Source organism: Pseudonaja textilis, chromosome 6, assembly GCF_049901715.1.
Source record: "Pseudonaja textilis isolate UNSWEBS1 chromosome 6, rPseTex1.2, whole genome shotgun sequence".
NCBI lineage: Eukaryota > Metazoa > Chordata > Lepidosauria > Squamata > Elapidae > Pseudonaja > Pseudonaja textilis.
The window spans coordinates 10,198,857-10,487,214 of record NC_141995.1 but is presented as its reverse complement, the minus strand read 5'-3'; the positions used below and the strand labels follow the sequence as shown (position 1 = coordinate 10,487,214).

Genomic DNA, 288,358 nt, shown 5'->3' with positions numbered 1-288,358 from the left:
GTAACCTTGATAGATTCCAAGAGAAGCGAATATCTGGTTGAACGGTGGGGTACTTGGTGCTCTCTGAACTTGACGGTTTGCTTGCAATGGTTATGATACCCAGCTAGGTAATATCATCAGTGCTTGATGATGCTGTTTACTGATGATGTTGCATAGTTGGGTAATGAAATATCTGCAAGCAAACCACCAAGCTCATGAGCACTAAGGACTCTAAACCAGGGGTGTCAAACTTGATTTTGTTGAGGGCCGCATCAGGGTTGTGTTTGATCTCGCGGGGCTGGGGTGGGTGTGGCCAGCTTGACGTCACTCATCGAGGCTTCGTTTTTGACCGCAACAGCCTCCTGCAAACCTCTGCCAGTGAAAACAGAGTGCGCGGCCTCCCCGAGTCTCCATTTTGGCTGGCAGTGGGCTGCAGGAAGCTATCACGGCCCCAAAATGGAGCCTGGGTAGGCCTTGTGTGGCCTCCCTGAGCTCTGTTTTCGCTGACAGAGGCACTGCGGGCCAGTCCTTTGCTGTTTCCAGGGCAGCCCTGTGGGCCAGATCTAACCACCCCATGGGCAGGATTTGGCCCTCCCGGGCCTTGAGTTTGTCACTCCTGCTCTGAATCTTTGATAGAGGCAAACAAACAGAACTTCCAATTTAACTGCAGCTTTCACACGATTATAAAATCTATGAGTTGCAAAGGACCTTAGGGGATCTAGTCTAATCTCTTCAGGGCAGGAATCAACTAAGCCCTCACAGTTCCAGGTAGTCTGTTTGAAAATGCCCAGCAGTGCAGAACATTTTATAAGTGCCTTTTAAATTTAATTCCAAGTGACAACTGTGGTAAATAGCTTCAGAACAAGCCAGACTATTAAAGCAGCTTCCTTGTCTCAATGATATGTGTTTTACTTGAGATATTGCTAGATTACTGTAAAGTACTTGGCATGGTTTTGCCCTTGAAGATATGTTCACAAATTAGAACCAATAAGGAATATTGTGACAGGAAAATCCAGAGCTAGTATTCAAACTGTATTACAACTCTAAAACCTGTACTGGTAACATGAGCTTTGTTTTCTTTTCAGGTTTGAAGTCTTAGTTTTGGAATTTTAGGTGGCCAAAGAATAGAGTGTTTTTATGAATGTTTTAAAACCTACCATTCCTCAATCAACGTATAAGATGGTCCAAGGAGCTGAGTATCCTTCACTCCTTCCCGAAGGACAATCCATTTCTTAAATGATATGAAATCCACAAGATCAAGGTTTTTCCTGATCTCGAATTTTCCTAATAACTTAATAATTGGCTTCTTTTTTTATTTCCCTGGAGTGAAATCATGATGCCAGGTGACAGACAGGCCTTTCCCATTCTTCTAGGTTAATCTTCTCTAGAAGATGACTTCCAAAAACTGTCCGTTCTGCTCTTCACAACCAAACCACTTTGCACAATTAAAAAGGCTTCAGATTTATTTACACGTGGACGGTGGGGGAGGATGGGAAGGAAATAGCTAGCATTAACCCGTATTTTTTGGACTATAAGATGCTCCGAAGTATAAGGCGCACCTAGCTTTTGAGACAGAAAACTACAAAAAAAAACCCCATCTGTCTCCCAGCACTTTGGCTCCTTACAGCAAACAGCTGGTCAGCTTCGTCCCAGCCTGATTTAGCATGAGCGGCTGATTGGCGGTTGGATCAGCCTCCCAACCATCAGCTGTTTCAGGCTACAGGGATCGCCATCGTCTATTGCCGCCTCTGTGTGCCTCATTTTCTACCTCCGCATCCCATTTTTGGCCTCCACGCGCTCCATTTTTGGCCCTTTTCAGGTAACGGGGATCGGAACAGGTGGAAACGAAAACAGAATAAATGGATGGATGGAATTAATGGATGGATGGATGGATGGATGGTTTTCCGCCAGCTGTTGATATTCAGAGTGGCTATTGCAACAAACTCAAAGGTTTTACTTAACCTGCCCTTTTGCTTAACGAAGAGATGCAGGACCCAACAGGAAGGAAGGCAAAATTTATGTCATATAATTTTCTGCTGATTTCAGAGTCTGGTGATTCACTTGAACATAACCTTGGAGGAGGGCCATAAAGGATGCCTCTGTAGATGCCCGGGGGATTTTTATTTTAATTTAGAATTGCATTACGACTTTAGAGTATTTTCTCATAACTATAAATTGGCCGAACTGCTTTGGATGATAATTTTGCAAGATTTGAAACACAATATTTATCGAGGCAGGATATTGCCTGAACTTAATTAGTATTTTATTCCTACTTCTCCACTGTTTTTCTACAGCAACATTGACCTTATCACATTTTTTTAAAAAAAAGAATGCCCACTGTGTTAAATACAGGCAGTCCTCAACTTATGACCACAACTGAGCCCAAAATTTCTGTTGCTAAACAACACAGTTGTTAAGTGAGATTTACCCTGTTTTACCAACTTTCTCGCCAAAGTTGTAAAATGAATCTTGTTAAGTTAGTAATACGGTTGTTAAGTGAATCCCCGTTGACTTTGCTTGTTGGAAGGTCGCAAAAGGGGATCCTGTGACCCCGGGAAGAGTGCAAGCGTCATAAATATGAGCAGTGGTGGGATTTAAATAATTTAACAACCAGTTCTCTGCCCTAATGACCGGCTGGGTAGGCCTGGTTGGGTGATCATGTGACTTGGTGAGCGTGGCCAACTCGACATCATTCATGTCGAGGGGCGCCTCACCTCACCCAGCCTCTCCTCGCTACGCCCAGCATGGCCCCCGCCTCACCCCTCCCTTCCCATCCCAGCCACTCCTTGTCATGCCCGGCCTTACCTCGTCTGGCCTCTCCTCGATGTATGACCACAGTTGAACCCAAAATTTATGTTGCTAAGTGAGAAATGTATTAAGTGAATTTTGTCGCATTTCACGACTTTTCTTGCTGCATTTGTTCAGTGAATCACTGCATTTATTAAGTTAGTAACATGGTTGTTAAGTGAATCTGGCTTCCCTCATTGACTTTGCTTGTTGGAAGGTTGCAAAACGGGATCACGTGACCCCGGGAACCACCGTCATAAATATGAGCCGGTTGTCAAGCGCCTGAATTTTGATCATGTGACCATGCAATGGTCGTCAGTGTGAAAAATGATCACAAATCACCTTTTTTCCCAGTGCTGTTGTAACTTTGAACAAATGAAAGATTGTAAGTTGAGGACTATCCATATTACGGACATGTAATTTAGTGAGAAATAACTGACTGCATTTTGGAAATTATTTCTTTTTCATTAAACTGCATGAGAAGTAGAATTTTTTTAAAAAATATAGATATACAGTATTTTCTGCCGGGATTCAAAATCAGTTTCTTCCTTAATAGAAAATCAATAAAATTTATTTTTTTAAAAAAAAATCAGTTTCTTTAAGCCCTCGTTTTCATGGAGCAACATATTACAGATTTCTTCCATGGCATGGGGTTTCCTTTTACAGGTAGTCCTCAACTTACAACAGTTCATTTAGTGACCGTTCAAAGTTACGTCGCTGGAAAAAAATGAGTTATGACCATTTTTCACACTTACGACCATTGCAGCATGCTCACGTGATCAAAATTCGGACGGTAGGCAACTGACTCATATTTATGACAGCTGCAATGTCCCCAGGATCACCTGATCCCCTTTTGCGACCTTCTGACAAGCGAAGTCAAGGGGGAAGCAACAGATTCACTTAACAACCGATGTTACCAACTTAACAACCGCAGGGATTCACTTAAAGGTGGCAAGAAAGGTCGTAAAATGAGGCAAAACTCACCTAGGAAAATAAATTTGGGGCTCAGTTCTGGTGGTACGTTGAGGGCTACCTGTGTTATTTTAAACTGGTTCCCCAGCTGTATCTTTCTACCTAGATAGATGCATTTTGGCTTTTAATTATCCAAATGGAAATCTACAATTCAGCGGAGTTCGTTTTGTGCAGAGCAACCTTTGAGAACAGCGTGGAAAGTGCAGCTGGTTCAGAACGCATCTGCTAAATTGCTGGGCAGAGCCATGAGCATTTTGTCCCAATCCTTCACTTGTACATTTCAGCCAGTGAATCAGCCACTTCCCCTTTCATGCTCTGCCAAGGCTCCAAGTCAGCTGCGTGGGCCTCTCCTCTGCTTCTTGATCGTCCAATATTTGTATTCGTTTAAGATCCTGCAGGACAGGACATCTGCAAGATGGAGAGTGTCAAGGCAACTTGATGCGGCCAACTCACCGCAGCCAACTTGCCGTGGCCAACTCACCGTGGCCAACTAGCAGAGGGATAACAGATAATAAGAGTTGGAAGGGACCTTGTAGGTCATCTAGTCCAACCGCATGCCCAAGCAGGAGACCCTACACCATTTCTGACAGATGAGAGTCCAATCTCTTCTTGAAAGTCTCAAGTGATGGTGCTTCCACAACTTCCAAGGGCAACTTCTGTTCCATTGTTTGATTGTTTTCACTGTCATAAAATTTCTCCTTGTTTCCAGGTTGAATCTCTCCTTGTTCAGTTTCCATCCATTATTCCTTGTCTGGCCTTTGGGTGCTTTAGAAAATAGCTTGACCCCTTCCTCTCTATGGCAGCCCCTCAAATATTGGAAGACTGCTATCCTGTCTCCCCTGGTCTTTCTCCTCCCTAGACTAGCCATGCCAAGTTCCTGTAACCGTTCTTCATATGCCTTAGTCTCCAGTCCCCTAATCATCCTGGTTGCCCTTCTCTGCAATTTTTCTAGAGTCTCAACATCTCTTTTATAATGTGGTGACCAAAACTGGACGCAGTACTCAAGATGTGGCCTTACTAAGGCTTTATAGAGTGGTATTAGTACTTATCTTGACTGTATCCCTCTGTTAATGCAACTTAGGATTGCATTATCTCTTTTGGCTGCTGCTGCACACTACTGGCTCATATTTAGCTGGTTGTCCACTAAGACTCCAAGATCTCTCTCACAGTTATTGCTATTAAGCCTGGTTTCACCCTTGCTGTAGCCAACTCGCCATGGGAAAACTTCAAATAATTTTAAAAATATTTTCATTTTCACCATTTGCATTTCATTCTCTCCTTCCTTTTGTGCCCTTTCTTTCACGATTCTATTCCCCCATTTCTTCGATATTTGCTGTAAATCTGGTCTTGCAGTGAGTTGCTCCACTGTGAGTTGGTTGTGCCAAGTTGGCAATGAGGAGTTGGCCAGGCCGAGTTGTTCTAGACCTGCATCAAGGCCCTTTTTTAGAGACTTGGCTGATGCAAGGTAGCTGTGATTGGCCTCCATGAAACACATCATAATGATTCATGGCAGCGGGAGAAGACGGAAGTATTTTCTCTGAGCTACTGCGTGTCCCTGTTGAAGCAATCAGAAGGAGCCAAGCCAAGGGTTATTACCGCCCTCTCAGCAACGGGGATCGTATTGTATTGTTTCACGGAGCAATGATGGCTTTGTCAGAGCGTAGGATCTAATCAGGGGTGGGCTTGCAGGGGCTCAGGCCAGAGGTGGTATTCAGCAGGTTCTGACCAGTTCTGGAGAACCGGTAGTGGAAATTTTGAGTAGTTTGGAGAGCCAGCAAATACCACCTCTGACTGGAGATTTTACAGTATCCTTCCCCTGCCATGCCCACCAAGCCATGCCCACAAAACCAGTAGTAAAAAATATTGAATCCCACCACTGGCTCAGGCGATCCCCTAGCTAAGACGATCCCCTCAGCGAGACCCCAAATCCCATTCCTGGCTGTCCCCCCCGCCGCCCCCCCGCCGCACAAGATGGGAGGAGAGAGACAAGAGAGAGAAAAGGGGAGAAAAAGAAAGAGAAATGAGAAAATGATGGAGGGAGAGAATGAGAGACACGAAAAAGAGAAACAAATGAGAGAGAGAAGGGGAAGAGGGAGAGAAATGAGAGAGCTGGAGGGAGAGAATGAGAGAGAGGGAAATAAATGAGAGAGAAGGGGGAAAGAAAGAAAGAAAGAAAGAAAGAAAGAAAGAAAGAAAGAAAGAAAGGAAGGAAGGAAGGAAGGAAGGAAGGAAGGAAGGAAGGAAGGAAGGAAGGAAGAGGGGAAGAGGTGGTGGAAAAAGAAAAACAGACATGAGAGAGAGAGAGAGAGAGAGAGAGAGAGAGAGAGAGACCCATTTTCCACAGAAAACACCAGGAGCAACAAAACCCAGGGTAGGTGTGGCTGGGGGAGTCATGTGACTGGGTGGGAGTGGTGGTGTTGGCCATGCCCACCTAGCCACGCCCACCCAGGCAGTCATTAGGGCAGAGAGCCCCTTGCTAAAAAATTTGAAGCTCACCCCTGGATCTAATCCCTGGAAAATTTATGAGTGTGTTGAATTGTGAGAGTTGTTTCCTAGAGTGGCCACAAGCTAACAGTGATGGCCTGAAGGTTTAGGAAAGGCAGAAAGAACCTTGGAGTTATGTATAACTAATCCTTCACATACAATTGTGATAGAGTTAGCCTAGCCCATTATGGCTGTATGTTGTGATGGTCAACATGACCAACTTGATTTTATGACCTTTTTTGTGGCAGTTGTTAAGTAAAGGTAAAACAACCCCCCCAGGTTATTAAGTGAACCCACTGTTCATTATGACAGTTTTGCCAAAAATCAGAAGCCTATTGTCAGCCTATTGTCCCCAATAATCGGGGTCCTTGTTTTACCAACCTTGGGAGGATGGAAGGCTGAGTCAACCTTGAGCCAGTCAGGATCGAACTGTTGGCAGTGGGCAGAATTAGCCTGCAATACTACACTTTAACCGCTGCGCCACCACAGTTCTTTGTAACGGCTGTGTTACCAAGTCCCTCAAATGCTGTCACATGACTGTGCAGAGGGGACGACCATCAGATCTTCAGATTCGGGTTGTTAACTCCCTTTTCCAGGAAACTTTGACTAATCAGGGTACTCCTCAACTTATAACTGGTTGCTTAGTGACTGTTCAAAGTTGTGGAAACAGTCGAAGTTTCCACAACTGTGAACAGTCTCTAAGCAACCGGATATAAGTTGAGGAGCCTCTGAAAAAAACATATGAAGGAATGAGAACGCTAAATAAAGAAATTGGTTTCTGAAAACTTAAGTACTGTTTTTCTTTTTTCTTTTCTCTTTCCATGAGTTTGGTGGGCAGGTGCCACCAATTGCAAGAGGAAGCAAAATTCATTGATTTTGCAAGACAGTGAAATTGACTTTAGTAACCCAAGTTTTATTTAGCTGCTTGTGACTAAGGGCAGAGCTATTATTTATCTGACAAATGATACTGATCTGGTAACCATTGAATCATAAAAGTATTTGTCCAGATAAAGATCCTGGGAATGAAGAAAATAAATTATTTTTAGATATGTTTCTTCTTCCTATGCCTTTAATTTCTTGTATTTTCAAATGCTTATTCTTTTTTTTGTGTGTGTGGGCTGGGTGTATACACTGCTTAGCCTAAAAAGAAATAGCATGATTGATATGTATGCCTGGGTATAATTAAGGAACAGGCAGATGAACTCCCTTACTGATCTGTTACTCTATTTCCTGTCGTAATTGGATGTAATTGGAATAATGGATGTATATGCAGCCTTGAATGATGACCTTTCCTTTCCCCTTTACTCCTGCCTTGTGTGACCTACAATGTTAACCTCTGTAGCTCAGATGTGATTGAGGCCAGGAAATGAACATCAATTACTTACAAACATCCATATGTTACCTCTCTTAATTACTTTGGAATGAAATAAACAAGCTTCTACTCACATACTATCCTCAGAACCTTCCTGGAACAAACAAACAAACAACAAAGAAAATGAAACATTAGAAAGTTCACAATTGTTCATTCTGGCATCCTCTCAGGATTGCAGGACGTCCTGGGGCAGTGGCCTCCAACAGTGGTGGGATTCGAAACATGTTTATTACTGGTTCTGGGAGCGTGGCTTGGTGGCCGTGGCAGGGGAAGGCTATTGTAAAATCTTGATTCCCACCCTACTCCAGGAAAAGGATACTGCAAAATCCCCATTCCCCCACCTCACTAACCTGCTTTCCAGCTCCGTTCTCCTGTGCAGGGCAACCAAAGAAGACCCAGCTAATCAGCTGGGAGTCGGGAGGCAGAGGGCGGGGCCAGTCAGAGGTGGGATTTGCCGGTTCTCTGAACTACTCAAAATTTCCGCTACTGGTTCTCCAGAACTGGTTAGAAACTGCTGAATACCACCTCTGGTTGGGGACCCCTGTCCTAGGGTACTAATCTCTGTCTCAACATTGCAACATTAGCATTTGGAAAAATGCTGTCATCCTTCCAACTGTATTAAACACCCAAGTGAACCTGAAATTCCATAAACCCTCCCCAGTTTGGTGACTATTTTATTTAACTACAGGTTGCCTTTACTTCATGACTGGTCACTTAGCAACCATTCAAAGTTATGATAAAAGGAAAAGGTTTCCCCTGTCCGGTTGTGTCAGACTCACAACTTCACAGTGCTCATCTCTGATACACAGCCGAGGGAGCCTGCGTTATCTGAGTGACACTTCCGACATCTGTGGTCAGCACGGAAGTATGCAAGGCTGTTACTTTCCTGCTAAAGTAGTACCTATTTATCTACTTGCATTTGCATGCTTTCAAACTGCTAGCTGGGCAGGAGCTGGGGCACAAAATGGGAGCTCACCCTTTCATGCGACGCTTGGGTCTCGAGCCCCCCGGTTGTCAGTTTACCAGCTGACAAGCTCAGTGTCTTTAACCACTGAACTGCCCGCTTATCAAAGGGTAGACCTCCACCTTACCATAATGGTAGACCTCCACCAAAAGGTACTAACCACCTGATTTCGAAGTTCTGATGGGTGAACACAACACACGTGGTCACATGATCATTCTAGCCCAAGACCCCTGGGCTAGACGGAGAAGACCATACAACTTCTCCACCAAAGCAATGGAAAACTACTTCTCTACGGCTAACATGAAGGAGTGAAACTTGACTTGATGGAAATATTACTGTCCTCTTAGCTTAGGACAGGGATATCCAACTCATATCGTCACAGCAGCGTCACATGATATATCGGGACTTTTTCCCCTTTGCTAAACCAGGCGTGGGTACGGCCAGCACATTATGCATCTGGCCCATGGCAGTGGTGGGATTCAATTTTTTTTACTACCGTTTCTGTGGGTGTGGCTTGGCTTGGTGGGCGTGGCAGGGGAAGGATACTACAAAATCGTCATTCCCTCCCCACCCTACTAACCTGCTTTCTAGCTCCATTCTCCTGTACAGGGCAACAAAAGGAGACCCAGTCAATCAGCTGGGACTCAATGGGAGGCAAAGAATAGGTGGAGGCGGGGCCAGTCAGAGGTGGGATTTGCTGGTTCTCCAAACTACTCAAACTTTCTGATACCGGTTCTCCAGAACTGGTCAGAACCTGCTGAATACCACCTCTGGCCCACGGGCCGCCAGTTTGATAGCCCTGGCTTAGGATACAGGTGAGCACCTAATGCTGGCTCAAGAATTCTGGGCGTCGAAGTCCAGAGGTCAAAATGGAGCCATAGATGCCCATCCCTGGGTTAGGAGAAAGGGATATTTAAAGCAACAAGGCTTTCCAAGAAAGAAAAGTGAGTGGAATTGCTCAATAACAATCGAGGCTGTTCCTGCAGACATGCCCTGGTCTTCTATAGCCAACAATTTAAAAGAATTTCTAAAAGCACCTTAGATCATTTTATATGAAAATGTATTATCATTAAAGCCTTTTTTTTTCAGAGCTCCAAATATGAATAAAACCCCAATCCATCGGGGATTCTATTAATCAAGCCTGAGGTACATATTTAAATATGCAACAAACAATTGACAATTATTTTTATTTATCTCGATATATAAAAGCGAAATATCACTCACACATCATCACAAAATCTCCAGAACCATAATGCCTACAAATTTGAAATTTGGCACGTATGTTCCTCTTGACTTCTAGGTGCTCACTAAGAAAGGATTTTTTGAAATGACCATCAGAGTGTTAGTATTTTGTGTATTATTATTAACATGCTCTGATGCTAAGGAGTTCTACTCCCTCTCCCCACCTGAAAAGAAATCTGTTCCAAATACAAAACACAAGCAGAGGAGTTTCAGTTTCACAGCAGCAAGCAGCATTAGTACAGAACTGTTGAGCTAAGCCACGCCCAGGCTCCTTGCTGTCTCTTTCTTGCTCACACAGCAAATACTGTTTCAGTTTCCATGTTTCAGTTTCTAAACAGCCCTCAACTCTTTCACATACTGACAGGATGCTAGCCAGATGAATACCGATGGATGTTGGTAGGCAGAGGCAGAATTTCCCCCCCTTATTTTCGTCCCCCCAAACTAAGCCCAATCACATAGTTTCATAGCGAAGCACAGGTATAGAGCTAGTTAGCAATAAAGATTTCACTCTTCTGCCTGCATAAAACAGTGGGGGAGGAGAAATTTTGGGAAATCACAGACTCTTCATTCAATTTGGTGAAGTTTGGAACCATAGCACAATGCATTCGACAATTCCTGAGCAAACTTTTCACCACTGGACAATTCCAAGATCGATTTGAAATACCTGTTTTAGCCCATGTAAATGCAAGATGCAGTTCTGCTCCCACTGTAAGAGCCGCGTTTTTCTTCTCTGCATCGCTGCAATAAGACAGCCATATGTGGCAAGCTGTCTTGTCAAGGTCAAAGGATTTATAAAGGGAATAGCTTCGCTTCCCCGTGCAGAAAACATCTGCCTGGGAGCCCTTCGGTAGCTGACATTCACCAAACGAGCTTTCATATTGCAAATTAGGGGCTCTAATAGCAAATTATAATCACACACAATCTCCCACCCCCACCTCCAGCCCTTTCAATTTTGGACAGAAAGCAAACAGGATGGAATTCCAAAATTATCCCTGGGCCTGAATGTAACTCTGAAAAATTTAATTGCTATATAGTGTTTTTGCTATATAAAACACATGCTTTCAATTTTCAAAGGTGATCACGGAATCAGCGTTTGTTTAATGTCACAGTGTGCAAAGAATATCAGAACATCAGAATTAGAAGGAACCTTAGAGGTCTACTAGTCCAACCCCCTGCTCAGGCAGGAAATCCTCTCCCATTTCAGAGAAATGTTGTTCGACCTCTGCTTAAAAACTTCCAGTGTTGGAGCATTTACAACTTCTGGAGGCAGGTTGTTCCACTGGTTAATTGTTCTGTCAGGAAATTTCTCCTTAGTTCTAAGTTGCTTCTCTTCTTGATTAGTTTCTATCCGTTGCTTCTTGTCCTGCCTTTGGGTACCTTGGAGAATAGCTTGACTCCCTCTTCTTTGGGGCAGCCCTGGAGATATTTGAACACTGCTATAATGTCACCCCTAGTCTTTCTTTTCATCAAACTAGACATATCCAGTTCTGGTTTAGCAAAGCGGGGGAAAGTCCTGATACGTCATATGACGCTGCCATGCAGGGGTGGGATTCAATTTTTTTAACAACCGGTTCTGTGGGCGTGGCTAAGTTGGTGGACGTGGCTTGCTGATCATGTGACTGGGTGGGGGTGGCAAACTCGATATCACTCACGTCAAGGGGTGCTTCTCCTCGCCTGGCCTCTCATGACAGTGGGGATGTTGCAACAGTCGTAAGTGTGAAAAATGGTCATGTCACTTTTTTCAGTGCCATTGTAACTTTGAATGGTCACCAGTTTTAGACCAAAACTCAAAAAGGGTATATAAACTCACGTTTGAATGTCAATCTTTCTAGCTAACCAAGAAGCCTTGCTGAATGTCACTCATCTTGGTTCCTTGTCATTAAAAGCTTCTTTCTGGCAGCTCTGCTTCATTATTCAATTATTTCTTCAAAGTGCTAACTCCAACAGGGGAGTATTTCCTCCCAACAGCAGTGTAAAAAGCTTAAAACAATCCTTCCCCTTTAAGAAGGTACCAGCAAAGAAAAAAAAAACTCCTCTGGAGACAGTAAGTCTTGGCACACTACCAAGAATGCAAGAAGGGTGAAAAAAACAAAAGGAGGTTTCTTCCAACAACCAATTCTCCAAACTGCTTAGAAAGTTAACAACCGGTTCTGGTGAATAGGTAAGAACCTGTAGAATCCCAGCCCTTGCTGCCATGATGACACGAGTCTGGCATCCCTGTCCTAAGCTAAGAGGACAGTAATATTTCCATCAAGTCAAGTTTCATTTCTTCATGTTAGCCGCAGAGAAGTAGTCTTCTGTTGCTTCAGTGGAGAAGTTTTATGGTCTTCTCAGTCTAGCCCAGGGGTCTCCAACAGTGGTGGGATTCAAACATTTTTTTCTACTGGTTCTGTGGCATGGCTTGGTAGGCGTGGCAGGGGAAGGATACTGTAAAATCTCCAGTCATAGGTGGCATTTGCCAGTTCTCCAAACTACTCAAAATTTCTGCTACCAGTTCTCCAGAGCTCGTCAGAACCTGTTGAATACCATCTCTGGTCTCCAAAATTGGCAACTAAGATTGTGAACTTCAACTCCTGGAATTCCACAGCATGGCTGGCTGAGGAATCCTGGGAGTTGAAGTCTACTCAAATGTTGTTTTAATTATTGCTTATTACATGTATATACTTCCTTTCTGCTTATATAAGCACTCAGAGTATTTCACAACAATAAATCAAGAGACAAATAGAAAACCTGGCGGTAAGATCACCACAATTAAAATAAAAATTAAAGTCAACTCCATTAACATCGCTTTAACAAATTAATCTCCTCTTAATTGAGTTTCTGAGATGGTGCTCAAAAGGTTTGCAATAAACATGCAAATAAATAAATGTAATATAATTAAAAATAAACATAATTATTTATTTAAAAATAAAATAATAAAAATGCTCAAGTTGTCCTTGGGTTCGTTTCCTATTTTTTCCCTTCCCCAATTAAAAAATTATATTATGTATGATTTTTGAAGAATGTTTTTCCCCTTCTTCTAAATTTTTCTCTTGATTGAAGATAGGATCCATTTTTAAAACCTATATTCATCAGCATCCTATTATATGCATCATTTTACCAAAAAGAGATTTCTCAAATCTTTAGAGATTCCAAATATGTCGGATTTCAGTTCTCATTATTTGTTATGGATCACAGGAGTTGACATTTAATGCATCTGGAGGGCATCAGGTTGGTGAAGAACCTTGCATTAAAAGTTTGAAAGAAGAATCCAGTTTGATCAAAGAACCTAATGACATACTGATAACCGCCAACAGATAGGAAGACATAACACTTTGAATCTGTCAGAGTCTTTAAACCTTCATTTAGTAGCACAGACAATATAGCGTGTATTTCACATAGATAATATTTTATTATATATAAATCTATTCCAGTGATAAAACGTCCGTGGATCTGTGGTGAAAAAAAATTAGAGAGCGAGAAAAGATCTCTTCATACAGGTAGTCCTCGACTTACAACAGTTCATTCAGTGACCATTTGAAGTTACAACAACACCAGTGGTTCGACCTGGTTCAGCCGAACTGGTTGCAAAAAGCCTCCCACGATCAGCTGAGAGGAGGGAAAAAAGCCTGACATCAGCTGAGAGGAGAAAGAAGGGAAAAGCATTAGCCTCTCAGCTGATTGGCGCTACAGGCCTCAGGTGGTGTGTGGAAAGCTGTGTGTGTGTGTGCATTAGGTATGTGTGCGTTAGGTGCATGCACGCATGTGAACAATCACTGAATCAGTAGTGGAACAGGTTGAACAGCACTGGAAAAAAGTGACTTGTGACTGTTTTTCACACATACGGTCATTGCACCATCCCCATGGTCATGGGATCAAAATTCAGACGCCTGGCAACTGACTCCTATTAGTGATGGTTGCCATGTCCTGGGGTGGTCATGTGATCCCCTTTTGCAACCTTCTGGCAGGCAAAGCCAACGGGGAAGCCAGATTCACATAACAACCATGTTACTAGCTTAACGACGGTGGCAGGAAAGCGTATAAAATGGAGCAAACTTCACTTCACTTACATCTCGCTTAACACCAGAAATTTGGGGCTCAACGGAGATTGTAAGTCAAAGATTGCTTGTAATGAGAAACAAACCTGATGAAAATTCAAAGCCACAAGATAAATCTACCCTGTCATTTTGTGAGAGTTAATGGCATGGTGGTAATATCATTTTTGATTATGTATTATAATCAGAGAGGAAAAACTGATAAGTAGGCAAAACTCAGGGTGGGAGAGACAGAGGACAAGGAATGAATACAAATAGTTTTGCTACTTTCCTCCTCTACGTCTCTCTGCTATAAATTCACTTCTTTCAAACTGGAGCTTATATTTATAAAATCACTAGCTCAATACCCGTGCTTGGCTACGAAACTATGTGATCGGGTTTAGTTTTGGGGGAGGAAAATAAGGAGGGGGGGAAATTCTGCCTCTGCCTACCAGCATCCATCGGTATTTATCTGGCTAGTGTCCTGTCAGCGTGTGAGACAGTTGCTGCTGCTATTATTATGATTATTAAATATGATAGTTCACAGGATCCCATGCTAGCTTCCCATGTAATTGATCGGAAAGTTAAATCATGCTTAACATAAAAGACAAGTAGTCCCTGACTTACAACAGTTCATGCCGTGTCCGTTCAAAGTTGTAACGGCACTGAAAAAAATGACTCACGACCATGTTTCACACTTACGACCTTTGTGGCATTCCCTGATCATGTGATCAAAATTCAGGGGCTCGGCAATGGACTCCTATTCATGATGTTCGCAGTGTCCAGAGGTCATGTGATCCCTTTTGTGACCTTTTTTAAAAATAAATTTTATTAATCAAACAAAAAAGAAAGACATTTAAAAACAATGAACGTGGTGCATACATCCTGACACACCTTCTTATCTTACATCATTAAGTAATAGATACAAAAGATAATACAAATGTACATATATACATAAACTTTAGTCATCTTTGATATACTTATTCCTTCCTTTTTTCAACCAGTGATAAAACTTCTTCCAAATTTTATAATAATCAGATTCGGTCTTATTTTTGAATTCTTGAACTAATTTATCCATTTCAGCACACACCCAAATTTTCCGAATTATTTCCATCTCGTCTGGCATTTCATTACCTTTCCATCTTTGGGCAAAAGCTAACCTCGCAGCAGTGGTGACATGGATTATTAAATATATTACATCTTTGTTATCCTTTTTGCGACTTTCTGACGAGCAACATTATTAATGGGAAGCCAGATTCACTTAACAACTGCAGCAAGAAAGGTGTAACGCGGAGCGAAATTCCCTTAAAAATAGTATTTTACTTTTCTCTCTCCTGCGCGACACCCTGGAAACGGGTTTTAAAAAATATCAAATGAGTGGAAAAAAACAAGGTCCATCCATGTGCAGGAAAAACCCAATGACTGTGCCTCCCAAGAAAGGGAGCCTGAGTTGACTGAACTGGCTCACCCTGGCCTGGCTAATAAACTTTGCATTTATGTGCGTTTATTCAAGGCTCAGACTGTTCTCAGGGTAGATCAAGTGGCCAGACTTCCAGCAAAGGAAAAACAAACTTGTTTTCTGAGAGAAGACAAAGTGTGATGTGACAACTCCCAGAGAACCAGCATGGAAAATCAAGTTCTTTGGGAAATTTGAATCTTCTTCAGATTTGAAGCGGGGAGAAATTAGGCTGACAGGACAATAAATAGATGAAAAGTAATTCTGCATGGTGTCAATGGCTGAGGATAATACCTTATATCCAGTGGTGGGATTCAATTTTTTTTTACTACCGGTTCTAAGGGTGTGCCTTGGTGGGCATGGCAGGGGAAGGTTACTGCAAAATCTCCATTCCTTCCCCACCCCACTAACCTGCTTTCCAGCTCCATTCTCCTCTGCAGGCAACCAAAGAAGATCTAGCCAATCAGCTGGGACTCAGGAGGCAGAGAAAAGATGGGGGTGGGGCCAGTCAGAGGTGGGATTTGCCGGTTCTCCAAACTACTCAAAATTTCCCCTACTGGTTCTCCAGAACTGGTCAGAACCTGCTGAATGCCACCTCTGCTTATATCTCCCTTGGGTTTAGCGACTTTGTTTTCATTTGTCTGGCCAGTTCTGACTGGTGATTTCATTTAATATTCCTTTTCATATTCCTCCCTACACTGCAGGGGTGTCCACAGAGTGGGTCCATTTATTACATGGGTGTAGATGCCCATTTTGACTTTTTTGGCCATTCTTTGTGGCATGGCTCCATTGTTCTTAAGTGTGGAAGTGTTCGAAATAGCTACCACAATAGTAAAATCTAGATTTATATAGATTGTTAAATTCTTCCAGGAAAATTAATGGAGAAAACGTATTCTTTCCGGCTTGGAATCTCAATTCCTTTGCAGTGGCAAAGCTGCATTATTCATTCCCATTCTTCTCATGTTAATTTTCTGAAAATTAACACGCATTTACAAAAAAAAAAAAAAAACCCAGCGAGTCATCCAGAACAAGATTAATATGTGCAATTATTTTTGTGCGAAGGAAAACCTGTATAGCACAAAATCACATCTCCAACATTTTGAGCACCACATCTTTTCCAATTAGCGAAATCCCTCATTTTCCCCCCTGGGAAGACATAGATATGTGCTGTGAATTCAAGTAATATCTTTATTAAGTGAATATAATTGTAAAACTAATGAAATGTGATGTATAAATGTTAAAATCATCTTCCATTAATGTTTAATGCACTGAGAGTTCCAATTCCTCATTTCATGGCTCCCTATATTACTGGACATCCAGTTTTAGTATATCTAACCATCTTTTGTAAGTAATAACTCTGGAATTATTATTTTATTTAAAAAAAACATTGTAAATTACCTAATAAGGGGATTGAGCTTTAAGGATGCAGATCCATATGTAAATCTCATATTAAGATTTTGCCACTCTGAACAATGCAAGAAACCTGAATAATGTTGAATATTCAGCTGGTTATGTTGCAATTCTTCAAAAACCAGAAATTCTGTTTACTAAACTAGGGGAAACCTTGGTATTCTAACCAGAGAGGTGCCTGCCTTGCTACTTTCAAGTCTAAATTCCCCCACAATGCTAAGCTTATTAATATGAAGAGAACCCCTGTGACTTTATGCATTAATTACAGCTAATACTTCCATTTCATTTGAAATCTGAAGTCTTTTGAAACGGAAACCAATGTTTGCCCTCCTGGTTCTCCAACCTCTGAAGCCTGCTATTTTTCTACCTTGCATTCCAGTATTTTACTGAATGGGTACATTGCAACCATAAATGCTGATTTTGAAAATAGGAGATATATACTATATATATATATAGAAGGAATGATGGACTGAAGCCTTGTAATTATGCTATTTCCCCCTCTCTGAATGAAAGATGCTGCCTATTTGAATTTTAACGCTAGCACAAAGTAATCTGAATTAGTCCCCGCAGATTCAAGATGTACCTATTAATAAATACGTGGAAATGACATTTGTATAAACTAATGAAGGAGACACAAGGGATTTTACTGGCCAATATTCCTGTTCTCAGTCAGAAGTGCATTAGCCTATTTAATTAGAAAACAAGTGATTTTTGCCTGCTTTGTGTGTTCTTTGTTAAGTTATTCAAACCAATGTCTTAAACAAACTTAAAATCTAATATACAGTATTTATGATGTATGGATTTTCATGGTCTATAGCTCGCAAGAAGCCTCTAAAGCAGATCTCGGTATTTTATGACCCATGGGTCACGTCCACCTCACAGGGTCTCCCAGTCTAGACTGGCTCATGACAATGGGCAGTGGCAGAGGGATGGACTGTCATCAGTGGTGGGAGGTGGAGTGCCATTGTTAGGGGTGGGGCATTATCATCAGGGGTGGGGCATCATTGTTGGGGTCCAGGGCAATGGTGGGATTCAAACTTTTTTTACTACTGGTTCTGTGGGCGTGGCTTGGTGAGCGTGGCAGGGGAAGGATACTGCAAAATCCCCCTTCCCTCCCCACCCCACTAACCTGCTTTTCAGCTCTGTTCTCCTGTGCAGGGCAAGAAAAGAAGACCCAGCCGATCAGCCGGGACTCAATGGGAGGCAGAGAATAGATGGGGGCAGGGTCAGAGGTGGTATTTGCTGGTTCTCCAAACTATTCAAAATTTCCACTACTGGTTCTCCAGAACTGGTCAGAACCTGCTGATCACCACCTCTGGTCCAGGACACAAGCAATTGTGGCCGCCTTCCACCACAGTCCCAATTTCTCATGTGACTCCCCCATGGGAAAATTAATGGCCCAGAGTGTTGTTGGTCTCTTGCATCCTGAGGCTCCACGGAGGCTTGTTATGCTAAAAACGGCCCCATTTTTGCTTTTGGGGTAGGGGGGTGCAGGAGGAGTGCTGCCTGTCACACACTCCTGGCCATGCCCCCCCAGCCAGTGATTAGGGCAGAGAACGGGCTGCTCAGTTAGTTGATTAGTTTGCCTCTCCCTGAAGCCTTAGAAGACCCAAAATGGCCAGGTGGGGGAGGACAGCATTTTTGGCTTTGCAAGCCTCCCTGCGCTTACCTAGGAGCCAGAACCTTTGGGAGGGGTGGGGCAGGGTGGGTGGGGGCAGCTGGTCTTCGGAACTACCAGTTCACCAAACTGGATGTACAATTAACATCCGGTTCGCCTGTACTGGCCCGAACCTGTAGAATCCCACCCCTGCCTACAAGTACAGTGATATTAAAGAATCTTGAAATGTTTTGATTGATATTCCTTTGGCCCAAGCAGAAAGCCGCCTCAGCTTAAGCTTTGACTACCAGAATTGAAGCTAGCAAACCAATAAAAACATTTAAAATATAATAATTGGGTTCATGTCTGCAGCATTCCTATGGGGAGATGGACTCCATAATCCACTGATTTTCCCATGACATTCCCATGCAGTTTCCCCAGTCAGCAATTCAAATGCATTAAAAGCTGGGGTTATAGGAACTGGGCTTGGCTAGTGAAGAGAGAAGGACCAGGGGAGACATGAGAGCAGTCTTCCAATATTTGAGGGGCTGCCACAGAGAGGAAGGGGTCAAGGTATTTTCCAAGGCACCTGAAGGTCAGACAAGGAACAATGGATGGAAACGGATTAAGAAGAGATTCAACCTAGAAATAAGGAGAAACTTTCTGACAGTGAGAACAATCAACCAATGGAACAGAAGTTGCCTTCGGAAGTTGTGGGAGCTTCATAATTGGAAGCTTTCAAGAAGAGACTGGACTGCCATTTGTTGGAAATGGTGTAGAGTCCCCTGCTTGGGCCAGGTGGGGTTGGACTAGATGACCTACAAGATCCCTTCCAACTCTGTTAATCTGTTAACTATCTGTTAACACTGAAGCTACCGTGCTGACCAAAAAGAGATTAACCAAATTTGATTTTCTGCCTCCTTCTTCCTGAGGGCACTTGAGGCTAGCAAAGAAAGCCAACAGGGTTTAATAAGATCAACCCAACAATGGCCAATCAGATGAGAAATTATAGGAAGTTTGATCTAGTGATTAAATTAAATCACTAGGCTAGCAATCAGGATATTGCGAGTTCTAATCCTGCCTTAGCCGTGAAATACAGCTGGGTGACTTTGGGCCAGTCACTCTCTTTCAGCCCAATCCACCTCACAGGGTTGTTGTTGTGGGGAGAACAGGAGGAAAAATGGCGTACTAGATATGTTTGCTGCTTTCTGTTGTTTATTAAAGGTGGGATATAAAAATACATTTACAGGTAGTCCTCAAATTACGACCAGAATTGTTAGAAGGCCGCACAAGGGGATCAAATACCCCCCCAGACATTGCAACTATCATAAATGTGAGTCAGTTGCCAAGTATCTGAATTTTGATCCCATGACCATGGGGATTCTGAAATGGTCGTTAAGTGTGAAAAATGGTTATAAGCCACTTTTTTTTCAGTGGCATTATAACCTTGAATGCTCACTAAGTGAACTGTTGTAAGTTGAGGACTACTTGTATAAAGGCGGGATATAAAAATAAATAAATATAGTAGTCATGGAAGATGCTAGGAAGCAAAATGTTCATTTAAACAGGGTGAAGAAGGACGGGCCTTCAGATAATACTGCTGAATCTTTCCGGCAACTTAAAGCTTTGTGGAGGCTGACAAAACAGATAACTCATGGCTAACTCTCCTTGCCTTATCTGATTTTGACATCTTTGACTTGTGCAAATCTGGAAAATTGGAGCTTTATCTCCTGAGTCAAAGGGTGATGTCAGGGTTACATCTTGTATTTAGGAATAAGGTGTAGGTGATCTTATGAAATCAGATCCAGCTTTATTAGGAATTCTGGGTGATGCGAAGCAAGCTCTCCGAGTTAGAAATCACAATATCTCACTTGGCCTGTGATACGGTGAAGGGATGAGTTGGACCAAGGGTCTTCAAACATGGCAAGTTTAAGACTTGTGGACTTCAACTCCCAGAATTCCTGAGCTAACATGACTGGAGGAGGAACTCTGGGAGTTGAAGTCCACAAGTCTTAAAGCTGTCAATTTTGAAGACCCCTGAGTTGGGCTACTGCAGTGTTTTTCAACCTGAGTAACTTTAAGTTGTGTGGACTCCAACTCCCAGAATTCCCTAGTCAGCCATAGCTGTGAGGCCCTATATCTATTTCACCATTTGGAACAGGGGTGGGATATGACAGGGTTAACTATTGGTTCGGTGATTTACGAGGTTCGGTGATTTATGATGTGCTTCCCTGCATGCTGCAAGGGCACGACTGTAAATCGTCATCAGCACGCTGCGTGCAGAGAAGCAGCCTTTGAAACAGCCCCCCTTTCCTGCTTTTTTAACTGCAGTTGTGCCTCATTTAGCAGCTGAAGTTGAAAAATCAGGAACTAAAGGTCAGGTAAGAGCCCAGGTGGGCAAAAACATCAGCAGACATAGAATCAGTTCTATGTCTGCTGCTATTTAAAGCTACCGGTTTTACAGAAGTGGACAGACCCGGTAGAAATCCACCCCGATTTGGAACCAATACCCCAACATTTTTCCATTTTAGCAACTTTAAGATGTGTGGACTTCAACTGCCAGCATTCCCTAGCCAGCCATAGCTGTGAGGCCCTGTATCTATTTTACCATTTGGAACCAATAGCCCAGCATTTCTCAATTTTAGCAACTTTAAGATGCGTGGACTTCAACTCCCAGAATTCCTCACACCTGTGAGGACTTGTATCTACTCCACCATTTGGAACCAGTAGCCCCCAGCATTTTTCAAATTTTAGGAACTTTAAGATATATGGACATCAACTCGCAGAATTCCCATGCGAGCTGGCTACCTAAACAGAAAAAGGAAAGGAAAAGAAAAAATAAGACTGCTTCTTTCTTCTCCTTACTTCACTGAATCTCCAGTGAAACTGAGTATGTTTCAAAGTCATGTTGATGTTTTTCCCCACCAGATTGGCCAGTGAAAACCTCAGTACATTTCTCTGCTCTATTTGCCAAGCCATCAGCTTTTGTTTTATGGAATCTGAAGCTAGTAAAATAAATGTCAATCAGTTGTAGCGTTTAAAACAAGCTTTTCCCACTATAAAATCACCAAGGAAGTAGCATTGGGAAAGTACAAATAAATGTTCTTCTGACATTCAGAAACGTAAAGCAATTTGGTGGGTTTAAAAACACAAACAAACAAACAAATACGAAACCTTCCATGCAAATAATTATGAAATTGTTTTGACTTCCTAAATCATCCCACAGAAAGGACCAAGGCAAAGGGGCTCCCAATGGAATAGTTTGCGATTGGAAGTTGTGGGAGCTTCATCACTGGAGGCTTTCAAGAAGAGATTGGACTGTCATTTGTCAGAAATGGTGTAGGGTCTCCTGCTTGGGTGGGGTGGGGGTGGGCTGGACTAGATGACCCACAAGGTCCCTCCCAACTCTGTTAATCTAAGAGGGTCAACATCACCATCAAATCAATCAAAGATGCACTCCTTTAAAGTGTGAGGGGGTCCCTGGTACTCTCTAAGCCTGGTTGTTTTCTTGCAGACGTTTCATTACCAAGCTAAGTAACATCATCAGTGTTCTGACCACAGCACCAGTGCTCTTTTAAAGTGTGTTGCACACACTATACAGATGTAAGGCGGCACTGGCCTTTGATCACCCAGTTGGGTCTATCGTTTATCAAATGGGAAATCATTTATCAAGGAGAGATCCAGCACAGAATTAAGGAGAAATTTCCTATCAGTGAGAACAAATTAACCAGTGGAACCACTTGCCTCCAGAAGTTGTGGATGCTCCATCACTGGAAGTTTTTAAGAAGAAATTGGAGAACCATTTGTCTGAAATGGGATAGGGTCTTCTGCCTGGGCAGGAGGTTCGACTACAAGACCTCCAAGGTCCTTTCCAATTCTGTTGTACTGCAATTCTGTAATTCTGAGTCTGTTGACTGCAGATAACGAAGCATATCTTTGTTAACATTTTCCATAGTTGGAAGTATTTGTAGTGTGTGTATGGGAGAGAAGCGGTGCATTTCCAGCCTTTTATTTATTTAAATGCGAGTTGCTTAGACACACCCACAATTTAGCTTTGCATCTTCACTGATAGAGGAAGGGGAAGTGAATAAGAAGTGTTTCCATAGCTCTCCAACCCAAAGAAGCATTTAGCCTGTTCTGGTTTACCGAGGAATTACAATAATTGGATGAAACATGAGTTTAGATAGTTATATATGCCACTTGGAATTCTGGAGATAGAAATCTGGAATACAATCATGTAAGGAACCCAAATTGTTTCTTTATATACATTTCTGACATCTTGCCTTCCACAGGCTAAATCTTATTTTGAAAATCCGGCTATGAACCTGAGATGAAGAATGACATTCTGAACATATGCACCATACATTGCATAGTCTGAACATGTGAACCGAATTCCATTCTGATTATCTTCAAATTATGCTGAGATATGCCAAAATATCAGATAAATACTTTCAGTTCGAAGAGATGCATTCTCAAACCCCAATCCCAGGAGACCTGTAAACAAAAGCAGACCAAGTTTTGGGTACCCTCACACACAGAAAAAGAGGGTATATAATCTAAAAGAAGACAGGCTAACGCATCAGCTGAAGAATATAAAATATTCTCCGGTAGTAATTTGCATTAGAAAAATGCCTTGTTTGCATTTGTATTGCAAAGCATTTGGAGAAAAACCTAGATTCTGCTATATATATATATATATATATATATATATATATATATATATATATATATATGTATATGTATATGTATATGTATATGTATATGTATATGTATATGTATATGTATATTGTATATGTATATTGTATATATATATATGTATGTATGTATATATATATATATATCATATATATATATTCTTATTCTATATATATATATATATGAAAAAATACTTAAGACTCCAGGCCTGATAATGTCACTGAGGAATAAGCCTCACTGAAAGTATAGCAAGGTTGATTTATGAGTGAAATGCATGACATGGCAATGAGCTGATGTATTTTTCAGTTCTTCTGACTGAAATCTGAGAGACCACATCTGATCCTTATTTTTCACAGCCTCCAGGATGCCACCTTTTCTGTCAGGGGTGGAGAATTAGGGCCCCTTTAGAACTTGTGGACTTCAACTCCCAGAATTCTTAAGTCGGCCATGTTGAAGGGAGTTGGAGGGGGCCACAGTTCCCTACCGCTGTTTGATGTAGAGGTGCAGTGGCCCCCAAAACATTGTAGTTTTTTCTCGAGGGTTTGGGTTTGGGCTTTACTCATTCCTCCCTTACAGATCGTCCTCGTTGAGTGACCACAATTGGGACCAACAACTCAGTTGTTAAGTGAAGCAGTTGCTGAGTGAAACTGTGCTTACAATTATATGGTTATTATATAAGCAGTCCTCAATAGTTTGTTTAGTGACCGTTCCACATTATAACGGTACAGAAAAAAAAACACCTAAAATCCTTTTTCACACTTACTATCACTGAGGCATCCCCCTGGTTATGTGATCAAAATTCAGACGCTTGGCCTCTGACTCATATTTATGACGGTTGCAGTGTCCTGGGGAATCACATGATCCCCTTTTGGGATCTTCTGAGAAGCAAAGTCAATGGGGAAGGCAGATTCACTTAACAACTGTGTTTCTAACTTAGCACCTGGAGTGATTCACTTAACAACTGTGGCAAGTTCGTAAAATGAGGCAAAATTCCTTAGCAACAGAACTTTGGGGAACAATTGTCTTAAGTCAAAGACTACCTGTAAATGCAACAATTAGTTATGATTATTTTTTCATCACTCTATTTTTTTTCTTCTCTCTATTACATGCCCAAAATATGTACTTTTCCCTCGTAGCCTCAGGACAGCATTCAACTTTCAATTGCCCCAGAACTCATCTGTCTTTTTAATCCACAGTAATTTTAGTAACTTTCTCCAAATCTGTAATTCAAACGTCCTCTTTCAATCTTTCTCAATTTTCAGCCTTCTCTGCTACTCATTATCTCTTAAAAACCACCATTTTAGCTAATTTTATATCCCTTCAGAAAACAAGCCAATTCAGAAAACGAAAACAGAAAACTGGAAAGAATTACCAAAAAATCAGACTGCATCTTCCTAAACAACTTCTGTTGAGTTTATTAATGTTTAATTGAACTATCTTACAGTATTTAGTAGTCATTTATGAGCCTGTTTTAGTTGAGAACATAGGCATAGCTTTTCTGGAGTAAATGGCTAACCAAGTCAATTCTGTTTTACATTCTTTCCAGGAAATCCAACACATTCCATCCAGATGTTTTATAATAATAATTTCTAGGCTTCCCAGAAAGAGGCTCAAAGAGAATGTCATGTTCAAAGCTACACATGTCAAAAACAGAGAGGTTGCATGCAAGCCAGAAGTTAAAGCAGCTGTAGCTAATAATTGCTTTGTCTGCTTTTCTGTCGGAAGATCTAGGAGAAGAAGTGATTCCAGCGGGGGTGGAATCAAAAGAGGAATTAGCCTAGAGTCGTTATGTAGCCACAAATGAGCTAAGTCCAGCCCTTCTTGAATTCAGGTGACCCTTATCTACACAAAAATAGTGCTCACAATTGAGTACAGATACTCCACCTATGATCACAATGAAGCCCAACATTTCTGTTGCTAAGCGAGATAGTTAAATGACCTTTGCCCCATCTTACGACTTTTTTTGCCACCCTTGTTAACTGAATCACTGCAGCTGTCAAGTTAGTAACTTAGCCAAGGTTGGGAAACACTAGATTAAGTTGTTAAGTAAATCTGGCTTCCCCAATGACTATAATTGTCAGAAGGTTGCAAAAGATGATCACATGACCCTGGAAACACTGCAACCGCCTTAAATATGAGTCAGTTGCCAAGCATCTGGATTTTGATCACATGACCATGGGGATGCTGCAACAGTGTTAAGTGTGAAAAAAAGGTCATAAGTCACTTTTTTCAGTGCCGTTGTAACTTTGAACAAACAAATAGTTGTGAGTTGAGTACAACCTGTAGATTCCTGTGCATAGGTGTGAGTAATGATAAATCACATGGAACTTCATGTACGAAGTTAGGCTTCTGTGCTTGACATAATGAAAGATAAACATGTAAAAAGAACATAAGCACAGAAAAAGGAAATCCAATTTTTCATCTATAGTGGAGATGCTGCGAAGAAGATATGGGCAGCCTGTCACTTTTGTTCTGTAACTCCTGAAATTGATAGCAGTTGGACTAAAGTACATGATTGGTTGAATCTCTAACATATTACAGTTGCTGCTGTGTTGTATTGCTATAAGAATGCCCAGACCTAACTGAGACTTCTATGTTTGTAGGAGATAGGTCCAAATATTATTTCCTCATTTGCAATTTTGTCTAGTATTTCTCTTTGGTCCCCAGCATTGAAAAGTGGGGGAAATCAGTTTCCTGCCAGTGGATTAAATATTCCATACACGGAATATAATCTTTTCTCTTTTACTCTGCCCTGCAGAGAGAAGACATGGATAAAGTTAAAGATACCCTTGAGTTAAGCTGAAGTCCTACTGAATACACAGATACATCTGTGTCATTTCCTTGGTGGGGATATAGAAATGGTTGGGCTAGTGCCTTTTTTCCAAGATTTGTTTTTTTCCAATCTTTATTACAGTCCTGTAGGTTCCTGATATCTCTTTTCAAAGTAGTAACAGGGCCCAAGTCTGCGCCATAATTAGAATTCTGCAAATAAGACAGCCAGGGAAACAAGAAAACGGATTTCTTCCATTTCTTGTTTAAGGCGCTGGGGTAGAAAGCAGGAGACTGTAAGTTCTAGTCCTTCCCTTAAGCGTGACAGCCAGCTGGGTGAATTTCAGCCAATCACCAGGAAACTGTGAGTTCTACTCCCGCCTCAGTCGTGCAAGCCGACTGGGTGAATTTGAGCCAAGCACCAGGAGACTGTGAATTCTAGTTCCTCCTTAAGCTTGAAAGCCAGTTGGGTGAATTTGAGCCAATCACCAAGAGACTGTGAGTTCTACTCCCATCTTAGGCATGAAAGCCAACTGGGTGAATTTGAGCCAATTGCTAGGAGACTGTGAATTCTAGTCTCACCTTAGGCATGAAAGCCAGCTGGCTGACCTTGAGTCAATCACTCTCTCTCAGCCCAACTCACCTCACAGGGCTGCTGTTAAGAGGAAAATAGGAAGATGAAGATGTGTAGAATATGTTCAGCGCCTTGAGTTATTTGTAAAAATAATAAAGGTAGTGAGATACAAATACATAAATCAAAATAAATATAAAAATATATTTCTACACCAAGGGCTAAATTAAAAATGGGCCCCACATGCATACAGTATATTAGCATGGGGGAAAAAAAAAGCAAAAATACAGCTATCTTCTATGCATATTTTCTTTCTAAAGGAAATATTTCTCATAATTTCTTTCTAAAAAAAAAAAAAAAAACTCCTGAGGAAACACTGCTGTGATTTACTGTGTTCCAGCCAAGTATTTTATCTTCTTGTGTCTTCCGCTGACATTGTTGTAAATTAAGCTTGGTGTTAATGTGATATTGTTTTAAGATGAGAACTAGGAACCGGGTATGCCTAGTTTAATGAACAGAAGGACTAGGGGTGACATTATAGCTGTCTTCAAGTACTTGAGGGGCTGCCACAGAGAAGAGGAGATGGATCTCCAGATCACCTGAAGGCAGGATAAGAAGTAACCAGTAAAAGCTCATTAAAGGGAGATCCAACCTAGAATTAAGGAGAAATTTCCTGATAGTGAGAACAATTAATTACCCTGTATCCCCAAAAATACAACCTACCCTGAAAGTAAGTCCTAGCTTGATTTTACATGTGCGTCCAAGCCCTACTCCCAAAATAAGCCCTAATTAAGATCCCTCCCACTGCAGAGTGCACAGGTAAAAATTAAGCTAGGGTGGGGATTGGGGGGTGGTGGAGCTGCCCTACTACTTACCTTTGGACAGTTGTAGCCAGGCCTCGCACACCCGACACCTGCCTTACCAGCCAATTTCTTCTGCAGCCCGGTGAGGCTGGCAAGGCTTTCCTGAAGGCCTCTGTAGCTGATAACAATGATCCGGATCAACCTAGAGCTCCGTTGTCGGCTGTAGAGGCTTTCAGGAAAGCTTGCCATCCACAGAAGAAGAAGTTCCTGAAGGCCTCTGACAGCGAAAAGGAGATTGGGGGCGATGTGCACAAGTGAGGTACATCCCCCGAAAATAAGACCTGGTGCCTTTTTTTGGTGGCAAAAAATATACAAGACAGGGTCTTATTTGGGGGGAAACACGCGTAGTGAAACAACTTACTTACAGAAGTCATGGGTGCGTCATCATTGGAGGTTTTCAAGAAGAGACTGGACAGCCATTTGTCCAGAATGGTATAGCGTCTCCTGCTTGAGTAGGGGGTTAGACTAGAAGACCTCCAAAGTCCCTTCCAACCCTATTATTCTATGTTCTATGAATCTCAGATGTTGGGTTAAAAAAAGAAGAGAATAAACCTTGTTCTCTTCTGATTTAAATCACTAAAGGGAGCAAAATTAGACACATGTCCCTCCATTAAAGAGGGCATCATAGCAACTACCAAAATCGTTTTAAGGGGGAAGTTACCCCATTCAAACTTTCTCAACAGATGGACGGAAAAGCTCGAGGCCATTGGAAACATAACTAGAGCATTCTGGCTCCTTTCTGAGGCGCTCCAGCATTATTATTCAGGCTCTTAAACCCTATGCCAGGCTGTTAATGGCTTAATGCTTATTCAAGTGTCAGGGAGCGCTAGCAGATGTCAGAATAAATGGGGAGCTGTCAGCGAGGAAATTATTTACCATTCACAAAGTGATGGCTGCAGTCTGTCAGATAGCATTGGAGCTCCCTTGTCATCAGGCTGAAAAGGGGGAAACGGGGAGAAAGGATTGTCAGGGTTTTAAAAGGGGGGGTGGGGACTGCGGGGTGGGTTGAGTTGATGAAAGGAAAACTGGGGCTCCAACAAGGTTCGCCATAAATCGGGAGATAAAAAAGGACCACAGATCTTTTCTAAGGGTCATGCTGGCTTTTTTTAAAATCCTTTTTTTTGTTAAGTGCAATTACATAGAGAGTTAACACCATTTGGGGCTGTCTGCAAATTGCAATAAAGGATAGCACGGTCTCAGATTTCACTGTTAAATCCTGCTCAGTTTTATTTCTGTTCTCTAATAGAGGAATCTTATGGTTGTGGGTAATTATTTTTCTTCTAGATCAAGGTGAGCAATGCTCAGCCCCCCACAAACAGATAAATTCCCTTTTAAAAATAGTTATTTATTTGTTTAAATCTCGCTTTCATTATTTGTTTTTTTCTCATTCACAACCACAATTTGGGCATAACTTTCAGAGAAATTTTGGCTGGGGTCAACTTGGGGAAGGGGTGGGGGGTTTGATAGGAAGATCAGGCAAACTCAGATTGAAGTTTCCTAAATAAGGGAAACTTGGCACATGTCTCATTTTTTTTAACTTCTTGCTCCTGCTGTGACAGATCACACAATCCACACTTTACACCCCCCCAGACATGGTTGATACAAGCTGAGCAGTTCATGGTGGGAAGCCAGCCCTTGTAGACTATTGTAGAAGTAGGCCATTGGAGTTTAATCTTAATCGTTAATCTTAGCGGGTTCTGCAAACCATGGCAATTCTGCTTGGTTAATTCTAGTCTAGTGAAAAGGACTAAGGTGATATAATAGCAATGTTGCAGTATTTGACAGACTTCCACAGAGGTCAAACTATTCTCCAAAGCACCTTAAGGCAGGACAAGAAGCAGTGGATGGAAAATAATCAAGGAGAGAAGCAACCTAGAACTAAGGAGACATTTCCTGATAGTGAGTACAATTTAATCAGTGGAACGGCTTGCCACCAGAAGTTGGGGATGTTCCACCACTGGAGGCTTTTAAGAAGAGACTGGATAGAAATGGTATAGGGCTTTCTGCTGGAGTAAGGGGTTGGACTAGTTGATCACCAAGGTCCCTTCCAACTGTATTATGCTGGTAAAATGAGGACCCAGATTGTTGGGTGCAATATGCAAATAATGCTCCTACATTGTAAATCATGCAGAGAATATCATAAAACACTAAGCCTTAATGCCATTGGTAAATGCTATATTCACTCCCACTCCCCCTTCTGAGGCCAATAATTAGTCATAGCAGAAAGTATTAAGTCACTGATTCCTAAATAATGTTTAAGCTATTCTCAGTACACATTAAAGTGGAAGTGGAAGTTGAAAGGGGAGAAATAGACAAGTCTTCAAGGAACTTCGATTCTTCCTCTTTTGGACAGGGAAATTTTTACAACCTGGAGCTGAGATTTACTTCTCCAGTTAGAAGTGAGCGGGGGTGAAAGAGAAATTAGGATCCACGCCTCTTTTTCAGATGTCCTTCACACAAACATTTAGAATTACAAGAGAACCAAACGATAAGGAAAGGAAACTGGGGAGTTTTGAAAAGAAGGAACTTCTCACATGACAATGCCACATGATTTGAATCTCCTTTTCAGGGGATTCCTGTAAATAAACCCACGTTTACTATTTTTAATACTGATTTTTTCCATCGCAACTGGAATGTAGAAATGTATGTGTGTATGTATGTATGTATGTATGTATGTATGGTATTCAGCTTTGTTCGGGTATTTTCCCACGTCATTATAGTTGTGCTTTTAAAGTTGTAGCAACGTTTCCGCAGAATCTCATCTGCCATCATCAGGCTTCTGTATTGTGTTCGTCTGTATGTGTGTGTGTGGACTAGGTGTGTTCGGGTCTTTTCCTGTGTAAGATTAAGAGTATCTTGGCAACGTTTTGGTGAGGTCCCACTTGCCATCCTCAGGCTGGTGCTTTAGGCTTCGTGCCAGTGCAAGCAGTGGCACGAAGCCGAAAGCACCAGCCTGAGGATGGCGAGTGGGACCTCGCCGAAACATCGCCAAGATACTCTTACATGGGAAAAGATCTGAACACACCTAGACCTACATACCTGTACCCATGAAAATCTACACACACACACACACACACACACATATATATATAAAATAATACAATATTTACATAAATATTTACAATATTTATGTACAAGCCACACCCACCCAATCACATGACCACCAAGTCATCCCCCAGTCAGCAAGCCACACCCACCCAGTCACATGATCACCAAGCCGCACCCACAAATTAGGCCATGCCCACAGAACCGGTTGTTAGGAAATTTGAATCCCACCCCTGTTTGTGACCATTTTTCACACTGACGACTGTTATTTGCATCCCCATGGTCACGTGATCAAAATTCAGACATTTGGCAACTGACTCATAGTTATGATGACTGCAGTGTCCTGGAGTCACATGACCCTGTAATTCTCACAAACAAAATCAACAGGGAAGCCAGTTTTGCTTACTAACTGTGTTACTGACTTCACAGTTGCAATGATTCTCTGAACAAACGTGTCAAGGAGAGTCGTCAAATGGGGCAAAATCCCACTTGACAACAGGAATTTTGGGCTCAATTGTGGCCATAAGTCTAGGACCACCTCTTACCGGTCCTCTTAGGTGTTTACTCTGTTGTTTACTCTCTTAGTGGTTTACTCTGAAAGAAAGCAATGAGCCCCATCATCCTAGTCCACATGGGTTTGGAGTGATGGACATTGTTGCCAGTGGTGGGATTCAAAAGTTTTTACTACCGGTTCCATGGGTGTGGCTTGGTGGGCGTGGTGTGGCTTAGTGGGCGTGGCAGGGGAAGGATACTGCAAAATCTCCATTGCTTCCTCACCCCACTAACCTGCTTTCCAGCTCCGTTCTCTTGTGCAGGGCAACAAAAGAAGACGCAGCCGATCAACTGGGACTCAATGGGAGGCAGAGAATAGATAGGGGCGGGGCCAGTCAGAGGTGGTATTTGCCAGTTCCCTGAACTACTCAAAATTTCTACTACTGATTCTCCAGACCTGGTCAGAACCTGCTGAATACCACCTCTGATCCCAGTCCACATGGACTCAGAGTGACAGACATTGTCCCACAAGATATTTTGATGACTTTTTGGGGAATCCCTACACTCCAGAGCACAATTGCCAATCTTGGCAACTTTCAGATGTGTGGTTTTCAGTTCCTAGAATTCCCCAGCTAGCAATAGCTTGAAAACTGCCAAAAAGCAGCGAAAGCAGGAATGGTTAAATTGATTATTTTATTCAAAGAGGAAGATATATTTTCATGTGGATATCACTTGTGGATTTTGTGCTTGCGATGGGAAAAAAAAGTAACTTTGACTTTGGCTTTGTTGTTATAGAAATAGCTAGTTATATATTAATGTGTTAAAGCAAAAAGTTGAGGATGGTGAGTCTTTATCTTGTGCTGTGCTGAAAAGAGTTGGAAGCCAATTCCCCCTTTTCTTTCCTCCTTTCTTTCCTTCCTTCTTTCTTTCTTTCTTTCTTTCTTTCTTTCTTTCTTTCTTTCTTTCTTTCTTTCTTTCTTTTCTTTTCTTTCTTTCTTTTTCTTTCTTTCCTCCCCTTGTATCTCACACCCCCTTTCCCCTGCTCCTTTTCCCTCCCTTAATTTCCATTTTATTTTCTGTTCTTTGTATTTTATATAATAAAAGAAATAAAAAATTGAATGATTAAAAAAAGAAGAAATTGCCAAGGTTGAAAAATAACTGCTCCAAAATCCAGAAAGGCTTTCCAACAGTCTTGGAAATGGAAGCCTTTGAAGACACAGCACAGCTGAATTTCCAAATGGTCGTTCTTCAGAAGGTTATGTAGGCAAGATGAAACTTGTTCTCTACTATGACTTCTCCATTCTCAGCCTCCGAGGTCTATGCCTACATTGCTTTAATCCTCTTTAATTACTTTCCCAGGACAGCACCCTGGAAGTGACCGAGTTATCTCCTAGGCTTCAGGGATATGACGTTGTAGCCGTTGTATACATCAGCCTCACTTCCACGGCACTTGGCCTTACTTGCACATTTCTGAGTGCACAGCCAAGACAAAAGAATGCCACCAAATAACCCCGCCAAACCAAAGCCCTGGGATGCATGAGTAAGCACTCCAGACGACGTTCTGAATTACCTGTCAGAGATGTCTGTCTACTACAAAGCCGAAAACTTGAATGGCACTGATAGGATTGGAGAATATATGGAGAAATGTGTCACAGGATGCTTCCTGTGTAGACCCTGGCTAGGACAAAAAAATAAAATAAAATCCCTTCATTGCTCAATAGCTGGGAAGAGATAGGGAAGCAGGAGACGGATATCACTACTCACAGTCTGATAAGCAGAATTAGGGGGGGGGATGGGAGAATCCACAGGTTTAAAACAAATCCTTTGAACCAAGTGGATGACTTCAAGGACTCCAAGGACACGTCCATTCCTAGCAACACGAGCAGAGTGCTTGGAAATACGTGAGCTCGTCTACAGCAGGAAGTCCTTGACTTATGACCACAACTGAAACCAAGATTGCGGTGGCCGAGTGAGACAGCGAAGTGAGTTTCTTTTGCTCTGTTTTATGACCTTTCTTGCCACAGTTGTTAAGTGAATCGCTGCAGTTGGTAAACCTGGTCGTTAAGAGAATCTGGCTTCCCCATTGTGCAGTGCAGTTCACATAAAATGGACAGTTTTCACACCAACGTTGTGCCATCATTTGGTCTTTCGCATCCCTGCCTTCCCACCTCAAGGACAGTTCAAAATTTGAGAGGCCAAATGGACCGAGGCTTCGTTTAAAGTAATCCATTAAAACAGAATCCGAAAGAGTCATTTTATTAGAGTTTATTACTCTTTATTAGCGTTTCTCCCAGGCAACCTATTCACTGGGCCATTGATTTCCAAAAGGCCAAAAATGCAACAGAGAGAAAAACAGGAATCTTGTCACTGCAAGAAGAAAACTGTGTGGAGGCAGATTGCAAACGAAGTTCTTCTTTGTGTGTTGAATGAGTCATGGCAAATTTATTTATTTACTTTTCACATTTCTGTATTGCCTATCTCCCTCAGAGAAGGAGCCAAATATTTGCTAGTTCCTGTACACACACACAGAAAGAGAGAAGATTATTTCCAAACTCATCCTTTAGGTCTGAGCATCTCTGCCAGAGCTCCTTTTGAGTTTCTTCATTTCAGAGCCAACTTTACTGCGCTCAGAACTTCACCCATTACTCTTGCTAAATCTGGAAGAAGGGCCAGGAAAGGCCGTGATTACATTATTTGTTTGCTTCTTTGTTTATTCCCTGCCTTTATTATTTTTTATAAATAACTCAAGGCACTGAATATAACTAATATTCCTTCCACCTATTTTTCCCTAATAATAAACCTGTGAGATGGGTTCGGCTGAGAGAGAGTCACTGGCCCAAAGTCATCAAGGTGGCTTTCATGCCTAAAGCGAGACTAGAACTCACCGTCTCCTGGCGATTGATCCAAACTTATCCAGTCAGCTTTCATGCCCAAGGCAGGACTAGAACTTAGAGTTATCTGGTGACTAGTTCAATTCATCAGGCTTTCATGCCCAAGGTGAAACTAGAACTCACCATCTCCTGGCAATTGGCCCAAACTTATCCAGCCAGCTTTCATGCCTAAAGTGGGACTAGAACTCACCATCTCCTGGTGATTGACCCAAACTTATCCAGTCAGCTTTCATGCCCAAGGCAGGACTAGAACTTAGAGTTATCTGGTGACTAGTTCAACTCATCCGGCTTTCATGCCCAAGGTGAAACTAGAACTCACCATCTCCTGGCAATTGGCCCAAACTTATCCAGCCAGCTTTCATGCCTAAAGTGGGACTAGAACTCACCGCCTAACTGGTGATTGACCCAAACTTACCCAGTCAGCTTTCCCGCCCAAGGCAGGACCAGAACTCAGAGTTACCTGGTGACTACCTCAACGTCATCTAGCTTTCATGCTTAAGGCGGGACTAGAATTCACGGTCTCCTGGTACTTTAACTCACTAGTCTAAACTGTCTCCCTGTTTGGAAACTCAAGAAAGCCAGCAGATGCCAGAACAAAAGCAGTTGCTTCCTTTGAGCATCTGATCCAAGGCTAAGCATTCCCCATAACACATTTGTTCCTCTTTTGTTTGAATAAACTAAATACATTCTACAAAGGAACCGTAAGGAAACTGAAACCTTCAGCAGCTTCCTCGAACATGTCAGTCTTTGGAATGCACAGATGGGTTTTTATTCTGTCTTTTATTTTTCCAGAGCTATTTAAATCAGGGGTCTCCAACCTCGACAACTTTAAGACTTGTGGATTTCAACTCCCAGGGTTGCCAAGGTTGGAAACCCTTAATTTAAACCAGGGGTGTCCAACCTTGGCAACTTTAAGACTTGTGGACTTCAACTCCCAGAATTCCTCAGCCAGCTGGCTGAGGAATTCTGGGAGTTGAAGTCCACAAGTCTTAAAGTGGCCAAGGTTGGACATCCCCGATTTAAACAGTCTCGGTGGATATTCCAGGTGCCATTTATAATAAGAGGATCCTATTCTGGTGGGTTGGAATATGGGGAATAAAGACAGTAGCTTATTATTTTCAATATTGCTTCAGCCATTCCTATATTTTATGTCGGGGATATTTCCTTAATCCATCTTTTGTTTAACTGTCATTTGTTGCAAAAGGCACAATTGGTTCGGTTTACACTCCTTGACTTAGGACCACAATTGGAAATAGCATTTTTATGGCTGAGCGATCTGGTTGTTAAGTGAGTCTTGCCCAATTTCATGACTTTTTGTCACGGTTAAACAAATCTCCGCAGTTGTTAAGTGAGTCATGCAGTCATTAAGTATGTCTGGCTTCCCCCTGTCTAGAAGCCAGCTGGGAGGATCACAGAGGGCAGTCACAAGACGTATAATAATCAATTACAGGTAGTCTTTGACTATAATTGAGAGCAGAATCTCTGTGGCTGAGTTATGTGGTTGAGTGAGTTGCACCCAATGATCTTGCCATGGCTGTTAAGTGAATCATGCAGTCATTCAGGGGTGGGATTCTATCTGGTCAAACCGGTTCTATAGAACCGGTTGTTATGATTCTGCGCAGTTTGGAGAAGCGGCAAATTGTTCCACTGGCTGGCCCCACCCCGTTCTACCCAGTCACTTCTTACCTGGCATGTGCGCCATCCAACTTGCCTGCCTTGCGCCTTCACCTAATTTTTGGTAAGTTTCTATTTTTCCTTTTTTAACCCCGACCATCAGCTATTCTGACTGTCAGCTGTGCCGGGAGATTCAGATTAGCTAGAAAGCAGAAAATTGTTTGATTTTTTTTGCTTTCTAGCTAATCTAAAAGCAGAGCTGAACCATCTTTAGGACTGAGGCTTCTATTTTTCAGTGCAGACTCAGTTAGAAGATTGCAGAAAGATAGATCTCTGAGTGAATCTATGATTCTGTGAGCAACTCAATCCACCTGCTTGCTTTGTCTGATTTTGGGTAAAAGTTGCTCTTTTTTTAAAATAAAAAATTAAATGTTTACATAAATATTTACAATATTTACATACAAGCCATGCCCAGCCAGTCACGTGACCACCAAGCCATGCCCAGTCAGCAAGCCACTCCCACCCAGTCACATGACCACCAAAGCACACCCACAATTAGGCCACACCCACAGAACCAGTTGTTAAGAAATTTGAATCCCACTCCTGCAGTCATTAAACTAATCCAGCTTCCCTATTGGCTTTTGTCTGTGGGGAGCCAGCAAGAAAGGTTGCAAATGGCAATTATGTGACCCAGGATACTGCAACCATTGTAGATGAATGAATTCAACTCAATTCAATTCAAACTTCATTGAATTTATTCACTGGATTCATTCAATGAGCCAAAAGTGTGTGGTGGCAGCTGAAAAAGCCAATGCAATTCTAAATTGCATTAACAGGGGGATAAGGTCAAGGTGTTGCAGCAAATCTTCATTCCAAAATCAGGACACAAGACCATGAAAGGTGGGAGAAAAACAGGTTTTAGGTACTAATACCACTCTATAAAGCCTTAGTAAGATCACACCTAGAGTACTACATCCAGTTTTGGTCACCACACTATAAAAAATATGTAGAGACTCTAGAAAGAGTACAGAGAAGAGCAACCAGGATGATGAGGGGACTGGAGACTAAAAGATATGAAGAACGGTTACAGGAACTGGGCATGGATAGTCTAGTGAAGACAAGGACCAGGGGAGACAGGATAGCAGTCTTCCAATATTTGAGGGGCTGCCACAGAGAGGAAAGGGTCAAACTAGTTTCCAAAACACCCGAAGGCCAGACAAGGAATAATAGATGGAAACTGAACAAGGGGGGATTCAACCTAGAAATAAGGAAGAATTTCCTGACAGGAAGAATAATCAACCAATGGAACAGCTTGCCTCCAGAAGTTGTAAGAGTTTCATCACTAGAGGCTTTCAAGAGAGACTGGACTGCCATTTGTCAGAAATGGTGTAGGGTCTCCTGCTTGGGCAGGGGGTTGGACTAGATGACCCTACATGATCCCTTCCAACTCTGTTTATCTATTAATCTTTAAATGAATAGTCATAAGTGGAGGGCCTCTTGCATGTATTAATTATGGGTGAGCAAGTATTGCAAATAGAGTGTTAAACCAGAAACCGAACAAACTGTAAATGTTAAGATTTAAAGCAATGTGGACACACAGCATTTTCAACAGAGAATGCCCATAAAATATGACGTCTGTATTCTCCCAACACACTAAATCTTGTTTTTTAACCAATGATAGACAACTATCATTGTCTGGCTTCACAAGAAGTATAAGCGATGCTTCCCATATTATAATGGCTAAATTAGGACAGCATGTTCATCTAATGGCCCAATTGTCTGTGGTTTATTGAATGAATCCAATTTAGTCAATCCTATTTTGACTGGAAATTGTTGTGATGTAATCACAACCTGCAGTACAGTTACCTCTAACAAGTGTAACACTCGGAAGCCATTATGGGTTATTGTTTCAGCTGGTGATGCAACCACAGCTAACAATCTATTTATACATCAATCACCTACTATATGATTCAGCACCAACAGTCCCACTGAGAATATAATTTTTCTCTCCTCCCCGGTTGCAATTCTTAAGAAAGTTCTCTCTGTCTTAGCCTGTTGACAGTTCTGAGTAAATCCACATCATAGGAGCTACATCATGCCAGAGCCGTAGGCATTTCCCACCAGAAGGAACGATTCAATGACCTTTTTGCTTAAATAGCTGATAATGAATTCCCACTCAAAACAGAATTGCTCAACTTCTGGGCACAACCGTCAGGCTGATCAACACACAGAAGAGGTTTCAAGTACCAGCATATTTCTTGGTTTTATAACTAGGCATCTTGCTCACATGGTATCAACACGTTGACTCAAGAAGGAACACAGGAGGGCAACCCAACGTCACACGAAGTGTTAATACCATTCTATTACGCCTTGGTTAAGACCGCACTTGGAATACGGCATACAGTTTTGGTCTCTATGATGTAAACAAAAAATGTCAAGACTATAAGAAAGAGTGCAGAGAAGAGCAGCAGTGAAGATTAGGGGACTGGAGGCTACAACATAAGAAGAACTGGACATGTCAAGTTCAATGAAACGAAGGACATTGTAACTGTTCCAATATTTGAGGGGTTGCCACAAAAAAGAGAGGGTCAACCTATTCTCCAAAGCACCTGACAAAGAAGCAATGGGTGGAAACTATCCAAGGAGAGAAGCAACCTAGAATTAAGAAGAAACTTCCTGACAGCGAGAACAATTAGCCAGTGGAACAACTTTATGCAGGGAAGTTTGGTCAACCAAGTCAAGATGGCAGCCATAAGCATGTGATTGAAGCTCTGCCCCTTTTCATTTGCATGACAATGCTCATTAAACAGGTGTGGGGCTTTGATGAACTTTACACCACACGTGGTCACATGATCGGTCTACACCAAGACCCCCTGGACTAGACTGAGAAGACCATACAACTTCTCCCCTGAAGCAATGGGAGACTTCTTCCCTGTGGCTGACATGAAGGAGTGAAATTTGAATTGATGGAAACATTGTCCTATTAGCTTAGGACTGTCCAACTCATGTTATCATGGCAGCATCACATGACATATCAGGACGTTTCCCCCCTTTGGTAAACCAGAATTGGGTATGCCTAGTTTAAGGAAAAGAAGGACTAGGGGTGACATGATAGCAGTCTTCCAATATCTCAGGGGCTGCCACAAAGGAGTCAAGCTGTTCTCCAAAGCACCAGAGGGCAGGACAAGAAGCAAAGGGTGGAAACTCATCAAGGAGACAAACAACATAGAACTATGGAGAAATTTCCGGACAGTGAGAACAATTAATCAGTGGAACAACTTGTTTATTTTATTCATTCATTCATTCATGCATTCATTCATTCATTCATGCATGCATTCATTCATTCGGTTTTGTCAATTGCTTACAAAATAATAGGTATAAGTAAAAACATAGTTATGAATACATGGATACATATAAGAAAAATAAAATATATATATAAAAGAAACAATAGGACAGGGACGGTAGGCACGTTTGGGTGCACTTATGCACGCCCCCTACAGGCCTCTTAGGAAAGGGGTGAAGTCATTAGTCTAAGGTTAAAGCTTTTTGGGGGTGGGGGGTGGGGGTGGGGGTGGGAAGAAACCACAGAGTCAGACTTCCCGCAGAAGTTGCAAATGCTCCAACACTGGAAGCTTTGAAGAACCACCATATTTGGTTCAGAGGTCTCCAAACTTGGCAACTTTGAAGACTTGTGGACTTCAACTCCCAGAATTCTCCAGCCAGCTACTGAGCTGGAGAATTCTGGGAGTTGAAGTCCACAAGTCTTCAAAGTTGCCAAGTTTGGGGGGGGGGGGGGCTCCCCTGATTTGGATAGAGGGCCTCCTGCCCAAGCAAGTGGGGTTGGACTAGAAGACCTCCAAGCCAAGGTCCCTTCTAACTCTCTCGTTCTGTTTAGCCAACATTTTGGCGACCCCAAAGTGCAGGAGGGGACCATGAGAAGAGACGCGGACCGGGCCCCGTCTTAAGAAAAAAAAAAAAAAAAAGACACTGACCACTTTTATTCGACCTTCCTTAACTTCATGGGAAAAGCCAAGCTCCGGACAAGCAACTCCCATCACACACCCCTCCCTCCTCCGCTTTAAACTTCTCTCCTGCTGCGGCCCCGCCCCGACCCCAAAGTGGACAATCCCAGGGCTGGGATTGGTTGGTTTGGGGGCGGGGGTGGGGGGGCGAAAGAGAGAATCCTGGAGGGGCGGAGTCAAGGCGAGGGGGCGTCGACGCTACTATAGTGCCGGCCAGACGCGGTCGAGGGGTTCATTGGAGCGGAGGTCGGGCAGGGAGGAGGTGGTGCTTCCGCTGCTGCCGCTACTGCTCGGCTGGAAGGGGACGGAAGGTCCGGGCGAGCTCAGCCAACAGCGTCCAGCCGTCCCGCAGCTCCGGAGGGCTGCTGCTAGCTCCTCGGCGCTCTCCCGGAGACCAGGTGCGCGGCGGCAGCTTGGACTTGAGCGAACGACCGCCCGGGCTGCGCTTGTAAGGCTCGGCGTCGCCTTTTCCTGATTCGAGGTCGCTAGGCGAAGCAGCCGTGCGCTCTCTCCGGCGATCCGAGATTCCTGCGGCTTCCAAGCGGGAGTGAAGGGGGAGGCTTCAGGGCGCGGATCTCTTGCTCTCACCTGTCCCGAGCTTGGAAGTTTTGACGAGGCAAAGCCATCGCCGTCTGCGGTTGAAGGGTTGGGCGAACCTACCCTGCTGCTGCTGTAAACAGCCGGTGCCGGACTAAAGCCCCAAAGATCACCGCGGGACCTTGGAGGCGTTGCTGTTGGAAGGTAGCCAAGCCCCCCCTCCCCGTTTGCCTTCCTCCTTTACGAGTCTGAGGGGCTGCTTCTCACGGAGCGGCTTTCCGAGAGGGGAAAGGTGGCTAGGAGAGGGGGAGAGAGAGAGAGAGATGGGGACAGGAGGTGGTGCGTACAGAGCTCGCTATTCTGAATTTAGACCTCGAATAACAAAGAGTTGGAAGGGGCCTTGGAGGTCATCTAGTCCGACCCCCCTGCTCGAGCAGGAGAGCCTAATCCAAATATTAAGGATCGAACTCGCAGCCTCCTGATTGGTGAAGGCGAGAGCTCCACCGAAATGAACTCCCCAGAGTCCAATTCCATTCATTCGCAACCTTTATTGCCCGAGTACAACATGCCGGCAATGAGATTGGCAGAGTACGGGGTTCAGCACAGTAGTAGGGCGGATGGTGTTGCCTCGTTGGGTAATGAAACGTCTGCAAAACAAACTCAAGATCCGAGAGTGCCAGGGGATGGTGGTTTCCCCCCACCACATGCCAGGAAGATTTGGAGTATTTTATGACACGGGAATCCTTTTTACAAATGGCTAGTGGATAGCTACAGAGGTTAAGATGAGTGGATTTATGTGAAAATGAGGACTAGGAGGGGGAAAAGAAACTGATTAGTAAAAATTTTGATGGTTCTATAATTGATGCTTATATGGAAGATAGTATACTTTATTTTTAATAATGGTATATGTATGTTGATATGATTATGATGTTTACATTTCAACACTGGATACCTAGAAAATGTACTGTTCAATGTAGAAATGAAATGTGTGATATAAAAGCAATATTTTTTTAAAAAAAGCAGGCTAGGAAGGCGCACATCAATGAATGAATTCTTCATAGCCCCAGCTTGCAGTTTAAAACTGCGATACTTGGTGACTACGAATGGGGGTTGCACAATAAGGGTCCGGTGGATTCCCCCCTCCCGGGCTATGCATAAACTCAAGGCTCTTCAAACTTGACCGCTTTAAGACTTGTGGACTTCAACTCCCAGAATTCTTTCTCCAGTCAGGTTAGCTCAGGAATTCTGGGAGTTGAAGTCCACAAGTCTTAAAGCGGTCAAGTTTGGAGACCCCTGGCTTAATGCATTGTGTAACCTTGGCTATTTGTGCTTGGGACAGTCTCCTTCGGTGTGTGTTACAACCCAAAAGATGAGTTCATTCAATAGTTGGACTACGTGTTTATGTGAATTTGTGCTGTGCTTCCCTGCCTGATTTGATCTAGGTCAAGCGCAATAAAATTATCCACCCCCACACACCTCCAAGAAAGTTCCCTGCATGTTTTAGCTGCTTATGTTGTGTTGGTGTTGAAAGCAAAAAACAAACCTCATCTGTGTGTCGCTAAATCAACTGTACACTTTGAAACTGTCTTTAAGTCAGCTGACCCACAGCTCTGTTTTTTTCAGACTTCTTGGCCATAATTCCTAGATAAGTACATTAATGGTGTTGGCTGCTGTAATAATCTCAATTCAGGGAAAGGATATCAAAAGCAAATAGGTTTTGAGCAGAAAGGAACAATGTGAGGATGTGGTTAAGGACACCCAGATTCAAGTTTTTATTGGAAACTAGGATAGATCTACTGGTTGTATGAACACAATTGACTGATTCTAGTTACCGAATTGAACTATTTTATGAGCTCGCACAATATGCTGAATCCCCTATGCTTTGGGTCTTCCTACCATAATTCAAGAGCCTAAAATCCGATTTCATTGAACCCCAATAAAACTCAGAAATTTGGGACACACACAGTTGCTGAGTTTTTAGCCTGATTGGGTATGTTTTGAGTAAAAAACTAGTAAATAACTTCCGACTGGTTACCTTTCCAAATGATAAATTCTGAGATATTGGCCTTATCCAGCCAAGTGTTGCCTAAGTATCTTGAAATTCAGCTCCCAGAATTTCAAGCCATTTTGAAGAGGTGCCAAGCTGGCCAGGTTAACGATAGATCATTCTGGAGGGAAAAAAAAAACACTTGTGGGCCAGAGTCAATATAAACTGGAAAGTGCTTAATAATAAAATTTGATCTGGTCTTACATAGGAGCAGCTTGGTTATTCCCATCTGGGTGATTGATTTCTAGTAATATAATCATGGAGATTAGAATTGTCTGACTACTAGGATCTTCCAGAAATGTCATTAGATAACGTTTAAAGCTAAACTTAATGTCCTTATTTACGCCTTGCCCTTTAGATAATATAATTATTTCGGGAACTTTAGGCTGCAGGAAAGCCAGGTTCCCACAGTGCTAAGTTGCTTCCCCTCAAAATCTGATCCTGTAACACTTTTAGGATAATATTAATAGCTTCTCATTAGATGGCTTCCTTTTCATTTGAGCTGGTGATTCTCTGCTTGTCTGCTGCCCAGGAGAAGAGATGAGGGAAATGGCGGGAAATCAAAACAAGATCCAATTATCAAGATCAGAAACGAAACCGCAGAGACAGCAATTTTAATGTTGTCTTGGCTGGCTGGTGTATTTCCTTCCACTCCGGGTGTGTCTTTGGCCTTCTCGGAGAATGGATTAATAGCCTTGTTTTGGCTTTCTTTGCCAACTTTGATGCTTGGGTCCCACGGTGTGTCTGTGTATTGCAAAGTCCTCTAAATTTAGCACGCAGAGGGATGCACAACTAAGGAAGCTAAGGCAGAGAGAATGTTGGAAATTCACAGGGAGGGAGGTTGGGCCGATGCCCTGTTTTGATCATAGCATGGTGAGACAAGTAACAACTCGGCTACATGGTGACGCATTCCTGCTCTTCCATTGAAAATGAGTGCATATTTATATCCCACCTACGGGTTGTAGTTCCTGGAAATAAGGAGATTGCTAGGAAAAAAAAGGAACAGGGAGTTTAATTTCAGAGGGAAAATGCAGTTCTCTGTGACTACTCAGAAGTAAGTCTTGTTGCATTCAATGGGGCTTGCTCCTTGTGATAGCAAGGAAGTTTACTCTTGGGTCTGCTTTGTCTTAGATCATTGTTGATTAAGCCGTAATTGACTGAGTTCTCCCCAAGACTGTATGGGTTGGAAACATGCAGAAGAGGCCTTCATCTTGCAGTGGATAGACAATGGCTAGAATGATGATGATGAAGATGATAATGATTGGGTTCTTACAATATGGAAACCATATTGCTCAGATGCTGTTGTCCATAAGTCATGTTTATATTCCTCAAAAGAATTCTTGAGGTCAGCAAGCCCAACCTATTGTGATTCAGTTAATAAATTATGGTTTAGGGTTATGATTTAACTGAACGTGTGGATCTAGTCATAAAAAATGACCCGGTACACCAAGAGCAGATATTCAGTCTCATGACTTCCTGCTGCAGTCAGTAGGGCAACTAAAATACGGACTGGAAAAAATTAAGACCTCTTTAAGTGGATGCCTGTCCTTTCGGCTACTACAAAGCCTTCCAGCCAAAATGAATCTCAGGCATGAAAATCTTGCAGAGTGATATCAGGTATCTTGATATCTCGAATCTGCAGGATATCAAGTTGGTAAAAGATTGTGTTATGGCTCGCTTGAGGATCAGCGATTGACAGTATCTGCAGTATAATACCTACCGGAGATTGATTAGGTGGGTGGGTGTGAAAATAGGAGGAAGGTGTGTTCAGTATGTTGGCTGCCTTGAATTATTTGTAAAGATAATGAAAGGTGAGATATGAAATAAATAAATAAACAAATACATAGCAGCCTTGTGTTTCAAGCAGGGGTGTGGCATTATTGGGGTTTGTTGCTGGTACAGAATGACTCAATGAGTCCTGCACACCAGCAGTTTCAAGCTTGGCAGCCCCGGGTGGTGTGTTCGTGTGTGTGTGTGTGTGTGTGTGTGTGTGTCAGGCTTGCCTATCTCTCCTGCTGCCCGGTTTCAAAGAAACAGTCTGCGGCCCAGAAGTTGGGCGCCCCCTGCTGTACACACTTGTTTTATCTATTTATCTGGAGCATTTTAACGCTATCTTTAACCCTCATATGTGAATGAGGTTCTTTGATCTCAGCGAGGCTTGCTTTGATTTAACAGTGCAGAGATTTTCATTGCGTTTATTATTCTAAGGCAGGGGTCCCCAAACTTGGCAACTTTAACACTTGTGGACTTCAACTCCCAGAATTCTCCAGCCAGCATAGTTGAAATAGTTGTTGAAATCCACAAGTTTTAAAGTTGCCAAGTTTGGAGGCCACTGTTCTAAGGGAAAGTGAGGTGCAGGCTTAACCTTTCCAAGACATGCTTGTGTTACTGACTACCAGCTTGGTTAGTTTAAATAAAAAGGGGTACAGCTAGCCCTCGGCTTACAACTATTCATCTAACAAGGGTTAAATGAAAAAGTGATCTATGACCAGTCCTCACACTTATGACCATGGCAGCATCCCTACATTCACACGCTGGTTGCTGGGCAACCAGCATGTATTTATGATGCTTGCAGCGTCCCAGAGTCACATGACAGTCTCTTTCCCGGGTGGCTTCCAAGAAACAAGGTCAAGGATGTCCTTCATGGCTGTGCAATTCCCTTAACAAGGTCGTAAAATTAGGCACAAACGTACTTAACTGACCGCATTGCTTAGAGAACCCTGCTGGCAACCTGCCATACTGCCTTCTCACCCCAGTGGTTAGAAGGTGGTATGGCAGGCTGACTTTGCCCACTGCCAGCAGTTCGATTCTGACAGGCTCAAGGTTGACTCAGCCTTCCATCCTTCCGAGGTCGGTGAAATGAGGACCCTGATTGTTGAGGGAATATCCAGACTCTGTAAACCGCTTAGAGAGGGCTGTAAAGTATTGTGAAGCGGCATATAAGTCTTAAGTGCTATTGCTAATGCAAGTTCTGATCCCAATTGTGGTTATAAGGCAAAAGGCTACTTGGGCCGTGGTGGCACAGGTAAAGCTGCGGTGGCGCAGTGGTTAGGGTGCAGTACTGCAGGCTACTTCTGCTGACTTCTGGCTGCTTGCAATTTGGCAGTTCGATCCTCACTGGCTCAAGGTTGGCTTCAAGCCTTCCATCCTTCCGAGCTGGGTAAAATGAGGACGCAAACTGTTGGGGGCAAGAGGCTGACTTGGTAAAACTGCTTAGAGTGGGTTCTGATAGTCTAGGTGCTATTACAGTTGTTACCTGTAGACTGATTCAGAAAGGTCGTGGAGATCAATGGCTATTGTCCTTGAGGTCAGTGTGACTGATGCTGAAGTTCATCTGCTGGTAAACTGGTGGGCTGCCTTGTGCATTTGTCCACTTGAGAATAGACTTGTGGGCTTAAATGAGCCAGGGGTTCATTCTGCAAGCACATGGGTTATTATATATATGTATGTGTGTGTGAGTGTGTGTGTGTGTGTGTGTGTATTTTCTGAGGTTCTTGCGGGTATTAGTATGTGGATCTTTGGTTATTCGGGTTTTCTCCCACGTAAGATTGGAAGTATCTAGGCAACGTTTTGATGAAGTCTCATTCATCATCTTCAGGCTTGTGTCTTCGGCTCTGTGCTTCTCAGAGGTGCTCTCTCTCCCTTTGAGAAGCACAGAGCTGAAGACACAAGCCTGAAAATAATGAATGAGACTTCATCGAAACGTTGCCTAGATACTTCCAATCTTACGCGGGAGAAAACCCGAATAACCAAAGATCCATACACACACACACACACATATATCAACGGCACGATAGACAAAATCAGCAAAATTCTCCACAAACACAATATCAGGACAGCCTTTGGCACTGACCAAAAAATAGCCAACATCCAAAGAAACCCCAAAGACAAGATCCAGCTAGAAAACCAAGGAGTTTATAAAATACCATGCAACAATTGCCCAGCCACATACATTGGACAAACCAACTGGAGAATAAATGCACGCATCGCAGAACACAAAAACGCAGTCAGAAGAGAAGAAAATACTTCCTCCCTCTTCCAGCATCTTAAAGCCACAGGACATGAAATTAATTTTGAAGGAACCAAATTAATATCCAACACTGAACACTCCAGCAAGAGAATAATCAGGGAAGCCATTGAAATAGAGAAACACCCCCATAACACGAATAGACAGGACGATACCTCCCGCCTACCAGACATCTGGAAGCTAGCCCTCACCAACAAACGAGTCCCAGCCACGAAAACCAACACCAGACCCGAAACAACATGGGACACCACCGCCAATCCCCCTCATCAGTCCCAGGCCCAAGCCCATCCTATAAATGAAGGACAACCACCATCCAGAAAACAGACCATGGCTGCTTTGCCAGCTGTCTCACCCCCCGACCCCAAAACCAAACAAGCTGACACACGCCAAGAACACAGACCCAGACCCCAAACTCAAAGCCAGACTAAAACCCAGAATGCTACATCACAGCCACCCGCTCAGGATATCACATCAGAAAACCCAGGAAATTATACCACAAGAACTCAAAAAGTTGCAACACAGCAGATGACCCAGGATATCACAGCACAAGACCAAGGATACCACAGCAATAAATCTCACAAGGTCATCACACAACCCATTACCCAAGCTGTTAAAACACGAGAGGCTAATGGAAAAAGGATCACTACGAAACAAACAACCCAGGAGATTACAACACACAATCCAGGATATCTCCACAACAAAACTCACAAGGCTATCACACAGCCCATTATACCAACATCAACTCCATCAACCAATCAAGAGGCAGCAGCGCAGCCAACCAGCCCAGCACACCAGCCCCCACCACCAGTATTTATAGTGAGACGGCAGCTCCGATCACACACTGCTTGCACTGGCACGAAGCCGAAAGCACCAGCCTGAGGATGGCAAGTGGGACCTCGCTGAAACGTTGCCAAGATACTCTTAATCTTACACGGGAAAAGACCCAAACACACCTAGACCTACATATGTTTGTTTTCGTAGATTTTCACGGGTACAGGTATGTAGGTCTAGGTGTGTTCGGGTCTTTTCCCGTATAAGATCTTGGCAACATTTCGGCGAGGTCCCACTCATCATCCTCAGGCTGGTGCTTTCAGCTTCGTGCCAGTGCACCCCACAAGAAGCTGTAATAGCATGCGCTCCAGGGAGCTGCTTTTCCAGTTTCCAGTGCTCCCACGCACATGGCGACCAGCTGGCCGTCGTGCGCATGCGTGCCAGGGGAGCTGCTCTTCTGGTTTCCGGTGCTCCTGTGCACACAAAGTCCAGTTGGCCAGCAAGTGCATGCGCTCTGGGGAGCTGCTCATCCGGTTTCTGGCGCTCCCACGCATATAAAGACCAGCTGGCCGCCATATGCATGCATGCCAGGGGAACTGCTCTTCTGGTTTCCGGTGCTCCTGTGCACGCAAAGACCCATCTGGCCGGTGCGCATGCACATGCCGGAATCCAGAAGAGCAATGGGCATTGGTTGTCCTACCCGGAGAGATGGCTCTGTGTGCCACTTCCGGCACATGTGAGATAGGTTTGCCATCACGGCCCTAGAATAATCGTATTGTTCCTGACACTGTCAAACTACTGCAGAACAGATAAAAAACAGTTTGTTTTTGTTCCAGCAGTACTACTACAACCATCTTTGTCAGGCTGCCAAAGAGAGATGGCATTCTTATCCCAAGGCACGGTAAAGTGTGCAAAAATCCACATTTTCGTTGGTTGAAAAAAAAAAACCAAGAGAAATCAGAAGCGGCAAAGGGTTTCAAAAGAGCTCCAAACTCCACAGTCGAACTGATCATAGTTTGATAGATTTAGGTCAGGTTGTTTATCTCAGGCACAGATTGAGTGGCAACGTGGAATGTCCGGTTGTGACATGGAGGGGCAGAGAGAAAGGCTTGGAAGAGGAAATTTTTCACTGAGATTTTTCACCTGCTTTTCTCTCCTTTTTCTCCTGCCTTGCAGTCTTGCGCCTTTTTGGTCATTCGATAAGACCAAGACATCCTTGCTGGGTCTCATTCTGTTGTACTGATCTGGATTGGATTTGTTGCTCGAGAAGGAAGCTGACAGCTGATAGAGAGATTTATTAGTAGGACGGAAGGATCTGTTCCTGGCAGATAATGAAATAATGAAAATGTCTGCATTGCGCTTTGGGTTAGAAGGCAAGACTGGAGCCGGGGAGACTTGTTTAACTTGTGAGTTTAAATTCCGAAATAGTCGAGAGAGCAAGATCTTTTTTGCAAGAGTGATTCAGGTCGGTGCGTGGCGTGAGGCATTTTTGTTTTCCAGAGAGCCCTTGAAACGTGTGGGTGTGCATGTTGGAAACGGGGCTGAATAAGCAGGTTAAAAGTTAAGGCTCCTCTTACTCATCTTTAAAAAAAAATATAATTCAATTTCTCCACCAATAGCACGGGCATCTCTTTCTTAAACAGAGAGCCCAATCGCTTGTTTTCTTTTTCTGTGTTTCTTTGGTGCCCATGCAACACGTTCCTTTAAATCCGTCGGTTTTATAAGGCCGATTGCTTGCAAGACTGAAGCTTTGAGCGGAGAGTTCGGCACCTAGAGTTGCAACATGAGAATTGCTGGCAGATAAAAACTGAAATAATCCAGCTGCTGGAGAATGTGCAGTTCATTCTTTTTCCTTCGATCCATCCTCTTCCTTTTGGCCAAGCTCCACTGTGGGGATGAGCGTTGGTGTAATCAGAAGAGATTTCACTGAACGTGGAACTCTAGAATAGGAGAAGGAAGGAGGACACAGATTTGACTTAACCCTTGACTTATGCTCAGGATGGGATGCTGGGGGTTTGCTAAGATTCTGCGCAATTTGGAGAACCCCCAAATCCCACTCCTGGCTGGTCCCGCCCTGCCCACCCCTCCCAGGAGTCCCCACGCGTCCCATTTTGGATGCAGGTAAGTGCAGGGCACGCATGGAGGCTCGGGGGGAGGGCAAAAACCGGGGCTCCCGGAAGTTGGGGAAGGCCGGAAATGGGCCTGTTTCTTGCTTCTAGGGAGCCTCCAGAGCCCAGGGAGGCCGTTTTCGCCCTCCTGGAATCTCAAGGAAAGCCTCTGGAGCCTGGGGAAGGTGAAAAACGCTTCCCCCCCCGCAACTGCGGTGCAGGAGGCTGACTAGGCCACGCCCACCATGGCCACGCCCACTCCGCAACCGGGCAGAGAACCCGTTGCTTAAATTTTTGAAGCCCACCCCTGCTTAACGACCACAATGGAGCCCAAAATTTCTGTTGCTAAGTGAGACCGTTGTTAAGTGCCTCATTTTACAACCTTTCCTGCCACAGTGGTTAAGTGAATCCCTGCAGTTGTTCAGTTAGCAACACGGTTGTGAAGTGAATCTGGGCTTCCATATTGACGTTGCTTGTCAGAAGGTCACAAAAGTGGAACACATCATCCCGGAACACTACAGCTGTCATAAATATGAGTCACTCGCCAAGCGCCTGAATTTTGATGTTGCAACCGTTGTAAGTGTGAAAAACAGTCCTAAGTCACTTTTTTCAGTGTGGTTGTAATTTGGATCGATTGCTAATCGAACTGTTGTAAGTCAAAGGACTACATGCATGAGGAAGACGGGAGTATTAAGTATGTCCGTGGCCTTGAGTTATTTATCAAAATAATAAAAGTGGTATGTAAATTAGATAAATAAACTCGGTATGTTTTCTTTCTTTCATCCCTAAACTCCTTGAATCTTCATGCTATCTTAGCGCAGCTGGAAATTCATTTTACATTGCTTTTCACTAACCTACAGAAATATCATGAGGATACAGATTCACCAAACCCATAAGAGTTATGGCTGTGGGTACCCAGGGCATGTGTATTTTTGAGAGTTTTTGATTATTTACATCGGGGCTCTCCAAACTCAGCAACTTTTTAAGACTTGTGGACTTCAACTCCCAGAATTCCTCACTAGCTGGGGAATTCTGGGAGTGAGTCCACAAATCTTAAAAGTTGCCAAGTTTGGAGAGCCCCGGATTGACACGATGCAACGTTTTGCATTTTCATCCTTGTTTTCCTATTTTATTTTTTTGTAAAAAAAAAAAAAGCAAAACGGAAGTTTTATCTTAGCAAAGGAGCAGACACAGCCCAGAATTGAAATTGCCACTTTTCTTTTTTGCAAAGGAATACCGAAAGCCGGATACCTTTTGCTTCCTGCTCCAGTGGCTCTTCCTTTAGGACTCTCCCACCCCTCTGTTTTGGTGCTTTTCTCGGGGTGCTTCCCACTTCCATAAGAACCACATGCCTAGTATTGCCAAGGTCCTGCCAGAAGACAAGAGGAATCACAGTATTGTGCAAGTCAGCTAGGATTTGTTTCAATTCTGCTATTCAGAGGTGATAGGATTAGAGTCGAATTGATCCATTTTAATGGAAGATTCAACAATAAGCTCTGAAGGGAATATGTCAGAATGCTTTCAAGGGTTTCATTTCTTGTTTGTTTGGCAGAATGGGGCGAAAATGATAGGGAAGGCAAACACCTTAGAGGCTGCCACTAATCCTGCAAAATTTCAACTGGATGGTTGCAAAAGTTTCACTACAATACATCTTTAAAATATTTCCTTGAGTCTGTTTTTTTAAGGCAGAATTAATGGGGATGAGAAAAGGAGAGCTCAGCAGCCTAGATGTTGTCCAAGCAAGAAATCTATAGGAGGGGTCCTCAATCCCCAGTCTGTGGAGCAGCAGCAGTGAGCCATGGCAGGCCAGAAACTGGTCCACGCAAACAAGCAAAGCCCACCCGTGGCATGCAGGCAGCACATGAAACCACGTCCCCTCTGGTCCACGGAAAAAACTCTCTCCACAGAACCAGTCAATTCCAGAAAATTAGATTAGATTAACAGAGTTGGAAGGGACCTTGTAGGTCATCTAGTCCAACCCCCTGCCCAAGCAAAGACCCTCTGCCATCTCTGACAGAAGGCAGTCCAGTCTCTTCTTGAAAGCCTCCAGGGATGAAGCTCCCACAACTTCTGAAGGCAACGTCTGTTCCATGGGTTGATTGTTCTCACTGTCAGAAAGTTTCTCCTTATTTCCAGGTTGAATCTCTCCTTGATCAGTTTCCATCCATTATTCCTTGCCTGGCCGTCAGGTACTTTGGAAAATAGCTTGACCCCTTCCTCCTCTCTGTGGTAGCCCCTCCCTGGTGCCCAAAGGTTTGAGGGCTGCTGATCTATAGAATAATTCTCCAGCTTAAAAAAGATATATTAACATTTAAAAAACATTTTAAAGAAGTAGGCTCTTAAAAATTTACCACTCCCCTTCTTAATGAGAATTTTTAAAATCTGGCCATGTACGACCATTTAATTAGTGACGGGAGCAGTGACGTTCTTCACACCTAATGCCAAGCTAAGAATGAACTGGGTTTGTTTGTTTTTTTAAATTTGAGCACGAATTGCTCATCTTCTGGCTAGAGGGAGGGATTTCAGGTGAAACAGGCCTCTGAGGCAGACCTTTTAAAAACAAACCAGAGTTTTAAGTAGCTCTCAGCCAGTCCTGGAGTATTGAAGATTTGTCTTTAAATGAATCCAAACTCCAGCTCCTCTTTAGGACAATGATGGTTTATTCAGTATAGCATCAAAACAGCAAATACTCAAATAATCAGGCAAGAATGGCTCAAAGCCAGTCAAGGTTAGAGTTGGGTTTGAGTTTGTTCCTTTTCCTTTTATCACCATTATCATGAGACATACCCCACCACACCCAGGCCTGTACACAGTTCTAATTCTGGCCAAGCCTAACCCATTATCCCTAAATGCTATTAACCCTATAACATGTCTACATCCCTACCCTGTTCCGACCCTCACTAACTGATCCCCACCTGGTGCCACCTTCACCATGTTTTAACCTAAGTCCTAATTACCACCTATATGTGCCCCAACCCCCTTTGACAATATGCACCACATCAATAGTCAGTTCCAGCAGCCCCGCAATTGTTGCAGAATCCATCCTGCAGCCCTGCAGTTGTTGCAGAATCCATCCTCAGCTCTGCTGAGTTATTCCAAAGCCATCTGCCAGCACACAAGCAGAAATACAGATCCGGCAGCAGCGGAGATAAGGTGACATGGCCAGCTGACTTGCTGCAAGGCATATTCGGCATATTAGCCCGACAGTAGCTTTGATTAGCAGTAGTTGCAAATAGTAAGAGATAGAATTCTGCAAAAAACAGAATGTGTAGCTTCTCGTGTGTGTTCATTCCTTACAGAGCATTTAATGTGTGTTCACCAAAAAAAGGACAATAAAACATTATCTTATCATTCAGCGGATCATCATCATCTTCATTTAACGACCCCATACTTCCTTGCCAGGTGGAGTCTGAGCAACTGAATAGAGCTAGTAGAGTGTTTTAATGGCCGGATGCCTTTCCTGTCACCAATGCGGAGTTTCATTCAGCAGATATATTCTCAGTGTTACCCAGAGAGAGAAATATCTGCCTCTACCAGATATTGGAAGCGCTCTCATTAATTTTGCAGGATTTACTTCTGCTTAGATCAGGGTCTTCAAACTTGACAGCTTTAAGACTTGTGGACTTCAACTCCCAGAATTCTTCCTCCAGTCATGTTAACTCAGGAATTCTGGGAGTTGAAGTCCACAAGTGTTAAAACCAATCAAGTTTGAAGACCCTTGGCTTAGATGCACAAGCTGAATATAGTTGATTTGTTTGGCTTAGCATCTTGTATAAATGCAGACAACTTGTCAACAGACGAGTTAAACTGTGCGGTCCTTGGTGCTCTCTGAGCTTGGTGGTTTTCTTGCAGACATTTAATTACCAAACTAGGCGACATCATCAGTTCAACCCTGAGCTGCCAATAATATCTACTATGGAGACTAGTTAAAACAAGCTGCTGTTTAGGGTAACTTGAGTTCTCAACCCCTTAGAAATCTTTCCACTTTGGGTTCAAAGAAGGAACCAAATAAAGTCAACATCAGGGATCTGAATGGAGATAATAGGCAGAAAATGCAGATGTGAAGCTCGTGCCTTTGCTTCAAGATGGGCTATTGTTTGAAACTGGCTTCCTTGCCAGCTGCTTGGTCATAAATAATGAGTTGGTAAGACACCGGCCTCAGATGGCTACGCATCCCATGAGTTAGGGCATGTCTTGCTTGTCTTTGGATATTCGCAGATCTATTGTGTAGGCCTTTCCAATTAATTCAGTCCACAAATCACCTGAGCTTTTCCTTTGTAACAAAATAAATAGCTGGCTGAATTTTTCCAGGGTCTTTGGAGGATGATTAGTGCTGTATGTAAGTCCTTCCAGCAGAGGGGTCAGCAATTATGGCAACTTTTATGACCTGTGGACTTCAACTCCCAAAATTCCTGAGCCCAGGAATTCTGGGAGTTGAAGTCCACACATCGTAAAGGTCACCAAGGTTGGGAAACATTGGTCTATTTCAAATGAAGCACGGTGCAGTCCTCTCAGTAACCAACCATGGTGAATAAACAAGATACACCATCATCACTGAAGAAGCCCTGACACACTCTACAGGAAGTCCTCGACTTATGTTCGTTTAGTGACCACTCAAAGTTACAACGGCACTGAAAAAAGTGGTACCTATGACCATTTTTCACACTTAGGACCATTGCAGCATCCCCATGATGCATATTTATGACGGTGGCAATATCCCGGGGTCATGGGATCCCCTTTTGTGACCTTCCGACTAGCGGATTCAATGGGAAACCAGGTTCACTTAACAACCATGTTAACTAATTCAACAGCAGCAGGGATTCACTTAACAAATGTGTTCAGAAAAGTCGCAAAATGGGGCAAGAGACTCACTTAACGACACAAATGTTGGGCTCAGTTGTGGGCGTAAGTTGAGGACTACCTGTATTAACTGGTTTGTGTTGTGGTTCATCGGCAGACGGTGCAGATGGCAGCAGAGTGGGACAGAGGGGAAGAAAGGGGACCAGTCAGGGAGTCTGGAGAGGACTCGGGACGAGGGTCCTGCGTCCGATGCAGGGATGGGGCCAGGACCATTTGGGAGTGGGGTGCAGTCTTCAGAGCCTTTGGAGTCTGGCAGCAGCGAGGCAGAGGAGCCAGGGGAGCCTGTTCCCAGTGCGCATGTGCACAGAGCTGCTAGAAGGCGAGAGCAGCTGAGACAAAAGGGGTGACTCGGGAGTAAGGCTGGGAGGTGATTGCCCCTCCCATAACAGATAAAGGACAGGCCAAGATGGCGAATCCTTTGCAGGAAGCAAAGTAGTTTGATCGGTTCCGGTTCATCCTTGAAGTTCTTTGTACTTCGGTTGGTTTTTATTGTACTTTGGTTGGTTTCTTTTCTAGTTCATTTGATACTTCTGTTTTTGGCAGCACTTCACAGAAGTGAAAGGTCGGTGCTTATCTTGGAGGACTGTTTGAGATTTATTCCAGCTGAGATTGAAAACAATTCCCAGAATTGCAATAAAATAGGTTTTGTTTTTAAAACAAGTTTGTGGATAATTACGGTTTACGAAGCCTGGGTCAGAACAGTTTTGGGATGTTATACGTAAGTGGCAGCGTAAATATTTGGCTTGGATAATACGTGAATTCACCCGTGGATTGGTTCATACATCCTATATGGGCCACCATCTCTTAATGCCTTCACTTAACCATTGTTTGGAAGATGTGGGTTCTGGTAGGCAGGGACAAGTCAGCTAAGAGGGGCAGGAGCAGGTTTGTATGCCTTGCCATGGGGATAGATGGGTGGGAAGCTCTTAGCGACAACCCTTAACCATTTTAAGGAGGGCTTTTAGCACCTTCAGATCTCTACCTGGTTGACTCGTGGAGGCTTTTCCTTCGATTTTATACATGGCATTATTTTTACTCTTGGCTGGGTTTATCTGGGACTGTTTTTATTGTGGTTTGTTTTGCCTTTTAATCTCCAGCGCACCAGATAGAGGAGACACATCCTTGGACAGTTGAAAAGTGCCACCATGCCTAAGAATTGATCTATTTCTAAATCGAGGGGTCCTTGGTGTTCTCTGAGCTGGGTTGTTTTCTTGCAGACGTTTCATGATACAACTAAGTAACATCATCAGAGACAATAAAAAAGCTAAATAAAAGCTAAGAAGGAAATAAAAAGACCTGAACACAACTTCTCCAACGGCCTACAACCAGATAAGCAGGGATTAATACCAGACAAACAATCAAGCAACAACAACAAAAAATCCTAATCAAAGAGAAAACCAACCCGCCCACCAACACAGGCAGTGAAAGCTACTGTTTGGGGAGGAAACTCCACACTCCCTTGCGCCTGATGATGTTACCTGGCTGTGTAAAGAAATGTCTGCAGGCAAAGAACCAAGCTCAGAAAGCACCAAGGACCATGCAATTCATCCCTGACCTGCAAATATTCTCCTCTATTAATTTCTACATTACCTCTTCCTCCTCCCTTTCTTTCTCTCCCTCGGTCTTTTTTTAAATTTTCTTTAAAGTATCTTTTCCTTCCAAAGCATTCTCAGACTGGTTCCTTCCTGTTTCTTTCTAGGATCTTTCTTAAGGGTCCTAGTTTTGCTGCATTAACCCCCATGGCTTTCCTTCATCTGTTATGGCACGTGGAAGGCTTTCCTTCAGAGGCCCCTCCTGACCTATTTTGCGCAGGGAAGAATCCAATCCCCTGGTTGAACAGCTGCTCCCAGGGATCAGTGTGACTTTTTCAAGATCTTTTGCCTGCTGCCTTCCCTTATTTTCATGCAAATCTCCTCTGGCATTTTGAAAAGAGGGATTAGCAGAAGGGAAGGGGTGTGTGTGTGCGTGCGCGTGTCCACAGGGTGGGAAGGCCCCCCTCTGCGTGTCCTCTATTCCCCATAGGGCCAAGTTTTGCTTTCTCTTATTGTTTACTGGCTTCATCCTTGGGGAGGAGAATGGGGGCTTTTGAAAGCTTCCTTTGTTCTGAGCTGCTGCCAGAAGCAAGCCAGCCTTTTGAATTCTTTGTGCATGGCTGTGTTTTTTCCTTTTTGGGGGTGGGTGGGTGTGGGTGGGGGGTATTTAAAATGTCCCTAGGAATCTGGCTAATAACTTAATAGCTTCTCTACTCCTACTGCAAATGCTTTGTGTGTGCCACTGAGTGGACAGATGGAGGCCAAAAAAAAAACAAAACCCCAGCAGATTTCTCTGTAGGCTGCCCCATTATCTCTGGCTTTTCAAAAAAAAAAAAAAATATCAGGTGTTTTCCCAGCCTGTCTTTCCTTGGTTTTCATTGATGCTCGGAGAAGTTTATTTTCACCTTTCACCTCGCGGCTGGTCCCCTGTAAGAAGACAGATATGGCATAATGGCTGGGAGGGAAGACGGGGAGCGCATTCAGGCACTTTATGGGCGCACGGTTTGCCAAGGCTGTGCTGCCAGCAGCTGGCCTGCCCAAATGAGGCTTGCCATTTGGAGATTGTGTCTGCTTAATTGGGGGAGTGGCAAGTGTGCCTGGGATAAGGGGGTTACACCTGCAACCCAGGTGTACGTGTAGCTAGAAAACCTTGGGGAGTGTCGGAAGTTTAAACCTACCCCTTTCCTAGGAAAATGAAATATTTTGGGATATACTAAAAAAGCAGAATATTTCCGCTAAAAAGAAAAGTAGAAAGAGAGGCAAAAACTCACCTTTGCTAACGGGTCATTACTCTGGCCTAGGCCAGTCTATTTTACATAACAAAGATCTCCAGGTAAAGCTAAAATAAGAATTGCCCAAAGCCCTTTTATTACATCATCACCCAGCAAGGCTCAACCAAGCCTGGGACTCAGGACAACCTACAGAGTTGCCCCTGCATGGTGCCATGGGAGTCTGACAACCAATCAGAATACAAGCTCAAATTCAAATCCCAACAGGGGATATGAAACAATTGCACTCTCAGCATATCCGTCCTTCTTTCTTCACCCAAGGCATGTGATCTTGTCCACCATTAAACCATCTTTCCAAGCAGTCACCATGTTTCCAGTGTCTTTCTTCCCCACTTGGAACTGAACCCGGAAGGCTATTTCTTCCAGCAGAAGATCAGGGACAGGTGGTCCTCGACTTATACCTATTCTGTTCTGTTTCAAACACATCAAACCCTCTGTATTTTAAATCAGTTTATTAGGAGCAGCAGCATCGCTAGCAAAAAGTTTCTCTTTCAATGCAGTCTGTCCAACAGGGAGATAAATAGTTGTCTGCCACATCTATTCATCTCTGCCCCCTGCCTTTTATCCCCAGAGCTAGAATGGGGCTTCGCTAGCAGTGGCGGCTCTTCCGTCTCAAGGACTGGCCCACGGATTTCCACTGCTCTCCTTTCCTCTGCCTTCTGCACATCTGTGCATCAGGCAGTGGACCCAGCTTCCTCATCAGTCAGTTCCAAACTTTGGAAACTCCTGATCCTTAGTGAAGTGTTAGTACCGCTTTATAAATCCTTAGTAAGACCGTGCTTGGAATACTGCCTCCAGTTTTGGCCACCGCATTACAAAAAAAGATGTTGAAACTTTGGGAAAAGTGCAAAGAAGAGCAACTAAGAATATTAAAGGCCTAGAGATGAAAACATTCATTTTGTCTTTATATCAGGGGTCCCCAACCACCAGTCCCTGGACCGGTACCGGTCCATGGATCATTTTTTACCAGGCTGCAAAGCTTGGGTGCCGCCATCTTGTTTCGACAGCACTTCCGGGTTTTCGGTTGCTTCCGGTTTTTCAGTTGGAAAGCGGCATTTGGGTGCTCACACCTCAGTTTCGTTGAAGGGGGTGGGCGGCTTCGAACGAAGAACCATCCCGATGGTGGTGGAGTCTCACGTTACTCAGGTACCGGTCTGTGGAAGAATAAATAATCCTGAAACCGGTCCCTGGTTCAAAAAAGGTTGGGGGCCACTGCTTTATATAACTAAAACGTATAAAGAACGGTTGCAAGAACTGGATATGACCAGTCTAGAGAGGAGAAGGATTAGGGGTGACATGATAGCAATATTCCAGTATTTGAAAGGGCTGCCACAAAGAAGAGGGGGTCAACTTACTTTCCAAAGCACCAGAAGGCAAGACAAGAAACAATGGATGGAAACTCATCAAGGAGAGAAACAACTTGGAAACTTCCTAACAGGGAGGACAATCAACCAGTGGAACAACTTTGTCTTCAGAAGTTATGGCTGCTTCATCACTGGAGGATTTTAAGAAGAGACTAGATAGCTACTTATCTGAAATTATATAGGGTTTCCTGCTTGGGCAGAGGGTTGGACTAGAAGACTTCTAAGGTATCTTCCAGTTCTATTCTTATTGAATTCAATTCTTTACATCAGGGGTGTCCAACCTTGGCAAATTTAAGACTTGTGGATTTCAACTCCCAGAATTCATGGCTAGCTGGAAAATTCTGAGAGTTGAAGTCCATAAGTCTTAAAGTTGCCAGGGTTGGACGCTCCTGCTTTACATAGGGACCTGTCTGATTTATTGTTTAGATCTTAGATTAAATGCCTGTTATATGGCATTTTAACCAACTGACCTCTAGAGGTAAGTGAGCACTCTCTGAGTGAAATGTTTGAAGAAGCTTCTGTGGATTGCTGATTCATTCTTTCTGCTGCGTGGCTGTGACATGGCCCTGTAAGATGAGTAGAAGGTCATGAGTTGTGCACACTCTTCGAGAGCGTGCAAAATTGCATGTAGATTTGCGGAGAAAATCAGTGTACGGTGGTAGCCTAGGGAAAATGGGGGCACCAGATTGGGGGAAATCTGGATTAAATAGGATTTGCAACCAGCCTGGGGTTGCCCTCTTTTCCCCCCAAAGTATTTGTGCCCCTGATTTTTTGCCAGTTGTGTATGCCTGTAGGACACAGGTATCAAACTCGTGGCGTCACATTGCCGTCACGTGACATAACTTGACGTTTTTCTCCTTTGCAGAGCTGGGGGGGGGCATGGCCTACGCAGGCCGTATCTGGCATGAGGGCCGCCAGGTTGACACAGCTGCTGTAGGAGAAGGAGTGGCAGAGCTGTGGAAGGAGTCAAAAGAGGAATAAGCCTTGAATCTCTACGTAGCCACAAACAGATGAATTCCAACCCCTCTTGAATTCCATTGGCCCTTATATAGCACCAAAATAGTGCTAATCTTTAGTTGAGTAGATTCCTATGCATACACCTGAGCAATAAATGTCCTTTGGTGTCTTAAACTACGACCATAACGACTTGCAATCAAAATTCTGATTCCAAATGTTGTCATAAGCAGAGGAACACGTGTTGCAAAAGCACTCTGTGCAGTAGTTGTGACCATGTTTTCCCTAGGAGTTAGCCTTGATTTGAGAGAGTCTACAATTATCAACCAAGTTCTAACCGCGTCATGTCATTGGTTGTTTTGAATTGCGGTATTTTGTTAGGAACAGTAATATCATTTTTATTTTGGCCAGAGATGGGAGGAAATTTCAAGAATTTATGGAAAGAGAAACAATGTTTGTTCTGAGATCCTAATGCAGTACAAGAGCTCGATTGTGCTGCACTTGAGCAAAAATGTGCCGAGCGCTCATATTTTATTTACTGCTTACAACAGAGGATTAGCACTGCTGTGCTCCTTGTTAATATTGCACATCTTCAGAATATTTCCTTCGCTAAGCACAGCTTGTAGCTTTAGTTACATGAGCTGGTGCTTCTAGAAAAACCTGATTTTCTAAACATTGGCATCGGGATATGTTCTCACAATGGGATACCTGCAACATGACACTATATAAATACAGTTTGCACAACTTCTCTGGTATAGCTGTGATTTGACTCGATTTGTAGTAGAATTTAATGTACTGCAACGATATGCAAACTGTGTTGGTTTTGAAATGCTCCACTGACCTAAAATGGACACCTAACATCAAAAACGTCATCAAAAAAGCACAACAAAGAGTGTTCTTTCTGCGCCAACTCAGAAAGCTCAAACTGCCCCAAGAGCTGCTGATCCAGTTCTACAGAGGAATTATTGAATCTGTCATCTGCACCTCTATAACTGTCTGGTTTGGTTCTGCAACCCAACAAGACAGGCACAGACTTCAGAGAGTAATTAGGACTGCAGAAAAAAACAATTGCTACCAACCTGCCTTCCATCGAGGACCTGCATACTGCACGAGACAAAAAGAGGGCTGTGAAAATATTTACAGACCCCTCACATCCTGAACATAAACTGTTTCAACTCCTTCCCTCAAAACGATGCTATAGAGCCCTGCACACCAGAACAACTAGACACAAGGACAGTTTTTCCCCAAACACACTCACTCTGCTAAACAAATAATTCCCTCAATCCTGTTCAACTATTTACAAAGTCTGCATTACTATTACTATTAATCTTCTCATCACTCCTCATCACCCATCCCCTCCCACTTGTGACTGCATGACTGTAACTTTGTCGCTTGTATCCTTATGATTTATATTGACTGTTTCCTAGTATGATTTGATTGCTTATTGTACCCTATGACTATTAAGTGTTTACCTTATGATTCTTAACACACATATCTTTTCTTTTATGTACACTGAGAGAGCATTTGCACCAAGACAAATTCTTTGTGTGTCCAATCACACTTGGCCAATAAAGAATTCTATTCTATTCTATTCTATCCTATCCTATTCTATTCTATCCTATCCTATTCTATTCTATTCTATTGAGAGCAAAACAGCTGTTTGGAAGGAAAACAATTTGTTTTGGCCACTTGGAAGGTATTTTGAAGAGGGCAAACTTGGAGTGTTTTGCACAATTTCTTTTGAATTATGAGTTGAACTTTGCAAAGCCACGTAGTTGAAAGAAGCCACCTGAGGTTTTTTTTCCCAGAGTGTAACATAATCCCTCAACAAGCTTACCTCTGACCTAAAAATTTAGGTACAACTCAGGTATCGTAACTTATGCAATATGATTTAAGCAAGGACCGATGGCTCTATTCTTTCCTTTGAGAGCTGATAAAAATAGATAAGTCAGTGTAACATTAGTTCATCCAGTTTTCCATTCCTGGAGAAACCTGATATAATAATATAAATTATCATAATGAAAAATTAGTTATACAGATCATGATCTCAAAGAACTATTTGCTTGACGTTTTTGTTGGATCTTGTCATTTTGTATGACCAGCTGATGGCATGTAATCAAGCTGAATAACAACCACAGCCGCAATCCTACAGATCTAGACCAGAATTCATAATACAGCTCGACTTATGACAGCAGTTGAGCCCAATATTTCTGTTGCAAACCATGACAGTTAAGTGAGTTTTGCCCCATTTTACGAGTTGTTAAGTGAATCATGCGATCATCACAAAAGTCTGGCTTCTCCCAATGGTTTTGCTTGTCAGAAGTCAGCTGGGAAATTCACAAATAGTGATCCCGTTAGAATTTTAGAATTAGAATATGTTATTTGGACACACGAGGAATTTGTCTGCAGGGCGGGGCAATTGCCATAAATACATGCCCCCAAGTTTTGATCCTGTGACCATGGGGATCTTTCAACAGTCATAAACATAAAAATTGATCGTAAGTCACTTTTTTCAGTGGTATTGTAACTTGGGTCTCTAAACGAATGATTGTAAGTTGAGGACTTCCTGTATAGTTCTTGGACCTTATTAATTTGGGACTCACATGTTGGCCAAGTCTCCTGGCTTCTCAGCCATAAAAGGATTGGGCTAAAAACTGTGACAACAGCCTTAACAACACTCCAGAGGGTTGATGTCATTGCCCAGAAGATCATGGGTTGCCCTCTTCCCCTCTTTGGAAGAGCTTTATAGCTCCTTCTGCCTTAAGAAAGTTCAAAACATCCTGAAAGATCCATCTCATCCTGGGCACCCTTTTTTTTTTAAACTGTTACCATCTGGCAGGCGGTACAGAATACTAAAAACAAGGACAAATAGGCTGAAAAACAGCTTCTATCCCAGGGCAGTAGCTCTTTTGTATAGTGCAGTGTATAGTGCAGTGTACTGCTGTATAGTGCAGTGTTGGTGTGGTGTCGGGGGTTTCTGGTTCAATGTGTGAAGGGTGAAGGATGTGTGTTTGTGTTTATTTTCATGGTCATAGTCATGATGTGCACTGAAGATGGTGTTTGATTTCGTTGTACGAGGTGCAGTGACAATAAACTAAAACTAAACTAAACTTAAACCATCTGACTGACTCTAATGTTTTCTTGTGGTTGTTTTTCCTCAGGAAAGTATGCCCCAGACACCTCCCTTCGCAGCCATGTTTGACAGCAGTGGCTACAGCCGATACCTGTTCCAGTCCAAAGAGGACAGCTGTGAAGGGCTGTATTACCATGACAACAATTTGCTGTCAGGATCTTTGGAAGCTCTCATCCAGCACTTGGTGCCCACTCTTGATTACTACCCAGATGTAAGTCTGCTCCAATTGCAAATTAAATCCTCTCACCCTGCTGGGTCAAAAGTGGAAGGCATGGCAAGGTGCCATAATGCATTTGCATTAGAGAGAACAGTTAAGGGAGTAGGCCTTGCCAGCTCCAGCTTCAGAGTGTATTTCTTTTTCTTTTTTTAAATTCCCACAATGTATTTTATTAGTTTATCAAAATATAAAATATGGAAGTAAAAAGGGAAAAAAAGGGAGGAAAAGGGGAAAAGAGAGAAGTGCAGGATAAGGTATCCCAAAGTGCTTTTTAAAAAGACAACCACCCCTTTTTCTTTGTTTTTTCCTTGAAGACATTTTGCTTCTCATCCAAGAAGCTTCTTCAGTTCTGATAGAACTGTCAGAAGTTCTGTCAGAACTGAAGAAGCTTCTCGGATGAGAAGTGAAATCTCTTCAATGACAAAAAAACAAAGAAAGGCCAGTTACCTTTTGAAAAAGCACCATGATCTGAATGACTGAGAATCTCCACAGACGTGTATGGTGGGTTGGAAAAGAAAAGGAAAAAAACATTGACTTCCAACTCCTTTGGTGCAGTAGAATAAGGTAGTAACATAAAACCTCAACTTTTTACTCTTATATGATAATACGTACTGGCCACTTCTATAATAACAAACCTATCTAAATCAGCAAAACCCAAAATCAAAAGTTTGGGGTTTTTTTTCTTGGTTTAGCTGCTTTGAGCATCTCTGAAAATGAGCCAGACTATCATGATGTGGTAACTTCATCTCCCTCACACCCCGATTTACTTACGCATTGAGAGTTTTCCAGCCAGGCAGCAACCTATCCCTGGCTCTTAAGAAAATATCACAAAGAGTTGTTGTCGTGCCTGGATTGCCTCTCTCTTTTTCTCTGCGTCACTTGGACGAGGGCTATTTTTGCCAGGGCTGCCATGCGCACCGCGGACATCGACGTTTGGCATTGAAGATCAAACCAGATGCAGATGGTCTCTTTGAACTTTGTCTTGGACAGATCAGAAGCAGCTGGGCGTCTTTGCAAAGAAGTATTTTCCCCTTGTGCCCCCTTCAAGGAGGAAATGATCTTAGGGAAGATGAAAAGGTCAAGCAGGTTGCATTTCTTTATCCTACGATCATTTTTTCCTGATCCGGATTGGAATGCAGAATCGATGCCTCTCATTCTCCTGACTCTTAGAACAGGAGTTCCCAACCTCAGGTCTGCGGACTGGCACCCATCCACCGCGTGCCAGAAACCGGGCCACGCAAACAAGCAAAGCCCCGTCTGTGGAGTGCAGGCAGCCTGCAAAATCATGCCTCCTCCAGTCCACGGAAAACCTTTCTCCCTGGAACCGGTCCCTGGTGCCCAAAAGGTTGGGGGGTGGGCACTGTCTTAGGAGTGTCCAACTCGATTTCATTGAGGGCCGCATCAGGGTTGTATTTGATGTGGGGGGGCGGGGTTTGTGTGTCCAGGATGGGCGTGGCCAGCTCAACATCACTCGTGTCAGGGGCGCCTATGGCCAGCGAAAATTGGCTCCCGATCTCCGTTTTTGGCTGGGACAGCCTCCTGCAGCCCTCTGCCAGTGAAAATGGAACTTGTGAGGGCTGACCCCTTGAGCTCCATTTTTGCTGGCAGAAGCACCATGGGCCAGTCCCTCGCTGTTTCCAAGATTGCCCCCCGCCCCCCGAACCAGATCTAAGTACCCTGTGGGTCGGATCTGGCCTCCAGACCTTGAGTTTGAATCCCGCCCCCTCCAGTCTTCGAGAAGAGAGGGGCATGATTTCCACTTGAGGTGAAGCAAAGGGTTGTTCCTCCTTCCACCTCACTTAAGTCGCTTTCAAGTTGAGCTCAGTCCCTAGCGATATACAGACGCACATTCATGCCATTTTCTTGGCAAAATACACAAATGGTTACTTTTTTCTTTTTCTTTTTTTACTTCCCTGTCTAAAATGCAGCTGTGATTATGAGGTCTCTCTGTAATAAGCAGTGTTGGCCCCACTTCACTTTTTACATTCAGCCAAAGTCAGCCATATAAATCATCGAACTGGCCAGATAAAGACAAATGCAGCTTTAGAATTAGTATCATATTTTTTCCAATGCAAAAACTACCTCATCAGGCTAGTTTTAAGTTTCAGAAGAAGAACTGAGACTGGATGCATCTTCTCATTTTGTGCGATGGCTTCAAAGTACTACAAAATCTATTTTGCTAATTTCTAACAAGGTCTGATCAGTGCCAGCTGATTCCATTTGAGTACTTTCCTTTCACCCAGTTCATACCGAAACCATCTCTTGTTATGTGAGTTGCTTCATGGTTAGAAGAAACAATTGTTGTGTCTTCTCAGAAATCTTCATTCCATATGCTTCAAAAACTGAAATCTTCCAGAACAAATTCTTCTGCCTTTTTGGTCTGCTTTGGGTGGAATTCAAGCACTCCATCCGTCATGTCTTCCTTACACACGCAGGAATTATTGCAAAGTAATTCTGGGGACAATAGAATAACCACCCTCTTCCACACAACACAGATGCTTTCTTGTCCTAAAATTGGGTGATGCTAGGAAATTCATTGCAAACAGGTTCTAAAATAGTTTTTTTTTTAAATCCATAGCTTGAATTCTTCAAAAGGAGCAGTTTTCCAAGTTTTCGCTAGTCTAAATCGTGGATTAATCCTAATGACAACAATTATATTTGAGCTGACTATATGCAGCTTATGCTTCTTTTTCAATTTAGCACAAGCCTCTTCCTCTTCCCACAAATCATGAGGCATACCAAAAGGGCTTGAAAGAGGTAGAGAATTTTTTTTCTTTGTGCTAGACTCTAATAAACATAAGCTGCAGTGTGTCTTCTCTTAGCTTTCAGCAGGAAACATGTACTGTGGGGTTTGTCATATAGTGGTTGACTTACCAATGGACCCCAGAATCAGACATGATTCAAAACTATGCAAGTATGTGGAATTTAACAATCTCTTGTGATTTGGCCCCATTTCTTTTAATTATTCCTCTGGAGGTTGCAGGTGCCATACTTCAGTGAAGTAGAGGGCTCAACAGATGGGAATACATATTGCTGACTCATGCTTTGTATTAGCCAGCTGCAGTACTTACAAATAGATACTCATCTCTAATTTGTCTTTGATCTAAACAGCAGGTCCTCAGGAACGTGATGAATGATGGGGTTGTTTCCGCCTTAGGTTTCCTTCAGGTGAAAATGATGTGCTCAATTTCACTGGTGTTTAATTACTCAAATAAGTTGCACAATATTTTTCAAAAAACGCTCCTGTTACCATACCAAGTTGATTCATGCTCACACATGGAAGTGTAGAATGTAGTGAATAACACCCTTCTGGATAACTCATGAGGGGTTGGTCAAAACTCTGGAAGCCTGGTGGAATTTTCCATCCTGTGATTGACTGGTCGATGTCCTTAAAGCAACAGAAATTCCATGTTGGAAAATTGCAAGCGGAGTTGCACTGCGTCCACTCCATGATAAAATGAAGCCCAAATTTATTGAATGCAGATTTTGTCAGCCACGCTGGCTCGGGAATGCTGGGAGTCGAAGTCCACAGGTTGTAAAGAGGCCATCGTTGCCCTTCTCTGCAATAGAGGCATGACTTTAGTTAGAAATCAGTGTCAAAACTGTCCACCCAACTCTATATAAGGAATGTCATACAGCTGAGTCACTGCCCCACCTGGCCTTATTCAACCAGGATGTGATGTATTCTAAGCAGGTTCAGCAGAGAGTAGCATTTGGTGCAATTAAATTTTAACACCTCTGCAGCACAGTAGCTGAACCAATAAGCAGTGAACTTTATTTCTCTCTCTTTCATTTACAGAGAACATACATCTTTACTTTTTTGCTGAGCTCTCGGCTTTTTGTACACCCTTATGAATTAATGGCAAAAGTCTGCCATCTCTGCACCGAGCAGCAGAGGCGAGCGGATGCTGCAGCTGATCAAGTAAGTGGCTCCCTGATTCGGTGGATTTGAGGCCCGTGGAATAGAGTAGAGAGTGGAGAGTGGAGTAGAATAGAAAATAGAGTAGAATTGCAAAGAGAGTAGGAAAGAGTAGAGTAGAATAGAAAGTAGAGTAGAATAGAATGTAGAGTAGAACATAGAATAGAATAGAATAGAATAGAATAGAATAGAATAGAATAGAATAGAATAGAATAGAATAGAATAAAATGAGAGTAGAATAGAATAGAATAGAATGAGAGTAGAAAAGAGATTAGAGTAGAAAGTAGAGTAGAGAATAGAATAGAAAATAGAATAGAATGTAGAGTAGAACATAGAATAGAAAGTAGAATAGAATGTAGAGAATAGAATAGAATAAAAAGAGGAGCAGAAAAGAGAATAGAATAGAATAGAATAGAATAGAATAGAATAGAATAGAATAGAATAGAGCTGGAAGGGTACAGAGGAGAAAGACAGGATAGAAACTCAACTTCCTCCAAAGGAGAGAACCTTAACTCCAAATATATTCAGGCTAAGTGTTTGTGATGCTGACTAGTTGAATTTATAAGTCACCCCCCTTTTTTTCCCCTCAAGAGGTTCACTCTTGTGAATCCAGTCTTCTTTTTTTATTGTTATTATTTTCAGAACAGCCTTGCAGTATGGATTCACTGAGATCCAGTGACAATCGTGCCTGTCAGAATTTGCAGTACAGATGTGCAAAACCAAACATTCTAGGGCTGGGGTGGGCGTGGCCTGCGCATGACGCATCTGACCTGCGGGCTGCCAGTTTGACGCCCCTTTTCTAGAGAGACGTAGAGGTAGTCCTCGACTTACAGCAGTTTGTTTAGTGAATGTTCCAAGTTACAGTGGCACTGTAAAAAAATGACTTATGACCAGTGGTGGTATTCGACCGGTTCGACCCGGTTCTGCCAAGTCGGTAGCGGCGATGAGCAGCAGAGACTGAACCGGTTCTCTCCGCCACTCTGCTGTTGGGCCCACCCGCCCGCCTGGCCTCCCATACTCACCTTTATCCTCTGAATTTGAAGCGCAGCTGCTTTGCACAGTAGAGTGCTGCGCGGCAGCTGCTGAAGCGACCGGGATCCTGCAGGCTTGCAGGAGGCAAGTTAGAACGCCCCTGCGCCTGCTCAAAGTGCGCATTTGGTACATGGCACATGCAAAGTGTGTGCACGCATTCAAAGCGCGCCCACCAAGCCATGCCCACTGAACCGGTGGTAAAAGTATTTGAATCCCATCACTGCTTGTGACCGTTTTCCAAACTTACAATTCCTGTAGCATCCCCGTGGTCATGTGATCAAAATTCAGACACTTGGCAACTGACTCGTATTTATGACCGTTGCAGTGTCCTCTGAGTCCCCTTTTGCGACCTTCAGCAGAATCAATGGGGAAGCCAGATTCACTGAACAACCAACTTCCTAACTTAACAATTGCAGCGATTCACTTAACAATTGTGGCAGGAAAGGTCGTAGAATGGAATAAAGTTCATTTTAACAAATGTTTTGCTTAGCAATAGAAATGTTGGGCTTCGTTGTGGTCATAAGTCAGAGACTTATCTGTATTCCAGGAATGAGCAATGCATTCTGAGTGAAAAATGGAATATTCCAAGGAAAAATGGAATAGGGGAATTTGATCCTGATTAAATTGAAGCTGGCTGTTCTCTGGTGTAGTGCAGCTTACAGGCAGTCCTCAATTTCTGACCACAATTTGGGACAAATACTTCTATTACTAAGCAAGGCAGCCCATGAGTCATATCTGATTTTACAACCTTTTTTTTACCATGGTTGTTAAGTGAATCACACAGTTGTTAAATGAATCTGGCTCCCCTTCTTGGCTTTGCATTGATTTCATGACGGTTGTAAATGTTTGGACCAGTTGTAAGTCACTTTTTTTAAGTGCCATTATAGCTTTGAACGGCCGCTAAACAAACGGTTGCAATTCGAGGACTCCCAGTAGTTAACCTCCAGTATTCGTGTGTTTGGTCCACTTTAAGAAGGACACAGACAAAACTCAGAAAGACTGTGTGAAAGACAAAAAGCAGAAATTTAGATTCATGGAATTAGGGATCAAGGGAAAAAATGACACATTGGATAGAGGATATTTGGAGAGGCCCAAATAATGTCACAAAGGAGAAGGCCAAGATAGGGTTTCCTGCCTTGCAGGGGGTTGGACTATTAGACCTCCAAGGTCCCTTCCAGCTATGTTATTTTGTTATCTCTGTTATTTACTTCTATATATTCCCAAAATGCAGGACACAGAATAAATAGTTTTATTTATTTTAAAAGGAAAACTCATTCCAATGTAATGTTCAGGGAGAAAAAATCTTCATGGTAAAAATAATTCAGTAGGGAAAGCAGGTATGTTTGGACGTTTCTTTCTCTTGAAATGTATTTATTTACTATATTTATAAAATGTATTGGCCGCTCATCTTACCTCAGGGTAACATTTACCTCAGGTAAACTCAGGTAAGTTACCTCAGGTAAATGTTACCGTGAGGTAAGATGAGCGACCAATACATTTTATAAATATAGTAAATAAATAAATAGTTATAGGTAAATATACATTTATCTATAAATAAACATTTATCTCAGGGTAAATGTTCATGCAGAGGTTGGGAAATCGTTTGCTTGGGAGGTGTAGTTTAAATTTGTATTTTATTTTATTTTTTTACTAAATAGAAGGGTGGAATCTGCCTTTCTCTTTGATTTGCCAGCCTCCTTTAACATCGTCCTACCACATAGCTTGGCATGCGATAATGACAACCTATAATTCCGCCCAACTTAAAAGAGATTCCCCCCAGTCATCTTGGCTAATTAATATGCCTGTCTCTTTCACTTAACCTTCCTCTCCAGAGCCGGTTAAGGAAGATTGCCCCCAAAATCCTGCAGCTCTTGGCGGAGTGGACGGAAATGTTACCGTATGATTTTCGAGATGAGCGCATGATGAGAAATCTAAAAGAGCTGGCCCATCGAATAGCCAGTACAGATGAGGTGAGCCTCGGGGTGCAAAACGGTTGCCAACAGAAGAAAACGCAAGTGGAACGGTTATATATGTGGAATATAGGATAACGTGGAATATAGGATAACGTGGAATATAGCATAACTTGAAATGTACTTGTCAGCATTCCAAGTAATGCACCCATAGATATGAGAACTCTGAGGGCAGGCAAAGTTTTATGGGATACATCATATTGGCACAACTGGTGAATGCCGACTCTATAAAAGTTCCCGCAGCTTTCACCTAATTAAAAGAAAAAGTTTTCCCCCTCCCTCCCCTAAGTCACCATTGTCCAATCCAGTTGCTGGCTGTTGCCTGGTTACCATCCTCCTCCTCTGGCCAGCCACCTGTGAGAATGTCCTTGGTTCCCCCAGGAAAACTTGGATTGTTTTGGCTACCAACTAGCAGTGGGATCCTACCTGTTCCACTATCAGTTCAGTGATCACGCGTGCATGTGTGTGCACCTAATGTGCATGCGCAGCTTTCTCCATGCCAGCTGAGCCCTGCAGCGCCAATCAGCTGAGAGGATAATGAAGAGAAAATCACAGGGGTTTCTCTTCTTTCTCCTCTCAGCTGATTGAGGCTTTTTTTTTTCTCTTCTCAGCTGATCGTCAGAGGCTTTTTTCACAACCGGTTCAGCCGAATTGGTCCAAACTGGTAGCATGCCACCACTACTACTAACCCCCATCTAACTATTATCCTCCCTCCCTCTGTTGTGTGGCAACGCTGAAGCTTCCAAAGTGGCCTCAGCCAGGCTCACTTCAGGGTTGACAGTAGTGGTGATATGTGTGGAAAGGAATATGTAGGTAGATTATAACTAAAATTATGGTAATTGAGTGGTTAGTCCCTATTTTTCTAGTTTTCATTGCACGCCACTATTTCGAGCTTGCTCAATCATTGTGTAAATTCTTTTATTGTTTTGAATTTGATGCTTTTTGATGTTGTTTCAATTGTTGGAAACCACTGTGAGTCATTGTCTGCTTGTGATGTTATACAAAGAAAGACAGATGAATAGATAACTATTGTTGAGGAATGCCGAACCATCCTGAGAAGTACTGGAGGCAAGAGCAGCTGGAATATTTCATAATCCCAGGGAAAATGCCCAAACACTACTCAAACGTTAGGAAAACACACAAGTATTTTTTTTAAGGATGACAGTTAAAGGCAACTTTTTGCGGTGCTAATATCTTCCAGATATATTGAGCTTCAATGCTCAGACTTTATTTTATCTTGCCTTTAATTAAGTTTTTAAAAATAAATAAACCAAGGTGGTGAACATAGATAATACTTCTTTTCCCTTTTATTTTCCTCAAAACAACAACCCTGTGATTTGGGTTGGGTTGAAGGAAAGTGACTGGCCCAGTGTCACTTTATTGGCTTTCATGCCTAAGACGAGACTAGAACTCAGTCCTCTAGTAATTAGTCCAAAGTCACCCAACTAGCTTTCATGCCTAAGGCGGGACTAGAACTCCCAGTCTCCTGATTGGCCAACTGATCATATCAGCTTTCCCACCCGACATCTTAAAAGATGTCGTCATAGGACATCTCATAAGTTCATCAACCTTTACACAGTCTCATGGGACTGTAACAATGACAACAGAAGAGAAGTCAGTTGTGTAGTTGGCCAGTCAAACACCATACAAAGGAAGAACGAGGGGTCTATTTTCTCTCTCTCCAGCCCCATATGTTTGATGGACAGAAAGGCCTGCTGCTCAAAGAATTTAAGGAGGATAGACGAAGAAAAATTGTCATATTAGATCTCTACCATCCATAAGTAACCTGGAGACATATTTATTCTCAGAGAACGTATTGTGGAACTGTGTAGTGGCAGTTGTTTTAATAAATGTTTGACTTTAAGGTAGCATTTCTCAACCTTTGCAACTTTTAAGATGTGTGGACTTCGACTCCCAGAATTCCCCAGCCAGCATACATTGGAATCCTGGGAATTGAAGTTCACACATCGTAAAATTGCCCAAGATTGGGGAACGCTACATTAAAGTTTACACTTGGTTGGCTTTGACCTTATGAATTGTCTTTCAGTTAAAGTTATGAAGCTGTTAGAAGAATTTTTATTGTTTATTTAAACTTTCAAGCCACCTTGAAAAAGGGCTGTTTTGTCCATGGGCAATCCATATGCAATTTTAAAATAAGGGCTTCTGTGTTTGCATGCTGAAAAAGAGATTTGCAAAAAGAAATGGAAAAGTCAATATTATAATAGAATTCAGAGTGCCATAAATTATTTGTGATGCCGGCTTGCAGTTTCCTTGGAAAAGTAAATTATGCCCTTGTATTTATTGCACTGCATTGCAGACCAGGGCAAAGGAATGTTGTTCTTTCAAGAATATAACTCCCATCAAGTCCTCCTTCATAGGTTTATCCTTTCAATTTTTTTAAAATCCAGGAACTAAATACAGATAGTCCTCATCTTACAACAGTTCATTTAATCAAGATCAAGCGAGGTACTAATACCACTCTATAAAGCCTTAGTAAGACCATACCTAGAGTACTGCATCCAGTTTTGGTCACCACACTATGAAAAAAGATGTTGAGACTCTAGAAAGTGTCCAGAGAAGAGCAACCAGGATGATTAGGGGACTGGAGACTAAAACATATGAAGAATGGTTACAGGAACTGGGCATGGCTAGTCTAGTGAAGAGAAGGACCAAGGGAGACAGGATAGCAGTCTTCCAATGTTTGAGAGGCTGCCACAGAGAGGAAGGGGTCAAGCTATTTTCTAAGACACCTGTAGGCTAAGACAAGGAATAATAGATGGAAACTGAACAAGGAGAGATTTAACCTAGAAATAAGGAGAAACTTTCTGACAGTGAGAACAATCAACCAATGGAACAGAAGTTGCCCTCGGAAGTTATGGGAGCGCCATCACTGGAGGCTTTCAAGAAGAGATTGGACTCCCATCTGTCAGAAATGGTGTAGGATCTCCTGCTTGGGCAGGGGGTTGGACTAGATGACCTACAAGGTCCCTTCCAACTCTGATTATTTGTTATCTGTTAATACACATTTACTGACTGTTCAAAGTTGCAACGGTAGTCAAAAAAGTGACTTATGACCGTTTTCCACAAGGCCATTGCAGATTATGTGATCAAAATTCAGAGGCTAAGTAATTGACTCATATTTATGATGGTTGCAGTGTCCTGGGGTCATCAATGGGGAAGCCAGATTGACTCAACAATTGTATTATTACTAACTTAACAACTGCAGTCATTCACTGAGCAAATCTGGCAAGAAAAGTCATAAAATGAATCAAAACTCACTTAAGAAATGTTTCACTTAGCAGCAGAAATTTGGGGCGTAAGTTGAGGGCTACCTGTATTCCACTTCAATGCAATTTGACTAGAGTTATCCTATCCCAGAAGCATCCCTCAGTCCATCTGGCTGCATTTTTTTAGCAGTCTGCAGATGTCCGAGATTTCTCCCTGCCTGGCTGTTGTTGAGGGAACTGGACAATGTTCTCAGACTAAGAACTTACCTCTCACCTATGTTGATATATAGCCCTCTGATTTTCTAGCTAAGATAACATCTGTGGTAACTCCTGCATTGCAGAGCTACCCCCCAAGAATACAGTAGTTTTGACAAGGAGACCTCAGCATTCCTTCCTAGCTGTCTCGCCTACAGACCGAAGAGGGAAGCAGGAACAGTCTCTGCCATTGTTCTCTTGGGAGGCCACCTGTCAAAACAAGTCAAAAGATCTAAAAGAAATGGAAAGGAAAAATGAAGCAGAAAATCAAAGTTACCACCTCTGACTTACTGATACAACTGTCTTCATCAGTGGTGGGATTCAAATAATCTAACATCCTTCCTTCCTTCCTTCCTTTCTTCCTTCCTTCCTTCCTTTCTTTCTTTCTTTCTTTCTTTCTTTCTTTCTTTCTTTCTTTCTTTCTTTCTTTCTTTCTTTCTTTCTTTCTTTCTTTCTTTCCTTCCTTCCTTCCTTCCTTCCTTCCTTCCTTCCTTCCTTCCTTCCTTCCTTCCTTCCTTCCTTCCCCTTCCCTTCTCTTCCCTTCCCTTCCTTTATTTGATTTATCAGACGCTTACAATATAATAGAAATAAGAATAAACATAAGTATAAATACATGAAATAGGTGTGAATAATTGGGGACAACAGGACAGGGACAGTAGGCACGATTGTGCGCTTAGGTACGTCTCTTAATGATCGGCTGGGTAGGCGTGGCCATGGTGGGCGTGGCCAGAGGGTGTAACAGGCAGCACTCGGCCTCCTGTACCCCCCCGGGTGAAAAAATGGGCCGGAGGGAGGGGGCACTGCACACACCCCCATGCCCTGTGTTGGGCCTAGTAGGCCTCCCTGCAGCCTCCTGGGAGCAAAAATGGGCCACGGGGAGGGGGGGGCTGCACCGCACCCCCGTGCCCTGTTTTGGGCCTAGAAGGTCTCCCTGCAGCCTCCTGGGAGCCAAAACAGGGCGCATGGGGACTTTGGGTGGGGTGAGGAGGGGAGGGACAGAGCCAGCCAGCAATTTAACAACTGGTTTGGCTGAAATTATGCGAACCAGTTGAATCCCACCACCGGTCTTCATTATCCAATATAGCTGGAGTCCCCAGCCTGTGAGCCACACTGCCAAGCCATGGCCTATTCACAACAGCATGGTGTGCTGGCCCGGTGTGCAGCCCCATTCACTCAAGCGGCACCCCAAAGGCTTTCCTTTTGCATGAGTGGAGCTATGTGGCGCCAGCCTGCCGCTTGGGTGGCTTTCCACCCCCTCCCCCCAAATAAGTATGGATCAGTTGCCAAGCCTGATCAATTTTGATCATGTGATCGTGGAGATGCTGCACAGATCGTAAGTGTGAAAAACGGTCATAAGTCACTTTTTTCAACGCCGTTGTAACTTTGAACTGCTATAAGTTGAAGACTACCTGTATTTGGATGTATTTTTTTTAGTTGAGGAAGCCAAAAAGCAAAACCTGTTGTTCTTACTATTCCGGGTACATTTTTATTGTCCTTGCCGTAACTTCCTAACAGGAAGGACAATTAACTAGTGGAAGAGCTTGCCTCCACAAATCACTGGATTTTCTAAAAAGAATAATCCAGACAGTCACTTATCTGAAATAGTATAGGTTCTCCTGCTTCAGCAGAGGGCTGGACTAGAAGACCTCCAAGGTCCTTCCCAGCTTAGTCTATTCTATTCTATTCTATTCTATTCTATTCTATTCTATTCTATTCTATTCTATTCTATTCCATGTTTTCTATTCTATTCTATTCTATTCTATTCCATTCCATTCCATTCCATTCCATTCCATTCCATTCCATCGCATTCTATTCCATTCCAATTAAAAACAGCTATATTGCCAGCCTCTAATATCCTTTTCAATCGGATTTGTCCCTCTAGGGCTTGAGAGATAGAATGTGACCAGGGAAGAAGAAGAAGGGGGAGTGAAAGAAATAAAAGTAAATAAATGTTCTTCACCCATAGAGCCTGCTTTTTTCAGAAATTCAGATACGATGTACATTCATTCCTTGCCTTTAGGCACCGTGCATGTACGCCTAGCATGAAAGACACCTGTTTTATGGTCTCCCAATTCATCAAGGACCTTACAAGGTCCTTTACTCGCCTTCTATTGTCTTTTCACAGCTTGATTCTAACCTTTAATCAGAAGTTTAAATTTCTTTTATTTATTTTTTAAAATGGGAGTTTTGATTTAAGGATAATAATCTAAAAATACTTGACATACATATCCGTTCTCTCTCACACAGCGTGGATGTAAATGAGAAGTTACCCTCCAGATTGGAAGTCTTTTTTTATGGTTTTAACAAGAAAGTTACATCATAGCCTCAAAAATGCTGGCAAGTCAGTTTGTGTTGGAAACTCAGCTTGCGCAAACGATGTGGTCACATAGCCACAAGCAAAGTCTGTCAAAGGAAGAGGATAAGCTAGAAAAAGAGAGAAAATTAAAGTTGTGGTTTTTTGCTGGAAGGGCCTCCGGAGGACAACTTAATGGGAATCATTTCATTTTTTCCCCTGTCACTTTAGTTTCTACCCCCACCTTCTCTTCTCTTCTCTTCTCTTCTCTTCTCTTCTCTTCTCTTCTCTTCTCTCCTCTCCTCTCCTTTCTTTTTCTTTTCTTTTCTTTTTTCCTTTTCTTTGCTTTCTTCTCTCCTCTCCTCTCCTCTTTCCTTCCTTTCTTCCCTTTCACCTTCCTTTTTCCTTTATAAAGGATAGGCTTACAAAATCATGTTTTTCATAGGACAAAGACACAGCGCAGGTGAGTCAGAAGTAAATTTAATCCTGGATCCCCATTTTAGCTCCCTTTGTACCTGCCTAATTCTTTGCTTCCATTTTTTTTAAAAAAAAATCATTTTCATTAGAAAGATCTACATGCGTGAACTTGTGTTCTGCATAGGAAAAACTGAGCAAGCTTCAAAGCATAACACAGGTAGTCCTTGACTTACAGCCCTTCGTTTCGTGACTGTTTGAAGTGAGTCCCAGAATATCCCAACTTTTCTATGTGATGAAGCTTGGTTTTTATACCTGCTGCTCCTTTCTCTCTCTCTCTCTCTCTCTCTCTCTCCCTTCCTACCTCCCTCCTTCCCTCCCTCCTTCCTGGTCAGCTTTATGGAATTTAATCGGTTTAGATGGAGGAATTCAGTGGGGTACAAGAAGCTCACTTTTTTAAAAAAAAATAGAGAGAGACTTGACAGGTTCAACTCATTACAGGAATATCATTTCTTCATTTCGCAGTTCGGCATATTGATGTGCTTAGCCAGTACTGTTCTGGTGAGAATTTTCTCTTGCAGTTATGTAATCAAACCACCCTGCCCACAAAGATCTACAGCTGGGATTCTTACCAAGGGGACTAAGAAATCTTAAGGCACTGGTTGTGTCTGTCTGCAGAACAGGAGGAAATGGGGCACCCCTGCCCAGGGGTGGGCTTCAAAATGTTAGCAAAGAGCTCTCTGCCCGGTGGCTGGCTGGGCGTGGCCATGGTGGGTGTGGCCTAGTCGGCCTCCTGCACCATGGCGGGAGGGGGGGGGGGTTGCTCTCCCTGCACACCAGAGGCGTTCCTTGAGCCTCCTGGAGGGCCAAAACGGCCTCCTTGGTCTCCGGAAGCTCCCTGGAAGGCTCTCTCTTCCCAAACTTCTGGGAGGCCCCTTTTTCACCCTCCCCAATGCAGGCCCTGCACTTACCTGCATCCAGAAAGGGCCACTTGGGGACTCCTGGGAGGGGAGGGGCAGATTGGGCGGGGCCAGCCAGGAGTGGGATTTGGGGGTTTCCCGAACTGCACAGAATCTTAGCTTGGGGCTCTTCCGAACCCCTGCAAACCCCCAGCAGCCCCACCCCTGCAGCCCTGCCCATCAATTTGAAAGTGCTGCTTTTATCTCCGTTATGACATCCCAGCCTTCGTTGTTCACCCCTTTCTGTGTGAATAAAATCATGGTTATGGCGCTGCCCTAAGAAAATAAGAAAACATCATATTATTAAAAAAAAGAGTTTGATTAAAAGTTACTTGCAGGCTAAGTCAAAGGATACATAGCTCACCATTTTGGGGGGGTTCGTTTTTCTGTCTTTCCTCAGCTAATTCCAAGGAGAGGAAGAAGAAGAACGTCTCAGGGCATTAAAAAAAAAATTGTAAAAGAGCAAACCCCAAAGTTAAAACCAAATTCTGGGTGTAGATTTAGCTAGAAATCGTGGCTGCTCGTGTTTAGAAGTCTTCATGGATTGTGGCTTCCAATTCTCTTTGGTGGCAAAGCAACAGAGGAGCCAATCTGGTTTAGTAGTTAAGGCAGGAGGCTAGAAAGCAGGAGACCATGAGTTCAAGTGCCGCCTTAGCCATGAAAGCCACCAGGGTGACATTGGGACAGTCATTCTCTCTCAGCCCAACTCTCTTCATAGGATTGGTGGTGTGCACAAAAATGTAAGAGGAAGTGTGTTGGACATGTTCGACACCTTGAATTATTTGTAATACTAGCTCGATACCCGTGCTTTGCTATGAAACTATGTGAGTGGGCTTAGTTTTTTGGGGGGGAAATAAGGAAAAAAAATATTCTGGCTCAACCTACCAGCACCCATTGGTATCCATCTGACTAGCGTCCTGTCAGTGTGTGAGAGAGTTGAGGGCTGTTTGGAAACTGAAACAGCATTTGCTGTGTGAGCAAGAAGGAGACAGCAAGGAGCCTGGGCGTGGCTTAGCTCAACTGTTGTGTACTAAAGCTGCTTGGTGCTCTATAACTGAAACTCCTCTGCTTGTGTTTTGCATTTGGAACAGATTTCTTTTCAGGTGGGGACGGGGGAAAGAACTTAGCATCAGAGCGTGTTAATAATAATATAGGAAATATTAATGCTCTGATGGTTGTTTTGAAAAATCCTTTCTTTGTGAGCACTTAGAAGCCAAGAGGAACATAGGTGCCAAATTTCAAATGTGTAGGCTTTACGGTTCTGGAGATTTTGTGATGATACTTCAGTGGAATTTCGCTTTTATATATATAGATAATATGTAACATTATAATAAATTTAAAAAATAAAGGCAGGATACAAATAAACCATGACTTCATGAGCGGAAGAGATCTTCTGGCATACTGTTATGTGTAAGTTCTGCCAACAGAAAGCATTTCAGGTGTTTAAAAAACGATGGTCCCTTTTCATTATTTCTCTTTCCAGACCTATCGGAAAAACGTGCAGCAAATCATCCAGAGCCTCATCCGTAAGCTGGCCTCTCTCAACCAATATGAGGAAGTTCTTGCAAAAATCAACGCTACTTCAACCGATAGGCTGACGGTATTAAAGACCAAACCTCAGGCCATCCAACGAGATATCATCACCATCTGCAGCGATCCTTATATGTTGGCCCAGCAGCTGACTCACATAGAGCTTGTAAGTTTATTCCCCCACTTTATTTTATTCTTGTTTGATCATTTTTCTCAGTGGTCTTCTTCAAAGGGAGGCGGGGTGGCTCGGTAGTTAAGACGCTTGGCTTGTTGTTTGGAAAGCCAGCAGCCCGGGTTCGAGACCCGAGCGCGATAAGACGGGGTGAGCTCTCATCCTTGCCCCAGCTCCTGCCGAATGCAGTTCGAAAGCGTGCAGATACAAGTAGATAAATAGGTACCACTTTGGTGGGAAGATAACAGCACTCCGTGAGATCATGCTGGTCACATATCCAAATATTTTTGGATAGCACTGGCTCAATGGCCTTGAAACAGAGATAAGTACCACCCCCTACAGTCAGCAACAACTAGCGGAGTAAAATCCATAGAGACTCCTTTACTTTTCCTTCTACAAGAATGAACGTTGACCATGAGTGGAATTTTTCTTTCTTTCAGGAGAGACTTAGTTACATCGGTCCACAAGAATTTGTCCAAGCGTTTGTACAGAAGGACACCCTGGACAATGAGAAGGTGAATAGCAGGAACAATTTTATAAACTATGGTAAAACTTGCTGGCTGGGATTGGATGAACCTGGGCACTTTGTCTTTGCTTGATTTTTCATCTGTGCCCAACCCGTCTCCTCGTGATTTGCACTTTTCTTCAACGCTTTCAAAGTCCTTCACGTGTTTACATACGTGTATGTTACTGCACACAGTTTTGCAAAAGTTTCTCCCCAAATAATGGACTTTGGGACATGTTAAGTATGGGATTTCAGTGAAAAATGGTGTCGGTTTGCATGTTATAAATTCAGAAAGTGCATACTGATATTCAGAAAGTTGAGACAGATATTCGCCACTGTTGCAAATAAATCCAGAAAATGCATATGGGTAAATTTGTATTAAAATATTTGCCCAGTAAAAGGTGTCTCTGATCTCCAATGTTAACACGCATAACTGAGTCCCCAGTTTACCAGGGCTTCCGCCACGACGTTGGCACACCCTCCTCCTTACAGCCAACGCCACACCACCCCCCCTTGGTGTTGAGCAGGGGGGTCAGGACAAATTAAAATTTACAAACAGTTTCCCACCTGGACAGAGGGAACCCAACAGAACAGCCAGCAGGGCGGGTTCTGGGAGGAAGCCCCCATCAGGAGGCTGAGAACCCTGCAGTACGGAAAAAAAAAAAAAAACACAGGGTCAATTGAACGGATGTTCGACGACACGCTTTGTTGGAAAATGCAAGCGGAGCCCCTTTCGGCATGTTGCCAATTACCTAGGACAAGTGAGACACGATGGTTCGCCCCAAATGCCCCCCGTGCAGGGTCCTCGATTCACGTTCGGGACCACCAAGCCCAGCACTGGAAAAGGACTTGGACTTTTCACATGAGGACATTGCGCCCAGGTCACGCTGCAACATTCAGATGCTTGGCAATTGACTCACATTTATGACGGTTACAATGTCCCAGGGTCGCACTCCGACAACGCCAGATCATTTAACGCTGGTACTTTAAGCTGCAGGATTCCTTCCGTCAAAAGGGCAAACCAGTTCACCCCCTTCACATGAATTTTGGGCATTGTGGTGGTCTGGACTACCTGCAACTAATCACGATCAGCCCTATTGCATTTCTGAGCCCAAATTGGCTTGGCCAGATGCTACCACTTCTTTAAATTTGTGGTGTGAGAAGTTAACGCCTGGTTCTTGTTTCCTTCTCAGAGCTCCTACGGGGATCGGAAGAAGTCTCGGAATCTGGAAGCTTACGTGGAGTGGTTCAATAGGCTGAGTTATTTGGTTGCCACAGAAATATGTATGGTAAGCAAAACGATTCCTTGGTCTTCCTTCTGTATGCGGTGCCCTTCCTTCCTTCCGCTCCCATCACACCACAAAGACCAGCTTGGAGCTATATTTTTGCACAAGATTGTATGGTACAGAAGTAAAACTCTGCACCAAACCCCCTTGAGGTTGCAGCTTTTGTTTGAAAGGAGTTCACACCGGTAATTATTCCTTGCTATACCTCCTGTTGATTTGTTCCTCCGATGTCCTTGCTTACGCCACGCAAGGAATACGTCATGCAGTGGTGGGATTCAGTTTTTTTTTTACTGCCAGTTCTGTGGCCGTGGCTTGGTGGGCGTGATGTGGCTTGGTGGGCGTGGCAGGGGAAGGATACTGCAAAATCCCCATTCCCTCCGCATTCCTGGGTGAAAGGGTACTGCAAAATCTCCATTCCCTCCCCACCCCACTAACCTGCTTTCCAGCTCCGTTCTCCTGTGCAGGGCAACAAAAGAAGAGCCAGCCAATCAGCTGGGACTCGGGAGGCAGAGAGTAGATGGGGTTGGCAGGGCCAGTCAGAGGTGGGATTTGCCAGTTCTCCGAACTACTCAAAATTTCCACTACCGGTTCTCCAGAACTAGTCAGAACCTGCTGAATACCACTTCTGAATACGTGTGAGTGGGTGTATTTTTAGAAAGCTGACAGCCCGGGTTCGAGAGCCGAGTGCTGTGCGACCGGGTGAGCTCCCATTCTTGCTCAAGCTCCTGCCTATCTAGGAGTTTGAAAGCATGCAAATACGAGTAGACAAATAGGTACCACTTAGATGGGAAGGTAACAGTGTTCCGTGTCTCTTTGGCACGTTGGCCACATGACCACGGAAATTGTCTTCAGACAACACTAGCTCCCTCGGCTAAGAAACAGAGATGGGAATCGCGCCCTAGAGTCAGATACGACTAGACAGGGAAACGTTTACTTTGGACTCCAGCCTGAAATGTCACTTGTTTCTTTAAAAGTTAAAATCAGTGCTATCTAAAAAGCTCAGAGATCCTTCTTCCCATTTGGGCAACTTCTCAGCTAAATCCCAGTGTTGTGTTTTGCTCTCTCTCACAGCCTATAAAGAAAAAACACAGAGCAAGGATGATAGAATACTTCATTGACGTCGCCCGAGAGTGTTTCAACATTGGCAACTTTAACTCTTTAATGGCTATTATTTGTGAGTATAAATAAGAACGTTTTCTATCCGTTTCCTTTTATGTTTTGCTTTGGAAAAAGCGCTTAGGTGTTTCTCCTTCGTCTAATTCTGCCCCAAAGCTTCTGGATCATGTTGGATAACTTGGCAGCCTCCACATTTGTTAGGGTCCCTAGGATTTCTAGGAATTTTAAGTTTATAACCGATGTTTCTCAACCGTGACAATTTGAAGATGTGTAGACTTCAACTCCCTTATGTTGGCTGGGGAATTCTGGGAGTTGAAGTCCACGCATCTTAGCCTGACAAGGTTGAGAAAAACGTCCTTAAGCTTATGAAAAATAATGGAGTAGAGAAAGCAACTCTTGATGTGCCTCTTTGTCCCTTCTTTCTCATCTTCCCCATAGTGGCATTTCAGGATCAAAACATGTCCCCACCCAGCCTAGTTTTACTTCACTGATGAATCTTTGCAAAGATAGTAAGCCCAGCCAGGATCCCTCACATAAACTGATACTTCACCTGCATTAAAAATGGCTGCCATGTTTTAAGCCTTTGACTTCAAGATGAGTTTACTTAAATCTCTCTCTATAAAAGTGAAATACCACTCAGGCATCATCACGAAATCTCCAGAACCGTAAAGCCTACAAAATTTGAAATTTGCCACATATTGTTGTTCTTGGCTTCTAGGTGCTCGCTAAGAAAAGGATTTTTCAAAATGACCATCAGAGCATTAGTATTTCCTGTATTGTTATTAACACGCTCTGATGCTAAGGAGTTCTACTCCCCCTCCCCACCTGAAAAGAAATCTGTTCCAACTGCAGTTGAGCTAAGCCACGCCCAGGCTCCTTGCTGTCTCCTTGCTCACACAGCAAATAATGTTTCAGTTTCCAAACAGCCCTCAACTCTGTCACACACTGACAGGACGCTAGCCAGATGAATACCGATGGATGCTGGTAGGCAGAGATAGAATTGTTTTTCCTTATTTTCCTCCCCCAAAACTTGCCTGATCACATAGTTTTGTAGCGATGCACGGGTACCCTGCTAGTCTCGCATAAATTTGAGGTTACTTAACACTTGTGAAACATTTTTCAAAGCTTATTTTATTATATGTCCTCTGGCAGGAAAGCAAAGGAAATCTACCACAAATTTCTCTTGAAACAGATTTCTATCAAAGGAGTTGGCAGCTAGAAATCCGTGCCCAAAATGCTTATGAATAATGAGTCTAGAAAGAAATATAACTTTCTAAAATGCTATCTATAGAAATGTTAACCATGCTTGCATTTTTGAATGGCTTGTTTTGGGATAATGGGTTGTAATTGGATGAAAAAAGAAAACTGGAAAAAGTGGATATCTTAGTGGATGGTTATTTTTTCCTCATTTTGAGGAAAAATGGCCTCAAAATACGACTATGTATTTTATCTCTTTTCTTCTCTTTTCCTCTACACTTTGAAATAAAAGCTGGAATGAATATGACTCCTGTCTCCAGATTAAAGAAAACCTGGTCAAAAGTCAAGACTGCCAAGTTTGACATTCTGGAGGTAAGTCCTGACCTTTTAATCTGAATCTTTGTTATTCAGTTATGTTTGGAGATTCTCAGTCATCCAGTTCATGGTTGTCCCAAAAGGTTGCTTTTTCAAAAGGCAACTAGACTGTTTTTCCTTGAAGACGTTTCGCTTCATGATTTTAGGTTGGAAATCCTTAGATTTGTCTAGGCTGATGAAAAAAGAAGGACTAGGGGAGACACGATAGCAGTCTAGCAATATCTCAGAGGCTGCCAAAAAGAAGAGGGGGTCAAGCTATTCTGCAAAGCACCAGAAGGCAGGACAAGAAGAAAAAGGATGGAAACGAATCAAGGAGAGAAGCAACCTAGAACTAAGGAGGAATTTCTTGACTGTTAAAACAATTAATCAGTGGAACAACTTGCCTCCAGAAGTTGTGAATGCTCCAACACTGAAAGTTTTAAAAAAGATGTTGGATAACCATTTCTCTGAAGTGATGTAGGGTTTCCTGCCTAAGCAGAGGGTTGGACTAGAAGACCTCCAAGGTCCCTTCCAACTCTGTTATTCTGTTCTAGTCACAATACTCCAGGAAGTTACCATAGTGGATTTTGATTTTTGAAAATGGATATTTAACAATTCATCTGTTGCTACTTTCAAATAATTTTGATCATCAGCCCTTTTGGCTAGAAATGAAATTTTACAATTATTTGCTTCATCTGTTGTTGTTTTTTTCCCAGATTTGGTTAGCTTTTTAATCCATAACCTATTTTGACTCTGAAAACTGTTCAGTGTGTGCTTTACATTGGAAATGGTCTCCCCAGGATAAAAGCTGGAGTTCTAAAGCAATATTTTGATGGAATATTAAACCTTCTGACACAAAACTCTAATTCTCTACATTTCCACTTCTCCTTTTTCTAGCATCAAATGGACCCTTCCAGCAATTTCTACAATTATCGCACAGCTCTCCGTGGGGCTACCCAGAGGTCTCTGACAGCTCACAGCAGCAGAGAGAAGGTAATGGTCTAAGAAAGAGATAAATACAGGTAGTCTTTGACTTAAAACCATTTGCTTTGTGACTGTTTGAATTTACAACGGCACTGAAAAATAGCAATAGCACTTAGACTTGTATGCCGCTTCACAGTGCTATACAGCCCTCTCTAAGCAGTTTACAGAGTCAGCCTCTTGCCCCCCATAATCTGGGTCCTCATTTTACCCACCTCAGAAGGATGGAAGGCTGAGTCAACCTTGAGCCGGTGAGGATCAAACTCTTGGCAGTGGGCAAAGTTAACTTGCAATACTATATTCTAACCACTGCACAGCATGGATGGATGGATGGATGGATGGATGGATGGATGGATGGATGGAAGGAAGGAAGGAAGGAAGGAAGGAAGGAAGGAAGGAAGGAAGGAAGGAAAAAAGCAGTGCAATAGAACAGGAAGGAAGGAAGGAAAAACAGTAATGCAATAGAACAGGAAGGAAGGAAGGAAGGAAGGAAGGAAGGAAGGAAGGAAGGAAGGAAGGAAGGAAGGAAAAAACAGCAGTGCAATAGAAGAGGAAGGAAGGAAGGGAAGGAAGGAAAGGAAGGAAGGAAGGAAATAAAACGGCAATGCAATAGAACAGGAAGGAAGGAAGGAAGGAAGGAAGGAAGGAAGGAAAAACAGCAATAGCAATAAATTTAGACATGTACCATTTTACGGTGCTTTCCAGCCCTCTCTAAGCAGTTTACAAAGTCAGCCTCTTGCCCCCAACAATCTGGGTCCTCATTTTACTCACCTTGGAAGGATGGAAGGCTGAGTCAACCTTGAGCTGCTCAGGATCAAACTGCCGAACCGCTGGCAGTCGGCAGAAATAGCCTGCAGTACTGCGCTCTAACCACTGCGCCACTGTGGCACAAAAGTCATTGATGACCAGTTTTCGCACTTAAGACCATTGCAGCATTCCCATGATCATGTCATCAACATTTGGGCGCTTGGCAACTGGCATGTATTTATGATGGTTGCAGTATGCCAGGATGTGATCACGATTTGTAACTTTCCCATCCGGCTTCTGACAAGCAAAGTCAATGGAGGGGGGAGCCAGATTCACTTAATGACCACATAATTCACTTAACCACTGCAGTGATTTGCTTAATAACTGTGACAAAAGAGGTTGTAAAATGGGGCAAAACTCACTTAACTGCCTCGCTTAGCAATGGAATTTGGGGCTCAGTTGTTTGTCGTTAAGTTGCGGACTGCCTGAATTTATTTAATCTATTCCTTTAATTTGGTCTCCCACTTATTGTATGACTTTGGGTGACCCACAATGATTATCATTAACAATAAAAATGTCAGTAAGAACACACGAAAAACCTCAAAATAACATCATTCCACGGGTGACACATATATCCATATCTGCAATCATCTCAAAAACATCCTGGTTTGGTGCATGGGAACAATGTATGGAAAGCCAGCAGGTTGTGGGGGGGTCATTCAAATCTTGGGCAGAGAGGTATATTCCTTCACATTTGAGCAAGTGATCAGCTTTTAAACGCCGACATAGCCAGAGGCATCTTGTGATGACCCAGGGTGAGGATACAAAATAAACACAGTCACAAAAAAAAAAAGATGAACCCTTTTTTTATTCCTTCACTTTGCTTCCAAGCTCCAAATATCCTTGACTGGAGACAAAAAACTCCCACACAAGCAGTTACGAGAAAGAGGAAATGCCATTTAAACTAAAAAAATGCCTATAAATTATAAAGAGTAAAAAACAACACAAACCAGGCAAGATAAGGGCTGGAGGACGTCCACAGATATCAGTACACACACTGGGAAGGACGCCAAACTCAGAGAGGAACCATAAACTAGAGATATTTCCACACTGTTTCCAGCACTCACTCGTACGCAGATCTGTCCTCTTATCCAGTTGTCACAGTTGCAGCCCATGAAGAGAATCAAGGCCCACTCCTCCCGAGTAGACCACGTCTCTCCCTTATCCTCTCCTCCCTGCATCCCCTAGGATGGGCCTGGGTCCGCCTCTGACTGCCCAGCCGGCTTCTGCCCTTCCCCAGCCTCCTTCACAAATTCCAGAGCCACACTTCCACTCCCTGTTGGCTGTTCCTCCTCTCCCTTGGGCATAACACACCTAGAGGACACTACATTGCAAGTGGTTGATCGGTAAAAGTGGCGTGCGTGTGTCTGTGCTTGTATGTGTGTGTTGTAAAAGAGTTATGAATAATGCAATACACTGAATGCTTGCCTTACTGCAGAAGTGCGGAACTATGGCCCTTTTATGACTTGTGGACTTCAATGCCCAGAATTTCTGAGCCAGCTCAGGAATTCTGGGAGTTGAAGTCCACAAGTCATAAAACAAGTCACAAAATGGCTGGCTTGGGAATTCTGGGAGTTGGAAGTCCACAAATCATAAAATGGCTTGCTGAGGAATTCTGGGAGTTGAAGTCCAAAAGCCATAAAAGGGCCATGGCCCCTCCCAACCCTGGCTTACCGGAGATGCTGGAACTTAAATTCTGCAGAATAAGTGTTTGACCAGAGGGGATAGACAAGCAAAGGATCTTCGGCTTAGTTTCAGCTATGGCCTCTCTTGTTGTATAGCTTTTTGGAGCTACCTCTGCCCCAAACGTGGTGCAGTTTATTCTTTATTTGTCCCAAATGAGACAAAGACGTTTTTCCCCCTTTTGTTCCAGTCACAGGTCTGTTGCTAATCTGGATTCTTCTGGATTCTCTCTTCTTTTAGATTGTGATCCCATTTTTCAGCCTGCTTATCAAGGATATTTACTTCCTCAATGAAGGCTGTGCCAACCGCTTGCCCAACGGCCATGTCAATTTTGAAGTAAGTAGAGCGTCCTCAGGGTTTCCGAATTTCTCTTAAACTCTTAACCTCGTCGAATTGAACGCAGGAGCAGAAAACCTCGTCAAGATTTTGGAGTGCAGAGGCAGGAACTTTGTACAGGTTACCTCACGGCTCTGACATGTTTCCTTCCCTTCCAACCATGGTTGGTTTTTTGAAGAGCCCTATCTATGTTCTCTGAATGGACTTGGTGGCTCAGTGGCTGAGACACTGAGGTTGTCGATCAGAAAGGTCGGCAGTTTGGCAGTCCGAATCCCTAGCGCCACATAACGGAGTGAGCTCCCATCACTTGTCCCAGCTTCTGCCAACCTAAATCACGTAAAAAATGCAAGTAGAAAAATAGGGTCCACTTTGGTGGAAAGGGAACAGCCTTCCGTGCACCTTCAGTGTTTAGTCATGCCGGCCACATGACCACGGAGACGTCTTCGGACAGCGCTGGCTCTTCTTCGGCTTTGTAAGGGAGATGAGCACCGCCCCCTAGAGCCAGAAACAATTAGCACATATGTGAGAGGGGAACCTTTACCTTTACCTATATTCTCTGAGCATGTCTTGTTTTCACTGACAAAGGGCTGGTTTTTTCTTTCCCAACCCACAGAATTAAAGAATAGTCCATCCTTATAGGCCTGAAGGAGCAGGACTTGAGCAGAATTACAAAAGGCAAGGGTTATAAGGGGTCCCTGGTGCTCTTTGACCTTGGTTTATTTCTTCCAGATGTTTCTTTACTCAAACAAGATAACATGTAAGGGGAGTGGGGTTTGCTCTCAGTTTATAATCTAGTGAATAGCCCTGTCAGTATTGGTGGGAATGGTCTTGGAGGTTCTTTCCTTGGGCTGTAAGATGTTATCTATCTACCGCTAGCCAAACAAACTAACAATAAACAGCCAAATCAAAGAACCTCTAAGACAGTGTTGGCAAACCTTTTTGGCACTGAGAGCCGAAACAGGAGCATGGGTGAGTGCTGGAAACCAGAAGAGCAGCTCCCTGGCGTACATGGGCGTGCTCGGAAACTGAACTTCCGGCTTCTGGCATGTGTCCTGGCCACCTAGTCTTCCTGTTTCTGGCACGCATGCATGTGCGAAGCTGGCTGGGGTGTATATGCATGCACTGGAAACCGGAAGCTCAACTTCCCGGTGCGTGCATGCACGCTGAGGAGCAGCTCTTCCGGTTTCCGGCGCTCCCACGTGCATGAAGACCAGCTGCCTGGTACGCATGCGTGCCAGAACCCAGAAGAGCAATGGGCGACGGCTGGCGTGTCTGGAGAGATGGCTCTGCGTGCCACTTCTGGCACGTGTGCCCTGGGTTTGTCGTCATGGCTCTAAGACAACACTGGACGGAGTAATTCACCGGAATATAAATTGAGCGCAAACCCCACACCCTTCTAGCCCTGATGATGTGACTAGGGTAGGTATTGAAATGTCTGCAAGAAAACAACTGCGCTTCAGAGAGCATCAAGGACCCCGCATTTCAACCCTGAGCTGCTAATCCTCTCTTTTATTGCAACAGTTTAATGAACTATCCTTCTGGAACAGACCGATCAACCCTATTGCCTTGTTTTAATGGATCCCTTGTACCTGCTTAGCTTATGTGCTTTTCCTGTTCTGCTCATTCCTTGCAGAAGTTTTGGGAACTGGCTAAACAAGTGAGTGAGTTTATGACCTGGAAGCAAGTGGAGTGCCCTTTCGAGAGGGACCGGAAAATCCTTCAATACCTGCTCACCATTCCAGTTTTCAGTGAGGACGGTAAGAGAAGAGCACCTGCAATTGTTCGTCGTGTTGTTCCAAAGGTGCTTTCTTTCTTTCAAGAGGCAACTGGACTGTCTGGTTTTTCTTTTGAAGACCTTTCGCTTCTCATCCAAGAAGCTTCTTCACCTCTGACTGGATGGTAGGGAATGGAAGGATTTATACTCCTTGCAGACAGCTGGCCGTTTGCATTCAAAGAGGCCATCTATTATGTCAACATGGATCAGCCCTCTCCCAACGAAGGAGGGAGGGATAAGACGCCGTCTATCTCCAGTCTACAACATAGTCCTTTCAACAAGGCTCCACACCCATTGGCACCACTCCTGTGACCCTGATGACACAGATAAATCCCCAGGTCGCCTCAATGACTCGCTGAAAGGATGCAAATGACCAGCTGTCTGCAAGGAGTATAAATCCTTCCATTCCACACCCTCCAGTCAGAGTTGAAAAAGCTTCTTGGATGAGAAGCGAAACATCTTCAAAGAAAAACCAGGAAGTCCAGTTGCCTCTTGATTGTCTTTGGGACAATTATGACCTGGAGGACTGAGAATCTCCACAGACATGTTCAGCATGTTGTATATTTGACAGCTATTCTGATACACAGGGTGATATGTAATCGCCTACTTTTATTTTCCTTCCAACTTCCAATGTCGCAGCCTGTGGCATCGATGGAAGCAACGGATGGAAATTAATCAAGGAGAGAAGCAACCTAGAACTAATGAGACATTTCCTGACAGAACCATAAATCAGTGGAACCACTTGCCTCCAGAAGTTGTGAATGCTCAGGACACTTCCGGCTTGTGGCGCTTCGGTGCAGGCAGGAATCCGCGACTGTGCGCGGTCCCTGCCTGTGTTCAGAAGTTGTGAATGCTCCAATACTGGAAGTTTTTAAGAAGAGATTGGAAAGCCGTTTTTCTGAAATAGTATAGGGTTTCCCGCTTGACTAGAAGGCTTCCAATTCTGTCGTTGTGTTATTTCTGTTATTAGATTAGTCTTGCCTGTCTGAACTGATTGGGCAGAGAGTGCTTGTGGTTTATGACCACACAGTACCAGATCCCTGCATTACAAAAACACAAAACTTCCCAGGTTAAAGTTCCCCTTCGTCATCTTGCCGATCTTAGCATTGCTTCCAAAATTAGGTGCATCTCCCAGTCTTTTGGAACAGTTTTTTTCAGGGAATTGAAGGGAAAAGGAGGAAGCAGCTAACATGTCTTCTGGATAAGAATAATAAGGATGTTCATAGGAACCTTGAATCTCATTTATGAACTATTACTTGTGCTCCAGTTCACGCAAGCTTTTAACGCCGTTAGAAATGAGAAAATTTTTTCCTCCTGAGGACCACGCATTTGGAAAGAGACGGTGTTGCTATCCCACAGGGAACATAATTCAAGACATTTAGAAGGTGTCTGTAAGGCTCATATTTTCTTTCTTCTGGTTGTAGCACTTTATTTGGCCTCGTATGAAAGTGAAGGTCCAGAGAATCACATTGAAAAGGACAGGTGGAAGACACTCAGGTGAGTGCTCGAACCTTTCCGGTATCCATCAACAGACTGAATGTTTCTTCTTGCACTTGAACCAATGTTTTTGTTTTCTGTTGGGATAATAATAGCGATAGCACTTAGACTTATATCCTGCTTCATAGTGCTTTACAGCCCTCTCTAAGGGGTTTATAAATGTCAGTATATTGTCTCCCAACAATGTGGGTCCTCGTTTTACCAATCTGAGAAGGACGGATGGCTGAGTCAACCTTGAGCCAGTCAGGTTCAAACTGCTGGCATCCGGCAGAGTTAGCCTGCAATACTGCATTCTGACCACTGCGCCACCACAGCTCTTTATAGGAGCCATGGCTCTTTATAGGATAAGAGTGCTATATATATCATTTTGTTTTTAGACAAGTGTTCCTCGACTTACAACCATTCATTTAGTGACTGTTTGAAGTCACAAGAGCATTGAAAAAAAGGGAGTTACCGTCATTTTTCACACTCATGACCATTGCAGCATCCCCATGGTCACATGATCCAAATCCAGACATTGGGCAACTGGTATGTATTGACGACAGTGGCCGTGTCCTGAGGTCATGGGATCCACTTTTGCGACCTTCAGACAAGCCAAGTCAATGGGGAATCCAGATAAACAACTGTGTTACTAATTGACCAACTGCAGCGACTCATTTGAACAAATGTGGCACGAAAGTTCATTAAATGGGCCAAAGCTCATTTAACAAATGTCTCACTTAGCAACACAAATGTTGGACTCCACTGTGGTCGTTAAGTCGAGGACTACCTGTACATCTTTCTCTTAAAGCACACAGACTGGCCCTGATGGCAAGTTCAGATGGACACAGGACTTCCAAGCAATTGGACAATGTCTTCTTGATGTCCTAATGCCGTGAAAGCAAACCTATGGCATGTGTGCCACAAGTGGCACGCAGAGCCATTTGTGCAGGCACGCGAGCCCCAGGCAAACTTACCTCACTGCTCATGTGCATGCCTCCCAGCTGATTTTCAGGCCTTTTTTGGCCTGCCAGAGGCTTGAGGGAAACCTCTGCAGGCTTTACAGACCAAAAATAGGCCCGTTTTGTCTCTTCCTGTATTTCCGGAAATACCAGAAGTGACAAAACGGGCCCATTTTTCGGCCTGCAAAGGCTGCAGAGGCTTCTGGCAGGCCGAAAAAGGCCTCAAGCGGGTCCGAAAATCAGCTGGGAGGCGCGGGGCAGGTAAGGGGGTGGCAGGGGGAAAATCGCACACGCATGCTCAGGGGTGGGGTGGGGGGCATGCATTGCCTTCTGACACACAAGGGCATGCGCAATTTTTGACACAGGAGCCCAAAAAGGTTAGCCACCGCTGTCCTAATGGAAGGTCTTCCTTCTCTGTTTGACTTCTCTTATAGGTCCACGCTTCTGGGAAGAGGCTAATGCATGAGTTGGGTGCTTTCTGCAGTTGCTGCTATGATCTTGACCTGGGTTCTTAGGATGAAGGCCATGGCTGAGGTCGCTTATTTATTTACCCATCCCTCGTCTCCTCCTCTTGAAGACCAAGAGGCGCGTTTTTAAGTTATGAGAGCTGAATAGTTGGTGAAGAGCAAGTCGGGACATGATGTTGAGAGGAAAGCCCAGCTGACACGAGTCAGGAAAGGCAAGCTTTCCTCTACCCACCGATTGTCCGACGAAAGGGCCAGTTGGGTGGCATGCGGTTGATCAAAGAGGACCCAGTGAAGATCCGAGTCTACTGTGAATCCTTTTGAAGCACCTGGATGGGATTTCCCCCCCTCTTCCTCATCCCATCCCACCTGCAAACTCTACTCATCAGACTTTCTGGTACTTTCACATTTATCGGATTCCAAGTAGAACTTCCCTTCCATCGATCCAAGGCCAACTGGACTCCTTCAGATGCCACCAGGATCTGAGGAAGATTTTCGCTGACGATTCTTGTCGAAAAGAAATCTAAGAACTCTTGCGTTTTTTTCCCTTGAAGGGATAAACGGCTCACGACGTAGCGTTTGTTGTTGCGGGTTCCTTAAGATGTTCAGCTATTTATTATGAAAAGGGGCACGAGTGCTCTGGGTTTTTTTTGTTTGTTTGTTCGTTCGTTTGTTAGTTTGCGAGTTAGCTGCTGGTCGGCTAACTCAGACTAGATACTAATTGGAAGTTTAAAATATTAAGTTCAGCAATAGCGCTAGGAGAAACGGAGGCTTAGAAAGCTAGGTAGCAAAATGTAGCTAAACTATGTAGAAATGTCACCCTTCCTCTTAAATGTATTATTGTGCTGGGTTTTGTTTTGTTTTTTTTCATCTGGGCACATCTGCGCTACAAAGCCATCTGAATTGGGCATGAAGCCAGTTTCATTTCTGTGACGTTCTCCAAAGAGAAATTTGATATGGAAATCCGGGTTCAATTTTGAAAGAGAGACCCGTTGGAATAAAGCGGGACTCCGGGTTTGAGGTCCTTCATCGATGGGACCTCTAAACTGGCTTATAGGATGTTTGTTTCCAAAACTGATTCGTTGGAGAGCCAGAATAATCAGAGAGGTTTGGAGCTGGCTTACATTTCGTAATGTGGGCTTTCCTGTACTTTTCTGCATCCTTTTCTTCACGCTCTGTATTATTGAATTAATTGATTTTGTTTTCTCCTTGAGAGGGTGAGCGGGGGAAAAAAAACCCCGCTGGGGATTGTAGGTAGATATCAATTATGATTTTTCAGGTGTGTTTTTTTTTTAATGTGAGGAAATAATATCCGATCTAGCAATGCTAATTTAAACTCTGAAATCCTACAGACCCATTGAAAGTTTCTCCTAGCTGAGTCTCTAGCTATAAACTCCATGTTTGTTTGGGTTTTTTGTTTCAAGAACCTCTGAAATTTGCTTTGACTACGAAACAAGTCCTGTTATGTCCGTGGTAGCTCTGAATGCTTAGTCCCTGTATTGCCTTCCCCGAGAAATTCTGAAAAATTGAAAGTCCGTTAACAAGACATATCCAGAAAAGGGATTTGTATGAGATATGCTATTCCTCAAAAATAATAATAAATAAAAATACATCGTTGAATTGTTCTTCATTGCTTGCACCTTGTGGTTTTGTCAGTGAATTTGCACATAAGATCCAGTAACACATGCAGGTATTTCTGAAATAGATTAAAAAAAAGGAAGCACAGATAGTTAGTCCTCCATTTATAACAGTTCATTTAGTGACTGTTTGAAGTTACAACAGCACTGAGAAAGGTGATTTATGGCCGTTTTTCACACGACCATTGCAGTATCCCCATGGTCACAGAATCAAAATTCAGGCGGTTGGCAAGTGATTCATGTGTCAACTCATAACATATTTCTATGGTCTTTTTAGAGTTGCCAACAGAAAGGGAGGGGGAGGCAGTGTAGCAGCTTGCAAAACCAAAAGTGCATTCCATAAATGTTTTCCAAGATAGTAACTAGGTGACTGAAGTTTCTGCCTGATTGATTGATGACGCTTGGCTATGGATGTGTCCCACTGGAGAATATGAATTACGATACACCCAGGGTGGGTGGGGGAAAACCAGGATCAAGGATGGCAATGAATTATGTGTCTCAGAGTCAGCTACACCCAGGCAGTGCTGGACATGTTAACCCCCAATAAATCCTTTTGAAGTTTTGGAGGTTTGGCTCGAGACTCATGATTTAAATGCGGGGGTTAACTGCCGGAATCCTGACATCATATTTATGATGGTCGCAGTGTTCCCTGGGTCACGTCATCCCCTTTTGTGACCTTCTGACAAGCAAAGTCAACGGGGAAATCAGGTTCATTTAAACAACCGTGTGACTAACTTAACAACTGCAGCGATTCACTTAACAACTGTGGCAAGGAAGGTCGTAAAATGAGGCAAAGCTCACTTAACAAATGTTTCACTGGGCAACATAAATTGCGGTTGTAAGTCGAGGACTACCTGTGATCCTCAAGGCACAAGCAATCCAGATTTTATTCCTAAATTGCATGCTGACTTAACATTCCGACTTAACCAAAACCAAAAGTGCATTCCATGAATGTTTTCTAAGATAGTAAGTAGGTGAGCGAAGTTTCTGTCTTGCAAAATTCTAACTGGAGAGCATGATTGATGGCTCTTGGCTATGGATGTGTCTCATTGGAGAATATGAATTATGATACACCCAGGGGGTGGGGAAAAACCAGGGTCAAGGGTGACAATGAATAATGTATCTCAGAGTCTATATATATTTTTTCAATTCTCTAATCTCTGTTCTCTTAATCCCGGTGCACAACTCTTTCAGAACTCATTCAGTTTTTCCAGCATTGCTTGATAAAGTAGATGTGAATTTAAAAGGCTGCGTGTTTTAATTAACTCGGCTATTAAAACTCTCCATTAACTGAATAGCATTCATCTGTGTTGTTCGTCAGGCAACATTAATTACTTTTTAACATTACTGGTTTTAGAAATCATCTGAAAGCAAGGAATTTTTGTCGTTTTGCAGGTGACACCTGCTGCTCTGTGTTAATGCATTTACCTTGCTAAATCCGATCTTTTTTTAAATGAGTTGATAATATGAGATGCAAATGTGAGGACCGTGGTTGACTGCTTCTTGCAAATGAGGTTACCCTATTAGCTTGCATAATGCATCCCTTATAAACTCTCCCTGTGACAGGAATTCTGATGGATTATGCGCCCAGATGTGTTGTTTTTTTAAAATTATAATAGTAATTTTATTAAAAATTACATTTACAATGATGGAAACGAATACCCAAAACAGAAAAGGATAAAAAGCAAAAGAAGTGCACCAAAATAAAAATAAAAAAAAGGAATGTAGTAAAGTAAAAGAAAAATATATGTAGAAATGGCTTCCTGCTTCATCACAAGTTTAAAGATTTTAGTAACTTATCACCTCCTAAAATATCACAAATTATCCCTTCTCCTGACAATTCTCCTAGGAACCAAGGACAGCTGGCCAGAGGAAGGAGGAGTGAAGTTACCAGGCAACCAGACAGCACCGTGATTGGACCATGTGACTGATTGTATGGGGAAGGGGAAAAACTTTAAATTAGGTGAAAACTGCGGGAACCTGCAGAGTCGGATTTTCACCAGAACTGTGCCAACATGATAGACCCAATAAAAGTATTATTTGAGGAATTCACTTGCCTCGGTGTTTTGCTCGCTATGGGTATATTAATTGGAACTCTGACATCTACTGCATCATACTGCAAATGATGTTGATCTTGTATCTTGTGTCATTTTCACAATGACCTCATGTTCCATGGGACATAAACTGTCTCTTCTGCAGATGTTCCTGTAGCGTGTTCGATTCTACCTTCTGTTCAAATTACCGTGATCAACAAGCCCTTTAGAATCCGCAGTCTCTGCTGGGTTTGGATATGAGCAGAATGCAGATTCTAAAGGGCTGGTGATAATGACACTTCAGGGATCAATGACACTTTTTATGAATGGCAAGATATGCAGAATCACACTCTTTAGTTCTCAATCCATCAGCCGTCGCTCCTGTGCAAACTACCACGGATCCTTTTCTTGTCTTTAAATGAATTGGGGCTCTGTGAGTTTAGTTCATGGATTTTTTTTCCCTATGGATCTAGACACTTGTCATAACCTTTAACTGGGCAAAACGACACCTCAAGAGGGCCGCAAATTCTAAACCAAGGTCCAAAATAGGCTAACTTACAGAATGAGTCCAAAATCCAGGATCCATGACTCCTGAGGGAATTAAATTTGGGGAAAATGTGGCTCCTTCAGTGCTACTGGCTGCTGTTGCACTGCTACTGTGGTCACGTCAGAGGTGGTATTCAGCCAGTACTGACCAGTTCTGGAGAACCAGTAGCAGAAATGTTGAGTAGAGAACCGGCAAATACCACCCCTGACTGGCCCCGCCAACCCCATCTATTCTCTGCCTCCCATTGAGTCCCAGCTGATTGGCTGGGTCTTCTTTGGTTGCCTTGAACAGGAGAATGGAGCTGGAAAGCAGGTTAGTGGGGTGGGGAGGGAATGGGGATTTTGCAGTAACCTTCCCCTGCCAGGCCCACCAAGCCACGTCCACAGAACTGGTAGTAAAAAAAAATTGAATCCCACCACTGGGTCACGTGGTCTTAAGGAAAGGAAAGGAAAGGAAAGGAAAGGAAAGGAAAGGAAAGGAAAGGAAAGGAAAGGATCACACCAGCACGGAGATGCTACAAAAGTTGCAAGTATGAAAAATGGCCATAAGTCACTTTCTCAGTGCCATTGTAACTTCGAATGGTCATTAAGTGAACGGTTGTAATTCCTACCTGTATGCAGAGTTTGAGCAGAGTCAAGAACTTATGATTTGGAGGTATCAATAGACCAGAGGTGGTATTCAGCAGATTCTGACCAGTTCTGGAGAACCGGTGGCGGAAATTTTGAGTAGTTCAGAGAACCAGCAAATATCTCTGACTGGAGATTTTACGGTATCCTTCCCCTGCCAAGCCCACCAAGCCACGCCCACAGAACCGGTAGTAAAAAAAACATTGAATCCCACCGCTGCAATAGACCCCCCCTTACCTCCTCTTCTTGGGCATCTTGATTTCAGGACCTCAAAAAAGTCTTTTAAAGAGCAATATATTAAATGAGAAGGTGACCTGCTATGCAAATTAAGACGCAGCCTCTGGCATTATCTTCATTCTGAGAACGCTATGCTGTCTGTTTTTTTTGTTTTTAAAAAAAACACAGTTTAAGATTTGACAATTTTGAGCGAGGAAAATTTTGGATAACGGAGAATTAAAATGCTCCTCTCTTCTGAATTCAGTTTCCATCTCCCAGGAGAAATTTCATTTTTAATGTACAGCACTGACTGCAGTTGAAATCCTGATCTAAATCAAGTTAGGAAATATTTAGCATTGTTGATCAATGTTGCCCTCTTGTGGGCAACGGTCTGTATGGATTTTTATTTTTTTATTAAAGCTTATTATATTTATTATAACAACAATTAAACTTTATTACAAGGTGAAGTTCAAATAGGAACAAAAGCTGAGAAAGGTAAAAAGAAAGAAGTGTAGAAAGGAAGAAAAAAGTAAAAAAAGGAGCCACTTCTAATTTTTTTTCAGTGCAATAGAATATAAAAAAGCCACAACTTCAATCTTTAGCTTTACATGTTTGTGTTTCAAGCCATTTCTACAGCAACAAAGCCATTCTAGTAATCAAAACCTAAAATCAAATTTTCATTTTTTTACAGTTTCAAGTATACAAAGTCCAGAAGTAGTTTCCAAGTGGAAATAAAATAGATAAATAAAAAAAATTCTTCTCTTTGAGGGGTGAAGGTGATACAGTTATAGATAACAGATACAGATAATCAGAATTGGAAAGGACCTTATAGGTCATCTAGTCCAACCCCCCAACCCAAGTGGGAGACCCTACACCATTTCTGACAGATGGCAGTCCAATCTCTTCTTGAAGGTCTCAAGTGATGGCGCTCCCACAACTTCCGAGGGCAAGCTGGTCCATTGGTTGATTGTTCTCCCTGTCAGAAAGTTTCTCCTTATTTCCAGGATGAATCTCTCTGTTGTAGAGCGATGGTAAGGAAGAGGCAGGAGCCAGAGCGTACAACTAACAAGGCTTTATTGCAGAGAATAAGGGGTTGTCGCGTCTGCTTGCTAACTGGCAGACCAGCGGGCGACAACGGGGCTGGCTCTGCTCGACAGCCGGCTTTTATAGCCGACTGTCAAACGGAGCCAGCCAATGGGAGCGGCTGGTGCTCCCGCTCAAACAGCGGACCTGGTTGGGAACTCCAACCAGTTCCACAGACATAACGCTCCTTGCCCCCAGCTGGGAACATGCGTAGTCCTGTAGGTAAGTAGGCTGTCTGCGCTGGCGACCAGAACGTCGCAGCTCGGGTAAACTGTTGGCTGGTGTCAAGTCCAGGCCCTCGGGACATGCCTCGACGGTCGTTGGGGCATGGGCTTGACCTGGCGTAGTGTTCTGAGCATTCGGCGATTCCCCTGTTCGGGCTGACCTGGGCGAGTCGCTAGGTCTGGTTGGCAAACTGGCTCGCTCAGCTGTTGGTTCGGTGATTCCAGCCGGAAACTCGGGTCCTCCAGCAAACTCTCCTGATCGATGGGGAAGACCGGGTCCCGCAGGGAGCTTCCATCTGGCACCGGCAGGGAGACTCTGGTGCTGGCAGGTTGGGTTGGGTCGGTATCGGCCGCACTTCTCCGTCGCCTTCTGAGTTGGTCTACGTGTCTCCGCCACAAGCGTCCATCTTCCAGGAGGACCCTGTAGGATCTTGGACCTGTGACCGACATGACTTGACCTGGTACCCACAAAGGATCCCCGCATAGTTCCTGGCGTACACCAGGTCATGCAAGGCAAAGTCTCTGACCAGACTGTCAGACCCTAAAGGGGTGTCTGGGCAGTAGTGGGGTGTAACCTGTCCAGGGTGGTCCTAAGGCGTCTCCCCATCAAGAGTTCGGCAGGGGATTTGTTAGTAGCGGTGCAAGGCATCGTATGTTGGCTGAGAAGGTAACGAGACAGTTTAGAGTGCCAGTTTTCCTGGCCAAACCTGGCGAGTGCCTCCTTGGCTGACCTGACTGCTCTCTCAGCCATCCCGTTGCTAGCGGGGTGAAAGGGAGCTGTCAGGATATGTCTGATGCCCAAGTTAGCAACGTACATACTGAACTCACATGACGTGAACTGTGGGCCATTGTCAGACACCAGCGTGTCAGGGAGTCCATGGGTGGCAAATAAACGGGTCAGGGCTTTAACTATTGCTTGGGTGGTGGTCGTGGGGAGCAGGGCCAAGTCTATCCACTTGGAGTAGGAGTCCACGACCACCAAGAAGGTCCTGCCATGCACCGGTCCAGCCAGGTCGATATGCAGGCGAGACCAAGGGGCACTAGCACTTTCCCACCTGGTGGGCGTGGCAGCTGGTGGGGCGGCCCTGGTTTCTTGGCAAGGTTGGCATGAGCTTACCCAGCTGGCGATTTGGACATCCATGCCGGGCCACCAAACGTAGCTGCGGGCCAACGCCTTCATCCTGACGATGCCCGGGTGGCCCTCGTGAAGCACCTTCAGGATGGGTATACAAAGGGTGGCTGGAATGACTACTCTGGTACCCCACAATAGACATCCCTGTAGCTTCGACAGTTCCTGCTGACGGGTTTTAAAAGGAGTAAAGTCAACTGTACATTGAGTTTCCGCCACCCCTTCCCACCCAGTCCAGAACCTGGGCAATTATCTTGTCTTTTTTGAGTGCGCAGCAATGTCCTCGGCTGTCACTGGCAGTTTAAGTTCGTTGACCTCAAAATGGCGTGAATCAGTGCTGGGTCTTCGACTGGGACTGGTAGGGGCAGCGACTAAGGGCATCGGGCGTGACTCAAGTTCTTGCCAGGTCGATGCACCAACTTGAATGAGTAAGCGGCCAGAAACAAAGTCCATCTGGTCATTCTGGGTGAAAGTACCTGTGGGGTTTGCTTATCTCCAGATAAGAGTCCCAGGAGAGGTTTATGGTCAGTTACAAGTTCAAAATGGTGCCCAAACAAAAATTCATGGAACTTTTTAACTGCAGCAACCGCAGCCAGGGCCTCTTTATCTATTTGACTGTAGTTCCTTTCGCCGTAGAGAAGGTCCTAGAGAAGAAGGCAATTGGTGCCTCGGAGCCGTTGGGAAGTCTGTGGCTTAGGACAGCTCCAATCCCAAAAGGGGATGCGTCAGCAGCTAGGACCAGGGGAAGACGTTGATCAAACTGAATTAAGACTGCCTCCGATGTGAGTAAGGATTTGACTGACTTGAAAGCATGGGCTTCTTTGGGTCCCCAATGCCAGGGTGAGTCTTTATCTAACAGTCTATGTAAGGGTTCAGCGACAGATGCTTTGTGCGGGAGAAATGAGGCGTAAAAGTTTAGTAGCCCCAGGAAGGCTTGGAGCTCCGTCTTGTTAGTTGGTGTGGGTGCCTCATGGATGGCCTTTACCTTGGACTCAATTGGGTGGATGCCGGAGGCGTCTATCCTATAACCCAGAAAGTCCACTTGCCTAGTGGCGATGGCGCACTTCTCCCTTTTAAGTTTGAGGCCATGCTGCCTAAACTTCTCTAGAACCGCCCTGACCTCTGTATGAGTTGAGGCTCGATCAATAGCTGAGACTAGGATGTCATCAAATACGGAACAACCCTGGGAGACCCTGGAGAATCCTTTCCATGAGTGATTGGAATATACCCGGGCCACACTTACACCGAATTGGAGGCGTTTACACTTGAATGCCCCTCTATGTGTGACTATGGTTTGTAATTCCGCTGTCTGATCATCAACAGGGAACTGTTGGTATGCCTGGGACATATCTAACTTGGCTAAAATGGTGCCGGGTTCAAGGTGTGTAACAGGTGCTGAATAACAGGGACAGGGTATGCGCTGACCTGTAGGTAACGGTTGAGTGTGGTTTTATAGTCTGCGCAGATTCTTAAACTGCCATCCTTCTTGAGTGGGGTGACTATGGGGGTCTCCCATTTGGCAAAATCAGTAGGTTCTAACACCCCTTGCTTAAGTAGCTTATCTAATTCTGCGTCCAATTTGGGACGGATGGCGAAAGGCACCTGCGTGGCTTTAGGCGAAGAGGGATTGCCTGGGGGTCTACAGAGAGAACCAGATGGGGGTGCCAGAATAGCAACCCAGCTCGCTGCTAAACACATCAGAATAATCTGAAAATAATGCATCTACGCTCAGAAGTTGAGACAGCATGGACCCCAGTTACACTAAGGCCGAGGGAGGGAAACCAATCTAGCCCTAACAGGCTGGGGAGGGCACCATTAACAACCACTAAAGGCAAATGGCCTTTAAAGGCTTGGAATTGAACAAGAAACTTGCCTTTCCCGAGGACAGGGATGTTCTTGCCCTGGTAGTCCCGCAGTGTCAGGTGGCATCTTTGAAGCTGCTTCTTTGACAGTCTGGGCTGGATCTTCTTCAGGGTTTCCCAGGAGATGATTGAGAGCGCAGATCCCATGTCTACCTCCATCCTGCAGGGTTTACCTTCTAGGAAAACAGAAATTTTGATTTTATCAGGGGTTTGGGAAGTATGGTTAGCGTGGTAGCAGGTATAGCAGTCCTCCACTTGCCTTTGGGAATTAGAAGGTGGTGGAGGTCTTTGAGGCAAAGTGCGCCCTGCTTGGCAGACTCTAGCGAGGTGACCCTTCTTTTGGCAATTCCAGCAGATGGCGTTTCTAAACCTGCAGGATGCCCTAGAGTGGGAGCCTCCGCAGGTTAGGCAAATGGGAGGTTGATTGGGGGCGAACTTGTTTCTTTGTCCCGCTCCTACCTGTGAAGGCTTCTGATGCTTAAGGCGGTTAATGTCTGATGAGTCTGTGGGGTCTTCTTCACTGAGCACTACTTCTGAATGGATGGTGGAACTGCTGGGCTTTAATGGAGTGCCTTGAATTTCAGCTGCTGATTGGGCAGAGAGCTCAGCAGCTAGGGCTTCCTCCATGGCTAGGGATAGATTCAAGTCCTTTTTGCCAGCAAACGCCTTTGAGTCTCAGGTCTCTAACCCCACAGACGATCTGGTCCAACAACATGTCTTCTAAGTAGTCTTTGAAACCGCACTGCAAGGCAGCTGTCCTCAGGGCTGCCATATACTCATGGATTGACTCCCCTCTGCCTGTTTTCTAATTCTGAAGGCATACCTTCTGGCTATCTGGGATGGTTTTGGTAGTAGTGGTTGGAGAGGATTTCTTGTAGTTCATCCCATGGGACGCTTCTGATAGCGCGTGGGGTGACTAATGCTGTAGCGGTGTCAAAAACTGCAGGCCCACAATAGCTGAGGAAATAGGACTTCTTCCTATGTTCAGCAGCGTCAACTAACCCGATGGCATCGAGGAAATGGCTGAAACGATTTTTGTAGGAGTCCCACGTTTCCTCGTTTGGCTTGAATGGTGGGAATGCTGGATTAGCATTCATTGTGAAAATGCAGGGTTCGCCTTCTTCAGTCGTCTTTTGAACTCGCCTTAAAAGAGCGCAGGCTGTGACTGTCTCTCTAGGCTACGGAGCTCTTTTTTGAATTTCGCGCTCTTTGTGAGCGTCGGCGGCTGCGGCTACAGCGCCCGTGGTTCGCTTCAGTGAGTACAGCTCAAAGCAATGGAGGTTTTGAATTTCGCGCTCTTTGTGAGCGTTGGCGGCTGCGGCTTCAGCGCCGTGGCTTCGCTCTCAGTGACTACAGCTCTTTGAAGCAGACGGGTCTGGCTAGCCTTCGACCGAATCCCATCCTCATCGCCAGTGTTGTAGAGCGATGGTAAGGAAGAGGCAGAAGCCAGAGCGCACAACGAACAAGGCTTTATTGCAGAGAATAAAGGGTTGTCGCGCCTGCTTGCTAACTAGGAGACTAGCAGACAACAGGGCTGGTTCTGCTCGACAGCCGGCTTTTATAGCCGACTGTCAAACGGAGCCAGCCAATGGGAGCGGCTGGTGCTCCCGCTCAAACAGCGGACCTGGTTGGGAACTCCAACCAGTTCCACAGACATAACACTCTCCTTGTTCACTTTCCATCCATTGTTCCTTGTCTGGCCTTCGGGTCCCTTGGAGAATAGCTTGGCCCCTTCCTCTCTGTGGCAACCCCTCAAATATTGGAAGACTGCTATCATGTCTCTCCTGGTCCTTCTCTTCACTAGACTAGCCAAGCCCACTTCCTGTAAATGTTCTTCGTATGTTTTAGTCTCCAGTCCCCTAATCATCCTGGTTGCTCTTCTCTGCACTTTTTCTAGAGTCTTGACATCTTTTTTATAATGCGGCAAACAAAACTGAATGCAGTACTCTAGGTGTGGTCTTACTAAGGCTTTATGGAGTGGTATTGGTACTTTACTTGATCTCAATTGTATTCCTCTGTTAATGCAACTTACGGTAGACAGAGATGATGATAGTGAAGGGGATACAGTTGGCAGAGATGATAAAATTCACTGTTCTAATTAAAGAGAAGAATCGTAAAGAAGAAACATTTGTGGCTCAGGGGTGACATGAGGGGTCCTTGGTGTTCTCTGAGCTTGCTTGGGTTTTTTTGCAAACATTTACAACTAGGTAACATCTTCAGTGCTAGAGAATTCCTTACTAATACTGACGATGTTACCTAGTTTGGGTAATGAAACATCTGCAAGAAAACTGAGCTACAAATACTCTCCTTTATGATTCTTCACTTCAATTAGAACAGTGAATTTTACCATTTCCGCCAACTGTATCACCTTGACTATTCATTCCATTGTGCAAATTACTGGGCCTTTCCAACTTTGCCCCTTTCATCATATTCAGTAGCATAGAAAGTTAGCACCTACCCCTCTCCTAGAAGAATGAAATATTTTGAAAAATATTTAAAAGGCAATTTCCCTGGATGAGAAATTGAGAAAAATGCTCTTGGAAAGCAGGCTCCACCTTCCTTTATAGCCCTCAGCAGATGTCAGCACTTAAGAGATAAAGAGACAGATAGCTCTATTCATAGGCAAAGCAAATATTGCAGGCAGAAATCCATTCAAAATACAATATTTTGAAATTCCCTGCAGCAAAGTCCGAACAGAGGCAGAGTGATAGGATTAGCTTCACTCAAGACCCAAATCTGGGCAAAGTCATTATTAAGCCATAATAGGCATTGCCGAACACCCTTTCAGAACACAAGCCTTTTCATTACATCATCCCAGCAGTTCAAACAACCAAACCTGGGAGCTCAGACAACCTATAGAGCCAGCTATGACCCCTACACAACCTCTACAATAGCCAATAGAATACATGTTCCTGCGCAGGAACAGGAAGTTCAAGAGCAAAGCCCAAAGAAGGTATAAAAACCACCCACTCTTAACTCCATGTGGTCAGCTGCCCAGAAGCCACAAACCCATGTGGTTCTGCTTCATCATTTAACCATCTTTCCAATCAGCCTCCATTTTTCCAGTGTCTTTATCCTGGCTTGGAACTGAACCAGATGGCTATTTCTTCCCACAGTTGCATATTTTAGTAGCAATATATATTTTCATCTGGCTAGTCTTAGATCAGCCTCATCCGGATCTGCAGGCTCTTGATGGCATTGGCCCAGTCAGTTTGACCAATGGAATTCTGGGAATTGTATTTCAACAGTACTCAAACAATCTGGTGGAGGGAGTTATGTTTTAAGCGCCACTGTCTCTTTTCATATTTTTCCACTATCATTAACCTTGTATTATTGCTGCTTTTATTTCCTGCTGTTTGGATCATATGGCAGTATTGCTCTATTGTAAATATATTATTAATGTCATTATTAATTGAATGCATATCGTGCTCTTAATAAAGTAAAACTGCAACCATTTACAGATTTGAAAAAATATATAACACAAAATAAAATATTCAACACTAGAAGGAAAACAGCTTATATAGCAGCCTGCAGGAACTATACCCAGGGAAACCCTGGACAGAAATTAAATTGAATTTTCAGAGCATAGTAAAATAGAAAACCTGAGGTTATCTGGTGCATTGATCTAGGGTTGGGAAAATCAGACAACCACTAGAGCTGTGATGGTGAACCTGTGGCACGCATAGCATGCAGAGCCATTTGTGCCAGCACACGAGTTGCAGGCAAACTTACCTCACTGCACATGTGCATACCTCACAGCTGATTTCTGGCTGGTTTGAGTCCTTTTTTGGCTTCCCAAAGGCTTGAGGAAGTCTTCTGCGGGTTTTGCAGGCTGTAAATTAGCCTCGCTTTGTCACTTCCGGTATTTTCAGAAAAACAGGAAGTGATGAAACGGGGCTAGTTTCCTTGATTCTGTTGATGTCTCACGTTCTCACGCGCACACAGCCCTTCAAACAAAAGAGAAACAATTCTTTCTTTCTCCTCCTCACTACCAATCTAGGTCACCCTGAATAGTGGCACTTGGTGGCCTCACCGAAGCTGGGCCTGAAGTTGAAGTCTGGCGCTCAACTTGAGCCCTAGTGCCAGTGCTGACACTCAAGAAGGCCACCATGCACCAGTTCCAAGGGTGGGCCAACTGGTTATTAATTTCAAGGCCAGTTCAGCGAACTGGCAAATCCCACCCCGGCTGACCCCACCCACCCTGCCCCTCCCAGGAGTCCCCACATGGCCTGTTTTGGATCACAGGTAAACGCAAGGCCCACGGTGAGGCTCCGGGAGCTGAAAAACAGACCTCCCGGAAGTGTCAGAAGGTCAGAAATGGGCCCATTTTTGGCCTCCAGAGAGCTCTGGACCCCAGGAGGCCATTTCACACCTCCCATAGGCTCTAGGAAAGCCACTAGAACCCAGGCAGGGTGAAAAACAGGCCTCTAGGAACCAGAAGACTCCAGAGAGGCTCCAGAGTCCAGGGAGGGCGACAACAGCTCACCTGCGGCCTGTTTTCACTCCCAGGATGGTGCAGGAAGCCGACTAGGCCACGCCCACCATGACCACACCCATCCAGCAACCGGGCAGAGAACCGGTTGTTAAATGATTTGAAGCCCACCCCCGACCAGTTCTTGGTGTGATTGACCCATGGCCCAGCGTGCCTCGGGATCTGCTGCACACAGCCGATCTTCAGATGGTCTTCTTTGTCTGCCCATAGGCCCCTGAGGCTGCTCCAGATTGCATGAGACCTCCATCCTTGAAGTGGCTTTGGAGAACGTTCTTCCGCAGGCCTCGAAAACCATGTGAAAGCATGGTCCATTCTCACATGAGCTTTGGGAGATGCCCCTTTTTGGCATGCCACCCCAAATGTCATGGCGTGTCAACTTTCATGCACATCTGACAATAGCACCAGCACTTAGATTTATATACTACTCCGTCATAGTGCTTTACAGCATTCTCCGAGCTGTTACAAATGTCAGCATATTTCCCCTAACAATCTGGGTCCCCATTTTACTGATCTCGGAAGGATAGAAGGCCGAGTCAACTTTGAGCTGGGCAGGATCAAACTCAGGGCTGTGGGCAGAGTTAGCCTGCAATACTGCATTCTAACCACTGCGTTACCCAGGACTCATATCATAGGTTCACCACCATTACTTTAAACCCTTTAGGCCCCCACTTTCCACTCTCACTCTCAGCCCCGCCTGTCTTCGGAGCCTGCACCTGCAGGAATTCTTTCAGTGATGGAGCGTGATCAACATTCCAGTGATAAAATTGATTATTCCCAGGCCACCCATCCTGAGCCTTTCTAAAAAGCTGTGTAATTTATGGACTGTGATACCACCTGTATGGTGCAGCTGTCAGGCCCACTTTTCTGATGCAGAAAATGTGATATTCCCGAAAGAGAGACGGGGCGCATGATTTAAGCGAAAGTCATGCTCGGTGGAGGCTTGGCTTTTACCTAATTGGAAACATCAAGTCTTTTTTTTTTTTTTTCCTGCTAAAGCATTGAAACCGATGACCCTCTCCCAGATTTTGGTAGAAATCTCTCTCTTTGTCTCTCTTTCTCTAGTCTCTGTGTCTTTCTCTGCCTGCCTCTCTCTCTCTCTCTCTCTGTCTTTCTTTCTTTCTGTCTGTCCCTATCTTTCTCAGTCTGTCTCTCTCTTTCTCTCTTGTGTGTGTGTGTGTGTATGTGTGTGTGTGTGTGCGTCTCTCTCTTTCTCCCTCTTCCTCTCTCTGTCTCTGTCTCTCTTTCTCTCTCTGTCTCTCTCTTTCTCCCTCTTTCTCTCTCTCTCTCCCTCTTTCTCTATCTCTGTTTGTCTGTCTCTCTTTCTCTCTGTGTCTCTCTGTGTCTCTCTCTGTCTCCCTCTTTCTCTCTCTTTCTCTCTCTCTGACTGTCTGTCTGTCTGTCTCTCTCTGTCTCTCTCTGTCTTTCTCTGTCTGTCTGTCTGTGTGTGTCTCTCTGTCTCCCTCTTTCTCTCTCTTTCTCTTTCTCTCTCTCTCTCTGTGTCTCTCTGTCTCTGGCTGTCTGTCCATCTGGCTGTCTGGCTCTGTGTGTGTGTGTGTGTGTGTGTGTGTGTGTGTGTGTCTGTCTGTCTGTCTGTCTCTCTCTCTCTCTCTCTCTCTCTCTCTTTTTCTCTCTGTCTCTGTCTGGCTGTCTCTCTCTCTCTCTCTTTCTCTGCAGATTCCATAAAAATAGAAGCAGGCCGTGGGCTCCCCAGGATGCCAATTTCTTGAAACAAATCCAAAGAACTGTCTCCTAAAATCATTTTTTTAATGAGATGCTGAGGAAGAAAGCTGATTCTGTGTAGAGGATGAACTCTGCCAAGCTTCTGCGGGCACAAATGTGTAGTTTTGACCCCCGTCATCAATTGTGGGGGCAGATCACAGGGTGGGCTATGGAAAAAAAAAACTCGCCTCCTTCACCTTTATCTGAGTTTAATGCATTAGGAGCACTGAAAAATGTAGTTCTCTTTCTATATGGGATCAAGCAATTGATCACTGAGAATTTCAACTGGAGCATTTTTCAGAAATCTGGACTGCAATAGCACATAACCTCCTTTTTCCCCCTGTCCCTTCTTATCCAGTAAGTGGACTTCAAAATGAACGATTCAATCATATAATATTTTTGAGAGAAAGAGTTTTCATAAATGTCTTTCTTTTTTCTCCATTTTTCCCCATTCTTCTTCTTGCTTTTAAAATAAATAAATAAATACTATCCCCATTTAGTCACTGCAGTTCTCAGGTAGAGAACTGAAATATCAGGGCCTTTGTACATGGTCTTTATCAAAGCATCCTGAAATTGAATGTATTGGCTCTAAGTCTTCTGATTCTCTTTTTGGTTGGTTTGTTTGTTTGTTTGTTTGCAAGCTGGAAGAAGAGGAAATAATTTGCAATAGACTGATACAATATGCTAAAGCATCCCGCTGCCAGCTTGCTAAAAATTCAGCAACATCTGTACCCTAAATTTAGCTTATATCAAATTGCTTCGCTTCTTATTATTGTTTACAGCTTATTAGTGCGACTGCAAAACTGTAAAACTGCATAATACAAATGTGTTCTCAGGCCCTTGTCTTTCCCTCCCAATATTTTGAATATTCAGATAATCCCAGGAATATATTATCAGTTATTGGCAGTTATTTAAATGGGGAAGATTCCTAGCATTTGTTCAAAAACTAAGAGGGAAAAAAAATCTGGCATACTCAGTGTTCCCTCACTTTTCTTTTAAATGTCTTTTCTAATCTGGTTTACACTGGCATTTATAAGGGGTGTAGTTCCAGCATGTTAGAATTTGAATGGAATGGAATGGAATAGAATAGAATAACAGAGTTGGAAGGGACCTTTGAGGTCTTCTAGTCCAGCCCCATGCTCAGGCAGGAAACCCTATACCATTTCAGACAAATGTTTATCCAATCTCTTCTTAAAAACTTCCAGTGTTGGAGTTCCGGTTTGGATTATATCCTTTTCATCCAAGAATGCATGCACACTATAAAGACCACACCTAGAATACTGCATTCAGTTTTGGTCACCACACTATAAAAAGGATGTTGAGACTCTAGAAAGAGTGCAGAGAAGAGCAATCAAGATGATTAGGGGACTGGAGGCTGAAACATACGATGAACCATTACAGGAACTGGGCATGGCTAGTCTAGTGAAGAGAAGGACCAGGGGAGACATTATAGCAGTCTTCCAATATTTCAGGAGCTGCCACAGAGAGGAGTGGGTCAAGCTATTTTCTAAAGCACCTGTAGGCCAGACAAGGGATAATGGATGGAAACTGATCAAGGAGAGATTCAACCTAGAAATAAGGAGAAAAATTCTGACCGTGAGAACAATCAACCGATGGAACAGAAGTTGCTTTTGGAAAGTTGTGGGAGCTTCATCACTGGAGACTTTCAAGAAAAGATTGGACTGCCATTTGTCAGAAATGGTGTAGGGTCTCCTGCTTGGGTGGGGGTGGGGGGTTCGACTAGATGACTTACAAAGTCCCTTCCAACTCTGTTAATCTGTAATCTGTATCTGTAATCTGTATTTGTAATCTGTATCATTTTGTGGGAATGTAAGGATGCCAGGCTGATTCCTCTCTTGACTCCATCTCCAGGCTCCAACTCTTTCCTACAAAATTCTCCTAAAAACACAATCTGATGCAAACATCTTGCCTAAATCTGTAAAATTAGAAAAACCATTTGCTGATCACGAATATCATGTATATGACAAGGAGAGAAAAGGTATCTAATGGAACCTCATTATTATTATATCATTCCTGCACCTTACATCCGTAATTAGGGTACAAATTTCAGTCACTAAGGGATGCAGTCACTATAAACATTACATTATTATTATAGTCCAAAATATATTTTTTCTTTTAAAATTATTTGATTCTTTAGAACTCTGCAAATCAGTGCAAGAATTTTTTTTGTCCTACTCCCCCAGCCTTTCCACTATAACCCAGCCTTGCCATAAATTTAACAGTGCTTCCCTTGAGACCCTTCAAACCCAAATCAACCCCCCCCCTTTGTATAACAATATATGGGCTCTATGCATGTGTGGACTGTATAATATCCCCTAAATAAAAGCAGCCAGGGCAGGTACATTACACAACTCAATTTACAGGACAGCCTGTTTCAAATGAAGCCAAGATATCTCACCCAGCTGTGAGACATCTGCAAACGATTTCCCCAGCACTGAAGTTCATGCAGATTAAGTGTTACCTGTATATTCTATGTCCTTCACAGCCCATCAACATGAGGCAAGGAGAAATGAAGACTGAATGGGCCATTTAAATATCTCAACCAGGGGTGGGCTGCTGGGGATTCGGGAGAGCCCCCAGCTAAGATTCAGCACAATTCAGAGAACCCCCAAATCCCACTCCTGGCTGGCCCCGCCCACCCCTCCCTTCCCCCCGCCCCCAGGAGTCCCCATATGGCCAGTTTTGGATGCAGGTATGTACAGGGCATGAGCTGGCTCAGGGAGGGCGAAAACCAGGCCTCCAGGAAGTTTGGGAAGGCCAGAAATAGGCCCGCTTCCACCTTCCAGAGAGCCTCCAGAGCCCAAGAAGGCCGTTTTCGCCCTCCCGAAGTCTCGAGGAAAGCCTCTGGAGCCTGGGGAGGGCAAAAACACCCCCCCCATCGTGGTGCAGGAGGCCAATTAGGCCACGCCTACCATGGCCCTGCCTACCCAGCAACTGGGCAGAGAACCCTTTGCTACAATTTTTGAAGTCCACCCCAATCTAAAGGCAGATATTTAACTAAGCCCGTCCTTTCTGCAGCAAAATATGATTATTCTCTCTTGTGGTAACATCAGGAAATGAATAGAACATAGAATCATAGCACTGAAAGGGACCCCAGTGGTCTTCTAGTCCAGCCTCCTGCTCAAGGCAGGAATTACATATCACCCCACCGTCAAATGGATGTCCTGTCTATTCTTGGAAACCTCCAATTACGGAGCACCCAGGATTCCAAGAGGCAAGTTATTCCACTGATTAATTGCTCTGTTAGAAAATGTCTCATTTTTTTCCTAGGTTGTATCTCTCTTTGACAAGCTTCCACCCACTATTTCTGCAATAACGTATATTGGCTCGGAAGTTTGAATATTTATGTATGTTAAAGAAAAATGTATAAATATAAATATTTCCAAAAAAGAAAGAAGTTTAAAATCAAGCACAGCCAGCAAATATTCTTGAAAGTAGATGATTATCATGATGGTATTTTGAAACCAGGATTTCAATGTACTTTGAAGAAGACTGTCCTAATCAGGTAAAAATTACCTAAATGGTTTTTTTTCCCCCTGAGGAGTCTAAAATGTTTACCTAATGAAAAATCATTATTTTCTCAACCACCAGATGTCAGCTTTCGGCATGGGAAAACAAAGAATGCTAGTTGTTATGTAATAATTACTAGTGATATTCTTCAGACAAAATGACACAACCTTGATCTGCCAAAGAATCTGGAAGAATATTCTTGAATTACAATCTCAAACCCAATTAGGTGCTATACTCTTATGTCCTAATTGATATCAAGCATCTCTTCTATAAATATGAAACAATATGAATTTTTGGAAATTATTGAATAATAAAGATATGGTATTAATTGTATTGTGCAAGTCTATATGCATGTGGAAAAGAGAGAGAGAGAGAGAGAGAGAGAGAGAGAGAGAGAGAGAAATGATAGAATAAATTTGGAGCAAAATGAGCTTGGGACTTTAAACTTGAAAATGGTAGGTGTATTCTGAATGCTACCTGTCACTTAAACTATGCAAAAAACAAAACAAGATTTGTCGGGGAAGGAGAGAATAAATATTAAACTGGCTTCAGAAGTAGCCTTTTCTCTCTTTTTTTCTGGCTGGGGAATTGTGGGAGTTGAAGTCCACGTGTCTTAAAATTGCCAAGTGAGGAGACCCGGTGCTTTAAAGTTGTTTATGTTATTTTCCACGGAATCACTTCATCTGTCTGAGAAGTCTTAAAACTGAAAAATGAGAGCACAAGGACTTTTGGGGGTTTCCATTTTGCTAATAGAGGAGCACTTCAAATATCAAAAGAAGGTATTTTATTCCAAGCCCTGAAACTTGATATGGCAATTTTGAGTTCAGAAGGTTTTGAGAACAGTAACCGATCCAGTATTTGGAGGAATTTCATGCCGGGGTTTCATATCCCTTTCATAGGCGCCCAGGTGCCCATAAACTAAAATTGGTCCAGGATACATCTGTCAGGAAACACAAAAAACTAATAGTATGCCACTGAGAATGTATTGATTCCATTTTCCCCCTCACCACTGATGAGTTTCTTCTTGGCTTTGGTTCCAAAGGTGTCTCCAGCGGAATTCTAAATCACCTTCATTTGTCACACCTCTACAAGGGCTTAAAATGAATGCTTAATTTCCCACCTGCAGTATTGTCAGGCTTCCCTTGGCCGAGCCAGCAGGAGGACCTGGAATGCACGCCATGATTCAGCTATAAGGATCGCTGATAAGGAAGTTTGTTGAAAGAAATCACAAAGCTGTTCAGAAAGAATTCTAGCGACTGCCAAGTATGAAATCCAAGCTCCATTTACAATGAAATAACAGAGTTGGAAGGGATGTTGGATGTCTTCTAGTCTAAGCTCCTCGTCAAGCAAGACAACGTGGTGGATTTCAAAAAATTTTTACTAGCTGGTTCTGTGGGCATGGCTTGGTGGGTGAGGCTTGGTGGGCGTGGCACGGGAAGGATACTGTAAAATCTCCATTCCCTCCCCATTCCTGGGGGAAGGTTAATGCAAAATCCCCATTCCCTCCCCACCCCGCTAACCTGCTTTCCAGCTCCATTCTCCTGTGCAGGGCAACCAAAGAAGACCCAGCCAATCAGCTGGGACTCAGGAGGCAGAGAACGGATAGGGGTGGAGCCAGTCAGAGGTGGTATTTTCCGGTTCTCCAAACTACTCAAATTTTCCGCTACTGGTTCTCCAGAACTGGTCAGAACCTGCTGAATGCCACCTCTGATCTTATACCGTTTCAGAGAAATGGTTGTTCAGTCTCTTCTTAAAAACCTCCAGTGCTGGCGCACCCATAACTTGTGAAGGCAAGTCATTACACTGATCAATTGTTCTTACTATTGGGAAATTTCTCCTTAGTTCTAGGTTGCTTCTCTCCTTGATTAATTTCCTACTCTGGTTTGTCAAGTCATATCTGAGTTCTGGTGTCCTCCCAAGTGTGTATGTTTCGTTATCTTTTGATGTCTTCAATCCCTCATCCTGCCCTGTCTCCTTAATTGCTGCAGTGTGGTTTGTGTTGGTTTTTCTTTATAATTTACATGTACTTGTTTGGAGGGAATTTCTTCCCTTTGAAAACTGTTTTTGGGAGAGCTTTTTTCCTCAAGTCGATGATAACTGGACATTGGGGGCCAAGTTGGAGGTATTAAAGGGACTTTACCTATTTTTGTGACTTCGTTGCTTTTGTGCCAAGCCCCAGGTCATCACACTAATCAAGCCCTCTTCCTAGATGTAGAAGTCAAGCCTTGCAAACATCCAGAAAAGCTAGAGAGAAGAGGCTCCCTAAAGAGAGAATCTTAGAGATGCTTCCCTTAGGGAGAGCATAGACATAAACCTTGGAGACAAAAACGTACGAAGAACAGTTGCAGGATTTGGGATTGGCTAGTCTAGAGAAAAGGACCAACGGTGACATGATAGCAGCGTTCCAATATTTGAGGGGCTGCCACAAAGAGGAGGGGGTCAATTTATTTTCCAAAGCACCAGAGGGCAGGACGAAAAATTAATCAAGGAAAGAAGCAAATTGGAATTAAGAAGGAACTTCCTAACAGTGGAATAGCTTGCCTTCAGAAGTTGTGGGTACTTCATCACTGGAGGCTTTTAAGAAGAGACTGGACAATCATTTATCTGGGGGTTGGACTAGAAGACCTTGAAAGTCCCTTCCAGCTCTATTCTGACTGATTAATCAACTAGTGGTAGAAGCTAGTTTGAAGACAAAATCAGCTCCGGCACTAGGTTTCTGATCTGGGACCTGTTTCCAGAGCGATGATGGAATTACCCAGTCTGGTGATGGATTGTGCAGACAGCAAAAAACAGCAACAGCCACCTCATTTTGCATGTTGTTTGGATCTGGACTCTATTTAGCACCAAAGCTAAGGTCTGCTACAAGTCCCAAAGCTCAACCAAAAAAGTCTCTTCCTTTTTGAAACAAGTTGTCAAGTGAATAATTTATTGGTATCCTTTGGCACTCATTTCTATTAGACTTGCCAAGCGTACATTAAAACTCACATTATTCTACCCATTGCGAGTGAAATCATTCATCTTAAGTCTCATGTGCATTACTTTGGAGCAAGTGACCTTTGAATGCTTTCTAAAAATTCTTTCAGGATTCAGAGCTGAAGGATTCATGAAGCTGGGAAAAAAAATGCTGGTTTGCTCAAGTCATGAACTAATTCAGTTTGCTCACCCTTAGAATATGCTGGCTTAATACGTGGCAATGAATTCTGTTGCACCTCTCTGTGCCTGTTTACTTAATTTACTATTGTAAATAGGATTTCAGCATGCTAATTGTTTTATCCTCACTACACATTAGTCTGTGTGCAGCTCAACATGCAGCTAAACCAGAGGTAGTATTCAGCAGGTTCTCACCAGTTCTGGAGAACCGGTAGTGGAGATTTTGAGTAGGTCGGAGAACCGGCATATACCACCTCTGACTGGAGATTTTACAGTATCTTTCCCCTGCCACACTCACCAAGCCACACCCACAGAACTGGTAGTAAAAAAAAAAATTGAATCTCGGGAGGGCGGAGCTGGCATCACGACGATACAGCATGCGATCTTGGAGGTCTGAGATCGCTGCTGATATCTTTGCTTCTGGACGGTCCAAGTGGATCTAAACTGTCCCGAAGAGATAGTGAATGTATCGGACCTCTGAAAAGTATAAGCATGCATATGTACTCAGTATTTGGTTTGGGCCCCTTTTGCAGCAATGACTGCCTCAGTGCAGCGTGGCATGGAAGTTATCAGCCTGTGGCACTGCTGAGGTGTTATGGAAGACCAGGATACTTCAATAGCGGCCTTCAGCTCTTCTGCATTGTTCGGTCTCATGTCTCTCATCTTTCTCTTGGCAATGCCCCATAGATTCTCTATGGGGTTCAGGTCAGGTGAGTTTGCTGGCCAATCAAGCACAGTAATCCCACGGTCATTGAACCAGGTTTTGGTGCTATTGGCAGTGTAGGCGGGTGCCAAGTCCTGCTGGAAAATGAAGTCAGCATCCCCATAAAGCTCATCTGCAGAAGGAAGCATGAAGTGCTCCAAAATCTCCTGGTAGACATCTGTGTTGACCCTGGACTTAATGAAACACAGTGGACCAACACCAGCAGATGACATGGCTCCCCAAATCAACACAGACTATGGAAACTTCACATTGGACTTCAAGCATCTTGCAGTGTGTGCCTCTCCATTCTTCCTCCACACTCTGGGTCCTTGGTTTCCAAATGAGATGCAAAAGTTGCTCTCATCAGAAAAGAGGACTTTGGACCACTGAGCAACAGGTCAGCAGTCTTTCCCATGATTGTGCTTCCTACTGAACCAGACTGAGAGACCATTTAAAGGCTCAGGAACCCTTTGCAGGTGTTATGGCTTAATTCACTGATTAGAGTGGGACACTTTGAGCCTAGAATATTGAACCTTTTCACAATATTCTAATTTTCTGAGATTGTGGATTTGGGGTTTTCATGAGCTGTAAGCCATAATCATCTCAATTATGATAAATCACGGCTTGAACTATCTTGCTTTGCATGTAATGAGTCTATCTCATATATTAGTTTCACCTTTTAAGTTGCATTACTGAAATAAATGAACTTTTGCACGATATTCTAATTTTTCGAGTTTCACTTGTACTTGGTATTTGTCTCTCAGATCACTAGATGGGGCTAGAGAGCAACAACAGTATATAAAGATCGTATGTTGGGGCATATTTATTCCTCCCTCCACTAGATGGAGATAGAAAGCAACAACTGTATATCAAAGTTATATGCTGGGGCATGACACTAATGATAATAAAAATTCTATTAATAGACCAAACTAGCCTATGGAAAGGCTAGACCAAGGAAAGACCAAGGAAAGATAGAAAAGTATTTGGCAAGGCAAACTATTATATAGACAGTGCATTAAAAAAAAAAAAAACCTAGCAGGAGAACAGGCAACGAGACCTTGCAGTGGTTAAGAGAAGGAAAGTTGAAGAAAGACACAGAGGGGCCAGTACTGGATGCAGGAGACCAAGCCTTAGGATCAAATGCATAGAAAGCAGAGCTGTGAAGACAGCGGAATAACCGAATAACAGTTGGAAGGGTCCCTAGAGGTCTTCTAATTCAACCCTCTGCTCCAGCAGAAGTCTCTATACCATGGGTGTCAAACTTGTGGTGTCACATTGCCGTCACGTGATGTTTTTTCCCTTGGTGAAGCTGGGGTGGGCATGACATATCTGGCTTGTGGGCTGCCAGTTTGACACTCCTGCTCCATGGTGGATTCAGCTGATTTGGGTGAACCAGTTGTTAATTACACACACACACACACACACACACACGCATACACACACACCTGCAATCAGATAACAGATAAGAGATAATCAGAGTTGGAATGGACCTTGTAGGTCGTCTAGTCCAACGCCCCACTCAAGCGGGAGACCCTACACCATTTCTAACAGATGGGAGTCCAATCTCTTCTTGAAGGTCTCAAGTGATGGTACTCCCACAACTTCCGAAGTCAAGCTGGTCCATTGGTTGATTGTTCTCACTGTCAGAAAGTTTCTCCTTATTTCCAGGTTGAATCTCTCCTTGTTCAGTTTCCATCCATTGTTCCTTGACTGGCCTTCGGGTGCTTTGGAGAATAGCTTGACCCCCTCCTCCTCTCTGTGGCAGACCCTCAAATATTGGAAGACTGCTATCATGTCTCCCCTGGTCCTTTTCTTCCCTAGACTAGCCAAGCCCAGTTCCTGCAACCGTTCATTGTATGTTTTAGTCTCCAGTCCCCTAATCATCCTGGTTGCTCTTCTCTGTACTTTTTCTAGAGTCTAAAGTGGATCTTGGGCGCTGCACTGCAATGGAGAAACGGGCAACAGAGTGGCTGGCGGGAGGGAAGGCAAAGGCCTCTTTGCCTCTTTCTTCTCCCTGCTCCTCCTCCTCCTTCCCTCATGCCAGCCACTCCATTGCCTGTTTCTCCATTGCAGTGCAGCCCAGGATCCACTTTGATAGAGGGGGTGGTGGTGGTAATTTAACAACTGGTTCCCCCAGGGTCAGGTTGGCCATCGCGGAAGGCTCGTCCCCCATGTGCGGTGGAACTGGAAGGATGGGGAGGGGCCAGGCCTCCCACGACAGCGAACCTGGGCGAACCAATTGTTAAATTATTTGAATCCTACCACTGCCCTGCTGTATACCATTTCAGACAAGTGGTTGTCCAGTCTCTTCATAAAAACCTCAGTGATGGAACACCCACAATTCCTGGAGGCAAGTTGTTCCGCTGGCTAATTGTTCTCACTGTCAGAAAATTTCTCCTTAATTCCACGTTGCTTCTCTCCTTGATTAGTTTCCACCCATTGCTTCTTGTCCTGCCTTCTGGTGCTTTGGAGAATAGGTTGATCCACTGTACATTATTTCCATACCTATGGACACTCAGGCACATTCTGGAAATTTTCCTCCAATCTACTTTCATTTTTATTGCCAGCCCGGCTTTGAAAAACTGGGAAAACTGATAATTATATTTTGCTTTGTCTAGCAGTTTGAAAACATGATATTTGATGTATTCATATCCAAATGCAAAACAATTCCCCTCTTTGCTACGGTGCCAGAAGGAATCTGCTGGCGAAATGCCGAGAGATATAACAGTAAACAGTTCTTTGATGTTCTTGTTGAAAAAAGTAGGAAAGGAATGAACGAGGGACTACTATTTTCTGTAACACCCAGATTGGCTTTTTCATTTTGGTGTCTAAGAATACTTAAAAAAAATCAGACCGGCCCCAGGAAGCCATAAAGTCCCGGTAAAATCCATCAATAAACACAGTACAGGTAGTTCTCAATTTACAACCACAATTGAGCCCAAAATTTGCTAAGTGAGAAATTTGTTGAGTTTGGTCTCATTTCGCAACTTTTCTTGCCACATTTGTTAAGCGAATCACGGCAGTTGCTAAATTAGTAACACGGTTGTCCAATGAATCTGGCTTTCCTGTTGACTTTACTTGTTAGAAGATCCCAAAAGGGGATCACGTGACCTCAGGACACTGCAACCGTCATAAATGTGAGTCAGTTGTCAAGCATCCAAACGTAAATGTAAATCAAGTGATGCTGCAACAGTCATGATTGTGAAAAAAAGATCTTTATAGAAATAGCTTGTTCGTATTATTATGAAAAGGCAAAAAAGTTGTGAGTTGATGTTAATGCCTTATTTTGCTACAACAGTGAGAGTCAAAAATCAATGTTTCTTTTTCTTTATTTCCCCTTATCCTTCCTCATTTCTCTTCCCCCTTTCCCCCACACCCCAACTGCTTTTCTATTTACTTTTGTATTTTATATTTTACAATATTTTATAACTCAATAAAAATGTTAAACTAGAGGAAAATATGAAACGGGTGTCATGGTAATTTTACCCAACATAATTGTAGAAGCTTTTCAATGATTTGTAATAAATGGCTTTAAACTCACATAGGCCTTGGACTGGGGAGTGGGTTTTGCTTGCAAACAGAGATTACAAAGAAGATCATCAGCCTCTTTTACCTTGGAAAAAATATGGAAAATAAAAATAAGAACAAATTCTTGTGGGATGACACTTCGGGTTTTCTCACTGTTTTTATAATCCCCATTAGTCTACCGTTATCTTCTATCACCAAGTCATCCAACGTTTATATTTAGCTTCGCTAACCCCAAAAGTCAATATTTACATTTGGTAAAAGTTTATTGTCTTGTTGTGTAGCTTATCCATAATTTCCGTCATCCTAGGCTCTTCTTGAAAGGTGACAATAAACTTTTACCATATGCAAATATTGACTTTGGCTTGACCTTCCTCTTCCTCTCTTGATTTATTTTCTGCTCATCTTATAAGCGCTCTCAAGGCTAATGGCAACTCGTGATAAAACAAGGCCGTTAAAAGAATCAAAGGTGACTCCAGCCAGAGCGCAGAACAACACAAAGAAGCAGCGCAAGGTTGGAAGGTGTGGCGCAGGGGTGTCAAGATTGATTTCATTGAGGGCCGCATCAGGGTTGTGTTTGACCCCAGAGGGCAGGGTGGGAGCGCATGTGGGGCATGGCCAGGGGAGTGGGGTGGGGTGGCTATGGTGGGCACAGCCATGGTGGGAGTGACACAGAACTTGTGTTGGATTCACCTGTGGTGGCCAAGTGCTAAGGCATTACGTCCCTGAGGCCTTCCTCACTCTCATTATCATCTCCTTCCTTCTTTCCTTTTAGTTTTCTTCTTCCTTATTGCTCCCTTCCTATTTCTCCTTCCTTCCTTCCTTCCTTCCTTCCTTCCTTCCTTCCTTCCTTCCTTCCTTCCTTTTAATTTTCTTTTTCCTTATTGCTCCCTTCCTATTTCGCCTTCCTTCCTTCCTTCCTTCCTTTTAATTTTCTTCTTCCTTATTGCTCCCTTCCTATTTCTTCCTTCCTTCCTTCCTTCCTTCCTTCCTTCCTTCCTTCCTTCCTTCCTTCCTTCCTTCCTTTTAATTTTCTTCTTCCTTATTGCTCCCTTCCTATTTCTCCTTCCTTCCTTCCTTCCTTCCTTCCTTCCTTCCTTCCTTCCTTCCTTCCTTCCTTCCTTCCTTTTAATTTTCTTCTTCCTTATTGCTCCCTTCCTATTTCTCCTTCCTTCCTTCCTTCCTTCCTTCCTTCCTTCCTTCCTTCCTTCCTTCCTTCCTTCCTTCCTTCCTTCCTTCCTTCCTTCCTTCCTTTTTAGTTTTCTTCTTCCTTATTGCTCCCTTCCTATTTCTCCTTCCTTCCTTCTTCTTTTTCCTTCTCTCTTCCTTCCCCTCTCCTTCTTTTTTCTTCCTAGCTCTCTTCCCATCTTTCCTTCTTTTTCTCTGTCTTTCCTCTTTCCTTTTCTTCTTTCCTGTCCCTTCTTCCATGCTCAGATGCAAAAAAGGAGACTTTTCTCCTTTTGCTTTTAGTTTATTTTGCTAGCCCTCTGCCAGCAAAAACTGAGCCGGGGGGGCCTGTGCACCCCATTTTCAGCCTGGATGGCCTCCTACTGCCCCCTGCCAGTGAAAACAGAGCCTGGGGGGGGGGGGTCCATTTTGTTGGCAGAGGGCTGCAGGAGGCCATCATGGTCAAAAACGGGGTATGGGGGGGCCATGCGTGCCCTTCCGAACTGCGTTTTTGCTAGCAGAGGCACCATGAGCCGGTTCTTCGCTGTTTCCAGACTGGCCCCAGATCCGGCCTACGGGCCTTGAGTTTGACACCCCTGATGTGGAGAGACCTGGCCCCTAGAATCGCCAAGAATTGGACATGAACGAATGGAGAACATCATCTTCATCATTAGCATAATTCCAAAAGCCTTGCAAAAAAGAAGACAGCCCTTCCTTTCGCAAAAGTAGAAGGAGTGGAAGCCAAGTGGAGCCAAGCAGTTATAATTCTCTATGGCTTGGGAGCAATATCGTATACAATTCTCTCTTGCGTGCCTTAATAATATGCATATTATGCAATATTAATGCAATACCAGGGGTTTTCAGTTCAATTGTATAGAATGTGAAGGATGTGTGTTTGTGTTTATTTTCATAGTCATCACGTACACTGAAGATGGTATTTAATTTCATTGTAGGAGGTGCAATGACAATAAAGTAAGGTAAGGTAAGGTAAGGTAAGGTAAGGTAAGGTAAGGTAAAGTAAAGTAAAGTAAAGTAAAGTAAAGTAAAGTAAAGTAAAGTAAAGTAAAGTAAAGTAAAGTAAAGTAAAGTAAAGTAAAGTAAAGTAAAGAAAAGATGAGCCTTTAAAGAGAGGCTATCTTTAACTTTTTAACTTCTTTTTCTCAGCTCCAGAGGCCCCAAACAAGCTAGTTCTGATAAAAGAGGTTTCTGTTTTTCTACTTTATTTTCAAGATTCATTTGCAGCTCTTCAAGAGGTACGGATAGGTCTCGACCTACAACCATCTGTTTCTCTTTAGTGACCTTTCAGAGTTACAAGGGCACTGAAAAAAGTGAGTTAGGGCTGTTTTTCACATGTGCAATTGTTGTAGCATCCCCAGGGTCACGTGATCAAAATTCAGCCGCTTAGCAGCTGACTCATATTTATGACGGTAGCAGTGTCCCGGGGTCATGTGATCACTTTTTGTGAGCTTCTGACAAGCAAAGTCAATGGGGAAAGCCAGATTTGCTTAACAACTGTGTTACTAACTTAACATCTGCAGGGATTTACTTAACAATTATGGCAAGAAAGGTTGCAAAACGGGGCAAATCTCCATTTTACAGCTTTCTTGCTGTAAAAGCCATGGAAATATGGGCCTCAATTGTGGACATCGAGAAAACTTCCTGATATTTCAGTGAGAAAAAGGCCTTGCAAACAAACACACATTTTCCAGGTGTCTAGACTTGTTCACCAATGTAATTAAGGTTACCACAGATTTCATTATTTCTGTGAAACAGTTGAAGCGCGGAGAGAATAAGGCCGGAATTCATTGTGAGGTTGTGTTTTGCAAGAGATATGTTTGCTATTTGGAATTTAATTGTTAGCATCTAGGGAAATTTACGCTTCAACCTTGAAATGTGTTGGGAGCAAAAATGATTTCATGTTTAGTTAGCTCAGTTTACACATAGGCTAGTGCTGGATGATGCTAAAAGCATTAAGAACTTGTCAGGAGCAGTGAAATTTAAAACCTCCATAGTGATATTTATTACACCTATCTATAATTCAAATGACTTTGGATTTAGCTCAATAGAACTACTCTCTTCACATCAGTGCCTTGTTAACCTTCACAGATTCCTTGAATTATTAGTATTGTGTGCGTGTGTGTGATTGTACACATTACTACAAAAATGGACTTCCAGTGTCCTCACTGCTAGACTCTGTGCTTCCAGAAAGGGACTGCAAAACCACTTGTGTGTCTACAGATGATCTTCCCAACAGCATATTTTCTTCAGATTCGAAGACTGCCACATATAATAGTCTGATCTGTGTTTGTGTGTGTGTGAGAGAGAGAGTGTGTGAGGGAGGGAGGGAGAGAGGGAGAGAGATCAGGAGAGAGGGACAGGAACCGGGGTGGGATTCAAATTTCTTAACAGCCAGTTCCGTGGGTATGGCCTAATTTGTGGGTGTGGCTTGGTGGTCATATGACTGGGTGGGCATGGCTTGCTGACTGGGTGTAGCTTAGTGATCATGTGATTGGGTGGGCATGGCTTGTAGTATTATAAATATTATAAATATTGATTTTTTTTATAAAAAAGAGCAACTTTTACCCAAAAGCAGGCAAAGCAGGCAGGCAGATTGAGTTCCTCACAGAATCACAGATTCACTTAGAGATCTATCTATCTGCAATCAGCTATTTGAGTCTGTCACATAAAACTTGCTGCAAGCAAACCCACAAAATTAACTTACAACACACCATGTATGTGAATATTGAATTTTTTTATTTAAAAAAGAGCAACATGTACCCCAAAACAGGCAAAGCTGGCAGGCAGATTGAGTTGCTCACAGAATCACAGATAAACATAGAGATCTATCTATCTGCAATCGGCTACCTGAGTCTGCACTGAAAAGCTTCAGTCCTAAGGAAGGTTCAGCTCTGCTTTTAGATTAGCTAGAAAGCAAGAAATCCAAGGATTTCTTACTTTCTAGCCAACCTAAATTTCCTGGAAGAGCAGAACAACTGATGGTCGGGCGGGGGAAAAAGGAAAAATAGCAACTTACCAAGCCAGGCAAGTTGGAGGGCTCGCATGCCAGGTAAGGAGTGAGTGGGCGGGTAGGGGCAGGGCCAGCCAGTGAAGCGATTTGCCGGTTCTCCGAACTGCAGACAATCATGTGTGCAGCGCTTGCAAGAACTCATAAGCTGTACTGCCTGGACAGCTGACAAGGGCTGCGCTCGGGTGCGCAAGCGTTTGAAAACCCTCTTGTTTCCTGCTTTTTCAACCTCAGCTGTGCTGCACAAAGCAGCTGAGGAGGGAAAAGCAGAGAATAAAGGACAGCCTAGATCCCGGACAGGCGGGTGGGCCAAACACCAAACCAGTTCAGTGTCAGCTGCTCTTCACAGCTACCAATTCTAGAGAACCGGGCCGAGCCGGTAGCATCCCACCCCTGGACAGGAAGAGATGGAAGGAGATGAGAGTGAGAGAGAGGGAAGGAAAGAGTGGGAATAAGAGTTAGAGAGAAAGAAAGGGAAGGAGGGAGACAGGGAGAGAGGAAGAGTGCAAGGGTGGGAGGGGGAGAGAGAGAGAGAGAGACCAGGAGGAGGAGGGGGAGGGAGAGAGAGGAAGGGATGGAGGAAGAGAGAGACAGGAAGAGAAGGAGGGAGAAAGAAGTGGGAGGGGGGAGGGAGGGAGAGAGAGATATCTTAGTGAGTGGGAGACCAGCAGGATATTCCAGAGTTTTCTTAAGTTTTCGCGGGTACTTACACGTATGGCATTCAGCTTTGTTCAGGTATTTTCCCACGTCATTGTAGATGTGCTTTTAAAGTTGTAGCAACGTTTCGGCAGAATCTCATCTGCCATCATCAGGCTTCTGTATTGTGTTCGTCTGATGATTTACAGTGGTTTACAGAGTCAGCCTATTGTCCCCAACAATTCTGGGTCCTCATTTTACCCACCTCGGAAGGACAGAAGACTGAGTCAACCTTGAACCTGGTGAGATTCGATCCGCCAAATTGCAGGCAGGTGGCAGGCAGCAGAAGTAGCTTGCAGTACTGCACTCTAACCACTGTGCCACCACGGCTCTTGGTTGCAGGTCATTTTTTTTCAGTGCCTTTTTAATTTTGAATAGTCACTAAATGATGGTTGTAGTTTGAAGGTTTGCTTGTGGACAAAATAGAAGGAAACAGAGCCAAATTTAATGTAATCTTCATTTCATCTAATTCATGACAGGCCAGTGTTTGGAATTTTTCTAAAAACAGCCATAAAATGCACACACACACACACACACACACACACACACACACACACGTATAAAAAAACACATTTAGCTATGGTAAATATTAGTTGGTTCACTGAATCAAAATTACTGTTAGTACCAATTTATATAACCTTAGTAAGACCACACTTGGAATACTGCATATACTGTAGTTTTGGCCATCAAATTACAAAAATATGTAAAGTGGAGAAAAGAGCAACTAAGATGATTAAAGGCCTGGAGACAAAAACATATGAAGAACAGTTGCAGGAAGTGGGTAAGGCTAGTCTAGAAAAAAGAAAGGCTAGGGGTGGCATGATAGAAGCATTCAAATGTTTGAGGGGCTGCCATAAAGAGGAAGGGGTCAACTTACTTTCCAAAGCACAAAAGGCAAGATGAGAAACAATGGATGGAAACTAATCAAGGAGAGAAGCAACCTGGAACTAAAGAACAGCTTTGCCTTCAGACGTTGTGGGTGCTTCATCACTGGAGGCTTTTAAGAAGAGACTGGACAGCCACTTGTCTGAAATGGGATAGGATTTCCTGGCTGAGCAGGGGGCTGGACTAGAAGACCTCCAAGGTCCCTTCCAGTTCTATTCTGATTCACTGAAACGGGAAAATTTCTCGTTGTACTGAAATGTTTTGTTTCCTTGCTATTAACCTAGTAACACTGATCGGGTATTTTTTCTCTCTGCCAAAGAAGCTTTTCTACATTACATTTTAATATTTTACTAACAATCATACTGGGCAAAGTTCCCTGTGATTATTACCTTCTCTAATATTACTTCTTAAGAAGGAAACACACAATCTGTTCCTCTTGATAATGGTCATAAACATTTATGGGAGATTTGTGTTCAAACAGAATTAAATCTATCTTTACTCTCGGAATGTGTAGTCCTAAGGAATGGTTCATAATTATTGTATAGTTGCCCAGGTGAGATTCATTTGTTTTTACTACCGGTTCTGTGGGCGTGGCTTGATGGGTGTAGTGCAGCTTGGTGGGCGTGGCTTGGTGGGCACGGCAGCGGAAGGATACTGCAAAGTCCCCCTTCCCTCCCCACCCCACTAACCTGCTTTCCAGCTCTGTTCTCCTGTGCAGGGCAACCAAAGAAGACCCAGCCAATCAGCTGAGACTCAATGGGAGGCAGAGAATAGATGGAGGCAGTGCCAGTCAGAGGTGGGATTTGCCGGTTCTCCAAACTACTCAAAATTTCCAATACCGTTTCTCCAGAACTGGTCAGAACCTGCTGAGTACCATCCCTGCCCCTCATCCGAGTGAACATTTCCAACGGTTCTCAACAAGCAAAGAGGTCCAAATAGCATCTGAGCGTTTTCCAGATATTGTAAGGATTGCTTTACATTCTGTTAAAATCTATTCTCTATTCTCTATAGCACTGTGTTTCTCAACTTTAATCCTTTTAAGAGGTGTGGATTTCATCTCCCAGAATTGCAGAGGCTGGGGAATTCTGGGAATTGAACACCGCATGCCTTAAAATGGCTGAGGTTGAAAAACACCCCTCTTAGCGCATCCAACTTCCAATTCAAAGTTAGCGTTCATGTAAGATTTCAAGCCTTGCAGATTCTAGGATGCGGAATTAAATACTACAGATAATCCTTGATTTATGGCCATCGTTGGGAGTGGAAGTTCCATTGCTAAGCAACGTGATTGTTGAGTCATGCCTGATTTTTTTTTCTATGATCGCTAAGCAAATCACCATGGTCTTTAAATGAATCATACGGTTGTTAAGCGAATCTGGTTTCCCACATTGACTTTGCTTGCTGGAATGGAGATCATGTGATTCTGGGATTCTGCATCCTGGAACGGTTTTAAATACATGCTAGCTGTCAAGCACGCAAATTGTGTTCGTGCTGACGACAGGATGCTGCGCTGTCAGTTTTTCCAACACCTTCGTCCCTTTGGATGGTAGCTAAAAAAAAGGTTGTAAGTCAAGGACGACCTATATTCCATACAGTTTAACTGGGGAAAGTTCACACTGTTTGAGAGCTCAATTCCAACTAAGCGTGCATAAGATTTCAGTCATAAAATTCAACCCCACTGGGAATAAGCACAATGGAGCCCAATTAAGCTCCTTTCTTTGTAGGGCTGCTTTATTGAGCTGGCTTAATGTTTAACCATTAACCAGAGAAATTCTCCTTTTCTCTGCTGGTTCTGCTGCTTTTTGGTGCATGAGAAGTTGCTTTATGAATTATTTCACAGGAGAAGAGAATTTTAGGCTGTTTCATACCAGTTGCCAAGTGTTTGAATTTTGATCATGTAACTGTGTGTGTGTGTGGGTGGGTGGGGGCTGCAATAGTCATAAGTGTGAAAAATGGTCATATAAGTAACTTATTCGAATGATCATTAAATGAATGGTTGTAAATTGAGGATTACCTGTATACCAAAATCTCAAAGAGCCATGATTTTTTTTAAAGTGAGCATGGCTCTCTAAGCTGGTTTGACACAATCCTGAAGACTTTTTAAGTCTTGCTTCTCTGTTCGGAAAGCCATTGACTCCAGGGGTGGGATTCAAAATTTTTATCAACCGGTTCTGTGGGCGTGGCTTAAGCGGTGGGCGTGGCTTGGTGGTCATGTGACTGGGTGGACATGGCTTGGTGGTCATGTTATTGGCTGGGTGTGGCCAGCTCAATATCACTCACATCGAGGTATGCATCTCCTCGCCTGGCTTCTCATGACTGTGGGGATGCTGCAATAGTCGTAAGTGTGAAAAATGGTCATAAGTCACTTTTTTCAGTGCCATTGTAAGTTTGATCACTCCACACAAGCAAAGTACTAGCAAGGGAGGGGAAAAATAACTCCAGAGAAGTTCCTGAGACAGGAAGTCTAGTCCTGCCAAGAATGTAATAAGGTTTAATGGAGAGGCAGTTTCTGTAAGCAACACCAGAATGTTTCCTTCCTGCCGTCCTTACAGGATTAGGCCAGTAATTTCTTCTAACAACTGGTTCTCCGAACTGCTGAGAATGTTAACACCCAGTTCTAGTGAATAGGTGAGAACTGGTAGAATCCCACCTGACTGACTCCCAGTGGGACATATGCAAAATTAGAGGAATAGTGCTACTGAAGGAGAATTGTCAGCGTAAAACCAAGTAACTTAGTTAATTCATTTGTTCCTGGAGATGCTAAGAATTCACAACATGGACAGAATTCAAAGCCAGTTGTAGGGATAATAAATAAGCAAAGATGATTCTCCTCCTCCTTCTCCTCCTCTCTTCTCCTTCTTTTCTTCTCCTCCTTATATATTTATATAATATTATATAAAATATAATATTAATCCTAAACGTATCCTGGAAAGGAAGGAAACTTTCCACCAGTCTTAAACTAAGGTCAACCGACAATCCAGTTAGTTGCTGTGAATGAAAACGTTTCTATGGCAGCCGGAAAGACAAGCAGAAGAAGGATTCTTGGAGGCTGACATGGGGGCTCAGTGGTTAGGATGCTGGGCACGTCAGATAGAAAGCTGACAGCCCAGGTTCATGACCTAAATGTCGTGTGAGGGATTCAGCGTCTGTCCTCATCGCCAACTCCTGCCAACCTAGCAGTTTGAAAGCATGCAAATGCAAGTAGATAAACAGGTACCACTTTAGTGGGAAGGTAACGATGCTGGCCACATTACGGTGACAATGTCTTCAGACAGCACCGTCCCAATGACCCTTGAAGCAGGGATGATCACCGCCTCCTATAATCAGCAATGACTAGCGGAGTAAAATCTGCAGGGATTCCTTTACCTTTTGCCTTATTTCCATAACATTATTGGACCTGCAGTTACTGCATACCGATGTGGAAGAGTGGGAAAAACCACACCAAATTATCGTAGATCTGAAAGATTTGCAAGACTAGCCCCCACCACCACCACACACACATCCACATCTACGCAAAAAGCTAAAATTTATTTCACATTGATGATTGCACTCCCCTGAGAGCTGCAGAATTAAATAGATACCGTATGAGTTTAAATAACATAAAGTAAAAATGAACAGAGAATGTAAACATGGCAGAAAAATTCTCAGGAGCTTCCAGGCAGATGACAGCCATTAAAAAGCTTTTTTTTACCATTATTCTAGGTTATTTTCAATTTAATGGATTTTATCTAGAAAGAAAAAAAAGGGGAAAAAAAACGAACGGGAAAACAGAGATGATTTATAAATAGGAGATTAAATTGCCAGAACCTCTTATAAAATTTCTGCAAATGAATCAGGGTAGTTGTGGCCTGATTTGTTTTTACCCACAATACATGAATATCTCTGTTTCTGTCATCACCTTCATATACAGTATATATATATATATGCACACACACATACACACACACACACACATCCAATCTATTTTATTACTTGTGATAGCAGCTCCGCAGAATTAACTTGACAACTAAATAATTCTGACAGTATAGTGTCATGGCAAGTTTTGGGAACTTGTCATGTTTTGCAAACAAACCCTACCTGTACATTTTAGAGATAGAGTTATTTTATAGTTCACTTTGGCTATTTTTTATCTTCACCTATTATTCTACAGTTTTATCCAAATTCTATAAATCCCTACTATATTCATTGTCATCTTTAATACACTCGTAACTGAACTCGTAATTTTAGTAGCATTGGTTATCGTGATTTCATAGTTTGTGCCCTTGCTATACATTTTAGTCAATTTGTACAGGATGCAGAATAGACTACAACTACAACGGGACTCTAAAACTTTATTCTTGTATGTTAGGTTATGTTTTGTTATGTTACTGATGACCATAATAAAGGCCTTACAACAAAACAATATTTTACTCTCTCGTTCCCAAGAGCTTACTTTTTTCTGGGGAAGAAAAGTAAGAACGTGATAAGGAAGGAAAACAGTGCAAATGTCAGCGTTCCAGTGAAACTCCCCATTTCATTCAGCACTCATTTATTGAAGAAGTCATATTGGCACATTTGGGAAAACCCAAATCTGAGAGTTCTGGGTTTTCCCTTCCCCAAGAGAAATTCAAAAATCCATCCCCTGTGTCCATCAGTACATCACATGGCCCCATCAACTGTCATCCTAGCTGGAGACTTTCCTCTAGACCCTCCCTCCAGGTGCAGGGCACCATGTCCTTGACTCTCTGAGAAAGAATGTTGTTGAGCCTAATCTTCTACCACTCTATGCAATCCTCCCTCCCAAATTCCCAGGCACTAAAATGTGGCACCTTTGAGCTTCTCAACCAGGATGAAGAGAAGAGCAACCAGGATGATTAGGGGGCTGGAGACTAAAACATACAATGAACGATTGCAGGAACTGGGCATGGCTAGTCTAGTGAAGAGAAGGACCAGGGGAGACAGGTTAGCAGTCTTCCAATATTTGAGGGGCTGCCAAAGAGAGAAAGGGGCCAAGCTATTTTCCAAAGCACCCAAAGGCCAGATAAGGAATAATGGATGGAAACTGATCAAGGAGAGGTTCAAACTGGATATAAGGAGAAATTTTCTCACAGTGAGAACAATCAACCAATGAAACAGAATTGCCTTTGGAAGTTGTGGGAGCTTCACCACTGGAAGCTTTCAAGAAAAGACTGGACTGCCATCTGTCAGAAATGGTATAGGGTCTCCTGCTTAGGCGGGGGGTTGGACTAGATGACCTACAAGGTCCCTTCCAACTCTGATTATCTGTTATATGTTAACTAATCTGTTCTAAGTAAAATATGGCTTCCAAAGCTGACAGCAAGATGTTTTTGTCCTGAATGGCTTTATTTTTATTTTTTTTCCCATGAAATATCTTTTGGGAATATCAAGATAAACATTGTTTCGTATTAGTTAATAATTTACTAGTAGAGCTAGATCGTTAATTACTGTCATATGGAATCAGCAAGTCACTATCAATGGTAGAAAATATAGTCTGTTTTTAAACATTGCTGGCTAATAATTAAACAGACTTGTTTTCAGTGTTCATAGGACATAGAATGATAGAAGGGACCTTAGAGGTCTTCCAGACCAATTTTTTGTTCAAGGCAGAAGAACTTATACCCTCCTGGTCAAATAATTGTCACATCTATTTTTGGAAAACCTCCAGCAACGGAGCACCCACAACTTTCAGAGACAAGTTGTTCCATTGTCCTAAAGGTGCTATTTCAAGAGGCAACTGGACCTTCTGTTTTTTTTTTGCCAAAGAAGTTTCGCTTCCAGAACGAGAAGCGAAACATCTTTAAAGAAAAACAAAGGAAGTTCAGTTGCCTCTTGAAAAAGCACCTTTGGGACAACCACGACCTGGACGTCTGGGAATCTCCATAGACATTAATCTCTTCCACTGATAAATTGTTCTCACTTTTAGGAAATTTCTCCTTACTTCTAGATGGGGCGTCTCCTTGAAAAGATCCCATCCCTTCCTGTCTTGTCCTGTGATGCTTTGGAGCATAAGTCATTCCCTTCTTCTTGGTGACATCCCCTCAAGTACTGGAAGACAGTTATCATGTCCCCCTTAATCAGTGGTGGGATTCAACTGGTATAACAACTAGTTTGGTGAGCACGCACACAGAGTTTCAAAAACAGCCATTTTCAGCTCTAATACTTACCGTCAGCTGCAGCCCCGATGAGTAAAACAGCTGAGGCACGGCAATCCGCTGTACCCTGTGAATCAGCTGGGCTTCAAAACAAGGAAATAAAGGGCAGACTAGGGCAGGGGTGGGTGGTTGGGGCCAACTGATCGCCGGAACTATTGGTTCCCCCGAACCGATCCGTACCAACTGAATCCCACTCCGGCCTTTTATGCTTCTCTTTGACAAGCTAGACCAGTGGTGGCTAACCTTTTGGGAGCTCCTGTGCCAAAAATTGTGCATGCACTTGCATGCTCGCTCTCACGTGGCAGCACCCAGAAGGCAATGTGTGCTCCCCCCACAGCCACTACGCTTGCGCATGCAATTCCCCCCACCCCACTCCCGCCTTAACTGCACTGCACCTCACAGCTGATTTTCGGCTGGTTTGAGGCCTTTTTCGGCCTCCCAAAGGCTTGAGGAAGGCTTCTGCAGGCTTCAGCAAGCTTAGTAGGCTGAAAATCTTTGTTTTTAATCCCAGCATTTAATAGAGGAAATATTTTTATTTTATGTGCCTTTTGGTATGATGCAAAATCCATCTTTTGGCGTGGAATGATATATGTACTACTTGCGGGTTTTGACAGATCATTTACAGAACCGTTTCTTTTTTATTTCCAAGGAACAGAATTTTTGTTTGCTGCCAAGGACAGGAAGGGGAAAAAAATACAGTCAAAATAACACTTCAGCTTTATCTATTAAAATTGAATAGACAGGAAAACACTTTTAAAAGGTTGGCACTGGTTAATTCAGTGTGCGGATGAACTGAATTAGCGAGGAAGTGGGTCTGTTATCAAATATTCCATCATGAAATTCTCTGCAAAGGTTTGATGTGGAAGGAGATAACAAGTTGAATAAAGGTTTGATGTGGAAGGAGATAACAAGTTGAATAAAGGTTTGATGTGGAAGGAGATAACAAGTTGAATAAATCTGACCTTCTCTTCAGTTCCATAAAAGCAGGGAGATTTCTAGTTCATGTATGTAGCAAATGGTATCTGTTGTTTCTCTGGCTTCCCAAATTGCAGCAACTTTCTCTGTAATATTGTCTTCATATGGAGAAGGTTGCGCTTATTTTTAGATGGATGACACACGCTTTTATATTCAGCATGGTTCTCTTCCTGCAGGGGTTACTAAATTATCACTCATATTGGCACACAAGACCCCAATGTATTCAATGAGAATAGCTTTTCACCTTCTCGACAGTAGAGGTGCAAACACCAACCCACAAATGTTCACATCTGGGGGTATTATTAGCAGCCTGGCTTGCATCGCACCTGACACCTATGACCTATCTCTCATAACATGAGCCCTGTAGGGTTCTGAATACGTGCAACAAAACACCTGAGAATGATATTACCGGAAGAAGAACTACAGTGCAGGAGTGTCTGGTCAAAAAAGTCAAACGGATCATTGCAACAGTGCAATGGAAGTTCCTCTTGGCTTTGGTAGACCTAAAAAAAACAGATGGAGATTTGATCTCAACATTGCAGTGGCCATCTTGACTTTTTGGTGGGGCATAGCCTGTAGACACTGCAGCCATAAAGCTTTTAGATCCAGCTGTCAGTTCCAAAAAACAAGAACAAACACATGGGCACTTTCTGAGCACTTTATTGTTGTTTGTCTATAGACAGAATCTTGCCAGACTAAAGCAACTATCTGAATAACTATAGATAGTGTTATGTCCTGAGGACTCTAAGAGTTCTCACTCAGGTCCACTCACTTTGTGTGGGCGTTCTTCCCCCTTTCCTCATTGGTTGATTCTCCCCAGCAGCCAGCTATAAAAGCAGGCTGCGGGGTCCAACCAGTTGCTGATTGCTGCGAGCCAGTTCCAGGCGTGGCAAGCATGGTCAGCCCTTTATTGTTATAATAAAGTATTGTTGCACTCATGCTCTGGTTCAGCCTCTCATTGCTCAAACTTAACACTGGCGACGAAGGTGGGATGGCTACCAGAAGCACCATGCAACCGCTGAGTCACTAGCCACCGATCCGCAGCCCAGAGAGAGCGATCGGCCGGCTACAAGAGAAACGCTGACCCGCAGCCAGAGAGAGCGGTCAGCCAACAAAAGAGCGAACGCTGATCCGCAGCCAGAGAAAGCGGTCAGGTTCGAAAGTTAGAAGCGTCTGTAGCCGCTTGTTAGCCCAGCTACAGGGAAAGTGAAGCGCTGCGAGCCGCAGCCGCTCAGTATTAGGCGCGAAATTCAAACGGGTGTCATTTGAATTTCAAACCAAGAGAGACACAGCACAGTGCTGTAGTAAGTCACTAATGCCCACGCTGGCGCGATTCTAGACACCTCCAACGGCTAACAGCCAACGTGGTTAACCCAGAGAGAAAGAGAGGGTAGCAAAAAACCTCTCCAGAGCTGATATCACTTGCAACCTACGAGCGCCCGTTGTCCCCAGAGAGATTTTTCCGCAGGTAGCCCAGCCGTTTCCAGCACCATGAGTTCCAACCCAGTATTCCCGGCATTCAAACCAGATGAAGAGAAGTGGGAATCGTATAAGAACCGCTTCAATCATTACATCGATGCGGTCGGCCTGGCGGATGCGGGAGAGCATCGGAAAAAATTCTATTTCCTAATCTACTGCGGAGCCACTTTTTACGATACTGCCGCAGCACTCGTAGCTCCAAGAGAGTTGAAAAACGTCTCGTGGTCCGAGTTGCTTGAGATCCTCACTAACCACTACGCTCCCAGGCCTTCACAGATCGCCAGGAGGTTCACTTTCCGTATGAGGAAGCAATCGAGTAAGGAGACCATCAATCAATATATGGCCGCCCTCAGAACAGCAGCTCTGCACTGCGGGTTTTGGAACATACCTGGAGGACATGCTCCTCGATCAATTAGTTTGTGGGGTCAAGGACCTCAACCTACAGAGGCGCCTTCTAGCAAAAAAGACCTCAACCTCGCACAAGCGGTCGAGGAGGCCCTGGCAGCCGAACTGGCAATGAACTCAGCCACCAAAATACAGGGCCCAAGCGCCAAGCTGGCATCGTTCCCAGTCCATTCCGAGGAGGTGGTAGCAGAGGAAACCCTCAACGGCCAAGCAGCGTCCACCGCCTCGCCTCGACAAACGGCCGCAGGTAGGGGCCAAACAAGAAAACACCGGTCCACCCAAGCACATCACACTGTGCCTAGCCTGTGGGGATCGCATCAAAGGGCCACCTGCAAGTTTAAAGGAGCCACCTGCAACAACTGCCATAAAAGGGGCACATCGCGAGAGTCTGCCAAACCCCCAAAGCGCTGCACACAGACTCCCTCCCTCGCACTCAGGACCGCAGAGGCAAGTATTAAACTGTCACACGCACCGCCTTGCCAAACGTACTTGCCACACTGTTAGTAAAATTTCTCTCTCCGTTTCCCTAGAAGGTAAACCGTGCCACATGGAGGTTGACACAGGGTCAGCGCTCTCAATAATTTCGTGGAACACCCTCAAGAGACTCCACCCCAGCCTATCTACCACCCGGCTTCAAAGATGCCAGTTCGGCCTGAAGGACTACCAGGGGAAGACCATTCCTGTGATCGGCAGAGGCAAGTTCTTTGTCAGTTTTAGAACTTTTAAAGGTCACCTACCTCTAGTGGTAGTTAACGGCAATCTACCCACCTTATTGGGGCTCGATTGGTTTCCCCACCTCGGCCTAGGGCTAACAGGAGTCCATGCTGTCTCAACCTTAGACACTGACTCCTTATTCGCTGATTACGCAGATGTGTTCAGCGAGGAGCTGGGGTGTTATAATGGAACCCCCATCTCATTCGCAGTTGACCCCCAGGCAGTCCCAATCAGACTAAAACCGCAGAGAGTTCCATTTGCTATTCGGCCAAAACTAGACGCTGAATTGGATAAACTATTAAAACAAGGGGTCATTGAGCCAACAGATTTCGCCAAGTGGGAGACGCCCATTGTCACACCCCTCAAAAAGATGGTAGCCTGAGAATTTGCTCGGACTACAAGACAACAATCAATAAATATTTACAAGTTAGCGCCTACCCTGTGCCCGTCATTCAGCACTTATTGCACACATTCGAGCCGGGCAGTATTTTTGCTAAATTGGACATGTCTCAAGCGTATCAGCAGTTCCCTGTTGATAACCAAACAGCGAACTTCAGACCATCGTCACTCACAGGGGTGCCTTCCGATGCAAGCGTCTCCAATTTGGCGTAAGTGTTGCCCCAGGGATTTTTCAGTCCCTCATGGAGGCGGATTTTACAGGGCCTCCCTGGTGTAGTACCCTACTTCGACGACATCTTGGTCTCGGCCAGGGACAGACCCCAACTCTTCCAGAGAGTGCGAGCAGTGTTAGAGAGGTTCAGACAGCATGGCCTCAAGTTAAAAAAGAAAAATGCGCCATTGCCACTAGACAGGTGGACTTTCTGGGTTATAAAATTGACGCCTCTGGCATTCACCCCCTGGAGTCCAAGGTTAGGGCAATCCACGAGGCTCCCACTCCAACCTCCAAAACGGAGCTACAAGCTTTCTTGGGGCTGCTGAACTTTTACGCATCCTTCTTGCCCCATAAAGCCTCAGTAGCCAAACCCCTTCACAGATTATTGGACAAACAGTCACCGTGGCACTGGGGGCACAAAGAAGACCAGGCGTTTAACGCTGTCAAATCACTACTCACGTCAGAGGCGGTGCTTATCCAATTCGACCCTAACCTTCCTTTAGTACTGGCAGCAGACGCATCCCCTTTTGGAATTGGGCGGTCCTTAGTCACAGACTTCCCAATGGCGCCGAGGCTCCCATCGCTTTTTCTCAAGGACGCTCTCGGCCACGGAACGCAATTACAGCCAGATCGACAAGGAAGCCCTAGCAGTTGTTGCGCCGTGAAAAAGTTTCACGAATTCCTTTTGGCCATTTTTTCGAACTGGTTACGGACCATAAGCCCCTCCTGGGCCTACTGGCCGGGGACAAACAGACCCCTCAGGTCCTTTCCCCTAGAATGACAAGGTGGACACTCTTCCTAGCGGCCTACTCCTACAAACTTATTCACCGCCCGGGCAAAACACTGTCCCACGCTGACGCTCTCAGTCGCTGCCCCTTACCCGCTCTGGCTGAAGACCCCGCTCCTGTCAACGCCATTTTCGAGATCACCCAGTTGGACCTGCCCATCACCGCCCTTGACATCGCCGCCAAAACCAAGGCAGACCAAACGCCGCCCAGGTGCTCGACTGGGTGAGGAGGGGGTGGCCGGGTGGCATCGTTGATAACAAATTAACACCATTTAAGACTCGCATGCAGGAGCTGTCCAGTTTGCAGGGTTGTCTACTATGGGGCACTCGAGTGGTCATTCCGACCTCGCGCTGCGTACCCGAGTCCTGGAGCGTTGCACGAGGGACACCCTGGCATCGTGAGAATGAAAGCATTAGCACGCAGCTACGTGTGGTGGCCGGGTCTAGACGAGGACATTGTCAATTGGGTAAGTTCCTGCAACATCTGTCAGGAATCCCGTCCTGCTCCCCATTGCCACCCCTACCAGATGGGAGAGCGCCAGCGCCTTGGTCTAGAATCCATATCGATCTGGCCAGCCCCTTGCATGGGAAGATGTTCCTAGTGGTCGTGGACGCTTATTCCAAATGGATTGATGTAGCACAGCTATCCACGACCACCACACTAGCAATCACCAACGTGTTAACGTGCCTGTTAGATGCACGCACGGACTACCCGACTCCATTGTCTCTGATAATGGCCCACAGTTCGCATCAATAGAGTTCAGCCGTTTTGCTGCCAACCTGGGCATCCGCCACATTTTCACAGCCCCATTTCACCCTGCCAGTAATGGGTTGGCGGAAAGAGCCGTCAGGACCACCAAAGAAGCCCTCGCCAGGTTCAGCAGGGATGACTGGCACCACAAACTCTCACGGTTCCTGATGAGCCAGCACTCAACCCCTGTTCAGTCACCAATAAGTCCCCAGCGGAGCTCCTGATGGGCCGGCGCCTGAGGACTGTATTGGACAGACTTCACCCTCAATACTGCCCTGACTCTCCCCTCGCTACCACTTTGGGGGTTAGACATTTTATGTTACAGGAGCCTGTATTCGCGAGGAATTTCGCTGGGGACCCACTATGGATTCCAGGCGAGGTCATCGCCATCACCGGGCCGAGATCGTATAGGGTCAGGCTGGAGGATGGTCGCGTCTGGAGGAGGCACATAGACCAACTGCGGAGGCGCCACAGCACCCTTGCCAGCAGAAATCCAGAGTCACCAGACGAAGGGGAACCGCCCCATCCGCCTCTCAGCCTCATCGCACCCAACGTCCAGTCCGCACCAACAGTCGTTCCGGTCAGCCCGAACTTGGACAACAGCGCCCCGAGAGTTGACCAGTCTGATCCAGCCCACGGGAACTCACCCCCGGTATCCAACCCTGTGAGTCCCGAGGATGCCCAATCCGGAGAGCGCGTTGGCGACACGCTGCCGGCTCAACCGTCACAGACTGATTCTGAACGGACAGACAATGTTCCCGAGCTGCGCCGTTCCGGGCGCCAACACAAACCCCCCGTCTACCTCAAGGACTATGCATGTTCACATCTGGGGGGAAGGGGTGTTATGTCCTGAGGACTCTAGGAGTTCTCACTCAGGTCCACTCACTTTGTGTGGGCGTTCTTCCCCCTTTCCTCATTGGTTGATTCTCCCCAGCAGCCAGCTATAAAAGCAGGCTGCGGGGTCCAACCAGTTGCTGATTGCTGCGAGCCAGTTCCAGGCGTGGCAAGCACGGTCAGCCCTTTATTGTTATAATAAAGTATTGTTGCACTCATGCTCTGGTTCAGCCTCTCATTGCTCAAACTTAACAGATAGTAATAGCATTTAGATTTATATACCGCCCCATAGTGCTTTACAACACTCTCCGGGCAGTTTATAGTGTCAGCATATTGTCTGGGTCCTTATTTTACTGACCTCGGAAGGATGGAAGGCTGAGTCAACATTGAGTCCACCAGGATTGAACTCTAAGCTATGGGCAGAGTTAGCCTGCAAACATTGCATTTTAACCACTGTGCCTTCACACAGTGAGCTGTTATGGATGGTCTGATTTTGCCCTCTTCCTGCCTGCCAGACATTCCAAGCTCTGTTGCTTCTTTGTCCTCTGGGAAAGAGCCCCTCCCTCCTGGGACTCCAGACTACATTCCACTACACCAACCCTTAGCCAGCTTATTCTGTATCTAATCAGGGTTTTAGGTTCACCTACTTCAAAGCAGCTGTTTCTGCAGGGCATTCTGAAATCGTATAGGGCGTCCTGCTTAAGCAGGGGGTTGGACTAGAAGACCTCCAAGGTCCCTTCCAACTGTTATTGTTTCATTCAGCACCTTTATTTCCTATTTCCTCTGGACTTAATTACGCTCCCTTATTGGCTGTGAATTCCCAGGTACAAGGCCCCTCCAGAGACATCAGGAGATATGGTTTCCAATCTCAAAACGTAATCTCAGCCATTTCTTTCTAAGTGCTATTATTAGGCTACAGAGCTCTGTGACAAATTCAGCAACCGAGTTCGTTTTCTGTAAATAAACTTCAGAGCTCCTGCTGTTGTTCTAAAGAGTCTGGGCCCAAGATAGAATACTCAAGAGAGAGTTCTAGAATTCTTTGTCAACCGGTGTCTTTCGGAGAAGGCTGCCTGAGAGATATTGAAATCCAGAAGTGACATTTCTGCAGCAGGAAATGGAATAATAGGATTCAGGGTTGGAGCCTGTATTAGGGGGAAAGTGGTGTGGTTTGCCTCATCTAATGTTAGCAGGCAAGAATATTAACCCTTCTTCCTCTGTCATGGAAGGACGCATGGAAGTGCAGATTGCCAAATATACAAACCCTATAATGAACCATAATTTAATGTTACATTTTACTTTTAAGCCTGTCCAATTTTCTCAGGTTTTGGCTGGATTTCCCCTGCTGTCTCATTCAATGCGTTCCTTTCCTTGCTGACCTGCTACTTCTTTATGGCTTTTAGTTTTGGCAGCCGTTTATGGTTTTCGCGATTCTGTCCCGTTTTACTTTTCCTAGGTAGCTCTATCCATCTCTCAGAGGCATTTGCACACAATAGCAGCAACAACAACAATAACAACAACAACAAAAGAATCTTTTCATCACAGTGGAGCCTTCCCAGCTCTAGGAGATAACAATTTCGTTTCGTTATCTTTTTCCCGGATTCTTGAAACAGCTTTTCTAAGTAGTCTCTGAGCTTGTCAGTTTACTGAACAATTTGCTTTGTTTTTAGACCGTCTCCCAGATTGCTTATTCATCTTCAAGAACTGACAGAAGTGAGTTGTAGAATCCTTAATTTGCAATAGTCCTGATACTGTTGGCTGGAGATTGGTGGTGGTGCTTTCTGCTATTCTGAGATGGGAAACTTAACCCCCCCACCCCACCCCAGCCCGCAAAACCCCAGCATAAATCCTAAAACAAAGGTAAACTAATTTATATAAGAAACACCTCCCAAGAACTTGGGAACAAAACAATCAAAAGATCCTTAATTTGCTATTTATTGCAATAAGTTCCCTTCTTTCTATGTCTTATTGAAAAGAAATTGTGTGGATTTGGTCTGGATGGGGCCAATTTAAAACCTTCCATGCAGAAGCTGTGCACTTCATAAACATGTCTTTGGACTGTTTGTAATTGTTCAGAAACCAAATAATTTTGCATTTCAAGAGCGTGAATGCCAAACTAATTTTGATGGTGAAGAGTAGGGTTCTTTTCCCAGACTCACAGATTCAGGTAACCCGTGTATATCTGAGGACCTTGCAATATTTGGGGGGGAGGAACATTTTTTTTAAAAAATTCTGCACTTGTATGCTGCCTGCCTCATTTAGAGACTGCCTTCTTTAGCAACAGTTCGCAGTTAATGACAGTGGTGAGAAAATAACTTTGCAACCAATGTTCGCATTTACAACCTTTGCGGGTTCTGTAAAGCAAAGGAAATCTGAAGTGAGATCATAAGCAGTTTCACTTAGTGATTGTTTCCATTGTGGTTATTAAACGAGGACTGCCTCTACATGTGACATTAGTCAGATGTCCCAAAGATGCTTTTTCTGGAGGCAACTGGACTTTCTTGTTTTTCTTTGAAGACGTTTCGCTTCTCATCCAAGAAGCTTCTTCAGCTCTGACAGGATAGTGAGGAATGGAAGGATTTATATTCCTTGCAGACAGCTGGTCATTTGCATCCTCTTAGCCTTCAAAAAAAAAGAAAAACAAGACAGTCCAATTGCCTCCAGTCCAGAAAAAGCACCTTTGGGACAACCATGACCTGGATGACTTAGAATCTCTACAGACATTTAACTATACAATTTGGGATGAATACCCTTGGAGTGGTGTGGGAGTACGAATAGATTTCCAGAGATAAAATTGCAGACTACAGGAACTATTAGCACTACTCAGGTGACCCCGAGGACACAGATAAAAAAGATAGCAAACCTAGAACTACGTTGCCTTCGGTCCGATCTAAGTATAGTATATAAAATCATACATTGCAATGTCCTACCTGTCAATGGATACTTCAGCTTCAACCATAACAATACAAGAGCACACAATAGATACAAACTCAAGGTTAATCGCACCAAACTTGATTGCAGGAAATACGACTTCAGCAACAGAGTGGTCAATGTCTGGAATACTCTACCTGACTCTGTGGTTTCTTCCCCAAACCCCAAAAACGTTAACCTTAGACTGTCTGCTGTTGACCTCACCCCTTTCCTAAGAGGTCTGTAGCGGGCGTGCATAAGCGCACCAACGTGCCTACCATCCCTGTCCTATGGTTTCTTTCTATTTTTCTTATATGTATCCATTTCATGTATCCATAACTATGTTTATACTTATACCTGTTATCTTACAATTGCTCGATAAAATAAATAATTTTTTTTTAAAAAAAAAAACCTCTCCACGGGCTTCAATCACCCCCGTGAAAGGATGCAAACGACCAGCTGTCTGCAAGGAATATAAATCCATTCCCCACCATCATCCAGTCAGAGCTGAAGAAGCTTCTTGGATGATAAGCGAAATGTCTTCAAAAGAAAAAACAAGAAAGTCCGGTTGCCTCCTGAAAAAAACAAAACCATGACCTGGATGACTGAGAATCTCTACAAACTATTGGTCAGATGTATTTGGGGAGAAGACAGGTGCAGTTTGGGTGCAAACGTTTTTTTTTCCTTGGCAGGATTTCTCATCTCTCCCAAAAGGCGCAATTTGCAATAGCGCATAAAAACTCATTCTGCAAGTGGCTATTAACATAAAGTTGACATTTGGGATCTGGTAGTTGTTTTTTTTCTGCAAACAAGCAACAACGTTTAGATACAATGTAATCCAAAGAGCTGGTGGTTGTTAGCTGCTTCCCTGACAGTATTCTTCTGCACGTCGTAGTTTAATTATGCCACTCTCTATTTGTGGCCTATATTTTTTTTCCTTTTGCATAAATTCTCACAGCATCGTCCCTGGGATTTGCATCTTGAAGTACCGAGAAAAGCTGTAAAAGCACAATTAGCGAATTTTATGTAATAACTTTGTCATTTTTAATTAGAACAAAGTAAATTGATCGAGAGGAACAAGGCATGGCAAGGCACCAAGGAACATTGCTGGGAGAGTTTGGTTGCGTTTGATCCCTTTGATCAGAGGTAGCAATTAGGATAATTTTAGTGAACAACTGGAGAACTCATGGATGTTTCAGGACTGCGAGAGTTACATCCATGTATCTAGCTCCCTGCTGCACAAAGGGTAGAAATTTACCAGGGGAACATGCCATAATAATCTGTTGCCATCCTTCCTGTTTTGCAAACAGCAATAGCAATAGCCCTTAGACTTATATACCGCTTCACAGTGCTTTACAGCCCTCTCTAAGCGATTTATACAGAGTCACCCTATTGCCCCCAACAATGTGGCTCCTCATTTTACCCACCTCGGAAGGAGGGAAGGCTGAGTCTACCTCGAGCCTGTTGAGATTCAAACTGCAAATTGCAGGCAGCCGGCAGTCAGCAGAAGTAGCCTGCAGTATTGCACCACTGCTCATCTTGTAAATCTCAAAATTCTGACAGGGGAAAAAAAATGTAGTCCCTTTATTTGTGATCGCATATTTTTTTTTGTCCCAGGCTCACCATGCGGGAAATAGTTCAACTGATTGAATGAATGAAATCAAGATTCATAGGACTTCAGCCTCAATACCATATCTTTGTAATATTGTATTGTGCCAGTTTGGTCTAGTAGTGGTTAAGGCACCAGGCTAGGAATTAGGAATTTGGAGACTGTGAGTTCTAGTCCTTCCTTAGCCATGAAAGCCAACTGGGTGACTTCATTTAGATTGGTCACATTCTCTTAGCCCAACCAACCTCACAGGTTTGTTGTGGGGAAAACAGGACGAAGAAGCAGTATCAGTTATGTTCACTGTCTTGAGTTATTTATAAAAATAATTAAGATGTTTGGATAGAAATAAATAAGTAAACATTATATGATGCATTAATTTTGTAACTCTTCCTTTCCTACAATGGTTTGGTTTTTGTCCAGTGTGCTTGCTTTTGGTTGCTTCTCATCTGTGATGGAAAAATCTTTCTCATATTGCTAAAGAAAATATCTAAGGCATAACAGATTATTAACAAGTTTCAACCGTTATGTAAACTGTGTGTAGTTTGGCACACATAACTATCTCAAGCTCAGGTATTTTAAAACCCTTTGTCAATAAACATACTTATTTGGTTAATCATTAAAGATTCTGTATGTCAGGCTTGTTTCTGGAAGATTAAGTGAGTAGTTGTGTTGCAGACCTCAGTAGGAACTTGCACATCTGAAATTAGGACAAAAGGAAAAATAAGGCCTTACCAAAAAAGGCATTCACAGATCCATTTGAGCTTCAGCTATCCTGAGTCAAACTCAGCCTTTCATACAGATTCTAAAAAAGTTTCTAAAGACCTTCTCAACCTGATTGAAAACAGGATTATGGACACCATTACTTGTAAGTCGATTAGTGCCCTAAAGTGGAATGGGCAGTACACATTAAAAAAAGAAATATTACCAAAATACGCAGCATTCACTCTGCCATTACTTGTGGGGACAGGTTGAATAGGAGAAGCTGAGGTGGGATGGATGGATGCTGGCTGGCTGGCTGGCTGGCAGGCAGGCAGGAAGGAAGGAAGGAAAAGGGGAGAAAGAACAAGAAAGTAGGAAGGGAGGGAGGGAGAAAAAGAGGTAGAGATAGAAAAGAAAAAGAAAGAGACAAAGAAAGAGAGAGGGAGAGAAGAAGGAAAAAAGGGAAAAGAGAATGAAAAAGAGAAGGAAGGAAGGAAAAGTAAGAGAATCAATCAATCAGAGTAGACCTGAAAGGGACCTTGGAGGTCTTCTAGTCCAACCCCTGCTCAAGCAGGAGACCCTATACCATTTCAGACAGGTGGCTGTACAGTCTTTTCTTGAAAACCTCCAGTGATGAAGCACCCGTAATATCTTGAAGGCAAAGCTGTTCCGCTGGTTAATTGTCTTCACCCTAAGGAAGTTTCTCCTCAATTCCAGGTTGCTTCCCTCCTTGATTAGTTTCCATCCATTGTTCCTTGTCTTGGCTTCTGGTGCTTTGGAAAATAAATTGACCTCCCCTCCTTTGTGGCAGTCTCTCAAATAGTGGGATACTTCTATTGTGTCACCCCGGTCCTTCTTTTCTCTAGACTAGCCATACTCAAATCCTGTTTTTGTCTCCAAGCCTTAAATCATCTTAGTTATTCCTTTTTGCGCTTTTTCCAAGGTCTCAACATCTTTTTTTTGGCAATGTGGTCACCAAAACTGGATGCAGTATTCCAGGTATGGTCTTATTAATAATTTATAAAGCAGTACTAATACTTCAAATGGTTTTGACTCTACGCCTCTGTTTATACAACCAACTATTGTATAAGCTTTTGGGCTGCTGCCGCACATGGCTGGCTCATGTTTAAGTGACCATCCATTAGGACTTCAAGGATCCTCCCACAGTTACTGTTTTTGAGCCATGTTTCACCTAATCTGTACTTGACTCTTTTGTTTTTTCCTGCCTAGGTGTAAAACCTTGCTTTTCCCCCACAATAAATTTCATGTTGTTGGATAGGGCCCATTGTTCAAGTCTGTCAAGATCTTTCTGGATCCTGAGCTTGTCTTCTGGGGTGTTGGCTATTCCTACCGGCTTAGTATCATCTGCAAATTTCAAGAGTTCCCCTTCTATTCCCTCATCTAACCCATTTATGAAGATATCGTACAGGGCCTAAGATGGAACCTTGTGGTACCCGCCTGCTTACTTCCCTCCATGTAGATATAGTACCATTATGGACTATTTGTTGCGTGCAATTTGTCAGCCAATTGGAAATCCATCTGGTAGTGATGCTTTCTATCTCACTTTTTTCTAGCTTACCAAGAAGTAGGTTGTGGTCTACTTTGTTAAATTCCTTGCTGAAGCCTAAGTATACCATGTTAGCAGCATTTTGCTGGTCTACTAATTTAGTCAATTGGTCAAAGAATGAAATAAGATGGATTTGGCATGATCTGGTTTTGACAAACCTGTGCTGGCTTCTAGTTAAAATTAGAGGAAGGAAGGGAGGGAGGGAGGGAGGAAAAGAAAGAGAAAGAAGGATGGAAAGAAGGAAAAGAAAAGAGGATGGAAGGAAGGAAAAGAAAAACAGAAGGAAGGAAGGGAAAGAAAGGATAGAAGGAAGAAGGGAGGGAGAGAGAGAAGAAAGGAAAAAAAGAAGGAAAAGAAAGAAGGAAGGAAGGAAAAGAAATAAAGAAGGAAGAAAAAGGAAGGAAGGAAGGAAGGAAGGAAAAGAGAAAGAGAAGGCAGACAAGAAAGGAAGGAAGGAAGAAGGGAGGGAGAAAGAAAAGAAAGGAAGGAAAAGAAAGGAAAAAGGAAGAGAAGGAAGGAAAAGAAAAAGAAGGAGGAAAAAGAAAGGAAGGAAGGAAAAGAAGGAGAAGGAAGGAAAGAAGGAAGGAAAAGAGAAATAGAAGGAAGACAAGAAAGGAAGGAAGGAAGAAGGGAGAGAGAAAGAAAAGAAAGAAGGAAGGAAAAGGAAGGAAAAAGGAAGGAAAAGAAAGAGATGGAAGGAAGGAAAAGAAAAAGAAGGAAGAAAAAGAAAGAAAGAAAGGAAAGAACGAAAAGAGAATGAAGACAAGAAAGGAAGAAGAAGGAGAGAGAAAGAAAAGAAAGAAGGAAGGAAAAGGAAGGAAAAGGGAAGGAAAAGAAGAGAGAAGGAAGGAAGGAAAAGAAAGGAAGGAAGGAAAGAGAAAGAAGACAAGAAAGGAAGGAAGAAGGGAGAGAAAGAAAAGAAAGAAGGAAGGAAAAGGAAGGAAAAAGGAAGGAAAAGAAAGAGAAGGAAGGAAAAGAAAAAGAGAAGACAAGAAAGAAAGAAAGAAAGAAAGAAAGAAAGAAAGAAAGAAACCCCTCCACCCAGACTACCGCATTCACACCTGCAAGTCTTCCCCCCTCAGCAAAGCGCGCGGGAATCCCACCGAGCCGGCCCTCCGAGTTCCTCGCCCTTGAGGGGAGCCGCGCGCCCTCCCGGCGTAAACAAGCCCTCCCGGTCCCTGGCGCGCGGGCCCGAGGCGGCACCGCTGCCTCCCTTCGCCCAAGGCGGGCCGGTCCCTCCTCGCCCCTCCTCTGCCCCCCCCATCGCGAGGCAGCCCCCCCGCTCCAGCCTGCGTGCCTGACGGTCCTCCTCGGCTCTCCCGAGCAGTCGGGGCGGCGGCAGCGGTGCCCACGCGACGTGCTGCCCGCCTTCTGCGCACTGCCTGGTCCGCCTGGCTGCTTTTTCGCTCGCTCGCTCGCTCGCTGGACGCCGCCGGCCGGCTCCGTCTCATCCGAGGGCGAAGGAAGCGGCCGGGCGTGGGGGGAGAGGAGAGCGCGGGGCGGGCTGCCCACCCGACCGCCCGAGCGGGCAGGTGAGCGCGGCAAAGGCGGCGGAGCTGCGGGAAGGAGAAGGCGAAGAGGACGCAGGCGCGCGCGGCGGCAAGACGAGGGGGGCGAAATGTCGGGGGTCGCCCGCGGACCCTGCCGGCGGCGCCTCACGCGCGGAGGGAGGACCGAGGCGCCGCGGTGCCGAATTGGGGGTGGGGGGGCATCCCGTTGCTTTGGGTGGCCGGAGAAGGGCAAGGCGAAGCCGGTCGGGGACGCAAGCGACGGGCCCCCGCCTTTCCGCGGGACGACTTTGGTCTCCGTTCCGGGACGGGACTCTCCGGCTCGCGCTCACTTGGCCACCGCCGGCTCCCTCCACAGCACGCGTGGATAACGTGCGGCGGGATGTCGTGGGAATGAAATAGATAGGAATTGGATACATGGCTAGGTAGGTAGGTAGGTAGGTAGGTAGATAGATGGTAAAGGGGTAAAGGAGGGAGGGAGGAAGGAAGGAAGGAAGGGGAGAAGAGGAAGGAAGGAAGGAAGGAAGGAAGGAAGGAAGGAAGGAAGGAAGGAAGGAGAGATCCAGAAGATAGGAAGGAGGAGGAAGGAAGGAAGGAAGGAGGGAGGGAGGGAGGAAGGAAGGAAGGAAGGAAGGAAGGAAGAGATCCAGAAGATAGGAAGGGGATGAAGGGGTAAAGGAGAGAGGGAGGGAGGGAGGGAAGGAAGGAAGGAAGGAAGGAAGGAAGGAAGGAAGGAAGGAAGGGGTCCAGAATATAGGAAGGGGATGAAGGGGTAAAGGAGAGAGGGAGGGAGGGAAGGAAGGAAGGAAGGGGTCCAGAAGATAGGAAGAGGATGAAAGGGTAAAGGAGAGAGGGAGGGAGGGAGGGAGGACTAGATTGGACTGGACTGGACTGGACCTGAGCTGCTTGCTGATATGTTTGTAATAACAATCCACTAGGCTGATATTTTCATGCACCTCCCCATCCCCCATTTTATCATCCCACTTTGGGGTGGGGTAGAGGGCTTTAAGGCAGAGAGGTTCTCTCTGAGAGATGCTTGCTTTGCCAGTCGCCAGCAGTGCTGTGTTGGAAGGGGACCTAGGCATTGCTTCAGGACTCACAGCTAAAAGAAAGATTTCACTTCAAGGTTGGTGGGCTTTGGGTAGCACATGTTGCAAGGTTCAGAAAAAACCGCAGAAGTCCCCTGTCTCCTGACACTTGACTCTGGCAGGAGACAATCACCAAAGATAGATTGATTTGGTCCACGTAAGAGGAGGCACTAAATTGTGTGCACTAAATTGTGATCTCTTCTTTCCATAACAGATTGTATGTATCTCAGGCTTTCCCCTTCCAATTGCTCTCTCTCTTTCTATATTTCCTGGAGGAGACGATGTCAAAGGAAGAGATTATGATCAGAATCGTTTTCCTCAAAGTGATATAAATCTATGCCGAGTGGTTTTTCTCCCTTTCTCCGTGCCAGAGAGTACGGGGATAAATCCAGTTTATGTAATAGGAGTATTCTGTTGGACTGTCTTGCTCTATCGGTGGGGTTGCAAGGATGAGAGCCAAACCATTCTCAAGATGTAGCATAGGAGCAGGAGGATTTGATTTGAGTTGGAGGGTTTGATTTGAGTTGGGCCACAAGGATCTTTATTGAATCTTGCAGTAGAAGAAGAAAGAAGAGACGAAGTTCTGTTGTGACTTCATCTCACACTCAGGTTCCTCTGTCATTTAATGAAATAGCATTGTAGCAAAAGAGAGAAGATAGAAGGGTTTTTTTTTTATTTGTCTGGGCATCCAAAGTTTTGGTGATCACTACCAGTTTACCAGGCATATCCATATTTCTCCAGCCTGGTGTCTCTTAAATAGCTTAATTCAGCTCCCCTGAATGTGGCTTATCATCCAGTACAACTTCAGTGTAGCAGGTTGAGGAAACGTTAGCACTGTTTATGTGTGAATGTGGGTGTTAGAATGCGATGGATTCTTCTGGAAAAGTTCAAGTCATAAGGAGACTTCAGAAATGGTGGGTGCTTCATCACTGGAGGCTTTCAAGACAGCCACTTGTCATAAATTGTATAGGGTCTCCTGCTCTAGCAGGGGTTGGACTAGAACAGCGGTCGCCAGTCGGTGGGCCATGGCTGTGAGAAAATTTTGGTGGGCTGCAGAGAAATCTCACCCCCAGAGCACCCCCCCTCCCCAAAGCAATTAATCCAGGCTGCGCAGAAACACAAGGCTGCGCTGCCCACACGGCCCGCGGGGACCCACCCTGCCCGCTCACTCCTTACCCGGTAAACTTGCCTGCTAAATTGCAGTAAATTTGGACCAGCCGGGGTCCAAAGCCAGGAAGAAAACTGCATTTCAGTTAAGGTGAGTACAGGTGGTCCTCGACTTACGAGCACAATTGAGCCCAACATTTCTGTTGCTAAGTGAGACATTTGTTAAGTGAATTTTGCCCTATTTTACGAATTTCTTGTCACATTTGTTAAGTGGGTCACTGCAGTTAGGTTAGGAACATGGTTGTTAAGTGAATCTGGCTTCCCCAATGAATTTGCTCGTCAGAAAGTCGCAAAAGCTGCAACCATCATAAATATGAGTCGGTTGCCAAACATCTGAATTTTGATCACGTGACCATGAGGATGCTGCAACAGCCATAAGTGTGAAAAAATGGTCATAAATCACTCTTTTCAGGGCTGTTGTAACTTCAAACAGTCACTGAACAAACTGTTGCAAGTCAAGGACTACCTGTAAACAAGAGAATTCCATTCTGTTTGAATTAAAAGGGAGATTTTTACTTGCTCGATGTTATAATGGAAAGATATAAAAATAGTCATCAGGGCTAAGCCCATCATGGAAGGATGCCAATTAACTCAGCCAGAAGTAATTTTCAAGGTTCAATTTGTTCTTAGATTTGTCCTTCCTCCTGGCAGGAAATGATCATTTACCTGTATCCAGTTGGGAGATCTTTTGACTTGGGAAACAGAACCACGACATACCACAGAGAAAAAAAAAATTGTTTGGTTATATGCACTTAAAATTGTGACATTTTGTCCAAGAGAATATCCAGTTTTCTAAATCCAAGTGGTTTGGTTTCCCTGAAGTTAGCAGGTTACTCTAAATATAGGATAGGATAGGATAGGAAAGGATAGGATAGGATGGGATAGAAAAGGAAAGGAATAGAGAATAGGATAGGATAGGATAGGATAGGATAGGATAGGATAGGATAGGATAGGGTAGGATAGGATAGGATAGGATAGGATAGGATAGGATAGACTTCTTTATTGGCCAAGTGTGATTGGACAAACAGGGAATTTGTCTTCAGTGCATAAGCTCTCAGCGTGCATAAAAATGTATTCATCCAGAATCATAAGATACAACAGTGATAGTCATAGGATACTAAATAAGCAATCAAATCACTAGGAAATTAAAACAATATAAATTGTAAAGATAACAAGCAACAAGGTTACAGTCATAAGTGGGAGGAGATAGGTAATAGGAAGGGTGAGAAGAATAATAGCAATACAGTCTTACTTAGTAACTAGTTTGACAGTGTTGTGGGAATTAGTTGTTTAAAGTGATGGCATGTGGGGAAAAAACTGTCCTTGTGTGTAGCTGTTCTGGTGTGCAGTGCTCTATAACGTCATTTTAAGGGAAGGAGTTGAAACAGTTTATGTCCAGGATATGAGGGATCTGTAGATATATTTACAGCCCTCTTTTGGACTTGTGCAAGTATACATGTCCTCAATGGAAGGCAGGTTGGTAGTAAAAGTTGGTTTTGTGAAAAAACAACAGCAACAATTCACACGACATCTGAGGATTTCTCCATGCTGCGGACATGATCTGTGAATTGTTCCATTTTTGTCCAGGTTGCTTTGCTCACACACTCACTTAAAAGACCCTGTCAAAAAAGTCTTTTAAACTTGCATGATGCCAAGATGTGTTGAGGCTGCAAAAGCACTGAACAAATAAAAGAGATTGAAGCAGCATGAAAAAAACCCTTTGGTGGCAAAATCAGTAGGAATTACTGGAAGGAGGGTAGGTAGGAACGCACGCCTGGCTGTTTGATTACTTTGGCATTTGCAAATTTGATAGTCTCTGTCTCTCCGTTGGTTTGGTTTGCAAAGTGCTCTGTCAATTGCAGAGATTCCCTAGTTTTTGTCATATATTTTTTTTTTTAAAAGTGTGTGTGATGTGCAAATTTCTGTTCATTTTCCCCTTACAAATTTTCAGCTCCTCTGCAAGGATTAAGCAAATGGTTTCTTCTCTCAGCTCACCTCTCTCCAGTCCTAGATTTCTAAATTTTGGGTTGGGTTTCTGCCAATTATCTGAGTTTAGAATTTTAAGTCTGAGTATGAGAGAACTGTAATTAAAATTTGCAGCAAAATTTGCAAACTTTTGGTCTGAAGTGGTTGGCAAACAGATATTCTGCTGGTTAGTTAAGGCACCAGGAGAGAAAAGAAGAAGCCCTGAGTTCAAGACCTGCCTGAGTTCACTAAACCCAAATAGGTGACTTTGAGCCAATCAGTAGGAGATTGTGAGTTCTACTCCTGCCTTTGGCATGCAATCTAGCTGGATAACTTTGGGCTTGTCACTTTTCTCAGCCCAACCCACCTCACAGGGTTGTTGTGGGGAAAAGAAGAGGAGGAAGGTGTGTTGGATATATTTGCCACCTTGAATTAACTGTAAAAATAATAAATGTGGGATACCAATAAAATAAAGAAACATACATATAGACATAGTATATATTGGCTGATTCACTGGAACAGGAGCTTTTCTCCTTGTGGAGAAATCTTTTATTTCCTTGCTGTTAACTTGGTAATATTTATTGGATATCTTTTTTTCTCTGCCAAACAAACTTTTTCACATTGCATTTATTTATTTGACTAACAGTATTGGGCAAAGTTAGTTGTAATTACTACCTTCTACCGTACTAAATTCTTAAAAAGAAATGTAGATAGATGATAGATAGATAGATAGAGATAGAGAAAAGGTCGGTAGGTATAGGTAGAGATGATAGAAAGATAGAGATAGATAGATAGAGATAGATATAGATAATAGATAGAGATGATAGATAGAGATGATAGAGATAATGATAGATAGAGATAGATAGAAATAGATATAGATAGAAAGAAGGTAAGAAGGTATAGATAGAGATGATAGAGATAGATAGATAGATAGATAGATAGATAGATAGATAGATAGATAGATAGATAGATAGATAGATAGATGATAGGAAAAATTCTTTCACAGAATCACAGGGACCTTCAAGATCATCTAGTCCAACCCTCTGCCCAAGGCAGGGGAGACCTTATATCATCTGCATCAAGGACTGTCCAGCCTAGGCTCTGATATGTTCGGATGACACCCTCACCCTTTTGTACAACCCTGCCACACGGTCTGCTCTGTTTCCTTCGCCTAGGTCGCCAGCCCCAATGGGAAATGGTTCGGTGAAACCCAGGTACCTGCGGAGGTTGGACAGCCATGTTGGAAGCTGTCCTTTCGGTTGTTCCAGTTGCGGCAAGGTCCTGAAAGACCCGGCCTTGAGCCTCAGCACCATAACAGGAGCTGCAGATCTTCTGAGAAACAAGATTTGGGAGCTCGAGAAAGAACTGAAGAGACAGGAGGAAGAGCTGCACGAGAGGGACTACCACATCCTAGAGCTCCAGGAGCAGCTCGCCAAGCAAACGAAGACCATCGGAGACCTTACCGAAGAGCTCAAGTGCAAATGCATCCAGCTGAACAAACTGCAAGATGTCGTGGTCACTCAAGGGACCAACCCTTTCCTTTTCCCCAGCCTTACAGAGACACCCGGGGCCAGCCAGGTCGCAGGCAGCAACAGGAGGAGGGGTGCAAAAGAAGGGGTGTCTGCAGAGCCAACCACCCGGACATATGACCTAACCGAGCAACCTCGGTTTTCCTTTGAAAAAGCCAGAGTCCGAAAAGCCTCAAGGTGAGCATGTTTCTCGTTCCACTTACATACGATTGGGGAATCCGGTGTGCTTAGCACACCATGTTGTGCGTTGACCAGAATGATGACTGACACTGACTCTAGCCAGCTGCTGTCATAATGTGAAAAATCAGCCATTTCTTTCTTTCGATTTTATCTTTAGGCTGCCTTTCAAAGGCCGGCTTTTCCACTCTCAACCTAGGGCATCTTAGGATCTCTCTGCCCAGGAGTACATGTGTGTGTATATGACACAGTGCAATGGACCTGGAAACCTAGTTTGTATGTAACAAGCCACGAGGGTTTCTTTTTATTATTTCTCAAGTAGTTTCTATATGATGGATATAATTTGAGTCCTGGGCCCACCATTGAGTCGTAAATTGCATATTTAAAGTTCTAAAATTCTGAGCAGGCAGACCTTATTGCCCTCTGAGCTTGGTTGTTCTTCTGCAGACGTTAGCACTGATGATGTTACCTAGTTTGGGTAATGAAACATCTGCAAGAAAACAAGCAAGCTCAGAGAGCACCAAGGACCTACAAATATTCTTTTCTACTGGTTCTGAAATTCTTTCCACATTTGGTGCCATGGCACTGTGTGTCCATATGTCCGTCCATCCATCCATCCATCCATCCATCCATCCATCCATCCATCCATCCATCCATCCATCCATCCAATTGGATGGAAGCCAAATTCCCTAAACTTGTGTGTGGTTTATTGAAAGAATAAATGAATGAAACACATACATACATACAGTACATATACACATATGACAGGTTACACATCGGAAACAAATTCCTTATGTAATCACACTTGGCCAATAAAGAATTCTGTTCAGTTCTAGTCTAGTCATTATTATATATTCTATTCTATTCTATTCTATTCTATTCTATTCTATTCTATTCTATTCTATTCTATTCTAGTCTAGTCTAGTCTAGTCTAGTCTAGTCTAGTCTAGCCTAGCCTAGCCTAACCTAGCCTAGCCAAGCCCAGTCCAGTCTAGTCTAGCCAGTCCATTATTATATATTCTATTCTATTCTATTCTATTCTATTCTATTCTATTCTATTCTATTCTATTCCTACATACATTCTGTGGCGGTTATTCCTTGTCTGCAAGGAAGTATTTGTTCTCCGAGGACCTTGACTCTGTAACTGCATAAGAGGAGAGAGACTTAGGGTGAAAAGAAGAAAGCAAGGAGAAGAGCTAATTGTTCCGGCTTGTGCACAAAAGCTGATGCCAGTTCTTAAACGTAAAACTCACTACTTATAAATGGCTCTTCCAAATGAAGAAACCGTGGGCTGTTTTTGCTTAAGGTCCAGGGGAGTCATTCTAAACATGTGCCTTATACTTTGTGCTTTCATTCTGCTCCCTCTGAATATTTTCTTCTCCTTTTTGCCAATGGAATCTATCTGTCTTTGCAACTTAATTGTGGTGCATGTACACAATAGGCTTGTTTTTATAGCTGATGCCTGCAATAGAGCAGAAGTTAAAAAAAGACACACACACAAATATTATCCCAGGCTTAGAAATGCTGTCCAACCAATGCTATTCCCAAGTAAAAACTGATTTCAAACAACAAAGCTAGGCAGTTTCTAGAATAGAATAGAATAGAATAGAATAGAATAGAATAGAATAGAATAGAATGGAATGGAATGGAATGGAATGGAATGGAATTAGAATAGAATAGAATAGAATAGAATAGAATAGAATAGAATAGAATAGAATAGAATGGAATGGAATGGAATGGAATGGAATGGAAATAGAATAGAATAGAATAGAATAGAATAGAATAGAATAGAATAGAATAGAATAGAATAGAACAGAATTCTTTTATTGGCCAAGTGTGACTGGACACACAAGGAATTTGTCTTGGTGCAAATGCTCTCAGTGTAGATAAAAGAAAAGATACATTCGTCAAGAGTCAAGAATCATTAGGTATAACGCTTAATGATAGTCATAGGGTATAATCAGCAATCAAATCATACTAGGAAACAGTCAATATAAATCGTAAGGATACAAGCGACAAAGTTACAGTCATAAAGTCATAAGTGGGAGGGGAAGGGTGATAAGGTGTGATGAGAAGATTAATACTAATAGTAGTGCAAACTTTGTAAATAGTTGGACAGTATTGAGGGAATTATTTGTTTAGCAGAGAGATGGCATTCGGGAAAAAACTGTTCTTGTGCCTAGTTGTTCTGGTGTGCAGTGCTCTGTAGCATCGTTTTCGAGGGAAGGAGTTGAAACAGTTTATGTCCGGGATGTGAGGGGTCTGTAAATATTTTCAGAGCTCTCTTTTTGACTCATGCAGTATACAGGTCCTCGATGGAAGGCAGATGGGTAGTAGCTACAAGGTGAATTTCTTATTCTTCTCTACATTTCTCGCTTATACATGAATATAAACAGAGGTTAGAGGAAATGTGCAATTATTAAAATCACAAGTACTTGTTTAAGAAGTTGCCCTCTCGTGTACCATGGCACACGGTTGGTTCAGTTCTTATTGCTCTTCCTTTTCATCCTAGCTCCTGTTCTTCCAGCACAGTGTGTTCAACCTTGGCAACTTTAAGATATGTGGAGTTCAACCCCCAGAATTCTCCTACCAGCCATGCTGGCTGGGGAATTCCGCGAGTTAAAAAACATGTCCATTAAAGTTGGCAAGGATGAAAAACCCTGCGTGTAGTCCTTGATTTACAATTGCAATTGAGCCCAAAATTTCTGTTGCTAAGCAAGACAGTTGAGTTTTGCTGCATTTTACAGCCTTTTTTTTTTGCCGCCATTGTTAAGTGAACCACCACTGTTATTAAGTTAGTAACATGGTTGTTAAGTGAATCTGGCTTCCCCATCGACTCGTCTTGTTAGAAGGTTGCAAAAGGGGATCACAATGACTGCAAACAGTCATAAATATGAGTCAGTTGCTAAGCATCCGAATTTTGATCACGTGACTATGGGGAAGCTACAAGGGTCTTAAGTGTGAAAAACAGTTGTAAGTCACTTTTTTATAACTTCAGACAGTTGCTAAACAAATGGTGTTAAGTTGAGGACTACCTGTATTCTAGAAGCTTTGTTCTTTCAGGGTTCCTCATCTAGTCAAGTCCTAGGGTTGCTTACGTCAGAATACTCCAAGGCAGCATTAAAAAAAACCCATGATGGTGGCCACTCTAGTGTGATCATGCCTCAGTCTTTAATTGTGTAGCCATGGTTGCTACATCTTCTTTTAGGCCACCCCTCAGAAAACCACCTGTACAGATAGCCCTTGACATACAACAGTTCATTTAGTGACCTTTCAAAGTTACAACGGCCACTGAAAAAACGGGCCATTTTTCACACTTATGACCATGGCAGCATCCCCATGGGTCATGGGGTTTACATTAGGGTGCTTGACAACTGGCTCCCATTTATGACGGTTGCAGCGTCCCCCAGCCACGGGTGGGCTTCAGAAATTTTAGCAAAGGGTTCTCTGCCTGGTTGCTGGGTGGCCATGACCATGGTGGGCGTGGCCTAATTGGCCTCCTGCACCATGTCGGAAAAGGGCGTTTTTCCCCTCCCCGGGCTCCGGAGGCTTTCCTCAAGCCTCCAGAAGGGTGAAAATGGCTTCTCCAGGCTCCGGAGGGTCTCTGGAAGCTGGAAACGGGCCCATTTCCGGCCTTCCTGAATTTTCGGGAGGCCTGTTTTTCCCCCTCCCTGAGCCTCCGCCTGCATCCTGCACTTCCCAATTGGATGGGAAGGTAACAGTGCTCCATGATGGCTACATGACTGGACATGTCTTCAGACAGTGCTGGCTCAGTGGTCTTGAAAGAAAGACTAGCTGAGTAAAATCTGGAGGGTGCCTTTTACTTTACTTTTATTTATATGGTTCCTGGTTGTTTGTAACTTTTAGTTGTTAATGAGGGTGTCTGTGTCATCCCACTCCCCGTTAGATATGGCCCTTGCTTCCTTTGCTACCTCTGGTTTAAGGCAAACTGTGGTTGGTCAGGAGCAAGTCAGAATTAGGTGATAATCGTTTCCAGTTTTTTTAGCAGCTACGTGGGTAAGAAACCAAAATATTAGTTTCCTACCGTGACACATGATGATAATTTTTCGGTGTTGTTATGGAAACAGGTGATAACTCTTATGGGTCAGTGTGTGGTATATTCGGCTCCCAAGGAGAAAGGAACTTTTGAGAGATTATATAAATGAAACCTGTAAGGAATTTGAGCTCCGTGAGAAGGGAATAGAGACTGCGGAGAAAAGGGAAGCGGGCTTGAGAACAGCTAACCATCTCCTCGCTTTCCTTCTGGGGTGTCTATTAAGAGTGCAAAGCCTAAAGATATTTTTTTTAAAAGGGAATTACCATTTGTTTGAATGCAACAGCATTAAATGAGGAAAATACTAACCGCTGCATGAGATATTTATGCTGGTGTTTGTTCCATTTTCTAATTATGGGCCCGCTGACAGTTCGATTAAAAAAGCAACCAACCCTTTTAGGCGCTGGAGAGTCTGTTCAGCATAAAACCATCATATCTATCTCTGAAAGAAACCCGACGCTTTCTGGTTTCTCCAACATCAGAGATTTAGGAGGAGAAACCTCTACAAGCATTAAGCCTTTTAGGGAACCACTGATTATAACAGATAATAGCTTCATTCGCTCCTAAATATTGAGTTTGAGACTTCTAGAAAGTCAGAAATGGTCCACAATAACAATAACAACAATAACAACAATAACAACAACAACAATAACAACAACAATAACAACAACAACACTGGTATTATTATTAACAAAATCACCATTGGTCAGCTGCAGAAAGCCACCTTACTGGGATCTGCTCGCATAATCCGCCAATACATCATGCAGTCCTAAATGCTTGGGAAGTGTTTGACTAGTGATTTGTGATACAAAACCCAGCATAATTATCTCATTTCTGTGTATACTGTCATTTTTTATGAATAACAACAACAGCAACAACAACAACAACAACAACAATAATAATAATAATAATAATAATAATAATAATAATAGAGGTGACTACATCAAGAGAGTGAAAATGATCAATGGAATGCCATCATGGCAATCAACACCTGGGCAATACCAGTCATTAGATACACAGCTGGAATAGTGAACTGGACTCAAACAGAATTAAAAGCAATGGCTAGGAAGACCAGAAAAATAATGACAATGAATCATGCCCTTCATCCTCGCAGTGACATTGACAATCTCTACTTACCAAGGCAAATAGGTGGGCATGGAATGTTGCAAGTACGTCAGATAGTTGAAGAAGAAAAAAGGGCTTTGGAAGAATATCTGAAGGACAATGAAGAAGATGCACTGAAGTTAATATGCCGGGAAGGCTTGATGACTACCAGGAAGACCAAACTGGCCTACAAGAAAGATCAAATGAACAATAGAATGGAGGCATGGGAAGACAAAGCACTACATGGCCAGTATGTTAAAAAAAAAAAAAATAGCAGGGAAAGCAGATAATAACAAGATCTGGCCATGGCTAAGAGCAGAAAAGTTAAAGAAAGAGAGAGACCGAGGGATTAATTCTGGCTGAGCATGACTAAGCCTTAAAGACAAATGTATACAAAGCCAGAATTGAGAAGACAAGAACAGATAGTAAGTGCCACCTGTGCAAAGAAGCTGAAAAAAACAGTGGATCACCTGGTAAGCTGCTGCAAGAAGATTGCACAAACTGACCACAAGCAGCGGCATGACAAAGTAGCAACAATGGTGCATTGGAAGATCTGCAAGAAATATCATTTGCCTGTAAGCAAGAACTGGTGGGACCATAAAGTAGAAAAAGTCATAGAAAATGAAGAAGTTAAATTGCTCTGGGACTTCAGAATCCAGACAGACATGCCCCCGCCACATAACACCCTGGACTTAACAGTTGTCCATAAGAAAGACAAAAAAGTCTGGATAGTGGGTGTGGCGGTGCCTGGAGACAGCAGAAGAGAAGAGAAAGAACTGGAGAAGATAACAAAATACGAAGACCCACAAATAGAAATAGAATGACTATGGCAAAGGCAAGCAAGGGTAGTACCAATGGTAAAAGGTGCCTTGGGTGCAGTCCCAAAACAACTGGACTGCAGCGAGATCTGTAATACCATCAAACATCCAGATTTGCCTATCCCAGGTCCTTGGTAAGAACTCGACAGGTAGACAAAAATGCCAAACCCAGTCTGAACATCTGGCTGACTGCTGTGCGATGAATAATAATAATAATAGGTAGTAAAGAAGGTAAGAAGTATAATAATAATACTACAACCATACAACATTGGGTAAATGTACAGAGACATTAGACAGTACTGTGAGGATTCAGTGTTTAGCAGAGTGATGGCACAAGGGAAAAAACTGTCCCCGTGTCTAGTTGTTTTGACATGCAGTGCCCTGTAACAGCATCCCGGAGGGAGAAGTTGAGGCGGTTTGTGGCCGGATGTGAGGGGTCTGCAGATGTCTTCTTAGCTCTCCTTCTGACCCACCCAATATGCAGGTTTTTCTATGGAAGGCAGGCTATTTGCAGTTGTTCTTTCTGCAGTCCAAACTATCCGTTGGAGTCTGTACCAGAGGTGGTATTCAACAGGTTCTGACCAGTTCTGGAGAACTGGTAGCAGAAATTTTGGGTAGTTCGGAGAACTAGCAAATACCTCCTCTGACTGGAGATTTTACAGTATCCTTCCCCTGCCTTGCCCACCAAGCCATGCCACAGAACCGGTAGTAAAAAAATTTGAATCCCACCACTGGTCTGTACCTATCCTGTTTCATTGGTATACCAAACCAGACAGTTATAGAAGTCTATATGACAGACTCAATAATTCCTCTGTAAAACTGTATCAGCACCTCCTGGGGGCAGCCTGAACTTTCTGAGTTGATGCAGGAAGAACCTTCCTTGTGCCTTTTTAATGATGGTTCTTTATTTAATGATTTAATTTATTTAATGATTGTTTTTTAATGATGGTTTAATGATGTTTAGGTGTGCATTTCAAATCCTGGGAGATTATGAAGCCCCAAACTTGCAGAACTTGCTGATACTGTTCTCTCAAATATAGTAAGAACTGGTAGAATAGGAGGGCTCTTCCTAAAACTTACTCTCATCTCTTCAGTTTTAAGCATGCTCGTGTACAGTATATTTCTACGCAGCTGAAACTATATAAAATGAGTTAAGCTGTACCAACAATACCTTGGAAGGAAGTCAGATGGCTGCATGAAACACCAACCACAGAATCCCAAAAGTGCTTTTTTTTTTTTTCAAGAGGCAACTGGACTTTCTGGTTTTTCTTTGAAGATGTTTCACTTCTCACCCAGGAAGCTTCTTCGGCTCTGATCGAATCCTTCCCCACCAATCCAGTCAGAGCTAAAGAAGCTCCTTAGATGAGAAGCGAAATGTCTTCAAAGAAAAACCAGAAAGTCCAGTTGCTTCTTGAAAAAGCACCTTTGGGGGAGCCATGACCTGGAGAACTGAGAATCTCCATAGACTCCAACCTCAGTCTGGCAGGGATCAGCAACAGGACATTAGATGCCATGCCTGTGTATCTTTTTGGTTGGCCCAAAAGTTATAAGTGGATAGGACTTCAGCTCAGCAGTGAAGAAACACCTTTAGTTGTCCCTTACAATTGCCCTGTCCAAATGACAACCAAATAGCCTTCTTGAATTCCCAGCAATCATACAGAATAGGAATGATGGTTGTCATTGTGTTCCACACCTGATACGTGTAATGCCAGGAGAGTTTATTATATCTCTACTTCCTTATGATGAAGCATTCTGAGTTTGATATATGTTGATTTTTGTTCCTGGAAAGTGAGGTGTGGGCTTGGAGAAAGGTCACAGAAGGTCCACAGATGAGATCTGAATTGGACTAAAAGCCAGTAAACATCCTGAGGCACTTCTGATGTTTTCCATGTAGTTAGTGATACTGATCGACCTCTGTGCTTTGCAATTTGCAACCTCTCTTAGATCTCCATACAACTCCTTTTTCACTATGCTCCTCTTAAGAATCATCTCTCTTCAACATTAACCCTTGCGCAAAGGTCAGAAAGTTTCAGGATTATTTTCCCCAAACACGGAAATGAACAAAAGTCAAGTTTTATGACTTATTTATTAAGATAGTATTGCCATGCTGACTTTTGCTTGAGCGTTAGAGGCGTTTTTCTATCATCCTCTAGTCTAGTCATATTCCCAGGGCAGTTTACAGAAAGTATAAGACAATGAAAAATATGAACCCAAACTCAAACGTAGATGTTTTAAAGAAAGCATGATAAAGCAGACAGCATGACTAACAGTTTAATAACAAGTGTGGGAAAATAAAATAAAGATTTTGTGTGTCATCACAGAAACAAACCATTCTCTACTTCCACATGGGATGGTGAGGCTACAAGAGAAAGGTCTTAATGTACATAACTATATGGGGGGACCAATAGAAGATGAGAGTATGTGTAGCTCAGCTCTGAATTGTGATGCTCTTAGGTAGTCTCTGAACTGCTTAGAATATTAACAACCAGTTCTAGTGAATAGGTGCGAACTGGTAGAATCCCACCCCTGTAAAGAGTCTATGGAGATACTCAATCCTCCAGGTCATGGTTGTGTTCTCATCCTAGAAGTTTTCAAAGAAAAAAACCAAGACAGTCCAGTTGCCTTTTGGAAAAGCACCTTTGGGACAGATAACTAAGAAAAACAAGACTGCTTTAAAATTTGTATGCATTTCCAAGATGGCTTATTTCTCCATTTGAACTCCTAGAATTGGGTCCCCTAGAGATCACGTTGAGTGAGCTGGCCAGACTCAATTCAAATTCTCTCTCTCTTTTTTTTCTATTCTGTTTTCGCTATTCCTTAGTAACAACCACTTACGGGTTAATGCTTGCTGATGAGTTTTGTTTTTGTGACCTATTTACAGCATAGCTTTTAATTGGGAGCACCCAAACAATCAAAGTTTTCCATCTGGATTCCTGGGCTGTCATGGTATTTTCCTAACCTTTTATCACTACATTCTTCATCCTCAGCTCTGCTGTAAAAATAATAAAGGAAATAAATCAAATCACAAAATGAAAAGTGATTGTTCACTGTCAAGGCATTCCCTAGAGATGTTAATGCGATGCGTGATTTTTCTGAGACCATTTTACAGCATGTTGTTCCATTAATCCATGTGTAAAGGGACTTGGAGGTTTTCATGAATGGGATGTAGAGATTTGTTTCACTACACTGACTGTTCAAGGGACAGTCATAATAGTTACCCATAATTGCTAAAGCACAAAGCCTGCTCCTTTAAGTTAGTTCTGGGTTCAGGTTTGCTTATTTGCAAATGAATGACAAAAAAGTTTAATCAAGTGTTTTTTTACCTCAGCAACTGTTAAGATGTATGGACTTCAACTCCCAGAATTCCCCAGCCACCATGCTGGCTGGGGAATTCTGGGAGTTGAAGTCCATACACTTTAACGGTTGCTGAGGTAAAGAAACACTGGTCCGATGTCTCAATTTTAATGGACTTACGTTACGTGACCATGGACAGACCTATTTGGCAGGAATTTGAGGCAAACAAGTGAAAAGAGTAGCAGAAGTGGTAAAAGGAATCGTGGCCTTTGTCTTGAGGTGAATAAATATTTAGTTGAGAGATAGATAACATAGATCTTTCAGAGACCTTGGACTACGACTCCTATAAAGACTTGCCATTAACTGAAGCTAAAGCAGAGGTGGGCTGCCGCCGGTTCACACCGGTTCACACGAACTGGTAGTTCAGATTCTGTGCAGTTCGGTGAACCGGCAAATCCCACCACTGGCTGGCCCCGCTCATTTTTCCGGGCTGTTTTCAGGCCATTTTTCAAGCTGTTTTTCAGGCCATTTTTAGTCTGAAAAATGCCCTGAAAACACCCCAAAATGGCCTGAAAACAGCCAAAAAACAGGCGGGGGCAGGGCCAGCCAGTGCTGGGATTAGCCCCAACCAGCTGAATGCTACCTCTGCCTTTGAGGTGAGTGGCCAGGAGACGGGGCGGGGTATGATGAGTAACGTCACCCACACAGTCACATGACCAACTGGCCATGCCTACCCAGCCAGAGAACTGGTTGTTAAGTTATTCAAATCCCACCACTGAGCTAAAATCCAAAATATTTGGACAAGAGAAAATGCTTCTTCTCCTAACAGTGTAATAGAAACGTCTGCTACAGGATTTGCAAAGGACTACTGGCTTAGATAGGTTTAGTGGAAGTTGCAATGCTCCAGGATATGTTTGTCTGTCAGTGGCTATTTATGATGACAGCTGCTTGCCATCACTGTTAATATCATCTCTTAGGTATTTTAATTGCTTGGAGAAAGGAGAGCAGAGAATTTCACCTCTTGATATGAGTTCCCTATGAAGTTGCTAACATTGATATTGATTGTTTATAAAACTTTTGAAATAACAAACAACCTGCCTTGGTAAAGCAGCAAGGAGTTATTAACGATCTAAAAGTAAAAGAGAGTATTGGTAGCTCAAGGTTGCACTGTAAGGTCCTTGAGTCTCTAAATTGAGTTATTTTCTCGCAGACATTTCATTACCCAACTAAGTAACCTCATCACTGTCAGAAGGGGGTGGAGTTTGCTCTCTGTTTATATACAAGGGGCTTGACCTGTCATTGTTGGTGGAAGTAAACACCTTGTATATAAACAGAAAACAAACCTTTTTAACACCGATGATGTTGCCTAGTTGGCTAATGGAACATCTGCAAGAAAACAACGGAGTTCAGAGAGCACCAAGGACCCCACAGATCATGAATTGCTTTCCTTTGTTTTTAAAATGAAGTCTACTAACATGAAGTCAACAGAAAACTACTTGCCACGTATAGGTCAAAAGGGGTTTAATAAAAGCTGCTTGTGTGAGCAGTCACCTTGTTGGAAATGCAATTTATGAGTAGATATATTGACTTAGAAATTTTTTTGACATGACCTATTACTGACATATTGGGGTGTGCAGTCAATCGTGCTGTTAATATGGATGTGTAAACAACCAGATTATTCAGTAACCATTGTACACTTAAGTCTCATATGTTCTTCTTAGCTAGATCCTTCATACTTTGGGAGTGCAAATCACAATAAGAACTCTAGACTTTTTAGGCATGGGAGCTAAACAATAACAGTTATTTTGCAACATAAAAGAATTCCGAACTGGAACTGCAGCAGAGGACAGTTGTATAGATTGCCAGCATTTGAATTGATTTGTTTTGTTTTTACAAAAGGGTGTAAAGTAATGAAGCCACTCAACTTTCCCTAATTCCATAAATCAAAAATTATGGGAGCAGCCTGGTGTCTTCTCTTGCCGTACTCTTTTCCGTGAATCTCATCATGGAGTCATCACAATGAAAAAAGAAAGAAAATCACTCTTAAGTTATTTGTATTTTCTTTTATTTCATCTTATTTGTTACCTGCTGCTCCTGGAACTTTCGTTAAGCATTTTGTCTTTGCTATCAACTCCCTCCAGCATTTCATGTTTCGAAGCTGACAGAGTTATGAATTGCTTGTGCTTCCTAGCCTTGGTCCTTTGTCATAATTAGAACTGCAGCATTGACTTTGGGTGTATTGGATGCTGCTGAAAATTGCTGCGTTGTTTTCTGGGTGCTGAAATAATTGTTCTATGGCTGAATGACTCAACCAGAACTCATTGCGGCAGTTTGGCTTCTCTTATCAGAGTATTGGCAGCTCTAAGGCAGGGAACGGTAGGAAAAAGATCAGTATAACCAGATATGTATAATCCTGTGATCTGTGGGATATCACTAGGTCAGGGGTGTCAAACTCAAGGCTGCGGGCTGCATTTGGCCCGCAAGGTGGTTAGATCTGGCCAGTGGGACCACCCTGGAAACAGTGAAGGACGAGCCTGAGGCGCCTCTGCCAGCAAAAACAGAGTTTGGGAGGGCTGCATGAGGCTCTCCCGAGCTCTGTTTTTGGCTGCAACGGCCTCCTGCAGCACTCTGCCAGTGAAAATGATGCTCGGGAGCACTGCGCACAGCCGTCCCAAGCTCCATTTTCACTAGCAGAGCACTGGAGGAGGCTGTTGCAGCCAAAAATGAAACCTGGGAGGGATGCCCCCGACATGGGTGATGTTGAGGTGGCCAGGCCCACCCAGCCCCCAAGGTCAAACACAATCTTGATGCGGCCCTTCATGAAATCGAGTTTGACACCCCTGCTCTAAAAGATTTGCAGTACAGGTAGCCCTTGACTTACAACAGTTCATTTAGTGACCATTTAAGTTTACAGCAGCACTGAAAAAAGTGAGCTCCTGTTACTGGCCACAGTTCCTGTCCACTTTGCAGTTCAAAAGCATGCAAATGTGAGTAGATAAAAAGCTACCACTTCAGTGAGAAGGTAACAGCGTTCTGTGTGCCTCAGCATACACTCATGTTGGCCACATGACCACAGAAAGAGTCTTCAGAGAACACTAGCTCCCTCGGCTAAGGGGGAGATGGGAATTGCTGTCTAGAATGGGACATAACTGGACCAGGTAAACTATTGCCTTTACCTTTATGTTGTCATCACAGCTTTGTTTCTCTAGAGCAGTATTTTCTCAACCGTGACAAGTTCAAGATGCGTGAACTTCAGCTCCCAGAATTCCCCAGTCAGCACACCGTTGGCATCATGGCCGTGGCAATTCTGGGAGTTGAAATTCACACGTCTCAAAACTTGCCTAAGTTGAGAAACTATGCTCCAAAGATCTAATGTGGTGACTTTAAAACTCTCCTGGAGTAGCAAAGGGTAGACATAAAATATACAAGATTTCCTCATCCTACAATAGTTCATTTAGTAACCATTCAAAGTTACAACTGCAATGATTCACTTAACAAATGTGACAAGGAAGGTTGTAAAATAGGACAAAATTAACTTAATAAATGCTAGTTGAGGACTACCTGTGTTAGAGTTTTGTAAAAAGAGGGTCTCCTGAGAGACAATTTGAGCACCAATATTAATCTTTCTATGCAGGATGCAGCTGTATGGAAATACATTCTTGAAAGTGTATTTTTTATACATGAGGAATAATGATGAGATCTATCATCGTGTATAGACTAAGCACACATCTTGGAATATTTCTTAGACTCTTCCGCGGTTGTTTCACTTAGTCTTTCAGTGGAGATTTGAGGCTCTATTCTGAGAGGGGATGGATGAAATGGAACACATGAATGACCTTGGGGAAAGATTCTGCCTAGGAAACAATCAGAGATGTCGTGCCACAGCATATAATCTTTATATACTGTTGTTGCTCACTAGCCCCATCTAGCGGCCGGAGAGACAAATATGCCCAATTATATTGTTTGAAGCTGACTCTACCCATTTACTCATCAGCCCACACTCTCAAACCAAATGTACACTGGGAAGCCAGACCCAATTTCCTTTAGCATTTGGAGAAGACAGAAGTACAAAGACGCAGCCATTTTAATCTGTGGCACATGGTTATTCATCCAAGAACAAACTCACATCCCACACACAGAGCATCGTTGGTGAAATTCAAACTGCTTGTATTTATTAATTGTTATGTTCAGCAGTAACTTAATACTGTCTATCTTACATTTGATTCTCACTGTGTGTATCCCTGTTTTCCTCAGTTTCATCATATCCTGTTCTCCCAATAAAGCATTGAGATCTACGCACATGGTCCGTTTTATTGGAGGACAGGTGGGTTTAGCTGCCTGTCAAGCTACACACAGACTAATGAGTAATGGGGACAGAACAAGAGAAGAGACGTAGGAGCCCACAGTCACTTTAACAGTCAGAGGAAGAAAGATCCATCCTAAATGAACCACCTAGTTAAAAGTGAAGGCAGGAAGTTTGTGCCTTTAGATTTGCAAGAATCCGTTAATAGGTTAATATAACCTTGCAGTGAAGAAGAATGAATTACAAGTAATCCTCAACGCCAGTTCATTTAGTGACCAATGTTACAAGGGCACTGAAAAAGTGTTTTATGACCATTTTTCACACTTACGACTGTTGTGGCTTCTCCATGGATGACATAAGCAAAATTCAGTTGCTTGGCAACTGACTAATAATTTATAACGGTTGCAGTGTCCCACGGTTATGTGATCACCTTTTGCTAACTTCTGACAAACAGCCAATGGGAAAGCTGGATATTCACTTAACAACCGTGTTTACTAATGTAATAACTGCAGTGATTCACTTAACAACTGTGGCAAGAAAGGTGTTAAAATGAGGCAAAACTCCCTTACAGACAGAAATGTTGGGCTCAATTGTTGTTGTAGGTTGAGGACTACCTGTAATCTGGTCTTGTTTCCTGTCAGGTTTATCTGGGAGAGCTGACATAAATCTTGCAATTTTAAATTTCTTTCTCTGACCTTTAAGAGGCTCCTGGCTCTCTTTACTGTTTCCTACGCAGAATCTGCTCCTCTCATTTCCCAAGGTTATTTATATATTACATTACAATGGAACCATGGCTGAAAAAAAAAATTGATCTAATTAGGCAAATAGAGTTGATGCAATTATGCTCCATGCATTTTTTTTTCCTGTCAAGTAAAAATAATAACTTTCAGACAAGATCTGGAGTTTTACCCCAAAGATTTTGGAGGACATATAAAGACTGGATTTGTGGCAAGGAGATTCTTTTCAAAGATAAATTAAATAGGGAAAGTTTATTGACATTGGAGTATTTGAATAACAGCAACCTATTCTATATTTCTTTTTTATTAATTAAGTTTTTTATTTTTAAATATGTATAAATATTAAATACATGAACAGTGTGGCATCTGGGTATCATTAATTTTGGTACCAAATAATAGTAATGAGATTAACAATTTTGATAGCCTTAATTACATTAATCATACTCACATCATTATAATAACGTTGTACATAATACAGTCATCTTTCAACTTCTGCTCCTTTCATCTACCCACTAGTTGTTATATTTTATATAGAAGTATGCATAATTATATTTCCCCCCTTTCTAAGTTTTACCTCTATTCTATATCTTAGTATCGTAAGTTTTATATAGATAGATACTCTATTTCTATACTTCATCTCTTGTTCGTTTTAGTATTTCAATTCTTGTTAATTTTTCTTATATTTCTTGAAAAGATAAAACATCATTTATAGTCTACATGCAGGATTCTTCACCTCCCCCCCAAAAATATTCTTGTGGCTTAAATCATGAAAATCTAATTGAGGATATTTATTCCACATACTTCAATGAACAAAACAAAAACAGTATGCCAAGTTACTTTTATAAGCCGCGTAAAACATATGAATGGTTTTTAAAGTCCTAAATGTTTCACTGAGGGGAAAATTAATGAAGTATATTTTAAATGTTTATTAAATCAGTTTGAAGGTTTATTCAGAGATTTTTATTGAGTCACTTGAATGAAAAGAAATGAACGCTCACCTGAATGCTTTCTCTTTGAGATTTTCTTTAAATTTTAAGAAAATATCAAAGTCATCAAAATATTTAATCTGCTAAATTTAGTATGCATGATATACTCAGAAAGGCATATTTTTTTTATCCCTAAGGGTAGATTTAGATTTTATTGGCTTTGTATCTGCTCCATTTATCCAGACTGATTTGTTTGTCTTTCTAATGAATGATCTACATCTGCAAAAATGAATTTACAGAGAGATACAGAATGGTGAGAAATTTGTTGGAAAATAACCACTTACTGTTATTTCTGTGCTATCCTATTTAAAAGGTAGTCCTTGACTTATAACAGTTCATTTAGTGACCGTTCAAAGTGACAATGACACTGGAAAAAGTGACTTATGACTGTTTTTCACACTTACAACATCCCCATGGTCACATGATCAAAATTCAGATGAATGTGACTCATCTTTATGACCTTTGCTGTGTCCCAGGGCCAGATGAATCCTTTTTGCAACCTTCTGACAAGCAAAGTCAACGGGGAAGCCAGATTCATTTAACAACCATGTTACTAACTTAACAACTGCAGTGAGTCACTTAACAACTGTGGCAAGAAAGGTCGTAAAATGAGGCAAACCTCACTTAACAACTGTGTCACTTAGCAACAGAAATTTTGGGTTCAATTTTGGTGGTAAGTCAAGGACTATTTGTACAAGGTGATATGAAAAAATTACTGAACAGGTTAGAGTCCCCAAAGTGCTTTTTTTCAGGAGATCCTGAAGTCCAGATACAACTGGACTTTCTTGTTTTTTCTTTTGAAGACATTTCGCTTCTCATCCAAGAAGCTTCTTCAGCTCTGACTGGATGGTGGGGAATAGCAGGATTTATATTCTTTGCAGACAGCTGGTCATTTGCATCCTTTTGGAGGGTGGTTGAAGCACTTCCATTCCCCACCATCCAGTCAGAGCTTCTTGGATGAGAAGCGAATCGTCTCCAAAAGGAAAAAAACCCCAAGAAAATCCAGTCGCCTCTTGGAAAAAGCACCTTTGGGACAACCATGACCTGGAGGATTGAAAATCTCTACAGATGAACCAATTAGAGAAAAGCTGGATAGCAGAACTACTAATGACCCTTTTGAGTTACCCCTGCAAAAGGAGCTCTCCCCTCTCAATCAGGTGGCTGTGAGTTCGATCCTAAGTAGCGGCTAATATTTGGAATAGACTCTCCTGCTCGAGCAGCGGGTTGGACTAGAGGACCTCCAAGGTCCCTTCCAACTCTGCTTTTCTATGATCTAAGTTACATTTATGGGTAGCAGGGGGTGAATATTGTGACAGAGGAAAAGATTGGGTATAATGCTATTCATTCGTGCGTGCAAATTTATCTGACTTTTCTCTCTTCCTCTGTTCTCTGTTTTGCTGAATGGAAGCGAGAAAAAGCTTATCACAGATGCTCTGAGTAGAAACCAATTTCTGAAAAGGCTGGACCCTCAGCAGATTAGAGACATGGTAGAATGTATGTACGGAAGGACATACCAGCAAGGAAACTACATAATCAAACAAGGGGAACCTGGCAACCATTTATTCGTCCTGGCAGGTTGGTAACCATTTTAGTTGTTGCTTTAAATAATAAACTCTGAAATTATGCTTCAAAGGCTAAGTCTTAGACTGCTAACGCAAGGAAAGCTTTCTTGGGATTACGCATGTTCCACCTAGCCCAGAACAGGTATTTATTTATTTACATATTTATTGTTTTTTAAAAATAATAACAGAAGAAGGAAAGGTAGCACAAAGATGCATACATTATTAAAAAGGAAAGAGCCTTAAAAATAAGTGACAAATACAACAGAAAAAAATAAAATATAAAGTATACATCATTATACCACTAAACAGTTACAATTCTCTATGTAATTATCTAAAGCAGAGAGTATACAAATAGATTGATAGACAGATAGACAGAGATGATAGATAGATGGATAGATAGATAGACAGATGATTAGATAGATAGATAGATAGATAGATAGATAGATAGATAGATAGATAGATAGACAGATAGACAGATAGAGATGATCATAGATAGATAGACAGAGAGATAATGATGATGATAGATAGATAGACAGATAGACAGAGAGATGATGATAGATAGAGAGACAAATAGATAGAGAGACAGAGATGATAGATAGTCACAGAGATGATGATAGACAGATAGACACACAGAGATGTTAGATAGACAAATAGACAGGCAGACATGGATGAATATAGATAGATATGGATGAATACAGATAGATATGGATAGATAGACAGACAGACAGATTGTTGCTTTAAAAAAATCAATTGCATTTTGTGTAAATGCTATGAGCAATTTTTCAGGACTGGCTTTTTTTAAGCACTTTAGGATTCCAAGTTGGGTCAGTGTAAATGCATAACTGAGAGTTTGTTTTCTACCACTAACTCAAGAAATAAATTCATCTGGAGGAAGAATGCCTAGAATTTGAGCCAATGGGGAGACATCACAGTCTCTTTCTAAACTTCACCCTTCTCTTCCTGATGTTAAACCCAAACATATACAAACACTTTTCATATACAGAATACGAGCAAGATGTGTCCTTATATAACTATGACTAATTCTATCTCTTGCTTTGATCCTGACAAACTACACTGCCACAGCTCTAAAGACATCAAAACCAGAATTGAATTAGTTCTAATTAAGCGTTAAAATCAATACTAGGAAAGAAATAGGATTAAGGGCAAATCTATCCTTTCCTCCTCCCCAAATATTCATCTCCAATTTCCATTGACGTCTTTTACGGCCAGAACAATAGTTTTTCTTCTTTAACAAAATCGGTATTTTGTGAACAGCATGCTGTGAAACAGTCTTTTTTTATTTTTTGTCATCCTGAAGGAAGCAATTACTCACAAGGAAGAAAATGGGCTGCCACATTTAGAGGTCTCGTACATGTGATATTTCGCCTTTGGTTGAAGCAAGAAATTAAGTTTAGTCTAGAGAAAGAAGGATTGTTAGCAGCAATGAGATCCAGTCTTCAACCACAATAAACATGAGGAAATGAATTTGGCATGTATGTTCCTCTTGGCTTCTAAGTGCTCACTAAGAAAGAATTTTTTTGAAATGACCATCAGAGCATTAGTATTTCGTATATTATTATTAACACACTCTGATGCTAAGGAGTTCTACTCCCACTCCCCATCTGAAAAGAAAACTGTTCCAAATGCAAAACACAAGCAGAGGAGAGGAGTTTCAGTTTCAGTTTCACAGCAGCAAGCAGCTTTAGTTTATAACAGTTGAGCTAAGCTGCACCCAGGCTCCTTGCTGTCTCCTTCTTCCTCACACAGCAAATACTGTTTCAGTTTTGAAACAGTCCTCAGCTCTCTCACACACTGACAGGATGCTAGCCAGATGAATATCAATAGATGCTGGTAGGCAGAGGCAGAATTTTTTTCCCTTATTTTCTTCCCCCAAAACTACCCAATCACATAGTTTCGTAGCAAAGCACAGGTATAGAGCTAGTTGTGTACACACACACACACACACACACACACATATATACATATGACACTGAAAAAAGTGACTTGACAACTCATATTTATGACGATTTCAGTGTCCTGGGGTCATGTGATCCCCTTTTACGACCTTCTGACAAGCAAAGTCAATCGGGAATCCACATTCACTTAACAACCATGTTACTAATGTAACAATCACAGTGTTTCACTTAACAACTGTGGCAAGAAAGTTGTAACATGGGGCAAAATTCACTTAACAAATGTCTCACAACAGAAATGTTGGGCTCAACTGTGGTCATAAGTCAAGGACTACCTGTATTTAGAGGAAGAGCATGCTCACCCTATATGACTTGGTAAGCAGGTAGATGTCCTTAGGGAAAGGCAGTTTCACAGATAACCTGGCTTTATGCCATACCGAATAGAATATAGAATTGAATTTGGGATTTTGTAGTTCTGTTCTATCATTGAATTTTAAGTGATCACAAGTGTTTAAGAAAAAAATCGCACACCAAATGTAACATAAGTCCCCTTCTTTAACAACAATTAAAAAGCTGTTTTTTAAAAAAATCACACACTTGCTGAAACAAGGGAGTAAGCTCATTTGAGCATGCATTTGCATAATTAAATTACTGACAATTTGAAACTGCAATTCGTTTATAATTAAATAGGCACTTACTAAATTTATTAAGTCAAGCTTGTTAACAAAAATCAAGTTAAAAATGAAAAACAGATTAATGTTTTAAAAGAGGTTCAAAAACAATAAAAGGAAAATAGAGTTTAACGCATCATTATATCAGTTTGATTTTTACTTTTTTTTTCACTTTTCCAACAGAAGGTAGATTGGAGGTTTATCAACATAACAAATTTCTGTCATCAATTCCTGTATGGACAGCCTTTGGAGAACTGGCTGTTTTGTATAATTGCACAAGGACAGCCTCAGTAAAAGGTGAGTAGGATTGTTCCTAAAAACAAGAATATAATCCAGAGTTTCACGGTGAGGGTATTTTCCCTGACAGCTGTGATTTTGTAAGGAAATTAAATTCAAAAATCTGTGAATGAAGCCTATATATGATATTATTATTTCTCCTGCCATTAATTTTTCCAATTAATGATAGTAGGGAAATGCACAATTTGAGGACGTCATGAATACTTTCTTATTAGAGATGGAATGAAGAAATATATGGAATAGAACTGATCGGTTTCTCTATTAAATCGAATTCCCTGAAAATGGTTCTGAGCAGTCACATCCGCACAGAAAACTTTGAAGTTATATATAAAGCTGTATTCTCCAGATGTTACTGATAAAAACAAAGGTTTAACAACAACATTGCATCACCTTTGTACCAAAGTACACAAACTTTCAAGTCCCAATCAGTACATTTCTAATGTCATCACAAACTTCCCTGATACATTTATACATAAAGTCGTCTATCAACTGAGGGGATATTACACTGTCTTCTTTTTTTTTTTTTTTGCTAATTGTTGATCCACTTGCTAAACTTTTAGTTGTTTTTATCCAATCTTTACTATACTTCTCTTATTTCATTCGGCAACAAACCTTCAATCCCATATTTCAGCAAAACATTTTTGTTTTGTAAAGAACAACGAAGATGATTAGGGGACTAGAGGAACCAATTCGGCCTGGTTCAGGCGAACTGGTAGTAAAAAATGCTACTTTTCAGCCAAACCGGTAGTAAAAAAAAAACGGTTTGGCCAAACTGGTATTTCTTTTTTTTTCCTCCCGACCATCAGCTGTTCCGACGATCAGCTATGCCGGGATCCCGCTCACTGTCTTACTGCTTCATCCAGGAGGCTTCCCTGAGGCCCAAAAAGCAAAAAAAAATGGAGTGTGCGGTGTGTGTGTGTGTGTGTGTGTGTGTGTATGTGCTGCTGCTCAGTTTTTTGTCTTCCTGGGCCTCTGGGAAGATTCCTGGGAGCAAAAATGCCCCCCCCCCCAAGGATGCTTCCCTGAGGCCCAGGAGGCCAAAAAATGGAGCGTGGGGTGGGGTGCTACACAAAAAAAGAAGCCACGCCCACCCATGGCCACTCCCACCTAGCCACTCCCACCTAGCCACGCCCACAGAAGCGGTAGTAAAAATATTTGCATCCCACCCCTGAGACTGGAGGCTAAAACATACAAAGGACGATTGCTGGAACTGGGTATGTCTAGTTTGATGAAAAAAAGAACTAGGGGTGAGTTGATAGCAGTGCTTCAATATTTGAGAGGCTGCCACAAAGAAGAGTGGATCAACCTATGGGACAAGAAGCAATGGATGGAAACTAATCAAGGAGAGAAGCAACCTACAACTAAGGAGAAATTTCCTGACAGTGAGATCAATTAATCTGTTGGAATAACTTGCCTCCAGAAGTTGTGGGTGCTTCAACGTTGGAGGCTTTTAAGAAGTGATTGCACAGCCATTTTTCATAAATGGTTTAGGGTCAGAAATGGTTTAGGGCCTGAGCAGGGGGTTGGACTAGAAGACCTCCAAGATCCATCCCATCCCTGTTATTCTGTTGTTTCATAACTGAAGCCTGTTTATTTTAGGCATATTTGATCAATGTGCCAGAAGCATAGCCCAATTTTACCTCAACCATGCTCACATTTTCTATGCAAGGTAGAACCTCTAATCTGGACATCCTCACACCTATTCGCTATACCAGTTCGCACCTTTTCGCTAGAACCGGTGGTTAACATTTTAAGCAGTTCAGAGAACCGATTGTTAGAAGAAATTACTGGGCTAATCCTGTAAGGAAGGCAGGAAGGAAACATTCTGGTGTTGCTTACAGAAACTGCCTCTCCGTTAACCCTGATTACATTCTTGGCAGGACTAGACTTCCTGTCTCAGGAACTTCTCTGGAGTTTTTTTTCCCCTCCTTTGCTGGTACTTTGCTTCTGTGGAGTGACCATTCAAAGTTACAATGGCACTGAAAAAAGTGACTTATGACCATTTTTCACACTTACGACTGTTGCAGCATCCCCACAGTCATGAGAGGCCAGGCGAGGAGATGCGTGCCTCGATGTGAGTGATATTGAGTTGGCCACGCCCAGCCAGTCACATGACCACCAAGCCATATCCACCAACTAAGCCATGCCCACAGAACTGGTTGTTAAAAAATTTGAATCCCACCTCTGATCCTCATGCATTCTAACATAATGTGGCAGAGTACAAAGTCAGAATGGTTCCCCCCCACCGGCATATATGGAGGTTTAGAGGATGTCTACATTCAAAATTAGTTTCTTACACTGTTTGATTTATAGATAACTTTGTAAGATATCATATAACAATTGAATCATTATTCCGAAATGCTTTGGGCACCTATGTTTATTTGTCTACAATATTTGGTAGGTCATCTACCAAAGGAAATTGATAGAAGTGGTGAACAAGGTAAACAAAAAAAATATGTGTGAGTAATAAAGTATGAAGCTCCTCAGTGTTAACTCCTGGGAGAGAAAGTGTGAAGATATTCTCAGTGGCACTAAGAAATTTAGTAAACATCATTATATAGTAAACATCACTATTTGAGAAAATGTGTTCTGAATGTACATGGGTATTATATTGTACGGTAGAATTGTCTACTTTTCTGTTTTGTTTTCATTTTTTCCCCCTCTAGCTGTCACCAGTGTGAAAACATGGGCATTAGACAGAGAGGTTTTCCAAAATATCATGAGAAGAACAGCTCAAGCAAGGCACGACCAATACAGAAACTTTCTGAGAAGGTAAACTTGGCACGTGCATCCTTCTTTTTTTAATAGCAGCAGATAAAAATAGGATATTTTGAGACAAGAATTTGCTGGGCAATATATTGATCCTATTTGTAAAATCCTATCTAAAAAAAAGAGTAAAGGGAAAGAAAAATGAAGCACTTGGGTTGGTAGTTGATGCTGCTACCTGCAACTACTCCTTTTCTGCTCTTAGAAGAGAGGTAAATTGCATCTTATTGAGATCCAAAATTGTCCTTTAGTTATTATATTGAATTGAACACATTGCAGATCAATCTGAATATTCTCTAGGAGCTCAGTTCTGAATTTTTCTATTTAGGTTCTTTACTGCAAATCTCTATACAATTGGGAGCTCTGCGCAGGGAGAGACATGGAATTCTGTGAAGTCCTTAGAGCCCTCTGAGCTTGCTTGTTGTTCTTGTAGATGTTTCATTCAGGGGTGGGATGCTACCGTTTTGGCCTGGTTCTATAGAACCGGTAGCTCTGAAGAGCAGCAGACACTGAATCGGTTTGCTGAGAGTCGTCTTTTTGGCTGGCCTGCCCATCCGGGCTCTTGACTGTCCTTTATTTCCTGTTTTTTCAACTTCAGCTGCTTTTCATGGCACAGCTGAGGTTGAAAAAGCAGGAAAGAAGAGGATTTTCAAACGTTGCACATCCATGGGCAGTGCTTGTCAGCTGTCCAGGTGGGACAGCTCATGTTTTTGCAATTATTTTACAAAATGCATTCTGACCGAACCGGTAGTAATACCAATTGAATCCCACCCTTGGTTTCATTACCCATCTAGGTAACATCTTCAGTGCTAGAAAGGAGTGGGATTTGTTCTCTGTTAATATACAGTCGCTTGTCCTGTCAATATTGATGGGTCATTTTCTTCTTGGTAGTTCCTTTATTAGGCTGTTGTTTACTGTTTTATTGTTTGTCTGAGTTGATAGTTCCTTGATTGGGATCTTGTTTAATGCTTGATTGTTGGTCTCCTATTAATGCTGGTGTTAATCCTTGCTTATCTGGGTATTGATTGCTGGAAAGGAGGTGTTTTGGTCTTTCTGTTTCCTTTTTAGGTTTTTGATTGTCTTTTCTGAATGGTATGTAAATGTCATTTATCCCTATGTGCCTGTTGATGGCTGAAAATCACTCCTTTCTAGCACTGAAGATATTATCTAGTTGGTTAACAAAACAACCAAGTTTAGGGAGCACCAAGAATTCCACAGTTCAACTCGGAGTTCCAAATATCCTCGACTATGCAGTTCTACCTTGGTCATTCATTAATTTCAATGTGAAAATAGCTGCTACAAACAGAACAAAAGTATCATTTATATCCAGTGTCAAATGAAAATATGAGCGTTTACACAAGGAGTTATCATCTCTTTTATTTTCATTTTCCACGTCCATCAATTTTGTTCTGGAGGTTTATTCTGTGAATTTTGATTGAAAAAGAACTGGTAGGAAGCATCCATTCTATCAATATTGATTTAATCAGTGAATAGAAAATGGTGGTTTTCATCCTGTTTTGAAGGCAGTTGTATAGGTTGAGCAAGTACTGATATATATATTTTATTTGTTTGTCAAACATGTACAGGATAACAAGTATAAAAATGAATATAAACAAGAACAAAGGAAGTAAATATAGATAAATGAGGACAGTAAGACAGGGATGATAGGCTTGCTGGTGTGCTTATACACGCCCCCCTTAAGGACCTTTTAAGAATGGGGTGAGGTCCACGGTAGACATTTTGAGGTTGAAGCTGTGAGGAGTTGAGGCTGTAATAATGGAGTCAGGTAGGGCCTTCCAGGCGTTGACCACTCTGTGGCTGAAGTTGTATTTTCTGCAATCGAATTGGAAGAGGTTTACCTTGAGTTTGTATTGCTTGTTTGCCTATGTATTATAGCAGACAATTCTATGTACTATGCTTAGATCAGACTGCAGGCAGTGCAGTTCCAGATTGTCCAAACCCAAAATTTCAAGTCTGGAGGCAAAGTGAATTCTATTGTGAGTGGAGGAGTGGAGTACTTTTCTCGAAAAATACCTCTGAACCCGCTCAATTGTGTTAATGTCTGATATACAGTTCGGGGGTCCAGGTGGAGGAGCTGTATTCTAGAATTGGTCTGGCAAAGGTTGTTGACACAAAGTCTCACAGATAACTTGACCTTTTTAATGACAGCCATTTAGAAGCCACTTCTCAAAACACAGTTCTTTGAACATGGACCTCAGATATAAAATCCTATGTAATTATCCTAGTAGTAAGACTCAAACCAAACTGAAAGAATGTATTTTGGGCGAAAAACTTCTGCAAAGGCTGTAGAGATTATAGTGATTATTCTGTACCAATGCTTAACTGTTTTTTATAGGTAATACCCATAATATGCATAACCTTTTTAGGGGTATCTAATAGCTCTCCAAGAAAGAGCTGAAGTCAAAATGGTTCAAAGTTAAAGTTGAAACTGAAAGCTAAAGTGCTGTTTACAAATTGAATTCAGTGGATTTCTTTTGGTTTTTTTTTTCAAGTGTTTCTTTACTGAAGAATTTACCCGAAGATAAGCTAACCAAGATTATAGACTGCTTGGAAGTGGTGAGTCTTGGACCCCTAATGAGTTTATTTAATCTTATTTATCTCTTTAGCAAAATCATTCTAGGGTAAAGTCAAACAGTATTACAGAGTGCTCTGATTAAGCTCCAAATTCTGTGTTATTTGATCCGGGCTAAATAAGATTATTCAGTAGCATTTTCAATGTGCAGAATCTGAAAGTCCCACTGTGCAGGAAGTTACCACCCTTGCTTTTCTGAAACTCATATTGAAATTCCCAGGAATACTTTCTTTTTTTTTTTTAAACAAGTTTTATTGATTTTACAAACAAACAAACAAAACAAAACATCATTAAACATTAAAAACATAAAACCTCTTTCCATTGTAGATCCTTACAAGGCAGGTAACATATTGCTTTATATCACGTACTTATAATTTATCCCATTTCCATATAAACACGTAAATTCCCTTTACCAAATTCCACATTGTTTCTCTTTAATCATTATTCAATCATATTTCCTTTCTGATTTATCTGCTATCCAGTCATCAACTTTATATTTTCCTCTGGCTTGTTTATAATTATTCTCATCTAGTCTTCCTCCGAGGTTTTATTATTTAATTCTTAATTAAACACACACACATAAGACATAGACATAAAAACATAAAACTTTCTTCTAGAAAGTAACTTGGCCCCAGATTACCACTTTTTATATGGACTTCAATTGAATTCATGCTCTTCTTATATACCATTACCCATCTTATTTACCATTCTATATCTATTATATAACTCCTCTCCACTTTTGCCTCCTCTTAATTCTGTTTTATATATTTAATCTTGCTTTAAAGAAAAATATTTTTTATATCTTTTGTCCATTTCTCCATTTACATCTGTCTCATTTCCAATTTAAGAAAGAATAGTTTCCCCTGGAATCACTAATCGGAGTATGATGCCTTTCTATCATTCCCCTAAGTTAAAATTTAAAATAACACCTAAATCCCAATCAGATTCTGCTTAGTACATTCTACTATTTCAGAAACCAATACTACAATAATAAATCCATAACAATCAACACATTAATCCATTAAACTCTATATTCAAACTAATATTTTAAACATTCCCTTTAGTATTTTATTAAAACTTATTATCATTCATTATTAAACCTTTTAAAGTTATACCTTGATATTTTAGTCTTTTATTAGATCTTAAAAAGTTCTGATTATCTACTTATAATACAAATACCACTATTACAATACTCATGTGTACTTTGCAGAATCCCCCCTTTTTTTAAAAAAAAAATCCCATATATTACCCATTATCCCTAAAAAAATTTTCCTTTTCTCCATCTTGTCTTATTCCTTTGTAACTTTTCCCCCCTTTTCCCTTTCCTTCTTAACCCACCTAAACTTTTTACCCCCTCCTCTCCAAACCTCTGCCTTCTTGATTTCCCCTTTCTGTTGCATTCCTCTTTCCTTTTGCTTTCTAGCATTCTGTTGTTTTTGCATCTTCTTTTTCTCTTTCATAAACATTTTTTTATTTCTTAAGTCCTTCCTTTTCGCTCCTCTCTTTCTCCTTTCTTTCTTAGACACACCGTTTAGTTCATTAAAAATGGCTTCTTCTTCCTCGGCTTCTTCCAGCTGTTGTTTAATTTGCTGACACATGACAAGCGCCATATCTAGAAAACAAAGGGCTTCTCCCATAACATCTTTGCCTTCTTTCTTTATTTTTAAATATTGTTTTTTTAATTCATCAAGAGATAGAGCCATTTTAAACTGTTTCTTCTTCTCTTTCTGTATCCTCTTATTATTAAGCCAATCAATTATTTCCAAACTTAAAACAGTTCCCAAAAGTCCCAAAATCCCACGGTCATCAAACAGTCCAGGCAGAGTACAAGCTTCTTCTTTTTACAGTTTCTCTTCTAGGAGTGTAGTCAAATTAGGGAAAGCAGAAACGTCCAATCTGTGCTTTAAATCTTTCTTAGAATTAATTTCTATTCTCTTTATCTTCAAGGCATCTCCTCCAGCAAAGTCTTAGAGTAAAGATTTGTTTTCCCAAGCCTCTCCCTTCCCACTTATAACAAAGGAGTTTAGGTTTTACCTTCTATCAAAAGGCTGGTTTCCCTTGTCCATTTGTTAATTCCACAAGGGAGGGAGAGTAACTTCCTCTTTTCGTCACTTTTCTTCGCAGCTGAAAACATCAATCGGGAACATTATAGCTTCCAAGTCATTACTTTCCCAGGTGTTAAATATGTCCTTAAGGTCCCAGTTCGACCAAGAAAAAACTTTCTTTAAAAAAAAAAAACTCCTTCTCCCTCCTGCGCATTCTTTATCCAATTGCCGGCTTCTTTATGGTGGCCATAAAAGACCACCGCTGCACCGTCTTGAGAGAAGGGGGTTATTGCCGGCTGGGGGGGGGTTTGCGACACCCCTCACCCCTGTCCGGATCCCCCCTATCTTCAGCTGCCCCAACAGGGCAGCCTTAGCCTCCAAATCCGTCAGGATCGGAGGCACCAAGGCGGCTAGCACAGCAGGGATCGCAGAGAAGGCGAATCCCTGCTGTCACCGAAGCCGACAAACCGGAAGTCCCCCCCCAGGAATACTTTCTATGCTGCATGGCTTCCCATAGATTTGCTTTAGCAACATGTAGTTTTTGATGAATAATGTGTTTTATCACAGTACTTTATATAACAGGCTAACAGGCTGAAATTTATGGGAAATAATGTCCCATAGTAAAAGCTTGAGATGAAATTCTGCTTGTGGAAAACTACCGAAATATGTCAAAATGGCCAAATTGAGGAGAAGGGAGGGGAGGGGAGGAGAGGAGAGGAGAGGAGAGGAAAGGAAAGGAAAGGAAGTAAATGGATGGATTAACATGCTAGAAAATCTGTAAATTTAATCCTTTCTTAGGAGAAAGGAAGGGACACTGACTAACATTTGAATCTGGAGGTCTATATTTAAGAGCAGTTAATATAGCTGTTAGAATTATAACACCTACCTGTAAAAATGTGACATGCTGTGATACTTACCTCATAAATCACCAAATATCTGTGTTAATGACCCATAGAAGAAACCATGGCTGGCTTTCAAAAGAAATAGCAGGATATTCTGTCTGCCATCTTTTGTTACACTTTTGAAATATAATGATTTGTCATTGAGGAAAAAAAAACCCCGAGATCCATTATTAATATATCTGGTCCCCCCCGCCTCTTTTCTTTTGTTTATGATTTAATCCGCGTGAATGAACAGTTTTATATTTGAAGGGCTAATTGAAATTACACTGGGAAAATTGATTTATCGTGCATACATTTTTACGTAATCATGAATTTACATGCTCCAGTAGAACAAGGGGTAAAAAAAATAAATAAAAGGAATTTAATTGTAGACAGGAATGCTGCAGAGTCATCTGATGGGGATGAAAAGCATAGTCTGAGATATTACAGCTTTTGTCTGTAGATTCTTTCTTCCCTCCCTCCCTCCTTCCCTTCCTTTCTTCCTTCCCAAAGCTGGTGTGTTGCCTGCATGACCTGAATTTTTCCAGAGCAAGTCTTTGGCAACACACTCCTTCCATTCAGCAGGGAAACCTAAAGAGACCCACTGTCTGTTTGCGATATTATGCAACTGCAGCAATAGAATATCTTCGCTGAAATCATCGTCTAGCACAAATTGTTTGCAGAGCTGCCCTGACTGCTTAAGCCACTGCCTGAGTCATTGGTTTCAAGTATCCTATTTTATGTACCAGAAAGACGACTTACACCATTGGCTGTCTTAAACTCAATACAGGTAGTCCTTGACTTTACTGTTCTGATCCAGGCTTCATCAAACTTAATGAAACACACACTTATTTTAAAATCTATTTTAATTCAACGCTGGGAATTACTTGCATTCTCAGCCAGAACCGATTATAAACAGTTCTCCCAGATAAGAGCACGCCTTTCAGTGCTGTAGAATGCTGCCGAAAAACAGAAGTCCAGTTAATCGTAACATGAACCAACCAAAGTCCCAGAAAAAAATGACCAGAATATGCAGAGCTTCAAGGAGGGCTCAGAATCTATTGAACTGCTTTGCTTCCTGCAAAGGTTTCATCATCTTGGCCTGACTTTTATCCCTTATGAGAGGGGCAATCACCTCCCAGCCTTACTCCTGAGTCACCCCTTCTGTTTCAGCTGCTCTCGCCTTCTAGCAGCTCTGTGCGCACACGCACACTGGGAACAGGCTCCGAAGGCAGCAGCCCACTCTCAGATGGTCCTGGCCCCATCCCTGCATTGGACGCGGGACCCTTGTCCAAGTCCTCTCCAGACTCCCTGACTGGTTCCCCTTTCTTCCTCACTGTTTGACTCTGCTGCCGTCTGCACTGGCTGCCGGTGAACCACAACACTTAAAACTGTTCCTTTAGTGACTGTTTGAAGTTACAGTGGCACTGAAAAAAGTGACTTATGACCATTTTTCACATTTACAGCCATTGCAACATTCCCCCCAGTCACATGATCAAAGTTTGGACGCTTGGTAACTGGCATGTATTAATGACGGTTGCAGTCATAAATATTCTAAGAAGCAGTCAATGGGGAAAGCCAGATTCACTTTACAACCGTGTTACTAACTTAACAACTGCAGTGATTCACTTAACGATTGTGTCAAGCAAGTTTGTAAAATAGGGCAAAGCTCACTTAACAACTGTTTTGCTTAGCAACAGAAACTTTGGGCTCAAATGTGGTCGTAAGTCGAGGACTACCTGCACTGTCCACTCTGACCCACAGCCATTTGCTAAGTTTTCGGATGTGATTCGGATACATTAGCAAAAACTGACTTGTTCTTTCTCTTAAAATTAAGACAAAATGTTGCCCAGCATTGTGATAAAGAAGGATGACAGTAAGGGTGCAAAACAGGGCCTGAGGGAGGCTGCAAAAATGAGGCTAGGGACCCATTTGCAGGGAGTAGGGGTTCCAGGTGTGATTTTAAGGTGCATTAATCCAAGGCTGGGTGGCTTTAAAAGCACCATATAAGGTCATAAATAAATACCATACAGACAAGCACACGTCCAAATTGACAGTCCAATTTTTCTCCCTTGGAAATATTGTAAGGCAACTAAAATCAACGGAACAGAGCAAAACCACTAAAATGCATCGGAATGTGTCAGGTCTCTCTGGTTGATTGCATCTTTTTAAAGTGAAAAAAAAGGGGTGTTGTTTGGATTCTTGGCTTAGGTAGTTTGGGTCAATGGCATTCATGGGAGATGTCAAAAAACCCCAAGATGACGGTCATGGAAATGCAGGTGTAGCTCTGCCCCTTTATATATACATGCATTATCAACGTTTGTAGAGATTCTCAGTCATCCAGGTCATGGTTGTTCCAAAGGTGCTTTTCAGGAGGCAACTGGACTACAGGAATCATTTGCACTACTCAGGTGACCCTGAGGATGCAGACAAACCTCCAAGTGCTTCAACAACCCTCTAAAAGGATGCAAATGACCAGCTGTCTGCAAGGAATATAAATCCTTCCATTCCCCACCATCGTCCAGTCAGAGCTGAAGAAGCTTCTTGGATGAGAAGTGAAACATCTTCAGAAGAAAAAAACAAGAAAGCCCAGTTGCCTCTTGAAAAATACACCTTTGGGATGTGCGTTATCAACGCAGATCCAAAAAGTGGGAGGTATTCTGTTGAATTGCCGGGATCTTCATATTGAATTTTTTGACCCAGTTATTTGGGTTGCACATCCACCTGAGATGTCCCGTGTCTCCAAATATTCCAACAAGTTTATTGTCTGTGTATAGGAGGAATGGGAATGGTTAGTTTGCCAGCATGTTGCCAACATTGCATTTAGAGACAATGGAATACATGTTGTTATGAAACTGCAGCCTCCGTTAAGGATTCATTAGGAATTTCTAGCTTTTCCCCCCCTCCATCCCTTTTCTTTTTCTCAGTCCTGTCTTTACCCAAGGAGGACATTATTTCTATAAGAATGCACTAATATTCCTGCAGCCCACAGCATTAGCTTTTTATTCTTCTTTAACAAAAGAATGCTTTTGTCTGTTCTTCAGAAATAATCTAATATTGCTCTTCATGAGGATTTTTTTTCTCTTTGATAGATTAATTAGATCGCAAGTTGAATGATAAGAGAAGTTAAACAGCTGGCATTTCTCCAGCTACTGTATAAAGGAAGCCCAAGAAGAGAAAGCTTTATGTATTTTAGCAACCATCTTAGAAATTTTGTTTGAGCAGTTTGTTCCAGGATACCACTGGAGACCTCTGTCTTCTTTCGTAAACTGAAAAACAAAATGAATTAAATTGTTTTTTAGCAATATATTCTTTAATTTAAACTTTATTAGACCCTCTGTTTTTCTAAAGGGATCAAATTATACAGTATGACGTGATAGCAGTGTTCCAATATCTCAGGGGCTGCCACAAAGAAGAGAGGGTCAAGCTATTCTCCAAAGCACCTGAAGGCAGGACAAGAAGAAAAAGGATGGAAACTAATCAAGGAGAGAAGCAACCTAGAACTAAGGAGAAATTTCCTGACAGTTAGAACAATTAATCAGTGGAACAACTTGCCTCCAGAAATTGTGAATGCTCCAATGCTGGAGGTTTTTAAGAATATTGGATAACCATTTGTCTGAGTTTCCTGCCTAAGCAGGGGGTTGGACTAGAAGACCTCCAAGATCCCTTCCAAGTCTGTTAGTCTGTCACTTTGTTATTCTGTGAAATTCCTTTTTGAAAGTCTAGCATATTTGCTCCAATGAACTAATTTGTGTCTCTTTACTTCCAATACCTAAGTCTTGCTCCAGAAGACGTCATGTCATACATTTATAATTCTTCAGCTTTGATGGACAGCTGTACTGCTTTAGAACTTGAGCATGTTTGTAACCTCTGACATTTTTAATTGTATTGTAGGAAGTTATCATCCACCCCTCTCTTGGAAAAATGAAATATCCTAGGAAATATTAAAAAGGCAGAATATTTCCCCTAAAAAGAGTAGAAACTCAAAAGCAGAAACTCACCTCAGAAGCAGAAGCTCACCCCAACTTTGTTAATGGGTGGGCCATTAAAGCCTGGGCCAGAATATTTTACATAACAAAGATCTACTCCAGGTAGAGCTGTAATAGGAATTGCCCAAAGCCCTTTCATTACGTCATCATCCAGTAAGGCTCAACCAAGCCTGAGACTCAGGACAGCCTACAGAGTTGCCCCTGCATGGCCCCATGGGAGTCTGACAACTAATCAGAATACAAGCTCAAATTCAAATCCCAACAGAGTGTATAAAACCCAGGCACTTTCAGCATCTCAGCCCTTCCTTCTTTGGAGCACCAAGCCATGTGGTTCTGTCCAACATTAAACCACCTTTCCAAGCAGTCACCATGTTTCCACCATGTCTTTCTTCCCCACTTGGAACTGAACGCAGAAGGATAATTCTTCCAACAGTATTATTAGAATACCAGTATTATTAGCATTATAACTATAGTCTTTCCAAACTTGGCATTGTCTATATGGCAATCTTATACCTATAGAATGTTTGAAGCCTGAATAATCAATGCCTTTTGATTTATTGGCCCATGTTAATGGCCCATTGCTTTCAATGGGTTTACACTGACGAAATCTAAGCAGTTGATCAGAGGAAGCAAAAGACTGTGGAATTACTTTGTGCAAATAGTCATGCCACATTCTTTAATAGATTCATTTGGATTATCAATTAGATTTAAACCCCTTTCAGTCATTTAAAAAGATGTTCATGTTTACTTGATCAGTTGTATTTATAGGTTATGCAGAAGAAGACATGCCATAGGGAAAATGCAGGCAGTGGAGACAAAAAATTTTTTGGCTTTTGTTCCTTCTTCCCAGAAGCTGCTGTAGCTCTTTTGAATGTAGCTTTTTAGAATATTTTAGAATTTGCATTATTTTTCTGGCATAGAAGGACTCTGTTCTCCCCATATAGACAGCCTGAAAATACAATGTGTGTTATGTAATATTAATATCACCCTTGCTTGAAGGACAATACTTCAATCCATTTTAAGCAAATTGATTAATACAATATTCATATCTAAGTCCTGACGGTACTGTATGTTTGGTAGGAATTTAAATAATTTTCTCTAGAAAATGTCAGTGGTTTTTTTTGGTGAAGATCTAAATAGAGGTAGTCGACTTACAACCACAATTGTGCCCAAAATTTCTGTTGCTAAGTGACACAGATGTTAAGTAAGTTTTGCCTCATTTTATGACCTTTCTTGCCACAGTTGTTAAGGGAATCACTGCAATTGTTCAGTTAGTAACGTGACTGTTACAGTAAGTGGGTGACTGTTAAGTAACATGGTTGTTAAGTGAATCTGGCTTCCCCATTGACTTTGCTTGTCAGAAGGTTGCAAAAAGGGATCACATGACCCTGGGACCCAACAACCGTCATAAATATGAGTCAGTTGCCAAGTGTCCGAATCACCTTGGGGATGCTTCAATGGTCATAAATGTGAAAAATGGTAATCAGTCACTTTTTTCAGCACTGTTGTAACTTCAAACGGTCACTAAAGGAACTGCTGTAAATCGAGGACTATCTGCAGGCTGTTACCTGATCATTTCCTGCCTTTTCTTTGTCCCACAGGAATACTATGACAAAGGTGATTATGTTATCCGGGAAGGAGAGGAAGGCAGTACCTTTTTTGTTATATCCAGGGGAAAGGTAAGCTACTGTCATGCCCTTGTTGGAGTCTGATTCTGAGGGGGAGATTGAGCAGCTGACAGGGAGTGGGACTGTCGCTCTGGTGGCTGTGGAGGAAATGGGAGAAGGGCACAGTCCGGCTGGGCATTCAGAGGAAGACCCAGGGCCACCCCCTCTTCATCCTAGGGCACCCAGGGGGGAACGGAGAAGGGAGCAATGCGGCTTACGAGAGAGAAAAAGGCCCTGATCCCTTTCATTAGTTGCAGCTGGGAGAACAGGATATAAATGAGGCGTTTGCACACAGCTCTTTGCTGGAAGCAAAGCGTGCATTTTCTTGGTCGAGGCTTATCTGGGTTTTGGCGTCCTCCCAACTTTGGGTGCTGCGTTATCCTTTGAAAGCCTGCAATTTATCATCCAGGCCTGCTGTGTTAATTACTTCAGTGTGGTTTGTGTTGATTTTTTTTTAAAAAAATCTAATTATCTTTACTTTGGGTTCGGATTGCATTTCTGCTCTTCGTTTTTTGAAGAGTTTGATATCCAGCCAAGGATAATTGGACATTGGGACCAAGTTGGAGGCATTAAAGGGAATTTATTCTACTTTTGTGACTTCGTTATTTTTGTATCACACCCCGGGTCATCATAGCTACCTTGCAAATATATTGTCAGGGAATTGCCCAGCAGGTGGTTCAAATGGGGTCAGAGAAGCTGACACAAACTTGTATAGCTTTATATAAATAAATACAGGTTTCCTCAACTTGTGACCACAACTGAGACCAAAAATTTCGGTTGTTGGGCGAGACATTTGTTAAGCGAGCTTTGCCCCATTTTACAACCTTCTTTGCCACTGTGGTTAAGTGAATCGCTACCAGTTGATAAGTTAGTAATACCCATCCTTAAGTGAATCTGGTTCCCCATGGACTTTGCTGGTCAGAAGGTCGCAGAAGATAATCATGTGACACCCCGCCCCAAAACTCGACAACTGTCATAAATATGAACCAGTTGCCAAGCATCTGAATGTTTGGTCACATGATCCTGGAGATGCTACTAAAGTTGTTAAGTGTGAAAAATGGTCATAAGTCACTTTTTTCAGTTGTAACTTTGAATGATCACTAAATGAACTGTCCCAAAGGTGTTTTTTTTTTTTTCCAAGAGGCAACAGGACTTTTTTGAAGATGTTTCGCTTCTCATCCAAGAAGCTTCTTGGATGAGAAGCGAAATGTCTTCAAAGAAAAACCAGAAAGTCCAGTTGCCTCTTGAAAAAAACACCTTTGGGACAACCAGGACTTAGGTGACTGATAATCTCCATAGACACTAAATGAACTGTTGTTAGTCGAGGACTACTTGTATATTTTACATCTATAAATACAGCAAAGAAGAGAGTCAGGCGAAAAGGAGCATCATGAGGCAAATCACACGGCGCACAGAAGAAAAAAGCGGGGGGGGGAAACGCCCACTCCACACCCACAGCAACCAATCATAGCGCAGATTGCCTCACGCAGGAGCCATCACCTTTCAACCAACCAATCACAATTGTGTGTTCTGGCTTACTGTTGCTGCACAACCCCACTGTTCCTGCTACTAAATTTAAATATCTTTTAACATATTTGTGCTACATTGTTTGACCAATGAACCAATATGAGAAGCTGCATTTTCGTCCATTTGTTTCCTGAGAGAGATAAAGGACATTCCATTAAGCCCATGAGTGCCTCTCTATAGGATATTGATCCATCCCTTCAAGGCAAAATGCTATGCAGGGCATAATGAGATGTGAGATGGTTAGGAATTAACTGGCTAGTGAACATCTGGGACTTTAAGCTGTCAGACAACATTTGAATTAGTTGCCTGCTCATATGCACATCCCTCCACAGTTATTCTTGTTTTTAGCTGTTTGTCCTCCACCTTTTTATCATTTGCTAAAATCTACACGTGTTTCCGGAATGGTAATGATGGTATTAAAATAAGCAAGAGCAATTCTGAATAAAGGACTATCTCAATAGCATTCAAGATATTTAGGAAATGCACTACCTGGCCAGGAACAAGGAAGGAAACTGTAGGAAGGAATTCAGTGACCCAAAGTTGGCCTTAGTTTTTCAGTTTGGAGCAACTAATCTGAGCAAAAAGATTTAAACTGATTTTTTCCCCCTGACATCCCTTTTCTGAAATGTGACATCAGCCATTTTAAATCCACCACCTGTACCTTTTGAATCCAAGCCAAAACAAAATTGTCTTCCTTTATTTTCCTTTCCTCTGCTTCCCTTCTTTCTTTCTTTTTCTTTCTTTCTCTCTCTTTCTTTCTTTCTTTCTTTCTTTCTTTCTTTCTTTCTTTCTTTCTTTCTTTCTTTCTTTCTTTCTCTTTCCTTCCTTCCTTCCTTCCTTCCTTCCTTCCTTCCTCCCTCCCTGCTTGCTTCCTTCCTTCCTTCTTCCTTCCTTCCTTCCTTCCTTCCTTCCTTCCTTCCTTCCTTCCTTCCTCCTCCCTCTCCTCCTCCCTTCCTTCCTTCCTTCCTTCCTTCCTTCCTTCCTTCCTTCCTTCCTTCCTTCCTTCCTTCCTTCCTTCCTTCCTTCCTTCCTTTCTTTCCCATCTCTTGCTTTCTGTCTCAGATTCCTTAGGTGTTATATAAAGTTATACAACAGTGTAAAATAACCAATGTTTAAAAAAGCACTAAAAGCAGTATAATAAAATGCAGGAGATAAAAAGCAAATGATGAATGTTTGATACAGAGTTAACCCGATATTATTAAAAAAAAATAGGCAATTAAATTAGTCAAGCAATAAAATGAAAGATAACCAACAAATCCAGTAGAGACATTAAGATGTATAAAGATTTTTTTCCTATTAAAAAAGAAATAAAGCAAGTAATAAAAAGTAATAATTAATAAATATACAAATATATAACAGTATTAGTTTAAATATTTGACATGGGCATTTTACACACCTGAGAATCCCTTATTATATTTACTAATAAAGATTAACTTCCTTTTCTAAAATAATACATTATCATAAAAAATCTTTTGGTTATGAATATCCTTTAACACATCTTATTAAATGTATAGATTTTTCCATAGAAATATAATATAAGCATATGTCAAGTGATGGGGGAGTGTGTTTGATTTCTCTCACTATGTTTGTCAATCTGGTTGCTACTAACAGGGTAATTAACAGTGATTATACAACACTGTTTACTTCTGACTTGCTGTGTGCCCTTACGCAATCATTTATATCTCACAAAAGAGAACATGGTAGAGAAAATAATAATGATATATTGTACTAGTATGCACATACATTGGATCAAGATATAAGGGACAGAGCAAATAACCCCTGGCTCTCACTGAAGTGTAATACTTGGCAATCTATTTTCACATGGCAGTGCTGTCTAAGAGTTGTAGTTCAACAATGGGGCGCAAGTGGCTTAGAAAAATAGTGATGCACAGTTATGATAACTCAGATAGTGCAATCAGGCTAAAGGCTGCCTTAATGCAAGAGTTACCAGCATAAATGGCTCTTCCGGATTCATGATCCTATAATGTCCTCCTCATGGCAAGGAGATTATATGGTTCTAGGACAGGGGTCTCCAAACTTGACATCTTTAAGACTTGTGGACTTCAATTCCCAGAATACTTCCTCCTGTTATGTTAGCTCAGGAATTCTGGGAGTTGAAGTCCACAAGTCTTAAACTTGCCAAGTTTGAAGACCCATGTTCTAGAGGAAGACTGGAATCGTTGGAAAAACAGAGATGCAACATTTTTGGTTTATTCTGAAAAGGGAAGTGAGGCCTGTGTGGCTTCATGGAGCATCTTCAAAGAGATGCTTCACTCAAAGCATCTTCAAGGTTTGCACAGCCCCACTTAAATTAAGCATCAAGTGGACCGTTAAAGAAGGGAAATTCAATGATGGAGGGCTAACCATGGAAAAGATCTTTTTCCTATTCATCACCCATGTTTGAAGATGAGAAGGCTTGGACAAGAGCTTTTCAGTTGAGGTTCCTGAGTGACCTCAATTCAGGGACATTCCAGGGCCCAACATCCTTTGAATTCCAAACCCCCCCCCCCCCCCCCCAAAACAAAAGTAAAAAAAAAAAAAAAAATTATTTCTTATAATGGGGTGTTTCCCCATGGCCCCCCGGACCCCCCCCCCCCCCCCCCCCCCCCCCCCCCCCCCCCCCCCCCCCCCCCCCCCCCCCCCCCCCCCCCCCCCCCCCCCCCCCCCCCCCCCCCGATGATCCAGGACTGGATGATTGAGAATCTCCATAGACATTCAACTCCCAGACATGGTGGCTGGAGAACTCTAGAGTTGAAGTCCACGCATCTTAAAGTTGCCCGTTGAGAAACACTGTTATAGAGAATGGAATAAATCTCTTTTACAATGGTTATAGAATTTGCCCTTGAGCTGGCAGGACCATCAGTTATAACCATCAGTTGTGAGCTATGTAAATTATGGGGTCCTTGGAGCTCTCTTAGCTTGGTTGTTTGCTTGTAGATGTTGTCCATAATCTACCCTGAACACTGAGAATTTTACCTAGTAGGATAATTAATCATCTTAAAGCAAACAACCAAACCTAGAGAACACCACAGTTCAATCTTGCTTCATCACTGGAGGTTTTTAAGAAGACATTGGACAATTCTTTGCCCAATGTGTTGAAGTCCACAAGTCTTAAAGTTGCCAAGTTTGGGGACCCCTGGTATAGGATCTCCCGTTTGAGCAGGAGATTGGACTAGAAGACCTCCAAACTCCCTTCCAACTCGTTATCCTGTATTCTGTTCTTTTTTTATTGGCTTTATAAATTCCTTGAAGGTTGATTCTCAGCTTTTCCAATATCAACTCATGATGGAAAAACTGCCTAAAATATTCCTTGTCCACTGCTGTTGGTATTTGTCCATGGTTCACACCCATCAGGGCTTTCCTGGAAAAATGGAAACTATTCAAATCATCCTACCTAAACTGAGATTAGATCCAAAACATGCCTGATCAACCCATAGAAATGTAGGGTAGCTCCACAACGGATGACACGTGTTCTGCAAGGAAAGCCACTGTTGGACGACACATGAAAGATATAATCATTTAAGATATTTTATCTATTTATGTAGATAAACACGTGCAAGATGGCTAAAAGCAAATGTGATATCATACAAATCATGAAGCATCTAAGAAAACAATAGCATCTTTTAAAAGAAGTCTGCAGGAGGAGGGTAGGTCTGCTCTTTAAAAAGATGGTCAAAATTCAATTGGATATTCCCTGACTTTAAACATGACTAAAATAGTTCTTTGGATCTCAGCCAAAGCCTTCAAAAGCAGCACTTGGAGGAAAAAAAACCTCAGAAAGAAATAATTCCTTTTTCTAATGCAGTGGGGAGGGGGAAGAGACTTAATGAAAATACATTTATGCATTAACTATTGAAGAACTAGCAGATCATGCATGAAAAGAGACAGATGGAAACCAGTTGGCAAGGTCTAAAATAAACACTTATGCTGGCTGCTTACAGGGATCTGTTCTACTTGGCTTCTGCTAAACAATATTTGCAAAATCTGGAAGCTAAGACGATAAGTTATATATTTGCTACCATATGTGGGCTGCCAAAATCCAGAGTTGATGGCAAGAAAAAAGTTATTAAAAAGTCTCTTTGCTGCCATTTAATGATCGTCTGGATTGTTGCAAGCTGGATCTGGCAGCACTAGTATTTGTAAGATATTTTAACATAGGGGAACAAGAGTTAAAATCAGATTTGCTTAAAAGCTAGAAACATGCAACAACTACTTCTAATTTTTATGTATAAATGCCAATATTATTGCTGGGGTAGGAGGACCCAATCCATAAAGATAAATAAGTCTTTAAACTCATTTGCATATTTTAATAAACAATACAGTGATTCCCTAATGTATTGAATACATTTCTCCTACAATCACATTTAGAAGTACCATTTAGAGACAAATGGCCTTTTTGAAGATCATTTGTCATGGGATTATAGAGTTAAAAGGAATCTTAAGGATCTAGTCTGACCACCCTCAATGTTCAGGAAACCCAGTGAAATGATGTATCAAAAGTGGCTGTTTGTCTTTTTACTGTGCCTTTAAGGGTAGAGAATCCCTAACGTACATAATAAAACATTTCATTATTGCACAAACATTGCCATCCGGGTTTTTTTAAAAATTCTATTTCAATGAAATCTTAGGTAGCTGCAACTGATATCCTAGTGAATGAAGGCAAATATACATGTCCCAAGATTTACAGATTAACAGAGTTGGAAGGGACTTTGTAGGTCATCTAGTCCAACCCCGCCATCCAAGCAGATAATGTTGTAGGATGCAATCTGGGTTGGTTACCAGGACTAGAGGTTTAGTCTTATGAGCTTTTAAACTTGTGTTGGGCCCCATCTTCAGGAAACTTTTCTCTCTCACCAGTGACTGTGTACTTTGGGCTATTCTGCGTGTAGTATTTAGGTGGTGCCTGGTTGTGTGTGGCCCCAATTGTTGATTGGGGTTTTGATGGCTGGCTATTAAGTTGTTCGCTGTTATTTCCAAGGTTTGTAAAACGAGGACCCAGATTGTTGAGGGAAAATATCCTCTGTAAACTGCTTAGAGAGTGCTGTAAAGCAATGGTCGCCTACCAGTGGACCGGGGACCACTGTTTGTCTGCGAGAAAATTCTGGTGATTCGCAGAGAAATGTCACCCCTAAAGCACCCCACAAACCAATTAATCCGGGCTGCGTGGGAACACAAGGCTGTGCAGACCACATGGCCCACGGGAACACAAGGCTTATGTCGCTTGCATTGTGAACAACACAAGGTAGTGGACGGAGGGGGAAAGGGGCCGCGGGGGAGGAACTTGCCCCACTCACCCCAGGCACCTGGCCTGGCCACTGGGCTACTTCTTTCTGCTTCTTTCTTCTTCTGCTTTTGGCTGCACACAAGGAAAGCAGCAAAAGTCTTTCTTTCTCTCCCCCAAACTCTGCCAGAAATGAGTCTTTGGGACCCCGCAAGGCATCCTGCTTCAAGGGGCTGATCGGCATGACAAGACTCACAAAGACACATTTCTGGTGGAATTTGGGGGAGAATTTGCTGCTTCTGCTGCTTTCCTTGCATGAAGCCAAAAGTCTCTCTCTCTCTCTCTCTCCCCCTGAGAACAGAGTTGCAGACAGTTCCTGCTATCCCAAATAAAGAATGATCGATCGGTAGGAAAAACGGAGTGGGGAATTTTCCTTCAGACTTTTTGGGGGATTTTCCCAGGGTCTCTGGTCGCGGGATTTAAAATTATGAGCTTGTTGGTTCCTGAGGTCCAAAAGGTTGGTTTCCCCTGCTGTAAAGCACTGTGAAGTGGTGTATAAGTCTAAGTGCCATCCACTGGGCACATAAGTACAACATTTGGCTACCTTTATACTGTATTTGTCACTTGGTCTGGTCTGTTCTTTAAGCAAACAATGCTTTGTGACACCTCTTGATAACATTAGGGTGACTTTAGAAGCAGAGTAATGTGAAAGTGCCAAATATCATTATGAAACAAAACAGCCTAGGAGGACCTGTTTTGTTGGTTCAATCTGGAGAGCTACAAGGATAATATCTGATACATTGTTTTTGCAAAAATCTGGCCATCACGAAAGTTTTCTATAATTGGAACTGATACTAACTCAATAATCTGTGAGCAGCAGAGAACAATTGATTCAATTCAAATTATACTAGCTTGGATGCCACATCCAATTGTTATCCCTCATTCTTTGTTTGATATTAGCTCTGGCACTCTCTGACTCAGCTGCCAAAAATGTCCCAGAAAGAATGCCTTGTCTCCACGAAGAGACTTTAAGAGAATTGATCGCAGCCTATCACTAAGAAGAGACAACCACAAGAGATATACATTCAATTGCAGCCAATATTTAAAAGTCTGTGATTCAGAACCTTGTCTCTGTTTCCCAAAGTCCAGCCTTGAGTTGTAAAATCCCGTTGGAACTCGCCATGATAAAGATTACACAGCTTCCTGGCTCTATCCCTTAATTTTTTTATATATTTTTTTAATTTTAGTTATTTATTTCTCACCATTATCATTTTTACAAATGACTCAAGATGGCAAATGTATCTCAATTTTTGCCTCCAATTTTCCTCACAACAACAGACCTGTGAGGTAGGTTGGGCTGACAGACAGTGACAGGCCCAAAGTCACCCAGCTGGTTTTCATGGCTAAAATATGACTTTTGAACTCATGGTCTCTTGTTTTCTAACCTGGTGCTTTTACTACTACACCAAACTGGCTGTCTAGATCAGTGATGGCTAACCTTTTCGGCACCGAGTGCCCAATGCGCGGGTGTCCCCCATGCATGCCCCCACCGCCCTGCACATGTGCACATCCCCATACATGCACCCTGCTTCCGTGCATGAATGTGCATCATCTGTGCATGCCCCCACCCCAGGGGTGGGATTCAAATTTTTAACAACTGGTTCTGTGGGCGTGGCTTAGAGGTGGGCATGGCTTGGTGGTCATGTGACTGGGTGGACATGGCTTGGTGGCATGTTATTGGCTGGGTGTGGCCAACTCAATATCACTTACATGGAGGCACGCATCTCCTCGCCTGGCCTCTCATGGCTGTGGGGATGCTGCAACAGTCGTAAGCAGGGGTAGGTTTCTACCGGTTCTGTCCACCTCTGTAGAACCGGTAGCTCTGAAGAGCAGCAGACATAGAACCGGTTCTGTGTCTGCTGCTGTTTTGGCGCACACACCCACCCGGGCTCTTACCTGATCTTTATTTCCAGATTTTTCAACTTCAGCTGCCAAACAAGGCACAGCTGCAGTTAAAAAAACAAGAGGGTTGTTTCAAAGGCTGCTTCTCAGCAGGCCGCGTGCTAATGATGATTTACAGGCACACAACTCACAGCGGGCAGGGAAGCTCGTAAATTCCAAACCAGTAGTTAACCTTGTCACATCCCACCCTGGTCGTAAGTGTGAAAAATGGTCATAAGTCACTTTTTTCAGTGCCATTGTAACTTTAAATGGTCACTCCATAGAAGCAAAGTACCAGCAAAGGAGGGGAAAAAAAAAACTCCAGAGAAGTTCCAGAGACAGGAAGTCTAGTCCTGCCAAGAATGTAATAAGGGTTAATGGAGAGGCAGTTTCTGTAAGCAACACCAGAATGTTTCCTTCCTGCCTTCCTTACAGGATTAGGCCAGTAATTTCTTCTAACAACCAGTTCTCCAAACTGCTTAGAATGTTAACAACCGGTTCTAGTGAATAGGTGTGAACCGGTAGAATCCCACCCCTGCCCCATCCCCATACATATGCACGTGTCATCCACCCCCGTGCATGCGCGCACACCTTCCACAGATGCGCCCCTCTGAATGCATCTTGCCCCATCCCCACGCATGCGCCGCAGAGACCCGAAGACCAATTGGCTGACAGGAAGTGAGCACGCGCATGCGCAGCAGAGCTGAGCTGGGGCGACGGTACCTCTGGCACACATGCAAGAGGTTTGCCATCACGGGTCTAGATGGATCATTTTGATGAAGGTAATTTATCTTAATGGATCATTATGATGAACGTTAAGGACGAAGTATGCCTGTTAAGTATATTGTATTTATTTCCGACAAGTAATTAATGGCTCTTCATTTCCTAGGTTAAGGTTACCCAGACTCCGGAAGGGCAGGCCCAGCCTCATTTGATTAAAACGCTGCAGAAAGGAGATTATTTTGGAGAAAAAGCCTTGATCAGGTTTGTTTTAAAATTATTTCTCACTTGGAAACGTTCACATTCACTTCTGTTGTTATTTAAAAATTGGAGGAGCTCAAAATGGAAGACGAGATAAGGACATAAGCACCCAAAGTTGAGAAACACTGAATCAATGTCTTTCTTTATTTCTTTTTTTTAAAGGAATTAACTCAAGTGTTTCTCAACCTTAGGTGTCTGAAGATGTGTGGACTTCGATTCCCAGACTTCCCCAGTCAGCATAGCTAGCTGGGGCATTCTGGGAATTGAAATCCACAAGTCTTAAAGTTGCCTGAACTTTAATATTTAAAGTTGCCTGAACTTTAACACCTTTGAATTAACTAGTATTATAATTCATAGATGACTGAAAGAGCCATCCATGCTACTATTTTCCCCCATGGTCTCTTCCATCCAAATTGTCTATTTTGGTTACTGTACGCTGAATTTTCTGTTTCTGGTCGTTGCAGTTGATGGATTTTTCCAAGCAGTTGCTCTGATACATGGGCACAACAAGCCAATTCTGGACCTATTAACCAACCATACTCTAGTGTGCCTACATGTAGCAGTGAAATGGATTGATGAGATTTTTTGTTGATTTAATTATTTGATTGTTATCTTGCCTTTTTTCATTTCGTGTATATGTAACTCAAGGTAGCAGGCATATATAATATTCCTTCCTCCTATTTTCTCCACAACAGCAACCTGGTGAGATAAGTTGGCTAAGAGACAGTGACTGCCCCATATTCATCCCTGTGGCTTTCTTGTCTAAGGCAGAACTAGAACTCACTGACTCCTCGCGATTGGCACAGAGTCATTCAGCTGATGTTGATATCTAAGACAGGACTAGAATTCATGTGATTGCCACAACCCAGCTGACTTTTATGCCTAAGGCAGGACTAGAACTCACCCTCTCCTGGTATTTGGCCCAAAGTCACTCAGCTGGCTTTCAGGTCTAAGGTGGGACTAGAACTCACAGTCTCCTGGTGATTGGCCCAAAATCACTCAGCCAACTTTCATATCTAAGATGGAACCATGGTCTTATGGTGAGCCTAAAATTACTCACCTGCCTTTCATACCTAGAGCAGAACTAAAACTTACCGTCTTCTAGTTACTGGTTCTTTAAAAATTTTATAAAGTCTGAGAAACATTGTTCTAAACCAACAAAAAAAATATCCCAAAATCCATTTCACTGCTGCACGAATGCATACATGACAATTGTAAGGTCATTTTTTTTTTTGAGAAATACTGCTGTAGAGGAAGAATCAACAATGAAGTAAAATAAAAAAGCACCACAAGCTTGTGTTAAAATTATCCCTATCAGGAACATTTAACAGCACAGATGTAGAGAACCTGCAGAGATGATGAATTGGTTGTTAGGTGTCAACAGTCCTTTTGAACAGGGGAAACAGCAGGGATAGTAATAATGGGAGGATTTAAACTTTGAAGTGGCATTTGGACAAATAGATAATGCCTACTTAGGTAACAAATTAGCTTGTGTGCTTCATCCATTTTTGTTCTGTAAAATCATTGTTAAAGAGATTTTGCAAAAATAGAGCAGATTTTTAAAGATACAATAGAAAATCAAGGTTATGCACAGGCATTTAAGTATCTCGTTGCTTATAATAAATTAATGTGATCCTCTCTAGGCATAGTTTTAGAAGTAATTTTTGTGCTCAAGGGAAACAGACTGCTAATAAGTGTAATCAGATAGTCTCGACTGGCCACAGTTTTGTGACTGAAGCTTCAACAGCGCTGAAAGATGTAATTTCTGATCGCTTTTCACACTAATGACTGTTTCACACTAATGACCCCATGATCATGTGATCAAAATTGGGACACTTGGCAAGCGTGCAACATGATATCCTGGGGTTATGTGATCCCCTTTTGAGACCTTCTGACAACCCAAATCACTGGGGAAGCCAGATTCACTTAACAAGCACATTACTAACTTAACTGCAATGACACATTACTCACTTAACAACTGTAGCAAGAACGGTCATAAAATGGAGCAAAACTCACTTAACAACTGTCTTGCTTAGCAATGAAAATTTTGGGCTCAATTGTGGTCGTTAGTCCAGGACTACCTGGATTTATAGGATTATAGCATAAATCTAAATTCCCATCTGGTCTGTGACTGTCATGCCCTTGGTAGAGACTGACTCTGAGGGAGAGGAGGAACAGCCAACAGGGATTGGAAGTGCGGCTCCGGAGGATGTGGAGGAGGCTGGGGAAGGGCAGAGGCCAGCTGAGCAGTCGGAGGAAGACCCAGGCCCATCCCCTCTCCATCCTAGGGAACACAGGGAGGAGAAGATAAGGGAGAGATGTGGTCTATTCAGGAGGAGAGGGCCTTGGTCCTCTTCATGGGCTGCAGCTGTGACAACTAAATAAGAATATGGACCTGCGTACGGACGAACGCTGGAAACAAAGCATGTAAATATCTCTAGTTTATAGTTCCTCTCTGAGTTTGGCGTCCTTCCCAGTGTGTGTTATCTGTGGATGTCATCCAGCCCATATCTTGCCTGGTTTGTGTTGCTGTTTTCCTTCTTCTTGTAACTGTTTGTGTGGGAGTTTTTTGGCTTCCGTCAAGAATCTTTGGAGGTAGAAAGCAAAGTGAAGGAATAAAAGGGGTTTCGTCTGTTTTCTATGACTGTGTTTGTTTTGTATCCCTACCCTGGGTCATCACAGTGACTTACTTTTCTTATCTAACTAAAACCAATGAATATATTTCTGTTTACAGTGATGATGTCAGGTCTGCTAATATAATTGCAGATGAAAATGACGTGGAGTGCCTTGTTATCGACAGAGAGTAAGTATTCTGTACCGCCGTCTTCTTTCCAGCATCTCTTCTTATTCACCGATATGTTACATCAAGAATGCTTAGGGCTGAAATGAGGATTCATTGGTGCTCTCTGAGCTTGGTTGTTTTCTTGCAGACATTTCATCACCAAACTAGGAATCAGTGCTACTCCTAGATTACCTTGTTTGGGTAATAAAACATCAGCAAAAACAACAACAACAACCAAGCTCAGAGAGCATCAAGGACCTATCAATAGATCAGGAAACACCACCCTGGCCTGCATTGCAACATCATGTCGCAAGATCCTGAAGTTGTTTGTGTTTACAGTACATTCTATCTTGTCCTGAAGCTGTAAAAAAGCAAGTTTTTTGTTGCCAAGATATGCTTGTGTTAGGGAGTAGGGGGTGGGGGTGGGGGGGTAGTTAAGATCATGATTGATGATGATATCTCTTCTAATCCCATAGATATACTGTGAGGATACTTCACAGGATTTAAAAAAAAACAACAACCCAAAGAACATCCAGTTCCCCATTTGGATCATCAAATATTTTAATTACTGCAGAGTGGGCATGCTTTGGCTGCTTCATTAGTCAATAAAGAGTAGCAAACATTGAAATATTTCAAGTAAAACAAAAAAAGAGGAAAGGAAGGCAGTTTGGTGCAGTGGTTAAAGTTCCAAGATAAAACCAGGAGACTGTGAGTTCCAGTCCTGCCTTAAGCATAAAACCAGCTCTTTGGCTTCGGGTCAATCACCCTGGAAATATTAGAAAGAATGCAATGGCGAACCAGTTTTGGAAACCTCTCCAAGAAAATTGCTGGGACTTTTCATGGCAGTCACCAGGACTTGAAGGCATAAAAAAAGGAGGAAATAAAAGGAAAAACAGGCATAGTTGTTTTAAAAATAGGGCCTACAATAGGAATGTCTGGAGATTCACAGTCATCCAGGTCATAGTTGTCTCAAAGGTACTTTAATAGGTATGGAATCTTGTTGACTGCATCTCCGTTCAATTAGATAAGGGGCGGGGAAATATGGCCCTTTTAGGACTTGTGCACTTCAATTCCCAGAATTCATGAGCCAGCTAACTTTCAAATTTTAATTGACTTTTTATACAATAACAGAGTTGGAAGGGACCTTGGAGGTCATCTAGTCCAACCCCCTACACCCGTGATGGTGAACCTATGGCACGCGTGCCACAAGTGGCACGCAGAGCCATTTGTGTGGGCACGCAAGCCCCAGCCAAACTTACCTACACTACCGGAAGTGCTGAAACAGGCCTGTTTTCAGCCTCCCAAGGCTCCAGAGGCTTCCTTCAAGCCTCTGGGAGGGCGAAAACAGGCCCTCCAGAGGCTGAAAATGGGCACTTCCGGTATTTCCGGAAGGCCCATTTTTCGGCCTCCTGAGGCTGCAGAGGCTTCCCTTGAGCCTCTGGGAGGGTGAAAACGGCCTCAAACAGGCTGAAAATCAGCTGAGAGGTACGTGCATGCACAGTGCAGGTAAAGGGGTAGGGCGGGGATGTTGCACGTGTACGCGCAGGGGATTGGGGCACATTGCATTGTGGGTGCCGGCACACACGCGTTTTTGGCACACCACAACAAAAAGGTTCACCATCACTGCCCTACACCATTTCTGACAGATGGCAGTCCAATCTCTTCTTGAGAGTCTGAAGTGATGATTTTAATACAGTGATTCCTCTATACAGTGAAACCATGAAGAACAGTTTAGCTGCTTTGTTGTAAGGCAGGGATTTGTTTCCTTCAGATATATGGAGTAAACTGACATAACAGGAAATGTATAAATATCTAAGTTATTCTCCAGCGAGCTTCAAGCCATATTAATAGGATGAAAATGAAAAACAGCGTGAATTTAAAAAATTGAATTGTAACCCTAGCATGCTAGGCAATACAGTATTTTAAAACATTACTCAAGCATTTCAGCAGATGTTACGTCTGTTTTGCGTTGAACTGTACAGTATTTTGGTACTTAATTGGACAACTATTGATTTCACCATGGCTGCATTTTCTGTTCTTTGATCTTTGTTAGCATTTATATGGTTTTAAATTTAATGTTACTGTTGATTATATATCTTCCTGGTAATATTGTATTTCAAGTGCAACTGGGAAAAAAATAGCTAAAATAACTTTAACGTGGCCCATTTAGTTTTTCTCAAACCCCTTTGATTTTTTTTTCAGTCTAGGCAAAGAAAAAAAGGATGATTTTTATCAGGTTCTTGGTAGCTACATTATACAGCTGTTGATCTGAGTTCAGTTTTGTAGATCCCAAGTTGGTTGGGTCTGTGATAGAGTGATAATTGCCTGCAATCTCCCTCACCTTTGAAAGATGCAGTTGGATTGTTCAGAGAATTAGAATGTGCAGTGACTGCTGTGGGTGATTTTCTTTTTAATAATGGCATCACAAAGGCCAGACCTCTGGATATTTTTCTGTTTAATCACTGCACTGTACGGTAGCAGCCGCTGATGCTTCTGTTATATTATGACTGTTGTTATAATTGTGGCTGGGTTCACAAGTCATGCTAACTTTGTTTGGCTTTGACTGACCATATTCCTGAACAGCTGTTGGGCCTTAGTCAACTAAACATAGTTAAGCAAACCATCTCTTGGTTAATGACTTCAGCCACAGAGTGGTCAACACCTGGAATGCCCTACCCGACTCCGTTGTTACAGCCTCAGCCACCCACAGCTTCAACCTCAAACTGTCTACCGTGGACCTCACCCCGTTCCTAAGAGGTCCTTAAAGGGAACGTGCATAAGTGCACCAGCATGTCTACCGTCCCTGTCTTACTGTCCCTATTTATCTGTATTCACTTCCTTTGTTCATATTTATATTCATATCTATACTTGTTATCTTGTACATGTTTGACAAATAAATAAAATAATAAATAAAATAAAGACTTAACTCAGCCTTACCCTCAGGGAGATGTGTTAGACTACATTTTACCTTATTGGTTGGGAATTCTGGATATTGCAGTGTACTATATTTGTGGAATATCAAATTACGGAAGTCCTTAGGTAGTATGTTATTAAAAAAGGGACAAGTTGATACAAAAAGAAAATAGCAATAGCATTGAGACTTATATGCCACCCCATAATGCTTTACAGGGCACTCTGGGTAGTTTACAATGCTGAAGCATTATTTGCATATTGGCCCCAAGAATCTGGGTCCTCATTTTACAGACCTCAGAAGGAGAAAAGGCTTGAACTGTCAGGATCAAACTCTAGGCCAGTGATGGCTAACCTTTTCAGCTTGGTGTGTCGAAAATCGGGAAAAAGTGTAGCCTTCCTCGGGTCGTGTGTCACTTCAAGAAATATCAATAATTTGGTTTATGACGGACTAGGCTGGGGTGATCACACAGGGCTGTGAAACTTGTCTCCCTGGTCTCAGGGCTGCAGGTGCAGGATGTGGGGATCGGAAGGCCACCTTACAGGGCTGTGAACCTCCTGGATCTCCTTTCCTCCTGTAGCGTTCCTGAGGTAATGAAACTGATAAACCTCAGTTTATGGCGGTTAAAACTGGTTCTCTGCTGCAAAGATCTTGTGGCAGTGGTGACACCACGCCTCCACGCAACAAGCAGGGAGCAGGGATTGGAGCAGAGCACAGGCAGCCTCTAAATGTGCAGGTTTTCCCCACACCAACAGGCGTGTCAGTCAAAGTGCCTCGGCATGTCACGAGTGACATGCGTGTCATAGGTTAGCCATCACTGCTCTAAGCTGTGGGCAGTTTGCTTGCAATACTACATTCTAACCACTGTGTCACCAGGGATCCCAAAACATGGCTAAATAAATGAAAATATAGGTATCACCTGTGTAAAAGAAGATAAGAAGGGCTTTCCAGATGTTGGTGGACTGTTTTCCAGTCCCTTTCAATAGTTATCAGGCTAGCTAGGACACTGAACATCTGGAAGGGTACAAGTTATACTACCCCTACCTCTGTATTTAATGGAGGGGGGAATCTACTAGCAGGTATAATATATATCAGCCTTCACTAACCCCTATCACCCACAGCCTGTCTTCCCCATGGCTGGGCTGGCTATGTGTCTGTGGAGATTCTCAATCATCCAGATCATGGATGTCCTAAAGATGCTTTTCAAGAGGAAACTGGACTTTCTTGGGTTTTTTCCCCCCCCAGAACTGAAGAAGCTTCTTGGGTGAGAAGTGAAACATTTTTAAGGGTGGGGGGGGAACCAAGAAAGTCCACTTGCCTTTTGAAAAGCACCTGGCTACAGATTATGGGATTTAAAATCTTCGTATCTCCATAGAAGGCTGCTGCAATATTTTTTTTTTCCTAGCAAAAGGCTCTGTTTTGACTCCCTTCTGTTGTGTTTGCAGAACTTTTAATCAAACAGTTGGAACGTTTGAAGAACTTCAAGCATACCTCGTGGGTTATGTAGCAACTTTGGCTCGAGATGATGAAAAAAGGCACGCTCAGTAAGTCTTCCCAACTGGTTTCCAAAACTGTAGGGATCAGCAATGTTGTGTCAAATTAGTTGGAATTGGAACCAGTGGGCTTATACAAAAATACACAAGAAATCCTACTACCTCGGGTGTTGCTAATTTGGTAAACCGTTTGTCCAACACTTTGAAGCTTAAGAAAATCAACATGCATGGAGCTTTTGTTTTAGCGAACACTTAAGAATGATAGTTAAAATACAAGATTTTGCTTTAATGAATATAAGATGCTGCCCTTTTCGTTCAAATGTTTTTTTGGTTCAGCAATGACACATTCTAAACCATCTGTAATTTCATATCTGTGTTTCCATACTGCATGTAAGTGACAATTACTTGGCAATTTTTCAAGCTTCCAACATCTTTTCCATAATTCAGCGTCCTCACTTCACCTTTCGCTCTTTACATAAATATGTTCAGTTTGGCTTCCCAGTACAAGAGGATAGGAAACTCTTAAGCACGCAGGTCTCAAATGTTTTCTGGGGTCTTGCTTGCAACCTTAAGCCCAGCATCCTGCCAGTCGATTCCCCTAAAACCAAACAGACTCACCTAAGACCAGTAATTTGTGCCATCCCCCAATGCAGACCCACAGAGGCTGCCAAGAGCCAAGGAAATCAGGAAATCCAGGCAATTTAAATCAATAGAAGGGTTTATTGCAAGCTTAAGCTCTCTACAAAAATCTGAACTACTAATGGCCAAAGGAAATTAGCGGTAGATAAGAATCAATGGAATTCAAGGCTGGTTGGACTTACATCTCTTGTGAGCACGAAGGGACTCGAGACTTTGACCCTTCCTTCAGGCTCAGCCTGGACACCTCCTACAGAGGCTTCTATAATTTGGTTTTAATTCTAGTAAGTGATCCACAAATTCTTTTTAAAACTCCCATATTATGGGTTACTTTATCAATACAGTGCTTTTACTTCTTAGCAAGGACAAAACATGTATATTTCCAGATATAAGCAATGAATTTGATTCCCTATAATCAAGATCATTTCGTGCTGCCTGCTAGGACCATCCCTATTGGAGATGCTGATCGAAACCACGGAGAAGCAGCCATTCTTCACAGCAATTATAGATGGAGGGAGGATCCCCAATTTTAGGCCTGAACAAGATGCTCATCTTTGACCACGCTGGGTGGCAATTCTGGGAAATGTACTTCCCAATAAAGGAAAACATATGTAGCTCAGGGTTCAAATGAGGGATCCTTGGTACTCTCTGAGCCTTGTTTTCTTGCAGACGTTGCATTGCCCAAGTAGGTAACATCATCAGTGCTAGCAAGGAGTGGGGCTTGTTCTCAGTTTGTATTCTACTTCCCACAATGTACTTGTCATTGATTTGGAGGGCAAAACCTTGAAATAATCAATTGCCCAATCAGTCTGGTTCTTGTTTCAGTCCTTCTGATTTTAATCGATTGCAGGTAGTCCTCAACTTACAACCATTCATTTAGTGACCATTTGAAGTTACAACGACACTGAAAAAAGTGACTTATGACCATTTTCTCCACGTACAGTAGAACCTCTGGTCACGACTGCTTCTGACCACGACCAAATCAGGTTCTGACAAAAAAATCCACAACATTTTTGAATCGGGTCACGATTCAAAAATTGGGTGGCGATCAAACACAGCCACGGCCGATACCCTTTCCGCACCGATTTCCCCTTCCACACCATTTTTTTTTTTGTAGGTCTATGCGCAGTCAGTCTCGCTTCCGGTCATGACCAAATCCGGTTGCGACTGAAGTTGCGGAATGAATTATGTTCGTGACCAGAGGTTCTACTGTACGGCTATTGCAGCATCCCCCATGGTCACGTGATCAAAATTCACCCGCTTGGCAACTGGCTCATGTCTATGACGGCTGCAGTGTCCCAGGGTCACGTGATCCCCTTTTGCGACCTTCTGACAAGCAAAGTCAATGGGGAAGCCGGATTCACTTAACAACCATGTTAGTACCTTAACAACGACATGTTTTGCATGGCAAAATAAAATTTCGGTCTCAGTCGTGGTTGTATGTCAAGGACTACCTGTATTCTACTGGTCTGAAAGAAAGACAATTGAGCACTCAGAAAAAAAAGGAAATAAGGTTGGTTTTCCAAAATCCTTTGATTCTTGCTTCATTGCTATAAACTCACAAAAGGCCCATGGGCCAGAGGTGGTATTCAGCAGGGTCTGACCAGTTCTGGAGAACCAGTAGCGGACATTTTGAGTAATTTGGAGAACCAGCAAATCCCACCTCTGACTGGCTCCGCCCCCATCTATTCTCTGCCTCCCAAGTCCCAGATGATTGGCTGGGTCTTACTTTGTTGCTCTGCCCAGGAGAACGGAGCTGGAAAGCAGGTTAGTGGGGTGGGGAGGGAATGGGATTTTGCATCCTCCCTCTGCCATGCCCACCAAGCCACGCCCACAGAACCGTTAGTAAAAAAAATTTGAATCCCACCACTGCCCTGAGAGCTCTAATAAAGGCGAATGACTCTTCATTGAACAAATTACTATTTCAGGCCACGGATGCAGACACACCAGGGAGAGAACGCAATTGATATTTAACGGCTCAGAAATGCTGCTATTTTCTCAGGACTTTAAATAGCATTGTGGGTGGCGCCTGGGGTTCATTTTCCTGATTTTTGACATCCTGAGGGGGAAGGAAACCTTGTAAATTTATTTGGGCTGCTTCACTTTTCCTTCCATCAGATTTTCTTTTAAATGGAAGATTTGCAATTCCTTTTTCACCAATTCGTTCTCTTAAAGTTTTCTCACTCTTTTTCCTACTGTCAGTATGGGTCGTCCTTGACTTACAACGTTGATTTAGTGACTGTTCAAAGTTACAATGGCACTGAAAAAAAGTGACTGATGGCCATTTTTCACACTTAACGACCGTCGCAGCCTCCCCACAATCATGTGATCAAAGTTCAGACCCCGTGGTAACTGACTCATATTTATGATGGTAGCAGTGTCCCCGGGGGTCACTCGATCCCCTTTTGTGACCTTCTGACAAGCAAAGTCAACGGGGAAGCCGGATTCACTTAACAACCATGTTACTGACTTTAACAACTGCAGTGATTCACTTAACAACCGCGGCAAGGAAGGTTGTAAAATGGGGCAAAACCCACTTAACAAATGTTTTGCTTAGCAGTGGAAATTTTGGGCTCGACTGTGGTCATAAGTCGAGGACTACCTGTATTGAATTTCCCATTGAACAGCAAACCTCCATCTTTGTGATAAGTATCTTCGGATTCAAGGCCACTGAAAATACTACAGGGCAATCTAAGCAATCCGATTCTGTTGAGTTAGATCAGTCATGAAGGCGGCTTGTGACAGAAACACAAATCAACTGACAAAAGACCCTCTCCCTCCCTTTGTGGGCTATCATTAAAGGGCAAATTTGCCTCAGGCCCTTTTCTTCTTGGTGTAGCATAAACCTTCTGCATGATGCCTTGAAGAATCATATCCCTAGACCAGAGCTGGCATTCAGCAGGTTCTGACCAGTGGTGGGATTCAGACGTTTTTACTATTCGGTTCTGTGGGTGTGTCTTGGTGGGCATGGCAGGGGAAGGTTACTATAAAATCTCCAGTCAGAGGTGTCATTTGCCGGTTCTCCAAACTACTCAAAATTTCCACTGCCGGCTCTCCAGAACTGATCAGAACCTGCTGAATTCACCACCTCTGATTCTGACCGGTTCTGGAGAAGGTGAGGGTTTCTCATTCTTCCTCCTTGAAACACAAGTTGAAACACAAGTTGAACTGTTGATGCTGCTTGAAAGAAAGAAATGACGAATTATTTCCATGGTTTGACAAGAAAATAAAACAGGTGTGTCTTGTCCAGGTAGACCTCGACTTACAACAATTCGCTTAGTGACCAAAGTTATAACGGCACTGAAAAAAAGGGACAGGATCATTTTGCACACTTATGACCTGTGCAGAATCCCCATGGTCGTGTGATTCACGTGCTTGACAACTGACTCACATTTATGACGGTTGCAGTGTCATGTGATCACCTTTTGTGGACCTTCCAAGAAGCAAAGTCAATGGGGATACCAGATTCACTTAACAACCATGTTACTAATTTAACAACTGCAATGATTCACTTAACAAATGTGCTAAGAAAAGTTGTAAAATGAGGCAAAACTCACTCGACAAATTTCTCACTTAGCAACATAAATTTTAGGCTCCCTTGTGGTCATAAGTTGAGGGCTACCTATAGTCACCAGGAGTTGAGCTTGACTTAAAACAGATCATCTTCTTTTAATGACCCTGTAATCCCTTGAGAGTTGGAGTCTAGGCAACTGAATGGAGCTGAGTGTTTACTGGCTGGATGCCCTTCCTGTCGCCAATGCAGAGTTTTGTTCAGCAGATAAATTCTCATTGTGCCCAGAGAGAGAAATATCCGCCTCTAGCTAGGACCGAAGTCCTAGCCTCCTTATTGTGAGGCAAGAGCTCCACCTTGACTTAAAACAGATGTTATCTTTTAATTCAGAAACATCCAGTTTCTAAACACTTTATCATCAGACACCTTTGATTCAAAGCGAATCCCAGGCATTTTCAGAAACCGTTTTTCTAAAAGCTAACCAACCATTGCAGAATTTCTCACTTGCCAACTGAATCAGACAAAGCATCCTGATAGGTAATTTTTTTTTTTATTTTATTTTTTTTAATGCAGAGTCTCTTTCGTGGATCGGCTTCCTCGCAATATCTCTCTAGAGATGATTCAGTTGAAAGAAAAAGTTACCCAATTTCCTGCCTCCTGCCCTTTTGAGCACCTGGAGATTGTTGCGACTCTGGGTGTCGGTGGATTTGGAAGAGTTGAACTTGTAAGAATTTCACATTTAAACATTTGACTTGGAATCGGGAGGGGTGATTTGATACAGTTTTGTGCTTCGGTTGTCTAAATCTTCCTTTCTTATGATGTTTCTTTTTTCTTTGTCCCTTCTCACAAAATTCTTCAAAGTTTTAACGAGCCTCTTTTGCAAATTTAATAAAAGAAAGCTCCCCAGATCACGCTTTTGGTTTGTTATTGGTATCTCTTTTAATTTCCTAAAAATCTATCTATCTATCTATCTATCTATCTATCTATCTATCTATCTATCTATCTATCTATCTATCTATCTATCTCTATCTCTGTCTATCAGCTATCTATCTATCTATCATCTATACCTCTGCATCTAGCTATCTATCAGCTATCTATCTATATCTGTCTCTGTCTATCATCTATCAATTTATCTATGGTATCTATCATCTCTCTCTCTCTCTCTCTCTCTCTCTCTCTCTCTCTAGTTTATCATCTAGCTGTCTATCTAGCTGTCTGTCTCTATATTTGTCTATATCCGTCTATCTATCTATCTATCTATCTATCTATCTATCTATCTATCTATCTATCATCTATCTATCTATCATCTATTATCTATCTGTGTCTGTCTGTCTCTATCTCTGCCCTGCCTATCTATCTATCTATCTATCTATCTATCTATCTATCTATCTATCTATCTATCTATCTATCTATCTCTGTATATATCTATCTAGTTATCATTTATCTATTGAGGGAGGGTGCATTACATTTTGGATTTACAATTTCATTCTGTTATTCTGAATAATCTGAGAAAGGGAGAGAACTTACTGTATGTTTATGATTCTGACACTATATTTTCTTTGTTGATGGTTTCAGGTGAAAGTTAAGAATGAGAACATAACATTTGCCATGAAATGCATTAAGAAGAAGCACATAGTGGATACCAAGCAACAGGAACATATTCACTCCGAAAAGAAAATTCTAGAAGAGGCCTGTTCACCATTCATTGTGAGGTAATTTTTTTTAAAAAAAATTATTAATATAAACCTATTTCTTAAAAAGAAAAAAGATCACTTGCAAAAAATGACAAGGTCTGGATGGGGCATCACTGTTTCTTCACACTCTTCCAGAAACCATGAATCTCATTGTCACTCCATTCCACAACGCATTGTTGTCTACTGCAATTCCCTTTGGGGTTGTATTTCTTATATGACAATATGTATTTTTGCTTAACAGGAAAGAAATTGAGGATACTAGATTCATTGTCTTTGCCTCACTCATCATATATAGCAAGTTATTGTGTTTAGTGGAGAACTTTTCATGCAAACTTAGGTTGTCCTCAAATTACAACAGGTAGTACTCGTCTTACAACAGTTCATTTAGTGACCAAAGTTACAATGGCACTGAAAAAAGTGACTTATGACCATTTTTCATATTTACAACCGTTGCAGTATGCCCATGCTCACGTGATCAAAATTCAGATGCTTGGCAACTGGTTCATATTTATGACCATTGCAGTGTTCCTGGGGTCATGTGATTCCCTTTTGCGACCTTCTGACAAGCAAAGTCAATGGGGAAGCCAGATTCACTTAACAACTGTGTTACTAATTTAACAATTGCAGTGATTCACTTAACAACCATGGCAAGAAAAGTCATAAAATGTGGCCAAGTTCACTTAACAAATGTTTTGCTTAGCAACATAAATTTTGGACTCAATTGTGGTCGTAAGTCGAGGACTACCTGTCCTGATTTTTCTAGGTTCTTACACATACAAAAAACATTTACTGGTAGAATTGCGTCTTTTCTCAATTGCCCACTACAGGTAGTCCTCTACTTACGATCACAATTGAGCCCAAAATTTATGTTGTTAAGTGAGAAATTGATTAAGTGAGTTTGCTCCATTTTTACGACCTTTCTCTCCACATTTGTTAAGTGGATCACTGCTGTTCTTAAATTAGTAATGCAGTCATTAAGTGAATCTGGCTTCATCATTGAATTTGCTTGTCAGAAGATCACAAAAGGGGATCACATGACCCCGGGACACTCCAATCGTCATAAATGTGAGTCAGTGGTCAAGCATCCAAATGTAAATCATGTGACCATGGGGATGCTGCAGTGGTCATAAGGGTGAAAAATGGTCAGAAGTCGCTTGTTCCAGGGCAGTTGTAAGTTTGAATGGTCACTCAATGAACTGATGTAAGTCGAGGACTACCTGTGTTATCCTCAACTGTAGATGGTTGATTTGAATCTGTATGATTTTTAATAACAAGCTGAATAGAAGGAACACATTTTCTCCTGAATTTCGTGCAACCTCAAATGACAAATGACAAATGACCTTATTCACCAAGTTGGTAAATCCTAGAGAATTGTTTATGAATGTCCTCTTGGTTGGGTTAATCAATATTATGGTCTCATTTTACCCCGAGATTTCATATTTTATTTTATTTGTCAATCGCTTACAAGATAATAGGTAAAAGTATAAACATGAGTAAGAATACAGGAAATAGGTACGAATAAATGGGGGCAATAGGATAGGGACGGTAGGCACGATGGTGACACTTATGCACGCCCCTCACAGACCTCTTAGGAATGGGGTGAGGTCAATAGTGGATACTTTTAAGATTAAAGGAGTGGTGGTTAGAGGATATAACAAGAGTCAGGAAGTGCTTTCCAGGCATTGACCACTCTGTTGCTGAGGTCGTACTTTCGGCAATCGAGTTTGGAGCGGTTTACATCGAGTTTGTATCTGTTGTGTGCTCTTGCATTGTTGCGGTTGAAGCTGAAGTAGTCCTTGACTGGTAGGACATTTTGGGGGTATCAAAAGAATAATTTCAACCATTGAAACGGCAAAACTGACCCATCTGATTCAGTGGTGGGATTCAAATTGTTTTATCACCGGGTCGGTGGGCGTGGCTTGGTGGGCGTGTTTTGCCTAACGCCGGTGCGTAGCTTTGCCCACCCCAGCTGAGACCTGCAGCGCCAATCAGCTGAGAGGATAAAGAAGAGAAAAGCACATGGGCGGGTGGGAGGGCCTATCCTGCGCTTTTCTTTTTCCTCTCAGCTGATTGGGGAGGATTTTTTTTCCCCTTGTCAGATGATCATAGGCTTTTTATTTATTTATTTTACTACCGGTTCAGTAGAACCAGTCCAAACTGGTAGCATACCACCACTGCTCTGATTAAAGAAAAGAACATACCGTATTTCCCCATGTATAAGCACCCCCTTTGTATAAGCCACCCCCCCAATTTTTGGACTGTGAAGTTTTGAAAAAAATATTTTATTAGAGAAACAAGTTATGAAGAAAGAAAATTTACAAAGAAACAAAATTCGACGTCTAGATCTACAACTTCGGTCATGACGCCGAAAGCGGTGCGGGTGACGCTAGCAATCTACGCATCGGAACGAGAGTAGGAACGAAGCATTCAGGCCGATGCCTAGCGTATGCATTTCTATCGCGTACTCACACTCGTAATCGTATCATCACGTACAATTTTTACAAAAAAGTATAGCATACTGCTGGAAAACCAGTTTATTCGTACTTTATTATTTTATGCATTTTTCACGTATAAAAAGTGTACCTGCTTTGTATATGCCACCCCCCTACTTTTTGGGCTTGAAAATTTTGGAAAAAAGGGGTGGCTTATACATGGGGAAATACGGTAAGTACTTTTGTCTCCACATGGAAACCACTTCTGAACTTTGTGTTTGATGTGGAAAAGAGTGAAACTCTTGATTGTAGGTTTTACCGATTAGATCAGGGGTGTCCAACCTTGGCAACTTTAAGGTGTGTGGACTTCAACTCCCAGAATTCCCCAGCCACCATGTGGGAATTCTGGGAGTTGAAGTCCACACACCTTAAAGTTGCCAAGGTTGGACACCCCTGGATTATATTGATGAATCTTTATAGAAATGACTTGTTCATATTATTATGAAAAGGCAAAAAGCTGCAATTTGATGCTAATGCCTTATTTTATTGCAACAGAGAGAGTCAGAAGTTAATGCTTATTTTACTTTTCTTTTCCCTACCTTTCCTCACTTCTCTTCCCCCTTTCCCTTCCCTCCTCATTGCTCTTTTATTTACTTTTGTATTTTATAATACTTAATAACTTAATAAAAAAATGTTTGGAGCAGAAGAACAATTCCTCCATGCACGCAGTGCTATAGAAATGTGATTATTGTTAAGTTATATACACTTTATCTTCAACTTGAATTGTTTGCATGTTGCTTCTTTCTTTTTTTTTTAACTCCCTTCAGGTTGTATCGCACTTTCAAAGACAACAAATACGTTTATATGCTCTTAGAAGCCTGTCTTGGAGGTGAGCTATGGAGCATCCTCAGGGACAGGTATTATTATTATTATTATTGTCATCTCTCTTATTCATTAAACATGAAAGTCAGTCAACTGAATATTTAAAAATGTATCATAAATATCACATCATCATTATTATTATTATTATTATTATTATTATTATTATTATTATTATTATTATTTCCTTAAACATGAAACTCAGTCAACTGAACATTTAAAAATGTATTACAAATATCATTGACTGGCTCTGATGGTTGATACAGGTTTCTGCCAACATCCTAGGTATCAACCAAGTATTTTCTTAAAATGTACGATGTTCCGAGTAGCACAGTTTGCTGGCGCTACAGCAGGAAACTACAACTTCTTGATGTGTTTTGCAAAATTCTTGGACATCTTCTTGTATAAATCTAGGGTGAGATCACAATTGGAATGGGTTAGCAGAGCAGGAAAGCAATAATCTAAAACTGAAAAAAGGTAATCAAAATCCTTATGGATTAAGAAAGACTAGAGTGTCTAGGGTTTTTGGTATGGACAGAAGGAAGTTATGATACAGGTATTAAAATTATCCATGATATATAAAATGTAGATCAATTTTTCCTTCTCACAATGTTCATTCATTAAAACTTAATTAAAACTAAATGTAGGCGAATGATACAAGGAAGGGCATAATTAAATGACAGCATTTGCTTCCATCAGATGTTGTGATAGCCACTAATTTAAACAGGCCTGAAGAAATTATATCGGTGTCTACTAGACTTGAATGCTAAATGGGAACTTGAGAATCACGATGGCCTTTTGAATATCATCTGCTGAAGAGTCCCAGGGAAGAGGAAAAGGTTAAATATCTTGAAGGTCCTTTTAGATTAACGTCATCAGCCGATGATGGAAATAAGTAATTTTACAAGCAAATATTCTCCCTCTTTCAACATCTTTCTCCTCGATGTTAACCCCAAGCTCCTGTAGGCTGTGAGGATCTTTTACTTCATCGGAGCTGATGATTTTGGTATATACGTTGAATTACATTGTTGATGGTTTCTTCTATTTTATTACGTTCATGATTTTTACTATATCTCTTCAGAGTCTACTAAGACTGGAAGAAGAAAGGTTGAAAATAATTTGACAATAAAATTCTTTTTCTTTCTTTTCTCTTTCTCTTCTTCCTTCCTTCCTTTCCTTCCTTCTTTCCTTCTTTTTTTCTTTCTTTTCTAAGGGGTAGTTTTGATGAAACCACTACAAAATTCTGTGTTGGTTGTGTGACGGAAGCTATTGAATATTTACATTCTATGAGTATAATCTACAGGGATTTGAAACCAGAAAATTTAATTTTGGATGCCCAGGGTTATATAAAGTTGGTAAGTTTTTTTTTTAAGGTAAAGAAATATAGGGGCATCACTAAGAGAAGTTTGCTTTGCATTTGATATACACGCATTCAAAGAAAATTTTAAGAGTGCTTATATCTTTACACATTTATGCTATTGAAAATAAGATTAATTTATCTTGAAGGTGAGGAAGAAGTAATATTGTGGATAGATATATATTGATTTATACTTAGGTGCCAAAACAAATGCATTTACAATACACATTATTTCTCATTAGAAACAATCCTGACTCTTTCTGTATTAAACTGGTAATGTATTTTCCTGTCAATTTTCCATGCACTAATAAGTTCCTGCAGTGTTCATACTTGACCAAAACTATACAGCAAGAAGGATTTCTGATGGGGATTCTGATGTGGAATAGGAATAGGAATATTCTTTATTGGCCAAAAGATTGGGCACACAAGGGATTTGTCCCCTGTACACAAGCTCTCAGTGTACATACAAACACCGAAGTGACAGGTCATTGATCATAAATCATAAGATACAATCATCAATTATAAGATACAAACAAGTGATAAATCCTAAGATACCAATGGGAGAAGGTAGTAGGAAAAATGAGATGAGAAAATGAGAAAGACAAGAAAGATAATAGCAACACAGCCCTACTACATGGGTAAATATCTTTAGGCATAAATCGGTGCTTGTGATCAAATCCCAGTTACTAGGGACTGATGGCAAAAGACAGCTGTTACTCTTTGGATTATATTCTTTCCGAGATGCATCGGAATAGCCCTTGTACGAGGAAGAATATTGAATCTATCTCAGTAGAAGAAGTTCTTGTAGCAGTTGTTAGAAACAAGAACAAACAACCTGAGGTAAAGCTGTCCAGTAATAGCAATCTCCTCCTCTTTGACCCACAAGGTTGACTTTGGGTTTGCTAAGAAGATCAGAGCGGGGCAAAAGACCTGGACTTTCTGTGGGACTCCTGAATACGTCGCACCTGAAGTCATTCTGAATAAAGGCCACGATTTCAGTGTGGATTTTTGGTCCCTCGGAATTCTTGTGTATGAACTGCTTACAGGAAAGTATGTCCCAGGAGACTGGATTCTTCTGGCCTACATTGAGGGCCATATTGAGCTTGTAGGGTACACACCTACATAAATGAGAGAGGAGCCCACAGCTCAAGGCTGGTACACAACTCTTATCCTCTTATCCTTATCCTGGATGGCCCTGCATCAGGGGTACGCTTCAAAAATTTTAGCAAAGGGTTCTCTGCCCAGAGAGAACTGGGTGGGCGTGGTCATGGTGGGCGTGGCCTAGTCAGCCCCCTACACCATGGCGGGAGCGTTTTTGCCCTCTCCGGGCTCCGGAAGCTCTGGAAGCCGGAAACGGGCCCATTTCCAGCCTTCCCAAACTTCCGGGGGGAGGGGGCGCATTTTTCTCCCTCCCCGAGCCTCCGTGCACGCCCTGCATTTACCTGCATCCAAAACGGGTTGCGTGGGGACTCCAGGGAGGGGGCAGGGTGGGGTGGGCGGGGCCAGCCAGGAGTGGGATTTGGGGGGTTCTCCGAACTCCACAGAATCTTAGCTCAGGGCTCTCCCAAAACCCTGTGAACCCCCAGCAGCCCCCTCCTGCCCCGCATGGATGCTTTTGCTTTCTAATCCATGGATTTGAGAATGGTTTCCCCTTCATCTTTGGGTGTGCAAGAAGCAGAGAAGAAAAAAGGGGTGGTAGATGAACCAGATTCTGCTCACCATCGGTTGCAGTTGCTGGTGATTTTTTTCTCAAGGTGTGGGGTGCCCTTTGTATGGCAGCTGCCTTTGGTGGCAAGGTTGCCAAAATTCTAGCTCATCGTTCTTACTTTCTTGCCCTCCTTTGAAGAGATAGGGCTAAAAATACGGATTTTTTTTTCCCTTTACAGTAGGAGATTCGAAGGAGCAAATGTATACCTTAGCAACAGAGGTCAATTTTGGGATCAATTTTTGTCATAAGTTGAGGACTACCTGTAACATCCCCCCTAAAAACTCTCTGTAACATAACATACAGGTTATGAGAAAACCCGTTTGTGATCAATCACAATCCTGTCTTTGTTTAGTGGAACAGCCTAGCATGTGAGGAACAGATGCCTAGGTCCAACACGTAATTTCTTTTTTCATAACCATGTATTTTCTCTCCCTCCCCTTCCCTCAATTTTGAAATGACACCTACTCAAGTCCTCCCTTTACTGGAGTCGATCAAATGATGACCTACAATTTGATTTTAAAAGGCGTTGAGAGACTGGATTTTCCCAGAATAATAACCAAGCGCCCTGAGGATTTGATTCGGCGGCTTTGCAGGTGAGAGAAGAGCAATTGTGTTGCAGAGGTGATGAAAAGAATAATTGAGCAGGGTCGTATTTCCTTTAACACCCAATGTCCAGCCAGATTTTAATCGACAATCTTATGTTTGTTGGTGTTATTCAGCAGTGTAATTCCATACAGATCTATTTAGACCGGTGTTTCTCAATCTGGCAACTTGAAGGTGGGTGGATTTCAACTCCCAGAATTCCCCAGCCAGCAAGGAATTCTGGGAGTTGAAGTCGACCCATCTTCAAGCTGTCAAGATTGAGAAACCCTGATTTCTCAAATCTGATTTAGACCAAGGTCCCATTGTTATCAGTGGATGTTCCAGCTAGGAAGTGTTCTAGATTATTTATCCTGCTTTCCTCAAAGATCAGATATGTTATCTCTTCAGATAAGTCAATAAAAATCTTCAAGAATTACACCTTGTATAATCCAGTAAAAGGGGATGTAAAAGTTGAACCAGGGCACTTAATAATAGTACAATATCATTATGTTGTTAGTGACCCAAAGTCATTTGATATGAGATGGGCGACAAGAAGGAAGGAAGGAAGAAAAGAAAGAGAGAGAGAAAGAAAGAGAAAGAGAAAGAAAGAGAAAGAAAGAAAGAAAGAAAGAAAGAAAGAAAGAAAGAAAGAAAGAAAGAAAGAAAGAAAGAAAGAAAGAAAAAGAAAGAAAGAAAGAAAGAAGAAAAAGAGAAAGATTTCAGTACAGGTAGTTCTTGACTTATAACCATTCATTTGAAGTTACAACGGCACTGAAAAAAGTGATCTATGACCATTTTTCACCCTTATGATCATTGCAGCATTGCTGTGGTCACATGTTCAAATTCGGATACTTGGTCACTGACTCATATTTACGAAGGTTGTAGTGTCCCGGTGTCTTGTGATCCCTTTTTGAGACCTTCTGACAAGCAAAGTCAATGGGGAAGCCAGATTCCCATAACAACTGTGAAACTATTCACATAGTAACCATGTTACTAACGGACTAGAAAGGTGGTAAAAGGAGAAAAACTCACTTAACAACTATCTTGCTTAGCAACGGAAATTTTGGACTCAATTGTAAGTTGAGGACTACCTGTAGGGATTTTATTAGCCCCGCATAATCAGTTAACTTGTATGGCTTCTCTGTGGAGGTTAAATATTTTGGGTAAATTGCTAGCAACTACTAGCTTGGCTTTAAAACTGAGCACTTAAGTAATGAATGCTTGTAAGCCATTTTAATGTGTATTCTGCAAAGAAGTACAGTAAGAATGGAAGTTTGGTAAGAATAGACTGAATTGCTGAGATTGTGGCCTCAGATGGCCTCAAGATCTGAAGGCCCATGATGCAACCATGTTGATAATCCTCCTGGAAACATTGCCTGGAATTTTGTCATAAAAGAAAACAGAATACCAAGAAAAACTGAAAAAGCTAAGAGTATTTTATTCTTGTCATCAGAGGGGTTGGGGTTTTTGTGGGGGGAAATCTGATATAGGTAATCCTTGACTTATCATTCATAATTGGGACTAGAAATCTGGTCCTAAGACATTTTAGACATAAATTGAGACACCCACATGACTGAAGTGTTTCTCTGATATTTTTCATCATAAGCAATTGCTAGCAGTCATTAAGTGAATCCACTCTCTTGAATGCTATATTTTTGCCAAAACTTAGCAAAAAATGTTGCAAATCGTATTCGTGTGATCATAGGTGTTGATGAGTGGTTCAACTATCTGTTTTAGAAGCCAAAAAGAACCTGTTTGGTGGCCAACATAAATGTAAACAGTCATTAAGTGGCAGGTCATTACTCAAGGACTATCTTCAGCAGAATTTCTTGCTGTTCTGTTCCCATCCTTCAAACAGATTGGACGTCATAAATCTTCATTTCTGTGCCTTGAATGAAGCTTCACATAATCACACCCTTAAGTCTCCTGCTTTTAATTAACCTACAGCAATTTTAATTATATATATGGATCACGGGAAGCTTTGGGCTGTCAAACCAGTAATGTGCAAGGAAGCTGTAAATCAGCCTTGTGGATCACTTTTGGCTGTTACAAATTAATATCTGATTATTTGAGGCCCTATGGGAACTGCTTTGGACACATCGATATATAATTGCCCTAGCGCATAGTCAATAAGTCATTTGTTTTAATCTTGTGACTAGGAAAGTGTTTTTTTTTTAAATGACCAGCAAGTTTGGACTTTGAGGATTCCTCTAACATTTCTTGAAATAAAGAACCTGCAGCTGGACTAAAGCCCCTTTTCTTCACATATTTGACTCACTGGTTTTCAGTGTACAAGGATTATTTATCTCTTCTGTGTGTGTGTGTGTGTGTGTGTGTGTGTGTGTGTGTGTATAGATGTATGCAGGTCTTGGCGTGTTTGGGTCTTTTCCCGTGTAAGATTGAGAGTATCTTGGTGATGTTTTGATGAGGTTCCACTCGCCATCTTCAGGCTGATGCTTTCGGCTTCGTGCCTGAAGATGGCAAGTAGGATCTCGTTGAAATGTCGCCAAGATATTCTCAATCTTACATGGGAAAAGACCCGAACATGCCAAGACCTTTATTATAGCGACGTCAGCCTTGTGTATTGGGTTCTTTTTAATCTTGTGTGTCAGGCTTGGCAGCCGTTTTATAGATATATATATAGTTCGTTTAACAAAGAATTAGATTCCAGGAGAATAAGGCTATTAATGGGCAACGCTCCATGCCAATTCTCTGGTCACCCATGTACACCAAAACCACCAGTAAATTTGCAGGTATCTTTATGTTTTCTCTATGTCCATGCTCCTTACCCACAACAGATAAAGCATCTGAAATACCTCCTCAAACTTTCACATAAGCCCACCAGCCAAAATGACTGAAGATCCTTCGGCTGCCCTACAGATTATCCATGGGTAGTACAATCAGTGGTGGGATTCAAATTTTTTTTACCACTGGTTCTGTGCGGCTTGGTGGGTGTGCTTTGTGCACATGTGCATGCTTTGCGTGCATGTAGAGGATTTGCTACTGACCTTCTGCAATCCTACACTCTCCCCGTGTCTTCAACAGCTGACACGTGGCAATCCGTTGTGCCACGCGAAGCAGCTGAGCTTCAAAAGCAGGAAATAAAGGTCAGAATAGAGCCCGGGGGTGTGGGTGGGCCCAGCAGCTGATCATTGGAGCAAAGCAGTTTGCTCACAGATGATCCTCGGAGCTACCGGTTCGAACCGGTCTGAACCAGTAGAATCCCACCACAACATTTCAGCTTCCAAGACCTTTGAGCTAGTCACTTGTTTTGAGCCCAGCCGACCTCAGTTATTGGGTAAGAAAAATTAAGAAGATCTCCCCTGTACACCCCCGCTTCAGCTCCCAAAGAAAGATAGAATATAAATAATAATAACCACAGTAATAATAATCCACAGTAAATTGATCCATTCTCAACTACCTTTATCCTAGCAAATCAAATAGTAGATACTCAAGTCTCTGAGATATACAAGGAAATTAATTATGAAGTGTGTACTCATTCTCTTCCTCTCTTTCTGTCTTTTACCCACAAATATAAACTAGACAAAGTCCTACAGAGAGATTAGGAAATCTAAAAAATGGAATCCATGACATTAAGAGGCACAGGTAAAAAATTTTTATTCATTTATTTGCTTGTTTGCTTATACGTTTATTTGTTTGTTTATTAAATTTATTGGCTGCCCATCCTACCACAGGGTAAAGATTTAAAGATTTGCATAGTAATCAATGAAGAGTTTGATTGTACATAAGATTTCTTGTTTTACAGCTGCCATTGCTTTTAATACTTTAAGATAAATAGTGAGTAACTGCAGCCCTCCGGCCAAATTAACAGTCAGAGTAATTTCATGTACAGTATATCTTAGCCTCAGTTCAGATCCCAAATGCAGGAGACCAGTGAAGACCACTAGCTAGAGCCCAATGTCCCTTTATTGAAGTCCGTCCCATGCTATCAACAAAGAGAAGATAATTGTCAAGAGCAGGAAGGAGAGATATCAGAGCAGAAAGCTACCCTCACTCACTTTTTGGCTCAGGACCCCAACTACTTCTTTGACCTGGGCATGACAAATAGTCCTCAAGAGATAAGCTGTGGGAATGATGCTCTCCGTAACTGCAAAAAGGTTAAACGTACCCTGGCATTAACAGAAAGGAAGGTAACCCAAAACTCTGGTATTGTAGTGGTATGTGAGAATGGCCTCGAAGATAGGAGGAAGAGCTACATGCAGGACAACTGACATTTAAAAGATTTCTCAGCCAACAGAAGGAGGAAGAGCGTAGGAAACATTCCAGAAAGGACCCTCCATACTTTTCAGAGAGCAAAAGGAGATATGTACAGGTAGTTCTTGACTTACAACCAACCTTTTGTTAAGTGGCCATTCGATATTACAATGACACTGAAAAAAGTGACTTGACCATTTTTCACACTTTGTGGCATCCCCATGGTCTATATCAAAATTCAGATGCTTGGCAACTGGCTCATATTTATGACCGTTGTCGTGTCCCGGGGTCATGTGATCACCTTTTGTGGACCTTCTGAGAAGTAAACTCAATGGGGAAGCCAGATTTCACTTAACAGACATGTTACTAACTTCACAATTCACTTAACAACTGGGGCAACAAAGATCGCGAAATGGTGCGAAATTCACTTTATCAGTAGTCTTACTTAGCAACAGAAATTTGCCGCTCTATTGCAGTCATAAGTTGAGGACTACCTATACCTTGGATTTTGGAAGATTCTGTTAATGTAGCCTTAGAATAAAGTAGACTTCGCTCATCAAGTCATGTTTCCTCTCAGGACTAGCTGGAAAAGCTGATATCAGCCTTGCCAGATTGAAGGTACAAATCTCCCATATCACTTTTATCTCCTGATAAAAAGAGTTCCTTTCTCCACCCAGTGTGCAGCTTCAGGCTCCACCGCTAGATAGGAGCCCTTCCCCTGTTTCTCACAATCATTCCCATGTACCATTGTAGCAGTCCACTGATAGAAGATGTAGGGCCCTTGTGACAGGACACAACACTGCAGCCCTTGAACAGAAAAAAATATTCTCCAATATCCATCCCTGCTTTAAGACTGAGATGCAGCGGCAGCTTTCTTGGGGACTATAATTATGAAACCAGTTAAATAACCATCTTGCTGTTGTTACTTTCCGTTCTAGGTGGCTGAATGGTTTTAATTGGGAAGGACTCAAAGCAATGAAGTTATCATCACCCCTTAAAAGAGAGGTACTTAACCAGTCCTTTTTAAATTAATGCATGCGCAAGCCAGTGTCTTATTTTTTTATTCCTGGAGTTCCCCTTTAAAATGTGTGTTATGAAGATGCCACGGGAGGTCCTGTTCCCATCACACTAATTTGGGACAAAGGGATGGAGTCGGTGTATTATGGACACCTCCCAAAGGAGCTGATTAGTTCAATTCACCGCTTATGATTCCAATAGACCTAATTATGGCAAAGCTAAACGAACACAACCTCATCAGCTATGTCGTAGGGGCCTCTATACAAAATAATTTTGTTTTGACCATCCTCCAAGAAAAAGAGCTGGAGAGGAAGAATGGCCAGAAGAGAAAGCCTCTCTGTTACAAATCTCACTGGCAAGGCCTGGCATTTCCAAACACTGATTGCTGTGGCGCTCAATCCATACCCACGGTTGCCTAGTTAGCCAATTGGAGAGAAGCTTGTAATGGAATGAAGCCTTGCCAAGACCTTATCATGCAAAGCCTGATGGGATACCAGGCAGAAAAGGGAGAACATGGATCCAAAGGAAGGGCTGGGCATGGACTTTAATGTGATTGTCGCATGTTAAGCCCAACATAAGGCCGAATACAATCTATGTTGTAGGCTAGATCTGATGGAGTCCGGTAGCAAAATATCTCTTTTAAGGTTTTGTTCAAGTATGCTTGAAGGGGACGCGATGGGTCAGCGGTTAAAGACACTAAACTTGTCAGCTGGAAAGCAGACAGGCCAGGTTCGAGACCCAAGTACTGTGTGATGGGGTGAGTTCCAGTTACTTGCTCCAGCTCCTACCCACTTAGAAATTCAAAAGCAGGCAAATTCAAATAGATAAACAGGTACCACTTCAGTGGGAAGGTAACTCTCCTGGGCACCTTTGGCATATAACCACGCTGGCCACATGACCATGGAAAAAAATACTTTCTGACAGCGCTGGCTCCCTCGGCCAAGAAACGGAGATGAACACCCTAGAGCTGTGATGGTGAACCTATGGCACGTGTGCCAGAGGTGGTGTCAGCTTTGGAAGTCATTTTGAGAGTCGATGCTACCATGTTATTGATTGGAATGAAGGTTTGCTGGAACCCTGGCAGATGGCACGCAAAGCCCTCTCTCTGGGCATGTGAGCCATCGCCCCAACTCAGCTCTGCTGCGCATGCGCACACTCACCTCCCGTCAGCCAGCCGGTCTTCAGGTCTCTGCTGCGCATGCGGTGTGTGTGTGTGTGTGGATGTTGTGCGCGCATGCACAGGGTGGGTGGATGGATCACATGTGCTGCTGATGTGTGCCCATTTGTAGGTGTGGGGGCGTGCACAGGTGATGCGCATGCATGCACAGGGTTCATGCACAGGGATGTGCACATGCACAGGGTATGGGGCGCATGCACAGGGGGGCAGGGGACATGCGCGCATTGGGCACTCGGTGCTGAACAGGTTAGCCATCACTGCCCTAGAGTTAGACACAACTGGACAGGGAATCTTTTAGTCTTTATGTCAGACTTCCAACAATCCTTTGTTTGAAACATTAACTCCGAGACTGACATATTCTCAAAGTGATTTATTCAAAACAAAACAAAAAAAAAACCCCACTGGTATTGTCCGGTGGAATTTCAGTACTGGAATCCTACCAGCTCATCCCACAAAATTCCACCTACCTCCACCCCCTTTTTCACACCTCATCAAGCACATGAACCAATGATCTGCATTCTCAATTCTTACTGCGCCACTCTTGGTGACCTTGAACTAATAACTCATAATAATTTTTTTCCCCCTATTCAATACATCACTTCCTCCCTTCGGAACTCTATGGCAATGATGAATTCCCAGACTTCCCCTATGTTCATACTGTAACTCTTTTATAGCTTTCAGGTCCTATGGACTACAGCCACTTCGACCGATACCCACCGGAACAGGGAGTTCCACCCGATGAACTTTCAGGCTGGGATAAAGATTTCTAAGAAGGCGGCTGGTGGAGTAATCGTCCTCACTCACAGGTTGTCTGCGGTGATTGTACACGTACTTGTTCAGAGCACAGCCGAGATGCATTGAAATTGCATTTAAAATTCAAAGGCCCACGGATCCCTCTTTAATCTCCTCTGTAAATTCCCAACACAAAGTATTGCGTTGTGAAGCTATGCCTTCCGAGCAGCAGAACGGAAGGTGCCGGTGGGCAGCAGCTTAACGCCCTGCTAAATTACAATCTAAATTCCACATTCATCTCCTTTGGAAGTGTGTGTGTGTCCTTTGGAAGTGTGTGTGTGTGTGTGTGTGGCCCATTTATTACATCAGCATCTATGCTGTGATGCGCTTTGCATAAAATGCCACAGTGAGCGACCTTGGATCAGAGATGAGAAACGTAGGAATGTGAGGGGAATTCTGGAAAGAGAGTAGCATTTCAAGAGCTTTGTGAAGGTCTCTATGCCAGTTTTCGGTCCTCTTCCCGGATAAATGAAACCCGCTCTTAACAGTGAATGACTCCTGAAAACTAAAATGTGCCTCTAAAATCTTTTCAGAAAAATGTTAAAATTAAGGTGTGTTATTCTTACAAAAATACAGGTGTAAAAATGCAGAAAAGAAAAAATATGTCAATGTCAAAAAAGGAAAGTAATAGTAAAAACTAGATGTACAGTACATGCATAGACATCCACCTGTATTTGACTTATTTTCCATATAGGAAGTTTGTGTACCTCCTACAGACACACACACAAGCTTTCACATGTTCACAGAAAAGTTCTATTTCTATTATTTCTATTCTAGTTTCTACAGTATTTCTATTATTTCAGGGAGGAATGAATCAATGCAGTTCTACAAAGCATTTGATGACCCATTAGACTTTTGTGAAGAAATTCCATTGTTACCGAACAATTATGTCCATAAGTAGTCGTTTCTATATGTTTTGCTTAATTCTGTAAAGATATGAGGTCTTTTTTTTTTTTGACATAATGTTTAAAAATGGAGTAGGTATGCACTGTAATAGAATTATGTTTTTAAAAAGATAGACTTTGGGGGAACCCTTTGCTAAGTCCCCCTGAGTGAGAATCTTTTCTGAACTCCATAGTATTTTTAAATCTTTTCTTAATCCTCGCTTCCTTTTTTCTAGACCTGCCGATGTCTGATCTCCCAACTGCATGTATCTAAATGGGGCCATGCACAGGCTATATCCGTGATGGTGAACCTATGGCAGACGTGCCACAGGTGGCACACAGAGCCATTTGTACAGGCACGCGAGCCCCAGCCAAACTTACCTGCACTGCGCATGCGCATGCCTCCCAGCTGATTTTCAGCCTGTTTGAGGCCATTTTTTCCCTCCCGGGGACTCGAGGGAAGCCTCTGCAGCCTTTGGAGGCCGAAAAACAAGCCTTCCGGAAATATCGGAAGTGCCGAAACTGGAAGTGCCAAAATGGGCCCATTTTTCAGCATCCAAAGGCTGCAGAGCCTTTCCTCGAGCCCCCGGGAGGGCGAAAATGGCCTCAAACGGGTCAAAAATCAGCTGGGAGGTATGCGCAGCGTATGCGCAGTGCAGGTTGGGTGGGGGGGGTTGCACATGCAGGCACAGGGGAGGCGGGACACATTGCATTGTGGGTGCTGGCACACGCATGCACGCTTTTGCACATGTACATGCTTGCGGCATACCACAACAAAATCACTGGGCTACATGGTAAAAAAAAAAAGTCAAGATGTATTGGATATATCAGTGCAGTCCAAGCTCCACCTGCTTTTTATGTGAATCACAAAAGCCACACACGTTGCAAAGAGGCAGAAGGTTAATTGCCCTGTTATCAGGGGTGGGATTCTACCGGTTGGACTGGTTCAGACGAAGCGTACGCTCACCAAAACGGGTTGAATCCCACCACTGCCTGTTATGTCCAGCATTTTGACGATTTTGGCCATAACCTGCAGACCATACCCCTACAGCTGCTTTCCTTGATAATGATGATAATGCATTATCTTAATGGCCCACTGTGATCTCTCTTTCCAGAGCTTTAAGTATATTTTTGGGGGATGGTTTATAGGTAACTCCCTCCCGCAATGGAACACGACTCAGATTATTTGGAATTCAAGCACAATGGCCACCTTAGAGGCTATTTATATAAACAGAGGTCCCGTTTGTGTTTTGTTTTGGGGAAAAAAGTTTAGTCTTCCAGTTTTAGAATAAATAAACTGATCAGAAGGGGTAATCCAGGATTTTATTTTGTGGTAGAGCAGTGGCTTGAATGTAGGACTTACAGCCAGGATCATTGGACAGATCCTGAGTCTGCATCCAAGCAATTAGCATAAGATAGTTGTCATATAAGGGATTCATCAGGATTCTAGACCAAACCTTTGTCAAACTTGATTTCATTGAGGGCTACATCAGGGTTGTGTTTGACCTCGGAGGGGCGTGGGGGCATAGCAAGGGGAGCGTGGCCAGCTTGATGTTACTCGTGTTGGGGTCATCTGTGGCGGCCTGAGTGCTCTTCCAGAGAAAACGGGCTCCCAAGCTCCGTTTTCAGCTATGATGCCTCCTGCAACCCTCTGCCAGGGAAACCGGAGCTCCGCTTTTACCTGGGACGGCCTGCAACCCTCTGTCAACGAAAATGATTTTTGCTGGCAGAGGCACCCCAGGATGGTCCTTTGCTGCTTCCAAGGTGGCCCTGTGGGCCAGATCAAAGCACCCTGGGAGCTGGATCCAACCCACGGGCCTTGAGTTTGACATCCCTGCTCTACATGGAAGCGCTAAGGAAGTGAAGCTTGGATCTTTCATATGTAGAGTGAACACTTTATGATTGATCAACTAAATGGATCCTTCCTGATCTATTGTAATAGTGCTGTAATAGCAAACCTGTGGCACGCGTGGCACACAGAGCCATTTGTACCAACACGCGAGCCCCAGGCAAACTTACCTCACTATATGTGCGTGCACCTCACAGCTAATTTTTGGCTGGTTTGAGACCTTTTGGCCTCCCAGATGCTTGAGGAAAGCCTCTGCAGGCTTTTCAAGCTCAAATAATAGGCCCATTTCATCACTTCCTGTATTTCCGGAAATAGTGGAAGTGACAAAACGGGCCTATTATTTGGTCTGAAAAGCCTGCAGAGGTTTTCCTCAAGCCTCTGGGAGGCCGAAAAAGGCCTCAAACTGGCTGAAAGTCAGCTGTGAGGCGCAGTGTAAGTAAGGGGGCAGCGGGTGGGATTATGTGTGCATGTGCAGGGGGCTGGGGGGGCCTCACACATTGCCTTCTGGGTGCTGGCACAGGAGCCCCAAAATAATGGTTCCACAAAATTTTGCGGTGGGGGAGGGGGGAAATACTGCACTTTTACAGAAATGGTATCTCCAGGTAAATGATCTCAGGTGATTGGGCTGCAGAGCACATCTGCTAGTTGAATGTAAACGGTATTTCCATCCAATGTGATGCAGTTTTATTTAGATTCTCCCAAATAGGGAATGGTTTGACCATTTGTCATACTGCCTTGGCCTAATGGAAATTGGCCTCAGCAACGTCTGCAAGGCCACAGAAGTCTTATTTTGATTTAAAGGGACTCTCCAGACGCCAACTGGCGCCCATTTGTTATACCAAAGACTGCACATTGTCACCAAGGCATCTCTAATTTTTGCCCTGTTTTTTGGAACTTTTCAAAATGTAAAGGCTGTAAAATATTTTTTTTAAAACAACAAAGTGCTTTCCCTCTGTTTATTTGTATATAAATGCAATCTTCATTCATGTAGGTTTTGAGAATATTTTTAACAAACACAGGAAGCCACATTTTACTGCACAGCGTAGAAAGCAAGAGAGACAGCCCTTGTCCCTTTTAATATCTGTCAAATGTATTGATTTCTTTGTGCGCATAAATAAATCTGTTCTACAACATCTTGCATTTCATTGGTTTTTTTTTTTTTTTCAATGTTGTCCTTGAAGGCAGCCCTGGCTCTTGGCACATTGATGTCTCCTCCAGATGTGCTGACGGTCAGTGGGAACTTTCCTGCAAATCATTGCAAAGGAAGAGCTGTGGAAACCCAGGGCTGAAAAATGGGTAAACAGCCTTTCCCCAAATGTCAGGCGTTCAGTCAAGCTTCCTATGCGCTTTCATGACCAAAGAGGAAAGACAAGGTGTGGTTAGTCCTCGATTTACGATGCTAATTGTGCCCAGGATTATGGTTGTAAATTGTGCTGGTCATCACATGACCCTGATTGATTTTACAACCTTCTTGGGAAGTCTTCGTTAAGCAAATCCATTGCCTGCAAAGGGTGTTTTTTGGGGGACAGAAAACAAAAATAAACATTGATTTCTGACACACACACACCCCAAAAATATATCATAAATTGGAGTCACAGACATGAAGCGAGCTGGCTGCTGAGTGCTCAGAATGCAATCACATGAGCATTGGAACAGCGGCCATCAGAAATTCGAATCCAGGTGGCAGTTAGCCCAGGGGAGGTCCGTTGTAACTTTTAACAACTGCTACACCACCAGTCGTAAGTTGAAGACTACCTATCTGTTGCCTTATACCAGTTCAGTAACACACTGGCGCTGGAGAGGTGGATATCAAAATCTGCAAGATGAAAAGTGAAGCATTGTGATCCACGGTCCACCCCTTTGTGTGTGTGTGTGTGTGTGAGTATGTGTGCATTCAGGACACTGCACCTGACCCCTTGCAGATTTTGAATCTTCCTCGTAGACACGAATGCATCCCCTAGATGAGAAGTGCAAAAGATACCCATATTGTGATGAACCAGGGTGTGGCACACAGGCAACACAGACAGATAATCAAGAAGAGTCCCTTTATTAGCTCCAACTTTGCCCCCACTGTCCAGGTTACCTTCGGGCTGGAGAAAAACTCTCCCAGGAACAGCCTTTGGCTGCAGAGAATCAAATCCAAACAGGGTAAACACAAACTGTAACTTAAAGTCCAAACAAGCCAAACTGAAGTAATTAGTTTGGCAGGGCAGGAGCAAGAATTTCAGGCTTGAAGGCAAAACTCACACAGTTGGGAAGACACCGGAAACACAGATAAGCCACAACAATACAAGATAAAGTCACAGTTGCTCCCAACAGCTTTCTGCATGCAGTTTGCCTTTTTGTTATACACTGTGTTGCCAGCTGCAGCTAATGAAGGGAATCAAGGCCCTTTTCTCTCCCATAAGCCATGCAACCCATGTTGCTCCCTTCTCCATTAGTCCCTGCGTGCCCTAGGATGAAGAGGGGGTGGGCTTGGGTCTTTCTCTGAACTCCCTCTCCCTTGTTCTACCTCTCCCTTGTTCTACCTCTCTCTTGCTCTGCCCAGCCGGACTTTGCCCTTCCCCAGTTTCCTCCACAGCCAACGGAGCCACACTCCCTGTGAACTGTTCATCTTCCTCCTTGGATTCAGACTCTGACGGGCATGACACATATTCAATTGTTATTTCTTGATGACCACTTTTAGCACCAGCTGATTCTCCCATCTTTTCATGCTATAAAATAGCCACCAACTATTTACAAGATATATTAGAAAGCTAGCGCCCACGGCTCTTTTAAATCCCTGGTTTGTTCCTTTGCATTACTGAATATTCTTTTATTCCTTGTCCATGTTTCTGTTTGTGTTTATATGTATATATTGTCTTTAAATCGTCCAATAAAACCGGTACTGGGTATTCAGCAATTAAAGCCGGATTTACAAAGAAAGCCACATCATAAACACAAGAACCTCTTTTTTCCCCATCATGTAACAGTTCAGGAATAAAACCCAGGAGGCCACTAGCAGATGCTCATAAAGTATTGCCATCGCGCTAGCCTGAAACCAGTTTCTCTCTCTCAAGCCCCAAATGGTACTTGAGAGACAGTAAACGCCTTTTGAGACTGTGTTTATTTTGTTAATGAAATATAATTTTTCTTCCATCTTTCCTGCAAGCTCCTATTAACTGGCCCAGCACTTGGACATCTGGGAGATACTGAAGTAGCAGGGATTTAGATTTTGGAACACAAAATTATAGGATTGGAAGGGACCTTAGAGGTCTTCTAGTCCAACCCCCGCCGAAGCAGGAAACCCTATGCCATTCCAGACAAATGTCTGTCCAGACTCTTCTCGAAAACCTCCAGTGATGGAGCACCCACATCTTCCCGAAATAAGCCCCAAAGGTACTTTTTTTTCCAAAAGGCAACTGGACTTACTGGACTTTTTTCTTCCTTGAAAACAATCCGCTTCTCATCCAGAAACTTCTTCAGTTCCAAGAAAGTCCAACTGTCTTTTGGATAATGTACCTTTGAGACAATTGAGAATCTCCACTGATTTCCAGACGCGGCCATTGACGAATTGTTCTCACTGTTAGGAAATTTCTCCTCAGTTCTAGGTTGCATCTCTCTCTAATGATCTCCCATCATTACTTCTTGTCCTGCAATCATTCCCTGTGAGAGCTCCTCAAGTACTGGAAGACAGAATAGAATTAAGAAGAATGGAATGGAATGGAATGGAATAGAATAGAACGGAACGGAAGAGAATGGAGTGGAATGGAATGGAATGGAATGGAATGGAATAGAATAGAACGGAACGGAACGGAAGAGAATGGAATGGAATGGAATGGAACGGAACAGAACAGGACAGAACAGAACAGAACAGAACAGAACAGAACAGAACAGAATAGAATAGAATGAATATACAACAGAATAGAATATAGAATAGAACAGAATAGAATATAGAATAGAACAGAATAGAACAGAACAGAATAGAATAGAATATAGAATAGAACAGGACAGAACAGAACAGAATAGAATAACACTGTTGGAAGGGACCTTGGAGATCTTCTAGTCCAACCCCCTGCCCAGGTAGGAAGCCCTACACCACTTCAGACAAATGGTTATCCAATCTCTTCTTTAAAACTTCCGGTATTGGAGCATTTACAACTTCTGGAGGCAAGTAGTTCCACCAATTAATTGTTCTAACTGTCAGGAATCTTCTCCTTAGTTCTAGATTGCTTGTTTCCTTGGTTAGTTTCCCTCCATGACTGCTATCATATCACCCCTTGTCCTTCTATTCCTTAGATTAGACAAATCTAATTCCCTCAGTTGTTCATCATATTATTTTGTATTGTGGTTTGGTATATTGAATTTATCCCAAAGATGTATAACATGAAGCATTTCTTTCTTAGTTACTTCTAACCTCACAGAAGAGTCTGGCCATCATCCAATGTTATCTCCTTTCTTCATCCCACAACCTTGTGATATCCCCCGGCAATGATTTAGCAATAGCACTTAGACTTATACACCGCTTCGGAGTGCTTTACAGCCCCTTCTAAGCAGTTTCCAGAGTCAGCCTCTTGCCCCCTAACAATCTGGCTCCTCATTTTACCCACCTCAGAAGGACAGATGGCTGAGTCAACCTGGAGCCTGGTGAGATTCGAACTGCCAAATTGCAGGCAGCCGGCAGTCAGCAGAAGTAGCCTGCAGTACTGCGCTTGAACTACTGCGCCACTGCAGCTCTTAAGTACTTTAAGTACCTTCATTCCTGCTGCCTCCCATGCTGCCATACACAAAGACTCAGGATAATTCATCATTAGACCAGCAACAAGAGATATCAATCATCTTTAGAAGAACCTGGCGGAGTCAGATATGACCTTTTAGAGAATTTGGTTCTGCAATTAACATGAAAATTCAGGGCTCCATGAAACGGTTAACGAAGGGCTAGAAATTATGGTCCTCACAAGTCCAGATTGTTGAGGAAAGAGATCGTTCCATGAAGCCCAAGTCCTCTTCCTAAATCTTGCTTTCACCTTGAACGTGGTAGATTGCTGGGGAAGTTAAAAGCCATGGTTTTTACCTTGAATGTGTTTATTTACCTTGAATACGGGTCGGGAAGCTAAATCGTATGATGAATGGCTAAGGGAAGTAGAGAGGTTTAGTCTAATGAAGAGAAGCAGACTCTTCCAATATTTGAGAATCTGTCACAGAGAAGACGGGGGATCAATCTATTTTCCAAAGCATCTGAAGACAGAACAAAACGGATGGAAGCTTATTAAAGAGAGATCCAGTTTAGAATTAAAGAGACATTTCTTGTCTGTGAGAACAATTAATCTGTAGAATGGCTTATCCCCAGAAGTTACCTCCATCACTGGAGGTTTTCAAGAAAAGATTGGACAACCATTTGTCCTAGATAGTATAAGGACTCCTGCCTTGGGCAGGGGATTTGACTAAAAGACCTCTAAGGCCCCTTCCAGCTCTATGATTGTAAGATCCTATTCTAACTTATTTGGAAAGAAAAATCCACTCTTGGTTAATATTTTAGTTCCACTGGAGGGATAATGTTGGCCTATTGGGTATCATGGTTATTAGAACTCCAAGAAGATGTATGAAACATTTTACCCCCAGTGGAAACAATACGGGAATTGTAAATGAATGCTGAAAAGTCACTATCTTTCACTCCTTTTTCACTAAAATATTCCTAAAGTGGTGGTAGGGTTTTACTTCCACAAAGAAGACTAAAACTGTGAATGAAAAGCGGTTACTTAGAGGATTATTGTTTTAGTTCTGTGGCGGCCTAAGCCCTTGTCTGAACTAATTTGTCCACTGGTTTTTTTCCTCTTAGCTAAGTAGTGCAAAACAATGACAGCTTGGCTTTTAAAACAAAGTTTTTGAAAACCCGAAGTTACATCTAGCTTTGCATCTAGAAGTGGATTGCAAAGCAAAGCTCACTCTGAATGGAGTATTATTGTGCTCCCAGTAGTGAAAACAGAGTGCAAACGAATGCTAGTGTTTGATGGTAACACAAGACACCAATTCTGTTCTGCAGGTTATTTGCCAAGAGGCTGCAAGCAGCGAACAGCACAACCTCATTCATAGATTTGAGATGTCCAAATACTCAAAATCCAGTAAGAATCGCTAAAGCTGGGATGTCCAACTTTGGCAACTTTTAAGACTGGTGGACTTCAACTCCCAGAACTCCCCAGCTTTTTCAAAAGGCAACTGGACTTTCTTTTGTATTTCCTTGAAGGCGTCTTAATTCTCATCAAAGAACAGTGGTGGGATTCAAATTTTTTTACTACTAGTTCTGTGGGCGTTGTTTGATGGGCGTGGCAGGGGAAGGTTATTGCAAAATCCCATTCCCTCCCTACTTCACTAACCTGCTTTCCAGCTCCGTTCTCCTGTGCAGGGCAACAAAAGAAGACCCAGCCGATCAGCTGGGAGTCAGGAGGCAGAGAAGAGATGGGGGCAGGGCCAATCTGAGGTGGCTTTTGCCGGCTCTCCAAACTACTCAAAATTTCTGCTACCGGTTCTCTAGAACTGATCAGAACCTGCTGAATACCACCTCTGTCCCAGAAGCTTCTTCAGTTCTGATTTCAACTTCCATCAGAACCGAAGAAGCCTCTTGGATGAGAAACAAAACACCTTCAGAAAAAAAAAAGAGTCAAGTTCCCTTTTGAAAAAGCTGGGGAATTCTGGGAGTTGAAGTCCACCAGTTTTTAAAGTTGCCGAAGTTGGACACCCCAGCTTTAGCATTTCTTACTGGCTTTTGAGTCTGGTTGCCATTTTTTAAAAAGCACATTTGGGATACAGCAGAGCACCACTTCCCGATAGCATCCATTTCTCAAGCATCCAGTATTGATTTGGATGGTCTTCTGTGTATTCCAGAAAGACAGATTTAATGTACTGTCGGAAAAAAATATCCATCTGGTTCAGTTCCAAGCTGGGAAAAAGACACTGGAAACATGGAGGCTGGTTGGAAAGATGGTTTAATGGAGCAGAACCATTAAGCACATGGTCCTGGTGCATCTGACAACATGACTTGGGGAGAGAAAGAGATTTATACCCTCTCTCGGCTTTGAATTTGAGCTTCCTGTTCCTGTGGTAAGGGCATGTATTCAGTTAGTTGCTGTCAGACTCCCTTGGGGCTATGCCGGGGTCATGTTTGTCTTGAAGTCAAGTTTGGTTCAATATGTAGAGGGTGATGATGTAATGAAGGGGCTTGGTTGTGCCATGTGGTGAGTTCTGCTGATAGATAATCCTATTATGTCCTGGAGGGTCACGTCTTAATCCCATCACCCTGGAGCAGAGGTCTAATTGTCTTGTAGATGGGCTGGCCCAGTTCTTAATGGGCACCAAATATCTGCAGGGAGCTGCTTTCTGCCTTTAAAAACATGTTTCTCCTTTTCTCATCCAGTGAAATATAATATTCTGCCTTTTTAATATTTCCTAAAATGTTTCATTCTTCTAGGAGGGGGGTGGGTGCTAACTTTCTACAGTACATATACAGAATTTGTCCCTTTTCCCTTCTGAAAGCCATTTGAAAAGCCTAGAGGGCAAGTAACATGCTCCTTACTGCTAAATAAATATGTGTAGATAAGCATTATCCCAAATTAGACCTACAGTATTTTTGAGCCTTCCCCATTATTCCTCCTCCCTTTGAAGTTTTAGATAGCTATTATCTCATATTTGGATGAAAACTTTTTAAGTACCTTGAAAATGTAAAGAAAAGAGAATTTTTTATCTCTTGAAAAGCTTATCTGTACAAAGTTCCTCCTGGCCCTTCAACACAGGAAGATTTTATTTTTTTTCCAAAGGCTGTTTTATGAAAAAGGTTCAGTCCTTCTTTCCCATTTCATTCTGCCCTTTGATGGAGTAATGGAGCATGAAGTGCTTCCTTCTCACATACCCATTTTTTCTGATGAGTCATAAAACTAGCCACCATTTTCACTGGAATCTCTCCAATAACTTGCCTCACAAGGACTGGATCAGTTTTGAAATCCAGTTTAGAGCCTTTGCTTTCAACCTTTTCTCATCAGGTTTCGTCGGAGTGACTCAGCCCTCGTTGTGCAGATATGGTTACCTTGACTATCGGTCCTGTCATGGTTGACTGTAGAAATATATTATGTTCATGGATGAAGAAGGTGGGGTGAGAAATATCTTGAGGATGTTGATGGGCTGTTAAAGCATCTAGTCTAGGCACTCAAAACATTATCTTAAAGTTTACATCCCAGGCCTCTGCATAAGTAGGGAAACTGGATTGTTTTATGGTACATGAACATCATTAAGACAGTGTTGGAAGAAATGCCCATCTGGGTTCGGTTCCAAGCAGGGAGAAAGACACTGGAAACTTGGCGACTGCTTGGAAAGATGGTTTAATGGTGGACAGCACCACATGGTTGTCAGACTCCATGAGGCTTTGTATGTTGTCTTGAGTCCCAGGCTTGGTTGAATCTTGCTGGGTGATGTAATAAAGGGGCTTCAGGCAATTCCTATTATGGCTTAATGGCTTTGTCCTGCTGTCCAGAGTTGCCTCCGGCCAAGACAGGTAGCATAATAGAGATAGATAGATAGATGATAGATAGATATAGATATAGATGAGAGAAAAGAGAGTTAGAAAATTGAGATGATAGATGGATGGATGGATGGATGGATGGATAGATAGATAGATAGATAGATAGATAGATAGATAGATAGATAGATAGATAGATAGATAGATAGATAGATATAGAGGGAGGGAGGGAGGAAAGGAAGAAAAGGAGGGAGAGAGGGAGGGAGGAAGGGAAGGAATGAAAGGGAGAGAGGGAGGGAGAGAAGAAGAGGGAAAGGAGGGAGGGAGGGAGGGAGGAAGGGAAGGAACAAAGGGAGAGAGGAAGGGAGCCAGGAGCGAAGAAACGAAGGAAAGAAGGAAGGGAAAGAGGGAGGGAGGGAGGGAGGAAAGGGAGAGCTCTCAGATGAGCTCTTCTGTTTGGATTTAATTGTGCTAGATCCCATGCAGGATACCGAGATTAGAGGGGTGGGCAAACCGATAATGAGCCATCTGTCCTTGAAAGTCTTGCAAGATCTCTCAGATGAGATCTTCTGTTTGGATTTAATTAAGTATTAGGCACTAAGCAGGTTGCCAAGAATGGAGAGTTGGACATTCACACCCTCAGCCTGACTCAACACTAATTATACACAGGAAATCTTCACTTGGCTCTTGAGAATTTTTCTTAGATTATCTTCCTCTTTCAAAAAAATGAAAGCAAAGTCCCTTTCATCAAATTGGATCTGAGCTGTTTTTATTTTTAAAAAACATTCTGAGAGGGGAAAATATCAGGAGATCTTTCTGACATAGAGTTTTATGACTTTACTTGCCCCAGTTAAGTGAATCACTTAACTTGTTTAAGTTAATAGTGTGGTTGTTAAATAAATTTCCCATTAATTTTGCTTGTCAAAAGGGAAATCATGTGACCCCGGGACACTGTAACCGTCATAAATAGGAGTCCGTTGCCAAGCGTCTGAATTTGGATCATGTGACCTTGGGGATGCTGCAATAGTCATAACTGTGAAAAATGGTCACTGTTTTCAGTGCTGTTGTAACTTCGAATGGTCACTAAATGAGTGCTAAACTCACTTAATGATTCTCTTGTTAAGCAACAAAAGTTTCATGTGGTCGTAAGTCAAGGACTACTAATATTTGCCCAGGAAGTGCGAATTAGATAGCTTAGAACAGGGGTCGCCAACCTTTTGGACCTCAGGGACCACCAAACTCATAATTTTAAATCCCAGGAACCACTAACTGGCCTAATTTGTGGGTGTGGCTTGGTGGTCATGTGACTGGCTTGGCATGACTTTTATGTAAATATTATAAACATTTATATAAATATTGATTTTTTTTATAAAAAAAGAGCAACTTTTACCCCAAATCAGGCAAAGCAGGCAGGCAGATTGAGTTGCTCACAGAATCATTCAGTGATCTATCTATCTGCCATTGGCTAGCTCAGTCTGTTACATAAAATTTGCTTGCGTGAGTCTGCACTGAATCATAGAACCTTCAGTCCTAAGGGAGGTTGGGCTGCGCTTAAAAGCAGAGCCGAAGATCTAAACATGAGCTAGAAAGCAAGAAATCCAACTAGCTAATCTAAATCTCCCAGCACAGCAGAACAGCTGATGGTTGGAAAATGGGAAAATAGCAATTTAGCAGGCAAGTTTGCCGGGTAAAGAATGAGTGGGCGGGGAAGGTTCCCATGGGCCATGTGGGCAGAGCAGCCTTGTGTTTTCGTGCAGGCTGGATTAATTGCTTTGGGGGGGGTGTGCTCTGGGGGTGAGATTCCTCTGCGGCCCACCAAAATTTTCTCATGGCCCACCAGCGACTGCTGGCTTAGAATACAGAAACACAAAAATATATACTTCCACATCTCTCTAACAACTGCAGACTGCAGTGATTTTGTCACAAATATTTTTTGTAGTTACTAGAAAATAAACAAGAGTCCTAAACTTCATACTATGCTGTTTTGCAAAGCCATAATCTTGTACACAATAATATGCTGTGGGAAAAAAGCATTGTTAACTAAAGGAGAGAAACCAACAAATCAGACAGGCTTATACAGTATATTAGTAATGAAAATATCCTTATTTGTGATCTGGGATATACACATTTACTTTTGAAGGCAGATATATAGATATATAAATTTTTGAAATGAATATAAAAACTGCTGTGTGTTTTAAGAGTACTAAAATGCAGAAATTACTTAACATATGCATTAGAAATAAATTAAATGCATTGATAAAAGCTTCTTTCCATATACAAATATCATTTGGCTTTTTAAAAACTATACTGGTGCCAACTGTACAAGCATTTTTTCTTAAACAAAAAAAAATGTACAAAAGTCTTATTTCATCATTTATATACATTTTACACAGACGAGGAGGTGGTAAGATTAATCACAAATGAATTGGCTGTTCCTTAAAACAGTATTCAACGTTTTGAATCTGCAATTCGTCTCTCTTAAAGAAATTAAAGCTGAAAAACCCCATTTGCACTGCTTCAGTTTTGCCTGGGTGCAAGAAAATTGTCCCAGGCTTTCGGTAGACTACGGAAGGCACTTTCCATCTTCTGTAAGATGCAGAAGATGCAGTGGTAGATTTAAACCCAGATCTTCACCTTTCCAAATGATTTAGGTCAGGGACCTCCAAATTTGGCAACTCTAAGACTTGTGAACTTCAAGAATTCCTCCGCTAGCCATGAAGTCAACAAGTCTTAAAGTTGCTTTGGAAACCCAAGATCTATGGTCTACATAATTATGCATGTTGTCATTGAAATGGGTTTGTGTGTGTCAAAAATGTCAAAATGGCTATTAGGACAAGTTTGAAGCACCACCCCTTGTAAATAAGTTTTACATGCACAATGTGTGTAAAGAAGAGGACAAGTGTTGGAAAACTGCCCGTTAGCCTGGAAGGAGGGGTCAAGTTAGGGCTTAGCTTGGAAACCTTGCACAGCCGCAAACGTGCAAGTTTCACCTCTCCCAAAATCTTTGCAGCTTTATTTGGTCATTCCTGGGAATGCAAGCAGTCTAGGGAGATTCTTGTAATATGTGTGGCAAACCATAAAACTACTGGCTTTGGCTTTTCATGACAAGTAATGGCTGCTTGCTTCTAATAGCTATGCTTTTATTGTGGCTGCCACCTTGACTATCCTTTCAGCAACACATATGGATTCTGTCTATTGGCACAGCTGCCTCTAACTAACAGGGGTGACTCCATTTTCAGACTGAAATAGATTCTGAGAGCAAAACTGAGTTCATACATCTTGCTAAGCCATGGTTTAACCATAGTTCATTAAATACATCACAATTCACCTAGCTTATAAAGCCACAGAACATCTTCACAGTGGATGAGTTCAGACAACATGTTGAAACCAACCCAATAAATCTAGGAATGGTGTTTCAACTTTGATGATCCAGGTCCTAGTTAAGAATTTATCTGCTCCCTTCCCAAATGGGACATGCATTAAACATATTTGTTATATTTTCTTTAATCCATGACTTCAGTTTGTATAGCTCATCACCTGGATAGGCCGCAGTTTTATACCCATTACCCTGGAAGTTTTCCCTACTGGGGCTTGAGTATTGTTTTATTTATATATATATATATATAAATATATATCACATTTACAAACCATCAGTCTCCCTCACAGAGTGACTATTATGTCAGGTTCTCAAAAGCTGGGTAATAAAAAGTCAAAATGGCAGCATCAATCCTATGGCCATGGCTGCCATCTTGATTCCCTACCCATAATATCCTGAAAGTGTATAAGTGTGCTGCGCAATTCCCATTGTGAAACGGTTATTGCAATTATAGACTACCATAATTGACTGGCAAACTAAAACTTGAAACTCAACCTGTTTATCTCTTCTTTCTGGTATTCAGTACTGAGATCAAGAGATCAAGATTTTGTAACAAACAGAGGTGTAATCTTTACTAAATACACACCAGAAATGCAGTTCTGCTTTTAGATAAAAAGTTCCTGTTATTTTAAGAATGAATGCTTTTGTGAGGGGTAGAACAGAACACAACTGGTAAATTATGCCAAGAAAATCAACAGGTTATATTTTTAAAAAAAGATTATTTGAATCTTTGAAACATGGGAAGTAGGATCTTACTAGCTTATGGTATATTCGAGTCTTCGTATAATCTAAAGTAGAAAGCTTCAAAAGCACAATACATATATTAAACCTCCTTTACCATTCCATTCTGGAAGAATGGATTGGAGAAACCAGCAGCTTGGGTGAATGGTCTTCGAGCACAGCATAAAACATAAATTGTGTTTTCCTGCTAATCTTCAGTTCCTGATGGAATTCTTTCCAGTTTTCATTTTCCTATCTTCCCCCCCACCATCCACTGAAAACCTCCCCACATTATTTGCTCCTGTTGGTGAGTTTTCCAAGGTTTCTTCCCTATGCTCACAAGTAGGAAAATTACCGTTGGGGGGAAAACCTATTCCATGTCTCTTCTCATCTCTTGCTTACTTATCCGTTCGTAAAACTGGACAACAGTATGCTTTTGGTAAATGGAAAGAGGAGAGGTTTATGAAGCCACAAAGTTGCCGTAAAAAGTAGGAACGTTATCTGCAGGCACAGGATTCCACTGTCATGTTTGGATACACTTTGAGTACCACATTTTTGTTTTCATCGAAGAATAAAATGCTAAGCGATGACATCTTGTCTGGAACACAGCAAGGCTCCGGGATGCCAGAAACTACCCCTACGGCTCTGACTATGCTCTGAATGGTCGCGTGGTTGGATGGCTTCAGGGCCTGTAGAAAAAGAGGACAAATAAGAAAACTCAACACATGACCAGTAGGGTGTCGGTGTTCTAACCACATTCTCCACCTCAATTCAGCATTCAGAGACAGTTCATCCAAGTAAGAATTTATTAGAGAAGTCATGTTGGCACATGTGGGAAAACGGAGAGTTCCCTTTCCAAAAGAGAAACCAAAGATCCATCCCCCTGTACCCGCCAGTCCATCCCATGGTCCAATCAAGTCTTCATTCCATCTGAAGACTTCCTCCCAGCCCCTCCCTTCCAGGTGCAGGGCAGCATGTCCTTGACTCTCTGAGAAAGAATGTTGTTGTGTCTAATCTTCTACCCCACTATGAAATCCTGCCTCCCAATTTCCCAGGCACTGAATGTGGCAGCCTCGAAGCTTCCAAGTAAAATATGGCTTCCAAGGCTGACACAGGGCACAAAACACCTGGTTCTTTGGAAGTAATGAATTATGGTAGCCCTTGACTTACAACAGTTCGCTTAGTGGTCGTTCAATGTTACAATGGCACTGAAAAAGGTGATCGTTTTTCACACTTACGACTGTTGTAGCATCCTTGTGGTCATGTGATCAATATTCAACTGACTGACAACTGGTTCATGTTTATGACCGTTGCAGTGTCCTGGGGTCATGTGACCTTCTGACAAGCAAAGTCAATGGGGAAGCCCGATTCGCTTAACAACTGTGCCACTAGCTTAACAACCGTGGTGATTCACTTAACAACTGTGGCAAGAAATGTCATAAAATGGAGCAAAATTCACTTAAGTGTTTCACTGAACAATGGAAAACTTGGGCTCAATTGTGTCTGTAGGTCGATGACTAATTGTACTACAAATGTAAATGGTTATCAATTCAGCTGGGAAACTGCACTTTCCGGGAGCATTTATTTATGGAGATTCTCAGCCATCCTGGTCATGGTTGTCCCAAAGGTACTTTTTTCAAGAGGCAACTGGAGTTTCTTGTTTCTTCCTTTTGAAGACGTTTCACTTCTTATCCAAGAAGCTTCTTCGGCTCTGACTAGATTTCATCCCCCACTTATCCTTTCAGAGCTGAAGAGGCTTCTTGGATGAGAAGCGAAACCTCTTCAAATAAAAACCAGGAAGCCCAGTTGCCTCTTGAAAAAGCACCTTTGGACTTCCTGGAGCAGTATTTCTCAGCAATTTGAAGATAAACGGACTTCAGTTTCCAGAATTGTCACAGTCAGGGTGCTGGCTGGAGAATTACAGGAGGTTGAAGTCCACACGTTTAAATCCATTGAGGTAGACAAACACTGTGCTAGAGGTAGAGCTGAAAACAATTGGCTAGAAATCACTGTCCCTGAATCCCTGAACATGATAGCAGTCTTCCAATATTTGAGGGGCTGCCACAGAGAGGAAGGGGTCAAGCTATTTTCCAAGGCACCTGAAGGCCAGACAAGGAATAATGGATGGAAACTGAACAAGGAGAGATTCAACCTGGAAATAAGGAGAAACTTTCTGGCAGGGAGAACAATCAACCGATGGAACGGAAGTTGCCTTCGGAAGTTGTGGGAGCGCCATCACTTGAGACCTTCAAGAAGAGATTGGACTGCCATTTGTCAGAAATGGTTTAGGGTCTCCCGCTTGGGCAGGGGGTTGGACTAGATGACCTACAAGGTCCCTTCCAACTCTGATTATCTGTTATCTGGAAGTAGCTATTTCTTAATTCCTTTGGACCGTATGGCCAGCATTAGCCAACAATGGCAGGGATCTGCGGAGGCTTCAAAGATATTACAGGCGGTCCTCGACATACAACAGTTAGTGACTGTTTGAGGTTTCAATGTCACTGAAAAAAAGTGACTTATGGTCATTTCTCACACATGACCGTTGTAGCATCCCCATGTTCTTCTGATCAAAATTCAGACACTTGGCAACTGACTCATATTTATGATGGCTGCAGTCAGGGGTGGGATTCAAATTTTTTAACAACCAGTTCTGTGGGCGTGGCTTAGTTGGTGGGTGTGGCTTGGTGGTCATGTGACTGGCTGGGTGTGGCCAACTCAACATCACTCACATCGAGGCACGCATCTCCTCGCCTGGCCTCTCGTGACTGTGGGGATGCTGCAACAGTCGTAAGTGTGGAAAATGGTCATAAGTCACTTTTTTCAGTGCCATTGTAACTTTGAATGGTCACTCCACACAAGCAAAGTACCAGCAAAGGAGGGGAAAAAAACTCCAGAGAAGTTCCTGGGACAGGAAGTCTAGTCCTGCCAAGACTGTAATAAGGGTTAACGGAAAGGCAGTTTCTGTAAGCAACACCAGAATGTTTCCTTCCTGCCTTCCTTACAGGATTAGGCCAGTAATTTCTTCTAACAACCGGTTCTCCCAACTGCTTAGAATGTTAACAACCGGTTCTAGTGAATAGGTGCGAACTGGTAGAATCCCACCCCTGGCTGCAGTGTCTTGGGGTCATGTGCTTTCCCATTTTGCAACCTTCTGACTAGAAAAATCAATGGGGAAGGCAGATTCACTTTACAAACATGTTACTGTAATGATTCACTTAATAACTGTGACAAGAAAGGTCGTAAAATGGGGCAAATTTCACTTAAAAACTGTCTCGCTTAACAACAGAAATTCTGCACTCAATTGTGGTCATAAGTTGAGGACCACCTGCATTGGTAGCACCTGCCTCCTTCTAGTCCCACTTATAATTCCCTTACCCCCAACCAGTCCCCTATCCCTAAAACTAATCCATGTCCCTTCTGGGGTGTCACGAACTGATGGGTGGCCCCTTATGATCGTTCAGAAAGTTAGAAGAACTTCGACACCCAGCCTCTCTCAGAATATCATTTGGAGAAGGTTTTAAGTTAAACTGAAACAACTTTTGTCTTTCAAACATTCTGCTGAAAATATTTCTTTTTTTTTTCAAAGAATTTTCTTTGCTGAGATTTCATTGAAGAGTTGAGAAACCAGAATTTGGAGATTACGGGAGAAACAATTGTACAATGAAAACAGGATGTTTACAGCTTCACAGAACAGAAAGGAACAAAATAACACAGTTGAAAGGTACCTTAGAGGTCTTCTAGTCCACCCCCCTGCTCAGGCAGGAAACCCTATCCCATTTCAGACAAATGATTGTTCAGGTCTCTTCTTGACAACCTGCAGTGTTGGAGCATTGGCAGCTTCTGTAGGCAAGTCATTTCACTGATTTAATGTTTTAACTACTTAATTAACTTGTCTTTATCACAAGATTCTTCAAGAATTTCTCAGAAAATCCTCTTCTTTAAAATGACATTTTGAAAGGAAGTGGTCTTTTATTATATTGAAAGAAGCCTACTATGGCGGAAAAATGATTAGCAGCTCCTCTGCCTGGAGATGTTTTCGCTGTTATTCAAAAAGTCACTATAATGTGACATGCCATTTGGCCTCCTAAAAAACAAAATTCGTATAGATTTGTAAAGTAGCAATTTGCTTGGTCACCTGCACTTCCCTTGAATCACATCTCATTGACCAAGATTTTGTGTAAATAAATTGTCAGTATAACTGCAGATGACTAATGCAGTAGGAACAGATGGGACGGGGGAAAAAAACTGCGGATTACAATTATTTGCAAAATGTATTTGTAAGCTTGAACTAATGTGCTTATTAACAAACTAGTTTATTCAATACAAACATGTTATTGAAAGGGAAGGTTGTTGCAATAAAACAAATAACAGAATTGAAATGTAGTAAAATGAAACGTAGCAAATTATTAAGGAAGAATTTGAAATTCCTGAAGAATTCCAAAAATTAGAAATTGTGTCATGCTCGAAGATTCAGGATTATAGATAGTCCTTGGCTTACAACAGTTTGTTTAGTGACTGTTCAAAGTTACAACAGCACTGAAAAAAATAACTTAAGACCAAGTTCAAACTTACAATTTTTACAGTTTTTCCCCCCATGATCACATGATCAAAATTCTTGACAACTGACTTGTATTTATAAACGCTGCAATGTGCTGGGGAAACCACCCTAAACATAATTTGGAGGAAAGCGCAAGTAAAAGGAGGAATAGCAGAAGAAAAATGGTTTTGGGAAATGTGACATCAGCTGCATGAGTGAACTGTCATGACAGTATTGGTTATGTTTTAGTTTGTCTGATTTAATTTTGTTATTATGCAATATTCTCAATGACCGAGTTGTTAAAAATAATTGTTAGCTGCCTTGAAGGCTTCGTGAAAGGTCATAAAATGGTAGACGGAAATGAAACAAATGTCAGGAAATATTCAGACAGATATCCTGTTGTCACAAGGATGATGAGGGGACTGGAGGCTAAAACATACGATGAATGGTTACAGGAACTGGGCATGGCTAGTGTAGTGAAGAGAAGGACCAGGGGAGACATGAGAGCAGTCTTCCAATATTTGAGGGGCTGCCACAGAGATGAAAGGGTCAAGCTATTCTCCAGTAGGGATTCAAATCTTGATCTGACAAACAGGATGCAATGAGTGCTTCATAAGTGACACACGCAGCATGTTGGATTGCTATTTAGACCTTAAGGGCCTTCGGGAAGAGCGAAAGTTTTGCTCTCTCCTTTTTCTTCTGAATTTTCTCCTGGAAAACTGGAGGTTGTTGGGTTTTTTTTTTATAAACCAACGAATAAAAAAGCTTGGAAAGCAATAGAAGGGAAAGAAAAGGGATAAGAAAAAGGGAACCAAATAGGAAAAAGATGTTATTCTGTGAAAAATTCTTTCCTTTTCCTATTCGGTTTCCTTTTCTTATGTCTTTCCCTTCCCTTTGATTGCTTTCCAAGATTTTTTGAGTTGGAAGGGACCTTAGAGGGCTTTCTAGTCCGACCCGCTGCTTAATTAGGAAACCCTACACCCAGGAGTGGGGCTGCTGGGGGTTTGCAGGGGTTCGGGGGAGCCCCTGGCTAAGGTTCTGTACAATTCAGAGAACCCCCAAATCCCGCTCCTGGCTGGCCCCACCCACCCCACCCCTCCCCTCCCAGGAGTCCCCACACGGGCCGTTTTGGATGCAGGTAAGTGCAGGGTGTGCGCGGAGGCTCAGGGAGGGGAAAGAACAGGCCTCCTGGAAGTTTGGGAAGGACAAAAATGGGCCAGTTTCCAGCTTCCAGAGAGCCTCCGGAGCCCCGGGAGGCCGTTTTCTCCAGAAAGCCTCCAGAGCCCAGGGAGGGCAAAAACTCCCCCCCCACACACTGTGGTGCAGGCCGACTAGGCCACGCCCACCATGGCCACACCCACCCAGCAACCAGGCAGAGAACCCATTGCTAAAATTTCTGAAGCCCACCCCTGCCTACACTATTTCAGACAGATGGTTGTCCAATCTCTTCTTAAAAATCACCTGGTGATGGAGAGCCCACAACTTCTGGAGGCAAGCTATTAAATGATTTAATTGTTCTAATTGTCAGGAAATTTCTCCTTAACTGCCTCTGTCAAGGCCTTGATTTCTACTGATATTTGGAAACTTCAAAAAAGTATTTTGTACAGATATTGCTCAGGGTCCTCAGTAATAATGGTAACTTCAAAGCATCTGGAATTAATTCCGCAAGCCGCTAAGCATTAAAGCCCGAAGGCCTGTTGTTAAGAATGTAGGTCGCCTAACAGGTATTTGAGTTGGAAATATATAAACCAGGATAGACATTTCAATATCGTATCTTTAGGAAAATGCAAAAATTGTAGTTGGGTGTGTTTTCTCAAATGGCCATAAGATGGAGCCAGAAACCTGGGTTGTTTTAGTCCCAGTGTGAGTCTCTGTTTCCTTCTGTTGGAGAGTGTTGCCGTTCCTCCTAATGACTGTTACTGATTGTTGATGTAAGTCTGTTACTGAACTGTTTTTGATACTGGACTTTGATATTTGGATTATCCCTGAACTGAACACCGGCTGCTTTACCTGTGAACGACTTGCACTGCTTGTTTGGACTTAGCTTAAACGTTTATGGGAAGTAAAAACCTACATTTACTGTACAGTGTATCTGTGTGCTGTGTGTGTTATTCTTCACTTCTCTCACTACGTCTCCCTGTATGCGCTCATTCTCCTAACGGGGAATTACCTCAACACCTGTGCCATCACACTGCAGAATTCCTTTGAAACAGTCCAGACAGATATATGTGGATGGCAACAAAAATGGAAGGACAGTTCAATCCCCACAATGGATGAATGGTTGCAGAAGTTGATGGAGTTAGCAGATGGCTAAATGGATTGCTTTGATAAAAGAAACCGCTTCTACTTGGAAACCGCTTCTGGACTTTGTGCTTGAGGTGCTGACAGCTGAGGTCTTAGAGAGCGAGGGCTCGGATGAAGGGCCTGCATGTGATGCAGGGATGGGGCCAGGACCATCAGGGAGTGGAATGCTGCCTTCAGTGATTGTGGAGGATGGCAGCAGTGATGCAGAGGACCCCGAGGAGGAGCCTGTGCCCAATGTGCGTGCACGCAGGGCTGCTCAAAGGAACGAGCAGCTGTAGTAGCATGGGCGACTTGGGAGTAAGGCTGCAAGGTAATGGCCCCTCCCTTAAGAGATAAAAGCCAGCTGAGAAACCAGAGTTCTTTGCAGGAAGCAAAGAAGTTTTTGTACTCAAGCCTTGTGGATGTTTGGACTCTCTTAGTTTGTGTTTGGAGACTCTTTGTGTTTGAAATATTTCTTGGCAACTTTATCTAGTGTTCTTGGCAGCCTTGCACAACTTTGGCAAGGCTTGTTCTTATCAGAGACAATTAGTTTGAAACATCCTTTTAACTGGGAAGGAATGGAATTCGTAAAGAATCATTAGAAGGTTTTGCTGTTACCTCCGTTTTGTGTTTGTGTCCTTGGAACAAGGTTTGGGTCAGAACAAGGTGCGGGGGGGAATGAAAGTTTGATTTTAGGTTTTGCTGATTAGATTGATCTGTTCCTATAGAAACGCCTAGTTTAAACTATTATGTGAAAATAAAAAAGTTGAGGTTTTATTTTATTCTGTTGCACAGAAGGGAATTGGAAGTCAACGCCTTTTCTTTCTTTTTTCCTTCTTCTCTATGCTTTTCTCTTCCCTTCTTCCTCCCTTATTTTTCCTATTATTTGCTTTTGCATTCTTGTATTTTATATTATCAACTAATAACAATAATACAAAATAAACGGTCCAGACAGATACCGGTTTTAGGTATGGGAAAAGCACTTGTTTCAGATTGAGTCACGCCTGGAACTTAAGGCAGCGAAATTCTGCCCTTTGTGGAATTCAGCTTCCAAACACTGCCTCTCACACCCGCTTCAATTCAGAAGATGTTCTTGCAAACGCAGTCTGCTGACAATTTATTAAGGTACCTGCTTGCATTCCAGAGGCACGGAGCCTAATATTCATTAATATTCTCTTGCTACCCTGAAATGTTAGCAAGTCTGCAGTGAAACTGAATAAATATACTTTGGTGACTATACATTCTCAGTGCACCCTGGAATGGAAATGTCTAGCTGAATATGTGGAACTGGAGAAGGAAAGGAACGTATAAAGCCCTGACATAATACAAACATTAACCAACATGGCAATAGGTTGAAATACAATGAAACCAGGGGTGGGATTCGATCGGTGTTATACTACCGGTTTGGTGACTAAGCTGTGTGCGCGTGTAAAAAAACCATCAGCTGTGCCACCCAGACAGCTGAAAAGCGCTGCACGCAGGTGCACAACGTCTGAAAAGCCTCTTTTTTTTCCTGCTTTTTCAACCTCAGCTGTGCCGTCCAAAGCAGCTGAGGTTGAAAAAGCAGGAAATAAAAAGGACAGGTAGGCCAAACAGCAGCAAACACAGAACTGTAGCATCCCACCCCTGGTTTCATCCCACCCCTGAATGAAACTACCTAATGTGAGGCTACAAACGATCTCCAAATGTTCCCACCAAATTGTGATATATTTTTTTTGAACGTGGCAGAGGAGGAAAATGACGAATAAGGGTGGGCCATCAACGCAGTTCATTACTTTAATGAAATCTGAATGGCATCTAGTGTATTCTTCTCCAGATGACATCATCTTTTTATTGTCTTTACTCAGGAACACTCCCCAAAGATTACGCGTGCTCTAAAACTAGTTGTGCATTTCTGGTGTACAACTGTTTATATGCAAAGCAATTGCTTGATTATGTATTTTAAATGGTTAGCACGATGTCTTAAATGCCCTTTCAGTCTGGTCAGTTCCTATAGGAATGTACATACGTAGTCTGAATATCTCTGAGAATGCAATGAGAGTTAAATGAATGCTATTGTGCTTTGAATACATTCCTGATTTTAAAGTATTTTTGAAAAGCACGGCTTGTAAATTCTGCTTAATTTGGGCCTTATAGGAACATAATGACCCAGAGGTGCAGTGGCCAAAAAAAGCCACAGTGGCACAGTAGTTAGAGTGCAGTACTGCAGGCTACTTCTGCTGACTGCTGGCTGCCTGCAATTTGGCAGTTCGATTCTCACCAGGCTCAAGGTTGACTCAGCCTTCCCTCCTTCCGAGGTGGGTAAAATGAGGACCCAGATTGAGGGGGCAATAGGCTGACTCTATAAACTGCTTAGAGAGGGCTGTAAAGCACTGTGAAGCAGTATATAAGACTAAGTGCTATTGCTATTTTAGGATTATTCAATTCTTCTGACTTGATCCATTAATGCCATCTCAATACCAACCTGGTGCTTGGTTGCTGGGTGCATTTGAGATCATCTTAATACAGGTAGTCCTCGACCTATGACCACAGTTCAGCCCAACATTTCCACTGCTACACAAAACAGTTGTTAAATGAGGTTTTGCCCCTTTTTATGACCTTTCCTGCCATGGTTTGTTAAGTGAATCACTACGGTTGTTAATTAAGTAACGTGGTTGTTAAGTGAATCTGGCTTCCCCGTTGACTTTGCTTGTCAGAAGGTTGCAAAAGGGGATCACACCACACACACACACACACACACACACTCACACTCACAAACACACAAAAGATGCTGCAACCATCATAAATATGAATCAGTTTTCAAGCATCCAAATCTTGATCGCAAAGGTGAAGTGATTGTAAGTGTGAAAAAATGGCCATGAGTCACTTTTTTCAGTGCTGTCATAACTTTGAACAGTCACTAAACAAGTGATTGTAATTTGAAAACTACCTGTATTTTCTTTAAACAGCTTCCTTGCACCATTGCCAACCCTGCATGTTATAAGAATGGAACTGATTTTATGACTTATGGAATATTTCCTTTGTTTGCTTTCTAATTGGGAGAATTATTGATGAGTTTCAAGAAATTCCTCTGGACTTTTCATCAGCTGAGCCTTGTTGACATTGGAGGAAACGGAAGGACTGCACACCCTTGAGATACGAGAGAATCTGCATGACATCGATTCAAAGGACTTGACTGAACTACTGTGCATAATCTAAGTCGCTGAAAGTTGATGTTGCAATTTAATCCCTGTGGATTTCTCATGGCCTGTGGCATTCTAAATCAATACAGAGTATTTATTTTTCAGAACAGCGTATTTTAGGAAGAAGCTGCAACTTTCCCAAAGAATTAAACATTATTATATTTTTAGAAAATGGCACCCAGGAGATGGGATTCGGAGCGATTAACTAAATTGGCATTTTAAGAGTTGAGGCATCCTTATTATGCAGCAAGAAATTGACAGTGTCTTGGGATTTACTGTAAAATTTGATGCATTTCACCCCTGTAATTTTCTTTTTATAACCCTGCATCTACCAGTTTTGCCTTTGTGCTTAGTTTATGGCAGCAGTGGCCCTTAAAACATATCTCTATCCTATCCATCTAGTAAATGGCCCATTTCCTGCATGCTGTACTGTAGTTTAATAACAAGCAAGCTGGGTTTTTTTTTAATTGATATTTTTCAACAAAGCCACATTTGGAGTTTTAAAAGAGAGGATTTTCTTTGTATTGTACCCAGCGGTAAAGAAAAAAAAAACATAACTTTTTTTTTTCTTAAAAAAAAGAAAGATAAAAGAAAACTAGAGATACAGTACCTTTGGAATAGGGAACTGGCATTCACCTGAGCAGTAGTAAGCATCAAAAGCTTTAGGAGAAATGATCCATTCATTCCAGCCTATATCTGCAAAATCAACTTTGAGATAGCGTCTTGAGCAAGATCTCGGTTCATTCCATTGCTTCCGCCTCGCCTTCTTCAGGGTCTGCTCGTCGAACTGGAGTATTTGGCTCTTCTGATGACTGTGTTTTCTGGGCTTTTTCTTACCCTTTGACCTTTCCGCCAGCCGTGGCTGCAGGGTTTTGTAGTGCTTCCTCTCCTCCCACCCTTCGTCCTCGCTGTACTGATACTCAGCTCCCGGAAGCTCGTTGTTCTGCAAGGGCAGAAGAAAACTGGTGGAACGTTTCGCCCGCTGTCCGCTGAGGTCATTGATTGACCGGCTATCCAATTTGGGGAAAGGCCCCGGTGGTGGATTCCAATGACCTTGCAAGCTGGAAACCACGCTCTCTGGTTCTGAAATGGCGGAGTCGTTGGCGTAGACGAGGATGTACGGTTCATAGCTGAGCTGCAGACTCTTCCATGGAGGTTGGCCAACGGAGGCCATCTGGACCCCGATCATAAGATGGCTGTGCTCCTTCGCTCGCTTCAAGTCCTGAGTAATGTTTTTGCACTGCCACAAATGGTCGTCCTGTAAAGCAGCAGAGACGTTGACCAAGTAACGGCCCAGGGTTCGTGATTGGTTTGCTGATGATGGGGAACTCAACAGCAAAAGCTTGATCTGTAGGTCAGATTTTCTGGGGGCCAGAAGAGAGCAGCTGTTGGATTGAGGGCAGTTGGTGCTGCCGTTCTGGAGATCTCCAACGTAGTAATGCAACAGAGCAGACAAGATATTTTCAGACTTTGTGAGGGAGGTGAGATTAAAAACATACACCTCTTTGTTGCCAAGTGTCCCTAGAAAAACAGAAAGCAAAAAAATTGACATCAGAAAAGTCCCCCAAGCCCCTTCCCTGTCTTTGCTATTTCTCTCGTACGTTTATTAAATCGGCTCATAGAATTTTGAGCCAGCTCCTCTCATAATCACTCGCCATGCACGAAATGAGAGAGTGGTATACCAAACTAGTTTTTGAAACAAAAGGAATTTTCAAAAATGATTGGCGCTACGGTATATAGGAACTCAAAGTTCTTCTTGGTGACTGCTATGAGAAGAAGGGAACAAGACATAGACACGATTGCTTCTTTGTTAGAATTGGGCGCCTTACCAGGGGGAGGGTTCATTTTTTTAAAAACAAATAATATTTATATAGGTAAAGGTAAAGGTTCCCCTCGCACATCTGTGCTATTCGCTTCTGGCTCTAGGAGGTGGTGCTCATTTCCATTACAAAGCCGAAGAGCCAGCGCTGTCCGAAGACGTCTCCGTGGTCATGTGGCCGGCATGACTAAACACCAAAGACGCACAGAACGCTGTTACCTTCCCACCAAAGTTGTCCCTATTTTTCTACTTGCATTTTTATGTGCTTTCGAACTGCTAGGTTGGCAGGAGCTGGGACAAGTAATGGGAGCTCACTCCGTTCCATGGCGCTAGGGATTCAAACCGCCGACCTTTCTGATTGACAATCTGAGTGTCATAGCCACTGAACCACCGCGTCCCTTTTAATATTTCTATAGTTGCATCTATTTAGCAATTTCATGAAGGGTCTCTGAACTTGATTCTTTTCCGGCAGATGTTTCATTACCCAAACTAAGTAACCTCACCAGTGCTGCAGTGATGCACATCATCATGGCATTGATACGTCTGCAAGGAAGCAAGCAAGCTCAGAAAGTATCAAGATCCCCTCATGTCAACCCTGAGCTGCAAATATTCTTCTGGAGACTATCATACTGTAACGGGGTGATACGGCTCAGAGTTTGACGTAGATGTTCTAGCTGGTCTCAAGGGAGTAACTGGCCCTAAATGAAATTTTTAGTGCCACTGATGTCCTGTTCCCCTCCCCCCGCTACTGCCAAGGTATGTTCTAGAACAGGGGTGCAAACTCAATTTCATTGAGGGCCGCAACAGGGTTCTGTTTGACCTTGGGGGGCTGGGTGGTTGTGCCAGGGTGGCTATGGCAATCTCGACGTCCCTCATCTGTTTTTGGCCACAATGGCCTCCTGCAGCCCTCAGCCACCGAAAATGGAGCTCAAGAAGCCTCCCTTTTTGCTGGCCCTGTGGGCTGATCCCTCACTGTTTCCAGAGCAGGCCTGAGGTCCAGATCTAAGTACCCCATGGGCTGGATCCGGCCCCTGGCCCTTGAGTTTGATTCCCTGTTCCAGAACCACTGTACTAGCTGCTCCCATGTTCAAAGTATTCTTAATGATACATGAAGTCTTATATATAATTCAGGGCCTGGTATCTAGCAAAGTCTTACTTCTTTTGGCACAAACCCATCAACTAATATTTCACGGAGAAAGAAATGGACAAGGTTCTCTGTGGAATGAGTTCTACTAGTTATAAATCCAACCTGTGTTCCTCCTGGCTTGTTCAGTTGATCAAAGAAGGAATGTAACGTGTTAGTTGAGGGAGTCAGTGATGCCACCTTGAGGAATGGGGTGTAGCCACCAACCCTTGAAGAAAATGTCAGCTCACCCCACTCCGTAATAAATTATTACTCAACTCAGACACTGTCAGGCAGGAAGGATCAGGGTAACATATAAGTTCCAATTCAGAAGATTTACTGCTCAAGCCTATACATAATAATAGTCAACTAAAAGTTCAATGTTAAATTGGCACCAGATAAAAGTCAACAGAATTCAAGAGGTGTTGGACTTGGACCATTTATGGGAACTTAATGATTCTAGGCTGACGACCTGCTTAATGCCACCTCTTCGTTCTGCCTGCCCTTCTCTTACAGCTGTCGTACAAATTCCAAATCTTCTCTTTTTAAGAAATGTTGCTACAATTGTTAAATCCTAGATTATCTAGATCCCTTTTAGTTCAACTTCAGGCTTTGGCATGTAATGAAAATCTCATCGGCTGTTCATATTTAGAATTTGAATAGGGACCTGGATAAGACTAGCACACTTCTGGTCTTGCCATATTTTTCAGCAGCATTCTATAGCAGTATCATTTAGTATCATTAAATGATAATAATCATAGTTATTATAATTATTAAATGATAATAATCAAGCTATCCTTGGGGCCCACCAATGAAAGTTGAGGATTTTCTGCTCATTCCCCAAAACTCTGCTCCTATTTCCACCCTTTGTTTTTTATCCATCCAATTGCCTAAAATTAAATGAGTTGCTTGTTTTTTTGTCTGGGAAATAATAGGAATATTAAAATGGAATATGGGGATTAAACTTGGTAGGAAATGCAAATGTAAGAAATGGATAGCAGATTGGGAATGATAAACTTTTTATTTATGAAACATTTAATATTACCAAGTTTTCGTCTGTGACTCTTATTGTTAAGACACTTGTGAAAATGGCTTTAGAAAGAGGGAAAGTGAGGACACCTACAGACAGACAATGGAATTACAAAGATGAACACAAACTTAATTCGCTGCCTCGGCTCATTTTATTCTGTTTTATTTTGCTAGCTCGGCCTGTGTGTGTGCCTGCACATTCAGAATACTAGATTCCCAAATGATCTTATCTGCTTAGAACTGTAAATACTAAGACAATTAATTTAGCCTTCGCACATGAAAAGTCGACTTCAAAATTCAGCTGATCCAATGAATGGACACTGCAGAAAAAACAATTGCTACCAACCCGCCTTCCATTGAGGACCTGTATGCTGCACTAGTCAAAAAGAGGGCTGTGAAAATAGCTATAGACCCCTCACATCCTGGACATAAATTGTTTCAACTTCTACCCTCAAAACGATGTTATAGAGCATCACACCAGACACAACTAGACACAAGGACAGTTTTTTCCCCGAGCTTTTTGCCATCACTCTGCTAAACAACTAATTTGCACAACACTGTCAAACTATTTACTAAGACTATATTATTATTATTATTCTCATCCTTCCTAATACCTAACTTCTCCCACTTATGACTATAAATGTGTTGCTTGTATCCTTACAATTTGTATTGTTTTATTTAATTTCTTAGTAAGATTTGATTACTTATTTAGTATCGTATGACTATCACTAAGTGTATATTATGATTCTCGATGGATGTATTTTTATGTACACTGAGAGCTTATGCACCAAAGACAAATTCCTTGTGTGTCCAATCACACTTGGCCAGTAAAGAATTCTATTCTATTCTATTCTATTCTATTCTATTCTATTCTATTCTATTCTATTCTATTCTATTCTATTCTAAATATAGAAAGATCCATATTTTCCCCATTTCTCTAAAATAGGTAGGATCCCTAAGGGTTTAGTTTAGTTTAGTTTATTGTCATTGCACCTCGTACAATAAAATCAAACACCATCTTCATTGCATATCATGACCCTGGCCATGAAAATAAACACAAACACACACCCTTCACACGTTGAACCCGAAACCCACGGCACCACACCAACACTGCCCTATGCAGCAGAATTCAAAAAGTTCAGACTAATATCTGGAGTGTCTTTAGAAGCGACTCATTTCAGATCTCTGGTCAGTCTTCCAAGAAGCCTGGGAGAAGGGGATTCAGAAGAATTACTCAGAAAAAGGGGCCATCAAGACAATGAAAAAATGGGATAGATAGGCAATTACCAACAGACTCTTCTGTGTCCTTTATGTTTCTCACCAAGTATAAAAAAAGCGTATGAAGGGATAGAATCCTTGCGTGATAGAATAGTACAGGGAGAGACTGATGAGCCTCCCAGTAACGATGCATAAATAAAAACCAAAATTAAACCAGCATTAGTTTCATGTCAGTAACTACAGGCAAGTCTAGGCCTAAACCAAGAATGCAAGTTTTCCTTGGCAAAAAGCACTAAACACTGCTATGCACAGAGATTAATTTGTTAAAAACATTTTTGTCAGAATCACATTGTGAAAACTTACTACAAAGCCAACAAAGTAAACAGCGAAGCCGCAATAAGAAATTGGCCCAATTAAAACTACAGAAAGGGTGGGTAGTACAGATCTATCACCCCAATGGTCAGAGAGTAGAGTAGGAGCCCAAACACATTTCAGTCCCATGTATTAAGAAAGAGCTATTAAAATATTAGGCAGTGAAGTCATTTAATCCAGCTGTTATTCAGCTTTCCCTAACCAGATATTCCCAATTAGAGTGGTCTTCAATTTCCATAATTCTTAGCTGCACACTGACAAGATGACTATCCAAGTGATATTGATCATATAGGAAGTCCTCGACTTATAACCACAAAATTTCCATTGCTAAGCAAGGTGGTTATTAAGGGAATTGTGCCCAATTTTATGGCCTTTTTCTTTTTTCTTTTGCTATAATTGCTAAGTGAATCACTGCAGTTGTTAAGAGACACACATGGCTGTTAAGCAAACCCAGCTCCCCCCACTGACTTGTCTTGTTGGAAGTTGGTTGGGAAAGCCTCCCATAGTGACCTGGGACAATTCAACCCTTGTAAATACATGCTGGTTGCTAAAATACTCAAATTTTGACCACATGACTCTAGGATGCTATGACAGTCATAAATGCAAAGGCTTATAAACTTTCTTATATGCCACTTTTTTCAGTGCAATTGTAACTTTGAACAGTCGCCAAACAAATGGTTGAAATACCTGCAATTATGATGCTCGTTTATGATCTAAGTCTCAATTGCAGCACTAAATTAGAGAGCAGATTTAGAGTAGAAAAGAGGCAAAATGAATTCCGAAGATTAACTCTGATCAATTATCTTACCTCTTAAGGTGCTGCTCCCTCCTACGAGATATAATTGGTTTTTACACGGGACAGAATAATGAAAGTTGGAATGGACCCCAGAGATCTTCTAGTCCAAATCCCTGCTCAAACAGGAGATCCTATACCAGGCTTGGTGAACCTTTTGGGCACTGAGTGCTGAAATGGGAGAGTGCATGTGCTGGAAACCAGAAGAGCAGCCACCCGGTGCACATGCCAGGAAGATGGCCTTCTGGTTTCTGGCGCGTGCATGCACGACGACTAGCTGGCCTTCATGCGTGCATGTGTGCCAGAAACCAGAAGGCCAGGTGGCCAGTGCACATGCGTGTGCTGGAAACTGGAAGATTATCTTCCTGGCATGCGCATGCACGCCGGGCGGCTGCTCTTCCGGTTTCCGGCACTCCCGCGTGCGTAAAGACCAGCTGGCCGGCACCCGGAAGAGCAACAGACAACGGCTCGCGTGGCCAGAGAGATGGCTCTGCAGGCCACTTCTGGCATGCGTGGCATAGGTTCGCCGTCGTGGAAGTATACCATTCCTGATAAATGACTGTCTGATCTCATCTTTAAAAAATTCTCCAGTGATGGAGCACCCACAACTTCTGGGGATAAGCCATTCTACAGATTAATTGTTCTCATTGACAAGTAATGTTTCTTTAATTCTAGTTTGGATATCTCTTTAATAAGCTTCCATCCATTTTGTCTTGCCTTCAGGTGCTTTGAAAAATAGATTGACACCCCCCCCCCCACTTCTCTGTGACAGCCTCTCAAATATTGGAAGGCTGTTAGATCACCCCTAGTCCTTCTCTTTCTTAGATGGAAGAGTTCCTGCAACCATTCATGGTATGTTTTAGCCTCCAGTCCCCTAATCATCTTTGTTGTTCTTCTCTGCACTCTTTCTAGAATCTCAACATCTTTTTTTTTATCACAGTGACCGAAGCTGGATGCACTTACCAAAACAGTATAAAGTGGAGCTAACACTTCCTGTAATATTTCAGTGCAATGGCCATCATGCAAACACACTCTTTTCTACTCAGCAGTCTTGACCTCTTGATTTCTTGGAAACCACCCAACGCCATCTTGAATGTAAGCCCAGGGATAGTTACATTTCCAATTCTGTTTACCACAAATTTCAAACAAAAACAGACCATGACATACAAATAAGATGAAGGCTGCAGCTGTTTTGAAGCTCCAAACGATTTTAAAATGTACTAATCTTTAACAATAGATGTCACTGTTTTCCTGGGTTTTCAGCTAGGAGTGTTTTGGAAATTCTGTCAGCTTGGTGGATTAGATGTACTGACAATTGCTCTCATAAATACAGAAACGTTTCCCTTTATTTACACCGCAGGAGTTAACCTATCATAACCAAAAATCGGGAGTTTGGTAGTACTGTTTTAATTAACTAATTTTATTAGAAAGTATCATTTGTGAGCTGCAGTGAGGCTTTTTAATAAAATTTGCCAGTTAGTCAAGGTGTTACAAGACTAGTTCTTTATATGCAGCAGTGTTAAAATTGTATAGCTTACTAAAGCACATCACTTCCACCACTTTCCCTGCCTTTTTTTTTTCACATAGTAAACATTTCTTCTTTATATGGCTGTTTTTCCTCAATTGAGATGAAGATGTGCTAAGACAATGACTGAATGATGCATGGATATGGACAGACTTTCATAAAATTGCTAACTTTCTTTGCATACTACATATCTTAATACTCTCACACATGTCAGACACATGGCACATATGTGTACACTCATGGATCATAACATGAGTGAAGCCAATAATGCCAATAATGAAAAAGAAAGATTCTTCTAGTTGAACTCTAAGATAGGAATTTATTTTTTTTTAGCATGCTGACTACCACAACAAAATAATTCTTCCTGAACCATTTGGTCAAACCAAATTGTTAGAAGGTTGATGCTGGTATTGCAATAATATCTTTTAAAACGACTCAGTTTGTAGGGCAAGAGAGAATTAAGAAATGTTATAATGAGTAAACATTGCAAATAAAATCAGACCGTTCACTTGCTTGATGTAATTATACCTCATGTAAAAAAACCTTTTTAAACAGGAATCCCCAATAGTATCCCATTTTCTTTATAATAATTAAGGTACAAAACATAATTTCTGAAAACAAAGTCACAGTACTCACAGATACAAAAAGTGTTGTTTTCTTTTCATTGCTCCTTAAAAGAAAAGAAAAGAAAAGCAAGGGAAGTCCAACTCAAATAAAAAACCCTTGTTGGCTAATATGGTTCAGAGACAACACTTTTAATGGTCACAGAATTATTGTTAGGCAATCAAAATAATTAATCTTTCTCTCCAGCATTTAACTGGTTTTCAATGCAAAGGTTATGTTCTTGTCTTAGAACATTTAACTGTAAGCATTCTCATGTCCTACTTAGGAGAACATCTATACAGTATTTAAATTTATTTCTAAATAATAGCATTAGCCAAGCCAAACTATTACTTGGCAGAATAAAATTCTACTTTTAGGACATGCTGTCTTAAAAATGTACCGGTACGTCTTGCTGAGAATATTATTGGAAATACTGTTCCATAATTGAAGACTTCTTGCTCTCCCCAAGATTAGATCTTTGGGCTCTTGAGAAGAGTTGCCAAGCCTATTTATCAAATTATATGTAGAGCTTAATGCTGAATCAGTTCTTCTCATTTTTCTAATGATACGGCCAGCCTAGAGATATAAAAGTTCAAGAGGACACCTCCAACAACTAGTAAGCAAGTTTTTCATGCAATCTTTTCTGTCAAATGCATTAATCTTCATTTCCCATACTTTATAACCAGCACATTCAAAGAGTTTAATCTCTTTTCATGTATTCCAGCTAGGTTAAATCAGCAATTTATGAGTAAGCTTAGAAAATCTATTAATGAGTGAAGAACACGATGTCCTCTGCATTCTACATCTCAGGTGCCTCTTAACTTTAGCAAATTTAGGTGTGGACTTCAACTCCCGGAATTTGCCAGCTAGCAGACTGGGGAATTCTGGGAGTGGAAGCCCACACATCTTAGAGTTGCAAATGTTGAGAAAAAAATACCAGATGTTATTTTAAACAAGGCAGTGGGGGAAATCTTCCTTATAGAAAAAATAAGTGTGATGGTTTCTTAGTTTGCAAGTTCGTGGTAAAAAAAATGCTTTTATCGAATAGAATAGAATAGAATAGAATTAGAGGGTAGAATAGAATAGAAAATAGAATACAATAGCATAGAGAATAGAATAGAATAGAACAGAATAGAATAGAATAGAATGGAATGGAATGGAAGGGAAGGGAAGGGAAGGGAAGGGAATTCTTTATTGGCCAAGTGTGATTGGACACACAAGGAATTTGTCTCCATTGCATAAACTTTCAGTATACATATAAGCAACAAGTGATAAATCCTGATCATAATCATAAAATACAACAATCATAAATCATAAGAGGCAACATTCAGTGATAGTCATAAGATACTAAATAAAAGCCATCAATATAAATCATAAGATACAAGCAACAAAGTTATAGTCATAAGATACTAAAGGAATAGGCAATAGGAAAGATGAGAAGAAGAATATGAATACAGCCCTACTAAGTGGTTTGTCATCCCAGGGCATAAGGCACTGTTAGCAAGAACATCCAGATAATCAATGCACCTGGCACTATAAAGATGTGCAACAAAAAAAAATCATTTATCTGGAAGATCAGATTAAATATCTGGGTTCTGTGTTTTAAGTCTAAACTGTAAAAAGAAAAGGTTCACATTTTTTTCTTTTTATTCATTTTTTTTCTGTTCCCCATCCTTTGCTCTTTTCCTTTCCTCCGTTCTCCAAAAGCACAGGTAATCTTCAACTTAATGATAGTTCTTTTAGTCACCATTTAAAATTACAGCGGCATTGAAAAAACAAGCTATGACCATTTTTCACACTTACAACCATTGCAACATCCCTGTGGTCACATGATCAAAATTTAGTTATGATGACTCATAGTTATGATGGTTGCAGCATCCCAGGATCATGTGATCACTTTTGGCCATCTTCTGATAGGCCAAGTCAATGGGAAAACCAGATTTCCTTAACAACTGTGTCACCCACTTAACAATTGCAGTAATTGACAATTCACAACTGTGGCAAGAAAAGTTATAAAATGGAACAAGAAGACTCACTTAATGACTGTCTCCCTTAGTAAAAAAAAATTGGACTCAATTGTGGTCGCAAGTTGAGAACTGCCTACAATTTATACCAATGAAACCATAATGGAGAACAATATTACTTTTTTCTGCACGTTTTAGAGAATTTCCTCTCCTTACATTCTAAGAGCCATTTCACACTTTTTAAACTTGGTATGCAGGAAAAACTTGCGTTCAAGGTTAAAAAAATAAACCTCTTCTGCACCAAAGTGGACTGAAATCATATACAGCGGTAGAATTAACCTAATATAAATGTTGTAATAGAAATCAAATTTCCCAGCTGCTAGGTGAATTTCAAGCCAATACTTTTCGGTGGGAAAGATGTTGACACAAGTATTGTTTAGTGTCAAGTTTGCCAGAACAAACAAACCCAGAAAACTAACTTAACCTTGAACAATGCAACTTTGAAACTCTGTAAAAAAAAACAAGCCAGCAAAGATTGCTTGGGCTATGGACATAATCATATTCCTATAGCCGATGCCTGCTCTTTGGCAATATGTGTACATAACATGTTCTGTCACACACCCAGTGTGCTGTATTTGCATTTACATTTGTAGGTATGTGCTGATTATATGATAACGCCATGAAAAACTATCCCAGGGAATGCTACCACCCATATCACTTGCATGTGATTCTGTGTGGCATGACAATTAAAACAAGAACTAAACAGTTAGAATAGTATTTGCTCAAAACTGGAAAAGTAAAATAATTCTGATAGAAGAGAATGTGATTAGGAAAATATTAGAATGTTCAGAAATGAATTGGTTAACACTGGCAACCAAAGGGAAAGAACAAACGGAATATTATATGATATGGGAACAACCAGTGTAATTTATCCATTAAAGATCAATTAAAGCCAATTGAAAGATCAATTAAAGCCAATTAAAAGATCAATTAAAGCCAATTAAAAACTGTGCCTAGTGGTTTGTGATGATTTGTCGACATTATATCTATAGCTAACTGCAATCCAGTGTTTAATTCGTTGTTCCCCAACCTTGGAAACTTTAAGAAGTATCAACATCAACTTGCAGAATTTCCCAGCCAGCATAAACACTGATTTAATTTACTGTTAATCTGTCTGCAACCGCTATCTTACAATTTCAGGATATCTTCTCTTTAGAATGATTGACTCCTGCTGGGATTCAGATGGACCCACAATTTTTTTTAGCTGCAGTAAGCAGCTTTGGGTTACTGATAACTTGTCAAAAGACTCTGCAAATCATGGAATTCAAGGTTACAATATATCTAAGAAATTGCTATTTTTTTTAGTCATCTATATCCTGTATGTTTCATTAAAAAGAAAGAAAGAAGAAACATGACCTTAGAAAAAACTACCACCATGTGGTGGTCCTGCCCTAAAGCAAAAAAAATATTGGAATAAACTAAGGAAATGGTTGCAAGAAATTATTGGTCTCCAAATAGAACTTAGGCCTGAAATGTTTCTTTTAGGGATAATCAGAGGGGTATTTAACAAAGAAATTAAATATATTACAATACATGGACTAAAGAGGCAAGAATAACTTTTGCACAAAGTTGGAAATTGGATAGTATCCCCACAGATAGCATGATAATAAAATAATGGATTGCGCAGAAATGGTCAAACTCACATTAGAATTACAAGATAGAGAAGACATAGAATACCATATGGTATGGGAAAATGGTACAATTGGTTAGACTGTAGAAATAAAAAATAATGTAAAAATGTTAGATCGACTTAAATGGAAATGTTGATGTCACATCACTGCGAAGACTGTAAATATGTTGTTTTTATATGTGTTGTTGTTTTATATGTTGTTGTTTTTTAATGTGGAAAAGTTGAATAAAAATTATTTTTTAAAAAAAGCTACCACCATACGATTTAGGTATTACAGCAAATACAATTTCAGTCTGTACCAATTTGAAAAATGTGCTGTCACATCTTAAGAGACAGGAGAGACATCGCCTTATTAGTTAAATCTCTTGCATAAATATTTCCCCAAATGTGAAAAACTTTACAGTCACTTCTATTTCTTTGGAACTTGAACTGAAAAAAGGATCATGGAGGGGAAAAAAGGAGAGAGTGAACTGTATGTTTGCAAGACTTCTGCCACCCACAGGCAAGGAAACAGAATATATGCAAACTGAAGAATGCAGCGATGGGCTTCTATCCAAAGATAGCTTTAGAATAATAAATACCTTTTAATCAACTTTCCCCAAAGGAAGCAAAATAACTTCCCTGTGAGGAGCGTGTTTGTGCATTTTTATCAATGGCATTTGCATCATCCAGACAGGGAATCTTTTTGTCAAGACAAATCTTGAGATCCTAGCTTATGGTTATTCTGGTTTGTTAACTAACATGACAGTAGAATTCCTAGATGTTTAGTTCAGTTTAGTTTAGTTTATTGTCACTGCATCTCATACAACGAAATCAAACACCGTTTTCAGTGCACATCATGACCATGACCATGAAAATAAACACAAACATACATCCTTCACCCTCCACGCATTGAACCGAAATGTTAATGTTACATTAAATCAGTGATTCTCTCCACCTTTTCTTCACCATGGACCCCCTTTAAATGCCATTTTTGGGCCACTGACCCTTAAGACTTAACTCAATTTTTAATCAGGTCCCCAACCTTGACAACTTTAAGACTTGTGGACTTCAACTTCCAGAATTCCTCAGCCAGCAAAGAGGAATTCTGGGAGTTGAAGTCTACAAGTCTTAAAGTTGCCAACATTTCTTTTTAAACCTTTGCAGGGGTGGGACATGACAATATTGGGTCCCCCCTGAATTAAAGTTTGCTTTAATGCAGAGCTTAACGCCAGCTCTGACTTCAAATGTGAAGTGAGGAAAAGAGTTAAAAAGTTGTGGGGAAAAAAACCACCTGAATAATGTACTTTTGGATTCCTCCCCCTCGTAATATGAAATTAACAGAACTATCAGCAGATATAAACGTCCATTCCGAATATTTTTTTATACTTTGAAGGGATCCAAAAAAGAAAAAAAGAAAACAGGAACTTTACTACTACAGGTAGTCCTTGACTTACGACCATAATTGAGCCCAAAATTTATGTTTGTTAAGTCAAACTTGGGTTAGGTGAGTTTTTGCCTCATTTTGCGACCTCTCGTGCCACAATCGTTAAGTGAATCACTGCACTTGATAAGCTAGTAATATGGTTGTTAAGTGAAACCATTAATTCTGCTTTTCAGAAGGTCGCAGAAGGTCGCAAAAGGGGATCATGTGACCCTGGGACACTGCAACGGTCATAAATATGAACCATTTTATAAGCATCTGAATTTTGATCACATGGGGATACTGCAGACGTCATAACTTGACAAAATGGTCATAAGTCACGTTTCTCAGCGCCGTTGTAACTTCCAACGGTCACTGAATGAACTGTTGTAAATTGAGGACCACCTGTACTGACTGACTCCAATTTGGACAGCTCACAAGCAACGCAGAACGGGCGTGCAGAGAGTTCTCAACTTATGACCACAGGTCAGCTCCAAATGTCTGTTGCTAGGCATGGTAGATACTGAGTGACTTATGACCTTTCTTGCCACCGTTGTTAAGTGAATCACTGCAGTTGTTTGGTAACATGGCTCTTAAGTGAATCTGGCTTCCCCATTGACTTTGCTTGTCAGAAGGATGCAAAAGTGGATCACATTGGGATACAGCAACCGTCATAAATGCATGTTGCCAAGTGTCCACATTTTGATCATGTGACCCTGGGGATCCGGTAAGTGTGGAAAACAGTCATAAGTCACTTTTTTCAATGCTGTTGTACAACATTAAACTAATGGTTGTCACTTGAGGATATCTAAAGTTATGTGTATCGGGAAGCCCTGATGCGCCATTTAGCAGGTGGAGAAGAAGAAAGCAAATGTGTTCACTGTTCTAACCAGAAATTCCTTGAATTTTCCCAAGAGAAATAAATTGTTATTACGGTATTCACCTCTGCTATTCTTAGAAATACTATCCAAGTTAAGGGTTGGGTTTTTTTTTAGCAGACTTGCAAGATGTGCAATGCTCAAGATAAATTTTGCATCTTGTTTTTTCCAAGCTTCGTGTTGTGGCCCACCAGCAGCAGACTTGGACAGCAAGGAGGTTGGGGAGTGGCGGCAGACCCAGACAGTGGTAGACTCGGACAGTGAGGAGTTTAGGGAGGAACGTGGCTGAGTCCTGGAGTCTGGGGAAGGCTCTGACGAGTGCTGTGTGTCGGAGGCAGAGATGGGGTCAGTGCCGTCTGACAGCTATCAGCTGTCTTCAGAGTCAGAGATCAGTGAGGAAGAAGAACAGCTGGAGCCTGTTCCCAGTGTGCGCATGTGCAGAACTGCCAGGAGAATGGAACAGCTAAGGAACAAGGGTCAACTCGGGAGTAAAGCCTTGGGTGGACGGTGAATGGCCCCTCCCATAGGGAATAAAGAGGAGCGAAAAGGGAATGGTGTTTGCAGGAGACAATTAGTTCAATTCATTAGGGTGAAGATCTGCTCCTGACTTCTCGCCGAGTAATTGCTGCTACAGCTTGGCGTTTGGATGATATCAGCCTAACAACTCTCCAAGCCTGATAAAGGTCTGTAGTTGTGAAATCTCATGAAAGACTGTTTGCCGGGACTTTTCTGGAGAGGAATTCCCTTTAACCTAAATAAAAGGGGTTTTATCAGGACGAGGAGTCTGCTTCACAATCTCGGAAAACCTAGGTCAGAACATTTAGTTGTGTCCTTTCACAAGGGATGGATTTGGTTAACAGGTAAATACGGCATTTTAAATTCAGATCATGGCTTTTAAAAACCACATAATACTATAGTATTTGCAAACAGGTCTTTCTCACTGAGTCCAAAGATGAACAAAAATATCTCTGTAAGACAACGGTTCCTGTTAATTTTAATATTTGTAATGTTTTCATGTTTTTTAATGTTTTAATGTGTCTAATGTTTTTATATTCCTGCTTTTATTCTGCTGTAATCTACCCAGAGTCACTTTGATTGATATGACTTTGCTGCACTGTGACTATATTAAGGACTATAACATAATACATTATATCACAGGATTATAACAGTTTAAACTTACATTACGCTACATCAGGGTATATATTAGTATTTCCCAACCTGCGGAACTTTTTAAATGGGTGGATTTAGCGAGGCAATTAGGGACAATCTAGAGAAAGGTAAAACACAAACACATTCTACTTTTACTACACTATAAGTATGGGTATAGATCCCATCACTTTCAAGTGAGAGTTATGACTATCTCCTTTATTTGGTTTTTTTTTAAAAAAAAATAATTTATGTATATTCCACCTTTGTTCTCATTTAACTGAACTTCAATTGCTTGGATTGGCCTGAAAGGGTTTCCTTGGTACAAAGCAGTAACTTCAGGGCGGTAATTCTAGAATAAAGTTTCTGAGATTTCACTTCTAAATAAACATACACAAGGACTTGCCTCCAGGTAAAAGAATGCTCTCCTCCCCCCGGTATTTAATTAATTATATTTAATTTTGCTTGATTTCTCTCCCACCTTCCATTAGGAGCTCAGGGGAGTTTATAAAGGAGTTGTCTCCGATAATTTTCTGTAGAACAACAATACTGTAGGTTAGGGAGGGAGGGAGGGAGAGGGAGAGCTAGAGAAAGATAGAGAGAGAGAGGGAGGGAGGGAGAGAGCTGGAGGGAGAGAAGGAGAGAGAGACAGAGGGAGCGGGAGAGCTGGAGGGAGAGAGAGGGACAGAAGGAGATGGAGGGAGAGAGCTGGAGGGAGAGAAGGAGAAGAGAGAGAGGAGGGAGTGGAGGAGAGAAGGAGAGAGAGGAGGGAGGAGAGCTGGAGGGAGAGAGGAGAGAGAGGAGACAGAGGGACGGAGAGCTGGAGGAGAGAAGGAGAGAGAGAGAGGGAGGAGGACGGAAGAGACGGAGGAGAGAAGGAGAGAGAGACAGAGGGAGAGGAGAGCTGGAGGAGAGAAGGAGAGAGAGGAGGGAGGGAGAGCTGGAGGGAGAGAAGGAGAGACAGAGGGAGGAGAGAGCTGGAGGGAGAGAAGGAGAGAGAGGAGAGCGGAGAAGGGAGGAGGAGAGAGAGAGACAGAGGGAGAGGAGAGAGAGGAGGGAGCGGAGAGCTGGAGGGAGAGCTGAGGGAGAGAGAGAGAGAGACTGAGGGAGAGAAGGAGAGAGAGACAGAGAGCGGAGAGCTGGAGGGAGAGAGGAGAGAGAGAGAGGAGGAGGGAGAGAGCTGGAGGAGAAGGGAGAGAGAAGAGGGAGCGGAGAGCTGGAGGAGAGAAGGAGAGAGAGAGAGAGGGAGAGGGAGAGCTGAGGAGAGAAGGAGAGAGACAGAGGGGCGGAGAGGACAGAGGAGATGGAGGGGAGAGCTGGAGGGAGAGAGAAGAGGGAGAGGAGGAGGGGGAGGGAGAAAGGAGGGAGAGAGACAGAGGGAGGGAGAAGCTGGAGGAGAGAGAGGAGGGAGGGGGGAGAGGGAGCGGAAAGGAGGAGAGAGGAGGGAGGGAGAGAGCTGGGGAGAAGGAGAGAGAGAGACAGAGAGGGAGAGCTGGAGGGAGAGAGAGAGAGAGAGCAGAGAGGAGAGAGAGGAGAGAGAGAGAGAGCTGGAGGACAGAGGAGGGAGGAGAGAGAGAGGAGGAGAGAGGAGGAGAGGAGGGAGGGAGACGGAAAGGAGGGAGAGAGGGAAAGGGAGCGGGAGAACTGGAGGGGGAGAGAGGGAGAGAGGGACAGAGACAGAGGGAGAGCTGGAGGGAGGGAGGGAGGGAGAGTCAGAGGGAGAGGGGTTGAGGTTGGTCTTGAACCTGGATCCGCCCCCCCCCCATTCAAATCTTCAGGACAATTTCATCCAGATTGTGTGTGGAGCTCATATTCCATATGAAAATAAAATGTCAAGAGAAGCCACCTTGTTGTTGTTAGGGTAACATTCAAGCCCTCATATCACCCTGACTATATAAATACAGATGGTCCTCAACTAACAACCACAACTGAGCCCAAAATTTATGTTCCTGATCCAGATAGTTGTCAAGTGAATTTTACCCCATTTTATGGCCTTTTCTGCCACAATTGTTAAGTGAATCACTGCACTTGTGAAGTTAGTAATCTAGTTGTTAAGTGAATCTGGCTTTCCCATTGAGTTTTGTTTGTCAGGGGGTTACAAAATGGGATCAAATGACCCCAAGACACTGCAACCGTCATAAATATATGCCAGTTGCCAAGCGTTTGCATTTTGATCACATGACCTTGGGTATGACATGTGTGAAAAAACAGTCATAGGTCACGTTTTTCAGTGTCGTTGTGACTTCGAGCGGTCCCTAAATGAACTGTTGTAAGTTGAGGGCTACCTGTACTACTACTTAATCCGCCTTACATTAAACCTAAACGGATTAACCTAAATTAAACCTTTTTTGGTAAGATAACAATTCAGCATTATACAAAAGGTTTTCCTGAAATAAATGGTAGCTTCAAGGAGATGGTATAGGGCAGTGGTGGCTAACCTTTCATGTGCCAGCACCCAGAAGACAATCTGCGCCCCCCCCCCATGACCCCTACGCATGCATGCACAATCCCCACCCACCCCTGCCGCCCCCTTACTTGCACTGCACCTCACAGCTGATTTTCAGCCAGTTTGAGGCCTGTTTTGGCCTCCCAGAGGCTTGAGGAAGGCTTCTGCAGGCTTTTGCAGGCCGAAAACTAGCCCCATTTCGTCACTTCCGGTATTTTCGAAAAAATAGATAGCTACGCATAGATAGCTGCTTCCCTGGAATTAATGAGGTGCATAGCTCAAATTAGGGATGCAGTGGCTCAGTGGCTAAGATGCTGAGCTTGTCGATCAGAAAGGTCGGCAGTTCGAATCCCTAGCACTGCAAATGGAGTGAGCTCCCGTTACTTGTCCCAGCTTCTGCCAACCTAGCAGTTTGAAAGCACGTAGAAAAATGCAAGTAGAAAAATAGGGACCACTTTGGTGGGAAGGTAACAATGTTCTGTGCGCCTTTGGCGTTTAGTCATGCCGGCCACATGACCACGGAGACGTCTTCGGACAGCGCTGGCTCTTTGGCTTTGTAACGGAGATGCGCACCACCCCCTAGAGCTGGAAACGACTAGCATGTATGTGCGAGGGGAACTTTTACCTTTATAGCATAAATTGCAATGCCCATCTGTGAGTGGGAAGAATCTTACCTAAAATGCCTCTATGTCACTGAAAGTGAGGATTTGAGACTTAACGACAATTCAGTGCAAAGGATTTTTCAGATTTCAAATAACTGAACTATCCACTGACAAATAATCCCCATGTAATTCCTTGTCTTTTATTGGACCACATGTGCTCATCAGGCCAAAGGTCTGGAATATTAAATTAAAAACAACTGTAGGATTAAGACTAAACTGGGGAAACCCCAGTGGCTTAAGCAAGCAAGAAAAAAAAATATCTGGGAGCACTTTGCAGGTGTCTGTATTGAAACGATGTTACAGGTAGTCCTCGACTTACAATCATTCATTTAGTGACCATTCAAAATGACTGAAAAAAACTGGCTTACCATCAGTCCTGATATTGTGATTGTTGTAGTGTCCCCATGATCACGTGATCAAAATTTAGGCACTTGGCAACTGGCATGTATTTGCAAAGGTTGCAGTGTCCCAGGGCCATTTGATTGACATCTGTAATTTTTTTTCCAGCCAGTGAAGTCAGAAGGAGGAAGCCAGATTTCCTTAACTACCATGTGACTTAACAAGGAGAGTTATTCGCTTAAGAACGATGGCAGAAATGGTTGTAAAACCGGGCCTTGCTTAGCAATAGAAATTCTGGTCCCAATTGTGTTTGTAAATAGCACTAGCAATTAGACTTATATACCGCTTTATAGTGCTTTACAGCCCTCTCTAAGCGGATTACAGAGTCAGCCTATTGCCCCCCAACAATCCAGTCCTCATTTTACCCACCTCGAAATGATGGAAGGCTGAATCAACCTTGAGCCTGGTGAGATTCGAACTGCCAAATGTCAGGCAGCCGGCAGTCAGCAGAAGTAGCCTGCAGTACCGCACTCTAACCACTGAGCCACTACAGCTCTTGGAGGACTAAATGGAAGACTGTCTTTTGACACATCCAAACCAACAACTTCATATTGTTGCGCATAGAAGCAAATTATTTCAGGAACTGCAATGTTGGTATAACTTAGCTATAGATTTTGACTGCAACAGCGTTAAGGTCAGAAAGGCATGCAGTAATTCATTTCGTGGTGCATCAGCGGATTACTCACAACTGGGTAATAGCCACAAGTGGTCAACAACCCAATTTGACAAAACACCCTCCCTCCTTTTGATTTTGATGGCTAAGAAAATAACTCTAAGTCTGCCGTTGTACGCACTTATTGCGGATAAGCATAACTGAACCCAGCGGGAATTCTTGCTAAATGAACCTACATAGTCAGCAAGCAAGCCTCATATTTCAGTAGAAAATATCAGCAGGAAAAACAACAACACTTTAAGTTAAAAATTAGAAAGACACTGAAAGAGGGAAAGAAGCAGCCATGGATCATTCTCGGGAAAGATATTTATTTTGACCATTCCACTGAACCCAATAATTATGAATATTGTAAGTTTTCAGGAATTATAGGCTATTTCGGAGTTCCGCATAGGGCAGATACAACATGTGCATGATTAGCTATTTAACTGCCGGCAAAACCAGCGTGCCAAATTCAGTTTTGGTGGTGAGAGAATTCAATGTCCCGGAGATGTGTTAGAAATATACCTAGGAAAGACCTGGGCATTTTATGTGAGGTCAATTGGAAATTAGAAATGAAATGCATGCCATACAACTGCATTGCTTTTATTTTGAAGCCAACCATATTTTTTTTTTCCCAATTTACATACGTGCATGCATTCATACCTCTGCAGCTTCACAGCCCTATTGGTTCAGCCCTCCGGTTCCAGTTTGTTGTGTGGGAAAATTAATTGCCCTGCCCTGTTGGAGAAAGAAAACACTCTAGTTCTCCAAACAGTTTCTCTCTCTCCTCAGATCAGATCTAGAATCTATGGGGATTCATTTCGACCTGCTGAAACATACAGAATTGATTTTTTTAAAAAAATGGTCTAAAAGACAGCGGAATTCCTTTGTTTACGGGTCAACGCTAGGAGATGGATAGTTAACAAAGAGCAGCAGAGTAAAACTTGAGTGTAACTTGGAGATCCAATAATTCTGAGATGTCAATTGTTTTCAGTATTCCATGTGGATTCATGCCTAGATTCTTTTGCTAAGAAATAACTTCTATCTCTATAAGAATACCTTGGTCCCGAAATATATTGTGCAAAAAAAGGTTAATATTTTCAGTAGTTTATCTAGGGAATAGCTGAATCCGCTGTAGAATTGCAGGAGAATTTTTCCAGACCACATCAAACTTACAATTATTCCAAACAGCGCTATATGTTTTTAGAGGCATGCTGAAAATAACTTATGGTTAACTGCATATTCAGTAGCCTAGTGCATTTCTTTCTTTACGTAAGCAACAGATGCACATAAAACTGACTTGTAGGCCCAGTAAATATGCTAATATAAGAGTATGAAATATTACTGAGCCTCATTGCAATTCTGTAATTAGATTTCAGATTGCAGAAAAAACTTACTGAATATTCATCAGAGATCGAATACCTAATGACACTGATTTTCATGTAAGCAAGATTTTGAGTTCCAAATGTATAGGATAAAAAAGACTTGAGTTTTAAAGATTTGTATTCTGCCTTTATTGTTTTTTTATAAAGAAGTCAAGGTGATGGATATATATATCCATCACCTTGACATACACACACACAGACACATGCACCCACATTCATTCTTCCTCTTTGTTTTCCCTACGACAACAATCCTTTGAGGAGATGTGAGTTGAGAGAAAGTAACTGGTAGTTCAAAGACACCCAGCTGGCTTTCATGCATAAGGTAGGACTAGAACTCACAGTCTCCTGGGTTCCAGGCCAGCATCATAACCACTATACTAAATTTGATTTGTGGAATTGATTCAGGCCTATACAATTCTGAGCTGCATAGAATTTATGCAAAGACAGTATAACAACGAACAAATTACCCTCTGCGCAATGGGCTGTTTAATGAAATGGACAAAGAATTGTTCAGAAGGAACATAAATTATCAGACTGATTATCCTGCTCAGAAGCAATATAATTTCCTGTGTTATATTATTGTGTGCTTAATCATATTAATACGCCAACTGATTACTTCTAACTAAAATGCTGAGCTAGGCAGATTTTACTTCCAAGTAAGCAAATGCAGGATTGGATGAGAAAGCTGAACCCTTATATCCAGAAGGCTTAATAGGTACAAAGTGGAACTTCTATTGATTTTTTTCCCTTTCTTATTTATACTATTGGATTAGAGTTTCAACCCCTGCTTTACATTTTTATACTACTCCAACAGCTTCTAATTATAAGGCACCTAATATATAAAAATCAGTTAAAACATTAAGTCATGCTGTTAAGAGATAGTTTTAGAGAAGAATTAACGAAGACATAAGAGAAGAATTAAGGAGAATTGACCAGTAGAACAGCTTGCCTTCAGAAGTTATGGCTGGTCCAACACTGGAGGTTTTAAAGAAGAGATTGGATAACCATTTGTCTAAAATGGTATAGGGGGGTTGGACTAGAAGACCTCCAAGGTCCCTTCCAATTCTGTTTCGATTGATTGATTGAGACGTGGCTACTCTCTTGTAGGTTTCAAAAACAATATCTTTCTCAATTTGAGCAGGTAGGAATTATTTTTTGGGTGGGGGGAGGTATCATAAGGGATAAATCTATGTACAGCGATTTTGAGACGAGACTCTGGACGTGGTCCAGCTGCCAAATCATTCACCAAATCCCTCGAGAGAATTCACTGGAGCAAGACGCAAAAGAGATCCGCAGATCCTGACGTCTCAATGAACTTTCGTTCGCTGCCTGTTAAGAGTCTTCGGCAGGGCAACTTTTATTAGCAGCCGCAAACTTTCCAGCATGTAATAATTTCTCAGGATCTAATTTATACCTGAGAAAAAAAAAAGATCAAATGCCTTAGAAGCAGCCCTTAATAATTGGTGAAGTTAAATTAAAGTCCATGGCTATACTCTGCTTTTAATTAAAAAGAAAAAGAAAAAAAGGATTTACTCAGTTGGATGTGAACTGTCTTTCCTACCTCCCCTTGTTATTTTTAATCACTTATAGCAGGTCTTCCGTAGGTTCTAAGACTGACAGCTCTGGGAAGTCATTTTTTTTAAAGATATGGAAACTCCGAGTATTTCTGCAAACAAACCCTGTTTATGCAAGAAACTTCTCTATCGTTTGCTCCCGGTCACCTTCCCTGCCAGAACACTTTTAATCCCTATAGCTGGTCCAGGACAAGTTCACTTCAGCTTCTATTTTAACATGGACTATATAAACCAGTGTCCCACCCTTCTTATAGGGAAAATCCCTCCAGGATAAGAAGGACCCTCGCAGCCCCAGTTTCCTTCTTTGACTTAGAAATGCGTCCACAGTTCACTCCAAAGATGCCTCACGGATACTGATACAGATAGTCCTCATCCTTACGACAACTGAGCCCAACATTCCCGTTGTTAACCGAGACATTTGTTAAGCACCCTTTGGCCCATTTTACAAACTTTCTCGCCACGGCTGCTAAGTGAATCACTAACAGTCAATAAGCTAAGTAGCCTGGTTGTTAAGCGAATCTGGCTTCCTCATTGATTTGGTTTGTCAGAAGGTGGCAAAAGGGGATCCCATGACCCCAGGACAGTGCAACCGCCATACATAGGAATCAGTTGTCAAGCACCTGAATTTTGACCCCATGAGCACGGGAGGGTCATAGCTGTGAAAAAAAAAACAGGTGATTAAGTCACCTGTTTCAGTGCCCTTGTATTATCTTGAACTGTCACTAAACGAACTTTGGTAAGTTCTGGTACAACTTTATACTAGCGGAATAAAACTCCCTCAACGCCTTAGGTTTGGTTTAGGCAGGCAAGAGCCACGGGGCGCTTGTTCAAGCGGTTCCCAGCGACCCACAGACGAGGAGGGGGTCCAGGGCTGTGTGTGTGTGTGTGCGTGTGTGTGTCTGTGAGCGTGTGTCTGTGTGCTTCGCCCTCAGGCGGTTGGCAACCACGACTCTTCCTCGCAGCAGCCGCGCCGCTTTTAAAGCCGCGCGACCCACGGCGCGTGCAGCCGGCGCGAGCGAGAGGTTTTCTCTCCTCCCCCTCCCTCTATTTAATTGCGCACCTGCGACCGCCAGCCGGTCCGCAGCTCACGCGGCCCCCACCCCTCCCCAAAGTCCCGTCTGGGCGCGCGCGCGCCTTCGCCCTGAGGGGAGCGAGAAGCCCCGCGAGAGCCGCACCTGTCAGCAGCCGCGCGCGCCTCGCTCTCCCAACCCCCCCCACACACACACCCCTCACCTGGACGACAAACGGGACCCTCGCGCTGAGGGAAACGTCCGCCTGCCCGTCCCCCGCGCTCCCCACTTTCCGCGCGAGCCCTCCTCGGAAACTCACCTGCCGGCAGCGCTCGGAAGCTCCGCACCGTGTTGCCTTCACGGAGATGAAGCAGCCGGGACGTTCCGGGCGCCTCGGAATCCCGACTCCGACCGCTGTAGCGGACGTAAAGGCGCAGCATGTGTTCCGATACTTTGTCCCCGGCGGAGACCACCGGCGGCGGCAAAGGCTGCTGCTGTTGCTGCTGCTGCTCGGCCGCCTCAGCTTCTGCCGCCCGGCTCCTGCGCCCGCCGACCCCTCGCCTTACGCTCCCTTTAGCGAAGCCGCCCGGGCGCTCTCCGGACCCTTCGGCCAGCAGGCTGCAGCAGCTAAACCACAGGCACCCCCACCAGAGCAGCGCGCGCGGAGAGCCCGCCATGTCTCCCACCGCTGCCTTGGGGGGTGCCGGAGGTGGAGGTGGAAGAGGACTCGCTCCCTCAAGCCGCCCGTTCGAGTCCGGAGCGCGCGGGAGCCGAGCGCACAACCCAGCCTCGCCGCTGCCACGGCCGCGGGTGGGGCGGGGTGGGTTTTGCGAGAAACCAGGGAAGGAAGGAGGGAGGGAGCTCTTCTGGCGGGCGTGTGTGAGTGGAAGGGCGGCTCTCAACCTGCCGGCGGGGCGAAGGGAGAAGCCGGCGCGAGCGCCACAGCGGGGAGACGCACGCGGGCGCGCGCGCAACAGCAGCAGCAGCAGCTCCGGCAGGTTCCTTCGCCCCTGTCTCTCGAGTGGGGCAGGCTCAGTCCTGGGCTGAGTTTTGTACGGCGGGCGTGTGTGTGTGCGCGTGTGTGCGGGACTCGCAGCGCCCGCGAAGCGGCAGCCAATCGCCTCCTCCTCCTCCTCCTCTTCTTCCTCCTCCTCCTTTCGGAGCCGAGCCGGCTGCGAAAGGGAAAGTCTCGCAGCGAAAAGGGAGGGGAGGGGCGGGGGGTTGCGCCACCCTCAAACCCAGCCCGCCCGCGATGCCAAGGCGAACCCGCTGCCCCGGATTGCTGGATCGGTCGCGGAGGCGGGCGGAGAAGATTTGGGAGAAGAACCGGACGAGCTTTGGCAGGCGAGGCGACCCCGCCACCCCGGGACAAGGTCCTGCTAAAAACGGGAGGGGCTGCGGGGGGGAGGGCTGCTCGCTGCTGGGCGGCCCGACCGGTGCAATCGCACCGGGGAAGGGGAAACATCTGTCCATCCGGATTTTAGAAAGGGAGAGTTGGGGTCGGCGGGGGCGGGGGGGACCCTCGAGTGAGCTGCTCCAGCCGAAGGTCTTGGCGCAGCGAGGGAACGGAAGGCGGCGCTGCTTGCTCGCTGTTTTGTTTTGTTTTTCGTTCTGGTTTTCCATGCCCTCCGTTCAAACGATCGTGCCGTTGGACACAACGGCCCTGTAAGGTAGGCCGGTGTCTTCAGACAGCCTGGTGAGGCTGAGATCACATAGAAAGATCCAGAGAGAGGAAACACAGGAGCTTGCCTGGATTCAGTGGTGTATGAACCATTAAGCAGACTAAGCACGTGTGTAGGCCACCAGGTCCAAAGGGGGCAACACAAAGTTTGGAAAGAAAAGAAAAAAAACCAATGAAGATTTGTAAAAAATCTTGTATGTATAAAGGAGGGGGACACCAAGATTTTTCAGGGCTTAGGGCACCAGGCAGCCTTTATCCGCCACTGCCTGGATTGCGGCTTTACATTCGACCTTCTCGAATTTTGGATGCGGCTAGGAATTCAGGAAGTTGTAATCCCAACAGGTCTAGAATATGTCTGTGAAAGCTGGACGGGTAATTTTAAGTAGCCCCACTCTCCCTCATTCTCCTGTCAGCTGTCAACAGGCAAAATTAGGGAAAATACAGCTAGTTCTCCACTTACAATAGTTCACCGTGACTGTTCAGAGTTACGTCACTGAAAAAAGTGACTTATGAGTATATTTTTTCACACTTACAACCATTATAGCAGAAGACTCCAAACTTGGCAACTTTAAGATTTGTGGATTTGAATGCTCCAGCCAGCTATGCCGAATTCTGGGAGTTGAAGTCCACAAGTCTTAAAGTTGCCAAGTTTGGGGACCCCTGCATCATAGTATCCCCATGATCATGTGATCAAAATCCAGGTGCTTGGCAACTGACTCATATTTATGACGGTTGCAATGTCCTGGGGTCATGTGATCGCCTTTTGCAACCTCCCGACAGGTAAAGTCAATGGGGAAGCCAGATTCATTTAACAGTGCTCCTAACTTAACAATTGCAATGATTCACTTAACCGTGGTGAGAAAGATGAGTGAGCAAAACTCACTTTAACAAATGTTTCACTTAGCAACAGGAATGTTGGGCTCAATTGTGGTCATATGTTGAGGACAACCTGTAGTCCAGATTTGCTTAAACTGCTGCCCCTGGGCCAAGATGTGACATTGGAATGTTATGGCCTTTTGGGTTTGCAAAGATGCTCAAGTGGTTATGGATTTCAGCTCCTTTAGGTGGACTTTTAAGAATTAACACACTTTTCCTACACTTGGGAAGCAGCTGCAATGCAGATTATTAAAATTGGCATTTTTAAAAAACCAATGGACAAATGGCAAGGTGGGTTTGCTGTAGGCCCAAGAAAGAACAGGATATTTTTAAGAAGATGGGACCTATTCTGGATTTTCCCAAAGAAACACCTTCCAGGTGCTTTTAACTGCCTGCTTCGTGAATTTCCTACCTGCAGCCAGCACTGCCAAAGAGCATCCTGGGAATTTTAGTCCTAGTCTAGAGCAGCCCCCCGCAATCTTTTGGGCACCAGAGAACGGTTCTGTGGAGAGAGGTTTTTCCATGGACCAGAGAGGGCATGGTTTTATGTGCTGCCTGCATGTAAAAAAACACCCAAGCTCAGAGAACATCAAGGACCCCACAGTTGGCAATCTCTCTGGCTTCCCACACTTTGTTCCATCCCAAAGAAAAACTCGAACAGAAACATTCACAAGGGCATGTTTAGGAGAGCTGACGCTTTCACTACTAAGAGAAAAGAAAGGGAGAAATTGATAGAGAACATCTGCTTTCCAATGAGAAATGTAGAGAATTCATCTACCCAATCTGATGGGGAATTTGATCCTCATTCTACAAGATCTGTGTTGAAATGTAGTTTAGAACAGTGGTTGTCAACTGGTGGGCTACGGCCCACTGATGGTCTGCGAGAAAATTTTGGTGGTCCGCAGAGAAATGTCATCCCCAGAGCACCCCCCCCCAAAGCAATAAATCCAGGCTGCGCTGCCCACACGGCCCGTAGGAACCCTCCCCGCTCACTCACTCCTTACCTGGCAAACTTGCCCGCGAAGTTGCTTCCCCCCCCACCGCAACCATCAGCTGTTCTGCCGTGCTGGGAGATTTAGATTAGCTAGAAAGCAGAAAACCATTGGATTGCTTGCTTTCTAGCTAATCTTTAGATCTTCGGCTGTGCTTTTAAGTAAGCCACCATCAGTTAAAATTCATATTAGTTTGGTAGTCCCTGAGGTCCCAAAGATTGGGGACCCCTGGTTTAGAAGGATCATTTCGGAAAGACGTTAAAAGAGAACGTAAAGAACCACTGACTTCGGAACAATAGCAGTAAAACAAAATGACTAAATTTAAACTAAAATTATGCTTAGCATTCACACCATTAACAACATCAAATATTAGTTCCTTTTCATACTTCTTTTCTATTTTGCTTGGCCTGCTAATGAGCTGTTAGCTGAATCACTAGTTACTATTGGAAATAGGTATCAAACCAGGCACATCACAGGAAGCTAAAATCATAAGACTACTTCTGATTCTGACTACTTACTGTACTTTGGCCATGTTTTGCATGTGAATTTGTTGGAGAGGGCAATGATGCCTTTGTTTCCCTTGCAAGAAGTATTATTCCTCTCTAAATAGAAATGAAATCCATGTATGTTCTTGTCTAGTCACTTCAAACAAGCACCAACAGGATGGCCTTTAAGACCCTTTGGAGAATGTCCAATCTAAATGTAGTTTAGACCTTCAAGGGAAAGTTGCTTTGGAGCAATCACGAAGCACCCATTGATTCGTTTTCCCCAGATGGGTTTGATACATGGTGGGCTAACAGTAATTCCTTGCATTTACATCTTGTTCTTCAGCTAACGTTGCAAGCTCAAATAGAAGCACAAGGCAGCAAATGGCTTCAGTGTGCAACCTCCTGATGCGATATTTTGTGGGTTTTGCTAGCATTCTGGTCCTGCCTTGGCTGTGGTTTGGGAATGAGGATCGGATGATTATCGCGAGCAATGCTAGGCAAAGTATTTGAAAGGGGTGCTTTACAAAACGCCTTGAGTGGAGTAAAATACTTCTTGAAGCAGGAAAGTAGATGTGGAAGTCTTGGCCCAACTGCTTCCAAGCCATGTCTTGCTTGCTGTTGGGTGAGTGTGTACACACACACAGACAATACCAGTACACATGCCGGGAATGCCAGCCAAGCACAGAAAAGCAGCTGTGTGCACACAAATATAAGGAAGATTAAGAACAAAATGGGACAACTTGCCACAGCCAACTTGCCACGGGACAGTTCAACAATTCCATTTAAGTATTTAAAATAATTAAAAAAAAATTTTTTACACTTTCATTCACGTTTCATTTTGTTCTTCTGGCACCCTTTATTAAATGATTCTATTCCACCATTTCTTGATATTAGTGTAACTCTTGTCCCATGGCAGGTTTCCCGTGGCCAGTTGGCTGCGGTGAGTTGTCCTAGACCCAATTAAGAAGGCTTTCAATGCAGCCAAGAATTTCGCAGTCAAAATTTCAGGAACTGTTTGCACCCTTTTTAAAAGGGAAATGAAGTGAAGCTGATGATACAAATACGTCAAAACTTCACTGAAGTTCTACCCTGATTTACTCATCTCTGTCCCTTGAGTCAGGAATGAAACATACAACCTTCAAGTCCAATGACACCAGAAATGTGGAAGAAGAAGGAAGAACTGTTAATCTGCATTCCTTATCGAATTTATTGCAGTTAATCTGATCTGGTATCTAGAGCAGGTGTTTTATCAGCGTCAGAGAAATGCCAAGGCCATCTGAAGGGTGTTGTTATATGATAAACATGCCTTAAAAATATTTGTTAAAGGGGAATTCTGAAAAAGTAGCCATGTTAACAATTTGTATTTCTAGTGCCAAAGCACTCTAGGAAAGTCACTTAGCTGAGATGGGTGATGTACAAAATTTAGTAAACAAATAATTCATTTCTAAAAATCGGGTTTGATGAGCATGGTTACTAAAAATGAGAAATGTGTAGCATTTATGTATAGCACATTAACACAATCCATATTTATTCATAATTGTCTATTGTGCACACAGAACAACAGGAATTTTAAGATTGGAGGATGAGAAAAAAATTGCAATCTAAAAATCATTTAGCGTAAAGGATCAAGGTAGTTTTTTTCACAAACAAAACATTAGATCTTGAAAAGGATTCAAATCCAAGAATTTTTTTTTGTTCCGAGTGCAAGGTAGCAGCATAGCAATTACTTCATTTTATACTTCATTTCTATTTTGCTTGGACTGCTAATGAGCAGTTAGTTCACTTACTAGTTACTAACACAGACATAGAAGGGAGTTTAACAGAATAATAGAATTGGAAGGGACCTTGGAGGTCTTCTAGTCCAACCCCCTGCTCAAGCAGGAGACTCTATTCCATTTCAGACAAATGCTTGTTCGGTCTCTTTTTGAAAGCTCCAGTGATGGAGCACACACAGCATCTGGAGGCAAGCTGTCCCACTGGTTTATTGATATCACCTTTAGGAATTTTCCCTTTGGTTTTATGTTGCTTCTCTCTCTCCTTGGTTACTTTCCATCCATTGTTTCTCATCTTCCTTTTAGTGCTTTGGAAAATAGATTGTCTTTGTAGGAGCCCCTCAAATATTGGAACACTGCTGTCATAACTCCCCCTAGTCTTTCTTTACATTAGACTAGACATATCCAATTCCTGCAACCGTTCTTTGTATATTTTAGCCTCCAGCCCCATAAACATTTTTGCTGCTCTTCTCTGCACTCTTTCCAGAAACAAGAGACCAATCTTTCATCTGATTTAACCGATTTTGTATAGCTAATCCTCAGGAGCACAAACTCTGGATGGAATGTATTTATTTATTTTGTTTATTTATTTAAATAATTTTATTTATTTGTGAGGCTCTTACAATTGTCCACTGGTGACGGTTATTTGAACAGAAAGAAGAGATCTATAGGTAGATCTTTACGCTTCATTGAGCAACTCAGGATCTGCTTTAGAGACCGCTCAAGAATAAAGCACTAATGAAGTTGAAGACTGGGGCTTAAAAAAAATAATCAAAAACTTAATCTGGTATTCTTCTAATATGGTTTGTCCCTCATGGCTAGAACTTCTAGAATCTAGAAGGCACAGGTCGTTCTTGACTTAATGACCACAATAGAGCCCAGAATTTCTGTTGCTAAGCAAGGCAGTTGTTAAGTGAATTTTGTTCCATTTTATGAGCTTTCTTGTCACAGTTGTTAAATGCTAAGTTTCTGAACAGTTGCCAAGTTTCTGAATTTTAACCATGGAGATGCTACAATGCTTGTAAACTGTGAAAAATGATTATAAGTCACTTTTTCTGCGCCGTTGTATTTTTTGAACAGTCACTAAATGAATACTGGTAGGTTGGCTCAGCACCCTTGGAGAAGATGATTATAGAAGCAATCCCCAAATAAAACCCATCACTAATCCTCAGATGTGTATATTTATTCAATTTGTATGTTACGACATAACACCAGGCTTTCTTGACTGGGCTGCCTTTTCTTACAATCTTCCTCCTTTTGCATACTCGAAACACGCACAAATTAATCTTCAATCATCAGTGTTTTTATGATCATGTGGTTACTAGATATGTGCCATAATTTTAAACCTTTGTATCAATTCTATTTTCTTTATCCCTACAGGCAAAGACATGGTTTTTGCTGTAATTTAACTTACTTCAAAAGCGCTGATTTATAGAGCACAAGAAAGAAGAACACACCTTGAAGAAATAATTTCCATTTCCTTGCAAGTTTTAATTTTGTTTACTTTTGATTACTCAGATTTACTTATATTCCCCTCTGCCTATGTGTGTGTCTTTCCACTTCTGGGTGATATTTGCCATGTTCTATGGATTTTGTCACATTGTAGGTTTTTATTACGTTAAGATCAGAGTTTTGTCAGAAAGTTGGGGGGCAATAGAAGTTATTTGAAAGGATTGCAGAATGTAATTTCCATTCATCACCTTTCTAATGAAAGCTTTATCAAACTGTTCTTGGTGTGTTTAGGATTCACTGAAGATAACAGCTGAGCTTTGAAACTTCCTTTATGTTGGTCTTTGGACATAATAAAGTTTTTTTTAAACCTCCCACTGTCTTCACTCACTAGATGAGTGAATACATTTCAGCAACAAGGAAGGTAAATAAATAAATCCCACATATGATTGCAATAGATTAACTAACAGGAAATATACTGTGCTAAATATTGTAGCAATATTGTACTAAATATTGTAGCAATACTATACTAAATATTGTAGCAATACTGTACTAAATATTGAATATTCTATTGCAATAGAAAATTAATTTTCTGAGAGAAAAATAATAACAGCTATGTATCCTTTTACCAAAGTTCACTTTAACATTATAATTCAGTATACATTTTAACTGTTTCTTCTATATATGATCCAGCCATATATTCCATCCATACTTTTTTTAGCCAATTTTATCACACCAAATTTAATTTGTCCTCTGTTTCCATTTTCAGTAAAAGTTTGTACATCTTAACAATAATGTGATCGTAGTTTGCACACAATTCTACATCACTCCTACCATTTTTAGACTCATAACTTTTATCAAATGTAATATTTGCATTAGCTGATCACAGGAAAACCAATGACATGTATAACCTTCCAATTCCAATTCTTCTTTTTAACTTAAATTCTCCTTGAGGAAAAAAAATCAGCATTCAACATAAATTAAATACTTTGCTTAACTATAATTTCTCTTCTATAAAAACCTACATGAGGTAACTAACAATCATTAGTTTAAGGAGACAACTTAGCCTTAGATCTATTTTGGATTCTCAATATGGCACATCTAATGAAATGATTTTTAAAACTTAAATTGACCTTAACTTTATTATACTGTAAGTACCTGTGCCAGCCAAATCTTAAATTATGCCCCTCCAGTTCCATTAACCTCCTGTTTCTCAAAGTCACTCACTCCAAACAAAAAGCTATAAAATATAATTTTAAGTCTTATAACCCTAAACCCTTGTTTCTTTGGCATCCTGCAGCAATTTCCATTTAATTCTTAATTTCGTGTCTTGGCAGACAAATTTGGACGTAGCCTTTTGCCATTGCCCAAGTGGTACATCAGTCATCAGTTAGTATTGGTATTATCTGAAATAAAAATAACATTCTCAGCAAAACAATTGTTTTAATCATAGAAAACAATTCCCAACAATGACATTGATGACTGAAGAAAATACTTTTAGCTCAGGGTTGAACTGTGGGGTCCTTGATGCTGTCTGAACTTGGTGGTTTTCCTACAGATGTTTCATTACCAAACTAGGTAACATCACCAATGCCATCAATTTCATTTCAATGATCTATCTTCTATAGAGAGGCAAATTTCTGACTTTTTACCAGAACTTTCTCCTGTAAAGTCCACAGTGACCCACAGTGCTTATGAACTCTTGGTTGAATATATTTGCTTTGCACCATCTATCTCCGTTTCTCTAAATTGATTTTCAGCAGCAAGAGGTAGCCTCAACACTCACAACATTATCGTTCCTTGTGCTTTGTAATATAGATTTTAGTACTGGATTTTTAAATGTGATGTGAACATCCTTAAAATACCAATAGCCATAGCATTTAGATTTATATACCGCTTCACGGTGCTTTACAGCCCTAAGCAGTTTAAGAAGTAAGCATAATGTCCCCAACAATCTGGGGGCTCATTTTACCCACCGCAGAAGAGTCAACCTTGAGCCAGTCAGGATCGAGCTGCTGGTTGTAGGCAGTGAGTTACCCTGCAAAACTGCATTCTAACCACTGTGCCACCATGGTGTGAAATATTTCATCATGGACTAAATTTTGACAATCTTCTCTTCCTTCCACCTTTGTGATGCTAAGGCCTCTTTGTGTACAGGTAGTCCTTAACTCCAGGGGTGGGATGCAAATATTTTTACTACTGGTTCTGTGGGTGTGGCTAGGTGGGCGTGGCCAGGTGGGAGTGGCAATGTGACTGGGTGGGAGTGGCTTCTTTTTGTGTGTGCAGCACACACACCCCTGCGCTCCATTTCTTTGCCTCCTGGTTCTCACGGAAGCCACCTGGGAGCCCATTCTCGCTCCCAGAAGCCTCCCCTGAGGCCCAGGAGGCAAAAAACAGAGCGCGGGTGGAGCAGCAACCCTCCCCCGTGCACCCGATTTTGCTTCCTGGGCCTCAGGGAAACTTGGGTGAAGCAGTAAGACAGGGAGGGGGATCCTGCCACAGCTGATAGTCGAAACAGCGGATCGTGGGAGGGGAAAAAAAAGAAAGTTTAGCCAAACGGTAGCATTTTTTACTACCGGTTTGCCCGAACCAGACCAAACTGGTCGAATACCCACCACTGCTTAACTCTCAAACACAGTTGGGGGCCAGAATTTCCTTTGCTAAGCAAGACAGGTGTTAAATGATCTGTGCCCAATTTTACAACCCTTTTTTTGCTATGGTTGTTAAAAGGAGCCGCTAAGTTCAACTAAGTGAAGTTAACTAAGTGAATCATGTGAATTCTTAAGCCAGTCCGGTGTCCCCCATTCACTTCGTTTGCTGGGAAGCCAGTTGGGAAATTTGCAAATGGTAGCTGCATGATCCTAGGATGTTGCAACCCTAGTAAATACATTCAGTTGCCAAGCACTTCAGTTTTGATCCTGTGACTTGGAGGATACTGCAGCAGTCATAGGTGCGAGGACCAGTCATAAACCTCTTTTTGTAGTGCTGCTATAAGTTCAAATCGTCACTATATGAATAGGTGTAAATCAAGGAATACCTGTAGCCCAGAAATAGCTAGATGTACCCCAGAAGGTTTTCTATACATATAGATCAGAGGTAGTACTCAGCAGGTTCTGACCAGTTCTGGAGAATCAGTAGTGGAAATTTTGAGTAGTGCAGAGAACCGGCAAATCCCACCTCTGACTGGCCCCTCCCCCATCTATTCTCTGCCTCTCCAGTCCCAGCTGATCATCTGGGTCTTCTTTTGTTGCCCTGCACAGGAGAATGTAGCTGGAAAGCAGGTTAGTGGGGTGGGGAGGGAATGGAGATTTTTACAGTATCCTTCCCCTGCCACAGCCACCAAGCCATGGCCACCAAGTCATGCCCACAGAACCGGTAGTAAAAAAAATTGATATAGATTATTTTCTTTTTTAATTTATTGTTATTGCACATTTTCCAACATTTACACCACATTTCCAACATATAGATTATTTTCATAACACAGCAGATGCTTGTTCATTTGTTAAAGCTAATTTTTTTAGGATTACTTTATGCTAGTAAACCAGGGGTGGGATTCTACCAGTTCGCACCTATTCTCTAGAACCGTTTGTTAACATTCTAAGCAGTTCGGAGAACGGGTTGTTAGAAGAAATTATTGGCCTAATCCTGTAAGGAAGGCAGGAAGGAAACATTCTGGTGTTGCTTACGGAAACTGCCTCTCCCTTAACCCTTATTACATTCTTGGCAGGACTAGACTTCCTGTCTCAGGAACTTCTCTGGAGTTTTTTTCCCCTCCTTTGCTGGTACTTTGCTTGTGTGGAGTGACCATTCAAAGTTACAATGGCACTGAAAAAAGTAACTTATGACCATTTTTCACACTTACGACTGTGGCAGCATCCCCCAGTCATGAGAGGCCAGGCGAGAGATGCGTGCCTCAATGTGAGTGATATTGAGTTGGCCACACCCAGCCAATAACATGACCACCAAGCCATGTCCACTCAGTCACATGACCACCAAGCCACGCCCACCACCTAAGCCACGCCCACAGAACCAGTTGTTAAAAAATTTGAATCCCACCCCTGTAGTAACCTAGAACATTTTAATCACTGTCTTACTTAGCACCTCCTTCATTTCAGTCTCCAATTCTGACAAGTTTCCTATTTTCATTTTGCTTTATTCTGAAATGATTTTATAATCGCTCTAAACAACTTGGAATTTTCTACAATAAAACCCAGCAAACCAACAATCCATTATTACTTTTTAAAATTACCTTTAATGAGTAAACTTATTTGTTAGAAATAATTTTTTATGATTCAGTATTAACTGTTTGACTCTGAAAGCGTTGCAGTTATGTTTGTTAGTGGTTTGAAGCGCAAGATGAAACATACAATTTCCTGGCAGAGAACTAGATTAGATGAAATGGATAACAAGCTATTTTAAAATAAACTTTTAAAGGAGGTATAACACTCCTCCTCAGGAATATATCCTTATATTCTTTTCCATTAAAACAAAAAGGTGAATAGGAAGACATACTGTATGTTTTCAAAAATATTCTTTGTAAGGGAGATTGTAGACAAGAAACAGAGACAATAGTGGGTTGGACTAGAAGACCTCCATAGTCCCTTCCATCTCTATGATTGTAGGAAGAGTCTTTCCTGGCTAGAATCATGGCTGAAGAATTCTGGGAGTTGAAGTCCACACATCTTAAAGATCCCCAGATTGAAAAACATTTCTGTACCGATAGTCCTCAATTTACGATCACAAAAATGGAGGCCAAAATTTATGTTGCTAAGTGAAAAAGTTGTTAAATGAGTTTTGCCCCATTTTTACAACTTTTCTTGCTGCATTTGTTAAGGGAATCACCACAGTTGTTAAGTTAGTAATCCGGGTTGTTAAGTGAACCTGACTTCCCTGTTGACTTTGCTTGTCAGAAGGTCACAAAAGGGGATCATGTGACACCCCCACCCCCAGGACACTGCAACCATCATAAATGTGACTCAGTTGTCAAGCATCTGAATGTAAATACATGTCCAAGGGGATGTTGCAATGGTCGTAAGTGTGAAAAATGGTCATGGGTTACTTTTTCAGTACCGTTGTAACTTTGAACAGTCACAAAACGAATTGTTGTAAGTAGAGGACTGCCAGTAGCTGACCCTGAGGACACAGATAAACCTCCAAGTGGCCTCAGCGACCCTCTAAAAGGACGCAAATGACCAGCTGTCTGGAAGGAATATCAATCCTTCCATTCCCTACTAATCCAGTCAGAGCTGAAGAAGCTTCTTGGACGAGGAGCGAAACTTCTTCAAAGAAAAAACTAGAAAGTCCAGTTGCCTCTTGAAAAAAAGCACTTTGGGGACAATTGTGACCTGGAGGACTGAGGATCTCTACAGACTTTTGCCCGTAGCTGGTCATCCATCAACTGCTCAAGATTTAGGTATTTGTGCTATACCCCAATGGTCTTCTTTCCGTATACAAATTCAAATAGGATTTTTCATTCCCAAAGCTGATAGGAAAAAAAAGCAAGCTCCCCGATATTCTCTCATCCACCCAAGACCTTTTTTATACTTATATGTACCCAGGGATGGGATTCAACTGGTGTTACTACCAGTTTGGTGTCTATGTTTTACGCTGCACACGCGTGTAAAAAAACCTTAAGTTGTGCTGCCCGGACATCTGAAAAGTGCTGCACTCAGGTGCACAATGTTTGAAAAGCCTCTTCTTTCCTGCTTTTTCAACCTCGGCTGTGCCGCGCGAAGCCGCTGAGGTTGAAAAAGCAGGAAATAAAGGACAGGTAAGAGCCCAGGTGGGCGGGTGGGCCAAACAGCAGCAAACACAGAACCGTTTCGGTGCCTGCTGCTCTTCAGAGCTACCAGTTCTTTAGAACCGTGCAGAACCGGTAGCATCCCACCCCTCTATGTCCTTCATGTTGTCATTTTCTCGTTTTACATGGAAAAGGTTCCCCCAAACCCTTTGCGGTGGTAGCAAGAACATGAGAGTATGGCGAGACCTAGTTAGCTGCTCCTTGCAACGCAATCTGTGGGACAACCTTCTAATCAGCCTTCCATGGCGATTGCTATGGGTGCAAAGCTGGGAATTGTGGGAGAACATCTGGAGCGCCCTATGGAAGGAAACGCTGCTTTGTGCGTTCAGGCGTTGTTGATTTTTGTTGCGAATGTTGTTTCTACCTGAGCACCTCGGCCTTCATCCGAACATCTCGGCTCATAACGTGACTCTAACTGAGAGACTCCTTTGGACTGTCCTTGCACTGCCTTCATCTTGTTAGCTTCCTGGAACTGAGCCCATCTCTTAATGAATTTTCTTCCATTTGGGGGCCTCTTAAAGATTGCTGCACTTTGAAGAACCTGCTCACATCACAGCCCTGGGTGTCCTTTCATTCTCTCTCTCTCTCTCTCTTTAACAGTGTAGTCCTTACCCTGGAGCTGGAGCTCTTCCCCATGCCTTCCTCAATTCTTCGCTAATTCCCAGGCTGCTATCTTCCCAGCCCTTCCTGTAAGCACTTGGCCCATGGCGTCATCTGTTCCCTGCTTTAGTAGGTGGGTCCTTTTAATTAGAGATTAGAGCAAACTAACGAGGGAATTGCTCCGTGCGGAGATGCAGAATTAGCTTCCCTGGCCTCTACCTGAGACCCTTAAGAAGGAGAAAGGAAGGGATCGTCGTATGGCGGATTGGAAATTGTGTAGATCGGGGTTTGCCTTCCAGGTGTGTGGGGAACAAAATGTACATTGTACAAATAAACGGGAGGTGTAGTTCAAAAACATCTGGAGAACATCAGGTTCGGGGATTCAAATGTCCTGAATGAACCTAATGATAGGTTCAGTTTTAATTTTCTACAAGGGTGGTATCTTCCACATATGTTCAGAATACTCAACCTACTTATCTTTGGTGTAAACCAGTGCTCCTTGTTTGATACAATCGACGTTGCACATTTATTGTCATTTCCTATCCCCATCACTTACCTGTTTCTTTTTTAATTCATATAATGGTCAAGTGAATATACCCCACTGAATTGTAGGACAAAGCAGCAGGTTTCCTACGTTTTTAGGAATTTGTTTTCTAAATTCTTAGTATTTTGCAGGAACCTGGAATCAAAAGCAGGAGACTATACAGACTTCCAGAAGCCAGGAAATGACTGACACTTAATTCAGTTTCACTACCTGTTATCCTGTTTCATGCACATTTGTTAAGATTATATGAATCTCTTTGAAAGAACGATTTGGTTGAATTGCCTCTTGGAATGAATCATAGAGCGGAATCTTAGAATTGATTCTTTTGAAGTGTCAAAAATATGTCTTTTCTATCAAATTGACTCCATTTCTGCACTATCTCCAAGTTTCCTTTAACCATGAACACAATCCACAATTGATCAAACAACTGTTGAAGCAAAGATAAATACATTTTTTTTGCAAAAGATCACTAAATGGCGTCTCCACTAAATAATTGACAGCTGAGGCGAAACTGATTAAATCAAGTAAAAATAGCAAACAGGGAAATATTTTGCTCAAACTTCCTTGAACTTGCAAATGAGTTATCTAGACTTTACCCACCCATCAAAGAAGAAAGTCTGCAAATACAGTAAAGTTAATTAAAATGTCTCTGCCCTCACTGAAGTTACTCTTTCATTGAATTAGACAGGGCTTAAGGCACGTACATACACCTTTTTTTATACCTTGACAAAGACTATCTTCCCTATAAATATTTCTAGCCTCCATAGCCCCATTTGTAGCTCCCTTTTGAGAGTAGATTCCTTGCCCTTGAAAATAAGCACCTCCTTTCCATTCAGTTTGGTATTCTGGTGAAACCTCAGCTTGAATCAAGACCCCAAATTAACTTGACAGAAGTATTTATAAAAGAGGGTTTTTTCTGCATTGTTTCAACATACTTTCTTTGTAAGAAAAGTATCTAGGTTAATGGGAAAATTTGTCTCAAGTATATGAAATGAGGCAAAGGACTAATTCGATGTTGTCAAGAAAGAATAGTTTTTTAAAAAAAATGTTTTGCTGATATTGATCTTGGTACTTTTATGTGTTATTAGCCACCCAAAATTTCTATTTGTTATAACAACATTTATAAATCAGTTAAACATACAGATAAGAAAAAAATATTTTCTTTCAGCAAACTTTACCAATGGACGTCTCTGAATAAACAACATTTATTTACTTTATTTGTAAATATATTATACACACAAACAGAGTGAGCGAGTGAGTGACCTTACTTCTTTAGTTTCTCCTTTACGTTACTCCTTTGGTTCCTACACATTTTTAGAGTGACAACAATGGCATTTACTGTGTTCTAAAGCAAAGGAAACTCTTCATTTAAAAAGCAGCAAGAAGCAGGCATCGCACCTTGTGTCTACACACATTTTTAATATTACTGTGCAACTACATGGATTTGAAGCCAGCAAAGAATCCCAACAAACCTGTAATGAATAGCCAGAGGAAAGCATTCTGCAAAGATCTTGCTATTGACGTTTGCAGTCTTGTTCCAATGGATCTTGGAAAGCTGTCCAAGGGTTCTCCGGAAGGTCAAAGATTTCTGCCAATGCATCTAGTCCTCATGAGAATTGGTAGTTAGATTTTTCTTCTGAGGACATGGTCATAGATAACCACTTGCAGGTAGAGGTCTGTTTTGATTGGAATCCGTGTTGTGTTGTCTCCAGGAAATGCCTAAAAACCAAATATTAGCCAACATCAGACAGAGGTAGAGGTGAAAAAATAAGATCAATGCCAAACATATAACTATGTTCTCACATCATAATGAACAAAAAACTAACAAATCACATTATAGCATGGATATCAAACTCGAATTCATTCACACCAGGGCTGTGTCTGACCTTGGGGGGGGGGGCATGGAGAGCTTGATGTCGCTCACGTCAGGGGCACCTGTGGTGGCCAAGTGCTAAGGCAGGACTTCCCTCAGACCCTCCCTCCCTCTCATTATAATCTTCCTTCCTTCCTTCCCTTTTTCCTTTCCTCTTCATTCTCCTTTCTTCTTCCTTCCCCTCTTTCCTTCTTTTTCATTCATTGCTCTCTTCCCATCTTCCCTTCTTTTTCTTTCCTCTTTCCCTTTCTCCTTTCCTGTCCCTTCTTGGATGCTCAAAATGCAAAAGGGAAAACATTTATCCTTTTGTTTCATTTTTAGTTTGTTTTGCTCCCTCGGCCAGCAAAAACGGAGCCTGGGGGAAGGCATGTTCTTGTTAGCAGAGGCATCACAGGCTGGTCTTCACTCTTTCCAGGTCGTTTAAGCACCCCTGGCCCATGGGCTTTGAGTTTGACACCCCTGCATTCTAGTATGAGAGTATTTACACCAAGACAAATTCCTTGTGTGTCCAATCACATTTGGCCAATAAAGTATTCTATTCCTATTCCTATTCCTATTCCTATTCCTATTCCCATTCCCATTCCCATTCCCTCTATTCTATTCTATTCTATTCTATTCTATTCTATTCTATTCTAGTATCATGCAAATCTGGTTCATATAAGCATGTATCTAGTATCATTTGGTGTACTGTGAAAACGTAGAAAACTTGAGTAAAGAACATGGGTTAGCATGTCATGCAAACACAACCCTTCTTATATCAGATGACCCCCAACATTCATTGCAATCTTAGATAATATTTCCTACCCAAAGTAGTCATTTTGGCAAATCTTGTGGGAGAGCCAATCATGAAAAAATCTTTACAGAATTCAAGAAGCCAAGTTTTCTTTTGTGATATCTCTTGCATGCATGATGTATCTTACTAGGAATATTCTGATTGCCAGCAGAAATGGTGTTGGGTCTCTTGTTTGGATGGGGGGTTGGATTAGAAGACTACAAGGTCCCTTCCAACTCTGTTAATCTGTTAAAAAAGCTTCTGTTAAGTGCAACTGACAAAATGGTAAAGCATTTGTCCATACGGATATCAAGAAATGAATCTGTTTTGACAGCATATAACAGTCATACTTTTCAGGCTGAAGTTTTGGTATGACTGTTATGTTACATAGAATTGGACAGCATACAAGTTTAATACAATGATGATGATGATTCTTGACCTCATTAGACTTCACATAGCAGTACAAAGGAGGAAAGGCCATCCATGAGTTTTTCTCAGTTTTCTTATTGGCTGGGGAACTCAAGGAATTGAAGTCCACAACTTAAAATTGATTTAAAGCAGCATGACTACTGTAAGCACAAAAAAGACTACTGTATGCCGCCTTTGGTCTGATCTAAGTATAGTATATAAAATCATACATTGCAATGTCCTACCTGTCAATGAATACTTCAGCTTCAACCGTAACAATACAAGAGCACACAATAGATACAAACTCAAGGTAAACTGCACTAAACTTGATTGCAGGAAATATGACTTTAGTAACAAAGTGGTCAATGTCTGGAATACTCTACCTGACTCTGGTTTCTTCCCCAAACCCCAAAAACTTTAACCTTAGACTGTCTACTATTGACCTCACCCCTTTCCTAAGAGGCCTGTAGGGGGCATGTATAAGCACACCAACGTGCCTACTGTCCCTGTCCTATTGTTTCTTTTTATTTTTCTTATATGTATCCATTTCATGTATTCATAACTATGTCTATACTTATACCTATTATTTTGTAAGCGATTGACAAATCAAATCAAATCAAATCAAATCAAATCAAATCAATAAAATAAATAAATAAATGGAAGGACATTTCGATTCCTACCATGGACGAACGGTTGCAGAAGTTGATGGAGTTTTGGCTGAAGTGGCAAAACTTACCACTTTGATTAAAGAAAAGAACATACATACTTTTGTTTCCACACGGAAACCACTTCTGAATTTCGTGCTTGTTGTGGAAAAGAATGAAACTCTGACTTTTGGGTTTTAGTACCGATTAGATTGATAGATCTTTATAGAAATGGCTTGTTCGTATTATGAAAAAGCAAACAGTTGTGATTTAATGTCAATGCCTTATTTTAACAGAGAGAGTCGAAAGTCAATGCTTCTTTTTATTTCTTTTTTCTTATCTTTTCTCACTTACTTCTCCTTTCCTTCCTCCCTGCTTTTCTATTTACTTTGTATTTTGTATTTTATTGTATTGTACATTGTATTGTATTGTGTTGTATTGTAGTTCAACATGTAGTTCAAAATATTGTATTCAAAACATTCTTAAAGATCCATCACCCCCTGGGCACCCTTTTTTTTGAACTATAACCATCTGGCAGACAATAAAAACAAGGACAAATAGGCTGGAAAACAGCTTCTATCCCAGGGCGGTAACTCTATTGAATTCTACTGCGTAGTATAATATTAATGCAATATCAGGGGTTTTCAATTCAATTGTATAGAATGCGAAGGATGTGTGTGTTTGTGTTTTATTTTTATAGTTATAATGTACACTGAAGATGGCATTTAATTTCGTTGTACGAGGTGCAGTGACAATAAAGTAAACTAAAACTAAAACTTTATAATACTTTATAATTCAATAAAAAATGTTGAAGTTTGTCATTGCCTCCTTCCTAGAACTGAAGAAGAGTGATTGGCTCAATGTCATCATGCCTAAGATGGGACTAGGATTCATGATCTCCTAGTTTGTAGCCCAGGTGCCTTTAACCACGAACTGGACAGGTTCTTTTACCTCA

General features: G+C 42.4%; 4 protein-coding genes across 7 annotated transcripts in view; 2 read left to right on the top strand and 2 right to left on the bottom strand.

Annotated features, from left to right (window-relative positions):
- The first annotated feature begins 39,458 nt into the window (after positions 1 to 39,458).
- On the top strand, positions 39,459 to 92,414 carry RASGEF1B (RasGEF domain family member 1B). Its single transcript, XM_026718919.2, has 14 exons — positions 39,459 to 39,979; positions 61,889 to 62,071; positions 65,877 to 65,999; positions 68,861 to 68,998; positions 77,630 to 77,842; positions 78,289 to 78,363; positions 79,547 to 79,642; positions 80,711 to 80,813; positions 82,245 to 82,324; positions 83,204 to 83,299; positions 86,018 to 86,113; positions 87,747 to 87,870; positions 89,312 to 89,384; positions 90,760 to 92,414. The coding sequence occupies exons 2-14, from the start codon at positions 61,895 to 61,897 to the stop codon at positions 90,782 to 90,784; spliced, it is 1,419 nt and encodes a 472-aa protein (XP_026574704.1). The 5' UTR covers positions 39,459 to 39,979; positions 61,889 to 61,894; the 3' UTR covers positions 90,785 to 92,414.
- Positions 92,415 to 143,843: 51,429 nt separating this feature from the next.
- On the top strand, positions 143,844 to 223,390 carry PRKG2 (protein kinase cGMP-dependent 2). Of its 3 annotated transcripts, none has more exons than XM_087935792.1 (19): positions 143,844 to 144,060; positions 149,432 to 149,962; positions 166,667 to 166,833; positions 169,588 to 169,701; positions 172,368 to 172,473; positions 174,981 to 175,044; positions 183,577 to 183,654; positions 193,221 to 193,315; positions 196,047 to 196,115; positions 200,451 to 200,549; positions 205,219 to 205,369; positions 206,221 to 206,357; positions 209,599 to 209,688; positions 210,864 to 211,005; positions 211,894 to 212,057; positions 213,186 to 213,308; positions 216,841 to 216,903; positions 218,451 to 218,517; positions 220,381 to 223,390. In XM_087935792.1, the coding sequence occupies exons 2-19, from the start codon at positions 149,445 to 149,447 to the stop codon at positions 220,474 to 220,476; spliced, it is 2,343 nt and encodes a 780-aa protein (XP_087791918.1). In that variant the 5' UTR covers positions 143,844 to 144,060; positions 149,432 to 149,444; the 3' UTR covers positions 220,477 to 223,390. The 3 variants fall into 3 exon arrangements, with proteins under 3 accessions (XP_087791918.1, XP_026574693.1, XP_087791919.1); XM_026718908.2 differs by lacking the exon at positions 143,844 to 144,060 and adding an exon at positions 144,955 to 145,162; XM_087935793.1 differs by lacking the exons at positions 143,844 to 144,060; positions 149,432 to 149,962 and adding an exon at positions 144,975 to 145,162.
- A 12,416-nt stretch (positions 223,391 to 235,806) lies between these two features.
- BMP3 (bone morphogenetic protein 3) lies at positions 235,807 to 270,521 on the bottom strand. Its single transcript, XM_026718920.2, has 3 exons — positions 269,824 to 270,521; positions 246,425 to 247,335; positions 235,807 to 236,501 (listed from the first exon to the last, which is right to left on the bottom strand). Exons 1-3 carry the CDS (start codon positions 270,179 to 270,181, stop codon positions 236,310 to 236,312), a joined length of 1,461 nt encoding a protein of 486 aa, XP_026574705.2. The 5' UTR covers positions 270,182 to 270,521; the 3' UTR covers positions 235,807 to 236,309.
- A 14,374-nt stretch (positions 270,522 to 284,895) lies between these two features.
- The window catches only part of CFAP299 (cilia and flagella associated protein 299), a 282,858-nt gene continuing 279,395 nt past the window's right edge, over positions 284,896 to 288,358 (bottom strand). For both annotated transcript variants that reach the window (XM_087935800.1, XM_026718933.2), the window contains exon 6: positions 284,896 to 285,425. Coding sequence is in view for 1 of the 2 variants with exons in the window: in XM_026718933.2 (XP_026574718.1) it covers positions 285,330 to 285,425 (96 nt within the window). In the remaining variant the exon portion in view is untranslated. The remainder of the gene's footprint in view (positions 285,426 to 288,358) is intronic.

Excerpts from the sequence above, each read along its gene's own strand:
- RASGEF1B (XM_026718919.2), top strand. The coding sequence starts at position 61,895 with ATGCCCCAGACACCTCCCTTCGCAGCCATGTTTGACAGCAGTGGCTAC. Across the intron at positions 62,072-65,876 it reads CTCTTGATTACTACCCAGAT|AGAACATACATCTTTACTTT; the intron begins GTAAGTCTGCTC and ends TTTCATTTACAG. Across the intron at positions 66,000-68,860 it reads CGGATGCTGCAGCTGATCAA|AGCCGGTTAAGGAAGATTGC; the intron begins GTAAGTGGCTCC and ends CTTCCTCTCCAG.
- PRKG2 (XM_087935792.1), top strand. The coding sequence starts at position 149,445 with ATGGGAAATGGTTCGGTGAAACCCAGGTACCTGCGGAGGTTGGACAGC. Across the intron at positions 183,655-193,220 it reads TTGTTATATCCAGGGGAAAG|GTTAAGGTTACCCAGACTCC; the intron begins GTAAGCTACTGT and ends TTCATTTCCTAG. Across the intron at positions 200,550-205,218 it reads GATGAAAAAAGGCACGCTCA|AGTCTCTTTCGTGGATCGGC; the intron begins GTAAGTCTTCCC and ends TTTTTAATGCAG.
- BMP3 (XM_026718920.2), bottom strand. The coding sequence starts at position 270,181 with ATGGCGGGCTCTCCGCGCGCGCTGCTCTGGTGGGGGTGCCTGTGGTTT. Across the intron at positions 247,336-269,823 it reads CTTCCGAGCGCTGCCGGCAG|GGACACTTGGCAACAAAGAG; the intron begins GTGAGTTTCCGA and ends CTGTTTTTCTAG. Across the intron at positions 236,502-246,424 it reads GCCAGTTCCCTATTCCAAAG|GCCCTGAAGCCATCCAACCA; the intron begins GTACTGTATCTC and ends CTTTTTCTACAG.